The 288,358-nt window shown below is 40.1% G+C and overlaps 4 protein-coding genes across 10 annotated transcripts; 1 reads left to right on the top strand and 3 right to left on the bottom strand.

The window, feature by feature from the left end:
* Positions 1–39,280: 39,280 nt before the first annotated feature.
* Positions 39,281–41,357, top strand: ID2 (inhibitor of DNA binding 2). The gene is made up of 3 exons (XM_068678540.1): positions 39,281–39,774; positions 39,892–39,956; positions 40,721–41,357. Exons 1-2 carry the CDS (start codon positions 39,427–39,429, stop codon positions 39,946–39,948), a joined length of 405 nt encoding a protein of 134 aa, XP_068534641.1. The 5' UTR covers positions 39,281–39,426; the 3' UTR covers positions 39,949–39,956; positions 40,721–41,357.
* Positions 41,358–58,993: 17,636 nt separating this feature from the next.
* Positions 58,994–132,217, bottom strand: KIDINS220 (kinase D interacting substrate 220). 7 transcript variants are annotated; one of them, XM_068678542.1, is made up of 32 exons: positions 131,424–131,578; positions 128,017–128,080; positions 124,807–124,954; positions 120,854–120,952; positions 119,292–119,390; positions 116,791–116,889; positions 115,775–115,876; positions 115,172–115,270; positions 114,287–114,484; positions 112,957–113,055; positions 112,206–112,304; positions 111,325–111,423; positions 109,980–110,157; positions 109,229–109,393; positions 107,810–107,989; positions 107,309–107,474; positions 106,225–106,376; positions 103,529–103,818; positions 101,936–102,076; positions 101,077–101,320; positions 100,826–100,914; positions 100,381–100,525; positions 98,085–98,247; positions 80,558–80,736; positions 79,117–79,343; positions 74,131–74,241; positions 73,202–73,258; positions 69,340–69,372; positions 66,093–66,239; positions 64,236–64,334; positions 62,892–63,140; positions 58,994–61,379 (listed from the first exon to the last, which is right to left on the bottom strand). In XM_068678542.1, the coding sequence occupies exons 3-32, from the start codon at positions 124,912–124,914 to the stop codon at positions 60,108–60,110; spliced, it is 5,388 nt and encodes a 1,795-aa protein (XP_068534643.1). In that variant the 5' UTR covers positions 124,915–124,954; positions 128,017–128,080; positions 131,424–131,578; the 3' UTR covers positions 58,994–60,107. The 7 variants fall into 7 exon arrangements, with proteins under 7 accessions (XP_068534643.1, XP_068534645.1, XP_068534642.1 ...); XM_068678544.1 differs by lacking the exons at positions 128,017–128,080; positions 131,424–131,578 and adding an exon at positions 132,200–132,217; XM_068678541.1 differs by lacking the exon at positions 128,017–128,080 and having other exon boundaries at positions 131,424–131,581.
* Positions 132,218–137,409: 5,192 nt separating this feature from the next.
* Positions 137,410–228,418, bottom strand: MBOAT2 (membrane bound O-acyltransferase domain containing 2). Its single transcript, XM_068678549.1, has 13 exons — positions 228,203–228,418; positions 212,912–213,057; positions 210,287–210,364; positions 172,119–172,214; positions 168,525–168,580; positions 161,185–161,239; positions 160,177–160,360; positions 154,891–155,083; positions 152,091–152,194; positions 151,686–151,750; positions 146,718–146,850; positions 143,916–144,067; positions 137,410–143,330 (listed from the first exon to the last, which is right to left on the bottom strand). Exons 1-13 carry the CDS (start codon positions 228,272–228,274, stop codon positions 143,108–143,110), a joined length of 1,557 nt encoding a protein of 518 aa, XP_068534650.1. The 5' UTR covers positions 228,275–228,418; the 3' UTR covers positions 137,410–143,107.
* A 13,414-nt stretch (positions 228,419–241,832) lies between these two features.
* LOC137853088 (inositol 1,4,5-trisphosphate receptor-interacting protein-like 1) lies at positions 241,833–244,726 on the bottom strand. Its single transcript, XM_068675121.1, has 2 exons — positions 244,419–244,726; positions 241,833–243,978 (listed from the first exon to the last, which is right to left on the bottom strand). Exon 2 carries the CDS (start codon positions 243,352–243,354, stop codon positions 242,344–242,346), a length of 1,011 nt encoding a protein of 336 aa, XP_068531222.1. The 5' UTR covers positions 243,355–243,978; positions 244,419–244,726; the 3' UTR covers positions 241,833–242,343.
* Positions 244,727–288,358: the final 43,632 nt, after the last annotated feature.

Raw genomic sequence — 288,358 nt, forward strand, 5'->3', positions numbered from 1 at the left:
TAGAGGGTCCCCTCATCAGCTGGCGGGTACCATCCCTCTGAAGGAGGTAGCTGCCCCCACCACAGAGCTCCTCTTCGTTCCTGTTACAAAGACTAACAGGTTAATTTAACCCAATGAAAGCTCTTTACTTTAAGCTGCCTGACGTTGCCCTGAAGCAGATTCTCACTGTCTGTATCCAAATGGATCTGCCAGGGCACAGCATAAAAAATAAATAAATATTGGTAATGAGCAACAAGAAAGAAAGAAAGAACATCTGAAACCAGTGTGCTGTTTCTACAGAGGATGTCTACCACATCCGAAAACACAAAACATCATCCAAAGATGAAATCTTCAGGCAAAACCAATCTTTGCCTGCCAATGCTTTTTCCTTTTGAAGATATTAAACAAGAAAATAATTGCAATGAAAAACTACTCCTCCTTTACTTAAACAAAATCTGGGGAAGCTCTAGGAATACATACCTTGGAGAAAATTGATACTTTCTGGAAATAAGGTTATGGAAATTATTAACAACTAGTCTACTTCCTTCTGGTAATGTTAGAAATGTTAGAATGTGAAGCTAAGCAAAAAGGCAGTAAATTTCTGCAGTTAGATCTGAACTACAGTTCTCTAACACTCAGTCTTGAATAGTAACTCAACAGCATAGTTTGGCCACAGCAAGTTTTCTGCCTTGATTTGTAGTTCTTTCCTGTGAAACTCTGAAAGTTTGTTAAAATTTCAGGCACTTTTATGTTCTTCACATTTTATTTTTCTGTACAACTGCCCAAAATGCTGTATTCTGTTATTAAAAAAAAAAAAAAAAAAAAAAAATTAAAGTTCAGTTTCCAAGGCTTTTTCTGTAAAATGCCAATTTCCTCTAAAACACTCCCTTCCGATTGGAAAAAAATAAAATAAAATAAATCACTTTTGAGCTTTTTAGCTTTTCTCAGCATGGATCTCATTTCAGACTTGCAGTAATATGTCACCTTTCATCCCAAATCTTGGAATAGCTATTGAAAATGATTTTTGAATTAGCCAGATCCTGAAATAAAGAAGAGGAGGCACTTCTGTGGAGTTTGCATTGATCTGTAGGTTCGCCCTGTAACTTGACAAAAGTCACCTATTTATGAGTGTGGTGTTGGACTCCACAGGCAAGAAGATGAAGGAGTGGGAACAGCCAGCAAAGAACAAAAATCTTTTCAAATACTTTCAGACTTGCATTCAACTCTGCCAGGTCCTTACTGAACAAAAATTAAAAAAAATAAATAAATAAATAAAAATAAATAAAAACAAACATAAATTGTGCCATTCTGTACTAGTCTAATCAGCTGCTCCATCTTTATTTTAACTTTAGTCCTACAGGAAATGAAACCAGGTAACTTGTGTTCAACCTAGGCAAAGAAACCAATGCTGCAGCATGTGGACAAGCAAAGATCTCCTTCGTTTCACATGGGAGTCTGCAAAACCCAGCATGATCAGCCCAACAAGATCAGTCCCTGGAGGAGGCTCCCCAGGCTTCCCTCAGCCGAGACCTGCCTCTTCCCTGCTGCTGCAGCCGGGGGTCTTTTCACAACAGAAAGCAGCACTTATGCCAAATTGTGAAGTGGTTTTACGAGGTGGAAAGGCACCAGCTTGGGGCTGAAGAAAGGCCAATAAACTCCTCTAACTGGTAACAAAATAACAGATTTAAACCCGGGTCAACTGAGGTGAAGGGCAAGTGCATTAATCGCCTGTATTAACAAGGCTCTGTGTGCCTGCGGCAGTACTCGATTGGAAAAGACAGTATGTCTTGCTGTAAATAAGACAAATAAACAGCAGCTACAACAACAAATCTTCCCCCATTTTTTATTTTTATTTTTTTCTATTTTTCACTAAACAAGTAATCTGATTTTTATTAAGTCCTCTTCGAAGTCTGCATGGGCCTGCCTGCATAGCTGTCCCTGTATGCTCTCACACGTATATCGCAGCCCGATGAATGCTCGAAAAGGAACTTCAGCCAGTTTTGTTCTTAAGTGATAATCGAAGAAATCCTCCCTCACGTGTTGCGGCAGTGTGAGTTGGCCATACCAGGACGAAGAGTCATGCAGATGTTACCCAAATGCTTCCATTAACTTAATCTTCCTCAGAAGAGCCCTTCTGCTGCCAAGTACTTAAGAGTGTCACTTGGGATTTAGATGCCATTTTTGTTCACTACTGAAGACTGGTCATGTGTAGGAATCTGCAGCCCTGGTAATAGGGTTTAGAGAACACCATGAAAATAGATTACTGGCTGATAAAAACGTGTAAAAAATAAAATTTTACCTTTTACTAGTCTTTACATGCTTTCTGGCTTGGAAGTCTCAATGGTTGTTTGTTCCTGTATGTTTTCTAGAACACAAGCTTAGAACAAAATAGGGGTCATCATAATTATCTGAGCTGCTAACAATATGAAACAGGAGTCTAGATCATTAAATGTTTTCCTTCACATCATTTTAAAACATAAAACTGTATCTTGTTATCAGAAAATGCATCAGGCTCTTTCAATTGTCCTAGCATATGCTGTTATTTCAGTACTGAAACTGGTCTTGCTTTTTTCCTTTTTTAACTCAGTTGTTATGTGGGAAGATGTAGTAGTATGAAATAGCAGGAAATAGTATGTGTAAATTTAACTTTAAAAGTTTAGTATGTGTTTTAGAGAAAAGATTAACAAGTCCTATTTTTTTTCAACTGTCTTTTTATCTCCATTTTTTTTTCATCTTGCATTTGCTTCAGTCAAGCAACTCCAACAGTTCAGAAGGACAGATGTTCCATCTCATTCTATTCCCAGACAAGTCACTCTGTAAAATTACATTTCTTTCGAAACATTAGTACAACAGTTTAAAGCCTATCAGAAGTTTTAAAGGAGAATTGCAGAGGAAAAATGAGCAATGCGTTTGAATCCAGTTTCTGTACTGGATTTTTTTTGGTTGCGGGACCCCTCCTCAGCCAGATGCAGTTTACTATTTATTTTCCACCCTGTAGTTCCTCCTGGTTTGCATGGACAGAAGCACCACAAGCCTCACTGCAATCCATGCAGAGTAGGTGTATTTGCGATAGTAAAGGGTGATGTGCTCTGGGATACGTTCAGTCAACCAAGGCATAACAATACCTCTCGCAAGGACAAAAAAATGATTTAAAATACACCACTATGCTGACTGGCTAATCAAGGCCTACTCAGTAAGGACATTCAGATCATGCAGCTATATTCCATATCATCTCTGCTAATCTGCTCGTGCTGGTACACTTTTACAACTAGGCTAGAGAGGCAGAAACCTTTGGTCTATGCTGACAGGAGCCGTACATCTGCATTGTCTCCTCCTGAACAGGTTGGTTACAGCAGAAAAATTAAGGACAAAGTCTCAGAAAAGACAAATTAAGATCTAAAAGCGGTCACATAATAAAGTGAGAGACTCCCATTCACAAGACACTCCATGTGGGTTCATCTCTAGTACTGCTTTAGCTGGAATCACAAGGGCCCTTTTGAGCCAAACTCCAGATCCATCCCCATTTACTCTCTTTAGCTCCCATTGCAGAGTTTACCCCTTCAGGGGAAAACCAGAAGGATGTGTTCCCAGAGAGCCCTCAGCTATTCACTTGTCTTACTGGCAATCAGTCCACAGCACTAGATTAGCATCAGTCTGAAGGACACCCCTGAAATGTGCTCAGTGGGCACCAGGTCCAGAGCACCCACAGCTCCTTTCTGTTTCTGTCACTGTCACTTTATATTTGATTCTGGTATATAAAGATAAAATTAGCTTCCTAGAATCCTACACCATATAATACCTTCCTAGGCCATTTTTTTTCCAAAGAAAGCATGAACTTTTACTAACGATACCAGAGGGATTTTTCTTCTTAAATCCCCAAACCTGCAAATACTCACATAAATACACATAATGCTTTGCATGTGAGCATTTCATGTAACCCCCGTGTTCCCTGTACTTAGTAAACCTTTATGTATAAATCACCACTCTGAGATCAAGACTCACAAAGGAGATCAAGAACTTCACAGAGAAAGGCTCATGCATCCTCTTGCTCTGTTACCAAGCTTCACCACGTGAAACATTGAGCTCAGATTAAAAAATCAGCCCAAGCCAGTCCATGTAGCCTCAGACAGACTTTATCCACCCTTATCCACCCTCCCATATCGCCACAGCTTGTTCAAGGCACACTGAAGAATGTGACTCCTAGCTTTTGAACTTCAAAGGCACCACTAGAGATATCGACAAGGTACTTTAACATTTAACTCTGGAGGTTTTTATCCCTCTAACTTCAGCTATTTGGGAGTGAATCATTGAAGATTCCTCTACCGTCAAAGAGACAGGACCCTTCAGGGTATCGCCTTTAGGTGAGTGGAGTCCCGGTTGTAAAGGACAGTTGACTGGGAAAATAGCCAGGTGCAACAGTGAGAAAATTCCTGCCATCCTACTGTCAAGAGTTTTACTGCTGATTTCAACATGAACCAATGCAGTAAGGTTTCAAGGTAATTGTGGAGACCCTTTAGTTAGTTAGCACTATTTACAGCAGAACGTTGTATTCCCTACTCCCTCTAGCAGGAATTAAAAGAAAAAAGAAAGGGCGATCATGTTTGGGTGCAGGAATAGAAAACAGTTATTGTGTTAACCTCCCTGAAAAGCAAGATAGCACTCAGTGAAAAGTGTATTAGGTCAAATCCAATTATTTAGTAAGTCCAAAGAGGTCAATAGAATTGCAGCACAGATGAATTTGGGCCAATGTTGCAAATTAAGAAAAGTGAGCTAAATTCTGCCCCAAGGCACATCCACTGAAGTAAGAACTGTTCTAAACATTTAGCAGAGATGAAAAAACTGAGCTTACACCACATAGTATCAAGTCATGCTTGCTCTGGCAGCGTAAATCTCTTACCAAATGCAGTGGACCTACTCCTTAATTTGGAGAAGCAAGATCTGGAGGTTTCTTTTTACAGTTACACATAAGAATGTGATCACATTAGGAAGATTTTCTGTCATCACTTTTCCTTCAATTTCAAAACAGAATACACAGGGTAGGGGATATTATGAAATCACAGTATTGGACTGTATCCCAAAACAAGGATTACATTAAATAAAAAGGGAAATACAAGCTTGTTTCATGACTGTAGTGCTCCAGTTTTACTTGGATAACTCTAACAAAAGTAATCAATCATGCTTGATTTACAAATGTACAGGTACCTAATAGGGGATGGAAGATCTTAACAGCCTTCCAGGGAAAAGTATGGAAAATATGTGCTTCCTAATAAAAGCAAAAATTGTTTTTATTATTAAATGACTCCTCTTATTCATCCAATACCTGTATAATATTAGACAAAGATAACCTGTAGCTCCAAAACACAGAAACAGTCCCTTTCTTCCCTCATCTCAATGAGTTAGACTTTCGTGCCTAAAAAGCCTATCAAGCTCTCATCTAATACTATCTTGTGCTAGTTACAGCTAATTAAGACAGACTTACAAATTGCAAAACTACTTCCTTTATTACGGAATGTTACTGAGTTCATGAGCTTTCAAAATCCTGTCAGGTATTCTTGGGACTTTGCATAACTGGGAGTGAAAACTGAGGTCCCCATAGTTATCCAGGAGCCCAGGTCTCCTAGAATTCAATCAAACACAGTACTCTCCTACTTTAGAGGGTGTCTCCACCAAAATAATCCATCCATGTTAAAAACCAAAGTCTGTTTTCAGGCTGAGCCCTGGTTGAAAAATGTGGGAGAACCTTAAGGAAAAAACTTGCTGCCTGATGATAGTAATTTATCTTCAAATATCATCTGCTTTTTAAATTTTCAGACAGTAGGACTAAAATATCACACGCATTTTACATTTTTAAAAAGGAAAGTCCTGGAAGTACCAGAAATAAATGGCATTCTCAGGGCCAAATTCTGCACACTTTCAGTAGGAGTCAGCCGGAAGGAGTGGGAGTGAAGTCACCCTAATTGGTAACAAAGTCGTTCAGTTCACTTCTAGTCTGGTACTAATTTCCTTGTTACACTACGTAGAAAAAAATGAATTCATTTTACAAGTACTTCACAAATAATTTACAAATAATTTCACAAATAAATGGTCTGAATTTTCACGTGGAAAATCAGCCCAAAGTTAAATTCTGCCCTTGGAAAAAGCATTTTTTCACTAGCTTATGAAGGCCCACACTTTAAAAGGAGGAATTGATGCAAACGCTGCCTCTGTATGTTCTGTTGATCTTACGTGAGAATTGGTTTAACATTAGCAATATATGCAGCACAAAAACTCATATGTGCTGAACATTGCAGGGCTGCCAATTTAATTTGAAATGACTTGACAGAAAATCTCTAGGCCACCAAATGCTATTATAAAGCACTGTATTCTCATTAAAGGTCTGAGCCCTTTTTTTTCTCCCCGAGGGCAGACTCCTCGTGAGGCTGTCCCTCTGGCATAACATGTGATAGAGCTAATCTGTCTTCACTTGGACAGCACTGCGGATATGCAAACCCAGGTGGCACTAATAGGTTTACAGTAATAACTATGGAATTGGATACAGTATGTTACACTGTGAGAAATTCCCACAGATCAATTTTTGTGGTGAAGGTTAACCAACAGACATAGAGCCCTAATATTTTTTTTTTCCATGGGTCTGTTAACAATTTTACGGGTTTAAAAATAAAAGAAGAGAGAATCTCCCATATTTGGAGAGAATATAAATATTTAACTTTTAAAACATATCTGCAATACATGTGCATAAAAATGCTCTCTTGTAAAGACAACTTCTGTTGTCAGTTATTCCAGAGCAAATCTGGAGGAATTCCATTGGCTTCAAAGAAACATACCAACACAAATGAGAGCAGAATATGCCCCCAAAATGTATTTAACATAATATAGCATCATACCATTTTGTTCCTGCATTTTAGTGGCACTTTTGTAACTTTATTATTGGAAATTACAATGAGAATAAAATTAGCTGCATAATTATAATGAATGCACTATACAATTGGAAATACCCTTGTTGTAGTAAAGCATTATAGGCAGAGAAATAAAATTGTGATCTGACCATTTGTGGTCATTAGAGATCCCATGGTACTCTTTGTAAGATTAGGGGCTTTAATCTCAGTGTGCTGGCCAAATTCCAGCATGGGTAATTACATTCTCTCTACCTAAATTCTCTGCATTTTACCCAAGGTGGTTGCATTTCCATGGTGCATGAAGTGTTCCTTGCACGTGGATTTTAAAATTCTGTAATACCCGTTAGCATGAAAGGTGTTATACAAGATGTGATATCCCTGTTACAATTAACTTAAAGTATATTCATTCCAGAAAATAGAAAAAGCCATCTGTCAATCAACTACAACATTTAATGTGCTGATTAAAAACATCATTTCAGCTCGAGAGGCACTCCTGTATTGTGGTATGTTATAGTCTTTGCAGTCATAAATTCCATACCCACGTTAGCTACCACAGATGGAACATATTGTGAAGTTAAACACACAGCACTGGTGACTGAAGAGGATGTATACAACCACACTGCAAATTCACCCAGCTTGTCAGCCCCCAAACAGCATTATTACCAGCTCAAGCCAAAGCATCTGTCTTGCTTGAGACTAACAAAGATCTCCTCTAAGGAGTGTAATCATTTAGGAGAGGCGGTTCCAAAACTGAAAACAAAGCCCAACAAAAGAAGTACGTTTCTCAAAGTGCAGCCACCTGAGCACTTCAAATGTAAGGTACCTGTCTACCTGCAGACAGGACGATGGGTGGTTGCCTGCCCAAGCAATTTATTTCTCCCTGAGATGATTCAGGTAGTGCCTCCTACTTCAACACCTACTCATCTTCACCAGTAAGCAAAGACATATGGAAAGAGGGATGGTGTACTGTGCATAGCTGTAAGATGGTTTTCCAGCCCAGAATGCCACCTCACGTATGCCTTGTGCCTATGATTTTGTCAGCCATTTTGGTTCATCTTCCACAAAAAGCAATGGATGGGAAGCAAAATAATATAAAATCACAAGAAAAAGCAGTCAGAAAAATACTTCCAAGCCTTCCTTTCACCAGCATCTCTTTGCCACATTTTTGATGCAGCCAGCTTTCACAGTAAGAGGCTTGATATTAGTCAAGCACAGAAAGAAATCATTAAAGTTGATTTGAGTTTGATTCATTTAATTCATCTACAAAGGAGTAGAAAACAAAATAAAACAAAATGAAACAGAAAAAACAACTTTCAGGATTGTTCTAATCACTGATCCAGTAAGTCATGGGCCAGGTCCAGAGATGCTCGCTGTAGTAAAATGCTATCTTTACTGCATGACTGGTTGCACTGAGATTAGCCATGTAAATTCAACATAAATCACATCTCAGAGCCTGTCCTGGTGAAACCAGGCTTAAATATATATAAATAAAGTGGTTAATAGACAAATCACTTGTGTTGAACAGTGCCATGTGCAATGATTGACACTAAGTGCAGCTGGAAGCAGGAAATCACTGATTTTCAATTGAAATTTAAGCAGGAAATCATTTACTATTGATTGTTATTAAGCAGACACAGTTGTACTGAATTAGTGCAAAACGATCTGATGCATGAAAAAACCTACCATTAATCAAGGTAATATTAAGTGAATTTAACTGTATACTTTAAACAGATCTTCTCATTTGTTTAAGCCTTCCACATCAATCTACATAGCCTACTTACACAAGATAGAGTTTACAGCTAAGATTAATGTTGTTTTCCATATTTACAGAAAGTATCATTTCTCACATCAGAAAAAGACTTTATACAGCGGTTTCTGCTAAAAGGTTGTTTGACAACTGATACCTTGCCACTGCCACAGCAAACTCTTTTTTCTCTCTAGAGAAAGCTGAGGTATTTCAGACACAACATCTGATACAGATTTCACTAGTCTGCCCTTTTAATTTTGAATCTTTGGATTACTATATGACATCAATATCATTGTTGTTTCGATGTGGGATCATATTCAACTTGTACACAGCTAATTTAGATATCACAGCTAGGGTATTGTCCTAGTTCCAAGAATAGCTCTCCCTTCAGATAACCCATCCAGGGCTTTCAGACCTGACTCCACATGCAGTCAATGAATAGAAGTAATCATGACTCCTAAATTAGGGTCATGAAGCTTAAACACCCCAAGACTGTATTCAGTTGCTTTGCATTGCACAGACACAGTTCAGATCTGAGCTGATCCTATAAAATGCAGGCATCTCTGTGAGGTATCCGTTTGGAATACTATCTCCCTTTGCTCCACATCTTGCCAATAAAAATGGAAAGACACCTCAAGAGCATCGCTCCAGTCACTTCAGATCTCAGTCAAGTCTGCAGCTGCCAAACTCTTGATGAGGTAAGCTAAATCCAAGATAAAAATCTCCCAGGGCTCAAATCTTAAACACATTAACCAGATAAATGAAGTGAGAAACAAAATATTATGTCCACTGCATATGAAAAAAATGAGACTCATAAGTAGTGACTTGTCCTAAATCCCAGCTGGCACCTAAGGAAAACCATGAATGGTTCTCAGAGCTCTGGTCTGGTGTCTCACTTTTAAGGTGCCTTTTTAACATGTGCTTGCAAAGATGTGGGATCCTTAGTGTCTCATTGATCAGTTTTAGCAACATCTTTGAGCAACAGAGGGAAAAAAAAAATCCATCAAGAATTTTAAAAAAAAAAAAAATTGCAGATTTTTTCTACTTTACTTCTAAAGAAAAGGCCTGTCTGAATCTTTCAGCTTTAGAGAAAGGTCTGACTGAGTTTAAAGCCAACTAATAAAACTGCTAATTAATGAACTGGCAGCTCCTGAAATGGTTGCCACATTTTCAGTTACCCACATCCAAACCCAGCCTTTTATCTCAGTTCTTCTTCCTCTTTCAGTGAAATTTCACATCACCTGTTCCTACAAGATCACAACATCAACTTTTGAATTTCCTTTATTTCAAACATCTCTATTTTCTCTAAAAGGATATCACAATATTCTCTATTACGTAGGCTCTTGAAACTATACCTTATGCAGTTTTATTCTTTACCAACTCTCTCCATCTTTTCTCCATCTCCAGACACCAGTACTCATCATTTTCCTGAGTTTTGCAACCCGCTAATCTGCAGATCGCCAGTACCTTCATTGCCCAACACGAATCACAGTGCTAACTAAAATCACTGCTCTGCTTTGTTCTGTACCCACTTATCTTCCTTTACAACCCCCTTCCCTCCCTCTATCATAACTGTTGAACAGCACTAGTTTCCTAACATCTCCTCCCTCCTTCCCAGATATCTCTAAAATGCCCCATGTGAATCCTCCTCACGTTCTCACTTTCCACCCATCTTTTAGGTTTTGCTCTCGTTATTCACCAAGTTACTGTTCTCCTCATTTGTCATTCACTTAGAGTACATTTCTCCCACAAAGCATCTTAACCACAATGCTATTAATCTCCATTAATAAGAAATGAGAACATCCAACCTATACATTTCACACAGCTCAATACCTGCCGTCTCACTCAGCTAAGTCTACCGTGAGCTTCACCTGGCCATACTATTTTCTCCCTCTACTACTGTATGGTACCATGGTACCAAGAACTCTCCTGAAGCTCAGCAGATAATAAAGCAGCCGTGTATGTTCAAGTAAAGAGATAACAGTAATAATGACCATACACATATGCAGCAACTTTTCTCCAGATGGATCCCAAAGCACTCGATATCATTTGCCAATTAACTGTACAAAATGAAGTATTTACATAGGAATCATTTCACCCACTAACAGTGGCATAATGCCAGCCATGCTTTAATTGCACAAAGTTATACAACACAAATTTAAGACAGGAAGTGAAGACTCACGTCATATTTCCAGGGAGAATCAAGGCTGGCATATTATAATTACCCGAACTGGTTGCAAATAAATATTTGATAAAAATGACACTTTTTGCCAGAATTTTGGAAGGATTCAAACCATTTTTATCTGGTTAAAGAACAGAACGCTTAAACGCACCCCAAACTCTGAACACTTAAAAAGATTGCTGCAATTATAACAAAACAACAACAAAACAAAAACAAACAAACAAAAAATCACTCCTGAATATGTTTAATAATACTCACTACTTGAAACCAGACAAAACCTGAGCCCACTCTTCAACAATTGCCATAGGACCTTACTCATTGTAAACCGTGACTTAAGATGACAAGAAATATGTTATGGAAATTTTAAAAAGTATTTTAACTATGTGCTCACATATCTACATTTAAATGATAACTTAAATGTATTAGCCTAATAAAAGCTGAAGTAATTCTTGCTCACAGTTTTTTCTACACATTGGCAAATACACAGGCAGGCATTTACTGTTAATATTTAAACTGAAGTTCCATAAGTAAAAGCAACACTTAGTTCTCAAAAGGCTTTTAATTGGGTGAAGTCCTGGCACCGTTCAAGTCATTTGGAATTTTTTCTCTAACTTTAGCATAGTCAGAGTTTCCCCCACAGTCCACGGGATGGAAGACTGAATAATGAAAAAAAAATATTTTGAATAAATTATTCACTGATTGCTCAAAATTTATGAATAATTTATTTGGAGGAGAGTATTCAACCATACATAAAGCTGGTCAAAGAGGGGCAAATGCGTTTCTGAGTAATTTATTCAACAATTAATGGGGAAAAAAAAAAAACTATTCACAAATGTCATTCAAATAACCGTGGACTATAGTAACTTGGTTTCCAGTTTTAAATGACTCGGTATGTCTTTTCGGAAAGTGCCAGGTTTTCATGCACACTAAGCTTTCTTTCATTATATGAGATTCTCTTGTTTCTATTTTTCCCTTTACTCTAGGGAAAGAAATTCTTTTCCCAGTACCACTGACACTGTTGTAGGCCTGACTCACTTCGACTGAAATCCCAGTGTGCAACTGTGGTGCCAGACTTTAAGTGACCTCTCTCTTCTCCAAGAAGCATGAAACAAAGGGAAATGAGCATGTATAGGTCTGAGCTTGGTATATATTCTAAGAAGGGAGGAAATCCACCTCAGGACATCAGCATGAGTCAGAGGAAACGCAGAGGAAGGGAGACGGAGGAGGATGCCACGTTCCTCTTCCACCCGTGTCCACGCCTGGACCCGTCTTCTTGGAAGGATCTGGGCATGCAAGTGCATGGCTCAAGAGCATTTCCATTCTCAAGCCACGACCTGGTATGTCACAACCACCAGTCAACTAGGTTGCTGTTGAAAAGAAACCCTGGCATTTGTTGTAATTACTCTTAATTAACTGTATCGATATTAATTGCAGAAAAATTGTCATTGTTTTCCCACTATGCATTAAAATGCGTTGTAGCACTCTGAGTGTTGGCTGGTGTTACTGACTCAAAGGGATTTTCTCAGCGCCCTGAGCACAGCCTAATGGAGTGCACTCATCTTTCAACAGCTTGACACTTTTTTTTTTCAAATGCAACTTGAAACAATAAAGGTCAAATTTAAAGACACAGAAAGACAAACTACCCTCCTTTACTGTTTTGTTTTTTGTCGTTGTTGTTGTTGTTGTTATTATTTAATTGTTCACTTAAAGTTATTCACTAGCATTTAATGAGGACTTCCAGGTTACTTTAAAACATCAGGGTTAAAGAGAAATGAACTGCTAAGTGGAATTTACCTGAAAGGGAGGCAGAAGTGGAAACAGGGCACTGATGAATACAGCATCTGTCCTCTTCATACACAAGGTGTACAGAAATCGGTGACATTTCTTGTTCTGAGTAAGAACAAAAGCCATGTGAAGTGAAAGAAGCAGAAAAGATCAGAGCACAAGGTTGTATAATAGCTATTCTCTAGCAAAAAGAAAAAAGAAAGTGGATATTTTTCATCCAAACTTGCTCTACAATAATAAAAAAAAAAATCTGTATGATATTTTCTTAATTTAGAATTCTATAATACAATCTGATTTGGCATCTAGAACATATAATCATCAGCAGAATGTAAACGCTATAATCCTTGTGACAGCGTCTTTTCTACCTATTCTTTCTGCTGCTATTTTGGGTTGACTGCAAGAAATCATACGACACCGAGTACTATTTTTATTAATGAAGGTTAAGCATAGCTGAGTACTGCTGAGTAAAATCTTATTTAACCAAATAAATAGCTGTTAGAAATTATGAATACACACAGTAACGTGCCTGCTTTCATCTCCACACAACACACATCCATTAACGCATCCGCTGTGCAACAGAAATTATCAGAGGCGTGTATCAATTGAAAAAGACTTATTTAGTAGAGCGTGGTTTTAAAGGTAAATATTTTTGGGGATTCTAGGACTATTTGCTGGCCTGTAACAGAGATGCAAGGTCTGGAGCTGGAAAGAATCCAAGATTAAAAGTAGGTGGTGTGGTTTACGGTGCAAGTCACTCCTCCAGGGGCATTTATCCATCTGGGGCAGGCCTGAAGCCAAGGACAAGATGCTGCTGGAGGTGTTGTCCTTCAGATGAGATCTATAGTCCGGCGTTAACCTGTGTGAAACCAGCAGAAGGATGAGGTCGGGGCTGGGAAGGAAAGACAGCAATTTGGGAACCCACAGATCACCAAACAGCCCCCGGGCTCACGCAGGCTTCGCAGCATTTCCAATTGTCTGACCTCGCTGATTAGCACGAGGGGGAAAGAGAGGAGATGGATGGGGTTTGTAAGGAAGATGAAAGAGCAACTGAATCCTGACAAAAACAACCTTCCTAGGACCTGTTTCTAATGTCAGCAGTTAGCTGGTATTTTCACATTTAATTTGGACACTGCCAGACCAAAGTCTCCCAGGCACAACCTGTCACCACACTGATTTCAACGGTGTTAAAGTGGGATACGTTTGTTCTGTTGATTGCATTTTAAATTGCCATCATCTCCTCTTTATACTTGTAGCATTAGGCTGAGATTTCTTCTTCAGTATTCATTTCAAACAGTAGCCTTGCCACACATTAGAGCATTCAAGCTGCTAACCATTTAACCACCCGGCCCCCTGAAAGAAAAGAAGCCTTTTTCTTTTCCCCTTCCCTCCCTAGCAGATCAATGTTCGAGCCCCATCCCTTCCCTATTGAAATGACCCCTCTGCAAATATCCTGTTACCTAATATTTACCACACTGGTGCAGAGTCCGAAAGGTAAATTTGAAAAGAGCTGGTTTCAGCCCTCATAAACAACAAATTCAGAAATGTTTCAGGACCAGCAGGCACGTAGGATTCTCTAGCTGCAGCAGGACTACAAAAAGCCATTCACGACATCCTTGTTGACACTTCTTCAGGACCCCACTTGCTCATAAAACTGCAAAAGGATTAACCGAGGAGTTTCACAGAAATCACCACAATATATTTTATAACCCTGTTCTTGCTGCCCTGATGCAATCAAATTCCTTTTCAAATCACTGCATACTTGGAGCACACAAAGTTTCTTCCTAAAGCAGAGGAGAGGGGCAGAAGGCAGAACAAGAACACATGAACAAACAAATTGATAACAAGGAATTGAATTCAAACTCTGAAACTTCCAGAGCAAAATTACAAAGAAAAAAGGGAAATTTATATCCACATAAGCAAAACACATCACTCCACTGGCTCAGGAATTCCTGATGCGACCTTGCCTATGTAAGTGGGAAGCCGGATGGCATAGCTACCTACTGGTAAGGTACTGAAACATTTCTGGAATAACAGTTTGGTTATCACAACAGCTACTGCAACTTTCTACATTCAAGAAGCAGAGCAAAACCAGCTCTACTAAAGGATAGTTTGTATGCACTTTCCGTGGTGCATTTCTTCCAGAAGAAGACAGACTCAGGTGTATTCACTCTATCCAGCACAACTCACTAGAACTGAACAAAGAGGAATCCTCACAACAAACATCAGGGATTGATTTGTCTCTCAGCACCTGAGTTTGAGAGAGTTCTCCCTTTGGGCAGAGGGGTTGGTCAGCACATTGTTGGAGTAGCGCTGAAGCATCTTTTAAAAGTTGTCTACAAGTGAAGAGATGACCTGAGTGAGGAGGCCAGGACCAAGCTTTGTTCCTGCCTCAAGCAAGCATTTTAGTGCACGATCCTACTACATTACACACCTTATTAAAATAAAAATTAAAAAAAAAAAAAAAAAAAGTTTCATTTTGCTTTCATGAGCAATTTACATCACATTTGTGATTTTTAAGCGGAAAACCCTTGGCACCAATTTTACAGATGACATACTAAAAAGGTTGTGGATTTTTTTTGTTGTTGCTTTTATTATTTATTTTTTTCTCTGTTAGAGAAAATAGGATTAGAGGTAGAAGTTTTTATATTTTACCACTTCTGAGACATATGTTCTGCTCTCCCACCAGTTATGAAGTGATTACTGGAGTGGCACAAACAGATTTTTTTTAACAAAGTGAAGGTGTGATTTTCTCAGGTTCTGTGAGAACATGCACACTTATTTTTACCAACCCAATCTGTTTTCCAGTAGTTTAATGTCCGCAGGGTTTATAAGGCTATCTTAGGTGTCGGATTCAATGCAGTTTGCAGGGTGCCACCTGACTGCAGGAGTTTAAAGAAAAAAGACACGGAGAAAGCAGAAATAATGCAAGACTCAAAGTAATTTGGAGACTGATTTAAACTCGCAAAAAGATTGACCTTTTTTGCTGCTTGCCCATATACGGTTTTCTAAAGCTTAAAGGCCCTCATATCATAAATACTTGGTTCATTTCAGAAACCCCACTGACGATCTATCCCTAAATAACTTACATATACAGCCTGACTTGTAAAATTATTATTTTAACTCCACAAAAAGGAATTTGATCTTATAAACACTTACCGCTGGGAGCACTGCTTCCCATATGGGAAATGGGGCTTGATCTCTTGCACCTTGCCTATTTAAGCTGACCGTAAAATGTTACCAAAGGAATAAGAGGCAAGTTTTGACTTGATACCAGTTCCCACCCATATTTCAGGTATATAAACCCCTTGACAAGATTTCCCTATGAAGCAATGTAGGGAAGGAGTTCACACCTGAATTGGACTGCTCACCTCTTCCACAATCTTAGCCCCAAAATCTATGTGCCATGCTCCCCCAGAGACTCTTAAAGCTAAATTTTGGTCTGTTACCCTGGTACAAATTTAGAATAACCACTTCAAATGCAGTGTAGTTACTTAGGACCAGAGGAAGTGAGAACAAAGTTTGGCAAGGACTGTACAGTGAAGTAGTCAGTTAACACTTAATCCTTGATGAAAATCCTCAGGTTTAGTGTCCATACAAATAATTTATATTGATTTAAAAAACAGTTACCTGAAAATCCCTTTGCAGATGCATTTCAAGTTACCTATATATCAGTTTAGCTCTTAATAGAGCAATACAGCCTAAGCTACAGATTTCAGCCACACTGACCTGTGTACATTTGTGTTTCTGCAAAGTTTTGAAGCAATTTTAAGTAGAGTACTTTTTGAACAAAATGCCTTTTGTTAAGTCACTGCAACTTTACAAGCAGATAGAAGTTCTTCCATAGGACTATATGCCTTAAATATGTTTGTGCTCAGTGGCTTTACTGTGTCAGTGCTAAGACAAGGGGCTTGTAGGATATTTTGTTGATACAGAAAGGTTCAGCCCTCCTAATCAAGATTTTTCCCCAGAACAGTTTTCATCCTTACCTCTGTGCTGAGGGATCGGACAGTGAGGTCAAAGTCATTAGTCCCTGACAAAAGCCTTAGCAGGTCACACTAAGCACGCTCTGTAGGATTTTTTGTTGTTGTTACTTGTTATTTTGGATGAACAGTACCCCCTCCATGCCCACTGGGATTTTCAGCACAACCTCACACAAGTTAATCTGGCCACACTCGCAGGGGCAGCGAGGGTCCGTGCTCAGCAGCAGCAGTGGTGGAGCCCCCGTGGCACTGGGGCACGGGCACACCGCACCCTTGTGAAGTGCAGCTCTCGTGAAACCAAAACTTTAGCTCTGCAGCTGAAAGGAAAATGGGGACTGGGAAGAAATCTGCAGATTCAAATTTAACAGAATGGACAATCCTTTTGTAGGAAGTATCTGGAGATAGGCTTTGTTGATTCACCTAGAGACCTTTGACAATGCCTGTTACAGTATTTCCTACTCTTGAAACACCTCCTCAGTGATGGAATCTTTCCCTTTTTTTTTTTCCACATAAACTTCCCATCCCCTCTTATCCCACTCCCTTATTTCCTGCTGTCTTTACCAAATTTGTATCAGACAGAGCTATGAACAAACAAACACTCCCCTCTTAAAATGTGCTGTATACACTGTACTATCCTGTAACTATTCAATGGTCATCTCAAACATCTTGCACGAATTATAACAAGTTATTTTTGTTTTTTTTTCCTATCTGTTTAATACCATCATTAAAAAACACAATGGAAATTAAACCATAATAACCTATGGCAATGCAAAATGTTAAGTGTCTGCTCTAGACCCACAGAGGCAAGGAAATTAAAAGAGGCTTAAACTCTGAGCTAATGCTTCATCCCTAATTCATTCTCTTGTGCCTATATATTGAAGTCTCAGCACAATGAATCTGTGAAAGGACACATTAATGTGTCGTGGAACTGGTGCACAATAAATTGATGGGGAATTTAATGTAACTCTGATCAGACACTGGCCCAGAGATTTCAGTGATGAGTAATACCAGGCAAAGAATTTACATTTTAATTCAGGCTTTCCCTGAATTTTTGGCTTTAATTCAGTACTTTCAGGAAAGAAGGTTTCTGTTGAGGCATCCTAAACAAGGCAATGAATACTGACAGCAGTTAGTACTTTTGTGATTTAATTGCTTAGGTATTACTTAAAAATAGTAGGGCATATGTCACAAAGCAATGCCAGGGTCTGAACTGCTCCTTGTAAAGACTACTAAAAAAATATGAAGGTCTGTTTAGAACCAGAGGAGGATACTAGCCCTGATATTGCAGAAGATATTTGTACTGATAAAGGGCTCAAGAGATCTCATAATCCTATATTTTAATGAAGCAAATATATCTTACATGATATTAACATTAAATCAAACAGACAGTCATGCTCTGTAATATATTTTTTTTTTCCAAGAAAAAGCTCACTATTCAAACTTCTTTTTGCCCCAAGCTTGCTTTTTAGTTTTACTATGAAATGGAACAAGATTTTAAAGAGTAGAGATTCTGAAAATTAGAGAAACGGTATATTCTTCCCGCTGTAAGTATCCAGACTGACATGACAAAGGAAAATAGAAGGTGTATGCAAAAATCACTGAAAATAAATTGCTACATGTGCCGTATCTCGTAGAACTGTCGAACAGTTTTTATTACATTTTTGTTCATTGGAGATTGCTATAGAGATCTCTGCATTGCAAGTAGCCACACCATTTCAGTGCTTTGCTGTTTCAGAAGAGCAGATTTTCTTGATTAATAACAAAAGGTTTTGTTGGGATCAGAGCTGTTTCCCACCATCTCTATGCAAACCCGGCAACACAAACTGTGTACATTAGCATTTCAAGGAGCCTCCTATTAATGATGGCAAGAAAAGCTCCTCTCGGTGGGTAAAATCCATTTTGTCCTCTCTTGTGACATCTGTTCTAACTTTTAAAGCCAGAAAGGAAACTAGATAATGCCAGAGAGTCTTTTGATTTACTGTATTGGCACTTGTGATGATGCTTCAGACTATAAAAGCATGTAACCCTAGTGGACATACATGACTGTGTAAATGTGAACATCTGCATATTCCCACAACATAGGGTGAATTGAAGAAGTAATTCCAAAGTTCTTTGTTAAATTTTAACTAGCTTTTTTTTCACTATTTCATAATTATGCTCTCAATTACTTCTATACCATACAAAACTCAAACGTTTTACATTGTATTTTTATGTAAATGTTTAGTGCCACATATGCTTTTTGATTTCATTTCCCCAAAGCTGATTTTTTTTTTTTACATTTTTGTGAGTAAAGACATTTAAGTAAACAAAGTTGGAGAAGCTGAAATATGTTTAAAAATAAATAAAATAAAATAAAATAAAATAAAATAAAATAAAATAAAATAAAATAAAATAAAATAAAATAAAATAAAATAAAATAAAATAAAATAAAATAAAATAAAATGCCAAACAGCGTAGGATAAGAAAAAGTAAACTAAACCCTGCAGATTTCTTACCTCTTTACACCATCTGTGCAGTATTGCTCTTAGGCCTTTTACATTGGTCATCCTGGGAACAAAGCTGAAGGCAGATTCCAGCAGTTTTTCCATTCACTATTCATTCAGAGGTTCATCAGCTCCATATGGATCCAGCCAACTGCTGTGTTAAATCAGAGCCTTTTCCCAGAATTGACATGGTAATGAAGTCATGGTATTGCTCACAGAAAAGGCCTCCATAGGTATTTTCCTCTCTAACAAATCCAGCCTTTTCACCCCATTCACTCCCTAAAATTATCTCATAACGTTACAACATCTGTGAACTGGGTTTTTGCCTTTTAATGTCTAGCATGTTTTATTACATGACTATGCATTACATACTGGTTAACAAGACTCCTACACAACCAAGGAAATAAAATAAACTTGCACTCTTCTCTTTCCAGCTCAGATCATTTTGTCCCTTTGCCTTTTAATTTATATCTGCTATATTTATTTTTCTCCAGATAGAGCTGTCCAAAGTAGTATATACAAGATGAACTTCGTTTTCTTTCTGCTTTTTATCAGAAAGTGTATTTAGGAATATTGCAGGATGATAAAATGTTTAACAACAAAATGGTAGGCCCGTCAATATAAACAATTGCTAAAAGGAGAGTGTTACAATTTACAACTGTGTTGTAAGAGTTTCCTTCAGTTCATCCCAGGTATGGATCTGAACTTTAATGCCAATGGTTCAATACTTGTGAAGTTAGGGACTAAATGTTTGTTTTTGTAATATGCCATCTGCAATCAATATGTAGGTACTGCTTTGATATGACAATGGGAGGTGTCCCTATTGAAAACTAAGTCTTTCTTGTAGTAATAATATATTTGAACAAATATCCCTTGACCTACAAAAGCAGGTATCATTCATTACACATGGGCATTCCCAAGGTTAGCCACATAGCAGCTTAACAGATTGGCCAGATATTTGCAGTTAGTGTATGTTTTTGAGGTGGTTTGTCAGCACATATTCCACTTCTAGTCAGCACGTAGGTGATCAGTCAGTACATCCAGATTTCAGGTCTGCATTTACCACTTTTTCACCCAGCTCTGGGTCCCAGTAGACTTTGGCATCTTGGATTGGAAAGCAGAAAGATATGACAGATATGACTCCTCTCCAGCACCCCAAAATAGCATCCATCCAACACCATAACTTGGAGGGAAGCAGTACGGCTGATAAACAGACATCTCAGGATCGGAGTAAGATTGGATTTATGGAGAAAGTGAATAAAGGTTCTTAGCAAAACTGCCTGTGGTATCCAGCTCAACTCGAGTACCATTCACAGTTCTGGTCCCTGCAACCCAAGAGAGATATAACAGAGTTACAGCATGTACAGGGAAGGGCAACTGAAACAATCAAAGTGGTTGTTCTAGGCAGGAATGGAGACTGAAAAAGATGAGGCCCCAGGCTGGAGGAGAGGTGGCTGAGAGAGGGAATATGAGCAAGGTTTATATAGAATCAAGGTTCATAGAACCACAGAGGTCGTGGAAGAGCTGAAAGCAGAACTCTTCGACAATTATTGCAATGCCCAAACTAGGGGTCATTGGACAAAACTAGTAGGAGATGGATTGGTTTGAAAGTAGTTCATACAGAAGTTATTGAACTTCTGGAACTCGCTGCCACAGACAGCTGTGGATTGAAAATGCATCATTGAAACTGATCATAAAAAAAAAAAAAAAAAAGAAAAAAAAAAGAAAGAGAGAGAGAGAGAGAGTGAACAAAGAGTCCATAAGCAGATATTTAAAGGACTACACAGGGCTATACTCTAACATGCCTCATAAAACTGTTCTGCATGCTATGGAAGTCAAGGGAAATGGACTGCATAAAGAGGCCAGGCTAGTATGGTCTCCTGAAATACCATCTCCTGTTTCCACTTTTGGAGACAGAATGCCAGGGCAAATGGGTGTTGGTCTGACCCAGTTAGTGCCATTCTCAAGTTCTTTTTTACATCTTGTGAATATAGCCCCACTGTCACTCAGATCCTGTAGATCAGTGTTCAGTCCACTTAAATAATAACCATGGGACTGCTCTGCCAAAACCAGCATCAGATGTGGACCAGCTATTCAAAGTAAACATACAAACTGTCTAAACATACATAGAGCACAAGACCATCAGGAAGAGCTTTGGAGCAGAAATTGTGACCTCTCTCATACTCACCTGACACAAATATTTCAGTGTCTCCAGTAACAGAAGAGATGCTTTACTACTGAGCAACAATTTATGGTTTTCTCACTGGGGTGCTCCAAGTGAGTATCAGACAATCCCTGGGAGATGTGGGACCACATACAGTCACTGCTGCCTCAACTAGACGCCACAGTATATCTACCTGACAGCATCTGTACTGGATTAGCTCCTGGGGAAAAGTATTCTTATCCAGGCTTAGTGCAGTAAGGTACACTGTCATGATACTCCAGATGTAGCTCCTGTTCATCTGGAAAAGGAGCAACAGAAAATACTAGCAGGACACACATGCTTCTCACAGGTGAATAAACTCAAAAGTATCCATTATTAGCAGGAATAGCTGAACAGGCATGTCTGCAATCCTTACATCTTTAAGTCTGATATATTTAAGGATACAAAGGTCCGAGTCTGAGGATTTTCCTTCTATACTACAGCTGTGAGGCACAGTGACAGCTCCACCATCATGGTTATTCAGAAAAATGACCCTGGATGCATCCAAACCTGTCCTGGGATGCACAACAACAGCGCCTTGAAGAAAAAAGTAGCATTTAATGAGCATGTACAACATTCTTAAAATACTTAGAGCAATTTGGGAAAAATCTTTGTTTCTACGGAAATAGGAAGAAATGCAAGAAAAAAAAAATCCAAAAAAGAAAAAAAAAAAGCACACATTGCAAAGAAATAACATCTGGAACTTCTATAGTGGATTATGCTAAAGAATACCCTGCCCACAAAGACTTTGTTTTACCTATCCATGAAAAACAGCTGCTGAGTCAGTTAGAATCAGCCCACTCCATTTGTCCTCGCTTTAGCTTTCAAGCTAACTAAAGTTTCTACCACCTAATACAATGCTAACTGTTGGAGCACGACATATTGAGCAAAGACAAATACCGTGCTACCTAGGGGCCTCTCTGGTCCCTCTGAATTCAGACAAAACACTGCGACAGACCCCATCCTGTGAAGTGATACTGGGCCTTGACACAACTGCTGCAGCAAAAATGTGGAACCGAGAGTAAAGCCGAGGCAAGTTTCAAGTCCTTGTCGGTCAGCCCTGCCGGGGCAGCCTCACACACCAACGGGATGGTTTCTACCAAGGTTTTGGAACCAGGCGGTTACGAAGAGGAAATGTAATCGCTGTCCTCAAGAACTCACACAGGACACGATGCCTCCTCTTCTCCAGGCAGCAGATTTTCCAAGCTGGCTTTAAAACCAAGCTCTCCTGCAGGGCACAGGGCTGAGCTGCTGGCTTTCCCCCCGGGAGAGCAGCACAGGGGCAGCAGGGAGGGCAGACGTGTCAGTGCTGGTGAGGAAGAGGCACGGGCTCTCTGAGAGCTGATGCCACAGATTTGGGGCATTCTCTGTGTCTGGAACTGATCTCATCCTCTCTTGGCAAGAGCTTTTTAGCCATTCAAGGCACTTTAGACCCCTTTATTCCCAACTCAGACAGAATAGCTGTTTAAATACAGCCTGGGGCGTGGATGTATGGCATTGTGTTGCAATTGCTTCCCCAATATTTGCAAAGAGATTGCTTATCTATTATCTAGGTGTTATGCATCTCCCCTGCTTGCTTGTTCCTATAGGCTGCCATTAGGAACAATGCAACCATGCCAGCAAGTCTTTTAACCCAGTGTACAAACATTCAGGTCTGGGAACAGCTCATGCAAAGTATTTACAAAGTCACTGCACCTATTATTCTGAGATTGCTGGGGAGCATCTCCCTGTCTGCCACAGAGCTGTAAACCCCCTGAGATGCTGTACTCACATGGAAATGCTGCCGAAGGGAACTGGTTTGAAATGGGATGCTGGCACTGCTTGTACCTAGCACTGCTCTAACCCAGAGAGTGTGAGGAGGACCTAAGGAGGTGAATCTGTCTCCTCAGACAGCCAGGCCTACACTTGCAGGTGGAAACCTGTATTCCAGCCCCTTTGTAACCTTCACTGCAACTCCTGTACTTGGGGTATGGGCTGTTTGATTTAGTGACACTGCACGAGACAGGAAACACATTCCCTCTCTCCCTGCCCCAAGAAGTCAGAGGCACCTTGCTCGTCTGTCAGTCCTGGTTGCATGAATGTAATTCATGGCTGAATGAAAACAAATGAAAAGATAATTCCTGTTGGAGTCAGACCCGCAAAAGTTTGCAAAGGAATGCAGAATCCTTGCTTGAAAAAATCCAGGAACCTTGCTCAGGGTGATGACTGAAATGGAGTCTACTATTAGACAACTTCCCACATCTACTCAGGATTTTGGTGCAGCAAATTACACAGCTAATTCCTGCTTTACTAGTGAGCTGGAAGAGAAATCCCCAAGGTGAATAACAGCTTTATTCGTGGACACAAACTAACAGAACCCACAACATTGTCCCAGCTAAAGTGTCTGGTGTCTGAGGCACAGAAGCACAAAGTATGGAGGAGACTACGCTGCCATTCCCCATCACCAGTGAAGGAGCAAGGAAAGACAATGCACGGCCCTCAGAACTGAAAATTTTCATATGTGGAAACACTCGGTTTACAGAATGGAAAACAACACCTGAAACAGGTGTATAAATTTAGGACCACAAGATAAAAGCATCAATTTTTTCTTCAGCTTAGCTCACAGGGGGTCCGGTTCGGCACTGATGAAACTAGTAGAATTCTTGCCTTTGATTTGCAAAGGGCAGATCCATCATTTCCCTTCCCCAACAAAGAGGCTCTGACTTTTCACCTCCCTTGATTTTAGTCCAGCATTTAACAACAGTCACTTGGTGATTCAGGAAACTCATCCTTAAGTGTATAGCGCTACTAATTTTTATCTCACTTGTTCTAATCCTTGCCTACTGCTGGTTGTTGTTGTTTTTTCTCTTTTCTAGGCAAGTGTTTTCTGCTTCCCTTTATCTGTTCCATTCCAAATTTGCTGTCCTTGCCACTTCTTTACATTCTTGCTTTCCACTTGACATTCGTGTTTAGGCACACTTCAACCAAATCATTGTTTCCAATCAAGCTACAACCTGCAGCTTTTGTTTCCGTTGACCAACAGCTCCCTGGTATTTGCTGCCTCTACATTTAATCCATCATGAACCACTGCAGAGGTATTTTTTCCTCCGTTGTCTAGACCTAGAATTGAAATTGCAGATCATTTGTAGGATTACAATCAACTGATACACTGATACAGAAATCAAGAAAGAAATTTAGCACAATTAATGACCAACTACACTTCCCAAAGTAAAACAAACAAAAAAAAAGTAAAAAATTTTCACCAGTTACTTCAAGATGTCTTTTTTGGCCCTCCATAAGAGCACAAACAGTTCAGATAAGCATTATGCACAGAACAAGAACACATCCATAAAATAAGGTACTCATTAAGAGCAAGCTTCAGTGTCCAGATTCCCTACCAAGATGCCAAGAAAAGCAAGATGAAGGACTGGCAGGAATTTCAGGCCTGCTGTATACATTCTTTTGTAATTTCTTTAAAGATGAGGTAGGAGAAAATGTGCTTAGTTTTTCGTAAAACTCTTTAAAAAGAAGCAAAGTTTGCTTTGAAGTTCACAAACTTGCTCATATTTTAGCTACACTGAACTGCTTGTTAAGTGCAGCAGGAACAATCTGTTGCACTATTAATTTAAGATATCCATATAACTGCACTGCTAATGATGCTGTCACTAATAGGAGAGGGAGTGCTTCCTTTGTAAGACCTGCTCCTGCAGTGAGCTTCACATTGGCAGATTATGAGTCAGTCTGGGCCTCACAGCTGGATTGGGTGCCAAGTCCCTACTCTTTCTTCTTTACAGTTTGTTTACATACATCTTCTGCAACTTGCTTAATTTTATGTCAGCCTAGAAACTTCAGTTGCCCTCCAGCTGACCACCCAGCTCACAGTCAGGCATGAGGCAAGGAGAAGATACTTGAGCTCACCCCCCTTTAGCTGATTTAGCCACATTAACTGCAACCATAGCAGAGACCTGTGCCTGGACTCCTTAGAAATGACAGTAGAAAAAGAGAGAAAATGTCCCAAATCAGCAGAACAGCTGAGAACCATCAGGCTACCAGGCAGCACAGGAGTGGGTGCACACTTGGGTGTGCATCCTTCTGTCTGTAGGCCAAGGTAACAGGGCTTCAGTTCTGCACTTTCACCCCACACTGGGTGCACAGACCATTCCAGAAAGGCAACACATAACAAATGACAGCTAGGGTGGAATTTAGCTGCTAGAGTAAGAGAAATAGTTTTAGTGTGTATCTGCAGGTGTCAATTTAAGTGGTGAAAGGCAGGAGAGTCATTCAACTGACTCAAAAGTAGACGTGCACATTGGAGCAGCTGGCTGGGCATTCCCTGGAGAAACCTTTGAGTGCATTTATTAGACATCTGCTGACTAAAGTCAGTGTCATTTCAGGTGCAATTAGGTGTCCAAAAAAACTATGCAGGGCTGGTGAGGATGGCACACCACCAGTAGGACTTCTTTACCAATATATAGCAGCAGCTGAAGGCCAGATTGGAGACTTGAGCACTTCAGATGGTGCTGGACTCCCACATGTGAGCAACTCAAAGCAACCCTCTAAACACTGGTGTCTTAGTCTGTGAGGTGAGTCCTACCCTCATGTACATGAACATGTAAGAAGATTTCAGGGGGCATCTTTCTAAATAGGTTTCATGGGACACTGTATACCTCTAAGAGACACCAGAAGAGTCACCATAATCTTGGTGCGTTTGAGGCAGGAGAATGTCCAATGCACAATTAACCTTCACCATTGTTTTATACTTTCAGGGGTTGTCTTAGAAAGGGTCTAGAAATACCTTTTAGAGATGAATCTGAAAAGCCTTACACTTTGAGAAGCACACAAACACATGGAGTCTTCATATCTACGTGAAGCTGAACTTCTTGTTCCTAAGCAAATAATTTTGGAAGACACCATTAGCGTCATTTGGAATTTGTGAAATGTAAAAATGTATTTCCCACCACCGACAAAGAGACATGCTGTGTGCCTGTGTTGCAGGGGATGTTCCTGCAGAAGGTCTTATGGATGTTTACAGGGAACAGAAAGGCGCATTCTGCAAAACCAGACAAAAGCTGCAAACCAAATTTGCTGAGCTGTAAAGCCTACAAACCTGCCAGAGATATTTAGAAGCAAAAAGGCAGCCTTTGAACTGCATGTTTTATGCAGCAGGGTGCTGCTGAAAAGCCTCAGATGGGCTCACAGTGACAGATCAGGCAGCTTCTCTTCTAGTTAGGAAAGGTGCCTCAGCTGGGTTGGGGCAGAGGGATTCGTGGTGCTGTTTCTCATTGGAAACGATACCTCACAATTAAGGCTAATCCTTCATTTGATGTTTACTCAGTTTACTGCCATTCTGCACTGCCCACATCTGGCATTACACTTTGTATTTATTCTAGCCAATATATATTTATTCGTCGGCTGCGTCTTTCCTAGCCAGGGTTGAGATGGCAATTTCATTCTAAGTCTCTGCATGCATTGATGGATACATTACCTTTTAGCTGAACTTTCACATGCTTGTTCTCTGGCCAGAAAATATTTATTTATTTCTCAAAGTTAGAAGAAAATGTGTAGCCCTTTTGAAACCTCTCAAATTTAGATGTGAGAATGTGTCATTTCAATATTTTTTTAATAAAGTGGGTTTTTTTATTATTTCCGTTTTTGAGTCCTATCGTTTTAAAACAGCTTGGAAATTGCATGCATAATATTTCTTCAAATATTATCACAGACGTGAGAAAGCCACAAGATTTTGTTTAGGGAATGCAAAGGAGAAGGATCACCACCACTCCTAACTGTTTGGTATGCACTCCAATGGGAGGGTAAAATGTGTGACTATGAGAATGTTTAATGAGTCACATTTGCATACAAATAGTTACAGAGCACTCAAATGAGTCAGGAAAATTCACACAGTTTCTAAAAATGAGTGCATATGTTAATGCAATGGCACGGCTGAGATTGTAATCGAAGATAAGCAAAAATATTTACTGCTCTGATTTCAAAAGAGACCTTAACTTCTGCCCATCCCTTCCACCTACTACAACAGCCTCTGAATTATGTAATATTTGTTCAATTCAGATCTTGCCAGTGTTTATCTATACAGAGCTTTGATTTTTTTTTTTTTCCTTGGGCAGGAGGGTGAATATTTTTGGTACAATCCAACATTATTTTTCTTGCATGAATGGCAAAGTACATTATATCTATATCACTTTCTATTTTGTGGCCACCATATCTGCTGACTTTCTTATCCTCCCTTCTGGGGACAACGCTTAAAAACAGCACTGTGAGACATCTTGAAGGTTATCCGAAGTAGGGCATGGAGCAGTGCTCAGCCACTGATTACACAAGGCTCTGCAGAGACAAGGCCCTTCTCCTTAAGGTTTATCTCCTACCTGCTAGAAAAACCAGGGTGGCAAAGCTCTCCGTTACAGGCACGTAGTCAGCCCAAAAGGAGCATGCACTGCAGGTGATACTCTAAGCTGAAGGACTGAAACTGGACAGGATTTCTGGCAGTAAAGAAATCAGATGAATAAATAGAAAGTTAGTGTAGTCTGGGGCTACGACTCTAAGCAGGATATATAATTATGAAAGACATCCAGCAAAGAGGTTATAATGATACCTGTGTGTTATAAATAAATTCTGTGTCCTGGTGAAAAATGGGACTTGGGCTCTCATGGTCTGATGTGCTGGTCACGAAAGTCAGCAAGTGTCGGAGAGCTGGGTTTTGTGCAAGAGAAAGACAGAAAGGAGCTGCTGGTTTGGGGGAAGAAGGCTTGGGTGCATGCTTGCAGACCTGTGCCAGGCAGTATTAGAAGGTGATTTAAGATGACTTAGGATGAGTACAGCCTTCTGCTGCTATAACGACCAAGAAAAAGAGTGCAGTTCATGTCCAGGACCCACAAGTCTGTTTGAAGAGCTCACTCTCCACTAAAACGGTTTATAAAAGCTAAGGTAATGTAAAAGCAGAAAGAACAAAGAGGATTTTTCTTTCTCTGTGCCTCACTGCAACAGCCAAACAGCCCAAAGATGACTCGTATTTGCAATCATGCTGCCATAGCAGCTATCACAAGCACCTACCCATGCCCTGGGTGACACTTTCATTGCTGTAGGGGAAGACATCACGTGAGGACTCCAGGAACTAAGCACTGCCTGACTTTTGCATCTGTCATCCCTGCAAGCTGCCTGGTTTTAAAACATTAGCAAAAAAATGGCAAGGTAACAGCTTGTGTTTGTTCTGTCATCCCCCCACTTCGAGACCCCTGACGCTCCGAGAGACAGACTGCGGGTCAGGTTCTGCTCTGCCCCGTTCTTTCTGTAGTCATTTACACCTGTACAAACTGAGTGGAAAACATGCAAAATGGTACCATTTTGTTTTGATAGTGTTTTACCCTCACTTCGCAGGGGTGAGAATGAATAGACAGGGTGCAAGGCAGTGGAGAATCAGGGATCCTGTATATTAAAAAAACAGCGCAGACAGCCACGGGAAGTGTCAAACGTGATACAAAGGGACTGCTCGTGCATTCACGCTCAGCATCTGTGATCCGGACGGCATAAACAGAAGCCGGTATCCTTGTGCTACGTGGGGCTCATAGGGTTTTGTTTATAGGATTTAAAAAGCCAGCAGACCCGCGGGGCTGGATGTTGCAGGGTGCTTTGCGAACACCGATCTCGCCCGTTCACAGCATTTCGGGAGCCTCCTCAGCACACGCCGAGGGATTCCCTCATTGCTGGGCGATGGCGAAGGCTATTGTCGGATGACGGCTGCTGGCTCCCTGCCACGTGTTGTCGGAGCCTCCAGTTTTAATTAAAAACCCTAAAACAATCTGAAGAATCGCCCGTCTGAAGCTCCGATCAGCGAGGATGCCTGCCCCCTCCAAACACATTTAGGCGAGTAATAGCAACGGGAAGGGAGCTTTTTTTGTCACTCTGCAAAGGGTTAAGATCAGCGCCCGCATGTGGCTCCCCCCAAAACAGACCCTTGGTGCTCGGAGCCAAGACGTGTTAACATATTCTGAAAGGGTGGACGCTGAAGCGGTCCCTTGGTGAGGCTGGGGAGCTGCATTCACAGATGTGCGAGAGCCACGACGAGCAAAATGAGCGTGGTGGCTGAAAGCAAGCTGGTGGAGCCGTGACTCGAGGAGAGGGAAGGTAACAACTGGGGGTGCTGAGAGCTGCTCTTATCTGTGTCAGCTTCCAATGACAGCTGGTGATTACTAAAAAGGCATTATGGCCTTGTCCTCCCCAGCAGGAAAGAGGCTGATAGGAAAACCGCAGTAGAAATAAGGCGAGCGTGTTTTCGCATAGGCTGGCTAGAAAACAATTTAGCTTGCACTCTGCCTGGCCATTATCAGCAGTGCCCCACAGGCAGCGGGGTCGAAGTGCGTCCTGAGGAGTGATTTGAAGGAGAACAGCTGGAGAGGGTTCTCCAGACTTTGTTCCACGCGTGGAGGGTAAGGATGCAGGAAAGCGTGAAGATATCTGGGTGGGAAAAGGACCAGTGCATGGCAAGGCTGGCATCGCTCACAGAGCAAAGGTTACGCTCAGCAAGGCGCTAAGTTAACAGAGCTGGAAGGAACGGGTAACAAGAGGCTGAAACAACAGCAAGCTGCTTTTTCACCTGGAGAACAGGGGCAGAGCCAGTGGAGGGATGTGGTATGATGTTAGTGGCTGTAGGTGCAGGTTTTCCCCTTATTTCACTATATAGTTTGGGAATTGATTGCATTTTTTGTTGTTTGGAAGAAAATCCCATGCATCCTGGATTTTGTGTTGGTCTCCCTCATACTATAAGCACGCTTGAGAGCTATTAAGCAGAGCAGTCACCAGCTAAGCAGTTAAAGCTGGGCTCTGACAGGTTTCCCAAGCTGCTTCTGAATGTCTTTGGCAAATAAATTCCTCCTCGCCTGCTAATTTAAGACTTTTAAAATAATTTAGCTCTCAAGTACATAAAATAAACTGATTATCTTGTTCTTTACAGTCTGAGGACAGAATCTATTTAGATCCTGAGCAGGCTGGCTACGTGCAAGTGGCAAGTTTTAGATAAAGTTCACTTGCCAACCCAAAGCACTGAAACAAATTCCCTCTCCGCTCTCACAGGCAACAGCTTTACCAGCCAAACCCCTGCTGTGACCCTCATACACATTCACAAACTCACCTGAAGCTGCATCCAGAGCCATGGGGCTGACAGGGAAAGGCTTCCTGGGTTTTGCTGTCTCTGCATCAGGCCCCACAAGAGTAAAGCATCACGATCACCGGGTCTCCATCAAAGGAGTACCTATGGCCTGTGTCGTGTCTCGCCCATGGCCACCCCTGCAGCAGCTCATCTACGCGGGCAGCCTGCTTATCCTGTCGAGGAATGTACATTTGCAGCTTACACACACGTGCTTGACTCTCCTCAACAGTGGAGAAGAGAGCGACTGATATACTGCAGATTGCCAGTTCTGAAAGGTGTGCTGCTGCTCCAGTGCAGAGAGAGGATCATCTCCCAAAATGGCAATGCCTTTACCAGGTTTAAAATAGGAACGTCTACATTACAGCAAAAAATAACCACCCAGACAGCAAAAAATTACCTAAAACTTTCCCATGACATTTGTTTTTTCTTGATAGAATCTATACAAACACTATTGAAGACAGAGCAGGAGCTCACACAGAAAAGAAGAAACCATCGAAGCAGAACATAGTCACTCTCTACTAAACCATTTATGCAAACCTAGGCGAAGAGCAGCAAGTATTCAGCAGGGATTTTACATCAGATATGACTTCAGAGTGATGCTGGATATAATGAAAAGGTCCCGTACCCCAAAATTATACTGAACGGACACAGGAAGAAGGATTTTCCCGTCACTCTTCAGGACAGTTCTGGGGATGTGTTACCATCATGCTGTAGAAGAAACCCAAGAATATTGTCATGAATGTTTCCTCAGAAAATTCTCAGAGAACTGACCTGGTGTGTAAAAGACCAGTGCTTCATATCCTGGCCTTCCCCAGTTCAGACCGCAACTTGGGATTCCCAGCGTAGCAGATGAATGCCCCACACAACCACTTCTGGAGTCTCTTCCACGGCAATTTATGTGAAACTTTATATGTATCAGTCTTGAGCTTGTATCTCCCAGAAGCTAGAGGATTTACGTAGCTAGGGGTAAATGTACCATAACTTACTTCATAAGTGGTCCTGCCTATAGCAGGACACAGAAACGCAAGGAACATCTTCAGAAGCACTTTCTGAGTTGTGTTGTTTATTTTAGCTCCTGATTTCAAATGGGAAAAAAAAAAAGATTATATATAAACCTTGAATTCTCCTTCTCCCATTTCCCTTTAATCCTTAGACATCCTTGTTTGTGCCCCAAGTCCTACTCCAGCTCTGTCTGGCACCATCCCTGGTCCTCCAGCTCAAGCCAAACAACCCAGCACCCTTCCTTCTCCACTCCATCAGCTTTAACTGGCTCCTACAGTCACCTCGCTGGCTCTGCACCACCTTGTGAGTTCCCAGCTGCAGAGCAGACATCACAGAACAGTTTGGGTTGGAAGGGACCTTAAAGATCATCTAGTTCCACCCCCCCATTATGGGCAGAGACACCTGCCACCAGCCCAGGTTGCCCAAAGACCCATCCAGCCTAAAATCAGAGCTAAAATCAATCTGCAGGCTCTGAAAAGCTTACTGGAAACTGGAATGTCCCTTATTACAGCGAACGTCTGTCGCCCCCAGAATCACTTACTAGAATATCCTCTGTCCTGCCCTCAGAAGGGACATTCCCTTTTCAAGGAAAAAAAAAAAAAATGATATCTGTTAACTTTAAACCAGTGGTCGTTTGTGAAGCAGCTGACCAGAAAATGTCCTGGTTAATAATGGCAGTTCTGGCTGCCAAGCCTGTGATAGATGGGACCTGTTACTTCACAGTGCTTGGCATTTTCATTACACTTGAGATCTTTAAGAACAACTCCCATGGACTTCCCATGTGGTACGCAGTCTCCCGACCAAAGTCTGCTTTAAATGACTTGTCTGTCATCGTCATCTCACAAAAATAAATAAATAAATAAAACTTTGTAGCAGAGGCATGGATTGAATTAAGTCCTCCACAGCAGAATTCAGCTGTTTTATGGGAGCATCTTGCCTCTTTCACAGCCCTGTGCATGTACTGCTGCAATAACTGGGACAGGGCTCCCACAGAAGGCAACCTCCCTCGCTATGCAAGTCGCAGCTACACAGTAAATGAATAAGCAGTGCCATAATTGAAGTCACCACAGCCAAAACCAGGCTGAACTATGGCTCAGAAATGCATAAAGTTTACAGCTACGAGCATCTAGCCTAGAGGTTACACACTACAGCCTGCAAATCCCCAGTATTCCACAAGACCCTAAAAAGAACTTGTTCTGGGTGAAAGTCCATTAATCACTGTTCATTTTCTGTCTGTTGTCAGGTGTTTCAATTAAAATGTGCCAAGTCACACAGGAAACAAAAAAAAAAAAAAAAGGGAGATTTTTCAAGTGTCTATAAAGTCTGAGAAGCAGTCCTGGCACAGGCCATCCACATGAGGACCACGGTACCCAGTTAAACCTCACGTTGGCTGGGCTAAGCAGAGCTTGACTTGGAAGCCAAGGGGTATCAGGAGAGATTTAGAGGTTTTAAACTTGTGCATTAGGTTGAGAAAAGTCACTGCAAAAGCAATGATTTTATCAATTGTCTGTAACCGGAGTCCTGAAAGACAGGGTTAGTTGTAGGCATCTACCAGACCTATGCCCTACGTCAAGTGAGATGAATCCCACCTCCAGAGTCCAGAGGCCTGTAGGGCTGTGAAAGAGAATGAGGAGCACAAAAGCACAAAACCCACCCTACAAAAGTGGAAAGAAAGAAGAGTGACATGGCAGGAAATAAAGAAACTACAAAAAGTCCAAATTCTGACCCAAATTTAAAGAAGAGCAACTGAGATCATCAGCTAGGTATAAACCAGCTGTTCTGTTCTGGCCTAAAATATCCTAAAAAGTTTGTGTATCCTTTTAATCTTCTCAGACCTCTTGTCTCTGCTGGAAACAATAGCTCGAGGCCTTAAGTAATTTAATTTTGAGTCCATTCCCAATTACTTTTATGTTGCCAAATTTAAACATCTTGAGTGCACATATAATTTCAGTATTTTGATAAAAGAAGCAAAAGGGCTCCTCGAGCATGTGTCTTGTACTACTTGAAGGCACTCAGCCTTCTGGAGTGATTGACGCGAACAATGTGGTGGAATCATCCCCAGCTACACTTGCAGCTAAAAACCCATCAGAAGAACATACGACTTTAATTTTGCCAAACTGAACGCCATCGCCTCCACCATCTAGATTTTGAAAAGGGCTGGACATAACCTCCAGAGGACCTCTGACAAATATTAAATTATAAAAACACACAGCTTGTCTTTTCCTGCAATCACCTATTTGCAAAGATTGTGTGTGCACCAAACTTAGACACGCACAAAAAAAAAAAAAAACACCACTTGCACGGTTGAAATCTGATAAGAAAGCTCGGTGACCTTTTGCTGATCTCTGATGAAACAATGAGGTACATATTTGGGGTTTATCCTGTGCTACACCTCAGCATTACTCCACGCTATCAAAAATGAAAAACTAACTTTTAGAAACTGAAAATTACATGGTCACCTCCTCGGGGCTAGGATTAAAGGCAGCATTTTTAAAGGCACCTAGCCTTCAGTTTTAGGAGTTGAAGAGAGATTTTTCTGGGTGAAAATGCCTAAAATGCAACATAAGCTTAGTGACACTTTCCCAAAGTACCTGACTTCCATTCATTTAGATAAGCAGCATTTCAGCTTTTTGAAAGTCTCAGCTGAAGCCTCTTTCTATCTTCCTGTGTTTTAATGCACATTTGTGTGGAACTGGCACCTCTCAAATTAAAATTGTACAGAGTCACTTAGACCGTCCACAAAAGAAGCTTGTATGGTGTCCTTTAAGAGTACCACACTCAGATAATTCATGCCAGCAATCCATCTCCAGCCTTCCAGGGGAAGGAATTGCCATCATACAGAGAGAGAAGTAAAATGACTAACATACCCGATTTTTAAAGACTAGAATCAGGTATGATGACTGAGAAAAATTAGTCATCTACGGTGGAATTCACCTCCCTTGGCATCTGTAAGTCAGGCTTCTGATCAGAACTGGTTGTCTAGCTTCTGCTGAGAACTGCCGGGGAGAGGCGGCCCCCAGCGAGGAGATTCGTTCCATCCAGAGGTGTCAAACAGGCACAGAAATGAATCATGCTCTGCAGGTGTCTCTTGTTCTCTCTTCCCGCTGCAGAGAGACAAGGCACCAGCCCTCTAAATAGCTGAGATAAGGTGAGATGAACCTCACCCTCCTGGGTGAGTCTGCCAGGCCAGGCTCAGCATTCGAGGTCTGTGCCATCCAGGAGATACCTTTGCCCCAGAGCTACAGTGGCAGGCTGCCTCTTGTTTATAACCCCTCTGGCCCTTGGAAATTTGCATCCTTTTCTTTACCGTGGCAAGCTTCGACAGGAGGGGTGGGTATCCTCCACCTCAGTCTTATCTTTAGTTGTTGGGGGTGCACTGCAAGCAGGAGGGTTTATATCTCCTCTGACAAGGAGAGCACTGAATCCAAGGCTCTCACTTCCAGGGCAAGAGAAAAACAGATTATAAGAGAAGAAATGCTATGCCTTCTCTCCCCCTAAGCTTTCCAGTAGCATTTAGCCACCATCTGAGCACACCTCCTGGATCAGGCAGCTCAGGAGATTTAGACACGTACCTATTTTGTGATTTCCAGTTGGGTTTATGCAGCAGTGGCCAAGAAAGTCAGCTTAACCTAGATAATGCTGACCGTGAGTTCATGGCAAAGAAAAGTTTTAAAAGCCTGAGAAACCTCTCCAGACCTCATGTGGTTCAGCAGGACCTCAGGGGTGCACGTGCTTTTGGGACTGGGTGCACACATTTTAAGTTGCATTTCCAGGATCCGAGCCCTGGGTGGAATCAGCCTCCCCAGACCGTAAAATATCCTGCTCTGCACATTAGGTAAAAAGCAGCGAGAACGCTGTGGGTCCTGTCCTGACACAACCAACCACAATAGCTTTGGAAACCGCTGAATTAGTGCTGCCTGCTTAATCCTACAAGGCTTCCCATCACCTGAGCGAGGTGTTCGAACCGAAGCGAGCAGGAGGGCGAGATCACAGATTCACCAGCCATTAGATCACAGCTGCCGTACAGCCTTCATTCTTCCCCTAAATATATGAAATATTATTACAGAGCAACAACAACTGCACAGAGCACAGTATACAAACACATCTATTCTTAAAAATGTAAATTTACAGCTTGACAGGAGTGAGGTGGCAGGACCCTATCTGCAAGAGCTATTTAAAACCTTCTCCCACCAATGCAGTTTCCAGTCCTTCCTTTTCTCCCAGTGACATTAAGCCAAGCATCAACCCTTATCAGACCTTATTCACACAGGCCTAAAAATCAAAGTTAGGCCAAAGTGAGAGGCTGGGGGAGCTGGACGAGCCAGGCAGGTAACTAATGAAAGAAGAAGCCCCTTTTTTATTCCTTCATTTATTCCTCGGCATGTGCTAGCTACTGTCGGTATCCTCATGACTGGCTCTCCTCTCTTTGCCAGCCAAAATGGGTTTCTGGGAGAATTGTAGAGGGGTACAAAAGTTTTTTAAGTATTTAGTTTGGGGTAAATGGGCAAGAATTAACTGTCGGATTTAATACACCTCCCAGCAGTATCACTGTGGCAGCGAGATGCCGCTTGCAGAGATTTCGTGGCAGTATTCTTCAAGGAGCAGCAGCTGAGCAGCAGCCCTGTGCAGGTGGCAGTGTACATACAGAAATGCCCTCAGGGCACCTGCTTATAGAAAGGAGAAACCCTACACGACAGAAGAAGACGTTAGAACCAAAGTGTGTGGACCTGGACTTCATAAAAATGTCCCTGCAAAAACCATTCCTACAGAGACACCCATCTTCGCAGGGTGGTGCTAGAAAACATAGTCTGAGCAAAAAGGCATTCCTGCAAATTTGGGAGAGATTGTGCAGCAGTAAGCGTGTCAGAACTCAACCAGAACAGGGGCCTGTCTATCCTCTAGTCCAACACTTTGGGCCAAAAAAGCAGAAGTCTAAGAAGAAAGGAGAAAATACGTGTGTTTGTGCCACAGCTGGGGGTGGCAGTGAGAGGTCTGAGCGTCAGGGGTGCAGGACCTACGGGAGGAGGCTCTGGGGACAGGGGAACAGAAGGAACATTTCGGAAGCAAGGCTGAATGGGGACAGGCGTCCTTGGGACAGAACGGGGGGTTCAGAGTGGGATAGGTGGAAGTGAAACAAGGATGTGTGTCCTTGTGAGGTACCTGGGAGCGATGAGGGGCCCTGCTGCAGCCAGAGATGCTGCCAGAGGGGGACCCAAGGGGTCTTGGGGGGGGAAGACCTGGGTGCTGGGATGCCCCCCCAGCAGCAGGGTTGTTCCCGAACAGCCCTGGGAGCAGGGAGATGTCCCCCCGCTGCCTGCTGCTGCTCCTGGGGAGCCAACGGCAGCGCTGGCACACGGCCGCACACGACGGGCGCGTGGCTCCCAGCGAGGCACAGGGCAGGGGGAACAAGGAGGGCCTGCTGCTGGCATGGCACAGAGCAGGGCACCGAGGCAGAGGGAAAAAGCAGAATTTAATTAAAAAAAAAAAATCCCTTCCCCCAAGGCAGCTGCAGAGTGCGATGAAACCCCCTTTTAGGCACAATCAGCCCCGAGCATCTGGGCAAGGATGAGGTGGGTGCAAAGTGCACGGGGAGGAAATGTGTCAGCTGCAGCATCTGAGAGCAGCAGAGCAAACTCAGAGACGGGAAATGAGCTTGCAAAGTGCACCCAACAAGATGATCGCGGGGATAAGTTGCTTCTATGGAAACTGCAGCCCGATGAACCAAAAAACAGTTCGATGGCAAAGTTTTAGCAGGAGCCGGCGCACGCCTGGTTTTCAGCTACATTCCCCACCCCCTAAAAAAAAAAAAAAAAAAAAAAAAAAAGCTGCACAATGTGTTTCTTGTTATGGACAAAAAAAAAAAAAAAATGGGGACACAGGTTTTTTCCTGTATGGGCTACATCATATTAAGCTGTAAGTTTAGTTCTGGACAAACAATCTCTTGTTGCATCTCTGGGATGGAGGTTAATGAATTCCCACAGATGATGTTGGCCAAACAGTGGTCGGCTTGTGACTTGATTTCCAGCATCATGATGTGAGGGGATCAGTATAGAAAAGCACTTTGAAGGGAAGAGGCTGCCTACAGCAGGATTGTTTCTACAAGCTAATTGTACTGAGTGCAGCTGCACAAAGCTGGATCAACAGTAATAGAAGGCGGCGCAGACTTCCTGACGCCAGCCCCGCAGAGCTCCCACCAACAGCCTGGCAATTCCAGATTGTTTTCCAGACCTTATCTCTCCCCCAAGTTTTTTTTTTTTTTTTTTCTTTTTGGCCTCTTTTTTTTTTTTTTGTCTTTAATTTTGTGACCGGAACAAAAGTAACAGGAAAATCCTTTGTGAAAGTCGAAAACGCTGTTACAGCCCGGTGCGTTTCGCAGAAGTTGTAACTCAATATTTCGCGTGCAGAGAGTCTCCCCCCCCCCCCCCCTCCCGCTCGAAAGGAATAAAAGAGGGGGGTGGGAGAGAAAAAAACCACACACCAAACTTTTTAAAACTCCTTTCTTTGAATGCACCCGAGCCGTGAGGCGGACAAAAGGCGGGCGGGGGGCTGGCCGAGGTATTTCACCTGGCGCGCCGCGAAGCCCCGCACCAAAACCTACGCGGCGGTGCCGATGGCTTGGGAAGGGGCCAAGCTTCACAGATTTTTATTTTTTTATTTTATTTTATTTCATTTCAAGTCCCGTTTGAGGCAATTAAAACCATTCGCGCTTATTCCTCGATAAATAAACGTCGCTAACAGCGGCGAGGGCAGCGCCCCCCCCCCCTTTTTCTCCCCCCCGCCATTTCCCTCAGGCGCCCCAAAACTGAGCGAGGAGTGAGGGGAGGGGGGGGGGGGCGCATTTTTTACCTCACAAAAACCCCCAAAACCCCTCCGGAGCCTCATGAACACCCCCCAACCCCCTCAGCACCCCCTCCCTGAGGCGGGCCGTGAGGCGTCCGGCTCGGGCTGCCCCCGCTGCAGGTGCGCCCGGGAGGGGGAAGCGGGGCCGGGCCCGCCGCCTGCCTGCCGCCTGCCTGCCGCCGCCGCGGGCGCAGCCCCGGTCGCCATGGCAGCCGCCTCAGCGGCGCCGCCGGGCCCGGGCGGCGAGGGCGGGCGGGCCGAGGGGGGGGCGGCGGCGAGGGGCTGATGTCACGGGGCTGGCGCCGCGCAGTCCCGGCCGGCCCCGGGCTGAGGGAGGGGAGGAGCGGGGCCGGGCAGCGCCGGGGCCCCCCCCGGGGGGGGGATGCAAAGGGGGACGGGTGAGGGGTGAGGGATGGGGGGGGGGGGGGGGAGAAAGGCCGCAGGGCCCCCCACGGCGGGGCTGCTTGGGAAGGGGGGAGCCGCGCGGGTAATTAGTGGGGATGTTAATTGGCTTCGCGGGGTTGTTGGCGCCCGCGCGGCGTTTTTTGGGGCGAGTTCTGTCAGTTTTGGTCGTGCGCGGCCGCCCCGCCGGAGCCGGCTCTCCCTGAGGCGCTGCTCAGTGTTAAGTACGGGGATGGAAAACGCGAAGGAGCTCGGCTTAAAAACCTGAGACGAACCCCGCAATTAAACAAAAACAACTCGTTTATTGCTTTATTTCTTTTTTTTTTTTCCACTGATGTCCCCCTGGCTGCTACCGCCGGCGGCAGCTCCCTCACGGCCGCCCGGCGCTAACAGTCCCAACGGCCGCGCGCAGCCCCGTGCGCTCAGCCCGCCCGCCCGCCGCGCACTATTTACTCCCTCAGCTGAGCGCCCGGGCCCCGCCCCCCCGGCGCCGCCATTGGCTGGGCACGCGGAAGCCCGCGCGGCCCCCACCCCTTCGTGGCCGCGCCCCGAGTGGGCGGGCTCTCGGGATGATTGACGGGTGCTCGCTGGCCAATGGCAGCGCGCGCGGGCCGGGCGCGGCGGCGCGGCGCCTATAAAAGGGGGGGCCGCGCGGCCCCGCGCCTCAGAGCGAGGTGCGGCGGCGCGCTGAGGGAGGCAGGCAGGGCGCTCCGCTGGGCTCCCCACCGCGCGTGCAAACAGCTCGCTCCGCTCCGTGCCCTTCCTTCCTTTCCCCTCACCGCCTTTCAGCGATGAAAGCCTTCAGCCCCGTGAGGTCCGTGCGGAAAAACAGCCTCTCGGAGCACAACCTGGGCATCTCCCGCAGCAAAACCCCGGTGGACGACCCCATGAGCTTGCTGTACAACATGAACGACTGCTACTCCAAGCTGAAGGAGCTGGTGCCCAGCATCCCGCAGAACAAGAAGGTCAGCAAGATGGAAATCCTGCAGCACGTCATCGACTACATCCTGGACCTGCAGATCGCCTTGGACTCGCACCCCAGCATCGTCAGCCTGCACCACCAGCGGCCGGGACAGAGCCCGGCCTCCAGGACCCCGCTGACCACCCTCAACACAGACATCAGCATCCTCTCCCTACAGGTAAGGCTCTTCCCTCGGTGTTCCCGGGGGTGGTGCAGCCGGGATCCCCCCTCTGAAGGCTGCCCGTGCTGCCCAGCAGGCTAACGGCGGGGTCTGGTCTCTGCTCTCTCCCTGCAGGCAGCCGAGTTCCCCTCAGAACTCATGTCAAGTGACAGCAAAGCACTTTGTGGCTGAATCCGACGGTGAGTAGAACACACCTTCTATTTTGCTTAAAATAAAAAGTTCAGATGAAAGTGGTTGGGCTTTGAATGGGATTCCCCCCCATCCCCCCCCCCCCCCCCGATGACTGTCACATGCAAAACAAATCGCTCCTAAAAGTTTGCTTAGAGTTGACTTACTATTGCTAATAATCCTCTTGTTATTGCCAATAATCCTAATCCGGCTGTAAAAAAAAAAAAAAAACCACTAGCCTCCCAACTGAGTCTTGCAGTCCAAAGTGTGTCTTGCTGCTAGGGTTCATTAAGCAGCACAGGCTGTCTGCTCTGCTACTGCTTAAAGCGAATTCCCTGGTTATCTCTTCTTGAAGTCTTAACTTCCTGGGCCAAAGTGACTGATTAAGTTGGGAATCTTGGCACAATTCCGTGAATTCTGTGATGTGGGATCGTCTGCACTATCAGTTAAATAAGTGACTGCTTTTAATCAAATAATTGCTCTAAGAGGCAGACTGGCGCCTCTGAGCATTGCGTTTGCAGAGATCTAAATAGAGATTGGGCTGAGAATCCTCTTTCTACCCTTTCCCTTGAGTGTATGTTATTTTAATGTTCAATTTGCGCTCTTGAGAGCGAGTGTGTGAGCGTGTATGTGTTGCATCTGGACGCCAGGGTTTGCCCAATCTTTGAGTGTTTGGTTAAATGTTCAAACTGTGGCTTCCTCTCTGGCGCCAGTCTGTCCGGATCTCTGCCCTGTTAGCATTCTCCTAAATATGCCTCTTTTCAATCTCTTGCAGGTGTTCCACTGATGAGTTTTTTTTTTTTTTTTTGCACAAGAAAATGTCTACAAGATTTTTTTTGAGGTGCTGAATTTATTTTTCAGCTGTATCTGGAGGGGGGAAATCCACGTTAACTAAAAGGACCTTTAAAAATGATTAAAGAAGAAAAACCAAGATTGATCTTTATCCCCACCCCATTCTTCAACTTGGACTGAACCTAGTTATTTATGAAGAGACTCTTAAATACCCTTTCCCTAGTTGGAAGGCTTCCTTTATATACTATTCCCAACGTGGGGAGCGAAACAAAATCTCACAAGGAGTTGCCCATTTTAAAGCAGACTTTGCCTTTTTTTCCAAAGGTGGAGCGTGAGTACCAGAAGGATCCAGTGTTCAGTTTTTTAGGAGCGTCTGTAGTCAGAAATTACCTTTCTGACACAAACCTAGGACTGAATGCTGTGTATATATTTATATATAAATATATATATATGAGTGAAACCTTGTGAACTCTTTAATTAGAGTTTTCTTGTATAGTGGCAGAAATGTAAATTTCTGCAAAAAGTGTAATGATGTACTTAATCATGCTAAACTTTTTATAAAAGTTTAGTTGTAAACTTAACCCCTTTTTATACAAAATAAATCAAGTGTGTTTATTGAACTGATTGCTGGCTATTCTTTGGGGACCAACTGTTGGCTGGCTATGATTTGTGGTGTTTGTTTTTTTAAAAATACTTAAACATTCTGTTACAGTTTTACCGAGTAAAAGTTCAAATATGTAGAGAATACAAAGAATAAAATTACCTGAAGTGAATAATAATTCTTGTAACTCGGAAAGTCTTATTTGAATGTATATGACAAACTTCTAAGTGATCTGTCTGTAAACAGTGTGAAAGGAGCTGGTAAAGTAATTTATTAAGGAGGGGATGCTATTGACAAAGTGTTTGGAAACATGCACAAAAGCGGTTAATCCTGAGACATTCCCAGGGAATGTAACTTTTTTTTCCCACCCCTACAGATGATTTAGTGCTCAGTAGTGATGCCCCGGATCTGTTAATTTGTGTTCAGAATAATCGCTCCGAATGAGGGGTTGTGGGTGGTTATTAGTCCCCCAACTATTAAATTTCTCTAAAAAGGCTTTGAATGTGCGAGCTGGTGATGCGTTAACATGGGATCTAAAATGATGAAGTGACTGTTGCCTTTCCACACTGGAATTTTCATGCTTCCATGCAGTATTTCAATGAAATGGGGTTTCTAATCAGTTGCAGCAGCAGCTCTGTATGACTAAGATACTGAGAATTGAGCTTAAATCACTGTTGTGTTACTGATTAAACTTTGGCTGCTCCTAAAGGAACTCTTTCTCCATAAGAATTAAATTAAGTTTGAAATGGGACTCGAAATTCTTGAAAGCCAGTAACAGCTTTTCTTTTCTCTTTTGCCTTCAGACACGGTGCAATCCGCCCTACTTATTGCAGGGCATTAGCCTACCCTCCGAGCCCACTCTAACGAGCATTGTTCATTGCACCTCTTTAGCTGTCATAAGACGGGATGTGGGAACGGTGCCTTATCAGATGATGTTCTAATTTAAGCTCAGTTAGAAACCCACCTCAGACAGGAACTAAATTTCGAGTCCTACAAATGAATTAAAAGAGGATCACAATGCGAGGGAAACTTCACCGGTGCTTTGGGGTAAGTAGTGCTCCCTGGAGGCCTCACTCACGCTTCTGAGCGTGTTTAGGATTTCGGGGCTGTGGCAGGAGCCTCACCTGGGGCCAGCAGCACTTTCAGCAGCGGGCAGGTGGGCGGGTGGTGCGCGGGGGCAGCGGCAGCAGCTGCCTTCCCTTGCCCTTGACACCAAACCCATTGGCGCAGGCTGGGAGAAAGCCAGCGCTGAGCTCTTAATGCAGCCGCGCACCTCTGCCAGGATCAACGCCATCAGGAGACAGCAGGGTTCTGCCGGGAGGGGGGAAGGCCGGGGATGATCTTCTCACAAGGCGTCCAGCAGCGATTAAGGAAATCTCTCCCCGTGGCACACACTCGCTGTGCCTCCTGTGGCCGAGCCCCGCTACTGTCTGAGCGCTGGGTTTGTCCCAGCTCGGTGCGATGAACGTTTAACCCTGACAGCCCGCTAGTAACAGATTTCATCACTGCACATCGCAGTTCCTGAAATACTCCTTTTTGTGGGGATTTTACTGACGTGAACAGCAGCTGATTCGGGGGGTCAGGCAGCGCTCAGGGCTTAGTCCTTTCAAAACAGTAACAATCTCCACATAATCACCACCCCATTTCTCCCTCAGAGCTAATTTTTCACCCTGTTGTTCGTTTTAGGGTGAGACCACACTGGATGTCACATTAATTTCATCAGCTAAACCAGGGGTTTAAAGAGCTGCAACAGGCAGATCAACCCCTCCAGAAACTGAGGCGTTGCAACTTCAGTATTTTTAAGCTCGGGGATGATGAATATGCGCGTAGAATGAAACAAATTTCCTCGTCATGCATAGCCAAAAGAGAAATTCACAATTTATGAGGTGTGGGGAAATGAGCAGGAAGAAAAAAACACAAACATGTTTTTAAAACTGTAAATTAAGAAAAGAAAAAAATGTTTCCTCTTTCACAATTAACTAATTCATCATCTCCACACCGCATTCCTCTGCTCCGAAGTAGGAGCTTACCCTGCCTGCTCTAACTTCGGGGATTCGCTCTTTGGGTTTGTTCTTAAGACTTTGCAGTGCAAAAACAAACAGCAAGGTCAAAGCTTAGTGCGCAGGAATTTATGTTAAGGCTTCAAAGTTTCCTTACAGATTTGGGCTTTATGCTCTATCATTGCCAATGTACCCCCAGAAGACAGTAGGAAACTCTCTGAACTTGTCACCGCTTTCTCTGGCCCCGTTTCTGGAAGCCAGTTGTTGCCAGCAGCCCCGTTAACTCTCAGCCGAACACAGACGAGGAGACCCACACCCAGCTACGCGCTGGTGGGCAACGGTTGGCAGCGATCACATTTACACACTGTAAACGGCGAGTGGGCCACGCACGAAAGTTACCAACACACCTACAGATGTAAATGAAACATCCCCATTTGGGAAAAAAATAAATAAAAAGATTTAAGGAGGCTGAGGGTGGTTCTTCTCTTGCCAGTCTTTCACACCTGGCCCCTTCCCAACACCTGTAGTTGCCTCGCTGGGACGTCCAGGGAGTGCATTATCGGGCATTTAACGCACGGATGTAGCAGAAGGGTTCCGAAATCCCCCCTCAAGCATCACGACTCCCTCCGGTCCATCACCCACCAGGTGCAGGGGATGCATCCAGCAGCCCTCCACCGTGTCTCCTGCACCAAGCCGAGCCACTCGAGGGACCCGTGCGAGTATTTTGAGGGAAAAGCCGACTCCCGGCTACACCAGCAGGTACCGAGCTTGAGTCGCCCTCTTCCAGCGGTGGCCCGGCTGCGTGGAGGGCCACTGCCACCCTCTGGCCCGGCCGGGGACAGCAGGCTCCTCTCCGCCACCCATCTCCCGTCGGCTGGGTGCAGAGCAGACACGGATTTGCCGTTTTATTTTCTGTTAAAAGGCTGGATCTCCCGATTCTTTACGCCTTACAAGTCAATATCAGAGCCCCGATCTTCCACGGGTTGTTTAAACTCCTGTTGCAGCTGCAGCTGGGGAATGATGATTTAGCTAATTCTGCTCTGCTGGCTGGGAATTTCACTCCTAAATGAAACGGTCCCAAAATTTTGAAGGAAAAGTTGCATAAAAAAGCTGTATTGTTAAAGGCAAAGTACCGTTTGATAAGCATTAGGTCACGAAGCTTATATTTGACTCTGGAAAGCAAAACATGTCCTCTACACAACCTTATGTGTTAGAGATTCTCCCATACAAGTCTGCAATCTGGATCAATTTATGCAATGTGGAAAATATATTAAATGATTTGCTAATGAGAATACTGTATTTGTGAGTAAGCACCCCCTTCCTGTTTACCACTGTCTTTGCTTGCTTACATGCGACAAGAAATGATTTGCACAGCCTTTACTGGAAGCTGTAAGGGAGAAGGACAGTAGAATGCAGCTGTCACGTGGCAAAAGATTGAGTAAGCTGTACAAACATTGGCACCGAATATTAGTTGGAAAATAGTTTTTAAAATGTACTCTTTAAAAACACCATTCTACAAAAGGATCGGTATTTTCTGAATCTACAGAAAAATGGAAATGTTTGATGCTTGAAATCCAGTTTATCCACATTAACATCATCCTCTCTCTCAAATAGCCATTTAAGTTGTAATTCTAAAACATAAGGACCAAATGCAAACAGCACTTCAATGAAACAAAGCTTATATTGCACAGCAGCAGTCAATGTTTGTGTAAGCCACATGCTAAAGCAAATCGAAGGGGGAAACAAAAGAGGAAACAAATGCAGTTGCTTTTGGAATCAATCACAGCAACTGAGAGGAACTCATGTTTCAGTTTGTTGCTTTCCTTGGGGAAAAAAAAATATTAAAAATTAAGGGACACAGGAGAAAGAATGTAAATAAAGCCAAACTTACTGCTGCTAGCTGCCCCTGGAGCCAAACCTTTACCTCCTGTCTGTCCTCGCAACACTGTGATGAATAGAGAGAGAGCACAATATTATATGAAGTTTTTGGACCTATCCAGATTCAAAACAATTCGGCTACATTAGTTAGCCAAAAAGAATGTCATTATAATCTCTAATAAATAACTTCACAAATTACACCATGTCTGTGGCAATCAGCTTTACAAATAGTTCAGGTATTTCTATGTAAAACAAAGAGCTTGAGCCGGCTCTTGAGTTTTACTGCTGATGGCAAAACTTCAAATGATTGCCAAAAAGCTTTTTAATTTATAAATAAATAAATAAATAAATGAACAATCTGCTAAATTTCACTTGCAAAAAAGAGGGAATTACTTTGATACTTACTGTCTTGCAGCTGGTGCCTAGGAGAGCAGCAGTGATGCTTCCTCCACGTGCTTGCAGCATCTCATGTTCTCTGAGAAGAGTCTTCCAGATATTTTGTGTGCGTATACTCAGAACTGGAATATCCTATTCAATTTGTACCCATCGTTTTACTTTTTCTCATCCTGAGAAGAGGCATAGTGCTCAGAAGGTGGAGAGGGGGCAGGAAGAAAAGGGGAGGACAAGGCTAATGTCCAAAACTAAGCATCTCACACATTAGAATGGGAAGACCAAAGCAGAACACCTTGCCTTCAAGAAGCAATAAGCAATGCTTCCTGCCCACACCAACCACGGCACTCAAGCCCCAAGCTTCTTACATCCCCCAGAACTGTGCGGGCTTAGCTCCGATCTGATCCCAGCATCTGAGGGAAATGCAACCCCTGGAAGTGTCCTTCAGACACATTTTTGGTAAATCTCAGGCTCATCCGAAAGCTGTGTGATCTTTTAGAAACTCATTGACAGGCCCATGCCGGGAAAACTCATTCAGGCCCATGCCGTCAAACTCATTGACAGGCCCATGCCACTAATTTAGCAGTCTGCTGGAAACCAAAGTAGAGAGGAGATGACACAGGAGAGCCTGTGCTCATAGAAGTCACCGGGGCTGAGACTTCTGCCATTTTCAGACCCTTATTTTCATAATTTTCATAATATCAACACACTCCAGAATAAACTTGTACAGTGTCAGAAAGGCACAGGGACTCGGCTCATTGACAAAGGGATAAAATGTTACACAAACACCATTATGTAGAAGGTTAACTACGAGGGATGTGGAAAGATGACAGAAAACATCCATCTTCTAACTGTTAAGGGTAAGAGATCTGACCCCAGGACAAGAACATATAAAAAAAAAAAAGACCAAGACTATGAACAATTTTTTAAGGTTCAGATTAAGTTTCACCAGGAATTAATATACAAGACATAAGGCAAGGGGAAGGCTATTTCACAAAAACTGGTTACGCTCTTTCACAAATTCTTGGAAAAGTATCTCATTTGTGCTTTTGTATTTGTGCTTGTAAATACATAGGGAAAAAAAAAAAAAAACTGTGCTCGTGCTGGGGGTTTGCTTTTTTAATTAACAAATTTGTGTAAAACACGTTAAGTAAACCTCCCATTAGTACTTTTCAAAAGACATAACAGTGAGGAGGCAGAGGGAATTACATGTCACGTCTATAAACTCAGTCTGGTTCTTGTTAAAAAGCTGTTTTACTGCACATAAACATTTCCACCCAACAGATATGAAGCAAGGTGCTACACATGTGGACACATGCTGCTTACCAGTCCTTGCTGATTCTCATTTTGCTCAGATTATGCCATCATTACCCTTACCACTCTTACAAAGCTCCACTCTTGGTTGGAGCTCACCAATTACATAAGTATTAAAACTTACAGTAAATATAACATGAAATTCCTGAATTCCACTGTAAATCTACTTCTTCAGTCATTCAAAAACTCTGAGCTCCTTTGAAATTGGGCTTTTTGGACTGAATTCATTTGATTCAACAAATGTTTCTATATGCACCTATCTAAGGATCTTTCTATCTAACTCTTAAAAAAAAATGCTTAGAGGGGGAAAAAAAAAAGAAAAAAAAAAGGTTAACTGAAAGTTTGGAGCTTTGTAATCAACATAGACATAAAAGCTGTGTATGTTAAGCACATACCACATCCAACATGCAATTAGCAGTTTATTGACAGCATGAAGAAAGTTCTCATAAACTGAAAATCTGAAACAGATTGTCACTAATAGTGAATGGTATGTTATTTTTTGGCAGCTTTGAGTGCTTGCTAATATTGTTATCGCTATCTTAGGAGACTTTAAGGTCAGCAATATTGTCCAACAGATATAGGCAAGGTGGAAAATACATGTCTATACTGATATCTAAATCTTACGGCTCTTGATGCTTCAGGCAGTTGGTTCATACTCATCTGTGTGAGCTGCCCTAACACCATCAGGTTACCGTGCAGGCATACCAAAAAGCAAATGCTGGAGGGCTTTAGTGAAGGAGAAATTCTAACTATTACTTTGCTTAATCAATTACTGGATATCTATTGCTATGTTGGAGGCACTGTAAGTGTATGTGGTAATTGTAAGGTAATGGTGTGACAGTTTTATGTAAGACATAACAGACAAAGGTCTTGGAAATGATCACTTGCAAAGAGACCTTCAGCTGGAGCCCCTTAAATAACCGAGGGTTTCATCCAACAAGTATACATAGGCAGTTGCCAGGTTCCTGTAGGGGAAAAGAAAAAAACTCTTCATAAATGTAATCAATTTCAAGTACTAACAAACAAACAAAACCACCATACCACAAAAGAAATAACCTACTACTTTACTATATTTTAGTCTGAACTATAGATGAGATGTATTTTTTTTTTTTTTTTTTTGATCGATTCATGGCTTCCACACATTTCTTAAGCACTTAATTACAAGTCAAGAAAGAAAATCAATTTCATTTGATGCCTATAATACTGGTGAATGATTTAAGGTATCCGTGCAAACACTTAAAGGCTACAAACACTTCTTACCTTTCCCTTCAAAGTTCTGGGGTTTAAGCAGCTCAAACAAGTAATTTATCAGCTGTTGAAAGTGATGAAACAGGGCTTCACTGATGTGGGGGAAAATAATGATCTCCTGGTTAAGACTTTGAACTGGGAATTACGAGACATGGCTCTTATTCCCGATTTCCCACAGACTTTGTATGTGACCTCCGTGAGTCATTTTACTCCTTCACATTTCTATACGCATGTAGAAATGGGAAGTTCAGTTCTCTCTCTTGGGAATTCGCATGAATCAGCATGTCTGAAGTGGCTGGACACTGGGCTGCCTTTGTAACACTAAACTGAACAGTAGCAGCAGCATTCTTGGGCATTAAAATTGGCCATTTATCCTCTGAAATTGTACCTGCCACATGCTCGAACAATTGCCAGTCATGACTAGGGAGTTACGTGGCCTAGAAGCCCTCCCAGAGTTTTTAAATATCATGTTTTGTTTTCCAGAGAGATTATCAGTATTGATAGGAGAAATTCCACTGCAGTAGGCCAGGGAACGGTCATTAGCTTGTTGTGTTAATTCAAGCCCTCACTTTGCTTACGTTACTAAATAAATAGCTGTGCAAAAAGCACTGGGCACACTCACACCCCTAGGTAAGGAAAAAGCTGCTTCTTTGGGCCCGAATGTTGGTAAGATCATTTTATGTAACTGTATTTTGCTTAAACAAGTGAGTTAGATGCACATTCTCTCTCCTTTCTCATCCTCCTCTAGTAGGATAAGGATGATTTACATTTAGCAGACCCTTGAGGAATTGAACAGCATAATGTGAAGAGATGAAACAAGAGCCTGAATGATCCTGTGACAAAGGAAAGAAAAGACACTGGAAGTGCAAAAGGCCTCTTTTTAGCCTCTTTAAGAGGTTAAAAAGCAAACATTTTCACTTGGATTCTTCCAGACACACACATTTGAATATGAATGTTAATAACATTTTAACATGGAAACAAAAAAAACAAAGTGAAGAGCAGCTGGGCCTAAGGTCACTGAGCGATGTACAGGAATCAAACTTGTGACTGGAAGCCTGCCCATTAGGGTCACATACAAGAAGTTATTAGCTTGACAAGGAAAATACTTCTGTATTTGAGCTGGCAGCTACGATCATATGTATCCCATATGACTGGAACAGGCTTGGGTTTCTCTTTTGTTGTCACATTGCCACTGGGCCTCCAACCAGACGCGTGTCCTGTATCACTTTATTTCACGCTGCAAAGACAGCTTTAAAATGTCTTCTTCTGTATTTGAACTTCTATTTCTACCCCTCTGAGGGGCAATTTTGCAACTCTTGCTCTTTCACAGGTATTTACACCCAGGCCTACTCCTTTAGGAGTCTCATCAGTGACAGCCACTGCCTTAACCAGACCTGTTCATTAGGCTACCTAAACCCAAAAAGCGTAGGCCAGAGTGGCCAGGGGTCATCTTATGATTCCTCTTGTTCAGTTGTTTAACTCTCAAGAGCTCCCAGTGAATTGAATTCTGCAACTTCCCTAGATAACCCTAATGTTACTTTAATTATTAGGATATTTTTTGTTTCAAAATGTGGTTTATTCCACCACAAATTACAAGTTGATTACTTTATGCTCCACTGATGGAGCTTCTTAAAATCTTTCTGTAATGATGTTTTTCGTATCAAGAAATTATATCCATTCAGGCTCCCTTCTTTTTAACTCAACAGATCCAATTCTTTCATTGCTATATACTTGTAGGTCGCCTTTTTCCTCCCCACCCTGTTCTCCTCCAGTTGCTTATTAAAGGTGCTCAGGTCTGGACACAGAGCTTCTCCAGCAGCAGGGCATACCTCCATACCTCTCTTGTATCAAACAATACTTCCATTAATATATCCCTCAGAGATTTCCTTTTCTTCCCTCCACCTTCAACAGTATCACTTACGTTGTTGACTTAGTATTAGCTTACTAACCATGCTAAACCTCTATTGTCTTCTGTGCTAGTTTAGTGGGTTACACTGCACTTTATATTCACGCATTTGATTTCACTGTGATAAGTGCAATACTTTATACTTGCCTTTAATGACATCATGTTAATTTACAATCCCCTATATCAACTGATTCTGTTCTTCAGGGTAAGGCAGGTTCAGACAAGAATAAACTTAGAAATTCTACCAATAAGGTTGCTAAGAGAAATACTAAATAAAAATGGAACAAACAGCCCCCATGTGACCCTATTATTTGACATGAGATAATTGACAATCACTCCAAATCTACCTTTTTAAGAAGCCTGGTTTCACTTCACTGCATTTGCTTGGCCTTTGACAATAGAAGTCTTACTACAGTCAAATGTACCACATCTGCTACATCTGTCTTCTGCAAGCCACTTACCAAAACAAAGGCAAAAAATAAAGCCACTTGATAAGGGTAATTCCTGAAAACTCCGTATTGACTTCCATACTTGAAGCTTAAACATCTGATGAATAATAAAAATGTGATGAATGAAAAAAATATTCAAAGGTAACCCCAAGTACTGTCCTATAACAAGCCAAACATTTTTGTGGAATCCAATTACCTTGAACTATTTTTCTTCTTCTGCCTGTTTTGTTGTTGTTGTTGATTCTCCCAAGAGCTTTAAAGAGAAAACCTTACAATAACGAAACGTGAATGCATTTTGATGATGTTTTCTTAACAGTATTTTCACATCCCAGTAATTCTAAGGTATCTGAATTGATTAATTTTCAGTGCCACATTAGTTTACAAGGTTTTCATGACTACATTGTTGTGTGTTTTTTTTTTTTCAAAAATCCTTTTTCTTCAACTGTGATGTACATTCTTAGAAGTGTTGTTCATTTACATATTTATATTGTAATTGCACGTGTTCCAGGGTAGTTGAGAATCATCAATTTTTGCACTATCCATGGCATGTGTTCAATACCACATTCTCAATTTACCCTCAAACTCTAGATGCTTCTTCATCTCAGTCCTTGCTCCATTACAGAATTCCAAGTACCAGAAAGACTTTTAAGGGTAACCTATGAATAAGACTTTTTTCTCCACTTCAAAACGTGTATTTTAACATCTCCATGCATCCCTCTCAGTAACCTGGAAAAGCGAGTCCAAGTCCTCATACCAAGCCTGACAGATTGATTAATTTTTCAAGCACAGCGTGAACCCCTATATACCTGTGTAGTAGCATAACTCTTGCTGAATGTTGGCTCCAAGTCTGTTGGCTCTGCTTTAACCAGAGATGAGCTTGGCAACTATCGAGGGTGAAGACTCTTCTCAAGGGCTGCCACAGCTCTGTGAAGTGTGCCACTATGAGGAGGTTCTACCTTCACGATCTCATATAGTATTACACTGTTTAGAAGACTTTGCAGATAGCTTTGTTCAGCTGTTAACATAATCCCGACTTGATCACGAAAATGGTACCCCCCCTCAACATATTGGTCATGGAAGAATGGCTTGGGTATGGGATAATATGTGAAAATTACACTTGGAAGAAGGAGAAGCTGTAGGACCTTATGGGTGCTTTATCCAAAAAAGTGGCAGAGAAAGCCGTAAGTGTGGATTTCACCTGCTCTCCTGAACAATGCTACAGCCTGAAAAGAAACATGATAATGAATGGCAGAGTTCACATTGCACTTGCAAACACTGGAAACAATTCCATCAAACCCAGAGAACCTTTGTGAATACTGAATAAATGCTGGTGCACCAAGATGACTTTGCCAAGTCAATGCAAAACAAATTAGTGGATGGCCATGCATCTTTAGCTCCAACACAGCCCAGAAACTGGAGCTTTATGCGAGAGAACTGACAGAAGGCTTTGTATAGAGCCCTTTATGTTCTCGATAAGGACCTCTGCCATAGCACAGGAACATCAATATTCTAATGCAGACAAATGTCCAGTATTTGCATTTAAATAGGAAGGTTACTTGGACTAGGACAGGTAAGGAATTTCTCATTAAAGATCCAAAAGAGATAATTTTATGATTTTTGACGAAACAAAAAATTCTGATGTGAGAAATCCCAGAAATGCGTATGCTGAACTTCTGATCACAGACCAAAAAGGGATTGAACTGAAATTAAAGATATGGACACCACCTTAGGAACAGAAAGCTCTGCTTCTTACGTTCAAGACTAATCGTATGTAATGAAGCTAGTATATACGTACACAAAATCAGGACAGAGAAATTAGGATTCTTTCCCCAATTACGACTTAAGTCACTGTACATTTTAAGCACTCAGCAGAGGAATGGGCAGGTGAATATGGTACTTGATGTATCAAAACCAAGGACTTCTGGACTGTGAGGAGCAGACCTTGTGCCACACTATTTGTTGTCACAGTACATCCACTTTGATGTTGCCAATTGCCACTTGACATGCTGTTTCTGAATGTGGAAGTTTTGAGATACTGATGAACAGAATTTCCTCCTCTTCACACATTAGTTTTCAGTTGGAGCATTTCACCAAGAAATGACATGTTATGGTCTTGGAATAAAAATATGCAGAAAAAAAGACATTTTTGCATAAAGTGTTTGAGTGTCAGTATCACAGAAACTTCTCAACTTCTAGAAGTATGCCATGGGATTACACAACTCACAGCTAGACCTGAAAATAGGTGCTGATAGGTATAAAAAACAAACTTTTTTTTTTTTTTTTTTTTAAAAAAAAGGGGGTTGTTTTTCCAGGTATTGCAGAAAGACTACAAAGGAGCTCATCATAGTAGGAGGATGAGCGTTCAGCTACTTTATCCAACTTTTCACAGCCTGAAATGAATCTTGAGGAGAAAAAAAAAAAAAAAAAAAAAAAAAAACTCTCCTCCCCTGCCATTGAATTCCAGGGAATGTTTAGGTACAGGTGATTCAGGCAACTTTTTTTTTTGCCTACTGTCCCTTAAAAAAAATAAAAATAATTGAAGAATCATAAAAGTTTACAGAACCCGAGCAAGCTGGTCTTAGAATGTGTTTTTAGAAACCACTTAGGCAAAGAAATCCTGGTCCATCTTAGATGAGCTATCATTACTGTTGGGTCTTTGCTAAAAGGCAAGTAGTCAAAACAGAAGTTATCTGCATTCTTTCTGAAAGTCCAAGTACTCTCAATGACAAGAATAAAAAAAGTCCCCTTTCATATACTGAAAAGAAAATCCAGAAGTGGGGATTAACTTTTCAGAATTTGAATTTAAAGCGTAAATGCCTTCTCTTGCAAACTGAATCACCACTGTACGTTTTGCTTGGTAGTAGTGTTTTTAGTACTGTCATGCAGAAAGAGTTCTGCTGGTCCCAGTATTGCAAAGAACCCACCACATGCTTAAACAAAGCACTGTATAGTACTTTATTCTTCAGCTTGAAAGTTGAAATGAAGACTGTGAGAAAAAAAACAATTATTGAACACTACAGCCATGGACTACAAAATGAAGGACCTCAGTTCATATTAGCAAATAAAAAGATCTCATGAAGCTGAGCTAGTCTGATAGAAGAGAAGCAGAAGGTAGCACAGATGGTGAAGACAGAGGAAATTATTCAGGATTCCAAGCCACACCTTGAAAGAAGCTACTAAAAAGATTATGTTGAAAATTAAGACCAGAAGGCATCCAAGAATGACAAAGCCTCTAAACCCTTCTTTATATTCTGAAGTTGTAAATAAGTCCTGAAGTTAAATGGGTTATGGTTTGAGGGCTTGTCTTACAAAGAACAATGAAATATCAAGATTTCTTTTCATCTTTGAGAGCAAAAATATCTGAAAACCAAAGGTTGGTTCTTGAGTAGGGAAGAGGACAGAGAAGGAACAAAAATATTGTAGAATCTACATCCTACCCATCTCAGGTAAAACAAAAACTGAAACCCACACAGCACCTCCACCCCCTGCAGACTAGCATTTTCCGCCACTGCTGAAGTGGAAAAAGTTGCATTGTAAAACAGATCTAAGGTTATGATGAAGACGTTAGAGAGGTAAGTTTCTTCAGTCCAAAATGACTGCCACGCAAAAGAAGCTTGAACTTACAAACTTAAGCTTTGGCTAAAAAGGGACAGGACCACAAACAGGCTACAAGGTTTACAAAGAGAAAACATCAAGAGGATTGAAAACAAAAATGCTGAGTGATAACAGAAAGCTAACTTAATACAAATCTCTGATTTAGATGTCAAGACTTCTTACTGGTTTACATGAGCATAAAGTAAAGGGGACCTCTGATGTCAATAAAAGTCCAATCTGACTAGCAGACAGAATCTCAGTACTCAGTTCTTGACTGTACTAGAAAATTTGTGTAATTCTGTATTCTACCACTGCCGTATTTTTCTGGTGTCCAAAATAGTATAATGCTGCTGCATCTCAGAACTGCTACGACAAATTCAGAAGGATTTGAAGATGCTTGGAGATGTAAACTGATACAAGAGTCTGTTTTGCTTTTAGCCAAGGACTAGCCCCCACATTATTCTAGAAGAAATATTAAATAAAATAATAATAATAAAAAAAAAAGTTAATCCCCTGCTGATTGCTTCCCTATAGTTTAATTAGTGAGGAAGGGCAGTAAGGCATCACAGAATTTCCATTAGTTTTACTGTCCTCTACAGTCAATATTTTATGCCTATGATTTTATTTCTAGGTTCCAGGGACACATACAAAGCATTCATGCTTTCCCTTTGTTTTCTATCTTGAGAAATCTTGGACGCAAGATTTTTTAATGGACTGTTACTGTTCTCCTCTTATTTCATAAACAATACAAACATACTCAAGTGATGACAGAGAAACTCCCTTTGGGTTATTTACTGAGGTAACTCCGCAACCCAGGTTACTTCTGTAAGTAATGAGGATATGATGATAACAAAAATACTTGAAACATGAAAAAGCTCTGTACACTGCCCCATGTAACAGCATGAGAAAAAACAAAGAATGCACTGTTATAAAATCCCATCTTTCAGAGAAATATACACACTCCCAAATACAACCTTTCGTTACATGAAATCTCACACAACTTCCCACCTACCTTTTTCCTCCAAAAGACCACATTCTTCTGAAATATTACAAGTTGTGTTTTTTTTTTTTTCTTTTTTTTTTCCCTACTTCTGGAGAAGGTGACCCTATGATACATTAAACTAAGAGAAAGAAATCAACTAACATCTTCTTTTTAGAATCTTATCCAGTATCACTGTATCACTGCTGTAACACATACACTTGGGGACAGAGTGGAGAAGCATCTTTTAATGCTTCTTAAGGCCCCAAAACTTGGTGTTATCAATGTCTTATTAATGACCTATAATCTCTCACGACTGAGAAAGCGTTATTAAAAAAAAAACAACGCACTGTAGTTTGGAGTCTTCATGGAACACCACACATACCTTACTAAAAACAAAACTTAACAAAATACTAAATTACGTATCAGAGGAATCAGACCTGAAAAATCAAAATACAAACATTAGACTCAGAGTTCCATAAAGAAAACTTCCTCTATCATTAGTCTTATGCTTCAGCACAAAAGAACTGAATCAGTAGTGCCAGAAGTGTCACTAAGCTGTAATGACCAAACACCTCTATTACAGAATTCCAGGTGAAGACTTTAATGAAGTTAAGTGTAAGCTACCTAAGTGTAGTATCAGAAAAATACACCAAGAAATCACTACAGGGAAGAAAACAAAACAAAGAAACAAGCAAAAAAACACTTTCCATCAGCTTTAAGGTTTTTTTTGTTGTTGTTTTACTTCTGTAACTATTATTTATTTATCGAAGGACAAACTGTACTGGATACTCAGCTTGCACAACAGACATCTTTATTGAAAAAGTTATCTAGATATAAATTTTAAATCATCTTTTTAAAACCATTTAAGAGGTTTTCATGTGCCAGTTAGTCTTTAGAAAATTCTAGTTCTGCTGGAAATGGTTTGAAAATATAATTTATTTTCATATTGTTAAAATTTTCAATCTATTCATTTTTCTCCTTTTCATAGAAATTTAGAAATCTGTCAGAACATGTCAAGTTCCTGAAACTATTCCATATTCTCATGAAGAAATTATCCTTACCCCCCTTTTATACTGACAAAAGAGCCCTTAACAAAGGCAACAGAAAACTAAAAAGCAACACGCAAGGCTAACTAAAAAAAGTAGATAAGGTTAATGTGTTTTTTTCTGTTTAACTGAATTTGAATTTTCCTTCAAGTTTTCCCCACCGTCGCTATCATTTGGCACAGAAAAGTGTGCCAAAATTCTAACAGCTGTTTATCTAAGACAACTAATTAGCTAATGTATTCCTTATATAACACGACCATTTTATAGCACTAGCACGTCTAGTATAATTAACATGTTGCAATTTCTCTTACATGTCTGAAAATTCACAACTAGGTATTAACACTTACATTTTACCACAATTGCTACTTTCAATTAAGAGAAATATTCAGGTATTATCATATTTGGCAACTTTTTAGTAATGTATTTAGAAACCTAAACAAACCTGTCACAGGTGATAAAGCTATACAGCATCAAGGCCATGGGGTGTAACACACTGAACTAAGAATAATGGATGCTATTGGGACTTTCTGCCTGTGGCTCTCATGGCTGTACGGAGATTTTCCCATATTATTCCCATTAGGTTCAGAAAGCTTAAAAAAAAAAAAAAGGCTTAAGCTGGTGAGTAGCCATAAAAGTTACATAAACCCTGCAGTATTATTTGCATCCAAATTTTTCTTTTCAAAAACTATTTTCACTCTACCATACAAACATATCTAGGCATCAGAACAAGAGGACAAGCCAAACTGTGCTCTTCATATTCAGTTAGGCAAGAAGTTATGGTTTCAAGTTCCTGTAGTGTTCAGTCATCCAGAACTAGAACGGATGCATAAACCCTCATTACAAGAGTTCTGGAAAGTGGTGAGTAGCAGAAATGAGCTTGCAGTCGTGTTTTGATTTTATACTCTTCATTCATTTCCACTCTCCATGGAACTCTTGTGTTCCATGAATCCCACAAGTCACACAGCTAGCATTCCATATTTCAATGCTGGAAATTGTTTATGGTCCCTTAATTCCAAGAATTGTGCAACAAAACCAAGCAACTAGTAACCATAGGAACTATAGAACAGAAAAAAAAAAAAAAAAAAAAAAAAAGACAAGTTTCAGCAACGAAACTGCAGTTTAATTCTTGAAAATGCTATTTTTTCATAACCTACCTGTAACATTAAACCTATGCAGTAACACGTATCTACTACACACTAAAAGATACTTCTTACTACTATGCTGTGTTTTAAGTACTCCGTTTCTCTCTTCTAGCTCTTTTCCTCTCTCCCTTTATCAGAGCACTACATTTCCGTTTGCTTACACCTGTATAAAACAAATTAAGAAGACGCTTTAATGAAGAAGAAAAATGCACTGTCTAGTCATTTTCATGCAAAAAGATTCAAAGTCTCAGTCATATTTAATGTCCTGTTAACGAACAGCTCTTGTAGCATACTGCCCTTGAATTGTGTATGAAACATTTGCATTCTGCTGATTGCAGGAACCGTAAGGAAGCCATTAACCAGTGATCAATGCCATGAACACAGAGGACTGTATAAACTACAGCGTGCATCACTATGTCCTGCAGCTACAGCAGTTAAAAAGAGGCAGGACTGAATCACTGCTTGGAACACTTCAGCAATTTTAGGCACCCACATCCCATGCTGAGCAGAATTCAAATTGACTAGAAATCACTCTCATACAAAATTTGGTAATTTATAATATGGGAAACCGCGTAGTTCTCTTCTGGAATTTCCTATTACTCACATCTTTATTGTGACAGTGCCTAGAAAGCTAAAGAGAGAACATCAAGCCCTGTGCAATCATAGACAGACACTTCGCTCCTATTGGCTTTTAGTGGTGGTGAGCAATTACACTAATTAATATAATTAGGAAACACTGAAGAGTTTTCCACTCGGCTGCCTATTTCACCCCAATCCTGGTATTTTATAAAGACTTAAGAGAAAACTTTCAGGGATCAAAAGATCTCAAAACCACATGAAATGTTAAAATTAATCTATTTGGATTATTTGAGGACTTCAACAGACAAAATGACTTAACTGGTATCTTTGATCAATACCGTGAATATCTTTAAACGAAGAAAGCTAATCTTGTTTTTCTTTATTACAAAGCAATGCTTGTAAATATCTTCCTGAAACAAAACAAAACAAACAAACAAAACACCTTCATCCTGAAGATTCCAGAAAAGTGAGTGATACATGGTCACTTTCCTCCTCCTTTCCATAGGAAGGTCCTATACTGAAAAACTGTTCCCAAACTTTCAGCAAAATACCATGAAGCTACATTGCGTTTGGAGGGTTGTTATTTGGTTTTGGGAGACTTCCAAACTACTACCTTTTAAAACTACCTTAAAGTAATAGTCTAATAAATATATGTGCACACAGATTCCCGTTACTTCTGTAATGCGCCGATTATATTTTAATTCAGTTGAACACAGCAATTTAACAGAATCCAAAAGTGCAAAAGAGCAAGTTTCCAGATCTTTAAGTACTAGGCATCCATGGAATGAAAAAATAAAGCAGGTCTTCTTTTCTATGCCAGAGTCAACATTCTCTTGACTTGGATAACAAAGGCCATGACCACACGGTCCTGCTGGAGGCATCTGCTTGAGATGCACGAGATCCAAATAGGGAGGTGGCCCCCTCTCCATAGCTCAGCACTTCCTTTGGAAATGTCTGCTTTGCCACTTCCATGTATCAAATGTAGTTTTATACTTGATGCTTACTTAGTATTGTATTAATAACAGTATTGTTTTAGAAATCTGTGATGTACTTTAATCAAAACAACATGCACAAAACATTATTATCAAGTGAATAAACAAAATACCACTGCAAAAATGGACACAAAGTCAATAGGCCAATTTATTTTTTATTCTCTTTGTACTACCAGAGTCTAGTTTGAACAATTTTTCCCCTCAAAATCATGCAGATTTCACTGGACAGTACAAGTATTTACTACAGTAACATTCAGGTACATTACTCAGATGACAAAAACTTTCAAATACTGTACTTCAGAAATATAGGAGCTGGCATACAGCTCAGACTAGATCCCAAAAAGTACATATTACTTTCAAAACAGCAAAAACTACTCATCTTTTCTTTCTGGAACCAAATGGTAAACTCTGTACCAAGGAAAGATCATGCACAGCAATAGATATTCCTTAAGTTCAGACATCATATTCATATTTTATCCTTAAAATATTTTAAAGTTACTCAGTTGTTTCCATCTATTTAGACCAGTGACCGTACCTATAATAAATAATGAATTCACTAAAATGATAAGGCATTACCTTATAAATAACTGCCAAGTCCAATAACATATCAAGACAATGTTCCTTAAAATCCTTATCACCATTCTATCCAAAGTTCACAAAGTCAACAGCAATTACCGAACATACAGAGAATAAAAGTAGACACATAGCCAAACAGGTACCCTAACATTTAAATTTCAACATATGTAATATATGTTGCACACACTAATCCACTTGTTAATGCAACATTTGATAAGGCTGTCACAGGTTGTGATATTTTATCTTCTGATATCTCTGATGTCAAATGGCAAGGACGCAGTCTCCACTTTATTTGTAAGTATGTGTGTATGTAAGACTTACATGGAAAGTTTGGGAGGGATAAATATTACATATCCCAACGCAAACATAAAATCACATTTTAATAATTAAACCATACTTAATTCTGTAACATGTGCCCCTGACCTAACCTTTACACAGTGTTAAGGAACTGTTTTTCCATCCTAACAAATACTGGTTTTATTTCTGGGGAAGGTCTGAAGTAATTTTTTTTTTTTTCCTAAAGGCTCTTTCTTCTCTTCAAGAAAATCACTGAAAATAATCTAGACCTTCTATTACAGTACTGAAAACTACATAGCTTAATGTAACTACACACTGAAAGAATTCCAAACAAGCTACAAATCACGGATGTACTCTGTTTTAGCCTGGCTTCTTTTTACAGGATACTTTCTCTCTCTTCTCCAAAACCTGCCCCTTCTGAGGCAGTAACCGTGTTGAGCTCCGATGAATCTTTTGAAAGCCTAGTATAACTTGAACGTTGGCTCCGTTTGTGAGCAACACTCTTCAGGTTCTCGTTCTGAACTGCAGTTGAATTGGAACCTGAGCTAGGGTGCAAGATAATTTGAGATGAATCTCTGGTACCTTGTATTTCTTCAAAATTTTGATTAGCTCGATTGTTTGGAGCACTGTTATTATTTAGGGTTACTGTACTAGGGGTTCTATTTAAGTTATAGACTTTCTGGCAGGCTGGCCAGTTTTCTTCTGGGCTACTTGCTATCAGGCTGCTTTCTGATGGGCTCTTCTTATCTTCTGAGCAAATAGACATACGAACCACAGCTGGATCTTGAAGGCCACTAAGGCTGTGCGGAATTCCTCTCTTTGCACTATGACTGTCATCTTCAAGCTCAATGAGATTTGCCTTTTCAAGCTGTGAATCATCTGCTCCTTCATTATGGAGGGAATGATTGGGAGAACTTTCGTTGGATCTTACACCAGAGTCAGACGAATCTTTTTTATCCAAAAGGGCATCTGTCAAGTACTCCTTTGCTTTGATGAAGGTTCTAATAGGTTCGGATCCATGTTCTGGAGATTTGGGTTGTTTGTCGATTTTTACATCTGTTTTCTTATCTTTACCTTCCTTAAGAAGTGGGGTATTATCTGACTCCTCAGTTCCTGACTCATCTTCATCACTTGGAAGCTTCTGATACCGGAGAGTAACTCCCTTAAGCTTTAAATCTGCAGCCTGGAAAATACTTGTTCTTTCTGAAGACTTCTTTCCTAGCAGAAGCTTGGAACCAGACTGATCAGATTTTTCATCTTCTTCAGTAATAGGATCCAAAGGAGATGCATCATTAGTAGAAACACCTGAAGTACTGTAATCAATAACATCATTCCTCTTCATCAGGAAGGACTTTCTTCCATCATCTTGTTTCTGCTCACCATCTTTTCCTTTTTCTTGTTCTGCACTCGAATGCAAGGAACCCCCTGATGTACTCTGCCCCATATAGAAAGCACTCGAACTATGAGGGGAAGACCTACCACTTACTGTAGTGGAACTGGCACCTCCTTCTAACTGTGACATTTGAGCTATATATTCTCTATATGCATCTCTATATTCTGCCTGTACCTTGTCAGTGAGCTTTGATATTTCAATACTTGAATCTTGAGAGTTAAGACTTGAAAGACTTGGCGTTCTGCGAGTTTGTGACTGGGGAAAAAAAAAAAAAAAGAATAGTTATATGAAATATTTATTTTGACTTTTACTGATCATTCTAAGTTAAGTAACAAAGCATAAAGTTTGTGCTTATTTTTTTTTGTTATGATTAGTCATGCAACTGAAATTGTCAATGTCATATGCTCAAACCCCTCAGCAAGCAGCATATGCAAGATCTTCAATCTACTGTTCCACAATTTCCTTTCTATTTCTTTACTATAGGATTACTGCCAGCTTTTTGTAGGATCAACAATGTTATGTATATACTAGAATACTGAGGAACAGCTAAACATGAAAAACTAAAATGTTGGTTAAAGGACTTCTATATGCCCTGACTCCTGCCCACAGCAAAATATAAGTATCTCAGAAATATTAACACTTGATTTTTTATGCATTATTCGCTGCTTTTTATCCATACTCACGGCAGCTATAGTTCTTCACTAACAAGAGAATTATTTGATTATGTTGTACATTTCCACGAATACTCCTTCCCTGTTTTCTCTAGAAGAACAAACTACCTTCCTCACTCTTTCAATTTCATTTCAGATAACTCTATGGGCATCAACTATTTATTTAAACTTGCATCTTGAAGTGTTTTTAAAGATATTTTCTTACACTTCTTTCTGTGCTTTTGACACAAAAACAAGGTTAAAAATTTGAGTCATGCCACTTATGTTTTGAAAAACATACATTGATACTTGTAGCTGTAAATGGAGTAAGGGTAATCAGGATCTTACATATACGTGTGCATATACACACTCAAATACATATCTGGGATATATATCCCAAACATCTTTTCAGCTATATTTTCCTATTTTGATGGGACTTTCAAGATTTTCTAATTTAGGCCTCCAAAATCAGAGATTAAAAAGCTGCAACATGGATTTTTTGGGGAAATTCTGACCACTATTTAGATAATCTAATCATTCATTAACTGTATTGTCTTGTTTCTTAAAAACGAAAAAGAAAAGCACACACTTAAGATAATTTCATAAGATAAAAAACCCTGACCATAACCTATGTGGCAGAAACTATAGGTACAAAAGGATGTGAGCTGTGGAATGTATGATGAGAATACATATTGTCAAGACAATGCTCCAATATCCTGAAGCATTGCCTGTTTAAAAAAAATAATAAATATATATGTAATCTTTTAAATAATATAACTTCTGTCTAGCACATACTTAAAAAAATTCATACAGTGTGTATACTATAAAAAACATAAATCCTGCAAAACATTACTGTAAGCAATAGCTTTAATTTTTTTCTTCTCGAGGAATGATTACTGGAACAGTTTTGAGATGGGAAAGACTAAAGCCCTTGACTCTCAGAGAGTATGATTTAAGAGTTTTCATCTCTGCTGCACTTCAGTCTTTGTCAAGACTGAGAACTGGAAGTACCTGAACTGTCACAGCAGATTTACTTCTTGACCTGTCTGTACCTCAGAATGTAAAAAGCCTGCTACTGTACTGGTAAGCACGTAGAACACATTTTTTTATTAAATACCTGCCAACTTAAGTTACTATGGCGTGGAGGAGCTTCATCAAGACCAATTGTGTTGAGTTCTTCAAAGCTGAAGTTAAGCGTGTAGGGAGCTTGACCAGAAAGACCTGTAAGCTCAGTGTGAGGCAACTCAGTGCTATGCCCAGGACGACGGGTAAGTTCACTGTGAGAAATCGCAGAGGCAGCATGCTCAGTCGTTCCACGAGGATCTTCCTGAACAGCCTGATTTTCTGAATTTCTCATTTCAAGTATCTTTACACACACACAAAAAAAATAAAGAGACAGAGCAAATATAATCATATAAATAGGAAAAAAAAATCAAAACTGTTAAAGAAGGGCTGCTACACATACAATTAAGCAATTCACAAATATAAAAGTGTACTTGCATATGTGTTTGTGATCATGGCAAACCATGAAAAAGGATCTGTTTACAGACCTAGTACATTCATTGTCTTTAATACAAACCACATTTTCATATCACAGATTTTTCTTGTATTTACAGAATTACTTATTATTACTGAGACCACTAAACCAACTTACATGCCACAAAACACTTCCAATAAATTTTTGTAAAAGAGTGATAAATTACTGATCTTAAATTAAAAACAAACGCTCCATTTTATAGCTTTAATCAACCTGAATCTAACAATAAATATTGTCTTACACTTATCACTGTTTTGAAAACTGATTTCACAGTTCATAGACTCACTGCAATTTTCAGAAAGAAAACTGGCAATATACTAAAAATACTTAAAATAAACCACAATTCTCTGTGATGCATACCCCTCACTATAGAACTGACATTCACTCTCAAAGTGGGAGGAGGGAAATTAGATATCTATATATGCTTCAGTAGTAGTATACTGTGAAAATGCTGCACTGAATACAAGTACATGTCAATAAAATATTGCCCATTCATCTGGTTGGCTTGATCTTTAGCTTCAATTTAATTAAAAATAGTGCTTATGCAATTGGGTGATATGCATTTCTAACAGCCTGGCTGTCCACTTCCTCTCACAAATGTGCTTTGAATTCCCTGACTAACAGGATGGAGGCCTCATAGAACTAAGTTCTGACATTTCATGGAAGTAGTCAAATTTTATAAAAAGAGCAGGAAAAACTTCAGAATTCACAATCAAGTAAGGCACAAATCCATAAATAACTAGTTCTTGGTTGCAAGTACTCAAGACAAAAAGACAAAAATCACAAAATAGTAAAACACATGCTTTAAGATGTTACTTATTGTTTTAAACATAATAACAAGCAAGCAATACAAAAAAAATTATAAGGTTCATAACAGAAAAGACTAATTTATGGTGTCCTGAAGAACTGAAGAGGAGGTCTTACCATGCTCCTGAACAGGTGCCAGTCACCAAAATTCATATTCATTTCTTTTTTCAGTTCATCAATGTTGCACTGAGCCAAGACACGTCCATTTATATTTGCCTAAAAAATAAAAGTAAAACTAAATAACACAAGTTACTGATACAAAAACTGTCGTGTGACAGTAACAGACCAGAGAGGTGAACACACTGATGGAGACTACTACAGAAATTCTTCGATATATCTTTTAAATCCAATTCTACATAATAAAAACATATATACATATTTTAGAAAAATATTACTTGGTGATTGCTGCTGGAGTGGAAGAACCTGTTTCATGAAACTATGAAAACATTTTATTAAACCCATCAAAAACATGTATATGAAAGGCAATGATTTTGTTCCACAAACATACATAAGGAGAGGTAGAAAATGGCCATAGACAATAATCCACATTCAGCTGCCTAGATTTCTCACACTCACAGTGCAAACACTGCAGACATTCAGGTATTGAGATTATCAGGCTGTTAAGTCCCAAGCATCACCTGACCCCTGGCTTGAGGCATCTAAGATCTACATCCAGAAAGTTCCCTCCCTGCACAAATACAAGCTCACATTCTTGCTGTCATCAGAAACCCCTGGGATGGAAGACCAGATTTCTATTTTTTTTCCCCCCATTCTTCCTCATAACTCAGAGATCAACGGAAGTGCCTAAACACCTTTTATATCCCAAGGTGATTCTTTACGTTGGACTTAGGTACGCTGTACTTAATTCCTTTGAACAGCACCAAATTCAATATAGAACCATTTCCACTGTGAAGTGAAGGGTATTTTTCTTTGTACCATGTATTGGTGGATGGGCAGGACGTAAAAGAGGAATCATGTCTTACAAGGGTAGCTAGAAAATGGAAGACTTGAGTTGAGCACTCTGCTTAGTCTTAGGGAATTCAATACTCCAGTTGCCACATCTCAGTAAGATGTACTTAATCAAATTTAATCAAAGGAAAAAGACCAGACAGACATTTTCTTTCATTCAACCACTCATAGTAAGAAATACAATGAAATAAATAAGAGGAATCTCAGAAATAACTGAGGAGCACAGTCTTTTAGCACCACAGAGCCACTGAAGCAACTGCACTTTTTTGCAGGTAGACCTAATGAGCTACAATCTCACATTCAACTTCTTGCTTTAAGCAACGTTACTGATGCTTCTGGTGATGAACTTGTCTCCTATTTCTTGAATCAACAATCTCCCGATATTTTAAGATATGATAGATGCTCGCACAAATCAATCTCAGCAAAACCATTCACTAATTACAATCTTTTTTACAGTATTTTTCCCTTCTTTCTTCATAAAAAGAGCACACAGAATGGTGAAAAAAACTAATAAAGACAAAAATGAATGTTTTAATATCTCACAAAAAAGAGTAGCAACAGAAAAATGTAAGCTGGCCTTGTTCTGAAGCAAATAGGTGTGGAATGTGATAGAGAAATAGAACTGTTGTGACCACTCATTTACAACAAAAGATATTAGACAATTTTTCAAGGGAAAAAAATAAGCTTCTATCTAGATGTAGAACACATTTACAATACTATTCATCTAAATAAAACAATTTTAAAATAATTTTTCTTGTTTCTTTTATCAAAATAACTAGTCTCATTAACATGTATATTTCTGAGTTTTTCTTTCTAAGAGAGTTTTTTCTCTGAGAAATACATGCTTGCCTTAAAATGCCCTTTCAACTTGGCTCAAATTAAGATGTTCTGATATTCAATGTATTTCAACAAACATTTCCAAAGAACAGAGGCAGTTAAATATTTCCTTTCACATGTTATGTCTGTGTTTAGGTATTAGATGCACTGATGAAATTCAGCAGATACCTTTCTTATAGTTGCAGAGTACTGAGGGAGCATGCTCTGGTCCAGACCATCTATCTGCTTTAGCTTCTCACAAACAGCTTCCACGCTCATTGTGCTCAGAGACACATGTGATACTCCTGTGGTCGATCCTGTGCCTGCTCCTCCTCCCTGTAAGAAGTGAGAAAACATGCATAAAAGATATGTTCAAATACTCAGTACACCCAGAATTTCTCGATATACATGAGCACAAGCCAAACTGTGTTCAACTACATTTTAAAATAAGAGATGAGAACAAGAAAGCACAGGCATTTTAATTAATATCAGAATATCTATATACTGGGAAACACTCATAGACTTTATATGAGAAAAGCCAGAGCATCTTGAGTCCTGCCTACGTGAGAAAACAACTCCTAAATAATGTTATTTAAGAAAACCAACAGAAATCAGGAATATTAAGTAAGGGTTAATCAATTTCAAATGCATCTTTTTGCAAAGTTTCCCACTGATTTTAGCAGTTAGTTTGTTTTTGGATGTTGGTTATTATTGTTATTACTATTTTTAAATAACCCAGACAACTTTTTCCTGTCTTAAAAAAACTCCTGGCTTACCATTTGACAAAGACGACCTAAAACACAGCTCCTCAATTACTTGGATTCACTGGGTACTTTTAGCCATAACTGCTCATTTTTGTAAAATCAGTCAAGGGGCTGCGTATCACCATCAGAGCTGGGAAATACAGTGCAGCACTGCTGCTGCCCTCCAAGATACTGAAAGGATGTTTCATGTATCTGGGGCTCTGGCAAGACTTATGTAGATAGAAAGCATTCACATCTCAGATCTGTAATGGAGAAGTTGCCCTGATAACGTTGCCAGCATCTGGGCATTTCCAGGAAAGCGTGGAAAACCAAAACAAATACATCTGCACACAGTCAGCATATTAAGACAGTGTTTTCTCAAAAAAAAAAAAAAAAAAAAAAATAACACCCACATTATTCCTGGATGGGCAAAGTGCAAAGATCTGAACAGTTAAGTTAGTTAACTCCCAATTCCTAAAAGCAAAACCAGAACTAGTTCCACCAGGTGTGCTTTTTTTTTTTTATTTTATTTTTTTCCACCCTCCTCTGGGGAGGGAGGTTGTACCTTCCCTTTTTATGAACATGCAGTTTTGGTTTGGGCTCCACAGAACATCCACCAAAGTGAAGCTCCTTTTAGGAGAATGCAAAGTAGCTTCTGAAGCTTCAGAGCTCATCATCACATGCATAAATTTAAAAGTACATTTTAAATCTCCAAAGTTCAACTAATCAAGTTAGGCTATATTTCTTAATCACCAATTAAGGCTATTTTTATAATCCCAATATGTTGTTTTTGCTTTTGTTTTTAATTTTTAATTACTTCAAAGTTATTTAGTTAATCTTGCAGAATTAATCAATTAATAGATCCAAAATAATTACCTACTAAAAGCAAGAATTATTACACTTAATGCCATTAACCATATCTAAATTGTCTAAAAGCAGAGTATTTGAGAAGAAACTATTCACTTATAAAGGCAGCAAACCCCAAACTCATTCTCGACTACCTTAACCTCAGAGTTATCTCATTGTTTTCGGAGATATCCTGATCTGGGGAGGTTGGCAGATTTCCCACCTGAGGTCCAAAGTTCAGATTGCACACTGGAACAGGCTCCCCAGGGACTACTTTATGAGTAGTCACTGCACCAAGCCTGTCTGAATTTAAGAAGCCATTGCACTGTGCACTTAGTAGCACGGTCTAAACTTTTGGGTAGACCTGTGCGGTGCCAGGAGTTGGGACTTGATGATCCTTATGGGTCCCTTCCAACTCGGGATATTCTATGATTCTGTGACATGTAATTCCCCCCGAGTTCTCTGCCAGATACGCTTGAAATGGTCTCAAAACAGGTGAACAATCAACTTCACTCAAAACCACCACAGGAGGTGGTGGGGATCCTAAGCACCCTTGGCTGAAAACAGAGCTGGGGCTTCTTCTTCTGACCATTTACATAATCAATATTACATGTCAATTGGGCACTAAATAAAAGATAGTTCTATTTTCTGAGTAGGTAGTCTACCTAAATCATTGCACCTTAGCATTGTCCTTTTGGTACAATCCAGGCACCTGGTTTAGTGGCACAGCAATCCTTCCAAGGCCAAGCCACTTACTCTTCAGATTCTGCACTGTTTCCCTAATTACGTGCCTAAAACACCTAATTAGTTAACACATTAAGCACGTAGGGAATTCAGATCTCAGTTTAACCTGATTTTTAGTACAACTAAAATCCTCAACTAGGTAAGGATTTAAGCCAACCAAACTGATGATGTTGACAGGAAAAAGTTTAATCTACAAGCTAGTTATTACATATTTCTAGTATTTTTGTATATTGATGTAATATTCTGCATATTCATATTTCTGTAAATCTGTATTTCTTCTCTTAAAACCATTTTCAGTTTTTCTTCAGACTCCTAAACAGTTTTGTCTAATATTTTCCCATAAACACACTATTTACTATTGCTACGAGTTTAACACATCAATAAACAAAAGGTATCATGTCGATTCAAATCCTAACTACCTTTTTGAAAGAACCTTTTACAATTTAAAACAGAAGAAACAGTTATAGCCAGAATCACATCGTGGCACTGCTAAAGGAAATGATCCCTAAGCAATGTGTATAAGCAATGGCCTGTGTTCACTAAATTTATTAGGTGGAATATCTATCAGTATCTACACATAAATGAAGTTTTTAAGACACTTCTAATTTAACAGTTCTCCTTCAGATCAAAATATTTCTTTAAACAGTCAAGAACAAGTCATACTTTCTGCATGCATTAAGAGTTAGTTTAGAAAGTCCTCTTTTCTGTGTATAAAAAATATATGGAAAAGCAGTCTAATATTTAGACTGTTTTTGTTAAAGCGTGAACTGTTTGAAAGAGATGCACATTAATCCAAATCATTCTTTATAAAAAGCACTCTGAAGAGTAAGTAATGCAATAGCTTTAGGGATATTGTCATCATGTAAGTGAATTAAAACTGTACTTAAACTGACACATTTTTCAGCCTTAGTGGTTTTGTTAAAGATGCTTAAAGAACATTAGTCGGAGAAGTATTTGCCATGCAAAAGCTAAAAGCAGCTTGTCAAAACAAACCTCAAGGCTAGTAATGAGCATTAGTTTACAGACAGCCCAGCATGAAGTGCCAGTATGACAGCTTCTGAAATGACTCTAAAAAGTGCGTAATTCACAGAAAGTGGCTGTACCTGTCTTTGTCTGTTTAACCCAGACTTACACGGCTTTGAGGAGGAATAAAACAGAATGAGAAGAAACAACAGCTTAAAGTGACATCAACAAGACTGAATATACAGGTGACATGCTTTCAGGGAAACAGAGGAAATCAGCGTTAGGACAGAAAGGTACCATACAGGGATACTTTCATAACACGATGAAACTTTTAGGACAGACCTTCATAGTACCCATTTAGGATATGCTACAGAAGACCATTTTCCCACGAGCAGGCTACTCTGTTTTGGACTTGTAAAACAGCACAGCATTTGCTTGCATAAGAGTTTTACACTGTATTTCCAATGGAAAATCTTGCTGTTAAACACATTCTCCTGTCAAGATCACATTATACTACCTGCATTTAAAATATCTTTGAAACCTTCTACTTAAGCATGCAAAATAAAATAAAAATCCCACCACCCACAGCACTTAAAAATTACTACTAATAACAAATAGCAAGAGTAATGAGTAAATATTCAAAACACAACAATGCCACAAAAGCATAATGTTCATTCATGCTCAAACTTTAGAAAAGCAATTCCCGTTTCTTAAAGGGTCTTCTACATTTATCTACAGTGCATGCACTGGGCCACGTTAGCTTTCAACCAAAGAATGCACACTATATTTTAAGGTATTACTCATTCTATGCAGCATGAAAAATGTATTGAAACAACGTAATTATATTGCAACAAGCTGTATCCTAACCAGCCATAATTAACAATGCAAACTGAAACAGCCAACTAGGATTATTATGGATAACCACTTCTAAAGGCAGCTTGGTTTCTAATATAAGAGGGGACACTATGGGTAAGACTCCATCTCAGTGAGAAATTCTTTAGAAGAGCACTCTAGAAGTTTCTGCAGCTCCTGTCAGGAATCACCTTTTGTGTAGTATAGTAAATACATTAAAAAAAAACAAAAAAAAAAACACTTATAGTTTATATTGGTAAGGTCAAGTCAGCAGAAGTGCATGTTTGCCTCTGTCCTGGTTTTAGCTGGAATAGAATTAACTGTCTCCCTAGTAGCTGGTGCGGTCCTGTGCTTTGGGTTTAGGATGAGCATCATGCTGGTAGCACACGGATGGCCGAGCTGTGGCAGAGCAGTGCTCACACTGCCCAGGGCTGTTCTGCTCCTCACTGCCCTGCCAGAGAGGGTGCCTGGGGGGGCACATGGCCAGGACAGGTGGCCCAGGCTGGCCAAAGGGGTGTCCCACACCACTTGGTGTCATGCTCAGCAACAGAACTGGGGTAAAAAAGAAGGAAGAGAGAGATGTTCAGAGTGATGCCATTTGTCTTTCCACGAAACCGTTCCACGCACTGAGCCCCGCTGGCCAGGCAGTGGCTGACACCTGCCTGCCGAGGGGAAGAAGTGAACGGGTTCCCTGGTTTGTTGGCTTGCACAGGCAGCTTCTGCTTGCCCCAGTAAGCTGTCTGTGTGTCAACCCATGTGTTCTCCCACTTTTACCTCTCCAATTCTCTCCCCATGGCACCTGGGGAGAGCAAGCAGAAGACTGGGTGGCACTGAGCTGCCTGCTAGGGCCAACCCTCAGCAGCCTCCAGCACAGATGGGCAGAGGCTGCTATCTCCAATCAATAAAGAAATTAGGTGTGACTTAAGCTGATACCCTAAAATTTGCAATGCATCTACATTTTGATCCAACTACATAGATGGTATTGGTAAACTTACTGGTTTGACATCTATGTAAAGAATAGTAAACTATGGTCTAAGATAAACAAGTTTTAATCAACAAAATCCACATACAGATGGTAGCACAAGTCAGATTATTTATACACGATTGATTGCTCTCAAGGTATTTCTGATTTTCATTAAGCTAACCTAGATTTATGTTAATTTTACAAGATAATGATTAAGATTTGAAATTTTAGAACAACAGCAGGGGCCTTAGCATACATACAATCTTCAGCACAGCTCTGTCAGCTCATGCAAGGAATAGCACAATGGTCTGTACAAAAAAAGTGATACTCCTGAAGTTTCTGTTTCTTGCTCTGTAAGATTAAAAATAATGATTAATTCTGTTTTACACAGAAGTAAAATTGCAGTATTTCTGCCTTCTTTCCAGATTTCTCAGAGTCAATTATGATTCTACATGTCCCTCTTGTTTTCAGTCATCAAATCAGTTACACACCTTGGTGCTCATTAACTATTTTACACAGTTGCCCCTTAAAAAAAAAAGAAGTTTGTTTTGTTACTTTACATACACCAATCCATTTGTTAAGACACAAGTAAAAACTATCATTTATCTAGTGGCAGTGATCCATTAACTGAGAGCTACCTAACTAGCTGGGTAAAATTATTGTACCTACCACCTACAGATAATTACAGTACCTCCAAAAAAAAAGTATAATACTGTTTCCTTTTAACTGAAATTTCAATAAAGCACTGACAAGATGCAAAAGGACTGGGAGACATGGGACAAGAAGATACTGAGATAAGGAATCAAACACGGGGAAGACATCAGCTTTTCCAAAAAATATACTACAAGAAAACATTACCTCAAAGTCATCCCTTCACCCAAGGTACCTGATGACCTGGGAAAGAGAACTTTAGGGTAAATTCTCCATTGCATTTCCATAATTGCTAAATTAAGGTTATGTAGAATTAAAAACAGCAGTTCTGGGGTCTGTGTTTTTCTTTTTTTTCCCCCTCTTCATTATACAATGAGAATACTTTTTTGTAACAATTTACTAGAAGAAAAAAAAAAACAACAAAACACCACCACTGAGATCTAACTATAACTGTTGCCAAGGACTATTGGCAGCAATAATTAAGAAAAAGATTAAATTGTGTTAACCTCTTTGGTATTGGATTTTCCACTGATTCCCAGTTAGAATTAAGACAGAAATCCATAAAGAAGACACCTTTGTGCAAATACTTACAATAAAACAAAAACAAATCGTGGAAAAGGCAGATGTCAGCATTCTGACTCAAGAATAAACTTATTACCTGTAATTTTATTTTTAGTTTATTTCCATGAAGCGTTGCTTTATACTGTGTTAACTGCAATCATAGAATGACAGGATTGTAGGTGTTGGAAGGGACCTCCAGAGACCATCGGGTCCAACCGCCCTGCCACAACAGGTTCCCTAGAGCAGGCTGCCCAGGCAGGCGTCCAGACGGGCCTTGAATATCTCCAGAGAAGGAGACCCCACAGCCTCCCTGGGCAGCCTGTCCCAGTGCTCCGTCACCCTCACCGTGAAGAAGTTGTTCCGCATGTTGGTGTGGAACTGCCTGGGCTCCATTTTGTGGCCATTGCCCCTTGTCCTGTCCCCACAAACCACTGAGAAGAGGTTGGCCAAGTCCCTCTGTCTCCCACCCCTCAGGTATTTATACACACTGAGGAGATCCCCTCTCAGTCTTCTCTTCTCCAGGCTGAACAGACCCAGGTCTCTCAGCCTCTCCTCACAGGGAAGATGCTCCAGGCCCCGTATCATCTTTGTGGCCCCCCGCTGGACAACAGCTTTATGCCACCAGCTGAAGTAGGGCTCAGGTGACAGAGCTGACTGAAACAAGAAGCACACAGCTAGAATCTAAGTCACAACTGACCAAGTCCATTCTCCGGTCTGTTTAGCTACCACAACACTCATGAGAGCTACTGAGAAAGGTAAGGGAAAAACTACAGGGAAAAATGTACTACATCTTAGAAGTGAAATATTAGCTCTTAAATTCATTCACGAACTACATTAGTTTTCAACTACTCTATTTGCCCACCAAAGCCACTGATGCAGTGTTAGTGAACTGCAGTTATGATTAATGCAGACTCATTACTGCTGGAAAAGCAATGAGATGCTAAAATTTCCACACCACATGACTACTCATTTACCATTGAGGGGTCTGTGGGTGAAGCAAGCCCCTCATCAGCATCCTCCTTGATAACATCCTAACAACAACAAAATATTACGGTTTGGGTAAAATAATCAAGGGCTAAATGAAAAATATGAAGTAAACAATGAATGAGAATGATCTCATAACAGTACAGAAACGACACACACATTTGTTTTTCATTAGTGATTAAAGAAAAGATTTCAAAACCTTTTGATAGTTTTGCTCAACGTATCAATATCCTAAAATTAGAGCAATTGACAAGTGAGGTTTTTACTGACTTTTTTTAAAGCTTTCTTTAGTTCTTAATTCCATTTGAACAACCATCTGTCAGTAAAATAAATACCATTAATAGGAATTTATTCTGTAGGAAGCTAGAAAAGTCTGTTCATTCTTCCCTTTCAATGGATAAAGCTGAATTATACTTACTTATAAAATCATGCTGTATCTAATGCACACTTAAGATTAAATGTATTTTGTTCCACTTGAATGGAAAAACATTTCTTTTAACTTTGGCCTTCATATTTGTAGCATTCTTTACAACATCAAGGGATGTCTTTTTACCTTCTTCAGATATCACAGAATTCGTATTACTAAATTTGAATATAAATTTACCAGCAGTATTCTTTTTCTCACAACATGCTGTACCAATTTATTATAGCACAGTTGACATGTTTATTGACATATTTTCCTGCCAATACTACAGGTCTTGATACCTGGATGTCAGAATTAGTTTTCACCTTTCAGTAATTTGTAAAGTTAAAACAAAATACATTTTAAATTGCATGTTAATAACACCTTTGCTTATACTATTTATAAGATAGAGCTTGCAGTTGTCTAACACCCAATCATCATTAGTAACCTTCATTCGCATTACCCACTATATTTATTGTTTAGGTTAGTATTTGAATTATCCTTCAAAATACTTACTAGGCCATTGTTCTGATCTCTGGACAAACTCGTTTTTAGTGGTGGACGTGAGATGAGATGAGAACTGCCAGGGTAATACCTTGGCATGTAAAGATATGGGGCAAAGAATGGCTATGGAAAAAAAAATAAAAATGTAACAAAAAAGGGACAAACAATTACACAAATCAAAATGTAATAATAAAATAAAACTTATTTCAACAAAGCATATCCTGTAGTTGAGTTTAACAAAGTGAAAAGAACAATTATTAACAGCTTTCTTTACTTTTTGCATTTAATAGAAATCAGTCAAAAGCACTGGAGAGAGTTCTCCAAAACCCCTCAGCAACTGACCCCCCTCTATTCCCTTCAATGGCAGTGGGTGCTCTGGCATGGGCTGCTGGAGGAACAGAACTGGACACTAACATCTGATTTGAAAATGTGAAAAGGATTTACGCTTAGGATATTTTCACTAATCTTTAAGCTACTGAAATCAAAGTTAGATTCTCAGTAAAATTCAGAATGTTTCACAGGACAAAATAATTATACACAAAAAACTGGATACATAAAAGCATCACTAGAGCTTCCCCTGCTTATGGTAATCAATCTGGAGGTTTTTTTGTTTTTGTTTTTGTTTTTTTCTTCTACATATAATAGACTTTAACATTATAGCAGAAAATATTTAGGCTTTGTTTAGTTAGGAATATGCCTGTGTGTGTTGTTCAATACAAATACCATTTTAAAATAAATGTTAATTATCATAAAACAAATATCAGAAGCATTTTTTAAAAACAGAAACATTTTGTTTCCCACAAACACAACTTAACTCTAATCACACTTCTAGTAACCAGGTGCCTTTTTATCCCTTTTTACTAACAAACTTCATGAAAACATACACTATCCAAGTTTTAATAGTGTATCAGTGTAAGAGGTCCAAATGAGAACTCAGGCTATTAATAAAGTCACTTCTAAGAGATACAGGGATCTGAACACTACAAACACCCCTCCTTTTGAATAAAGCACTCCAATCCTTGAAGTGCTGAAATTAATTGTATGAACACGTTTCCTGAAATCCACACACTACCCACTGGCATGTGATAAAAATGCATGTGCATTTAAGAATTTGGTAATGCATTTACGAAGTGCTTCCCTAATATTGTTAAAATTTTGTTATCTGTGAATTTGACCTAGGTTTTGAAATAAAGACCTTAATTTCCTTATCAGTTTTCAGTGGAAAAAAAAGAATCTTCAAACTTGAGGATAAGCAGAATTACAGAACCTATAATTGCAAGGCCCGTCTGGATGCCTACCTGGGCAGCCTGCTCTAGGGAACCTATATTGCTATTAATTCATTGCCCAGTTCCTTAAGAAGTTTTCAAAATAAATTTTCATACATAACATTTTAAAATTGTATTATCCAGCTATTTAACAACAACAAAAAAAAAAACACATAGTATTTTGTTTGTGTTTCTGCACATGACAAGATTCTGAGTAGTCTGCTAGACCAAATTCACTGTAGACTAAATAATTTTATGACTTGATGGCCAATCTACGAGGGAGGAGTAAAATATGTTGAAGTATTCCACTTCGGATTTATCAATAAAGACAAAAAACAAACAAGCAAAGAATTCTGCGTTCAGAAGCAGCTGTAAATGAGTGGAATTCCTGTGTACAACAGTTAGATGGCATATGCTACAACTTTGAGTAATTATGACAAAATACAAACTGTTCCCTGTTCTTAGCTGCAAGAGGTAGGCTTTGGACACACCTGTATACAATTAGCACAAAAATTTCATATGCTCTTCCAACATACAAAGTTAAGATGAGCATTGTAATCATTAGTCTAACTGTGGGAATATGTTTTTGTGTGATTTTTAGTTTTACTTGGATAGGTAAGAGAAACAGTACCTAGGCTTTGCCATACATTTACTGGCTGGTACAGAATGATTCAGAAAATACAGATTTAAATTTATTTCACTGTCATAAGGCACATTCTGTGGTATGTCGTGGAAATAAAATCATTTTCAAAAAAAGTTTATGTTACTTCTTAAATAATTAAATGCCTCAGTTTTCCATTAACAGCTTAAACCACGTGGAAAACCCACAAGGCATGAGAGGCTTAATTATGATACTGCATCCAAGTGCCTAGCTCTCACAGCAAAGACTATCCTCTGAAACATCGTCAGCACCTGCTTGTTGGTTGCGAGTCATCAAGCTACAAAGCAATGAAAAAAATTTCCAATATGGCAATTACACCATAATTTTTTCACAATTTCTATTTATGCTTTGTGCCCACTTCAGCTGCTTCACTGCTTCCAAACTGTGGAATCAATTCTCCAATATAAGCCTAAACTCCGCAGTCTCAAAGTATGATAATACAGATATCATGAAAATGTGAGATAAGTATAAATCCATGTTGGGCATTACCCACTGCAGAGCTGTTCTCCAAGTCTGCAGACAGCCTATGAAGCATAAGCCTGGCCAAGATACCAAAGAACTTGCCTCTGTTCTGAAAAAAAAAAAATAATAAAATTCTCCCCTAAAGTCTAGATCCTGCTCAGGAAAATCCTGCTTAGACCTGCCTACTGCTCTGACCTCTCCCACAGGAATCACGATATCAACAATGGTTTATGAAAGCAGCAATTTTGGGAAGCTGAACTTGAGTCCAACTTGTTGCCAGGGAGCTAGAGAGTAATCTGTACACCTCGATCACAGTCCAGTACTGAGAGCCAGAGGGCCAAGTTGAAGAGCTGCTGAACTGGACTGTAATCCTTCCTTTAAAGCTATGCACACAGAGAAAGGGGCTTTACACCAAGAACAAGGAAATTATGTGACAGGACGTTCAAGAACCGTAACACAAGAACATCTGAAGAAAACAGCAGAAACATACATAATAATAGTAATAATAAAAAGTATTTCCTGAAAATAAGCAACCTGAGCTTCTCCCAAGAGTTCAATGTTTATTTTTTTCTCCCTAAGGACAAATGATTGCTTACAGACAACAAGACAGGAACCATTTGCTGTTCAGAAAAAAGGCAATGCATCTATACCAAGAACTTAAGAGCACATTGCCATAAAATTCAGACATTTCCAGAGCAGTATTTGACTCCATTGTGTTTTGGCATACAAGTACCCAAGACCTCTCTTAGATACTTCTACTATACTGCTGGGGAGAGCCAATTCTTTTATTACCGTTGTTTTATTAAATACTATTCTTACAAAAACCTGAGAAGTGAAATGCCATTTAAAAGCCTGAATTTAAATCCTGAAAATTAATTTAAATTTTTTAGATTTAATTTTTAATTTTTTTTAGATTTAAATTTTTAGATTTAAATCCTGAATTTAAATCCTGAAAATTTCTACTATTATAAAGTTCTCCTCATTTATCTCAGTACACAGCATTCATGACAGCGTAACTCCATAGGAGAAAGTAATAAATGTGTTTGTGTGAACCACTGAAAATGATTATGTCCTGGAAGAACAGTATAAAAAGCCAGAAAAAGGCCAAAACAGAAACATTTTAGTCTTAAGTATGCAGAAAGGTAAAATAAATAAATAAATAAACAAACAAACATACCTTTAAGTCCATATATGCACATAATAAAAATGAACACGTGAACTGCTTGTAAGAACAGCTATGACTCTCTAATAATTGGTTTTGTAGTGATTGTTAGAGGCATAAAAACATACAAGTTTCAGTTGTGTATTACCACACACTGTTAACCTTGTCATGTACAGTAACACAGACAAAACCAGGACTTCCAATTAAATGTTCACTTTAAGAAAGCTGAGTTACTATCAAGAGGAAGATTCATGTGATAAGCATTGATCAGTACAGGACTACTTCAAAGAACATGTCGCTGTAAGTTATTTTCAACAAAACAGCATATATGCTCAATATAGTATTAAAATAAGAATAATTTTAGAACAGATAAAAGGTTCTGTGCTACACATACCCTTTTCTGCCTTACTAACACTGATTTAGGTAACAGATAACATTTTTTTTCCAGATTATTAGCTTGAACATAACCTACTATCAAACAGTGTTTGTTAAAGCAAAGAGCATTTCTTATATATAGAAGCAAGCCACGAATTACATCAGCTTTCTGATTTTCTTTTTCCCTGATAGCATTACAAAAAATAAGAAAAAAAAACAAAAATACTGAATACATTCCACAAAAATAGAAAGCAACGAATTAATTGTGGAATGTGCTCAGAGTTTAAACAACTATAAACAAAATCACCCTAAATAGATCAGTACTACAAATTTTAATATAAAATGCAACTAAAAAAGCATTCTTATTAGCTGTTGTCTCATCTAATAAGCAGATATATACCTCAGCAACTTGGAACAATGTTTAAAATAGCTCATCTTACATTGTTTAGATTGAATCCCACTACAACTACATTGTTTATATTAAATCCCACAATACAGTGAAGTATTGCAACTTTCAAGTGAGCTGTGCACAGGACTATGTTTTCTAATGCCCACAAAGAACTAAAAAAAATGTATGGTTTATGCAATTTATTTTAATTCTTTTAAACTAGTGGAACTTTAGTTACAGGAAAAGATCCCAAAATAAGAGACAAAGGGAAGACAGATGTCTAGATATATTCTTGTGATGTAGTTCCTCACATGAGTTTCTGTATGTTTTAACTTGTCACCAAGAAAACACCAGAATCTCTTCTAACTACAAGTATAGGACTGCACAGTTTACTACTCACAAAGTAATAAATAAATAAATATCTACAGCATCCCACCGAGTCATGTCTAAAAACAATTTGACCTTTTTTCCCCTTGTTTATTTTGTTTTTCTAATGCAATTTACCACATTTCTCAATGATGCTACAATGACTGAACATTACTGTGAAGTTTACCAACTTTGGGGCTTTCGAACAAAACTCTATTTCCAAATATAATTTGCATGGTCTTTTAAATATTTGATAGACTACATCTGCAATATTACCAGACGAAATGAAAAGAAAGCGAGTTGGTTCTCAATTATTTACCCGATTGTAGAATGGATGCTGAGGTCCTGTCATACCACTATAGTAACTGCTATGAGGCTGGGGTGATAAAACTCCGCTGTTGAAGGGTCCGTTGAACGAGGTTGTAGAAGAGCAGGCTGATGAAGGCTGACTGAACAGAGATGTTGCTCTGGCAGGTGCCTCATGTAGAGGCAATGTGGGATAAGGAAGTCCTCCTATATTCATTTGATCCCTTGCAGCACGAACATCTGAAAAAGGAATGAGATTTAGCTTGAAATATTTGAAAAAGTTCTGATTTGTTTGCGAATTGTGTCCAGGTCTCAGCCCCCTGCTACAGTAGAGATGTAGACAATCCAGAAGGAGCCTGAGGCCAAGGGGCTACCAAGATGATGAAAGGACTGGAGTACTTCTCCTCTGAGGAGAGGCTGAGAGCTGGGACTGCTCTGCCCAGAGAAGAGGAAGCTCAGGGGGAATCTTATCTATATCTATCAATACCTGAAGGGAGCATGCAAAGAGGTCAGAGCCAGACTTTCACTGGAGCCCAGTGCCGGGACAAGAGGCAATAGTCACAAACTGGAACACAGGACGTTCTGTTTAAACACCAGGAAATGCTTCTTTACTATGCAGGCGATAGAGCATTGGCACGGAAACCATACCTGAATTCAGATCCCACTTAGGATACTGTCATACCAAGAATTCATAAGGATCCTATTTTAAAGATCTAGTTTTCTCCAAAACTTTGGCATCTCTAAACAGGTGGACACGTTAGGATGCCCTAGCCTTACTCCAGACCTAACAGCAATCCCTAAGCAGTGCCATACTGTAGGTCACAGCAGTTCACTCCAGCAGCAAGTAGTCGCTGAGCAGCGCATTTTTGCATACCAGCACTTACCTGAATCTGATTTCATTTCTGAGACTACAAGCTAGTTAACAGTAACTTGTGAAAAAGATAGTGTACAACTAATGATACTTGCTCTAGGAGCAGTTTAAATATCATTCTAACACAGACTGAAAAATGACTGGTAAGTACCCACTGCACAGGTGTCTAGTAGGGGAATACATCAAATGGACACATCCCATTTTGTTTCCCTGGCTTCAGTTCTAAAGGATCTGACACTACTCAAAATTGTTAATGATGACCTGCAAGTAAACTTGCATTTCTACTAATATTGTGTAATACAAAAACAGCATGTGCGGTTTTTCCATGACTGCTAAAGCTATCTTTGACTACCACTAGCACCTTGCCCCCTTTAAAGAGATGCTTTGGTCTTGTATGATTTGGCCTTTACAGAAAATCTATAGAGTGAAACTGAACAACTTAGTTCTGAAGTCAAGGTCAGATGACAGGAAGGTCTGATTTGACGAACAACTCAGTATTCTCTGTAATATGCAAAGCAGTTCCACCTAAAATAAAAAGAAATGATGAAACTGTCACTTTCCATTTATTTGAAAGCATACTCACCTGCAATGATTTCTCGTAGCTTGGGGTCTAAGTTGACAGTACATGGCAAAAATGTTCTTACATCACGTGCTACAAGAACAGGTGTTCGGGAAGATAAAAATACTTCAAAGTTCCTTATATCTCCATCAATTTCAAGCAGAGGTTCAACATCTTTAGTCGTTGGGATATTCTTTGAAATTCTGGTTGAAAAAATATAGATAAGTAATAAACAAACCACATTAGAGTCTGACTTTCATAGTGAAATGCTATAGAAAAAGACTGTTCAGTACAGTTGCATCTGTTCTCCTGTTTGCTGGAAAATGAAAACAATCCATAAAAACCTGCACTGTCTTCAGAAAGAACAGTTTAACATTTTCTATTATGAAAAAAAAAAAAAAATCAAATTTTTAAGTAGTCTGATCTAACTGCAAGGTTCAGAGAAATCTCAGAGAAGCCATACAGAAGACTAAAATCAAATCAGGAATTTATAGAGCAGTAAAATCAAATCCAAAATAAGGGCAAGTTAGCATGTGTCAGCATTAACCTCAAACATTTATTCAAACTAATAAATAAATTAGGAATTCCACAGTCAAAATTCTAACTTTTAAACTAGTATCTCTTTCAACAGGAAGGGTCAGGCGTCTTAGACATTAATCAGAACCCAACAGTGAATGATTTCATAGTAGAAGAGAGGAAAAGAGAGTACCTGCTTTTGAATTATTCACCTTCTTAAAAAGGCAAGAAGTCACATGTATACAATAACAGAGGAGAACAACAAAATAGTCAGACGTGATCAATATGATGGGCTGTTGACGCATTACAACTACTGTCAAGGAATGGGGGTGGGGTTGTGGTTTGTTTTTTTTTTTGTTTTTTTTGTTTTTTTTTGTAAGCACTAATATAAAGGACAGTTTTATGGAGAAGCAAGGATAGGTTTTTATTTTTTCTTTCTTTTTAGGCAAACATAACACAACAATTCTGAACGAAGTCTATCATCAGCTGAATTACCTTATTTTACATTTTGTTAGCTTTTTAAGAACAATGATCTTCTTTTATCTTTATTTTAGATCCCATATAAAGGGTACTACTTTATGTACCATGGGATTACTCCAGAAATAACAATGGCAGATTTACACAGAATATTTAGTATTAAGAGAAATAAAGGAACTGAGGATCAGTACTAGATGTTTGAAGTAAGTACAACTCTTCTACATTAAAAATGTATTTTAACCATGTGCTAATCCCTCACTCTAATCTTTTAGCATAGTGCAAGACTGTACTAAAAGTAAAATTAACACATTCCTGTCAATTTTACTAGGTATTAAAGAAAACACCTAGTCCGAATGGACCATGTACCATACATGGTCCTACAAATAACTTTATTCATGATGAGATTACATACTTCTACATTGGAGAAGTAACCAAGTATAAAAGCAGGTGTAGTCTATTCTAACAAAGGTCCTGATCCTGCAAATCATTATGAGCTGCACTTCAGATAGCACTGAAATTATTCACATTCAATGTATGTAAGGCTTCAAGGGCTCCAGCCCTAGGAGAACAGAAGGTGAAGTTTCTGTAGAAAGAGAAACTTGAGACTCAGAAGTAGGTTACAATTTCAAAGAATAGGAACAGTTCATCCTCCATTAGCATTTTAAAAAAGAGATAAATATCTAACAGGAGTTAAATGATCTTCACAGCAATGAATGAACGGTCAAAAGACAAAAATTTAAGAACATGGGCAGTATCAAGGTAAAACTTGTATACTCATATTCTGAGAACTGTCTATTTTACATTAATATTTAGCTGCTACCTTAGGATTTTGCCTTATATCAAAACTATAATTAAACTATAAATTTTAAATCAAACAACATACATCTTAAGAACTGGAACATTAACATGCATTCCAGTTATTCATATTTACTTTGAGTACTCTAGGCAAGAATTCTCATTTTGCCAGTTTTAAACTAAGTCAGTTTTTAAGGCAGGGACCGAAGAGTTAAAGAGTGGCCTAGTTCAACACTTAAATCCAGAAAATAGAATGCCGAAAAAGAATGTGACACAGATTTAAATAAAACACACAGCTGATGAATCACATGAAACAAATTAGCTGAATTTTAATGCCAGCTCTACTTAAGGCTGAATGTGAACAGTGTTCTGACTACGATGAACAAAGCCACTGTTCAGAAGCCAATAGCCCACTGCTGGTGTACAGATTGAAGTCTCTATTCTAACCCCCTGAGCTCAACGACTTAAGCTATGTCTTTGCAAGAAATATTTATGTAAATGATAATCTTTTGGCAAAAAGCCACCAAAATCATATGTGCCTGCACTTCTCAGATGAAGAAAAAAAAAGGCTAGCAGGTGAAGAACTTTAAGGGTTGCTTTTGCTAGAATATAAGCACACAGATCTAAAACTTAAGCACTATGAACACCTTATTCTCCTTTTGGGGATAGATTTTCCTGAAGCAGAACAATTACTCTTAAAATCAGAAACATCAAAAGAACTATCAGTGTTGCTGAGTGTCTGCTTCCGTGAGAAACTACTTGAAATTACAAGAAATGGGACTAAAACAGAACATCACATTGACAGAAGTAAAACTTAACACCTCATTCCATTATGCCTCACATGATCTTTCCATAGGTAGTTAAAATCAAAAACTTTTCAGTATGGATTAAGTTATACTCCAATAACAATGGGTTATTTCTTGATTTTTTTTTCCTCAAATAAAATGATTTATTATAAATATACATAGATAAATCATCTTCCATTCAAAAGACTGTGAATTTGCTCTGTTTACTAGTTCTGGTTCATCTTACATTTCCATGACTGACTTGGAAGATCACCACATGGTCCAACAGCACCGAATGTTACCAGCACAAGCTACAGGAAGATGCTAGGCTGCCAGGCTGTACATGACACAGCCTCCCTTTCACCATCTGCTGCTGGAGGTGGTTGCCACCCCAGGATGTGACCCTGCACCACCAAGCCAGCTGGTGGTCAAAAGGCAGAAGGATTGAGCAGCCTGAGTCATGGAATCATAGAATCATTAAGGTTGGAAAAGAACTCCAAGATCATCTGGTCCAACTGTTCCTATACTCCCAATGGGACCCACTAAACCATGTCCCTAAGCACCATGTCCAGCCTTTCCTTGAACACCCCCAGGGACAGTGACTCCACCACCTCCCTGGGCAACCCATCCCAATGCCTGACTGCTCCTTCTGAGCAGAAATGTCTCCCCATTTCCAACCTGAATCTCCTCTGGCACAGCTTGAGGCCATTCCCTCTAGTCCTATCACTGGTTACCTGTGAGCGGAGGCCGACCCCCAGCTCCCCACACCTTCCTTTCAGGTAGCTGCAGAGAGCAACAAGATCTGCCCTGAGCCTCCTCTTCTCCAGACCAAACACCCCCAGCTCCCTCAGCTGCTCCTCACCGGACTTGTGTTCCCAGCCCCTCACCACCTTTGTAGCCCTTCTCTGAACACATTCCAGGGTCTCAATGCCCTCCTTGTACTTGCTGATGCTGAAGGCCGTGCTGTGCCCACATTCCCTGTTCATCTGGCTGTGCCAAGCCCCCGGGTATGCCAACAGGCTCCATCCATCACCTCTTCTCCCCCTGCCAGGGGTTTCGCTGCCTGAGCTCCAGGCCAGCTCGGATACAGTGCAACTGGGTAAGCTGGGACCTGGCTGCTGCAATTAAAGCTGTGAGAAGCCTCACTGGGTGCTACCCCTGCCTGGCTCAAGAGCTGCCTTCAAGTTCAAGCCTCTGACTTTGGTCCTGACCGGAGCAACGTCTATTTATCTTAGTCATCTTGACCTTGACTCACTGAGTTCTTCCTGGCTTGATCTAATACATACCTTGTGGCTACAGACCTGCCTGGTGATCACTGGACTGTTGCTGTCCCTGGTCACAGTAAGGGAACACACACTTTTCCTCCTGTTTGGGTACCACAAGACTGCACCCCTTGCCTGTGAGGACAACATCCTGCCTGAAGGTGAATACAAAGGCATCCTACGGGTTCCTCTTCACACACCTGAACATTTTTTCCTCAGCTTTTTACGGCAGCAAGTAACCAGGCAAATAAGAGCCATTTAACTTTTGCACTCCATAAAAAGCAACGCACCTAATTAATTAAAAATATTAAGCGGCAGGGAAACAGAAGGCACAAACAAGAAGGCATGTCATGTTTTATTTATTATGTGCCTTTTAAGTTTTTCTCTCAATACAGTTTAAGACAAAGCTTAAAACAATGAAATCATTTCTTTTTCAAAACGACACAGACATTTTTTCCCCTATAGGTCTGATGCTAAGAATAAACCTTGAAGATCTGGACCACTTTGGAACGCAAGATAAAAATTTTATGGTTAACAACCTGATAATTAGATATCTGATCTCTTAACATCTAATAAACTGATACTACAAACATAATGCTTTGCTCTGAAGAAGTTATTTATCCTATTCCTCTCAGATCTGCTCAGAAAAGCGATGCTATCTGCAGTCACAGGGGTGTATTTCTTCTGGACTAAAAGCTCTCACACAAAACACTCCATAACATCTACAGTACTAACATTGTATTAAGAATAGAGCTGCAAGTATTTTTTTTCTAACTGCAACAGATAGTTTGGACGTTGAAAGAGAACATTTGTTCACACACACACTTGTGTAAGAACAGGAATAAAAAAAAGTCATCATGCACTCAACACTAAAAGGGAATCAATGCTTTATTTTAATAAAGGCAGAAAAGCTTTAAGTTCGACACAGCTATCGAGACAAAAATTATAAACCCCTCAGTGCATATTAAGTAGTACAGAGACTTCACTGAACAGATGCAATAGCTATTTAAAAACTCCTATTACCATAGGTATTCAGGAAAGCTTTCTTTGCAAAACTAAGTAACCCATCCAAGTAACAGCAGATGAAGCACCTCTTCTAAGCGCTCTGGTTTTGATCACTTGAGAAAGAAAAAGCATTTTGGTCCTTACAAGGCTGATATTTATTGATCTACTAATCTGCCATACTCAATATCATGCTCCACCACTGAGCCATATTACAAAGGTCTGATTTTAATTCAACTTTCCACAATACTTCCTACATCAGCACTCTTTAAAGTGTTAATACAGCTACAAAAGCCTGAATTCATTCACAACTTCACAGTGCTTATTTGAATTAAAGACAAAAGATTTTTTAAAAATAAATATATTTATTATGCATAAAAGCAGCAAAATGGAATAGCAAAGAAGAATTCAAGACTGCTCTAAACTGCTCTATAAAAAAAAAAAAAAAAGCAGCTATGTCTCACTGAGAAGTCCCACCAGATCATTCACACGAGTGAAATATGAGGATACTGTTTTCAGCATTTGCTCCTAAGAAAATCAGTTACACAGCTACTTTATGGCTTTATGTGGGTCTTCTTTCTTTCAAGACCTTCACCTGTAGGACTTCAGCATTTCAGCAAATATTTGTGGGTCCTATAGGATTAGAAATTGCCATGGGTCATCCTAGCCTCCAGCACAGGATTCTTCTCTGGGGCTACATCATAGCATACAGTTTAACTTCAGAATTGGGCAAAAGAACATTCAGTCCTCTTCCAGAAGCCCAGAGCAAACACCTCACTCACAGAAGCACAAGTTCCACTTCTCCGAGAAAGGAGGAGACCAACCCATCAATCTGTTCCAAATGCCATCCAAAATTGGAAGACAAAAAAGGTACAATCACTATGCTACACGAACTTCAATAGGTTAGTAATGTTCAAGTTAACTAGGACCAAAGACATTTTACTTCCTTCATGCAGCCTTTGGATTACCTGAGCTGTACCAGGTATTGTCCTTCTGAAGCAGCTTCCTATCACAGAACTGACCTACTGATAAGGGCCACTAGCTGTGTATAGCTAAAGGATGCATTTACAGCTTACCATCTTACCCCACAATGCTTTCCCATACTACTGAGTTTTTGAATAAATATTCTCACTTTGACAAGTATGTTCAGCAGGCACAAAGCAATATTATTTCCAATTTTATTTCCCAACTTTGACTCCCCCCAAAGTATACAAGCGTCATGAACTGACTTAAACCATTTATTGTGTTGCTAAAATTAAGGCTTCTGTGTCCTGCCCTAAACTAATATCACTCAGTAGAGTTTACAGGGATTGGAAATACACATAAGTCTTGTTTATTTTGTTGAGAGATATGTCATTACTGCACACTAAAACTATTCTGTAAGCATTTAAAGAATTATTTGGAAATTAATTCAGAATAATAAGCAAAAATACAGGCTGGGTGTAGAATGGACAGCAGCCCTGAGGAGAAGGACCTGGGCATGTTGGTTGATGAGAAGCTCAACATAAGCTGGCAATGTGCCCTTGCAGCCCAGAAAGCCATCTGTACCCTGGGCTGCATCAAAAAAAAAGCCTGGCCAGCAGGTTAAGGAAGATGTTTCTCCCCCTCTACTCTGCTGTCATGAGACCCCACCTGGAGTACTGCTTTCAGCTCTTGGTCCTCAGCACGAGAAGGATATGGGCATATCACAGTGAGTCCAGATGAGGATCACGAGGATGATCAGGGTGCTGGCTAGAGCACCTCTCCTACAAAGACAGGCTGAGGGAGTTGGGGTTGTTCAGCCTGGAGAAGAGAAGGCTCCAGGGAGACCTTACAGTGGTCTTCCACTACCTAAAGAGAGCTACAGGAAAGCTGGAGAGGGACTCTTTGCCAGGGAGTGGAGTGATAGGACAAGGAGTAATAGGGCTTTGGGCAACTTGGTCAAGTGGAAAGTGTTCCTCCCTATGGCAGAGGTGGAATTAGATGATCTTTAAGGTCCTTTACAACTCAAACCACTCTATGATTCTATTACAAAAGGTAACAATAAAGGGTAAAAGAGCTTTGGAGAACTCCCTGTCTTGTTCTGATCAGCTTTTCCTCCACTCCTTTTCTCTCCCTATCATCTTTTCATCTGAACTCCCTGCTTACTTGTCATGCCTTCTGGTACTCTTTACTTCTGTTATGTCATGCCTCACACAGGTCTGTTTAGGATACAGCCTGGGAAATGATGATCTAGTACTCAGCTGGTATGCTGTCTATTAATATTGAGACCACACTATTAGCATAATAAGAAACATAACTATGTGCCCTACATAATAAGTATGGGACAATACAAGGAAACTAAGAAAAAAATCAAAATGCAGGTTAAATATTTAGAAGTAACGCCACGCTGTGAGGTCTACAAGAATAAAGAATTGTCTCCTTAAAAGAAGCGATTTATTTAAATCTGGCCAGGGCAAAAGATTATTGCCCAGAACATTAAGGGCAGAGCAATGAACGTGGCACCTTTGGTTTCTATAATCACTGAAGACCTACACTTCTGAAATTAATACATCAATAGATTTTAAAGAAGTTGCAAATCCCTCAAAAGTTAATTTTGCCCTTTTTATTAAAGGTATTTAAACAGTGTCAAAACTGGAATTAACATAATAACCTTCTAGAAAAGTTACATTTCAAGTGATCTTGCTCATTTTTAATTGCTAGAAATTTGCAGAAAACATCTAGCATACTTTTTAGAAGAATAATTTAGTAGATACTTGTCTAAAGCACTGTAATGGAAAAGTAGACAGATAATGCTTATCTTCAGTTTTTATTTTACTCCGTTTCTTACTTATGTATATTAACAAAAAAACTCAAATGATTTAGACAAAAGCTTTTAGCTCAACACATAATTGCAACAAAATTACAATAATTGTACCAATTAAAATAATCCTGAATGAACAGTTTGTCATCTTAATGTTCCAATGGTTTACAGAAGGATCTACTTAATTAGCTGAAATTGCTTTCCAATGTTAGTATCAAATGTCATTTGTTAAAAGTTGAACGATTTCGAAAATAATTTAACAAAGCAATTTTACAAAACACCAAGAACCAACATTTTCTTTTCAGCTGAATAAAGCAAGCAGATGTGTCATCAAATTGCTATAAAAATAAATGAGCCTTTATATGTGGAAAAATAAATTTTACTACTAGTGCTACTGAATACTATTTTCTTTTTTTTTTTGGTTTTGTTTTTAATGATATGAAATTATTTTATTAAAGAAATTGATTTCATTTATGTCTTGGTGGTATTTTTAGTACACTGTAAATACATTTCCTTGAATTGAAATAGTAAACAAAGTACCAATATTCAAATACAGGTAAAAGAGCAATGCTTTAACCCAAGTCACTTCCTAATTTAGTTCACACGGGCTTATCATACAAAAGATTTGAACTTATCAGTAAAATATGGCACCCATGAAACCACCCAATAGAACTGCAAATCCACAATAATCAACCGTTGTTAAATTTGCTTCTAAATTAGCCTTTACCAATTTAATCTGGGGAGGGGAAAAAGAAGATGAGTTGTCCAGTAACTGTCTAGTACCAAGAGCCTAAGTTCTTCTCTGGTTGCCAGTAGTAGAGGTAACTGTTTCTATGGCTATTTCCAAAAAGGGGTAACTTCAATAAAAAGAGATGGGAAAAAAAAAAAGGCAAGCAAAATCTTACACCCATACTGAAACTGGAAAGACAGTATGCAGAACTGAAGAAGTCAAGAAATGCCAATACTTTCCATGATTTCTGTATCAGTCAGTGAAGATGTCTTCTACAAATTATTCCTTAGAATGGTACAACAGTTGTAAAACCATTAAGAAAAAGCAGTAAGTTAGATCCTTTAGTCCTGCAGACAAAAAGAATCCTGAATGAAGGAAAGCTATTATGTTACTCTTCTAAATTTGGTGTGTTCTGCTTTGGCACATTGATTTGCCATCCACCATAGGCAGGCATGCCTATGTATGTCCAAACACTGCAGAGGTTAAATTCAGCCAGACTGATTTATGAATTTTATGTTAAGTTTAAAATAATGGCAACTTACAGCACTGAGGAAAGCACAACCATTTTCTCATCCTGGAAGACATATCTCATTTTTCAAACTCAAAGATTCTTGCTTTCCATAGTTTTCTTTAGCTTCCAAGAAGCGTGTTTTCAAGGAAATTAAGTAAAGGGTGGAGCTCCTAATCTGAACAGATGGTTCGTGAGAGTTTCTTCTATCTTGAGCCAAGCTATCATGTTCTAATATTCTGAACGTAACGAGTGTAAGAATAGGCATGTCACAGAAATTCAGGGACCAGCAGCGACTTGCCAAAATCCTCACAAAGCTTAGTACCTCGGTTTCAGCAAAGCCTGGGAGAAGAGCGACAGTTAAGATGTCCTTCATGACAACCCCCATGACAAGCGGAGCAAGATCAAAACCAGTCGGTAGGAAAGGCTTGAGCAGGAGGTTGTGTGAATACCTCAATTCTGTGTCATTAAACAAAATGTAAGTTCAGTTCTGGGGACAAGGACGCTTCTTCAAGCACTAACACTGTGAGTCATGGTCTCCCTTAGGACATCCTCCCTAGACACCAGTTTTCAGTTTTATTTCTTACTGTTTCACCATGTAATGGCTAGAATTATATTCAGAAAGACAAGTCACCTAGAGCCCATCTGCATGAGAAAGAGGAAAATACTCACCACGGATCTATCAAATTTTTGAGTCAATGTTCCATCCCCAGTGGTATCCAGACATGACCAGGAGGAAATTCTTACAGACTAACATCAACTTCACACTGACTTTTCTTCTTCCTACCCCAAGGGGCCCTTCACAGCAAAGAGGTCATTAAATTGTCCTGGTAGGCCGCAGTCTATTCTCTGCCATTTTGCTTTCAAAGGACAATTGGCACTTCACTCCACTGTAGTGTCCAGACCTGCCTGGGCAGCTCTTCATGCTTACCAGGATCTGCAGGTTTCTGTGACTGGTGATAAAGCCTGCCCCAGCACCTGGTATAAGTGCTTTAAACATAGAATGTTATATAAAAGTCATTGCCACTCCTCCCCTTCCACATGCATTTTTGAATTAAATTAGCCTTAGCTGCTGTGTTGTATGCTGAATTTAATCTTTTCCTCCTGTTGTAAAGATCTTCAAGATACTTATTTGTGCTCAGTTTTTAATGGCATCAGCTACTGACTCTCAAGGACCCCAAATAGGCTTTAGATGGAAAGAAAACATCACACAACTCAACTTAGGCCTCTCATTAGCAGTTCTGGCCATTCACACTGGCATAACTGTAGATGCTGCAGGATCTTCTGGAGTAAAAATTTAGACATCTACAGTTTTTCAAGTGTTTACAAGCTTGTTTAATCATTTTCTGAATTGCACTCTTGAACTCAAAGAGCATATACATGCCTGTGTAAACCTTACCTTATTACAACTGTGTAAATCTTAGTACTTGGAACAGACTTTAATCAGCAAAGTCAGCCAAGCCGCAAGCAGCCTTAAAAAATGACAAGGCTGCTAAAGCCACCACATCTAGAAGAGAACCGGGTAGCTCACAAATGCTGCCTCCCTCATTAACAAGTGCAGTTCAGAAGGACAAGTGCCTACTGGCAAGATAGTTATACAATCGGTTTAGTGACTTCTAGGAACATCCTCCAATAGACAAAGCACAACAGATTTCAGTCCCTGCCGTGGTGAGGACATGAAAAGATGTTTACATATTACATAGACTATCTCCTTTGCTGAGTAAACTTAATGAGGAAAAGAAGATATTCCCTCTCATTCAGTTTTAGCACCAAGATTATTAAACTGACATGGTATCAATACCAAAACGCTGCTTTCTATAGCCTACAATAGTAGAAAATATCAAGAAACAACATAAGATGGCTCAGAGGCTCAAACTGAAATGATTAACTAAGCTCTTGATAGAAAAGAAATGACTCAGCTGGCTCAGACTTGAGGAAAACATGAGAATCCAAAACAAAAAAAAAGAAAACATTCTTTTCAAGAAAAAGCAAAACTAGGATTCCTCGTAGCATAGGAAGTAGGACAGTGATGACATTCACAGAAAAACATGAAGTGAAACTAGGGCTCTTTTTATCCTCTAATATCTCTTCTACTTTAGTACATCCTTTTTGAAATGCAGTGACTGGAGTCCCAGCATTCAGAATTTAGATACATAACAGATTTGTTTAATAAAATAACTTCCTTTTATTTCTTTGCTAATAATTCCTACAATTTCCTCTTCTGACTGCTGCCGAGCACTGAACATATTTTTTCAGAGTATCATCAGCAACGGATTTGTGAATTCCTTTCCTAGGTGCAGATTTACAGCCCATTACTACGTTAGCAGGATTACAGATGAGATCATTTTCCCTGCTATGTTATGATACATATAACCACAATGACTTGCATCTGCAATTTGCTCATAGCTACTTTCACAACCCTCCACAAAAACAGTTGTCCTGATTTTATCTCCACATTGTATTTTCTCCCTCTGTCCAAGAATTTACAGGTATATCAAAGAGCTCAAGTACTATCTTCCTAACCTTACCTGCAAGATTCTCATCAGTCATTCTTCTCCGTTTTGCTTCCCTCTTCTGCTTTCCTCAATTTTGCCTGCTATTACCCTACATTTTAATATATGAAAATGTACTAGAAACATGGTTTAGTGGGTGATATTGGTGGCAGGGGGATGGTTGGACCAGATGATCTTGGATGTCTTTTCCAACCTTAATGATTCTATGATTCTAAATACTTTTAGTTCAGGATCTTGGTTAAAACTTCAAAAATTTCCAAACATTACATCACATTTTTTATATACATTTTCTTGAAATCTGAATTCTCAAAAGAGTCGGTATCTTCTCTACAAAAGCCACTGTGGCTTTTCCCAGTATATCCTCTATTTAGACCTGGCACTCATATTCATTCTGGTGTCACGGATATTTTATGTGGTCTTCAAATGAGAGCACATTCCCATGGTTGGCCAGTTTACAAGTCTGAGATGTATCAGTTGCAAACATTCAATAGAAACTTGCTTTAATCTGACAACTTAATTCTCTGACAACTTCATTTACAGAATGCCCAAGTATTTTATTACACTTCAGGGTTTTAAAACATTTTTTTCTGCAACTTATATGTGCCATTTCGCCACAGAACTGACATTAGGGAGACTCTTCACAGCAACACTGAAGAGAACTCAGCACAACGTAAATGCAGAGAAATATTAACTGTGTATTGCAGTTATAAATAAAATGGTAAAAACAATGAAACCAGACCAGGAAAAATATGTGGCTAATGACCACAGAATAACCTAAACACTAAAGGGAAAGGAGAATACACTAGATGAGAAATCAAAATGGGACCTTAACTTGACAAGGAAAGAGACTGCATGAAAAACCTGTTGGTGGAAGATTAATTGAAAAGGCAACATTTAAACCCAAGAGAGCAAATACTGGTGCTATTTAGCATACCAACTGCAAAGCTGAACATAAAGATCCAGACCAACAATGACTGGAGAGTAAGAGGATAGAAATGAGACCACACAACAAGTCAGTTTAAGGCAGTAAGAAGATTAAAGATATTTTTCTGCAGAATCTGGACTGAAATTCAACACAGACTGAACATTTTTATTTTCAAGATTGGACACAATTACAAAACATGTGCTTGTTACTCTCTAACAAAGGAAAATAACAACACCGTACCTCTACCTCTTACTAAGGGAGAACTAAGCAACTCCAGTCCACAAAGATTGTCCACAGAGGTGTGCCTGTTGCAAATTGAAGCCTTATTTTCTTGGGTTTTGTTTTGCTTTGTTTTATACAACTTAGGGAAATCTTGCCCATGCAATATTCAATAGGATCTCCCATCTCTGAGTAGTATGACACAGGAAATATATGACTCCTTCTGAAGAACTGTTTTCATAATGCTAAATATGGATGCCTATTGATGAGTGTCCATAGAAAAAGCACTAGCAAATTTATTTTCTGCAGCAATCCTTCATGATAATATAGTAGTTAGCTTTTTTCTTTTTAACGGAAACAAAGACATATAGATATTTTTATTTAGCAATCAATTTGATACTCATTTTTTCTTCCAGAGCACTTCAGCTACTGAAAGCAGAGCTCCCACTAGCTTCAGACACAGCTCTGAATACTCATCACTCTCTAACATGAGCCTACAGAATCATAAGCTGTATGCCATCTCCCAGAGGTACAAATACCAGCCAAGTGAAAGGTACAATAGAAATGACTAGTCCGGCATCACACAAATTCTGACACATAGTTCTAGAACAGCTTTCAGTTATCTTACTTTAGCTTTCCTGTTCCACTGAACTACAAGAGAAAGCAGCAAGATGTGACAGAAAACGTCCCTTCCCTTTGCTACATACCTGTCTACAGTTTACCAAATTAAATTCTGGATGTTACAAGACACGATTCCTCTGTGGAAAAATAGCATATCATCATTTAAAATCATGTATTTTATTTGTAGTTAATTCCCCTCTGTGTATGCACTGATTTTATTCTTTCATTTCTTAATCCTTGATGACCATTTGGATCCTTTTCCTTTATTTTTTGTATGCTGTGAAAGCATCGCTTATTCTCTGAAATAGTACTGAAAAACAAAACCATCTAGCGAAGAAGATCGCTAATTTTAAATATAAACACTGACAACCCTCAGACCAACAAGAAGCTGTGAGCGCTGCATGGGGCAGACAGGTATTCTTCTAGTGCCACCTGCCGGCACAGCCCCACAGCATCACACTCCCTACAGCACTGACTGCATTGCACAGTGAAAAGCTGCCTGTAACCTGCCTCCAATACAGCAGTAAAACAAGATGTTATTACCATTTGTCATACCCTCAGCGCAGGCACAAGATATCTGTTGCAACTCTTCAGTTGTGGGTACCTACAGCAGATCTATCCGTCGGGTTAGCCTCCTGCCCCACACCATCTGCAGCTCAGAGGAAGAGCTCTGTAAGAGAATCCTTGTGGCTCAAACTCTGTAACACAAACTCTTAAAGTTGGAAAAGCGACTATAATATTAAAGCATTTTCCTCATATGGAGGAAAGCGATCAAATGCTGAAAACTCCTACAGGTTTAACAGAACCTCCAAAATTGCCATTCTCAAAAGGAGGTGTCCAAGCAGAGCCCTCTCCTCACAAACTCAGGATTAAGAAATGCATCAAAACCAAAGAATTTGCAGCATCGCAACAAGAAGTATTCTAACACAAGCTATTCACCACTAGGAAAGTTATACATGTATTCTTGATCCAGTTCTAAAGTACTGAAATCTTTTCTAAAATCCTTCCAAGATAAAAGCCAGAGAAGTAGTGATAAGAACACAGGTCAGGAGCAGAAATTGTAAGAGTATCAGAACTGGTATCTATTCACAAGACTCCAAATGGGAAAGCTGTTTTTATGAACTAGAAAACCTAGGGAAACAGAAACTGAAGTTCTAAAAGAGGAGCTAAAGTAAATACCCCATTTTGAACTGATACAGAAGCAGATATTCAAGCCAAACTATTTCAAACAGTTGTAGATAAAGAACAGCAGTGACATAGAAAGGATTGTTTTGGATAAAACAATTTTTAGAGCATCAGATAATCCTGGAGAAGAGTTCATAGACCTTTTCGTACTCAGCATATGGTAAATATAATCATCCAAGTCATCAGACAGATGAGACCTCAGCTTTATCACTACATCAGGAGAGTTGTATATTTAGTTCCTCACATAGGTTCAACAGAAGTGGGTGAGAGAGACATCAACTCTCTTCCTGAATATGTAGCAATGTTATTTTTTTTTTATTGGTTAAAAATAGCCAACTTCCTTGTAATTTTTATTATTTCCATATCAAACTGTCCTGTTGGTATTTTCTGCACTATGCAGTACAGTGTTCTTCACATTACAGATCCTTTGTACACTGTAAATGGATTTATAAACTTATTAATGCCTATATAACGAATTGGCAAGCTACTCCAGTGGCTATACTACTTCCAAACGCAACCTACGTAGCAAGAGGCAAAACAGCACAAGACTCACACATCTCCTCCACACCTGAACTAATGAATCCTGACACACTCCAGTTGGCACTGAGCACCAGCCATTCAAGCATCTCTACTAACAACAAACAATCCAGAGCCTGAGTAAGTCCTTCACATTCAGCCATGACTGCCATTTCCTTCTCCTCAGGGTGGTTTACCACAGATTTGACGTTTGTTTGTATTGGAATGACTTGTACTACCTGGTTTTGAGAATAATTCAGCTCTCTAATACTTCCTTTGGCTCATCAGAAACCATATACACATTGGTGTGTCTTGTAGACAGCACTGGACTTTGATCACTCTGAAATTATTTATTACTGCTGTTGCTAATAATCAGAAGGCAGTGATGAGTCCCGCAAACTAATTCCAGGTATACCTTTGTAGATAGTATATAAAGGCTCTCTGGTGAAAAAAGAGCATTATTGTACATAGCAGGAGATTGACAATGTCCCAACATATTAAGTACAAGAGATATCACGACAGGAGAATCCAATATGATGAAAGGATTAAGGTCTCAAGCAAGAGAGTTGAGCAACTGTATACAACTTGTCAGTAGGGTGAAGAAACATACAGAAATAACTGGGATTTGGCATTACTGAAAAGGGAGTGCTTACATATTTATTTCAGGGTAAACACGGGAGATTCTTACTCTGTACTAGTACAAATGGGATTGCACAGAGACTAAATTGCATGGGATTAGAAAAATCATTCCAAAACCTCCAGCACATAACTACTTGACAATGCTGATTACCCTCTACTGTTAAGCAATGAATGGCAATAGGGAACGTAGAAAATAATCTGTATCCATAAAAAAGTTTTTGTTTAGATACAGCATTAGGATCCTTCAGAAATAGTGGCACAGACCTTATTTCTTCTTCAGGAAGAAACCACCTGTTTGTTCAGCCCTAAAATGGCTTAATTTAAAATTGTTTAATAACCTTTTAAAAGAAAAGACAATTGAGGTTTTCCTGTTTTCCATAGTTTTGAAGACAAAACATCTGATACCAAGGTCTTATCTGTAGTCCTGTGGATTTCTCTCATACTGACTCGTCTGGAACTGAAGATTATCAGGGGCAGGGGGAGGGAACTGTGTTTGAAACTACATCGTTCACTCAGCCCCAGACATGATTCTGATAGCTAAAAAGCAACGACAGTGAACTTGACTGCTCTTATTGCTTTTAATCAGTCAACCAAGGATGCAGTCTGCAGTTCAGTAAGAAAGGGTAGTTGGATAAACAATGAAAACATAAAATTATAAAACATGCCATACAGCAAATCTAAATAAAGGTAAAGTTAGAAATATCTACAGCAGGGGTACTGTAAAGTATGACAGGAGAGGAATTCTGAATTATTGTACTCACCTGGATCACATGAATAGTTCTGACACCTCATATTTTAATCAGTACATTTTTACATGTACCTTACACTCACAGAGAAAATGCAAGATTTAGGAATTGTGGATTCATTCTTTAGAGGAAAGCGGGTTTGTTTGTTTTTAAAAATCATTACTTATTTACATCTTCAGTTTGATATTTCATCACCAAACACCTTCAACCTGAAGCCACTCCAGTCTACTACATGTCTTTATCAATCTTCAGTCCTCAGCCTCATCATGCCCAGTTCCCCCCCTTGTCTCTCTACCTTCTGTGTCCCTTGACTGCACTTCCCAACAGAAACCATCCCAGCCTTCTTTCCCAATCAATTCTAGTCCCATTCTCACAATGCTTCAACCGTTTCTATCCCAACCCAGACCCTCATTAAATTCATCTCCCATTCCTTGGCTCTAAGCCCAGGGCACCTTCCTAGAATTTGCAATGTCCAAGGAACAAATAGAAAGGAGAATAAACTTGGACAGAAAAGTCTCCAGATTTTCTGGCAACTTCTTTAGTCAGCACCAGTCTTCCCTCTTTACCTCGGCTGTTTCATCTCATCTCAAATATTTCTTAAAAAAGTCAAGTCAAATTCTACTTTCCTTTGCTGACTTCGATTCTGTTTGACTCTGATTCTGTTTCCAACACCCCTGGCCCCAAAGGGCCTAACTCCCAGCCATATTATCTCTTTTTATTCCTCCTCCTGTCACCAAGTCATTTGTCATAATTCACATTTCCTTTCTTAAAAGAAGCCAGGTTCTAGAGGCACATTCACTGGCAACACAGGGACCACTTCCTCTCAGCTGCAACACCTAGACAGCTCTCCTGGACAGCAAATCCTATCAGCAACCAAGAAAGAAAGCCATGTTTCACCCTCATATTTCTTAGCTGCAGCAAAAGGTACTGCTATATCCTCAAGAACGCTTAGCACTGAAACTCCAGAGATCTTTGCCATTGAAGGCAGGTTGTAGAGCTCAGTTCAGATTCTGATTTCTAACTAGAAAAAAGTTCTGTCCTGACCATGGTAAAGATGAAAATTGCATCATGAAATAGAAGCACAGCCAGCTATCTGTAAAAGAATTCCAATATATTTTTCTTTGCTTTTAATATAAAGCATACATCCTTACATGTTGCATTAAATAGCAATAAAAGTAATTTTTAAAGTTGCCAATGTTAACAGAAGAGTGTAAGTACAAATTCCAGATTACAACTTGGTAGCTGTTGGAGAGCCATGCTATTCCAATCATCATTAGTAATGATTCTTTTAATAATTGAAAGTGCATACTATTATCAGAATAACACCTACCTCTCATATATGGTTTTCAAAGTCAGCTGATCTGGAACACCTTCAGTCTCTTCAAGATGCAGTATGAGCCACGATGTTCTGTAAGGCCACTGCTCTGTGAGATTGATCCAACTGGCCAGCCTATCCCAATTGAACGTGATCTGATTAGCTCTCAATAAGCGACCTAATACAACAAGAAAGCAGGAAAAAAACAGAGAAAGGTTTGTGTTTTGTTTTTTTAAACCACTTTCCCTTTTGAAAGGTCTGCTTTCACATATAAATCATCACTAGATATAAAAATCAACAGGAAAAAAAAACGAGCCAATAACATTATTTTATCAATTATATTAGCATTAAATTAATGGAACAGAAAACAAGCCACAGGGTTTTTTTTTTGTGTTTTTTTTTTTTTTTGGTTTGTTTTGTTTACTTATTTTAGAACAGCAGTTACATTCAATTCTTTATAACCTGACTATAGGGATATTTCAGAGAAATTGTGCATGAATTGAGATATTAGGATTACATTATTATGACTGAGATATTAAGACAATATCTCAATCGTATTACTACCTTAATATCTCAATTATAATAATGTAATTGAGATATAATAATATAATTGAGATATTAAGGCAATTTTTGTGAACAATGCAAACACTGGGAATGCAACTTCAGAGACAGCCAGCAACTCTGTGGTACACAAGCTGGTTGGACAGAGCTGAAGCTCAGCTCACAGACATACAACCGTGTCTTTGTGTCATACTTCCCACTGAGATGATCACCTCAACTCTGCATCAGACCAATCAGGAAATTTTGTTCCCTTGAATGCAATGTTAAACTGGGCACTGGATGCAGCACTGTTATTGCTGTAGCAGGTTTCTGCAGCTAAATAAATCAGCGAGAATCAGTTCAAGTGTGGCTTGGATCATTACTCTGTGCACCCACTGGTAAAGCAAACACCCTGTATGAGTCCTGCAATAGCTGCAGAAGGTTTATTAGCTCCAGCTATTTGCCATCCAGTAGTGATGGAATGATTTCTGACCTGTAGCCAGCACAGGCAATACAGCTACAATCACCTGATGTTGAACTTAATGCTGAATCTGTTGAACCCATGCTTAATATCCATGCAGAGAACTGCAGTATTTTCACACCTGTTAAAGTTTTATTACTGAAATTCTCCCTCAAATGATTCAGCTCTCATTAGAAATTTAAGAGATTATTTAAGCATTAAGTGATATTATAAAAAGACAGGTCATTTAATATAATCTTGTATTGCTAATATGAGGTAGGTAGGGTAGAATTGGATCATAGTCTTCCTAGCAATCAAATTTCATTAGGCATACTGAAATAAGAACTTTTAGAAATTCTATTTTCATCAACATACACTAGAGCTTATGATAATTTGATTAACGTAGGAATAGAGCAGTGCTCTTTGCCTTCAAAACGCACTATTATTCACTTTGTTCTGCTGCAGTACAGTGCAATACTACTCATCATTTAGTGAGGTCCTTTACCATAAGACCAAGTATTCAGATTAAAAGAGTTGAAATGGCATAAAAACCAAGTAAACTATTTTATTCCAGGTAAGAGTTCTACAGCAGAGGAGCTGTAGACAGTAGGATTAATACAGTATTTCAAGACTCCCTCTGAAATGAAGGGTAGGAATCTGTAACTAGATTCAGTGTTACAGAAGAGCTCAAAGGTACAGCAGTTCACCCTAGAACACCACTGATATCTCAAGGGCCAGTGGGAATTGCATGTAAGATTAGATACAGAGAAAAGAACAAAACAAAGGCAAACATATGTGCAGTAAATGCAACGTTTTTTCTCTCAGCTATTTCAAATCCTCAGAGTGCTACCTGTGCTTTCACAGAACTCAGCTCTGAGTAGAAGAATAACTGTTTACTGTCTGCTCAATTACTATGCTACTTAATTTTATGAGCTATGAAATTTGCTTACCAGGGGCAAAATGTTCTCCTGAATTAACCTACCTGTTTGGATCCTATCCCATCTAATGAACATAACTTAATATACTAAATATGCAAGTTAAATAGTATTAAAATGTTTTGAAGTATTAAGCACAATACACCTGATAGATCTGTGTATCCCTTACATTTTCCAATTAATCTTAGAAATCATTAATATTCTTTGCTTCGCTAGTGTGAACAAAGCAAATTTTCTACAAGGGTCTACATCCTAATCAAACATTCAGAACACAAAGCCTGGAACACCGAGAAAGTCAGAATTTGATCCTCTTTAAAAAGCTGATACTGGCTTTCACAACAAAATAAAAAAAAAAAAAAAAAAGGGCCACACTTACCTGTCACTGAAACTATATTTAGCAATCTTCTCATGGTCTGAGGACTGATGTCACTGAACCAATCCTCTGTAACCAAAAGCTTGGTCAAATCAAAAGACATTTGGCGGGTAATGGTACGTTGCATCTGGCGTCTTCGATAAGTATCCTTACAGAAAAAAGGAATTCCAATCAATATCAAGAACTATGTACTTTAAATTAACTAAATTTTACTTGATAATAAAGTTAAAACCTTTCTAAATATTTATCTGTGATATCTATATAGATCCTCTTTGGGGCAGCATCAGTCTACTGATTTAAAAATACACTTTTCCTACATGGATCACACTTAGTAATTTCACAGGAATGGTTTGGTAAGTCTTCAAAGTTGACACCAGTAAGTACATTAAAGAGGGAAAAAAAAAAGGAGTATTGCTAGTATTAGACATTTTAGTATAAAATCTCTCACCCGTCTATTGAGAGCAGTTTTGCTACCAAGTTTGGTCATCTCTCCAAGGCTGTTCTGAGAAACTCTTCTATCAACCTCTTCATGCAACCCTGTTGGGGGTGAGAAGAAAGGGATTTTCTCCATTCACGTAAATTTGACTGAAGTGTGAAATAATGTTAATGATCTACCAATTTTGTAAATAGTTTATTCCAGAAAACAGATTTTATCACTGCTTTTTATAACTTTCATACCATCCTCCTGAGTAACTTTACCTGCACTATCTGTATAAGGAACATCTCCATTGGTTGTTGAAGCTACCATCAGCTTTTTCGCATTACTGAGCCCTCGGCTATTTAGAAAAACGGGCAAATGAACTATATTTCGCATGTAATCATGTCCATTTATGTTTGAATCCCGTAGAACACTGTTGAGATTCTGGTTAATAGCCTTTATTATGATGTGTGGGTCGCTTGCAAAAATAGCAATAAATGGGCCTTTTGAAAACAAGACTCGCACCTGTAAGAAAGGAGACAGTAAGCCTTGTTAGTAACTGTGGGTCATTTGAACATCTGACTCAACGTGTTATATTCACTCTGTCTGAGTTATAAACTTGAAAGGGCAAAGGATGCAGACAGATACCTCATATTGGAAAAACTGACATCTACTGTTAGGTACTTGTACAGAATTAGAAATAAACATCCTTAACACAATAGCAAAAGTAGAAGTCATTACCAAGAAAATATTAGGGGTGGATGTCATAGACCTCCTCCGTCCCCCCCAAATATTTAGCATTTAAGTATTTTTCACCTGAAGTACATTGAAAGTATGTCAAACCCCTCCAAACAATGTAAGTTTGTTTCAATGGGATATTAATTTTCATTAATTTACACCTGTAGATTTCAAAACATTTAACAAATTAACATGTCTAGTGCTACTACGATTTAATTTTCGACTTCTGAAAGCCATTGCTCTTTGCTCTTAGTGTTACAGCTGTGCCAACATACGTAAGTGTGGAAAAAAAAGACTAATACAGCACAAACTCTATATATGTGCTTTCCATCTGCAGAAAATACATCTGCACCTGAGTATATCTATGGAAGAGATAAAGACAGAGATAGTGGTCTAACTCACAGTATCGAGCATCTGTAAGACTTTGTCCTGTTCACAAGCATCCAATCCATCAATAATTACAACAAGCCTTGTCTGATTCTGAGTGAAGCCGTCAATGGTTTTTGCCATTTTGGCCATTAGCTCTACTTCACATTTCAAAACCTAAAAAAAAAAAAAGCAAAGATCATCTTTATAATACTTGAACCTCATCAAAAAAATGCATACGATTCCTTTTGCAGATTGCTAATTGCCACAAAAATACTTCAGTAAGATTACAAAAAGTAATGCTTAAAAATACTAAACTCCCCCTAGAAGTGCAGTTGTCCTAAAATATCACTTCAATTTTTTTTATTTGCACAGAAATGTACAGAACAGTATATTCTACTTTATCAAATTATCCATAAATTGTCATTTTTATTTAAACTAATATTTATGCAACATAAATCAATTTTCCAGAGTAAGCAACAGATTACTTGTAGTTTCAGCTACCCCCCCAAACTGCTTTGTATAGTAAGTACAATAAAATTTTCTATCTGCCTTCCATCCAAGCTAACTGTACTATTACTGTCAGGCTCAGTCACTCCTATTCAGTATATATATAATACTAAGGTGTTTTTTTTTTTTTTTTCTCTTTTTCCCTAATGTTTTGAACATCAAGTTAGACGTGTAACAACTAGCCCTAATACAGAAACAAAGATGGAATTCATCTGCTTTTATTTTAGCAGCTACCAGCTAGACACTTTTATCTATTCTCTCCTAGCTTTTTAATGTGTTCATTCAAGATAAAGAGATGTTATATGAGTAACTCTCCAGAAATGCCTATTTCTCTCCTTGAATTGCCAAGGGCAAGCCTAACTTTTAGATGTCTGAAGCAATGCAAGATGAATACAATTCAAAAAGAAAATCCCCAATTCTCAGGAAGCACAGTAGCAGTACACAGATGTGATCATCTGTGCTACACAAAGATTCACACAATACATTGTTTTACAATACCTCATCTGTAATCTACAGGTTTAACCATCAGGATACTGAAATTTATTTTCAAATAGGAGCATGCAGGATATTTTATGACAGTCTGATGGATACAGTTTAGATGCAACCCAGCAAAACAATATTATTTTCTAGCATTTGTCCCGAAATAGATGACCCATTTTGGAATGAATGTTCTTGCAGTGCTACCATTCCCTTCTTGGTACAGAGGCCTTGTAGCCAGACAGCCAATTAGGCTGGGTTTTTCAAGCCTATTCAGCTTTAGAATATTTAAGAAGTTATTCTTTCTAATCTTACTATCAGAAGTTAGCTTTTATTAAATACCCATTATTTAGAACAGTTGTTTTCATAATATTTTCATCCTGAAAACACAATCCAATTTTTCCCACTCAGCTGGGAACATTAGATCACCTAAGATCACTAACATTAGATCATTTGGTTTAATAACAATTGGAACAGAAGTGTTCCTTCCTAAAAAAAGGCTCATTCTAACATTGAGAAATTTGATGTGATGCAATTAACAGTACCCCATCTTAAGAAGGCTACAGGTTTGGGGGTTTGTTTCACTTCTTTTAATGGTTAATTCATATACATACATACATACATACATATATATATGCTTACCTTCATGAATCCCTCGCTTTTCAACTTGTGAAGCTTGGAGGCAGCATTATGAAGACGTTTTCTTTGAGAATTCAAAACTGAATCCATCACTTGCCACCACGTGCGACAATTCAAGATAAAAGCCAAACCAACAACACATGTAACTGTTATAAGAATAACGTTCACAGTCATGTTGGTTGGTTCTACATTAAAAATTGCCAGCAGGGCAATTGCAGAAACAACGCAAGACAATATGAACAGGAAAATCACAAAGGATGGGAGACAGCATGTTTTCTTCCATTTCTTTTTACCTAGGGGAAAAAAACAAAACAAAAAACATTGTTAAAATGAATGTAAAATGTCATTACAGCTGAATTTAACGTATATTAACTTGCATACCTTTCATAAAACAGTAATTTGCACAAAAGATTACTGCAGCATTACTATCCACTTAGAAACATGAAAAAAACACACCTAAATTTGCCAAAATTATGGGAAATCATAAAGCAGAGTTATTTCTTTAATCTTCAGTTTACTTCCATTGCTTCAAGAAATCTACACTGGATGTAAATTATCATTATTAAGTAGATTTCACATCGGTGAAATCACCCCTTTTATGACATCTCTCAGTAACATTTATTTATGTAAGCAAATTCTAGGCAAACAGCGTGGTAACTACCTGGTTTGAAACAGAAATATGATACTTCAGTAATCCAATAATAGTAGTGCCACTGGAGAACTAACTCAAACTATCAAGATACAATCTGAGATTGTAGCCCCAGGGCTACTTTTTCTTGCATGCTAACACACACACAAACAGAATATGGCAGTACGTTAAGGATTAGACAGATCAGAACAGCCTTGGAGTATAAACAACCTGACTTCCACAGGATTGGTAAGGAAGAGACAAAATATTGCAGTTAGAGGGTTAGCAGAGCTAATGCAATGATCCAAGCAAAAGGCTGGTTGTTTTAACCAAAGCAGCTGCTTCTGCCTATGGGATTTCTACAAGCAGAGAAATTCAACACTTATAAGAATAACAGAACAATCTAATGTAAAATGATTAAAGCTAAAAAAAAATAAAACAATATTTGAACTGGAATGAAAAAAAATGCTACAGTAAAAGAATACCAAACCATGCATGATATTCTAGACCAGGGTTTAAGCTGGAAAAATCTTCCACACTGCTGACATGACAGACTGGTTTGTAACACAGGGGAAAAGCAACAGAAATGCATCACGACAAGAGTGAGGGGCAAAAAAAGGAAGAATAACAGCTCAGTTTTGATTACATTCAGTTCTATACATTCGTTCAGTTCTAGACATCTTTAATGCAAGCCTTCTCTAACTAGAGACACAAAAATGGATTAGAGACTTATAAACATATTCAACTGCTGTTTCTTTGATTTATCTGTGAGTGAGAAAGAACACAAGTTAAAGATGCAGAAAATAACAAATAAACCCATGTGGAATACTGGAGGACTTGTTAGTGTTAGGTCAGAGGTTGGACTCAATGATCTTGAGGTCTCTTCCAACCTACACAATTCTGTATGATTCTGTGAATTTCTATGAACATCTACAGACAAGAAACCTATGAACACCTTAGAGATAAGGAGAGGATGTTGCAAGATCATCGAACAGAATTGTGAAGAGCACAGGAAAGCAACAGAGTCAAGGAATACAAGACAAAGGTAAGATTACAGATGAATGGGAAAGGGTATTTACTGCAGATAATCACAAGAAGCCAGCACCATCATGGTGCCATTCATTGAGTCAAATCCTGTTTTGGGAAAAATTACAGCATCATAGAAGCTATTTCATTTAAGTTACAGAGAAAAACTGCAGAACGGCTAACATGGAAATAATAGTGAGAAAAATCCAGATACTGCATTCATAAAGAACATACAGTGAATTTGAGAAAGAATAACAAAGAGTAAGTTGTGTTCAGTAAACAGAATGCTTTTTTTCTACCCTCCAGAAGGCATAGGAAGCTAAACGTTTCATTTTGTGAGAGAAGACAACATCTCACAGATTTCTCAATATGTGGTCAAGACCAAATCTAAATGAGGAATAACTGACTGAAGCCGAACTCAGAGCAGAAATACGCCTTCTATGAACTGAAAACTCAAGAACTCTCCTTTCTTCACAGTATCATATGCTGCTCTGTATATGTTTTGTTGTTTTTTTTTTTGTAATCTGCAGATGGAACAGTACAAAAAAGTTTCTTCCATTTGGATTAAGTAGAAATACTTCATCCCATCTTACTAACACATATAAACGTTTATGATTTTGGGCTAATACATTCAAAACATTTATGATTTCCAATAATAAATAGTGATCAAAAAAGCTCTGAATAAACAGAAATTAATGTTAGATAAAAGCATGCTTTTGTGTCCTGCTAACTCAGACACAACTACTTAATTGCTACAGAAAACACTGCCACATCTAAGAGGATGCAATATAAACGCACATTCCAATTGTCACATATGACAACTGTATTTCACAAGAGATCCCTTTTGGGATTAATAAAATCAGGGTAAGCAAAGAAAATAGGGCATTTTTCTCTGCGAAACAACGGAAGGAGAGTCTCCCCTTCTGTATGAATTTCTGCATGACTACAACAGTTTCTAAAACGACCTTATAACGTGAGAAACAGAACCCATAGTAACAGTGCATTCAAATGGTATAATCAGAAATGTCATTCAGGTAATAAAAACCTTGTGTATCTTCTGTCTTGAAAACTCGAAATAGCCTTGTTGCTAAGAAACCAAATTCCCTTTCACATGCATCAGAGAGGGTAGCAATCATCTCAGCCAATGAAGTTTCTCCACCTACACTGGACAGTCTATTGTAGTCCGTAAACAAAAATCTGAAAGAGAAAAATACACGTTGTATGCTTTGGAACGCTTTAAGCATTTTGGGGCAACCAAAGCAGAAATCCTTCTACATATCTGCAACTGAAAGTTGTTTTTTTGTTTTTTTTTTTTTTGTTTGTTTGTTTTTTTGTTTGTTTTGTTTTTTTTTTTTCCATTTTGGTTTGTTTTTTTCTTCTGAAGTGGGGAAAAAGCTAAAATACTTCCAAAATATTCTACATGAAATTGCATATTTATTTTTTTTTAACCTATTTCTTCTCCTGTTATCAACTTCTTCATCCCACTTCCTCTTCCAAAAATTGATTTACTCAATAAGTAGAATCAACTGCATCAATAATGGCACTCCAAACAGCAACAAAAATGTCTTTATGATCCCAAATCATATTGGAAAGTATTTTTAAAACTGCATTTTAAGGTATCTTCAAATATTCATGGAGGAACAAAAAACATACAGAAGAACAAGTCAAATAAAATACTGTATCTAAATGACAGGAGTAAACAGCCCCACAAAACACATGATCTAAATTTTTCTTGCTTCTCGGTAACGAGGAAGCTCTGAGCAGTCTGATGCTCTGCTTCTTACAGGGGTGAAAAACATCACAAAGGCCTTACCAGCAGTTATCAGCAGACAGTCAGTTACCATCTATTAACTCCTTATTTTGTCTGTTACAAACATGTCACAAAACAAAAATAAACAAACTAAAAAGCAGTAACTTTCACTGACTTTGGCACAAAGTTTTTCTTGAAATAATTGCCATCTATTTCACAGTGAAGAATTTAACTGCATAAGCTTCTACGGCTACTGTTCTCTGAACAGAAATCTTAGCAGTTTTTCATAGGAAGATAAATATGCACATTAAAATGTACAGTCTGAAAAGTATCAGAGCGAACCTGAATTACTCAAGAGTAAATAAGTGAAATAACCAACCTCACGGGTAAAGCTTTAGTGGTTTGCTCTGGTAACTCTGGTGGGTTCACAAACATGAGCTTGAGAAGCAACTCTAAGTATCCAATATGTCTTGCCAACCTTGCACTTAGCACCCAGGCCCAGTTCCAGCTCTCACCTTCCCTTCGGCCACCAAAATAAATTACAGCTGAAATAAAAAGTTTATATGTCAGTCAAAATCCACAACTGAATGAATCAGAAAGCTTACACAGATAAGGCATGGATTTGAATTAATTTGTAAGTTATTACTAAAAATTAGAAAGCTAAGAGCAACACAGTGAACTTAATATACAAAGCTTTTCTGTTCTCAAGAATGCCTTCTCATTTATATGCAGAACACAAGAAAAGAGCAAAGAGGTCTCATTTTCTATGAAAACGCTTCATATTTTTTCTGAAGCACAAAGCATGTCTACAAAACAATACTGGATTCTAGAAACAGGTATTAATCAGAAGCTATCACAACTTCATATAAAATACACTTACTAAAGAAAATGTAGAGTACTGCTAATAAGCTGAGTGACACTGCTATTCCCAGCTTTGCATCCACTGTGAAAGCAAGCAATAAACCCAAGCCTCCGCAAAGCAGAAGTGTGAGGAATACAATAAGCCAGGAGAACTGAAATAGAGGTTCAATCTGCTGTCCTGCAAAAGTCTTCATTTCATCTAAAAGACAAAGATGAATTAATGTTAAATCATTTTAGAACAGAAGTCCTCAACTTCTAAACTTTAAAGTTCTAAAGAAGTTTAGAACCATTTAAATACATAATTCTCGCACTGTTTGCTGCAATCTTCTACTTTTAAATGCTTGTTAAAGATTCCTTTTTCTCCTTCAGAAGTTTAAAACATTTTTATGACACAAAGAAAAAGCAATCTGCCGTACCACTAAAAAAATCATTCCTGAAATCATTGGATATAACAGTAAAATTTAATCCTATTGTAAAAACACCTGTTTGTCAATGCACGTTTGCTCAAACAGGAATTGTTTAAGAAACTTATTTAGGATCTATTGAATAAGAAATACTAAATGCACAATCCAGATGAATAAGAAGCAGGAACAAAATGCTGAAAAAGTGTTCTCAAAACACAGGAGTTAACAATAAACATCACGCTCAAAAATGAAAAGTGCATACAGCACTTTGCTTACAACATGGAACACGATGTGAACAAAAGGAACAGACTTCATTTTAACTAATATGGAAGCTTTTAAAACATAGAAATCACAGAAAATAGGAAACATCAAGATGATTGAAAGCATTTTGAATTAAATATCTCAGAAAAATATCCTTTGTTCAAGAATGCCTAAACTGTAAATAAGATGCCCATTTCAACCAGTAGGATTATTTAGAATGGCATGTATACATTCAGAAGACAACAATGATTTTTTTTATTGCATTTGATTCCTTACATCATTTCAGAAAGTTCAGAAAGCTCCAAGTAAATAAAGGAGGGGAAGAAAACTCAGTGCAGAGAAAACACTACAAAGAAAAATATTTATAGCTTAGAATTTGTTCCTAAACTTTGAGGAGGAAAAAAAAAAAAAAAAAGATGACATGTTTTGTTGCTGTTTTGTGCCTTCTACATGTTGGAACCTAATTTGATAACCTCACACCCCAAGCTGTATTTCAGCAGCCACACTTTCAACAGTCTTTAAAGAATAGATTCACTAATGCAGGTCAATAGACAGCAACTCCTCTGGAATGTCTTAACATGCTACAACTGAATAAGGCAAACTACAGAGAAACTGATGAATTTTACCGATACTAAAATTTATACGTTTTATTACAGAAACAAAGATACAGAACTACATGAATGAACAGCTGTTGCAAACGAAACTCAACTCCCATGTGACGTTTCCCATAGATGAACTTGAACCTACACAGATAAGGCTATATCAATTTTTACCTTCCAATTTCTTGAGCAAGAAAGATTTTCCACTTCCCCACTGAGCATATAAGCCTACACAGATCGGTGGCTGCATGGTCGGTTCACTGAGAATATCAGCCAAAGCACTGCTGTACAGATCATAACCCAGCATATCACCATCAGATTCCGTGGGAGACAAGTGTCCTGTAACAGGAATACTATGTTACAGAGCTTTGTTTTATGAAATCTTGTCACTACGACAGTTTTCATACACAAAATCGTGATAGGCTTACCTGTATTTGTATACATATTCCTCCCATATATTATTACAGTGTTATTAACATAATATTATTATTGGTACATTTTTGTTCCAAGGAATGTTAATCATCCCTATACATGTTACATAATGACAACTATTACATTTTACCACGAAAGACTCAAAAATCCAAGATAATAGAAAATGAAATAATTCTTACATAAGCAAGATCTAAATTTAAAAAAAAACTATCAACAGAATTTGCACAGCATCCAATCTCAAAAGGCAAATGTCAACAAGAAAATGTATTTGACCTTTTTTTATGGATTTCAGAATAATATTTTTCTGGCAATTTTTTTTTTAAGATCTCGTTAATCACAACATTAAAAAATGAGCTTACTACTTATCAATACAGAATTGAATTAACTGGATTCTCAATACACACTTGATGGAAAATAACAAGAAATTACTCAGATCACCAAAAAAAAGCTTATATTTTCTTCAGTATAAATTTAGATAAATACTTTTACTTACTGGCACCAAATATCTGTGTTAAAATACTCTTCTGGTGGCTACAGTCAATATTGTACGGAGTTTCTCCTGCTTTGTTGGGTCTATAAAGCAATCTACCATCTTTTGGATTTCGTAAGAGTAGTTCAGCAAGTTTACGGCTTCTTCCCCGAATGGCGATATGGAGCGGAGTATCTCCTTTCTGCAATTTAGTGAAAAAGTAGTAATATCTAACATGAACTCACTAGATGTAAAGACCATATCACAGAATCACAGTATCACTTACATTGGAAAAGACCTTCAAGATTATCAAGTCCAATCATCAACCTGACCTGAGTCCCATCACATTCCAAATATGTTCCACGTGCCTTCAAGATGCATTATTTATTTGAAATGCATCTTAAGGAACTTTCAACAGTATTAAAATCTTACAGCAAATATTTTTTTCCCCTCCAACAGGCATTATAAAAGTTGAAAAATTTTTAGACAAAAATTCAGAGACTTCTGCTCAGACATCTCCAAAAAGCTTTCCAGTAAAAATTTCCTTATTACAACAAATCAAAAATGTTACTCATTTGCCTTCGTTATAAGATAGTTTTAAGAGGTTACAACAGTATGAAATAAGCATTCATGCACTGAAAAGGTTTAGTAAAGTAAGCAATGCACAAGAGGACCAACCATTGCTTTTGTCCCTGGCATTGCTTAGTTTAATGACTATTATTCAAAAATAAATATGAGTGACAATTAACATAACCCATCTCTGTACTCTTTTTTGAGCATATTAAGAATTGTTATTTCATATCTGAAATTCTCATTCAAAACATATAATTTTTTCTTGCCATATGACTGAAAGCATCCTATTTCAAACAAAAAAGAATGAAAATACTAATGATGGGAATAAACTTAAGTATTCTAATCTTTTCAACTATTAAGCATAGGGAAGACTAAGCTTTCTATACCTTATTGCCATATAACAATTAACTCAAGAAGTAAGGCACAGACATTTTGGTATTGATGAAGCATGAGTTACCTTTAACCAAGTATGTAAATACTTGAACAATGAACAATGGAAGTTTAAATTTTGGCATCAAAACATGTGCTAGCAACAAAAAGGCATCTGATCCAAGCAAAAAAAAAAATATTAACCAGTTCAATGACTGAAGCCATATAAGCATATAAATGGAACAATAACCAGGGTTAGCTTCAGTCTTTGTTCTGTGTCATTCCTAAATAATACTTCAAAAAAGAATTCTCATCTATCTTTTTCAAAGTTGATCTTTCTGTTTTAACCTCGATAGCTCGCAATAAAATTTTGTTGCTAAACTAAAATGATTAAACATTCTAAAGTAAATGTACAAATATTCTTTACCTTGTCTAGAGCAGAGACTTTAGCTCCTTTGTCCAAAAGAAGCTCTACTATTTCAATATTTCTCATCTTGGTTGCCTTGATAAGTGGTGTTTCTCCATCCTAAAAGGAAAAAGCCAGCCTATTTAAAAACGGAATGCAAAAATACCCCCCCCCCCAAAAAAAAAATAAAAAAAAAGCCCTTTCCCATATACTCAAAAACAAGCAAAAACCAGTGATAGTATAACAAATTAAGTCCTAAGCTTTTAAGAGAACTTTTTAGCTATGTATGTTTGTATGTGGGTAACAACACTTCAGTGTACCTGTTCTTAAAAAGAACACTGCAGTCACTATTATGGATTGATATAAATCACAGCACATAATGCAAGTGCAAAATAAGTTTCTGTTAGTAAGTGTCAAAGATAGAAAGAGTGGATTCAGATATAATAAAAGATACTTGAAAAGAGACTCAGGCATGGAAGAGTTAATTCACTGCTATACATACTACACCCTCTGTTTTTTAAATTCCTGTACAGTGCAAGAAATAGCAATCTGAATCAAATGTAGTACTATCAGAAACCTGTTTCCTCACTTTCCAGTAGCAGCTGCTCTGCTATTGCTAGTGTCAGTGTTGTTGAGGTAAAGTATCCAAAAGATTTCCTCTTATGAAGTTTCAATAAGAAGTGACGTTTATCAACAGTGGACATTAACATAACTGAAACACCTCCGTTCCAAAACACAGAATTATTTTAAAAAACAAAACTAAAACAGCATGCAAGGTATTCACACTTGACAAAAAAAAAAAAAAAATGAATTTGGTAATGTGATGTTAAGATCACATAGGAGCTGGGAAAACAACAGATGTTAAACAAAGCAAATCACGTCCTCTAAATTCTAATACTTACTTTTGTACATATTTCAGTATCAGGGTTGCATTGCAAGATATCCCTCACCATCGTAGCATTTCCTTTCTCAACAGCCCAATATAAAGCAGTTTTATTATCCTGAAAAAGTATTACATGTTAGTAGCACTTAAATTTAATTGGACTGATTTCAAAGCCTGTATATAAAATGCAATCATATTGAAAAGAGCAGATAAATCAGCAAGTTTTAGCGCAATTCAGGGCAAAGGGAAACACTACCTCATTTGGGAAACTCTAACTGGTACACCAGTGGAAGCTGGTGTGGAAATCTGGCAATAAAGCGCAAACCTATTTTAAAAACCTGAGCTTTAACAGTAGGAGCAGAGACAACCTATCTTGGAACAGTTTCTGAAACATGTATCCCCCAAATTATACGTAGGTATATGCATAATGTAGAACATATATGTAAATCAAATATATACGTTTTCTAGTGAAATAAAAAAAGTTTCCGGAACATCATCTTTCTTCCCCTGTTATGTAATATTTGTTTCTTTTTTGTTTGTTTTGTGGGGGTGGTTTGTTTGAGAAGAATTCTCTCCTATTAGGGCATGGAGGTAATAACCACTTCCAGGTTGCAGTGCAATTTTTCATGTTTGATGGGAATCTGAGTTCCCCACAGAGTAGAATTTGAGGAATTTTTTAAAGCACTGTTTTTAGAAACATGATAGTTATTTGATAGCCAAATTCACATTGCATTCAAGAACTATGCTAGCATTTACATTGCTGTACTTACCTGACCTCTAATGTCTATATCAGCATACTTATGGAGCAGGGCCCTCACAATTTCAACATGACCACCTCTAACAGCTCCAATCAGCACCGTGTCTCCACTCTGGGAGGAAAAAAAAAAAAAAAGTGTTACAGAATATAGAAGACAAATTAAGACTCTGGCAAAAATTAAAAAAGTATATATAAGAAACAATTCTGGACTCTTGGACTCCCCTCCCCATCCTCCCAAAGAGAGGAGATATAAATCAATGGGCAAAACAAACACCAACAATAGATAGATCCACATCTTAAAGAGCACTGTGTGTGTAGATTATACAGCTATCATCCTGTTTACATACTCTATGTCATTAGAATGAAAAAAGTTTTTGTCACATGCAATACCGCAGCTTGGCATGAAACCATCTAAGAAATGCACATAGCCAGTGTGAAATGTGGGAAAATGCATCCACAAATCCTTTTAAAATTACACAGTAAACATTAGGAGGTCTTCCTCACGTCTCTGCAACTCCCAAGGAATTCAGTTTAGGACTGGACTTCGGATTGGAACACTTCTAAACCACCCTGTAACTGCCCTGAAATATACTGATCTTAACAGACGCACATAAGCTTAGCTGTCTAAGCTCCTTTTACAACCTAGGCTGAAGTGCTCAGCCTGCCCCTGCCACTTCAGATAAAAATGAACATCAAGGCAGGCAGTTCAAGGTACCTCTGCACAAGTAACTGAATAAAGCACTGCGTGGCTAGCTAATGATTCATGCTCTGGTCACTCAGAGGTACACAGTGCACCTTTAACAGCTCCTGTTATGTGTCTTAATCTGAATCAGAGCTGAATTCTCCCTTTCTACATGCAGGTTTCGTAATAAGTTTAATGGTAAAAGATGAAAGTAGACACTGAATGAAACATTATTTGTTATGACATCCACTGATTTACAATTTTAACAGCACTACCACATGTATTAATACACCAAAAAATGCCCCAAAGCTGCAAGTCAATTCAGTATGAGTCTTATGTTACAAACACAATATTGTAAATTAAAAAAAATATTGTAAACAACAATATTGTAAATTTCTATATGGCATTTCAATTCAAGACACTCAAAGAAAAAAAGTTTAAAAGAACTCTTAAAAGAGAAAAAAGTGATTTTCTCTTTCAGGTTCTTACGATAGTATTTGCCACTTGAAACAATTGCAGTTGTTTGCTGTTTTGGTTGTGTAATGTTGTTTTCTGCCCCTAGGTGGCAGAAAAGTTAGAAATGTATCTGCAAACCTGCATATACTAGTATTCATTATAAACATACGAAAGCCACAATAATAAAATAAGAAAATGTGCTCACCCTATCAGGAATGTTCACGTAAGTTCCAGCATCAAGAAGATCCTGCACAATTTCAGTATGCCCCTCCTTTGATGCAATCATCAAAGCTGTATTTCCATCTTTATCTGTTAAGTTTACATTTGGGTTCCTTTTCAGTATTTCTTTTACTGAGTCAGTATAGCCACCTTTCACTGCTACAATAAGTGCAGTCATAGAATTCTTTAAACAGAAAAAAAACAATTTTGTTGTACAGTTAGTACAAAAACCATCAGTATATCAGCAGTTTCAATAACAAAAGAACACCCAACGTTACATTTTTAACTATCTAAGTGTTATTTCAGATTTATCTTTTAAAGTACACTTGCTATGCTTTCTATTAAAATAAAAGACACTAATACCACAACAGAATATTCTAAATGCAAACAGGAATCTAATCAATTTATTTTAATTCCTGAATGTCATGTAAACTGTACAGTCACTTTCCTGCCATATAAGAACTTAATATTATCAGGGCACCTACGTGTCAATACTGTTCAAAAAAGTTTTCTTCAAAGAATTTCAGAAATAGTCAGATGAATATCAGAAGTTGTCCTACATAATTTTCCACTTGAATTTACTTACATTTTGTTTTGAATCAGTATTTTAAGCTATCTACATAAATAATAAAAAAAGCTTTTTTATTTAAAAATAAGAAAAATATGCAGCTGAAAGGTGCAACAGCCACCATTATTTTCAAAAGATGCCTTGTGTTTCTTTGTAGCTTGCAATTAGCTGGAAACATATTCCAACGTCAACATTTGTTTCATGTATTTATTTATTTTTTTGCTATTTATATTACAAAATTAAAACAAGACACAGAGATGTATGTACCCACATCTTATCACTGGAAAATGAGCAGTTACTTACAGCTCCTTCTTGATCAACATCAGCTCCCATTTGCAGCAAGTATTTCACACACTCCAGATGACCTTTCCTAGCTGCCCAAACCAGTGGGGTGGTTCCATACTGCAAAAACATTATTAACATTTTTCCATAACTGCCTCTTTATTTAGTGTCTTCTACAGTTTAGCATTTGTCCTATACCTTAATGCGTTACTACTACAAAGATAAAATTTGATCTTAAAAGTTACCATATACACCTGAAAACCTTTTTTTTTTTTTTCCTTCGTAGATTCTAGCTGTAAGAATTATTTGTCTACGCAACCTAATGTAGCAAGGCTTTCAACAGCTTAGAAAGCAGAACTATGGTCCACTGAAATAAGTGTTCACAGACATCTTAACCACACTAAGGAAAAACCTCTTGCAAGTATAATGACTCAATCTAATACACTAATTCTCATCTCATGAGTAAGATATAACAGCAGGTGTTTTTCAGTCAGGAACTACTTGATAAATTTTAATTTCAACTAAAAATCATTTTAGGATATGACATGCTTAATAACAGAATTCATTGTTACAGTAACTGTACTAAGCATTAAAGAAATTAAGTATTACATAAACATAACTTACTTTATCAGAGCAGTTCACTTTAGCTCCATATTGAAGTAAAAGATGTACTATATCCGAGTGGCCTCGTCCTGCCGCCCAAATAATTGGATAGACACTGTATTGCTTAGAAGAAAAAAAGAACCATATGAAATAAAAGCCATAATTATTTTTTCAAGACCAATATTGATAAAAATGTTCCAAGAGATGATAAACCCACAGAAGGAAATAATAAAATTAAAACTAGGCATGTATCAGTAACTGTTGCCTAGTACTTTGGCTAGATAATGGCTACAAAAAGGTCTGCTGCTTTGAAACAATTGTATGACTCCTTGAACAAGGAGTAAAAATTCATACCCTTAACTTAATATACATTTGTAATTTAAGTGAGAAACACAACAGGTACACATTATCCCTTAGTAATCAAGGCTGAAGACCAATTGTATCATGCATACAGAACTTCCACATGCAAAGCAAATTTAATCTGCAATAGGTAAGGTAAATCGCTACTGGTTTTTGTTGTTCACTGTTGCCTCTGACATCAAATTGCTAATACTGTCACTTCTGTTCAAGTGTCACAATGCGTGTATTTTTACAGAAAGTCTTGTAAAATTAAAAAAAAATCTCAAAATCTTAGCACAGCACAGTCATATGATCTAGCCCATTTGATGATTTATGAAACAATTAAAACAAATTATTGTTTCTAAACTACATACAGTAGCTACTCCATAAACTCACACGTGCAGAAAAATGACAATTGCTATAGACGTAGCACTACATACAGTACTTACACCCTCTCTTGCTGATTTGAATCTGACTAAGAGGTATGCGTTCAATTATTCTCATTAAAAAACACTGGCTATCAAAGAATTAAAGCAACCACTTGCACGAATAAAACACAAAGATTAGTGCTGTATTTCCAAAAATGCTAAAAGTTTAGTCAACATAGGATTAGCATAGGATTCATGATTTTAAACATTTTGTCAGGAGAGGGAAGAGAGATCATGGGTTTTGTTTGTTTTTCCAGAAAAAACACTTACCATTCCTGTGATGTTTGGATTTGCTCCTTTTTCAAGTAGGAGCTTCGCTACTTCAGTACGGCCTTTATAGGATGCCCACATCAGTGCAGTCCATCCTCCCTGGCAAGCACAATTCAAACAAACAACATAACTGGAAAATACTCTTTAGAAACCTAATTATTGACTTTTCCTTAATTTGGCGTTGTCTCAAGACTGTTTTACAAGTCCAAAATATAACAAAGACCGACTACACAGTCTTATAATCCTAATAAATCCACGTGTGGAAGTACTGATTTCCTGCTATATGCAAAGCCTGGAAGAATATCTTATCCTAAATGTTCCTGAGTGTAGTGGGTTTACGTGGCAAGGTTTGGTAGCAGGGGGCCATAGGGGTGGTTTCTGTGAGAAAGATCTAGAAGCCGCCCCATGTTTGGGAAGGGCCCCGTTGTTTTCCAGATCTGAGCCAATAAGCGATGTTGTTTTGCGCCTCTGTGAGAGCATATTTAAGACAGGGAAAAAAACGCTGCGCCACACAGCAGCCGGGAGAGTCAAGGGAGTGAGAAACAGCCTTGCAGGTGCCAAGGTCAGTGTAGAAGGAGGGGGAGAGGTGCTCCAGGCGCCGGAGCAGAAGTCCCCTGCGGCCTGTGGTGAGGACCATGGTGAAGCAGGATGTCCCCCTGCAGCCCATGGAGTACCACGGTGGAGCAGGGTTTCACGCTGCAGCCCGTGGAGGAGACCACGGTGGAGCAGGTGGCCCTGCACCGACGGAGGCTGCCGCCTGTGGAAGACCCCTGCCGGAGCAGATTCCGGGCCGGACCTGTAGCCCGTGGAGAGGAGACCACGCAGGAGCAGGTGACCTGGCAGGAGTTGCTGCCCGTAGGGGAGCCAGGTTGGAGCAGTTTGCTCCTGAGGGATGGACCCCGTGGTACGGACCCATATCTGGAGCAGTTCTGGAAGAGCTGCTGCCTGTGGGAAGCCCACGCTGGATCAGTTCGTCAAGGACTGCATCCCGTGGGTGGGACCCCACAGCACAGGGGACGAGAGTGACCGAGAAGGAGCGGCAGAGAAGAAGTGCTGTAGACTGACCATAACCCCCATTCCCCCGTTCCCCTGCGCCGCTCGGGGGGAGGAGGTGGAAGAGGGTGAATGGGGGGGAAGGTGCTTTTGGTTTCTTTCCTTTGTTTCTCACTTCTCTAGCTTGTTAGTAATGAGCAATAAATCTTACTATCTGTCTTCTTATGCTGAGTCTGGTTTGCCCGTTACACTAATTATTGCGTGATTTTCTCGTCCTTATCTCAATCCTTGAGCCCCTTTCACATATTTTCTCCCCATTCCTCTTTGAGGAGGGGGAGTGAGAGAGCGGCTGTGGTGGAGCTCGGCTGCCCACTCGAGCGGAACCACGACACTGAGTTTTCCCCATAAATGCACAATTTCAAGCGCATAAAAATCCAGTAACTAGACAAACCAAAAAGAAAGCATTATCTTAAAACAAAAAGCTAGAATCCAAGTCAATTAACTTTGATGGATTTCTTTTTGATTTGTCTAACAGACACCTACGTGTCCTTCATGAAGTAGCTATGTAATGACTTCCTTCTTTATGAAAGAGGTCTTATGTCCTCTCAAGGGAGTAGTGAGAGCAATTAACTTCAAATTTTAATGGTGCATTCATTTAAGTTTTTAAGCAAGGAAACAAAAGTTTTACATTCTATGGCACCTGACTGATCAGATTAGCAAAACTAATTTTAAAAAAACAGTATGCCTCTGAACTGTAAGCACAGTTTTATTTTTCCACAATAGATCTTTTCAATAGATCTTTGAGGGTTAAAGGTCCCTCTCAGACTGACAGAGGCCTAGAATCGTTCTGCTTGCCATGCAGACACGACCAATGCTACAATGCTATGAAAAAGTTTGACATCACAACGCACCACAGACTTCAAATGCTTCCTTTAATTGAAGTCCCACTCTGAAGTCTCCCAGTGGTTTACTATTCAGGCAGAATGAAATGAGTTCTTGGAGGTATCCAACTCACTCTTCAATCAAAAGAGAAATCTGTAGCTCTTCAGAGGCATCTAACCTTCATTAGACACATATGCAATCTCTGTAATTCTTTAAGTGGACTGGACTATAGCATCCACTCTTGAATACAACTCACAGTTGTACAGAGAAAAAGTAAATACAAAGAGCTATCTTTTGGGAAAGAGTAACATGTTTTATGAAAATACTGAAAAAGCAAAAACAAAAACACACACACACAAGAAAACAACCCCTATTCTTCAGTTCAGCTTCCTCCCAAAGCAAATTAAGAGGGAAAAAACAGACTTCAACACTGAAGCAACTATTTCACAACTGTGAAAACAGTATTTAACGATGTATTTTCCCATTTCAATGGTACTGAATAGTCAACTGGAGAATAGCATTAAAAAAAGTGATCTGTTTTTACAGAACTGAAAGTTCCTAACTCACTGAATTGTTCTTCTCACTAAAAATACGGAGACTTATTTTTACACTAAGACAACACATACCAGATCCCGATGCTCCAAATTGACATTATAATTGAGTAGTTCTGCTACAATAGCTGCATGTCCTTCTTTAGCTGCTGAAATAAGAGCTGTCCAGTTATCCTAAAAAATGAAGAGATTGAAGTGACATTCAATATTTCAGTACATCACATTGTTTTTCAAGTGTAAACTTGCACAATAGGAAATCCATGACTTTTCAAGTATAATCCTTTAAAAAAAAAATACAAAAATAAAGCTTGTAGGCAACCTGACAATTTACACCTGAAAATACAGACCAGCAGCCACTGCAAAATCTCTCTTCTCCTCCACAGTAACCATCACTCTCCGCTCCTCAGTTCAATTTTTTTTTTTTTTTTTTTTTTTTTTTTACAGAGGAAGCAACACCTACAATGATTAGATTATAACATCAAGACATTCAGAACAGCTGAGTGGGACTATACAGCAACTAAGACCACAGAAAATGGAGGTGGTCTGTCTTCACATCCAATAGGTGACAGCATTGAAGGGGCTAATACACAGAGGAGTTTGGGTCAGAGCCCTTCTTCTTGAACCTATGATCATTTCAGGAGGATCAGACTTATTTCCATTGCTACAGGTCCAGAAGCCTGGGATAAATTTATTCTTGCATTTTTGCACTCACCTTCCATACACTGCTCAAACCATGTGCAGGTGTGGACTGTTTTTTCATGAGCTGTGTATATATAAATGCAGCAACAGTCTATATGGTAATTGCTCTTTCTATTCTGGAACACTTACAGAAGATGAGAAAGTCTCCAAAAAATGCTTGGCACTCACTGTCACTTTTTTGTTTTTAAATGACAGGTTTATACCAGATCTTTCCTAGGTATCTATGCTGCTGCAATTAAACTACATGCAGGAGAAATAAATTACCTAGTTTCAAAACAAACAACATTCTTTGTCTGTTTATCGCTCTTCATGGAAATGTATACACCTTTCAAAACTGTTCAACACTTCTGTCCTCTTCACCCTTTCTGGACAACTTTCACCTACAGTCATCCTCTCTGAGGGCAGAAACATGATTCATAAATTTGACACCCTTCTCTAGTTGTCCCTGTTCTCATTTTCACCTGAAATAATCCTTTAACCCAAATTCTCCCTCAATATTTACTGAGGAACACCAAAACCAAACAAAAACAACCCCAACATACCACATCACCACTGCCAGGAGCAAAATCATTCGGGCCTCCCTGTTGATGCAGTTTTTCTCTATTCCACCTATCCTTTTATCTCAAGGATTGCTCATACCATCACAACTCCTTCCTAATAATAATTTCCCACAAAAAAAAATAGCAGCAGCATTCAGCAGTGACTCTCCGATATTGCAAGAATCTTAGACATTCCTTTTCTTTACAAGAAATCTAATCTGAGGAAGACAGAAACAGGCGGTTCTGGATTACTGGATTAAATTTCTCTTATATGTCATCATCTTCCAACATTTCCTCTTCCCTATGCCCTCAATGCCCATCTAAACACCCTTCCTTTCCTTGACTTGAAATTTATTCTTCCTCTGATGTTAGGTACTTCAACAAAGTGCTAATACGTACCGCATCTTCCAAGTTGCAGTTAGCCCCCTTCTTGAGAAGCTCCTGGACAATTTCTAAATTGCCTTGCTCAGCAGCCAACATGAGGGGAGTCTGGCCATTCTGAAATTGAAGCGTCAGGCAAAAGGAGTTCATTAGGAAATTATGCAAGTTGTGCACATACAAAATAAATTAACAAAAACTCTATAGGAACATTAAGTTCAGTTTCCAGGTTTTAATTGTCAATGAGAAGCGGTGAAAAGGATTGTTTTTTACAAACTAAATAGTAAACTTGCAATTAAAATCATCCTGTCCCATAACAGATCAAAAAACCACCCACACATTTCAGACTTTAAAACTGGCTATCAAAAAAATATCAGGGTTAAAAATATTTTCAGTGTCTCTAACACTACCCATTACATTTTGACATCTTGAAGTAATTCAAACCCATTATTTAAAAACAAACAAGCAAGTAAGACCAGCATAGGAATCAGAATGGCCATTAAAAACATCCACACTGATTCAGAGTAACAATGAGATTTCTTGCTGCAGTCTAGGCAAAAATAGTCAAGTTACATATCAAAAAGATATTTTTTGGTAGTATACCAAATACAAAAACCATTCAACGCCTGTGCAACACAGGTTCTTCACAAGCAGCCTCATCTCAGGGAAGATGAAAGATACAAAAGCCGGTTTACCGGCCTTGAAGTTTCTTTCAAAAGCCAGTTATAAGCCATCACCCTCCATCATCCTATTCTGCATCAGAGAACTTCTCTTCAGAGTTATCCACAAACAGAAAACCTTCAGATACAATTGTACTGCATGATAAAGGCTACGCTTTACTGAATTCTACAGTAAAACCGTTAATCTTAACAAGTTCAATAAATGGATAGTTTTTGCTGACCTACCCTTTGTCTTTTCTCTGTACCATAAAAAAAAAACTCAATGTTATCTAGTCTACTAAAAGCATTTGATAAATAATGCAAATGCTACGCTTTGGGAGTTATTTATCAGCAGCTTCCCTGAAAAGAATAAAAAACATCAAAGCAGAACCAGAACAAAGTTCACTAAACTTCATTGGAAGAATTAAAAAAGCATTCTGGCCCATCAGCTATTTTTAATTGGTTTTCACAGAATCTTCCCCATGACATGGCTAACCATCAGCATTATTCACAAGATAACCTAGTGGCCAGCAATGAAATTGTTTAAAGGGAAGAAGTAAACTTCTATAGAAGTTTATGTTGCTATATACATTCAGAAGGATAACTTAGGTTCCAAAACCTATTTAGTATCAACAGGCAGTGGTATTTAAGTCCAGTTATCAAAAAAAATGTGTAAACGCTCAAAAAAAAAATCAGATTAGCTTCCAGTCAGTGTTGAAGGCTCAGAAAGTACTTCAGTATCAAGACTAAAAGAGTAGAAGAAAAGGCACCTTAAAGAAAACTGCAGACTGCCAGGATTAAAGTGCGTCACACAGGACAAGCATCTACCATCAGCTGTTAAGTAACCAAGGTATCTGATTCAGGACACGAAAAGCACACAGGAAAAGGGAGACTGAGATTTGCTGTGCTTAACTGAAATGGCTGACATCAATCCAACAAAACCATGCACAAAGTGACTGGAACATCCCAGTTTTTCTGGAAAATACAGGCAAGACACTAAAGGCTGGTGACCACGTGGGTAATCCCACCATTAGCCCAGTCATTGCAGCCTGGGAGGTCCTGGCACTTAGCAAGCCTTGGCTCACCAGCTATCTCTTTAGACGTGTTCCCCTGAGGCTGGCATTCCTGCTTTGCTATTTTGTTTGTATCCAAGAAAAAGTGGTCTTGGCAAGTCTAAAACTAAAAAAAAAGAATTGCACTTAAACGCAATTGAATTCCAATTAAGAGCTACCCTTTACAGAAAAGCCCTATTATCGATACATACAAGGAGTGTCCCCTGAAAAAACACGTATCGTGGAAGTGATGTCTGTAAAAAAAAGAAAAAAAGGCATTTACTGAAACCCAGGAGTGTATTTAGTGCCATCACTAGGGGAAGAAATTAGAAGAGAAGATAAAGGCAGTGGCACTGTTGATAAAGCCAACACAGGCTAACTATCTGGTCTGATTTCGGTCATGCTGCTGGCAAGAATTACCATCAGAGGGAAGAGGTCATTCTCCTTCTTAGTTATACATAAATCTCACCACCTGGCACACTGTGTATACTCTGAAATTTTAGAGTTTTCCCATCTCAAATACTTCAGCAAATGCATACACACAGCATGAACAAACAAGCTGACAATGAATGAGAACTGTCTTGAATGAAATCAGAGCCAGTAACTATAGAAAGGCTGAATTCTGTATGGTGTTTTCACATTTATAGGGTAGTTTGGTTTTGACTAATACATCCCGTTTGAAAATTTCCACCCCAAAAATATTCTTTCCATCTTACGCATGTTTAAAAAAAAAAAAAAAAGGGAAAGCCAGCCTTCCATGCACTGCAAGGCAGGGAAAAAACTGCCTGGAATGCCAGACTATGGCTATCTGGCTGAGACTGTTTCACGTGGGGCTAATATCATAGCATCTTCATCAAGCCAGGAAACAGGGCATGCCCTCAGCAAGCTCACAGACAGCCCCATGAACTACCCTATGTAGTCCATACTCCAGCAGGCCAGGATGCCATTCCCAGGGTATTCAATAAGCTGGAAACACAGGCTGTCAGCCCTCCTGCAGCTCAGCAAAGGCAAATGCAGAGATTTGAGAAAGAAGAAAAAAGAAGCAACAGTCACAAGATGCAGCAAAGGATACCCTAATAACACACATGGAAAACATTATTAAATGAAGACTGGTTAACCAAGCACTGCAGCATTGTCCTGAGGGGCTGCAGGATCTCCACCCTTGAAGATTTCCGAATTCTGCTTTGCTAAATCCCTGAGCACCATGATCTAACCATGCAGTTAGCCCTACAATTAGGAGGCTGAATCCAATGACCTCCAGAGGTCCCTTCTACCCCAGGTTTTTCTACGAATCTTTGATTCTCTGAAGATGCTACCTAAGTCAGAAGGGTTCCAGTACCACAAAATCATTTAGGAAATCAGAACTGAAATAAACATTGATGATACAAGTTGTACATCTAAACAAAAGTGAAGTCCCGAGGCTAACAAAATAGAAAATCTACTAAATAAGATGAAAACATATTAGTTGTATCATCTAAGCTTATTTTTAAAACGCACACAGAAGACATTATATAGCACAACAAGATAACCTGAACTGTAAACATCACACAAAACAATGGAAACAGTCACTGGCAACAAACATTTATGTGAACCAAACCTCCTAAAAAACTCCTTGGAAGCCTTAATGGAGTATAATGAAAATAAGTTGTTAATGGTGATACACTCAAATAAGACTAAATGACATGGCAAAGCAACAACTAACAGTTATCACACCATCCCAGGATTCAAAATAATCCACATTTCAACTTCTTACTGTCTATCAGAGCTTCCTGGGTAAGCCAGGTAGTCATTTCATCCTCCTGGTTCCACCTAGACTTCCCTTCTAAACTGGTATCTTTTCATCCAAATGAGCATCTGCTCAGATTACATTCGAAAATACGCTCCTATTTGGATTGTATAACAAAGGTCTTCTTGCCTGGAAACCAGGATTTAGGGGTAGAATTGTTATTATCCCAGGTTTGATCCAAGATGGACAGGGGGAAAAAAAGCACACACAACTGGATCTGTGAACTAAGAAGCAATTCTCAAAGAAAGGGTGGATCCCTACCTTCCAGCTCAGAAGAACACTCAAAAAAACAATTAGAATGAAGGATATGAAAGTGCTTGCATTGAATATTGTGTGCTCAGTCTGTGCAAAGGTAAGCAAACAGCAGAAAATAAAACTGAAATGCGTATATTAAATGACTAGTGCAATCTCTCTGATTATTCTTTCCACAACTAAAAAGCAAAAATATGAAACTGACCTCCACAAAAGCCATCTTACCTCATTTCTCTCATCTACATCCCGGCACTTCTCGAGCAGGGCTTTCAGAGCAGGAACATTTCCTTCTTCTACGTAGGTCAACAGACTCTGACTCATCAGGCTTGCCATCTTTGCACAGTATTTGAGACACTTCTATAACAAAGCTTACCTGTATTCCAGAAAAGAAGAAGAAAAACATAAGTAAAGCATCAAGCCCCTATGAGAGTTAATTTTAATATTAGAAACAATAAATTTTACGTGCCAATATGCCAGCAGCTGGGTGCAAATCCCCACCATTCTCCCCAACAAAACACTGGACATTAAACCTAGACTACATTTCAAGTGAATTGTGTTATTAGTTAGGAAAAGTATTTTATTTTAAAGCTATTTTGAGTGGATTGCACTGTAGCCTTTCATTTGTGTATTTTGTTCTGCACGTACAATTTTAGGGGAATACCTGCATGCCCCAGAGATGTGTACAAGGTGTTTACACTAGTTGTTTACAACACAACCCTTATCCTTCAAGTAGATAAGCAGAGCATCGAGACCATTCAACATGCTGAAACGCTGTGCAAATATCTAAATTACAGCCACGGAGAACTTTGAGGAACACCATTTACTACACGAGTTATCATCTCCTTTATCCAGCCATGCCTGCATGTGATGGCACGTTGTTAGCTTACTGCTCAAACTCAGCGTGGCTTCTGTTGACTGCTTGAATGCTTCTTTTGACCTTTAATAGGTAAGACACGGGAGATTGCTCTTGGTTGAGACAGAACAAGACTTCTTATGAAGCTGTGAGCTAGGAAGTTGGAAGAACAAGCAGCATCACTGCACCACGTGGACACCCAGAGCTCCAGAAGCTGATTTTATTCATTTTGTATCTCAGTTAAGTTTCCCTGGGTACAGAACACATTTTTTGGCTAAACCCAGGACTCCACGGACCCCCCACCTTTCTCCCCACCCACAGATGACATGTTTGCACTCTGTGGCTTTTTCTTGCATAATAGCGCTGTAAGAATAGAATTAAAACTGAAGGGTGGTGTTAGCTGAAGCCTACTGGTTAAGCTATTCTCCACCAGGCAGAAGCCAAAACCCCGTGGCTTTCCCAGGCAAATTCTCTACCTTCTATTTTCACATAAAAAAAAATCAGACAAGAAGCAGCTAGCAGGAATTTCCCTAAGTTTAGAGCAGAGAAGTTGGTATAAACCTCTAACTCTGAATTCAGTAATTCACTCCAGCTTAAATTGCTTAGACTGTAACCCTACTACGCCATCCCTCCTCCTGCAGCAGTGGAGTTATAATAGACAAACACACACCGCTGTCGGGACATATTAGACACAACCTGAGCTCACCCGCAGCCGCCAGAGGACTTTGACACAGAAATGCCTGGCTCAGAAAAATGTCAGCAAAGCTGCCAACGGGCTCAGTTAAAATGACAGCAGCTCTGGGTGCGTGCAGAAGGGCTGGAGGGATACACAAAGGTTCAGTGCCAGAGGAAGCACTGAACTGCCTGAATTGTAGGGATGTAAACAGGGAGCAGAGGGAGGAGACAGGGAAAGGAGAGCCTGTGAATCACACCGTTAAACTTGGGTTTATAACCCAGGCTGCAATTAAAAAAAAAAAAAAAAAAGCACAACCAAATTGTATGGTTCAGACAGTATTTTAAACCCAAACCTAAAATCTGTTCCAAAGAAGTCCAGATCTGGCACACAAAGCCCAGCAACAATTTTAAGAGGCCCTGCACAAACAGCCTAAGAGGGGTAAAATAAAAACCCACAAGGTATGCCCTGTTATCAAACAGTTCAGTACCAGCACACAAAGGGGGATAAACAGTACAACGGTGGCATCATGTAATTGCTTTGGGTTTGTTTTTTTTGGGTGTTTGTTTTGGTAGGAGGAGCAAGTGCTAACAGAGGCTGCTAACTTAAAGAGAAACAAAACAAAAAACACAACAAACCACAACAGAAGTGCCTGGCTGAAAAGAACTGGAGCGATCGGAGTGATTCAGTGCCCACACACGGGCACTGACTGTCATTTTAGATACCAAAATAGCAGAAAAGTCAGCATCTTGCCTGGCACCCGGCTGCCATTCCAGAGAAGCGTGCCTCCTCGTGACCTGCTGCGCGCCTCCAGCCCTGCCCAGATGTCTCAGAGTTTCTTGCGCATCCAAAACAACACTTGATGTTCACATTGGGGCACCTGGATGTCTTCCATCTGTGTCTTTTCATTTTTTAAAACATATTCTGATGGAAAATCACAAAGTGCAACTTGCCACTAGCTGCAGGGCTGGCACAGACACTCGCCAATTTCCCTGTGCAGCATCCCAGCTTCCCTCCCGTAGCCATGCCTCGGCTCTCATGCTACCTTCCCCACCGAATAGTAAATGAAAAATACGCTTAAAAACACCAGCAAAACATGATTACAATCTCTCACCAAATATATTTTACCATACAGTTGCCATCAGATGTTTTCACACCAGCTTAAGATTTATTAGCAAAGGAAAAGGGCATTCAGCAGCCCTTCCTCCTCAAAGCCAAGTCCTCTCCTTTATTCCTTACTGCCACGTTTCAAAGAGCCAAAGGCACCGTAGATAAGCACATGGCTCCAGAAATCATTGCTTGATTTCTTGGTTATCAAAACTGCACAGCTTCTGCCCTAATTTAGGTCTGAATCCTTAGGTGCAACTTCAGCCTTTGACTGACAGCAAGGCACCTCAGCTCATCCAGAGCTGCATCTGCAAACACTCTGTTAATGTGATTTTTAAATAGTCAAAGTCTTTTTGGGGTGAACCAGCTCCAAGGACGATACTGGTATGTTTCACTGTCACAATAATCACTGTTGCTTCTTAGAACTAATAATGGTCAACTTTCTAAAGACAAGAACAGAAAAAAAAAAAAAAAAGAAAGAAATATTAAAATCCTGAGTTCCACATCCTCATGTTTTCACTTGACACTTTTCATGCAAGCTTTTCAGAGCGTCCAAAAGTTCAAGATCAGCATAAGGCCTTAGGAAAGGGCTCTTTAGCAAGTCAGCAACTTCGACTTCCATTTAAGAAACACAACCTGGCTTCATCAGCTGAATATATGGGTTAGTATTCTCATCCTTAAACTGAACCAAAAACATAAGAAAGCCACAAACACACACACATATAGAAGAGGTTAGCGTTAAGATATTTGGATGTTTCACATTTATTTGTTTTTCTTCAACAATAAACGTGCCTGAACTTACGCTGAAGTTTGTTTGTGGTATTTCACACCAACTCAGGATCAGCTGAGCACAATCACTGTCCACCCTATTATTAAATAAGTTTGTTGTTACTGTTATGAAAATTACGCGCAGTGCTCAAAGTCTGCAGGGGTGCTAGACATTATGATGTGATTTCCTCCCATGCTGAAGGTTTCTTTTAATTCATTGAAAATGCTCTGAATCAAGACTCTGATATGTCCCTAGATAGAAAAGTTAACTTTATTCTGACCCCTCAAATGGAAAAAGTATGCATGCCTTCCTACCCATTGCAAAATAAAAAACACACCACCACCACCACTCCACACCTCAAAGCACTTCCCTTTACCAAATGAGAACCTGCCAAACTTGGTAATTCTAGTGCAAAAACAATACTGCCTGAGAGCATCCAGTACATACAGTGATAAATTGCTCTATTAAAACTATTTACTTTGTTCTTTTGACACAGCGAAAGTATTTTCTACAACCTATACCCGTGCTTCCATCAGTTAAAACGAAGAAATCTATTTGGAAATTGACCGCCTTTCCTATCAGGATTATTTCTCTTTATTTCCCCCCCACCCACGCAGAACCAAACCAGTTCCCAGTTGATGAACCTCCTCTTCATTCACCATCCTAACTTCTAAGCTCAGAAATTTCAAAAAAAACATGCTTGGGCAGCAAAGCCTGGTACTTTATACAACTAAGAACATACCAGGAGCAAGGAAAAGACATGCTAAGCACCCAAATGCTCAGGTGAAGGTAACATTTGCACAAGGATTAACCTGTTTTTGTGCTTCATTGACTGGTTCTCCCATCCTGGGCTGAAGCAGATGTTATCACTGCTTTGGAAAGACTGCAAAAATTTACTGATTTACTAAACTTTAGTCTCTCTCAACTGCAACAGTACTGACGGCAGAGGTCCTGATCATGCCAACCTGTACATTTTTACGTACTCTCAGTACCTTGTATCAGCTTCTACCTACAAAGAAAAGATTATTACTACACACTAAACTTTTGAAATACCACAGTCTTTTCCATAGCTCTCTCCCATAATTTTTGGTTATTTTGTGAGCTGTCACCACCAAATTCAAACATTAACATTACCGAGGAGACTCTTTGTTTACAATAGGATCATAGTGACTTACATAAAATGCACGCTTTATGAAAAAAAGAATGTCACCTTCTTTTTAAGATGTCTCCTTTTGTTCCAGATATTAAAGCTACCTTCCCAACATGCAGTACTGTGACAGATCTTTCAGGTAAATGTAAAAGAAATAATTAGTGCTGCTGAAATCTTGATGTGCAGAAATCAGACTTGGAATTATGGGGAATCTCACCGTGGAGAGCTGGAAATGCCATTCTGCCAAATTAGAATTTAAAGAAGAATGGAATACAAAAGAATTGTATATATAGAATTCATTATGAATATGAAAGATTAATGAGAATTTGTATTTTGCAGTGACAAAGAACCACGTAAGATAAGAACTGGAACATGGTCTGTACTCACCCTGCAGGGAACCTTGCTGATATGAGCACTGCCTAGCTTTAACCTCACCTCCAATACCTAATGTATGTATTTCATAAACATTAGAAGAGGTAACAACTCGGGTATCACATGATATGGTAAGTATTTTTAATTGCTCCTTCTAACAGAACTAAGACAAGCGTGATTTTGCCGAAATACCAAATTTTCAAAAACAGATTAAACGAGTTTTGAAAACTCGCTTCTGGTACACAGAGGAAGAAAGAAACAACAAATCTTAAGTTTGCGTAAGTAATGTACACCTACCCCACTTCTCCTCTGCCTGAAGTTCCAGTCTGACTAATGACCTCGTGATGATTTTCAGCTTTTCCTTGTTATCCGGGAACATTTACCCTACCTCTCTCTCTCAGCTACACTCACGTTAGCCAAACAAGGAATGTTTTAATACATTAGCACACTTTTTGTTGCTTTATTGTCGAAGAACAAAACGTAAAGTTAGAAAACATTGAGAGCCAAAAAGAGAACTAAAGACGGGGATGTGATTATTCTGAAACCTGTAACAAACAGAACCAAGTGAAGTTTGCACAAAAGGAGGCCCCTATGGCTCTAATCATTATTATAGTAAAGAGTAAAAGATGGGGGAAACTGGAAATAAGCAACACATTAAATCCGATCTCTTCCATCTTATGCACTCAAGGCAACTGTCAATTCCAAATATTGCAGTGACAGGATTTATTATTATTATTTTTGAGAGAAACAAGACTAGGGATTACATCCAAAAGACCGGAAAGATGCCAGGGTGTAGGAGAATCAGAGAATCACTGGGTGTATTAGGACAAAAAGAGATCACTGTCACCAGACAGCAACTATGAGACACGTCTATGGTCTATCCTAATTAAAATGTCAGCTAAAAGAGGTTTCGTGCAGTATCTGACAGTGGTGATTTAAATCTCGTCAGAGAAATCACTCTACCTTTAAAACCTAATTTGAATACAGTTAATGAACAAGAAGGTATTGCTAATCCAATCTGAATTTTAGAAAATAACGCAATGGCTGTACAAAATACACAGTCCTGCTAGACGCTGCTTCAGGTTTTAAATCCTTCAAATAAAGAAAGTAAAGAGAAACACACATCAATACTGAGCTTGTCAAAAGGAATTATACCAACCGATATAAACCAAGCTGTCAAAATTCATCCAAAACACACCAAGTGCAGCAAGAAAGCCCAAAACATCACCTCAGTCTGCCTTACAAAACAGGGATATTTCTCCTCAGGAGATGAAGGCTTCCTCAGACCCAGCCTCCTACAACAAAAACCTAACTTCCACTTGAAGAAATGGAGGTCTGTCTGCTACCAACACTTCAAAAGGAACATGGCCGTGTTCCAGAAGCAGTAAACATGCATGATTTTGATTAGATTCACGTTTCTCCATAAGGGAGTCGTTTTAAATAACCGGTTGCAGAACAAAGAGCAACCATCAAGCAAATAGGTGTGTGTGTGTGGGGGGGGGGGGGGGGGGTTATTTATGCCTTCAAACCCGACTTAAAACAAAACAAACAAAAAAACAATAACAAAAGAAACCCCCACTCCTTGCATCTTTCCATTCCTTTATTACTTGGGGGGGGGGGGGTAAGGTGTCGGCTGTTAACCCCACAATTTGGGGATCTGCCCACCGCTGCCTCACCCCTCAGCAGCCCCCTGCCCCGCGTACCCCCTCAACCGAGCCCGGTCCCCCCCACAACCCCCCAAGGAGACAGACGGAGGTGAAGCCCGTCCCGATGCCCACCGAGGCCGCTCGGAGTCCCCTGGGGGCTCAGCACCGGGCCGGGGGGCGATGCCCGCACCCCGCGGCTCCCCTTTCCCCAGCGGCTTTCCCCCCGACCTCCTCCTCCTCCTCTTCCTCCTCCTTCCCCTGTCCCCGCTCACCCCACAGCCGGCGGGACTCGGCCCCTCGCGGGCGGCTCCCCGGAGCCTGACGGGGAGGCTGTGGCCGCCCGGCGCCGCTCACTTCCCCCGGGCAGCGGCCGCCGCCGCCATTTTACCTCCCTCTGCCTCCCTGCCCCGCTGCTGCCGGGCGGGCGCGTCATGGGGGCGGGCGCCGCCGCCCCGGGGAGGGCTCCACCGCCCCGCTATGGGCTCCACAGAGCCGGGCAGGGCTCCGCCTGCCCCTGTTTGATATCCCGGGGCTGGCTGGAGCCTCCTCGGGTTGAACAACCCCGCGGGGCCGCCGCCGCCGCTTTAATAAGCGGTTGTGAGCGGGTAATAACGGGGACCCGAAAAAGCCTGCCCGGGAGCCCTCACGGCCGTGAGTCACGGAGCTCCGCGGCGCCCCGGCACGGCCGCGGCGGGCAGGGGAGGTCCTGCCCGGGCCGGTGGCTTCGCCTCGGGGCCCTCCGGGACAAAGGAGCGGCTTGGGGCTCACGGCGAGCCCGGCCAGCACCGGGAGGAACCGCGCCCCGGCGCGCTGCCATCAAATAAATGTTAATAAAATAAAGTGTTTGTCTGCTGGGACTCCTCCTGTCAGCCTCCACAGACCTACGGGTTTTCAAATTTTCTTAAAATACTACTGTTTTTCAGAGTTTGTACCATATATACATATAAAAATCTCACTTTATGACAAAAGGTATTATCATAGCTTTTCCACCCGTCAGTAAGAGCTGTGTTCTACAAACCGGCTACAAGTCGGTCAGGCAGGGACCTACCTGCACATGCTGCCAGGGAAGGCGTTTTTCTGTGCTTCACCTTCTGCCCTTCTCACTGGTGAAGTCCCAAAGCTGTCCCTTGTGGACTGGCCCAACTCCTGACACCCTCGTGCCGTCTGATCTCATCTGAGGAACTACAAAACACTGCCTTGTGTCCTTCCTCTCATACCCTACCCTCGCATTAGGCACATTTTCCCATCAGTGATTAATTCACGCTGACAATGTAACCTGGTCCCATGGAAGGGTTGAAGCTGGAATCTGGTACAATTAGGATTTCACACAGAGCACTCCACTTCTCATAAAATATATATATATATATATATATATATATATATTTTTTTTTTTTTTTTTTTTGTGAGGCATACAAATAATCTTTTAATGGTTGTTCCAAAGACTTTGTCACATCACAAATGTAGCCTGAGTGACATTTAACAACTTGGAGCAGTATTTTTCCAGTCTGTAAAGAATAGAAATATTTGATGATGCTCTTTAAAAGGGTAATAAATGCTGAAGTTTCTAAGCTGCTGCGGTACAGTGCACAATCTAACCTGATCTTATGCCAAGGAAGTATCTTTTCTCCTTCCTACTATTTATCTTTAACAGGGTTTCACAGAAACACAGAATGGTAGAGGTGTGCAGGGACCTGAGGAGGCCCCGGCCCAGCCCCTGCTGCAGCAGGGCCACCCAGAGCAGGGTGCCCAGGGAGGAGACCTCACCGCCTCTCTGTGCAGCCTATCCCAGTGCTCTGTCACACACACAATAAAAAACAAACAACCAAAAACCCTTTCCCAGTGCTCAGATGGCACCTCCCATGTTTTGGTTTGTGTCCATTACCTCTTGTCCAAGCACTGGGCACCACTGAAATTAGCCAGGCTCCATCCTCTTTGCACGCTCCCTTCAGGTATTTTTACACGCAGATGAGCTTACAGAATCACAGACTGGCCGAGGTCAGGAGGGACCTCTGAAGATTATCTACATCCTTTCTGAGCTTTCTCTTCTCCAGGCTAAACAGCCCCAGCTCTCTCAGCCTTTACTCCCAGGACAGGTGCTCCAGTTCCTTCGTTATCTTTGTGGCCCTTCACTGAACTCAGTACTTCAGGTGTGGCCTCACCAGGACTGATAGAGTGGAAGGGTCACCTCCCTCAGTCCCCGGCAATGCTTTACCTGTTGCAGCTCGGGAAACCATCAGCCTTTGTGGCACAGGCACACAGCTGGCTCATGTTGGGGAACTGGTGTCCACCAGGACTCTCAGGTCTTTTTCTGTGAGGCTGATTTCCATCTGGGCAGCACCCAGCATGTGCTGGTGCCTGGGGTTGTTTCTCCCTAGGTGTAGGACCTTGCACTTCTCCTTGTTGAACTTCACGAGGTTCCTGCCAGCCTGCTCCTCCAGCCTGTTGAGGTCCCTCTGGGTGGCACAGTGTCATCTGCAAACTTGCTGAAGGTGCACCCTGTCCAGATCATTAATGCAGGTGTTGAACAGAACTGGGCCCGGTATGCACCCCTGAGGTACACCACTAGTTACAGGCCTTCAACTAGTCTGTAGGCTGCTGATTACCATACTCAGGGCCTGGCTGTTCAGTCAGTTCTCGATCCACCTCACTGCCCATGCAGCCCATACTTCATGAGCTTCTCTGTGAAGACCTCATGAGGGACGATGCTAAAAGCCTTACCAAAGTCCAGGTAGACAATACCCCACTGCTCTCCCCTCATCTACCAAGCCAGTTGTTTCATCGCATGATTATTGGGTTGGCCAAGCACAACTTCCCCTTGGTGAATCCATGCTGATTTCTTCCAGTCTCCTTCTTGACTTTGAAATGCCTCAAAATAGCTTCCGAGATTAGCAGGGGTCACCTTCCTGGGGATTGAGGTAAGGCTCACCAGTTAATTAACAGCCTAGAAGCACATGAGACTCAATGAAATAATTAGTACAACTAAACAAAAGTGTTGTATGAAAGCCCAGAGCTCCAAGAGCACCATGAAAACAATGAGACTTTATAAAAGCAGCAGGTCAATTCATCAAAGGCAGGTATTTAACTCCTTCCCCACTGGAACAAGTTTTTCTCACTGGAGATGCTCTTATCCACTTATTTTTTCAGTTTTTCCATTGCCATGGCCACAGTTCTCCAGTCTGATCTCTTTTGATGTACAGCACTCCAAAGTCATGGATGAAACTTAGCAAGACTCACCAAAAAATCATCAAGTGCATTTTAAAACTTGTTATTTGCCTCTCTCATCCATGTGTGATTTTTAATTTTTAAACAACTGCAAAGTTTAGCTGTTGCAGTAAACAAGCTTGTCTCAGGCACACAATTGCCCCACTATTTCAGATGTCAACATCTGCCCAATACAAATATAAATTAAAGATGATTACTACACTTTAATGATTAATGAGCTTATTATTCTACTGATTATAATTACTACAATACTTGAGCTGTTTTCTTTCCTTCATCCGATTTCCTCAACCTAAATTGATCAAAATCATGACCACTTAACATGCATATTTTTGTCTTTGGACCAAAGCATTAATGTGGGAAGAGGATATCATGGGATGGAGTACATTACTCATTTCATAATGAGCCAAAGGATAAAGTAGGAGACTGAGAGCAAACCAAGATTTGACATGAAGGCCAACGTGTTTCAAACAACAGGAAAGCTGGCAAGGAATTCTCCTTCAATGAAATAAGTTATTAATTACCAAGCTAGTAACTTAGGTATCCCATGGGGAACTCACTGGGAAAGCATCACTTTAATTACGTGAAATATGAGTATTTTGCTTGATTCATATACATATATATATATATTTTATAACACCAGAATAACTAGAATAAAATTGTGGAGATTCCCTTTACTGTTATTGTTTACTTAGTTTACTTAGTTTGGAAAGATAGTGAATAACCCAGATGGAGAAACATTTCTTTGCTATTAGATACGACCATCCTAGGAAGAACTGTAAGATGTACTGGCAAACCAGGGTACACGTCTCCACTTCTAATTCACTAAGTAGGTTGGAGATATCTTCCCCTAGAACTAATTCTGTATTCTGTACTAAAACATCCTGCATGTTATCAGGAAGTTACTCTGATGGAATTAAGTTCAATTACAGACACAGGAGAATATCTGCTTGCTCCAGGATGTTCTTAATCAGGACTTTTTCTTCAGTATCTTAAAAAAGCGGAGTTACAGTTTTCCATCATAGGAATAAATCACATGCACCAACAAGTTTCATTGTCCTGAAATGGTAACAGAAAACTGTATTTTATCTTAGTATGTTCATATATTTCTCACTAAATGCATTGATAAATCAATTAGTTAATTTAGTTTGTACTTTTCAGACCGGTGACCCCTACCCCTGTGAACCTGAGAAGGCAATTTTCATTGCAGTATCTAAGTTCTGGTTGAAATGACAAACCACCAGAGCTTCTAAAACTGTATCTGTAGTCCTTTGTGTTGGAATGGCAAGTCTTTTTTTGTCCTTGTTGCTTTGTTTTGTTTTAATCTCCCATGATACGACTTCCTAAAGGGGAATTCTAAACTCAGGGTTTAAAAATATCATTACCACAGTTGGGCCTTTCAAGAGACCAACACGTACATTCTAGTGTTGCTCCAAGCAGCGACATATTTGTAAAGATCTCTTCACAAAATTATATTGGCTTTGCAAATTATGCTCTGAAGCATTAATATTGGATCAGGAGAAGGGAGAAAATGATTCGTTATTGCATAGGAAGTGACAGAAACAGCACTTGAGTAGTACTGGCATACTATAGCCCATCTTTTCTATAACAATTTATACGTGCGTGGTAAAAGAGTCCCAGTCTGCTTTAATATACCATCACCAGCCAGCTCTCACAGTGGAGTCCTAATAGGGAAGTTTCAACCATCAAAAGAAATGCACATGTACATAGACATTTAGCCCTGTTTCTTTCGAGTCAGCAATTAAATAAGCAACTTATTTGAAACACTGATGTTGGTTTGTTTGTTTTGAATTTACCAGCTGAAAAAAACCTTGAGTTGTCATGTTCAGAAACAGTGCACAAGAAGTAGCAATAGGCTTTTAGGTGGAATTTTATAGTATTGCAAGTACAATTCCCAAGTAACAAGTAGCTGGCCTTGAAATTCTGTTTACCAGCTCTACTGGAAAAGGATTATATGTGCACATTGGTATGCAAGCTCTAGACAACATATGGGATATAAACAATTTTTCAACAAAATACTCCAAATAACACTGTAAATGCATGTGTCGTGATGCTTAGTAATCTATAAAGGAGAAACTGCATTAATATAATACCATTTTTAGCACTCATTAAAAAGAGACAGACACCAATGAATTTAGAAAAACAAGTTCACTTTTTTTTTAAACTACAGTTTAATCAGATTTAAAGACACAAATTAGAAAAAAACATTTATAGGCAAGTTAAAAACACCTTTAAAACATAACAGCACGCTGCTTCTGCAGCACTGCTGAGACAAATTAGAAATAAGTAATTATTAAAATATCACAATCACAGTGTAACTAACAGTGGTATTTTAATTTTACCATACACCAACACTTAGTTTATGGATCTGTTGAAAAATAACACTTTTTTAAAAATATATATTTTGGAATAATAAAAATGAAATTCACTGACAATGCATTATATTCTGAATCAGGAAAGGCAAATTTAGGAATACTGTAGCTATCCACACTTTCAGGGGTGTTTTCTCATCTGAACATATGGGTATTTGGAGGCATTACTACTTCTGCATTGAGGTAAAACTATTCCCTTGAACGTGTGACCAAGGCAGGAAATAATGGAGTTCTGTATTTTAAAGTCTTAAATTCAATAACTTATTACAACATCTTTGAATAATGCTATTTTCACCCATCTTACACTATGTCCCATTCAATGTATTTTGAATGTTCTCTTCTAACTGATCTAGAATACATCTGAGGTCTGGGATTTAAGAATGACTACCTAGTTACTATTTATCATTTTTGACACCTCTGTCACAGTAAGACACATCAGAAGGTTCTTCAGAGAAACAGTCAATACCACTGGACAAAAAAAGGTACAAAGAAAAGACATAAAAAGAACTGAAACACAAAGAAAGGCAAAATATGCGTAGGCAAATACTCTTTTAACTTATTGTGACAAAAGATTGTTGCACCTTTAGTATGTAGTGTTACACTATTCTGATTGCCAGTCTCCAGGCACCCTATTTTTTTATCTCAGATTTCACTATTTTTATATCTCAGATTATATCTTCACCATTTGGATGGACAAAAGGTACCCTCCCAGTCTGACTGAAGCATGGACCACAGCTATCTGTTCATACTTCGGATCATGGGGAAACATAACGTAAACCCAGCCTGGGGTATTCCTCCCTCCCAACCAAAGGAAGGAGATTCTGCAGAGGTCTCTTTTGCCCAGAGGTTCCTTTGGGATAAGGTGCTAGACTGAGCCACTATGAACAGAAAAAGCTTCCTCCGCAAGTGGCCCAGTTTCCAACTCTGATTTCAGTCATGTATCTGCAAGTCCAGCTTTGCCTACGTGGTCTGCAGCAGAAAACCCAAACTGAAAGAAGCCCTTTACCTTCCACTCAAGCCTGTTTGCACTTCCAGAAGCAGAAAGCTTAGTGCTCCAAGACCAGAGCTGAACAGACGTCAGCAGATGCAGCATACAACCAGCGGGCTCAATGCTACTGCCGTGTAAATATTGATATGACCTGTTTTAAAGGGATTTATGCACGCCATAGGCAGCTACAGCTTGTCAATTCATAAGTGTTTACAGGATATGCATATGGATCCAGGCCATCAAGAAGTGCCTAAAACCAAAACCAGGCCGATGTCACTGAACACTGAACTAACTCACAGAAGAGGGTGAAATGGCAAAATTTGCTTTTGCACATTTGTATAGCTGCGAAGTGAGCAAGTTATATTGTAGATATTATTCCATGGGGTGAAAATTGTTACAGCTGATGGATTTTGTTAAAAATATACTAAAAGCTCATCTCAAAATTCATTTTGAAGAAAGTAAAAAAAAATAAATCATTTAGTTTTAATCATAGTAAGTAACCGTTGCAACATTTGCAGTTAAAACATCTCAGGGAAACTTAGCAGATGCCTGGATTTCGTGGTGTTCGTGAAGTGTCTAGATTGGGATAGCAACACCCAGTACAGTTCCAGGCAGATCTAGCACAGAGCAGCAGCAGCTGGGGCCGCAAGAAGCTGCTCTGTCCAGCCCTGCGTGCAGCATTGGCAGCATGAGCCACCCCAGGAGCTCTGTGCCAAATCCTCCCGGCCACTGCTGGGACAGGCTCAGACTGCACAGACTTCTGTGCAGGGAGCTGTTCCACAAGGCTGTGAGGAGGGGAAAAGGCTGACGGTGCCAACTAGCTGAGATTCAGACCCTAGATGTGGTAATCTGAGCAGAGAGTAGGTGCAATTCAGTAGAGTATCTGCTTAGATACTTACTCAGCATAGCATTTAAGTACTTGTTTAACTTGAAGCACTTATAAGCCAGCCGATGTTTTGCCAGCACTTAAAAATATACCCAAGTGCTGTTCTGAGCACTACTGGACCTAAATAAATAAAGAAAAATTGTGTACTTCAATGCTGTGATGGATCAACACAGCACATGTTTTTATATATAGGGTTGGCATCATAATAAAAGCTGAGATTTACTTCCATCTGTTTTTCTAACACTGATCACTTTTCAAAATAAATGGCAGCATTTCCAAATTCATTGCAAAAATAAAAAAATCAAACCTGCTTTCAGAATTCAATGAAAATTAAAAAGTGAAAGAGTTAAGGGTAAAGGAAATGAAAGCCTAAAATTATTCTAGCTCATGCTTTTAAACTTCTCTCTCAAGGCCAACTTATAAAGTTGAACACGTGAAAGTTACATGTTAGCAACAGTGACACATTTGTATGCAAACCCAAGAATACATCTGCCCATGTACTTAAACAAATTGTCAACAATTTGTTTGCAAAGCTTCTGAGAGAAGAATCCAGACTCTGTTAAAATTACTTTTGATATGGATTTGACAGGAGGCCAGGCTCTCACCAGAGTGTTTGCAAAACAGATCTCATCTGCATCAGTTCTAGGACCAACTAGATCAACGCCAGTAAAAGGGGCACAACTACCTCGTGTCCATCCTGTCATACAAGCTTAGTGCTTGTGTTTCTATGACATTCCCACAGGGGAAAGGGAACAAGCTAAATAAGCGTAGGATTCTGTTACTATATGACATACCCTACTGGTAAAACTCATATCAGAAGTCAGTGTAGAGCATGGAATACACAAAGATCTCTTTGTAAAGTCTTCTCATTAAAGCATGATTTCTATTAAAAGCATATTAAAATGCATACCAATATTTTTACATGATAATGTTTTTTACATGATAACATGTTTTAAAGTGTCACCTATCACTGAAACCTTGTCTACATGTCAGCAGCTGAAGGAATGGCCACAGAAGAGTAAGTTTCCTCAAGAAGGGCATCATGTAACTGTAAAGCTAACAAAGCCTTCCCTATTACAACAGTAGTAGGCACCACTGAAACTAGTCTTTAAATATATATATAACACATATCTCTTTCATTAATACAGAAGCATAAAAGGTTAAAAAAAGGTTAAGCAAGCGAATAGTTACTAGCAGGGTGACTACATTTAGTAACTAATATTAACTCATTAAGTGCCTCTTGGAATTGTTCACAACAGGCAAGTATCTGCAAAGCACCATAAAATGATCAATAATATGTTACATTTACTTTTCAAAGAGTGCTCATCTGGTATACAGAAGACTTCTGCCTTTTGGATATATATTAGTTAAGTGAAAGGACATTGAAAACCATGTTTCCTTCATGTCCAAAATGGTTGGAGGCAATTTGCTTTCCACTTTTTTTCTCAGCAAGAGTAATAGTAAGTCAACATCATCCTTTCAAATTCATTATCAGGAAGTTACGTGTGTAAAACTTGAAAATTATCTAAAGCATCTGGGCTGGCTGCTCTTGTCTTTTTGACTGACTGAATAAAAAGGATCCAGTGCCACATTTTCATTTGTTACAGCAAGGCAGAAAACTAGCAAAGCTGAGGGAAAACAACTAAAACCCAATTTGACTAATATCAGAGTGCTGCCATTTAAAAGAAAAAAAAAAAAAAAAAAAACACAAAACACCTCCTTATGTAGTCCTCAAGAGAACTCATCTACATAAGGAGCAATTTTTGTTACAAGTACTTCAAGTACTTCTTTGTTCCACAATGATTTTAAAACTAAATTTTAGGACACTACAATTAAAAAGAAATTCTATGCAAAATAAAATTGTCATCATTTTCTTATGTTGCAATTATTTAAGGGGTTCAAATAGAGAAGAAAAAATTAATTGTATTGCACACAGACACCAGTCATGTCCAGTTTTGAAACCCGTATCTTGCTACTTGTGACCAGCTAAAGCAAGCACATTTTCTTATCACTTTTAACTTGCACATCCGTTCTGAACAAAACTGTATCTGTGAATTCACTCACACTGAAGTACGGGACTTCACTAGCCTAAGTCTGCTTATTTCCTGGGAGTGCTTACAACTGATTTTGTGTATCTTAATGAAGAATTCAGAAGCCTCCCTCGCACGTATTGGCACTCCTGCCAAAACAAGAAAAGAATACCAGAATATTAATGGAAAAATGGCACATGAGATGTACTGGCATCTAAAATTGCTTGTTTGAGTAGATACATAGCCTGCACCAACAAAAAGAGGAATTCAAGTTGAACAGCAACAAATACTGAAAGAATCAACCCAAAATCTACTCACGCACACAGAAACGTGCAGTTCTATTTGTTATTTGACATGGATGTCCTTCCAAGAACAGAAAGTGGAAAATGTCTTTCCTGATTCTCTCTAATAAGGATAAATAAGCAGAAAGAAATTAGTGTGCCCTTGCTTATAAACAATGGAAGAAAAAAAAATCATTTTGTAGAGACAAATGATTACAATGGCAACACCATGGGGAGGTCTACTTGGGTAATCAACAGAAGGATTTAGAAATCAGATTATTTTCTTTTAAAGATAATACAGAGGTCACTGAAACACTCAACGTCCCTGCCCACCTATGACTCATTCCGTATTTAGTTCCACCTTTCTGTGTCAGTTCAGCAGTGCTAACCTACATGTAATAATTTTAAAAAGCATGTTTTCCTCCTGTGAGTTTTAAGCAAGGAGACAAAGGACACTCACAGAACTACCACAGCAAGAAACAGCTCTGACCTGACTTAGGATTTGGTTCTTTAGAGAGTAAGTCAGACAAGTATCGTGACTAATTCTGCATGGCAGTGTCCCTAGAGGGCCGATGATGACCATTACTGTTCCCCTGGTATTAGGAATATTGACCCCACCAGGCCAAATTGATCAAAAATTTCAGCATCAAAACAGTATGACAAAAGTTTCATTTGTTTCATTCATTCACAGGTTACTAACCAACAAGCTGCGTTATTTTTCTCCAGTAGTATTTTTTTTTTTAGCTTTAAAACTGGTACAATGTGTGGATAAACAGTTCATTTACTAAAATAAAATCGTATGAAAACACAGAATATACGCAATATGTAGCCCTTTAACACAGTACTTTTGCAGGGACAATCATCACAACAAATGGTCTGGAATAGATATAACCAATGCATTATTCCCTTGACTTTCTTCCATAATTCAGTCAGTTAGATATTCTCAAGGATTTATGTCTTTCATTATGTTACCCACAAATACTATGTGAAATCTGCATTTTAAATCCTAATTTAAAAATGAATCTTTTCCTCTAATTCATATACTTCTTTGCATAAAGGGCCATCAATGATTAAGCATAAGGAACTTGGTTATCACGGGGATTTCACATTTCACCATATGAATTAGATCTCAAGTTATTTTTGACATTTTTACACCTCAAGCATCATCAACTAACTACTGTATGCCTTAAAATGACTTTGTTTTTAAGTATTAAAAATCATTTTTTGGTAAAATAGTTCTATTCTAGAACAAGTATTTCTGGTATTTAAGGGTAAAAACTCATTTTCATTGAAGTCCTGCTGCTTGCACAACGTCTTCAGTGTCCTACAGCTGCCTTTCCTTCTCTAGCTGCACAGCCTACTTGGTGATGTTTTGCAGTGGTTTTATACTTTAAATTAAAGAAACAGTATGGAGCTGTCAAGCTCTGGAAAAGGTGAACCTCCAGGTGTGTGTGGTGGTTTTTTTTAATCCATTCAGAAGGGTTATGTGAAATTAGACTCTTTATCACAGAAACCTAACTATAATTTGGCATCAGTAAAGTTTACAGTTCCATAATGTACTGTAATTGTTTGAGATACTTTAAGAAAACCCTCCAAATACTGAGATGCTTATTGCAATTCCCTTTTAAAGAGGAGGTTCAAAAACCTTCTAATGACTTTGCATTTCTTATTTGTATCTTCTTTATAGCATATAGGATCATATATTTGAAATACGCTTTCCACAAAATCAGTCTTGAAAATACCACTTAGAAACAATTTTTCAGTAAATCGAGGGTTTAAGGCAAGTCATTCATTTGGAAAACTTCATTTCCATTTGTTAATCCTAGATTGACACGATTTTATTTTCACCCCATCAGTGCCTTGGGATACACAACGTACATTCAGCAAAGGGCACACATATGACCCTATGGACATACGTTGCAAGTCCTGAGTGCCCATTGAAATAATGGTAATATCTTCATATAAGGCGTGACCCACAGGGACATGGCATGGGAGGGGTTAATCTGTTTTGTTTCCAGTCTTGCTATTGTATGTGATTTTCCTAGGTAATGCATTCTTTTCATACTAAACATCTTTGCAAACAAATACAAACCCCTTTAAAAGGTGCTAAAAATGGGTTCTGAAAACATACAAAATATATTCATCATAGTATTCCTCAATCACTGCTTTAGTGCTTGATATCTGCAGGTTATTTCTTCTTTCTGACTGAAACTATTATTTGTTGTGGAATAACTGTTCTTTTGCAAAAGGTTTTCTTCTTCTAGTTTTTTGGACCACACAGGCTGGGTGCTTTCATGCTTTTTACTTCCTTTTTGAGTTCTTTTCAATGGAAATACCAACAGCACCAGGATGCTGGCAATATGAAGACAGAAATAGCAGGAGCTAAAAAAAATTCAGAAAAAACACAACAAGTAAAAACACTGGTTCAACAAAACTCTTGACTAGTCTTATGAGATACTTAAGGAGACCTACTTGCATACAGTACTTTTCACATAAAATATCCAAGTAAAACATCAATATTTTATTTTTAAATTAAAAAGTAGTAAGGGGAGAAATAGAAATAAAGTCTTCTCCCACGGTATTTAGTGCTGTATCGGAGATGGAACCAGATTTCATAAGTACCGGATGCCAAGTGAAGAGAAATCTGCTTTGATCTATTTACTATTTCAAAAAAGTTGCTTCTAGGAAGTCATTATCTAGTCTTGATATAAAATAGGTTAAGGACATAAGCTCATCTCAAAGGTTTTGTTTTATTTTCCAGGTGCAGGAAAAAATAAGTCCATTATGATAGGAAAACAAGAGCACATCATGGTTTCTTAAACAAAAACCAAGCTCACGTTAGAATAAAAATAGCTTGCTCAACTGACAAATCTGATAATTATCACTAATATAAGTCAGAAATCTTCTGCCAGAGAAAATACATCTATTTCCTTTGAGTTAAAGAGAAAGGAATCAGAACGTGCTTACCTGTAAAAGGTGAGAGATGGTTTCACAGAAAGCAGTACAAATGGCACAACTGTGTAACTTATTGCTACTTGAGTTGTCATCCATGTTACAATATCATAACATAGTTTAAGAGTAGGAGATTCAACAAAATAGTGTCTGATATTGTTTCTTATCTGAAAAAGCAGATAATAGTAAGTTAGATTAGTAATAAACTAATTACTGCTATATTCCTGTATAGATTTTTTCCATGAAGTTCATAGGATGAATAGAAATGCTACTGTCTGGACAAGCATCTTGTCCGTTTAAAATACTTAAAAAAACATTAACTTCAAAGGGAGCCAATTCAAATTCCTTGCCTTTTAGGATAGCATGCTTCATCCAGTGCAAGAATTGTAACTACTTAGGAATTTAAACCAAATTAAAAGAATGCATACGCACCCATCTGCCCTAAATCCAGTGCATCTTCAGACTAAAATGTGGCAGGCATTCTATTCTATACCAAGACATTTTGTAAATATATAGTTTTGGAGTAAATGAAAACCAGAAGGCTTCTGCTGAAAACTCCTGTGTAATAAGCAGCTAACATACGTAAATGGCTACAATGTATTTTAAGATTAGTGGGATAAAAACAAAAACAAAACAAAAACAAAGAAACAAAAAAAAAAATAAGAAAGAAAAAGAAACCAGAATATTCCAAATGTCAGTTCTAATGACACGTCAGGAGTCTTAATAATAACTAATATCAGGAGGAACTATTATAAAAAGATTCATTATTTCCTATGCTAAGTCTTCTTTTGGTTGTAAAATCCTGTTTGAATAATGGAATATCGAAGGTATTTCAAAAAATCCCAAATTAGACTTGAGTTCAATTTTGTTTAAGACGAGACAGAACCTCTAATATGAGTCCATTGAACAAATGTCTTAAGTAGGGATGTCATCAACCCCTCTTGGTAATATAGATACAAAATGGATTCCTCTAAGGTTTACGTTTTCCTCCTACTTGTATTTTCCCCCCAAATAACTCCTAAATTATCTCAATCATCTGCTGACTTCCAGAGTCCAACAGGGTTCCTGCACCTGACAAATACAGATTTTAGGATTGACGTGGAGGAAAATTAACTAATGCCCTCTATGAAATGTTGTTCCACTAACCACTCCTCCGAAGGCTTCCTGCCAAAACGTAATTCTAGGCTGGCTTATGCTGATTTCCTTAAAACCCTTAAAAACATTAAAACCCTTTTTCAGTTTTCTTGCCCTTTTTACCCATATTCCCATGTATGTATCACATTCCCACTCAGACTTTGTTAGTTAAGCTAAGACAGATAAATCATTCTAGCCTCATATCCTTCTACCTTGCTGCCTGTCATCTCCCTTGCTTTCTCCTATCACCACGTACAGAGACTTGTTCCTGAGTCTGTAAAGCTTCATCCAAGTTTTACAGAATTTCTTGTAGAGAAATGGAGTACTGTAGGACCTGAAGGATGACATTTAAGATAAATCTATAATTGCCCATAGTAAACATCTGATTATGAAGCATGTAATGATTAAAGGGAATAAAACAAGTTGAATACACATTTAGGCATGACAGGAGAAGAAAATGTGAATGGAGTTGCCAATTTGTTCAGTCTTAATAAAGGCTAATAGAGTTAAATACAAATATGCTAAAGTGCCTCTAATGTATCTTATCGGTTAACATTAAGTACCTGTTTGTACAGCAACTGAAAATCTTTTTATTTAATATTTTATTGATTGATGGTATGAAATGGGAATACAACACAGCTTCCTAGCAAAGCCCAGGACTCAGTGCAGGAAGCGGTCTGATTTACTGGACCTGTGCTGCTGAGAAAACACAACTTCTACCTGTGACCCGTCCCTGAACCCTGGCTTTTGCCCCTCGTTGATAGATGCCAAAGTTCACTGTGACAGAGACTGGAATGGAGATGGGAAATACACTTATTCTAAAAAAAAAGGAGTCAATTCTGTCAAAGATTATACCCACATCTCCATGAAGTAAGAGAAGCAGATTTTTTTTTACTGTTAGCAACAATCTAAATCTGAAGTACCACCTTCCCCTAGCTATTACAGCAAAAAAGAGCAGTCTGCTTCCTTTCTCAGTCTCCTGGCTCTTTCAATGGAAAAGCGGTCTGCTACTCTGCTCTGGGCTGACATCTGAATATTTTGCTCCTCTTTCACCTTGAGCAGCTGAAAAACCTGCCTCTGTTCTTATTCAGCTTCTCCAGCAGGACTGTGAGAGATTTCTTGACAGATTTGCTGGGTCCATTTTGCTCTAAACAGCAGCAGCAAAAGCTTGTTATTATTACTGTGCTGCTGGTTGGACAACTTTAAGTAGTAACTGCACTAGAGATGTTTATCTGCTGTTGAGGGGGAGCGTTCTTTAGTTGCCATTGTTATAACAGTATTGGACAGAAATTAGGAAAGGGATGGAGTTTATAAATATCTAGCACTGACCCTCAAATTTAAAGCTAATGATCATCAATGATAAGAGTTTTTTTTCAGAATGATCCTAGATAACATCTTGTTCAGCATGGCATAATAACAAATGATCAGTTACAAGAGAGGAAGAGTTTACACAAAAGATACACTACAAAAGATGTTATAGGATGTGCACAGTCTTGCTTGATTCTGCTGATTACTCCCTCTTTATAATTAATCATTTCCACTGTTCTCATAACTAAAAAGTAAACATTATCAGACATACTGTTTTTGTCATCTGTAAAGCACATCTTTGGACTACAGAACACAGCCTCAATTTTCTTTCACAAAACTCCTTATTATTTAAGAAGAAACTTGGCTGGTACTTACAGCTCGTGCTGCTAGTGTCATTAGTACTCCTGTTAAAAACGTTAAATAATATCCCGGGTAAACCCCATGCCAAATGGCAGAAAGGATGAACGTCTGGATGGTTGGGCTGAAGGTGGCTCGCTCATAGCACACTCTAACAAAAGAAAGACAAACCAGGATAAATAACATGAGAGACAGATCATCAATCTTTCCTGTTACTATTTATACATTTATACTTTTTGCAGGTTCACCTCTAACATAATATTTGCAATGCAACTGCAGTTTATTATTATTTAACAACATTGCCACTACATTATGTCGTACAAAAAATATCTAAAGCTACTCAGAGCTGCAGATTTAACCTCTCAGTGCTAACCTAAGCTGAGTGCCATCATTTATGGTACTTATTCAGAGTGAAATGATACAGAAGCATCCAAAGATAGGTGTTGGTATTAATATGGGATCTTGAGCCATCTAAAAATATGTTGAAAAGCTAGACTGGAAGGCACAGCTTATCCCACAAGCTCTTGCAGTAAGTCTGATATATGTATTTCATAAAATGAAATCTGCTTATGGGTGAAGGGGAAAAGTAACAACTACCTTCAATTTTGAGTATCGGAGAGATTGTAGTTGTACATGTGTGTGTGTAGGGCAATCAGGTGAGCATGATGATGAAGTGATAATTAACGAATCTAGGGACGCAAGAATATTAAATAAGGAGAATGCTGAACTTTGCTGTTTAAAAATTGAGACTCTGAATTACTTGGCAAGGTCCTACAATAAGGAGTTCTAGAAGGACAAAGGGAAAAAGGAATCCAAGAGAGGCAGTAGCTTCTAAAAGACAACATTAAATGACACAGTGACAAACCATCATGATGTGGAAGAATGATAGGAAGCATGGTAAGGTCCTGATATGGCTTCATCAAGAGTTCTTTAATGATCTGAAAACCAAAAAGCAATAGGAAATATGGAAACAGATGCATACTAAAGTGAAGCAAAAATAAACAGCACAAGCATGCATGAACAGAAATCTAAGACTAACATATAAAAATGAGTTTTAACTAAAAAAGGGCATCGACATCAATACGTGAAAAGGTTTTTATAAATACGTAGCATGTAACAGGAAGACAGAAGAGAATGCAAGTGTATTATTGAAAGAGGAAGACAAGCTAATGATACATAAAACTGAAACATTCGCTATTTATTTAACTATTTTACTATTTCTATATATAAAAAAGATTGTTAAGGCTAAGTAATACAGTCAGTGTTAAAGAGCAGAAGGTAAAAAGACAAGATTTGAACAGGGAATGATCAAAAGTGTATTCTGCTAACTTATTTCAGACAAATAGATGTGATGAGTTTTATCTCACGAGTTCTTCAGTGTGGGGCACCAGTACAGCCCCCTCCCAAAGGGCTTTGCTAACAACAGCTGTTAAGATAAGAATGTGGGCCTGAAGTAGGGTGCAAGTGTATACCTGTAAGTAATACACGAAACTATCTGAGGTAATTTGCACAAAATAGATAAACTTAATGAAGAAAGTAACGTTGGTCGATTAAACAATAACCAGGAATTTCAAAGAGACTTTTGAAACAAAGAAGGTGTCAGCCTGAAAATAAGTACAAAAGCAGCATGAAAAATTGCAGCAATTCAGAGATGCCTTGGAATAAAAACACCCAGAGTCAAAACCTGGTTTCATGCTGCCAGAGGTCACCCCACAAGCCAAAACCAAGACAGAGCAGCCCTCCCAGTGGGCACCACGTAGCCTTCATCCAGCAAGAGGAATGTCAGTACAGTGTGCAATACACAGGGAGCAATATCTCACCCCTATCAGCTGCATGCTTGTGAACTCGTTGCCTTTTTCTAATTGGCATGTGAATCATCAGGTTCACATGAAACGGGGAACTCACTCTCCCACTGGCAATGTGCACAAGCAGGAGGCTCACACGTGGAAAAAGGAGGTGTGTTTCTGTAACCTGCATGCCCTTTGGCGTGTAGGCAGGCTGCATGTAACTGTGGGCATGTACGTGCATTTTTAAAACTCTTTGGGATTAGCTACAGAAAAGGGTTTAGAAATTTATTAAATCACAACATGCAGTTACAAAATTTTACCTCTTCTAGTACTGATATGAATCCTGAACGTGTATTTCACTGACTGCTGGTTAATTATGTATCATTAATATATCGATAAATGGATTAAAACTCCTTTTTCTTTAGTTTAAGCTACTTTAACTGAGCAGAATTTCCCCTGTAAGGAATTCAGGAGCTAAATATTTAACTTCATTAACTAGAAAAATATCAGTCATATCAACACAAGTCAGACAGGATACACAATAGAAACAATCATCAAGCTTCAATTGCAGAGTTAAAAGTAAGCTTAAAAATGCCTCTGTGGATTTTTCAATAAGAAATTCTGTTCAAATGCTTCACTTGACATTCCTAAAAGCAAACCAAGGAAACAGGGTCATCATAACAGGCTCAGAAAATCTGTTCAAATGTGGGTTGTTCAGGCTACTTGAGATTTGCTGTAGCAGTGGTAAGATGCATCAACTGCTCAGCAAGGTACCGTCCTTGGCCTGGTTCTATACGTTTATTACTAGCTTGGGTGGTAGGCTAAGAAGTGTGTTTTTCACCCTGTCTTCCCTTCCGTCTTTCTGGGAGGGAAGGTGAGGTGAGGTAGAGAAGATGTGCATTGTATTCTCACCGGATAAAGAACTAGAATCCAAAATGATCTTTGACAGATTTGAAATGGTTTGAAATCAACAAGATGAAGTACAAAGTCTAGAACCTCTAAGAAATGGTGGAAGATACAAACCAGTAACTGTGTATGTACGTAACACTAGTGGAAAAGTAATGATCATAAAGATGATGAAAAACCTGAGTATCAGCTGAGCATGAATAAAGTCGATTGCTGCTGCAAACAAAGACAGATGCAATACCGATGTACTAGCAGGAGTGTTATCTAAAGGAAAGGAAGGTAATTAAGCCATTTTAATAATTCATTCTGCCTGTACCAAGTCAGGGAAAGACCTTGGAGGTCTTAGAAGTACTACATCTACTGTAAGAAGACAAGAAGTCTGGGAAGAAGCCAGAAGAGAGAAACAAGGACCACTCAGGTTTTGCACACATAATTAGATGTTTCCTTTCAAAAGAAGAATGAACAGGCTGAGGAATTTCCCAATGAGGAAACATTATCATGATATATATATATTGCTGATGCATGCTAATGTGTAAATATCTATTTTGAAATGCATGCTTCTAACCATAATACTTTTGAACTGCTAGATTTTTCTGGTATGCTCATTAAACTTTATGATCTGTAGACCAGTTAACTGTGTAACAGTCTTTATAAAAGGGTTTGTTGTTTTTTTTTCACACCATCAGGATTTAAAACCTGTAATTCTGATGACTCCTCTCCTGAGAGCATCAGAAAAGAAACAGAAACAATATTTCTGTTTGGCATTTCTATATTTCTTGTGAGATACATATCTAAGATTTTAGGTACTTCTCCGAATGGTAAATAAGTGAGGTATTAAAGGTTTTTATATGTTTAAAGGATGCATGAGCTTGTCTTATTTAAACTGCTGTAGCATTGCAACTAGCAAAGTGATAGGCAATCGTATTATATATTCTGTGCCACTACTTGTAGTCCTTGTGTGTAATCATTAAAACAATCTTTTATTCAAAATTTACCTTTAAGAAAACTTTCCACCTATCTCTTTCACTGTGGCAAGAATCAATACATATTTAGACTATCCTCAGAGATTCTTCTCCAATTGTTCTAAAAATATTTATTAAAGAAGATGCATTAATTTATTTTGGCACCTTCTTTTAATGTCACCCTAAGAGCAACTGATTTGCCTTTTTTTTCTCCCTCCAGTTCAAAGGTAATGGTAATATTTTCTACAGTAAACCATTTTTCCTTTAAAATCATTCAATGTAAGAGTTTGAAAGGTTACTGAAATATAACCTTACTAAGTTTTAATACTGATAAACTTCTATTCTATATATAAATTTTAAACTTGCTTTATTAAATTATATACTTTTGTATCTGTGCCATACGATTCTTCCTTGCTGTCCTAACAACATATTCTAGTGCCTATGGAGCCAACTAGAATACTCACATGAAATTCGATTTCTGTTGTTTTTTTTCTGTTTGTTTAAATGTTATTACTAAGATAAATATTTAGGGAAGAAATTATGGAAAAAAGAGCACTGACTATAAAGAAATTTGATGGAGGCAACTTCCTGCTGCCAGCCATCTAAGGATGAGATAAAGTCCTCTGAGTGATCCCAAGATGGGGAGTCTAGGTTAAACTTGCACCTATTTTTAAAAGATTATCTATACAGAGACTGGAAAAAGAGAAACAAAACCCTTGTACCACTCTCAAGAACACTTTGTTTTACTTTCTAGTTACTACAAAGAAGTGGTAGAAGCAGAATGATTTACTTCACCAGGCAATATGCCTGTTTCCCAGACAAGGGAAGAAATGCATCTGGGAGATATTCATCTGCAAATTTTTTTTGATAGTACACTGTACAGTTTGATATTGCCCATGCACCCATTACAGAAGGAGTACAGAAAGTTCTCTCAGAGAATGTACAGAAGTTCCTGTATCACTGTGTGGCTAAAAAACTCAGAGCTTCCATAGGCTAGAAGCCAAAGATGTATGCTTTGCCTACTGCTCTCAGCTACACGCACAGCTTTGAATGGAAACAGGAAAAAAAGAAAAGAGATTCCTCCATAGATTAATACTTTCAGGTTCCCTATAGCCAGTGCTGAAGTTAAACAGTTTGCATCACTAGCTGACAGTTTACAATAAGTGATCAAAATTCAGAGGCTTTAATACAAGTATTATGAGAAGAATGTTCTATGCAGTTGCTAAACAACTGTACTGTTTTGTGGGCTCTAGCTTTAAATGCTAAATTATCTTCAAAAAAATATTTATTTTAGAAACTTCTGTGCAGAAAAGCTTGCCTTTAAGAAATACCTTTTAAGCCAAAGAGCTGTTTGGATATTCCAGTTATCAAGAAACATCTTGAAACTTGTGGAAGACTGTAAAACAAAATAAAACCAGTTATTTCAGTAATTGTGAAATGTTACAAAATATTCCAGAATTCTGGCATATAAACTGCTCAAAAATATTTTGAGATTAACTGAATAAGGAATGTACTCAACTATTTATAAGCACAAAATATTTTGCAAATCAACCGACAAGTTAAACATATTCAAAGCAGATTCTATTTTCCATTCTTCCCTAAGGGTGTGAACTTGTCATTTCTGATTTAAAACATACTCACTATCTTGATAAACAAAATGCTTAGATAAAGTTAATGAAGTTGCAATTAAATACATACATGGGCACGTATTTTATTTAAAAGAGCAGTGAACAAACCTCTATTTGCTGGATTCTCAGATTTGATATGAGATCCCAACGTGTAACTCCATTTTTGTCATAGCCTCTAAAGCCAAACCCTGCTGCATTATTAATTGCATCTGCTGCAGTGGGACAAAAAGAAACAAAGGAATTATAAACTGCCAGTATTACAAACATTGTGCAGTACACAGCATGTAGTTGTTCAAAATATTTGTGACATTTCAAAGGCTACGCACAGATTTTTAAATACTGAGGATTACCGCATTAGATGCTTGAACAAACAGCAAACAATCCAAGCAACATACTTGCTTTCAATTAAAAAAACTTGTACTGAAGCAAAAGAATGGGTGGCATTACTACTTGCCTCACAGTACAGATGCCTCCCTCTCTCATACAGCATACTTAGATCTGCTTGAGCAATTTGATGGAAAAACAAACTCAATGAGATGCATAAAGACTACAAAACCGTGGCTGGTTGTGATTACTTGATACAGCAGCTCAACTCTCAGGTACACGGCTTCAGTGTTTGTTATGCAGCAGTAGTGATGTCTGAAGCCCAGCAATAAACCTGCACGGTTCAGTTAGGTGCACATTCACAGCACCACACGTAACCAGTGAAGGCCTAATAAAGTACACAGCAATTTACTAAGCAGTGCACAATTTGTCAGACTTCCACTGATGACACGAGGCTGCTGTTAACATCCCACTTCGGAGTGTTTACAACGCATGTCAAAGCTCAAATACTTACAAACAAAGCATATTTTTTCTGCAGGAAAGCAGCTACCATCATGTGGATTGTGCAGGAAAAAACAAGGGTTCTCACCCTGAACATCACCTCTCGCTTTCAGTACTCACGTCTGGCTCAGCTTTGTCAGCTCAGGCACTAAAGCTTCCTCAGCTGAACTTCTCAAATTTGGATGGCCACTTAAACATAAACTGAGTCCTTCCCAAATATTGCCTCTGCTGAGCCAGGCATTGGGTGCATGCACCCAAACACCATAACCCTTTTTAAATTACATCTACCAAGGCAAGAAAAAATCCTCAACTTTTATTACTATATTAAAAAGAATTTACTTTATACAATAGTGATACATAAGTGAAATTCATCAATTCATTTTCCTTTCTTCTCAACAGCTTTTTCAAGGTACTAATCCAACATACTCAGAAAATCAAAGATGTGATTGATCCAAACACTCAAACAGTTCTTTTCCTGAGGCTGAGTTTCTCCAACTATTCACAGGTCTTGAACAGGGCTTTGTGATGGTTGATTTAATACAGGGTAATTTATAATATTTTTTCCCCTCATCAACAATTTAAAAAGATATCTATCTGGTTGTCACCTGCAAATATTAGGCAACAATTTTACGCTGTTAGAAACAGCTGAATACATGAACTCCACAATCCCTTGCTGGCAAGAGCACAAAGACTACAGCTAGAATACTTGCTTTTATTAGCTAGCATTTAGTAAGTATCATTTTATTAACAGATATTTTTTCTTTAGTGCAAAAAATAGTGATGTGCAACTCAAAAGTGTAACATCCAGTAAAAACGTTAAGGGCTCTGCACATTCAAGTCACACCATTAGAAGTTTAGATGAAGGAGAAAGTTGAAAAAAGTTACTTTGCAAACCAGAAGTACAGAATTAATAGTGTATTTTTGTCAGTATTTTACCAAAAGAATGCTAACACTACTCTGCTAGCATAGAGAAGTAGAAATCTATCTGAAGAATGACAGGGGGGAAAAGAAGAAAATTATTCAATTTTCAGCTGACTCTTGCTTTTGACAGACGACAGTATTGGTGCATAAGAGCATAATATTCAAAAATATTTCATTCCACAACAAGCCCCAGAATTACTATATCCAGACACGCTGAAAGCGCTTCATTCATTGACCGGGAATGAAACCAGCAGCTGTAAATGAGTCACGCTGCTCTGCTACACTGAGGCTTTCTTTATTGCATTGTTTCCCACAGATTTTCTCTCCTAAGACTTATGAAACAAATATGTAAAACTGAAGAGGAGGAGGAAACCAACGAAATCTGTTTTGTGAGACACATCCAATATGCCAACTTATATAAATACAGCATTCTGTTTTCCTGTTTTGTTGTTGTTGCTGTTATTTGTTTTGTTTTTCTTTTATTTTAAATAACATATGAAAAGCAAAAGATAGTTTAAACTGTATAATCTATTCAGTGTCTTAGATGGGTGACAATGGGTGTCCTGTCATTTGTCAACTGGAATTTTTTGCAAGCAAAGACTAAAAATGAAGTGCCATCCATCAAATTCTGGAAACACCACTGCCAACACTATCTGCTATTAACACTATTACACATCTGAATTTCAATATACTCGATTTCCCTTCATGCTTGAAAAAAAAAAAACATCAAGCAAATTACTGCTAACGAACCAGAGAAAGAGGCTTAGAATAAGGCAAAGAATCAAAACAAAACACAAAACAAAACACAAAACCACCCCCAAGGACTGTACATCAAACCAGTTCCATAATTTTTAAAAGGCAAAAAAGACATTGCTCATTAAAACACTGCCGCTCTCCAAAAACCCTCACATTTCACTCAGATTTGTTCAATAGACCACGATCTCATTTGCAATACTGTCACAACATTGTGCTTAGTTTTATGATGGGTTTTGTTTCATGAAGAAAAGACATTGTTCAATATATTTGACAATCCCTTCTAATACTTAAATACAATGTTTGCCTAAGGCCTCAAGAGGGCACTGTCACTTCTTAATACATAGCATGCAGCATCTCAAATGAAACTCAATGCATATAGCTGTGGGTGTTTTTTTTCTGTACTTACCTAAAGTCCATGCAAAATAATATTTGGGTCTGGCAGCCATAAGAGACACGTATAGGTAGAAAAACCTTACAGGCCACGATGCTGTAGCTCGGAAGTTCTCATCAATGTTGTATTCCACAGGCAAAGTTTTGGTAATAGTCATGTGAAAGAGTAAGGAGAGTCCACAGACTAAGAGTTTCTGTGCCACAGCTATCTGAAAAGTTTAAGATAAGAAACTTTGTAAGCTTCTGTTTTTGGTAGTATTATGGAAACAAGGGCAAGTTATAATTCTCCTTCCCTAACCAAATGTATATATACAACAGTTTTTCAGTAACACTTACTACCAAATTTAAAACTGTTGGTAACATTTCATAGAGATTCGTGAAATATCCTTATCTTGGTGACACTGTGAGCACCACATCATCTGGCAAACTCAGAAAATCAAATTCAACTACACCGAGCCACTAGAAGACCCTTTCAATAATGGGAAGATCTTTTGCAACTCCAGTTTCTCTTCCATCGTGAAATTACCTAACCAAGTAAGATGCTAAGACATCGCAACACAAAGAACACAACCTAGCACAGAATGAGATGAGTACAATTCTTGCAGAGATTCCAGAAATAATGGCAAAATTTTAGTGCATTTTTGGTAATCTTTGGTGTAATACAGGTGTTCAACTGCTGCCCACCTCCATATATCAATCATCTCTGTTGGGTTACTACAATATCTAAATTCTAAACCAGTAAAATAAAGAAATAATTTATGAATTTACAACCAAAATACCTCAGTACTATAAAGATCTGTTTTCCCAACTAAAATGATCAAGCTATGAGGAGTCAAACTGTATGCTCACAGACATGTTAAAAGGAAGTTCTTCAGCTAGAATCTGGACTCAAATTGCCCCAAAATTCAGTTTTGCTATAACCACCACAGTAAACTATGCTATTTTTAGGAAACCAGCATTTCTAAGTTTCTGTTATAAGATGCACAGAGCACTAACGTATGACATTCACTGCTTTGAGTAGTTGGTATCATCCATATTCCAAGGGTGGATATGGATAGCACGGGCTGTGCAAATTCCTACAGGAACACACTGACCAAGCACCTTCAGATGAGATGGTAACTGCTGACTTCAGAGACTGCATGTATTTCATGCAGATCATCAGAGAGGATTAGAAAACCCAGCCAGTTAGACAAACCAGCTGGATAATTCAGGAGGCAACCACCTATCAACAGCTAAAGCTGGGGTTTTGTTATTTTTTTCTACTTGTTTTCTAATAATCTTCTTTTCAATACTTTATTACAAGAGTTCAAAGTAGAGGGCATTAGCTTTCTAAACATGTTCCTTTGTTTTTCTAGCAGCTATTAATCCATCTCCTTCTTTGCAAGAGCAAAGAGAAAGTTCAGCTGGCCAAACTTCTTGTCTTCAGTTTATATAGAAACAAATGCTACTCAGTTATTACTAACACTAATCAATCTTTGATTTTGGTAGGCAATATCTAATACATAAAAAGCTGGCTATTTGTAAATACAAAAAGTATTGATCCTAAACAACGAAGACAAGTTGCAAAGACTTAATTCAATAAAATTTTCAATGAAATTGATCTTAAGAAAAAACAACGAGCTCACACAGCTGTACTTTTACAAAATAAACTCTGCAGTTTTCAGTCTGTAGTTGCAGAACTCTATGTACTATAGGAGGGTGTTTTTATTTAAATGATGTATTTCTACTTTTTTTTTTAGCAGCAACATTTAACTACAGGGACGAGTATAATAATATCCAGACACAACATGACATATTATTTGATTTTGTTGTTGTTGTTTTGGGGTTTTAAATACTACTTCACTCTATAATTTTTTAAGTCCCAGAACCCCAATCAAGCATGCTGACACCACTCAGATCAGTATAGGTGTATTAAAGTCCTTAGCAAACAAGGATGGAGACAAGCTCCTGACCCTACAAAGCCTGGGAGCTGTAGTTTCAGGACTGGTTTAAGCAGAGTTTCTGAAGAGCAATCCAAGCACAGGCTGCAATGCAAAGAAGCAGTCCTTTCTTTTTTCCTCACCTTGGCTGCAAGTTTTTCCTTCAAATGGGGTGAAATACCAATACCAGGTTTTGACTTTTTTTTTTTTTTTTGATAAGCTAGCTTTAGCTGGGATCAAGTGATGTGAATCAGATCACCAAGCACATTAGCATTTATATGATAAGCAAATGACTTGGAAGCCCCAAGTTAATACTTGGGTTGGCCTCGATGGATTATAAAATCACAGCCTGAGACTTGTTTAGTATACTCAAGTTGTGAATAAATTTACACAGAAACAGAAGGCCTCACCTGACACCAGAGTAGTCTATTGTTCAATTGCCCATATAAATGCATTTGGTAAAGCATCGATTCACGTCATTTTACTTAATCAACTAGGCTATTGCTATAAACTTCTTTGCCAAGGCATAAATGGGTAATAACTGGCTTTCATGTTCCTGGGAGGATTGGTCAGTTTTTACAGGGATGAAGCAACTAATTTAAAAAAGTTTGAAGTTCATTTCACTCACTCTTCAAAGTTTTCAGTGCATCAAGTTGAAAAGTAAAATGTGTTTATTGTGGAATAACTCAAAAACTGCACTCCAAAACAATTGTTCCATTAATGACTTAAGAGAGAACATCAGCAGCAGGGTATCTTTCACCTCATGTGAAGTAGAATATACAATTATTTTAAACAAAAAGGTAGAAGGGCCTGACTCATTCAGTTTTGATTAATTAAATTTGAGCATACCTGTATAAAAATATCAAATATGGTTAACACTGGGAAGGGAAAAAGATATTTAAGGTAGAAAACAGTGCCAGGAAAAAAAGAAATGTGCATAAATCAGATGGCAACGCAAGCAGGTTGAAAGCCGGATTCCTAATCAGTGAAAGGAGTTCGGGAACAGCTTTCTAATTGAGGCCATAAACACTCACTGAGCTCCAGATTATATAAATATATTGCTGTATGAACAATGTAATGTATATAAAATACATATAAAAAGTAGAAAAGGATCTTCTAAGTTTATGTGAATATTTTTTGTTGTTGTTCTTGGCTGATAAACAATAAGGAGCTCAATATCATATTGAAGTATGTTAAAGCGTATCGTTTTGTGGAGGATAGCACCTCAATTAAAAATTACAGGTAATTAAGCAAGAACTTTGTAACTTGTAGGAAGAGTCTGCATAATATGCAAGAAAGCAGATATCTGCTGACAGGCATCTTGAAGTTTAAGGGTAGCCATAATAAAAAGAAACTTACAAAGACAGATATTAATTTCTGAGAGTTGACACCACTTTGAGCACCAACAATTGATAGCTTGCAAAAAGGCACAATAGGAGGGATATAAGAAATGAGTTTTAATATGTTGACTTGATTCATTTAACATGCAATGAGCACAGCAAATATACTAAACCAAGTTAATATCATGCAGTCAGCACACAGTATAGAGGAGGAGGCTGGCATGAACTACTTTTGTTATCTAAATGATAATTAACAAGAAATGAAACTTATATTATTACACTCAACTCAGCTGAAGGATTTTTTTTTCCATTTACTACATTAACATTTGCTGATCCCCTTTATATTTCATTTTCTGAGTTACCTAACAATTTATTCTTCTTGAAATAATTAAGTAACAAGGAACACATTTAAAATATTAACACGAAGTTAATGGGCTGTAAGCATTCGTCTAGAACAAAACAATGAGTACTTTAATTGATGCAGCAAATGCAGTAAACAAATTATATCATCCATATTTCTCCAAAAGCACACAATACTCGCTGGTGTTATAAAATGCAGCCGGATTTCTCTAACACCAGTCGGGAGATGAAGTATCAACAGCATAGACAGCTTCTCTTTATGTTTATGTCAAAGGCTAATGCAGCATGAATCGCAAAAAATGTCAAGCACTTTAAGAGCAATACATTTTAAAGAAAACTGCTTACCTGAAAGAAGAACATGTTACAGGTTTATGCTTTTATTTTTATTGACTTTGTTCAAATCACTAGCAAGATTATGTGGTAAAAAGCTATGAAGACCTACCAAGCACTCGGTAGACGAATGTCCAGAAGTAGTGATATTGACAGGTTTGGTTAGTTCCATTGTTTTGCAATAAATTTACTACACAATATTTTTCTCCAGAAATATGATTTTAGTACATAAGATGGGATGCATCTGTCTATTGAGCCAAGAGGATGTTTAAAAACAAGTGTGCAACTTTGCCGACACAACATATCAATGCAGTCTACGGACAGACTGTGAGGTGGCCATCTAGGCAGAGAAGTCTCGTTTGTCCTCCTCCCTTCTTGACTACTTGCTCAACAGCACGTTTTTATGACCTTAGGTACTCTGTCAACATGTGGAACAGCTTCAAATATTATCATCCTCCAACCACTAGTTTACATTCCTGTGGTGCGAGTTACTACAACCACACGAGGCTCATAGAAGAGAATGTGGAAAAATCATCACCCACATTCACAGGATGGAAGTGGATAGAGATCCACTTAGTTCTTTGGATTAAAATGGAAAAGTAACAACCTTTGGGAGCTTTTGATTTTAACTCTGATCAACTGGACTTTCTTCTGTACAGATGTGTTCTCTTTTCCAACAAAAGAACAAAGAGAAAATAAAGAGACTGTATGGATGAATAGCCATCCTGTTACTTTTTTTTTTTTTTTTTAATCTGAAAGTGTAGTAATAGATGGACTATCCATTACAGTATACAGTTTCAGACAAGTTTGTAAACTCTCCATAGCATTATTGCTAGTCCATCTTTTACTACACCTTCAGATAAAAGAAAAAAAATATATCCATCCTTAGTACCTCTCTAGACATGTAAAACCAAAAAAGAACTATTTTCATGAGTATTTTTCAACTTAATGCATATGAATGTTTTCTACTTGCTGCATGCAGACATGAAAAACAGCAGAATTCAAGAATTTTCATGAAACTTTCCTGGAACTGTTAAGATGTGCAGTTTGTAAACAATATATGCTTTGAAGAAAAGTTACATTAACTCCCTCATCAAAAGATGGCTTTTTACCATATAAGCTTGGTAGGAAGCACCAATTTCATTTGCTTTTGTCCACAAGATCCAGACGGGAAACCATGGAGAAAACCTGCCTTAAAGAATAAGTATTTAACTTCTGGAACAGAGAACTGTACTGTTGCTGAATGAACTCCAGATACAGCTCGGAAGTTATGCCTGTAAATGAACAGTGCAAATCAAGCTTTTCATGCAATGATTACATCAGCATCGGCACTGCAAGAGTCATACATCTTACATTTGGAGAAGGATCCGTTTGTTCATATTTTGTATCTTCCTTCCCATTTGCTTCAGACTGTTGCAGTTGGTATGATCTGCCTTCAATGAAATTAATATAGTCTTTGTAAGAGCATAACGGGCCTGCCAGGATACCCATGAAATTACAGTTGTAACTTAAATACTCCAGTAGACTTGGCATGCGTCTGCAATTCAAAGACAAGCAGCTCGTGAGATGGCATGTGTGTTTCCACAGAATTTCCACAGTAGGAGAAGTCATACTGCACGTCATTGCTCACTTTAATTGCAACAAGAACCAAACGCAGAAAAGCACTTCATGTGTATTTTGCAATCACAACTTAAAATCATTCTAAACACGGCACTGCTTTCCAATCTCTACTGAGCATTTTCAGACTGATGTCTTTAACTCTGGTGACTTTCTCCTTGTCCTGAGGAGGCATTTGACTAAAGTTGAGACTGGGGAAGGAGAAGGAAGGTGTTTCCCCAAGTATTCAATTGTTTCTGTTTTCTTTCTTCCCCTCAATAACTGAATCAGTAAACAAAGGTGTGTGTTAACTGGCGATAAATTAAGTTAAGCAAAATTCCTCAAGTCAAGACTTTTGCCCAGGACAACATATTATTTTCAAGTCTCCTGAATAAAGAAAGGAAAAAATGTAAGTTAAATGCTGAAAAACAGAAATTAGACAAATATGTTCCTTCACCAACTACTTTATGTGTGTACTAAGTGTTAACTAGTCTCCTATCTGATCCAGCATTAATTTGCATATAATGCATAGAACTTTGGTTTTATACTTAAGAAAAACATTCCATTTCAAGTGGTATTTTCCAGGAGAATAAATGCATGTAATTAAGTTATAAATATACAAAGCATGGATCTGTTTTAGATGAGTTTGTAAACTCTCCATCTTGAACATGAACTGCAGCAATTCCACGAAGTATCAATAAAGCACACAAGCCACTGGCTTCTCCCCGCCCCTAAAACTAAACTCTCAGATCACTGAAAGCCTACCTTACAGCCAAGCATCTTTGTGATGGTGTCAAATCTTCATTTTTTCGAAACATTCCTAGGGAAGAGCAAAGGCAAAGGGGAAAATAAAGAAAAGGTAGAATACCACAAATTAATTAGCAGTGTCTTTAATCAGTAGAGCAAACCTTATGCTATAACATATTTTTTTTATGTCCTCAATTTGTTTCAGACATATTATAACATGTAATAACTGCTGAAATTGGATAAGACATTTCTCACTGCTGACAAAATTACAAAATTTCATATTCTCAGCTACATCCAACAGCGCCTAAGCCTGAAACCACACAGATTTCAGGAAAGTGTTAAAAAGTCTTGTAATAAGCTTTGAAAAATACAGTTCCCTTACATTCTTAAGATTTCAAAATGTACAGGTTTCAAAACCTTTTACTACCAGTCAGGGAAGTCGAACTCCAAAGCCCATTAACCCAGCAGTAACCCAGGGACACCACGCTAGTCACACACCTTTGAAGTGTACATGAACACAGTCCAAGACAGATTTATGTTACCCAACGCACGATGCAGACCTAAAAACCACCATCATGCTGCAAGTAAAGTTTATAAACAAGGTCCAGTGAAGCAGACACGACAGTAAAGGGTGCCTGAGTCTTCTCCATGAGCCTTAACCCCTGCCAGCAGAAGGGGGCAGGCCAAGCCCAAGCAGAGCAGCAAGGCCCAAGTCACATTCCTGTCATACCCGGCCCTTTGTGAAATGCTGGTGGCCTACTCCTGAAAAACTAGTTTCTGAATTCATGTTGCTGTAAAAGAGAAAGGTCAACAATATAACCTTCAACACTAAATAATTAAAAAATACATTAATCTGAGGGCAGGGTGCAGAACAAGCTGAGCTCCCTCCTTCCAACAGGCTTCAGCTCCTCCTGCAGGCTCGCCACCAGCCCAGCCCTTTGTGGGGGCATCCATTCTGTGCTGTTCGCATCTGCAAGCTTCCTTTGTAGCTGCAGACACTCCAAAATTTATTTTCTAAAGCGTCACTTCCTAAGGGAAATTAAGCTTGTGGAATCCCACTTCAATTATCTTCCTCTCTAGCAGGTTCCTAAACCCAAAAGCGAATTTCCAATCAAGTGTAATGAAAGAGTAGAGGTAATATAGATATGAAATTCTAATGTGTTTTATAAAAATAGGTGATTATATAGATAATATAGAAGGAAAAGATCCTCCTCCGCTCACAGAAAGATTACCTTCAAGGCCTGCCCCTTGATGCCAGTAAATCCACAGACAGGAGTCTTTGTATTTGATGTAAGCTTATATAAGGAAAGTCTCAACTGGAGTCTTTCTCTCTCTATATATATTAAAAAACCATATATATATATATGTAGGATATCAAAATCAGTAAAGTTTGAGACAAGAAAAAGAGGGGGGAATCAGAACTTGCTTATACTGTGGCTCATAGCAATACTTTTTACCTAAAGAGAAGGTACCTGTTGTCTTCATAGGACTTAAAAACTTCACTGTTAGTCTTCAAAGCTGAGACAATAGAGGGGACTTAGCAAACTGGCATCTCTTACAACCTGAAAAAGTGCCTTCTTCACTCCTGATGCTCCCCATTCATTCATACTCAAGGGGAAAAAATATAAATTTTAGCACAATCCTTAATTCCACACAGGCACTTTCTCTTCCCCACAATTACAGTGTCACATCTGCTCCTTAATACTACAGCAAAGATTTCTATGCTGATAAAGTGCACTGAACAAAAACACGTAGGAGAAGCTTCTTGGAAGGTCCTTTAACCTTTAAGGCATTACAGGGCTCAGGTACTAAATCCTGGAATTTAGCACAATCTAAAAGAGAAACTCAACGCAGAGACTCACATAAGATGTGGATCACACAACACAAACCGTATAGGGAAGAACTTTGCAACCCCTAGCAAAACAGCCCAGAGCAGGATCCTCCCTAGTGGTTGTATCCCCACGTGGATACCTTCTTCTCTGAGTCAGAAGGAGGAAGCAGTGACCACGTGTGTCCAAATTAACTTGCCCAAAGCCAGACTAATCACTAAAGCAAGGTAATTAGCCAAACCTGTCTCAAACCTGTACAGTGTACAAGTAAGCCTCCTTGTAGTTTTCACCTCCCTGTCTCACTAACATTTCCCTCCATCCATCAGCTTCGTGGAGGTCAGTGGCTTTCCCCATAAGCTTTTTTTGATGTCTTTTCAGTGCCCGTGTCACACTCTCAAAAGCTTTCAGGAAGCTGCTGTTAACACTTATTAATAGACAGAAAAGGGCAGAAGGTGCTTTTAAAATCATACAACAGCCCAGGCTGGAAGGGACCTTGAAAGCCCATCAATCCCAACCTTATCTAACACGAGATAAATGCATACAAGTCCATTCAGTATTTCCAAGGCAGGGTATCTGCCCATGGGGTCAGAGGCCTCAAATCATAGCTGTTCCCACACACAAGAGATAAAGAAACCCTGTTTCATCAGCACGCCACTGCCAGGGAATTCATGAAGTTTTCTAACTTTTCCCTGGGGTTTGTGAGAAATATTTTCTCTTGTCCTAAAGCAGCAAACTACTGCGATGGCTGCAGCTTTCAGTTGCTACCAAAGCACACAGTGGGGATGAGAGAATACAGGTTTTATCGAACATCTGTTAGAGAGGTGAAATGATTTGGCCACTCAGCAACTATAACTCAGTTTTCTCATCTGTAAAGTAAGAAACAAGCCCACATTCCTTTCTTGCTGAAAGAATTTTGTAAATCACCCCTAGCAAAATTTAGCCCCATTGGTCTAAATCATGAGGAAGCTGCACCTGTTCATTCCTCCTCAGGAGATCACATCCTAAAAGTAGCAAAATCAACATCTTTAGGTACATGCCAACATCCTGCCCTCCCTATAGGCTTTATTAAAGCCTGTTTTGACTACCACCATGCATCCTCACAATTACAATACGTTATCATCACATCCTGGTATTACCCCAGCTTTGTAGTTAAGCTGCTTGGATATATCTACCTTTACATTTACATGGAAATCTGGCTATTCAGTAATTCATTAATAATGCTTAAACTTGAGATTATTTTACAGTAATAATACTTAAACGTGGAAATCCTATCACAAGCCTTGTCGTAACTCCAGCAAATTTTAATTTGAGGTTCTGAAATGGATCACCAGCTGAGCTCAGATGCTTGCTGCTATCGAAACATTTTAAGACCTGAAGAAGACCCAGACATTCAGTACCAGTTTTAGTTGTTACTAGCACATTGGAAGCAAACAGACAAAGATGCCAGCTGAGTAAAATTGCACAGAAACTACAAAAAAAAAGAAAGAAAAATCAGAAACTTTGAAATCCAGAAAGCCACACAGTGAACATAGGCTGAAAACAACACTTAAAGACTTAGGGATGGAGAAATACAATATAATCCTTTAAAAATTAACGATGTGTACAGTAGTGAATGTGATTTGGTAAAATGGCCAATGTTGTCACAAACACAAGAGAGAACACTTTAAAAAAAAAAAAAGCCATACAAAAATATAGATACTGCAGTTTGGATAGGACTACTCATTACCTGCCAACCAAGAAGAAATTTGACCTTTTTTCTTTTCAATTATATTGCTTAAAAACATCCCAAGTGTATGGTGTGCTGCTACGACTGGGTGAAGCTGGTAACAACAGACAATCAAGACCACTGCGACTAACATGGGGTTTGCACATCTCCAACTTTAGGCTTCTTTCTTTTTCCTTATCTGTTTTTTTCCATTTTTCCATGTGTTTTCTCTATCCATTAAAATATCTTCCTCCCAGGGGCCATATGGGGCAGAGACTCTGCTTTCATAATTTTCTGGGGAAAGTAGCTCTAATGGCCAATTTGGAAATCTTACAGCACTATAATAGTGCAATAGTAATACGAGCACAAAACAATCCAGCCATTGTCCTCATATGCTGCTGTTGAAGTGAAGTAAACGTGGGGAGATCAAAAAAAATATTGGTGCATGACTAGCATGTAAATCTTGCCAAATCATGATTCAAAGGAAAAGGCAGAAGCTAAAAACAAAGCAAACACACAAAACCCAGCCCTTTAGAGTACACTGAATATGCAACTCATCTCCTAGCTCTCACAGCGAATGCAGTGCCTTACCAGATCAGCATCAATGTCTATTCTCTTGCTTTTAAAAATAGAGGGCGCCAGATACATCATCATAATTAGAAAAAAAGCAAGCAGTCTTCCAGGAACAGCACATTTAAGCACTACGGAGCTGAAAACTAATACATGAGGGATGGCAGAAGGGTGCATACAGGACAGGAAAGTTTGTTTTTTTGTGGTCAGAAAGGATATGAGAGATAAGCCCTCAGGAACACAGAAAAAGCTGCCAGAAGAGTGTTATGGTTCTGGTCTCCTACCTGTGTCTGAATACATTTTTCTGACAAATGCAACATGGAAATATGAAGAAATAGTTTGGAAGAATTACACTTCTTTCTTAGTAGATGAGTATTACGTTTAAGAAGTTACTACTTTTCCTGTTTAAGTCTTATGTATTATTTAATTTAAGTTAGAGAAAAGAAATAAGAATGAGGTTGGAAGAAGCTGTAACCATTTTACCCCTTTTAAATAGCAAATATCAAGTCTAATGTTCCCTGTTTTTGCTGACTGAATCTCTTGGTGATTTAAAAATAAGTATGTCGTGAGCTCCAGAACTTCCTTGGGTTATGAATATAACTGATGAAGAGACTCTTTGTTAAAGATTCATTAAGCACGAGAGTTAAAAACAAGCTGTCAAAGTCCATACAGATTAGTGAGATTAGATTTTGATACGGGTCCTTCCTGTAAAGATCTCCCAGCTCATACAGAATTGCAGAAAATGAGCGAGGCTCATGTGCGGGTGAGTGCATTATAAGCAAACGAGGGAGAACTCAGTATGTAACTCATCACAAATTGCAGGCATTAAGCAGTCACAGTAACTTTCTTCTCCCCTGCTCAACTTTTCTTACTTTGTAATTGCAAAAGCTTCTCTGCTTGACACCATCTTCCAGCTAGGAATTTCGTATGCACATTTTTAGCCTTTCTAAACCAGCTGCAGATTATCGTCATGCTTCTGGAACATCTGCAATGCACCTTTCCTTCTCAAAAATATGCCAGTTTTAAATTTGGTGAAAAAAGGTACTTCAGACAGAATATGAAGTACAAAAAGTTCCCTTTTCCCCCTAACTCTGTCATTAGCCTAACAAATCTGTATCTTATATCTATATTAATACACAAATCTAGATCTTGCCATACAGAATGAATATGGACACAAGCAGTCTCCAAATCATGTAAATATTTCTGCCTTTAAAGTGTGCATGTGTGATGCCAAAAATAATCTGCAAGAACTTAACATACTGACTGTTCATTTTTGGCAGTGTTCGTTTAAGTAGCAAGAACCTGTATGAAGGCAAGGGCTTAAGTTCAAGACATAAATCAAAGTACACCAAAGGCATAGTCTAAGTTTATGCAGGTGTAAATTTGTGATCCAAATAACCTTCTGAAAAGAATCATAAAATCATTAAGGTTGGAAAAGACCTCCAAGATCACCTGGTCCAACCATTCCCCTACCACCAATGTCACCCACTAAACCATGTCCCTAAGCACCACGTCCAACCTCTCCTTGAACACCCCCAGGGACGGTGACTCCACTACAAAGCAAACTTGAATTATTCCTATGTAATTTGCATAGAATTCTCCTGCTGTAATAAAAAATAAGCCCACAGAAAGTACCCAGGGTTGTAACAGTTACAGGAATTGTCAGTGTTTCTGTACAGAAGTACTAGAGTTGGACTTGGAATCAAGGACACCCACCAAGACTAGAGAGACTCATTAGCATGCAACGTGAGTGAGTGGCCTTCGTGATTATATCCAGTTCTTTCCAGGACCTTCATATGTAATACCAAAACCTGAACACAATGAGTAGGCTGCCAGGAAAAGACCAGGTCCAGGAGACTTGCCTTTACCACAAAACCAACTGTTTTCATTGATTTCTCTCAATGGATCACTTCTAAATTCTGTAAGTTGTCTGGGGTTAAAAATCATTGTTTTAATACAATCTCATTTTCCCTTGTATATCTTTTCTCGGCATCTCCTGACATCAGACTCATAGTTGCTCCTGAATTTATACTGGTCTCACCAACCTTTTAAAGTTATGCTCACACTGTACTTCTAGCAGCTGTCCTTCTCCAGCTCAACTCAAGAGCTCTGCTAAACAGCAAATGCAACCAGAGAGAAAGCTTTCCAGTATTTTATCAGCTACTCCCCAGAGGCTTACAAAAAATGTAGAGGATCTCTGATGTGGGGGCAGCAAGGAAAAAAATTTCAAGATTGATGCTCAGAATTCAATGACATCCCTGAGAAATTCAGACAGAAAATAACCTAGACTTACTAGGAAACTACAAATTTTCTGTATTAAGTAGGAAAAAAAACTAGCATAGTCTGTAATGAAAGTTAAGAATAGAGCTGACTAAACGAAACATTTTTTTCAAGACTACCAGAAACACCCACATGCTTGTCCCATACCCCAACTCCACTACTTGTGCATGATGTCAGTAAGTCTAGAATAGCTCCTTCCCCTAGCAAAATAATAGTAGGAGGAAGCATTTATCTTTGATACTAGAATTATTACTTCCTTAGAATAAGTTGTTTCCTCTAATCTGCATACTCTGTACTCTAATTGGTTGTAGCTTGCAAAACTAATACTGTGTATGTTTCCTCTGGAAGTTAGACATCAGATTTTTGACCAATTAGACACGTCTAGCATTATTCATTCATTTTTGTTCATTCAAGAATTCGTACAGGAAGTGTTTTCCAGGCTTTTCATCTTTATGAATGTTGTTGCCTACAGGCTTCTCTAGGCAGTGTTGTATGAGAAAGGAAAAAAATGCAACAACATCACTAAAGATTGTTCACACACAAGGCAAAAAATATATTAAACTCCAAATATGACATTACTAAAGACTTCTCAGAAAAACAGGTGGCTTGATCCAGGTGTCTGGGGCCACATACCCAAATCTTCAGGTGACAGCTGCAGTTCAAGAAATTCACGCTGATTAGATAAGTTCCCTAGATACTTCCAACTAAGAGAAAGACAATTACTCCTTTACATTTAAAAGTAACTAAATACCTAGACATCCTACCCTTGAAACATACATTAGGATCCATTTTTGTCACAACTAGGGCTCATTTATCTGCTGGAAAAAATTGGTGGGAGAAAAGACAAAAACATGATTATATATACTCTCCCTGTTTGCACTTCGACACATTAGCAGTGAGTGACTAACATTCCTTAAATTCATTTTGTTTAGAACATTAAATGGAAAATTAAAGACGATTTAAAGAAATCTTACCATCATGAATCTCAAAAGCCAAACTAGTGATCTTCTGCGTAATTATCATCATGGGACTGTTACAAGAAAAGAAAGAAACAGAGAAAAAAAGTTCAGAGTTTTCTTTCACATGTAAACATATCAGAGAAAATTTATATTAGTAGACCAGGTTAACTGCTCTCTACTGGAAGATTTCTAATACAAGGACAAAGTGGTTAGTTTTTAGAGGTCAAAACATTACAGAGTTTTCAAACTATGAAAATAATTTACTCCTGAGACACAGTATTTGAAAAATCATGCCTTTTGTTGGTGCATTAGGTTCCACAAACATAGCCAAAGTGTTTTACATTTTACTTTCTAATAGCATAGTCTTTTGTTGTTGTTCTTGTTGTTTTAAACAGCAGGAATAGTAAAGAAAAAAGAGGGCTGTAAGAACCATCTTATGCATTATAAATTAGAGCAGGAAAGGACAATATATATACCAAAGCTGAACAGCAGAATTATTTATTTAGCTATGCAGACCATTTTCACTGTTTCTCCTAAGAGCTGGTCCTGTGCTTAATTTTTCAACTACAATTATATGCTTCAAGTAAACATATCAGGCAAAACTAAAACCTAGCATAATTATGCTGACTCTAATGGAATTCAGTTTGTGCTGAATTTGGTACACTTGATTGGATCTTAAGCTTCCCAAGAGAGATTATTCGCTGGCTAAGTAACTCAGCTTCAACTGTATTGGAAACCAAAAATTTTATTGTGAAATGGTAACCATCTCCATAATAGCTAAGAATTATCAACTGATAGAAATCCCAGCATTGCTAACCCCTGACAGGGGTAGTGGAGAAAAAAAAACATAAAGAAGGCTACCAGAATAGAATTTGGAAACTTAACTTTGAAATCAGATCTTAAAAATATATTGGAGACTATTTGCCTCGTAGTATCTGAGCTGCAGATATAAATAATATATATATATTTAAAATATAAAATATGATATATAATTTATATAAAATATGAATAAATAAATAAATCATACTGTAGGATGAGCCCATAACTTTGTTCAAGTCTTGACTGCACTCAGCCTTTTTCACATATTTAAATTACAATAGAAAAGTAAATCCAAAAGCTATCGAGTCCTCCTTTACTGACAGTATTTTGCCAGATGGATCAGTCTGTCAACTGGTATTTTTTAGATTTTATGTTATTTTGAAGTGCAATATATTTTCAGTCCTCAAAATGTAATCAGGGGAAAAAAAAAGTTTTGCATTGTATTATCAGTGCCCTAAAAATCCTGTTATCGAGGCCAGAGTGACAGGCAAGTGTCAGCAAGGAAAGAACCCAAATGAGAATAGGCAGACTGGGAAATCCCTCACATCCCTTTCCAGCATTTAAGCTGAAGACCTGCTTGGTAGTGTCACAGATCCTTAACTGATTCCGAACAGAATGGGTTTTCCTTCTGTAATGGACATTTTCAGTAGATGGACAAGCAGAGATCCTGCTCGGCTGAAGGACGGAGCCCAGGAGGAGCTCAGCCAGACCTTGCATAAATTCTAGCTCACACATCTGTTATTGTTATCACAGCAGTCCCTGGCATTTTTTCCTTCTGAGGTGGCTATTCCAGCATCTTCAGAGGCTTGGCTGAGGAGCAACAATATGAAAGAGGAAGAGCCCTTCCTGGAACAGTGAGGCTGTGTAGCAGAATTTTAATTTTAATTTTAATTTCCCTTTCAGGTGCTGGCAGAAGGGCAAAGGAACCTGTGGAAGGCTTGCTGGCAGCTGGGATCTGTCACTACCAAAGCCAGGATTGCAATGCTCTGCACAAGCGATGGCACCTCCAGCACGGGGTCAAATTTCCTTGGCAGATTCTCTGGGCTTGGACACCTCCGATTTGCACGATGGGCTAGGAGAAATATCTAGGTATTCATTCAAAGCTCTGTCAGGGCTAACCACTATACAAAGCCATGCCAATTTCGTCAGTACCAAGAAAGAACTTGAGGGTACTGGGATTCTACAACTGTTTAGGGCATTTTTGTTATTTTTGAGATTATTCTCTTCCCCTGGAACTAGAGAAAATTGGTGGAACATAGCCTTCTTCAGTTCAAGTTGCAGCATGTCGTTCTCCTCCTGTTTTGGAAGTAACATCTGTCTCAGGCCTCAAGGGAGCAGATGCAGTTTATGCCAGAGACTTAATACAATATGCATGCACCAAGCTCCCAAACCAAGGCATGAAAGGGTATTTTAAATCAGGCAGCTCCAGCACACAAGCAGGGAGACGGATCTAGGCTTTACAACAGTTCCATCCAGAGCAGAGACCTCACGGACCTCTGAACATGCTTGGACCTAGCAGAAATCTCTGAACCAAGCCAACACAGCCACAAAGACAGCTGGTATCTCAAAGTAATACAGTCCCATTTGAGCGAGTGTGTTCGAGCTGCTATTAATAGTTTGAGAGCAGCAACAAGCAAATGCAATTACACTGCTTCCCGGTACAGCTCAGAGCTTTGGTCACTGCAAGGCAGTACCCACTTTGGCCCTACAGTGACCTGGGAGGGACAGCATTTGGATTCTTGTTCCACTCCTAACGGTGGCATTCAGTTCAACATTAGTAAATCTAGCTTTGTGTGTCTTTATGCTTATGTCTGTGTTGCAATCTCTCATTAAAGTCAGCAGATGTAGACAATACAGTCAGGGGCATATGTCAAGTCATCCAGTTCCCATCAAGGTGGATATGTGGTGGTGGGTCAGCTGAAATGCCCTCCAGGCTCTGCTGTCTGCATTGATTAGATCTCCTCTGCCTGGAACAACAACTTGGGTATCTGGCTCGAAGGCAGACACTTGTTTGTAGACACAAATACAGAAAGATGTTTCAGAAGGTTAAGAGCCAGCTTATAACAACAGAAAATATTAACTTAACCAGAAAAGCTAGAGGCTTCAGCCTAACAGTTAGTTTCTGGGCTCTTACCAATGAGGGTTGAGAAGTGACAAGGCTAACACACACAGCTGCTACACAATACAGGTACCACTGAACTACAAAGACCAATGCCATTCACAGTATTCTTGAAAAGTATTTAATATGTTTTATTATTTTTTTTCAAACAGGCTTGCAAACAATTTTCTTGCCTTTTTTTTTTTTTTTTCCAAAATGCTCCTTTAAATCAAAGCACCATCAGGAGAAAACATTTATAGAAAATGTTGTGCTTTGTTTCTGTCTGCAGTACAAAGAAGAATCACCAATTTTTTCTTCTTTTTACTTTGCATTTTGATTATATTTTGCTCATATAGAGCTCCAACCAAATATAGGTTAAGCTCATTATATACAATGAGGACACATACAGGCATAGCTTCCTATTTCCAAGGGCTGTGTGATTACCCAACCACACCTCTGCTTGGCTTTCACTTTCTGAAACACTTCACGTAAAACCCAGAACAGAACAAAGCTAAAAGCTAATTTCCTTAAAACATTCAGAATTTCCTCATGTTGTGGGATCAGACTGCGTAAGACATACATGCAGACACAATTCAGGTTTCATCATGTGGTAGTAAAGGGAAAAAAAAAATAAAACAACAGATACAGCATCACATAGAAAGGCAAGATGAGAAGATTTTTTTTCTCCTTACCCAGAAAAATCAGCAGAATACTGTCCATAATCAAAGATATAGACTCTAGTAATTTGGCACACAGTGAGGTATCCCAAAGCAAAAACGAAGCAATACCTGGAAGGAAAAAAATGCTTTTCAATTAAAAAACATTAACATTTCTCCATTAAGTCAGCAATCTTTAATTAGCTTTTAATCTCCAATTATCTCCAACAAGTATTACATAATTTGCATGTGCAAATACACTTTCATCCCAACTACTTTTGGTAATATTTATCCTACAGAACCATGTAGGTTTTTTTAAGTGCACAGTATTAAATTACAAATACTGTTGTCATTATCATATTTGTATTCACATCAAGCATAGGATTTATAATTTAAATCCTGCTGTAAAAACCAGAAGCTCTAAAGAGAAAATGAATTTATTATTTTTAGATCAAAGTCAATCTTTGTCCATATGAGTACACAAATTAGGCAAATTATACATTGAACATCATCTCCATTGAACGTACTTCTATACATTTAAAATTCAGCACCACAAATCCCACTGCTTCTGTTTTCAGAGATTAGAAAAGATGATTGATTTTCAAATACACACATTAAAACACATCTGAGTGAAAAGGGAACAATACACCTTTATGCCTCCTGTTAAAGCTGATCCTTGCAAATATAAAAAAGATAAAAATAACCTTTTAAAAGTATTATAAATTTAATTTCACATATCAATTTTCAGTTCAGTTTTTTTCTTCCCTTTTTAAGACGTAAAATGGTAAACCGATGAGGCTTGATTTGCCAACATACCTCCCAAAATTGTCAGAATCTTTACAGTCAAAAAGAATGGTGAATGCCAGCAGAAGCTTCACTAACTCTGTAAAACTTTATATATGAACTTTACAGTCTTGAATATTCCCATGCAGCTAATGAAGCATTCATGGTAATGAAATCATGCTCTTGCTTAATGTTCACAAGACTAATGTTCAGCCCTGCAGCAGACCGTGCTGTACAATCAAAATCCAGTTAAAATGAAAATACTCGTACACCAAATGGAAAATCATGGCTAGGACTGTATTTAGATGAAATAGTGAGGGACGCTACAGGAGGAGTTTGGAACAGGCTTTTCCTTTCTTTTCCAAATCATTATTTTAGCTAAAAAGTGTTTACATAATTAATTCTAAAGTCTTAGAAATTATTCTTCAACCTGAAAGTGATCCCCACTTTTGGCACACAGAACACTTGCAATTTAACTTCCAATTAAGAATTATGCTAGGTATGAATTATTTAACTTCTACAAATGTCCAACCTTCAAATTAGAGAACTATTTCCTACCATATATAACACATCAGTAGCTACATTAACCCTTGCTTCTTTGTGGTTTTAAAGCTTTGGGTTGCCTGCTTTAGCAATAAATAGTAGTTCCTGTTTTCACCAATATAAACAACTATTAAATAGGATGGCTAATTGGTACAAAAACGCGTATAATAGAAATCCTACAAAATTACACAGTACTTGGCTCCTAACATTACCGAATTATTTCAGCAAGGAAAACAATTTCACACAATTAAGTACAATGTAGTGGACAGCCAATGTCAGGAGCATGATACATTGTAGAATTAAACTTTTCATGAGGTATTTTAAGATTAAATTCCCAAAAATCCCACAGGTTTCACATGAACGATGACTTTGCGAGTTTGATTTGCCCGCTCTGAAATCGGTCCCAGTTCTGTTTGCTAAAATTTCAACGTGATTTTCAGCTTTCCCAGCCTCTTGATTTACACACTAAATAATCACAGACAAAAAAAAAGAACTTCTTACGTGTAGGGATACCTACATACCCACCCATAGATACCACGAAAAAATAAAAATTAAATATTGTAGTTAGCCTATTGTATTATTGCTTATTGTAATATTAGCCTATTGTAATATTGTAGCCTATTGTAGTAGGCACCAATTTCGACCACATAGTTTATCTCGTAAATGCATTTACAACAAGTTTTTAACAAAACATTATGAAGACTTCTTTTACAAAGTAGAAAAGCTACAGCTGGAGAAATACAAATATCCTAAAAGAAGAAAAACACTGAAAATTATGGAAACCTTAGGTTTGTTTCTATATAGTCATTATGATACAGGCCTGCAGCACTATGTGAACATCCAGCTGAAAATTCAACTGAAATGGCCAGTCATTATTTATATCTAAAGCAAATACTTTAAAGCAAGTTGCGTTATACATTTCCCTTCAGGAACAGACTGAGGCAATGATCCTACCTGGTGGTTATGGGCCAGTAAAATGTGCAAGAGTTTTAGAGGCACTGGCAGGTGGCTATGGAATCGCTTAAACGCCTTAGGACTTCTACAGCAAGTTAACTTTCTACAGTGAAATGACCGCCTTGGCAAACAAGTGGAGAGCCACGGATATTATATACTTGGATTTCAGTAGGGTTTTTGACACTGTCTCCATAAGATCTTCACAGAGAAGCTGTTGATGGATGGGCAGTGAGGTGGATCAGAAACTGCCTCAACGGCCAGGCCCAGAGTGTGGTGACAGCGGCCTGTAGTCTTGTGGGAGGCCAGCAGCTGGTGGTGTACCTCAGGGGTCAACACGGGTCCAGCCCTGCTCGACACCCCCATTAGTGATCTGGATGATGGGACAGCACCCACGACAAGAGCACTTTTTTACATTTAATGTTCTTAACCACCAACCAACCTCCAGATTACTCCACTTGGACATTCTTATCTAATCCAGCCATAAATTTGCATTGATGTTCATAGCCTAGACTCCAGGGCAAACAATCCCACTTCTGACGCTCCCTGATGCTGGAGTACCTGTCCGCACACATCAGCAGCTCTTTGAGAGTAGAAGTTGTTAAAGATGAAGAATTAAAAAAGCATCACATTTCATAAAGGATTTCAATTATTTCCACTTTTTTTTTTTTTAAATTGTAAAGGTTCATGCTCACCACTACACTTAACACATTTTTGCCAAAGTGGCCAAAATCCTAAAAACTTAAGCAATGAACTTTGAGACATGGGTCAGTTCCAAAAAAGATTCAAAACCTGAATTCAGTTGCAAGCTAAATTTAAAGCTCTGATTAGTCAAAAGTCAAACAGACTCTGACATCAGAACTCTGTGTGTCTGCATTTTGCCTAAGAATTTATTAGTTAATATCCCCATCCAAACCACAGCTTCAGTGATAGCAAGGATACTAAATGTGTCAGTGGTTCGTATAATAGCTCCCAGCAGAAGATAACACAGACCCTTCTGTCCTGCTGTGACACACTGCAGAAACTGCTGAAGAAGAAGGTGAGTTGAACCAATCTGCAGAAGTGAAGTCCATCCAGTTGGCTTTAGATATTAAATAGATAGACGTTAGATTATTTATTATTAATATCTATTATTTAGATATTAGATAGTTCATGCAGTAGCCCTCAGGCCAGTCTGGTCAGGGCAAGGTGTAACAAAATGTGCTGCACACCTCAGCTGGGGAGAATGGCCCCACCTGGGGCCTCTGGCAGAAGGAGCCCAGGGAGACACAAACCCATCCGTGGGACTGCTTTTGCTCAAGGATCTGCGCAGAAGGATGGGGGGAAGTCTGATGTGTACCTCAAGTGGGCCTGATGCTGGGTGAGAATAGCGTATGATTTGAATTGTATGGTTCTAATTGGTGCTGCGTAATACTGTATGTCATCACTGCTATGGTTGCTATATACCAAATCAATGCTATTACAGTAAGAACCACCCAGATCAATGAAAAATGAATTTTGACAGCACCAGACAAGCACAGCAGCGAGGGAACCAGAACTGGCTTCAGCCACAATCTGATTGCTACAACAGATGGAGCCCAAAGTCATGGATTAAATGAACTCAACAGACATGTTAGAGGGATGGCTCATAGATTAAGGGAAAGTTATCTGGGTGTATATGTATCAAGGGACAGGAATGATAGGGGTGATTAATTGGGATGTAGTGGAAAGTAGAGGACCTGACGATGACGTAGTATAGAATAAGGGGTGGTTATTGTACTAGTTTCAGATGGGATAGAGTTAGTTTTCTTCCTACTAGCTGGTATGGTGCTGTGCTTTGGGTTTAGGGTAAGAATGATGCTGCACACGGGTGGCTGAGCTGTGGCAGAGAAGTGCTCACACTGCCCGGGGCTGTTCTGCTCCTCACTGCCCTGCCAGCGAGTACCTGTGGGGGCACACGGCTAGGACAGGTGGCCCAGGCTGGCCAAAGGGGTGTCCCACACCACAGGGCACGATGCTCAGCAACAGGACTGGGGTAAAGGAGGAAAGGGGAGGATGCTTGGGGTGATGCCATTTGTCTTCCCCCAAAACCATTCCACACGCTGAGCCCTGCTCTCCTGGCAGTGGCTGACACTTGCCTGCCAAGGGGAAGAAGTGAACGGGTTCCCTGCTTTGTTGGCTTGCACAGGCAGTTTCTGCTTGCCCTAGTAAGCTGTCTGTGTCTCAACCCATGAGTTCTCACATTTTTACTTCTCCAATTCTCACCCTCATCACATGTGGGGAGAGGGAGTGAGCTGCTGGGTGGTGCTGAGCTGCCTGCCGGGGCTAACCCAAAACAACTTCTTACGTTAGGATACAATCATGCATCACAGCCAGGTTTGAAGAAACAGGCTTCTGAGATTTATTCATTTTTATTGCTTTAGCACTGCAAGTTTGAACACAGTACATAATTCTATGCAAAGACCTTCAGTAATAACTGAAAGGTCAATACACACACAAGTAAAAGATACAAAACTTGGTGCTTCATCATGTGAAACCTGCTGTTTCAAAATCACCTTTGCTTCATATGCAAGTGAGAAATACACCTCTCTAACCTGACATTATCAACACTTGGCATTTAAGTCTCAGTAGGATTATTGTAGTTTGTCATGTGGCAGACCAACAGGTCCATGTAAAATAAGAAAACAGTACCACACACTTTGCAAAGGCATAGCAACAACTAACTTCTACCTAAACTGACCTGAAAGAAACCTGAGATTGTTTCTGGATGGAAATACAGACTTTTTACTGTTAGCAATGTCAGTAAAATAAATCACAAGAACCATATGGCAAGACACAGACAACAAGTGGCCAAAGTAAATATAAGTAATCCTCTAAGGATTTCTTACATAGATAAATAAAATCAGAGAACGACAGCAGTAATGCATCCAATTCTGTAATATTGAGTTTACTATTATTTTTCATTGGGATTTTGCCTGTGAATTAACTTGTAGTTATTTCTAAAATATTTTATGTTTACCTTATTAATGAAGAACTTGAACTTCCCAGGCAGTAAAACTAGAAGATTGTTGTTTTCTAAACACAACAAAAAAAAAGTTGTTCATCACTGTAAAACACGGTAACTGGACAGAATTCGGCATATTTTTAAATCACAAAATATAAGAAAAAATAAGAAATCCATAATTTTAAGCCAATTACCTTGTTCCCCTACATTTGGGAAAGGGGGGTGTCAATGACATTTCCCTCTCTGCTACCTCCCAGAAAGAAAGATAGATAAGTTATATTGTACTTAAAATGCAAATCCAGGTTTGTGTTCAAGATTCAAATGAAGTCTTTAGGGTGCATAAAGTTGCTATAACCATCCATGGTGAATCCCACTGTCCATATAGCAAAAACAAAGATCAGAAGCCAAGATGAAAGCCAAGATCATAAGTTCTCTCGGCGTCATGAAGGGCTAGAAATACTAGGACACCTGCCTGTAATGAACCTGACTGTCAAATGTGCGTATGAATCCTTCAGTAATCCATGAATACAGCTCCAAAGCTTACTGGCTACAAGCTCCTGGTTTGTTCTCCCCTTTTTTCTCTTTCTTCATCAGATTTACTTTCAAGTTTTTCTAAATAAGACAGACAATGGAAACAAGGTGATACAACTCCAAAGAGAACTAAATGAGAAACCAGTGATATTTTAGCCCCACTGAATGAAGATACCAAACCCAGCCATAACCACCGGGAGTTGACAGGCAGTTCAGTCAGTTAATGACAGAAAAAAACACAAAGCAGAGCCATGTGCAGAGGAAATGTGCGTACGTGATCAGCCTGTAACAAAAAGTAAATATATGCTGATTTTATGATACACTTGGCAGGGAAAAAAAGGTGCCCAACTGGCACCTTGCCTCAAGGAGAACCAGAAACATCTATTAGATCCTGCATCTGCTATGCCTACCAATATCCTCTTCCAAATCAAAGCTTAACTTTATTTATCGACTGACCAAAGCATCAGCCACCCGGGTACTTCCAGATAACCTTTGAAATAGATATTGGCCATCATGACCTACGTGGTAGGGGTTTTTTTGCCACATTCAGATTATGTCCACGCTGAAGCTACCATGCAGAAATGGAAAGAAAAACCCTCAGATTTCTTGATGGGATTTCAGATTCCCTTTTATGATTCCTCTAAAACAAAGCTGTCTTCCCAGAGTAGTAAAACTTACTGCTGTATTAATGAGTTAAACCAAATTGTAACTATCTTTCTGCTATGTCAACCACCAGCCCCAAATTACACAGAGCTCTCAAGAGTTCAGATTTTTGACCGATGAAGCAGATGGAAGAACTTGCAGTAGTCCATACAATGGCTTTCATTTTCCAAGTGAATCACTGCACTTCTGCCACGCAACACCGTATGCCTTGTTAATGAGAACTGTAACTCGACCAGGGAAAGTAGAGCAATGTGTTCTCCCCAGAGGAGAGCTAAAAGGTTTAGAACAGCTTGCGTCAGTCCTGTTTCTCCTGCAGGTTTATGGTGCAACTTGCTGAGCATCTCAACTCCTGTGCGTGTTCAGGTATACTTGAAAGGATTCAAACCAGATGTGAAAATGCTTCAAAAACATCCAGGAGTACCCTTCCTGTATGCTGTCCTGATGTTAAGGAACCAGAAAACAAGCTAATGGACCGTTTCACCAAAAACACCCCACAGAAAAGATCAGAAAAATGAGTAAAGTTTTGCAGAGCTCAAATACATGAAGTTCTTTTACCCAACTACCCATTAATCATATGCTGTACAATGAATGCAACATTACTCAATATTAAATTTTCTCCTCCAGTACAAAAGCTGTTGGTCTTAAAAAAAAAAATCAGTGTTATTCTTCTACCTATACCTGCTACTAGGTAAATAACATTCTCATGAGCAGAATTACAGAAGTAATTCACATTGGACAAGAATTACTAAAAACAAGTTGCAATATGGTTATACTAATAACTAAGACACAGTGACCTGTAATGCACATTGTACTATATATAAATATTAGACACAAAGACATGAATTTAGAATTTGTCTAGGACTAATTCACAGGATCTCTGTCAAAATGACCTTGCTTATCTATCAACAGATGCAACGAAATCAGGCATGTCTGAGACACTGCAGTAATGAAATAGCAGAAAGCAGAACAGATTGTCTGATATGTCTAACTTCAGCTTTAAAGTTTAAAAACAAAAACAACCAAAAGAAAAGAAAACCACCACCAACGCCCTCATACACCAGAAAATAGATTATAAGCAAACAAAACTAGATATCCCATTAGAAAGGTTTTTTGCTGTACAAGTCTGCCATATTATATTTTAATTGCTATTTTGAACTTCACAGACAACTAAAAATAGTCATATTTATTTTCCCCATTGAATTCAATCCTTTTAAAAGCAAAAATATTAAGTAATGAAGTTTATGTTTTAATGTATTATACATTAAATGTAACATTCCATATATATATACACATTTTATAATATATTAAAAAAATACTAATCTGCCTCTACCAATGGTACTCTGCAGAACATGCAGATAAAGAGAATTTCCGTTTAAGTTTGCTTAAAAAAAAATGCAAAGGTCTCTCTTATTAGCAAAGAAAATGCATTGCCCTATAGCATTACTTCTTGTCCAATCTTTTTTGGTGTTGAGTAACGTCAAAAAAAGCTTTTTTTTTAACCTGTAAATATATACACACACACACACACACACACGAGTCTACATATGTATACCAAAAGGTGCTTTATTTATTTATATATATACACACACAAACTTATAAACACACACATACAGACATGCACAGGCTTTAGTTCTTCTACACCACATGGATTTTCTTTTGGTTTCTGAACTTCTCTGTGGAATTCAATATATATTTTCTATTACACTCCGTATTGCTAACCAGAATGACTACATTTAATAGATTCCTGGGCATCATTTCTGCCAGTGGAGAATATTTCCTAAAGCTCGTCCCTGTATAATCTTCTTGATTGTCTCCACAAACAACAGAACCACTAGCACAGTTTACACCAGCACAGACCACCTTCCACTGAAATAAATAAGCAGGTTTTGGTTGAATGGCTAGTTTTGCTTTTACAGGCAACCCCTTTTTAATTTAGTGTGGCCTTATTAATTCATTCCATTTGATAATCCTGCTATTTTGCCCAGCACCTCATCTATAACTAAGAAGGACATAAAGGCCCCATACAAGCAGCAGTACTAGGTCAGGCTAACTCTCCAGCTAGCTCAGCATCCAGGTTTGTGTTCCTCCCCAGAAGTGGCTAAATGCAGATGCCCATGCAAGCACACAAGCAGATCAAGGAGAGAAACCACTTCTCAGTGCTCTCCGAGGCTCAAGCCATCAGCATCTTAGAAGCCTGGAGTCAAGCACGGCACCCACACATTTAATAACTTTCTATAAACTCCCCTCACTCCTCAAAAATATGCACACCCTTATCTTTACCATCTTCTGCTGCTCCGAACACAGGGCAGAAATAGCTGGTCAGCATTTCTAAGTTTCCAGCAAAACTCCATAAAAATTAGGTACTGAAGAATGATCAAGCAGAAGCACCTGCAGATGCAAAGCTTCAGTCCCCATGTCCCTCAGAGCCTTTGGTGTGCCAGCTAAGAAAGAGCAACCACATCCATCGGCTAAGCCCAGAGCTTTGCATACACCGACCAGTCACGGTCCCAGGCTAACCACAACATACATTAGCTGGCTGTATTTGTATAACCAGGGGCAGGAGTTGCATTTTTGTTTGATTTTACACTTCTGGGGGGACTCGTCATCTTATAAATAAAATATTTGGCCAAGTACCTAGCATACCTATCTCTATTTGCACAAAATCCAATGAAAATAGGAACCATGACCTTGACAAAGCCACCCTTCGGGAGCTGTCGTAACAGCTTTTGTTATTTTAGGTTCTTCCCTTGCCGTGGAAGGACAACAGCATAGTACGCTATCTTGCTGGAAGAAAGTTAAATAAACCAACCAACCCAGGGCACTTTTTCACCAGCAAGTCGGCACATCCTACAGATTTAGCCTTGAAACAAAGCTTTCATGTCCAGTCAAAATGCATTCCTTCCATTACATTAGGAAACAATATAGGCTTATTTTTTTAAACGTCTAGTTACACGGCTTTAAAAGGCAGACCTGACCACCACGTAGCATCACACAATTTTTTCTGAAATTGATTTTCAGAAAAGGTGACAGAATAGCCTCAGAGTTTCCCCATGGCCGTGTTCCAGCCCTGTGCTGAAAGCTGCCGCCTGGGTTAGGTGCTTTGCTTTTTTCCCATTGCTTGTGCCAAGGTAAAAATTGCTAAGAAATAAAGTCTTGTCCCTAGGGTCAGAGCTGACTTGTTATTAAACGCAGCTATATTAGCTGCTTCACTCCTAATGAGCTTAATTAGCTCTCATTGCTCACACTGCAAAACTCCACTCGATGCAGTTACAACATACAGTATGTTTGCGAAACTTCTGAGGGAAAAACATCAAGCAAAAAGGTCCAAAGTGCCAAAGCTCAACATCTAATTCTGTCAGCATCAAGTCCAGGCCAATAAAAATACTGATTAGAATTACTTCTGGCTGTGTAACATTTCACAGGGTAAGCTAGCCTGCCCCAACCTGTTGTTGTTAGAGGCAGAAGAGATTCCTTATTTACACAATTCCTGTTCAAAGTATAGATACACCACTGACGTACATCCTCTGGATTGCTTAGCACATGGAGCAGCTTTTAGGGTGCAGATAACCAGTCACAGAGTCAGATTATGTGGCCTTAAGCAAGTCACAATTCTCTTGTTTCAAGAGACCACCCTCTAAAACGTGAGCAATATTAAACCTTGTAATTCATCTGGAAGTCTTCTGACCCATATGCTAGTCTGTCCTCTCATTACTTCAAGTGGAGCTCCAAAATGCATTGAAAAAACGCCAAAATAGACAAAACCAGAGTGCCTATTAGGCTGTGGCCAGAAGGAAGTGCTTAAACCATCGTGCTTTGGTGATGAGCTACCTGGTCATCCCACCCTCCTCAACCTCCATGAGAAGGCTTTTGGGTCTGACAGCCGTCCTAAAGCACATTTACCAAGCAGACATGGAGAAATAACAGCAGTCCTACACCACTTTCGGCACCTGCAAAGCCATTTGTTTGGCCTACCTGCCACAGGTTGGCTTGCTCAGCCAGTCAGGCAGGGCGCGGTAAGATGGCGCTGACAGGCCTAGCAGCTGGCCTAGCCTCAGGGCCTCGTCTCCGGGCTAATTAGTGTCTGTACGAGATTCACTCAGCCAGCACAGAGAGATAGCCAGGCCCGTTGGTTTCCCTGCATACAGCCAGGCACATGAAGCCAGGGGAAAGGAGGCTTTGTTAGCTCTCCTACACCCAGAAGCGCTGAGGATCTCTGGAAGAGCTGGCTTTGTTTACTACAGATCAGCCGGAGACGTTACCCCTCGCCTAATGGATTTTGATGTTTTGCTACAGAATGGTAATGTAGTGGCCTGGTAAAGTAAATCTCAAACCAAGCTGAATTAAACAACCAGTCCATTTCTATCTGCAGGCTGGGCTCCAAATGCACCATTAACATATGACAGCTACAGCCACAGACATTGTTGTCAAAAATGAATACTCAAATTTTGCTATTATCCACATGCTCTCACACAGTGCTTTCTCTCACTTTGACCTCTTCCCCCCTGCTTCCTCCAAATCTGGAACGTCTCAAGGACGAGGAGATCAGCTCTGGGCTCTCATACAAAGGAGGAACATCAACTGCAACTGAAGCGTGGGGGGCGTGCTTTCATTGCTTCCCTGGGATGGAAGAAATGTGTTGTTCACTTCATTCTTCCTCTGTGTCTCCAAAGGAACGTGGAACCAGGAAGGATAGGAATAGAAAACATTGCTTTATCCTTTACTGGACTTGAAGCTGAGAGCTGAAGTTGATCCTGTCCAAAGTCTAATATTAAACTGAGATGATACCTCAGAGGTCACCCAAGTTCTGTCTCACCAGTGCGTACCGCAGTATGTCATACCAACCCGTATTTCTGCAATCGCTTGGAAGTGTAACAGTAAACAGCGTAGATAAGAGCACCAGATCTGACCTTTATATTTTAAAAGCTGCTAACACTATGTAACAGTTAAAAAAACGTGCACAAAGAAGAAAACCTAACAGCTTCACGACACGAAACACAAAGGCAAAGTTCTCTGACCTTGGAATCTGCCTTATAAACCCCAGGCAAAGGAAGGAGATCCCTTACACATCTTCTGATCAAGATGAATAGACATAGCTCAGAAATAAAATAGCTGCTAAATTCCACAAACGCTACTATTCTAGTGCTGTGAATTTTCAGCTGTTCACCTATATTGCTATACAATATTTGCCTGCCTATATGATATTCCAGCATCACAGCACGCTGTTGATTTTATCCTTCCTCTTTCTTCCACGTGATAAACACCAGAAACATGCCCAGTGCCTTTACTTCTACAAACCAGCAGAAATCCATGGGTGGAAAACAGTCTCCCTTAAGGAGGCAGGCAACAAGACAATTTCTGTAGAATATTTTTAAGGAAATAAACACATTGGTACAGAACACTGACAGTAGGAGGCCTATTGATGAGAAAGCACTATTTTAAAATACAGCCCTACTAGCCATAATAGTTTAGCAACTGTAGACAAAAACTACTAAAATATAAAATATTTTATAAGACTAAAACATTTTGTTTCAGCAGACCATCAAGTTTCATACAAGAACTTCGGGCAAGCACACCGGAACAAGTTCTCAACTGGCAGGCCCACAATGAGGTCAATCATTAAACCCATTACCGTCGTAATCTCAGTACTTGGCAAGTATCATCTTGGATAAAGATAAGAGCGAGCTGTTATTTTCATTCACCCACTCATCGCCCAGCTCCAGCTCCACACCCCTCCCCGGCCCCGCTCACACCCCCGTGTGTCGCAGCTGTTGTCCGTCCTGGCCCCGGCCCAGGGCACAGTCCCAGCTGTCTCAGCCTCCCCAGCTCTGCTGCTACCCCCACATCTTCTGCAAACACCTGAGACGGAGAAACAGGGCAACTGTAACCCCACCAGGAGAGAGGGGGAAGTCTTGCCCAGTCCCGAGGTGATGCCAGCTGGAGTTTGCATTCAGCCAGCCAGGAGCCGTTCTCTGCAGGCGTTAAGGATGGCAACAGCTGTGGGGATGCGATTTGCAGAGAAGGTGGTTGTGCAGCCAGAGTCAGGGCACGCAGCTTGCAGATTCATAAACAACCCAATTCCCGAAAGGTGGAATATGCAAAAGGAAAGGCCACGGGAATCAAATTTAGTTACAGGAAGGGAGGATTTGAATGATTTGAGTATCACAGGGAAGCCAGGCGTTTGTGTTAACAGCCTAACATATCCAGAACACTGCTGGATTTTCTTTTACATTGTTTATCACAGCAAAATGCCTTTTTTTTTTTTTTTTTAATAGAGGTACTCACCAGAGGGAACAATGGCATTATTTCCCAAACCTGTTTCTTGCTTCTCCAGAAAGGACAGACCCAGTCTTTTGCTTTCAGCAGTAACTCTCTGCCCTCTTGCCTGCAAGCTGGTCCAACCTACACCAGATCTGCAGCTCCGCTCCCCCTGAGGGAGTGATCTAGTAGTCAGGCACATACCTCAAATACTGCAGCATTTCGAATAGACACTTCTCCCAAAAAAATCTGATTCATTTAAAATATAGCTTGAATGAAATGCCTGCTTTGTTCCGATGCTTAATATGCCTTTAACCTGGAAACACCTGTTCCTTCAGGTGACTTGTCTCATTTCAGGCTGGTCTTATCACATCTCAGCCCCCCCCAAGCTAAATTAAATCATTACAATCACACAAGTTTCATATCTTGGCCATCCTTTAATTAATGCATGGCAACAGATATAACGCATTCACATGATGCATCAGCTTTGCCACTGTCACAGTCCTTGTCATATGCTCCTGCAGAATCACATTTAGAGATCAGAATCAGCTGTCTCCTACTCCCAGCCTGGAGAAAACCTGTCGGTACCTCCATTTTCTTTGCTAAATGGTGAAGCCTGAGACAAGTTACTCCTGAAAACAGGAGTGGTAACTTACATTTTCATGCAGATTTCTTTTGTCCCACATGAAAGGAACACACTGAATCATTTCCAAGAGCGAATCTGAGCTGCTCCACAAAAAGGATATGCAATAAAAATAGCATGGCAGGAAACCAATTGTCAGCACATGTGAGCTGTACACATAATGATTATTTGTGATATATAGGAATCCTATTGCCTATTAATATGGAGATACTTCAAAACGCTGATTACTGGGAAGAATTGGTACCTGTAGACTGTTGCATGCAAGTGTACAAGGAACCCTTTATGAAAAAAACTCTGCACTTAATTTTGGAACATTTTCCCTTATTCCAGACAACAATGGGACACTGAAAAATGAATATTAATTACTAAGTGACAATCTAAGTCATGGCACAATCACTCATGGAAGTGTCACACATTAACCCCAAACAATAATTATTCAAAGCTACATTTATGGTCTCTAAGTTAGAAGGTATTTTCATAACATATTTTCTATACATATCAATTTATAATTATATATTTAATTTTACATGGATACTGTCTCGATCCTGTCTCCATATGCATTTGAACTTAGTCATACGTTCAGCCCACAGCTGCTCCTGAACTGCTTACACCCAGCTTTGTAATCTTGCCATTCTTCAGTAAAGATGATCTTCTTACACACTTTGGGCAACCAAATTATCTCACAATTCACTAAAAACATGAATAAATATTAGAATTGCTCTGTTTACTCCAGCCAAAAGGATCATACGACCTGTCCCTAGAAACATGCTGTATACGAGCAGACGCTTTAATAACACAAAATTTAATAACAATATATGCTAGTGGAAGAGGTTGTATAAATGCAGTTTTAGAGTCAATGCAGGAAAGATAAGGAATGTATAAGGAATGTCAGGTAGTTCACCAATTGTTCTTTGAGATGTGAAATCAAAAATCACAAGTGTTTCTCCTATGTGTGCACCTACATTAGTGCCATTTCCCTACAGCTCCTAATGAAGGTGTTCCATTACATTCCCAAAATTATCGTCTCATATTTCCTACAATCTCACTACAGACCTCAATTTACAATTCATTGCATTTTATAATTTAGTAGGAAATTCACTTAAAAATCTTTCTTGGAGTAAAAAATAAAAGCAAGCGTATGAGTCTTACTTTAACATTTTTTTTTTCTCCCAGCATTCAATCACTTTTTATACTCACAGAGCAGCTGGGAAAGTTCTTCCTGCCATGGCTTTATTCTGTTTTGTACAGGCAGTGGTATGTCCAGACACAATGAGCCATTCTTCAGTTGAGCTAAGACCAGTTCTTTTTCTCGTCACAAACAGCGTGTCCAAGGAAATGAACTTCTCACTCCTGAACCTTCTGCGACACTGTCTTATCAGTGACAAAATCTTTTACTGCTAGCAGGACTGCCTGCAGGCTAAAAGTTATGTACAAGAAAGGTATCTGGCAATCATTTTGCCAGCTTAAGACTTCCTTTGTGAAAGTTTTCATTAAGAAATACATTCCTTTATCTATAGGTAACAACAGTCACAACAAAAGCCTAAAAAATGAACTTACAGATTTTAAATATGAACCACAAAGAGACTGAGAAGGAAGTTTGTCTAGCATCAGTCTTGAAAAATAAAAATCAATATTGAATTAAGAACAGAAATATGCTGAAATATCTTTTTGTCACAATTCTAGACAGTATGGAGTGAAATGTGTTTAGGCTATTAAAATACAAATATCATCACTTTAAAGCAAGTTTGTGAAATCAACAGCCAAGAAGTAATTTACATGGAATAGATTATATGCCTGTTTGCTCATAGCAGGAAATAGGGCTGCATATGTATATAAACAATTGAGATAGTTCACCATAACACCACTCAACAGCCAAAGCAGACAAGCAGAACTATCAAGGGACAGAACACAACTTGTATAGCCTGGAAAACCCATCACATTCTTATCATAAGGCTATGAGCAGGTGACTTAAACCAAGATCCACAAATGCAAGTGTTCCTATTTATGTAGTGCTTGTTTAGGCATTCAATTTCCCAGTGTATAAATCCACAGAAGCTTGGGATTTAGGAGCTAAATTTACAGAACTATTTCTGTCCCTCCGACTGCCTTCTCTATGGAACACGAATAGAAACACCTAGCTCACAAGAGCATTCTAGGAGCAAGCATGTTGAAGATTATAATTTGCTGAGCTGCTTTAGTAATGGTCACTCTTACATCAATACCTGAACACTAAACTTGTCTGCTCTCCAAAACAAGCTTTGCTAGGAAACATGAAACACGCAGCAATGTATTAATTCTGTTCAAGTCAATTAAAAATACTAATTTTCAGATGGAATGAAATTCAGATCTCTTCCAAGCATGTTAGGCTTCACAATGTAACCCTTAAGCCTAAAAATAGCCTGATTGTCAGTCAGCCAGAAATTCTGCATGCATCCAGAATCTCCTACGCTGCACTTGCCAGGAATGTCAAGACTTCGAAAAATCACATATATTGTAACAGCGAAGACAAACTAATCTGTAACACAAGCACACAGTGTGCAATCGCTGATTATTCATTGTTGTGATGCCTAGCAGTGTCGCTGCTGCTAAGCTGCCTTCTGTGTGGCCATTATAAACCCAATTTGAGCAAAATTTCAGCTAAATGTGCATGCCATGTTCTACCCGCCTTAAAAATGGTTTAACATGTTCGGGTTTTATTCAAACACTCCCCCAGGATGTGTTTGAATCAGCTGTACTCTGGTCAGGTGAAATGAAAATCAGGGTTCATACCCCTATTTTATTTTTGCCTCATTTATTTATCAGTTAAATGCTATTTTCAAAAGGCAAATAACTTCTATACAGCATCTTATATACACTCACTGCTTGAGGATCACGTAGCCATGTTCATATCCCTCCATTCTGAGCTCAATTTTAATTAGTAGTCAATATTGAGTCCTCCTGCAATGGTTTATAATGCTCTTGCTGATCTAGTTACTCTCTCTCCTCCCATCTTGTTAGAGCAGTTGAGAAAGCACTCTGTAAAGACAGTGCTAGTCTGAAAATATACCATCTTTAGGCCTTTTTGTTCCTTAGAAAATGTAAACGGTTTTAGTTTGGAAAAATGTCAAGACTGAATGCTTTTCAAACTTGTCCTAGCTGTTAAGGGACAAATACAGCTTGCTGTAACACTCCTTCACATACCGAACCTTACCCAAGCGCACACAAACTAGAAAGCAGCAAGAGGAAGGGAAGTGTTGGTGGCAGCGTTGTGAGAAGAGCCCAGAATTAACAACAAGCAACCAGCTTGTAGCATTCGTATTTTGCTCTGGTGAGTTCAGTCGAACACCAGAATTTCAAGTCATACTGTCTCTGGAGATGCAAAGCCAAGTGTGGAATGAAATAGGAGAGGAAAAACAAACAAGAAAAAAAACCCACACAAGTAACAGACATCATGCAAAAAAGCATCCTATTTCGAGCTTAAGATACAGCATCAACTGTAAGCTACACTTACAGGAGAGCTTTAGTCTTGTCACAATTCATAATGAATTGATTAATGGCCAAAGCCCTAGGGGTTGTAAACTTCTGTGTTGGTTTTACTGAAGTATTCCCAGGCTGTATGAAGGCTCTGCCATACTACTCAGAACAGACATTTCTACTAGAGCTAAACACACGCAAGGTAGTCTTCAGCTGCTAGTAAATTAACATCAGTGACAGCAAGAAAAAAAACTACAGGTTTCCTTAAGTTATTTGTATCTTTGCCAGAGAACACCCTATGAGGGTATCATAAAAACACAGGCACACCTTTAGGGTAAACTCTCTACTGCCACTAGGTACAGAGGTAATACACCTCCGTAATAACTTCTGTCTCAATTTATTTAAACAATGAAGCAATAAAGCTTGGTGCTCAAGGCCCACTTGGATTTTTTAATACATCAAACTTTCTGATTATCAGCTTTAGGGATAACAGCTTAAGTTGCTGATAGCCATCCAAACCCAACAGGAATCTGAGCAACCTGCTTTGAGCAGGAGGCTGGCTCAGAGACCTCTTAAGGTTCCTTCTACATTTATTAAGTAAACATTCAAATGCTCAAGTTCGCTGTTAATTTTCCAAGACAAAGCGTAGTAAAGAAAATCAGTATGTTTCTTAAGAAAATTTGCCAAGTAGCTGCATTCTGAGCATACAGTACTTGGGTTTAGTAGCTTTTTTGTTTCAAAACAAGCTAATTTCCCTCAAATAATTCAAATCATTCCTAACACTTGCAAGAGAAGTTTGTGAGGTTACTGCGGGATGCAGGGTGAGGCAAATCAGTACTGGAGCACAACTGACATTGTCACGTGGGATAAAAGTACTAACAATACTTCTGCACGTCTATTATCTACACATAACCAACTAGTAAGTTATAAAACATTACTGTATTTACAGAATTGTGCAAAAAGCACTGAGTTTATTATTATATATACACACAAGTATAAACATGTACCTCCAATATAAATATGTAAATTACCTAAAGCAGGATTCAAATAAGAAATTCTGTTGTGCTGTAAGGACCATAGTTAAGTTCTCTTACTGCTCTAAAGGCAAAATTATTTAGTCCCAAAGACACATCTGTAAGGTATGGATGCCCATAACAATGAAAGCAAATGCATCATCACAGTTTTCACTATCAGACTAATTAAAAAATGTGGAATTTTCTGCAGATTTGTAAAGATGCTTCAAAAGAAATTATTGGAGAAATGACAGGGGGGTATCCGAGAGGTAAGGATTCAAAAAAAGTCATTTACCTTCCTTAACAATATGCTCCAACAGTCACTAGGATTTTCATTTGCTGTGGGAAAATATCCTTTAAGAAAAAAAGTCTCCACATGTACATGCCCCAAACCACTTCGTCTAAGAAGGACAGGAGTTAAACAAAGAACCAGTTAGCCAGTTTTAAAACGATGTGTCTGGATCCCTTCCTTATGGGAAGCTTTCCAGAGCTTAAGCTAAACAAAAAACAACCCTTCCCCTCTCCCCAAGCATGGCCAGAACAAGAACCAGAACCCTAAGTTTTAAATAGAAAAAATCCCTGAGCAACTAGGGCAGGCAGAACAAAAAGCACATCTCTCCCTATGTTCATTGTGTCCTTGGCAGCCCAGCCCGCGCTTCCAGCCAACTCTGCTGCTTTCTGAATGGTGGCAGACTCTGCTCCATTACCCCGAGTTCCTGGGAAGCTCTTCGTGTCCCCTCCAAAGCCTGGCTGCCCATTCCTGGCTCCTCTCTGAAGCCTCCAGACGAGTCCTGGGCATCGTCTCCATCTGCTGCCCCCTTACCCCACTGCAGCAATCCCTCATTACCTCCATGCCTAAGTAAGCATCTCAAAAGGCTGAAGCCATTTCCTCCTCCTCACTAAAGATCCACCACATCACAATGTTGTTTACCACGATTTATTTTGTGAGTTTATATATATATATATTAGATAAAGGATCAAACCACCGGTTCCAGATGAAGCAGAAGCAGTTAGGAGAACCCTATGGCACAGCAATTTGGAATAGAAAATATCCGATTACAACACAAATGTTACTGTCAGAGTGGTAGAATATGAGGGCCATTAGGAAACCTTTTAAAAGGCAAGAAGTGGGCATAACAAGAATTAATGCCAGGAATAGAGCAACAAAAGACTCAGTTTAGAATCAGTAAGAGTCATTACGGGAATCAGCTTTTAAATGGAGACATTTTCTGACTCTCAGAATGCTCCACAAAACCATCTGATCCTGAAATATATTTAATTAGTAGCATTTAGCTATAGTAACTGTCAAAAGCAACACGTCTATGCTATAAATCAGAAACCAGGTAAGAAGAACATACACTCCCTTTTACAAGTTGAGTCTATCCTCACGAAGACCTTATCTTGTTCTTCCAGCTGGAAGCCATTTCAGATTTTGAGGCCTAGTGTTAATAAACCTTCCAGCATCCTTTCAATTCCATTCATCAAGGATATTCAAGCTCTTCTTGGCTTTTCCCTCTGGTCTTCACCCCAGGAACATCCTACAAAGTTAAAAGCTAGATTTCCACTATGTACTAAGATAGAAGTAATCCCTTGCATCTCTTAGAAGTGGAATTTTAACAATTTATTTTTACATTCTTTGTAAGAAAAAAGTTCTCATGCTGTCTCATACGTTCATTTACATCACTATTCATAGCCCAAACTAGATATAGCATTAAAAGTAGGTGCTTCTACAAGCAACAGATTACCATGTACAAAATACTTATTTTTAGAAATGGATTCCCTTATTGGACAGGGCAGTCCTGACTCCTACTACTTCTATTTTCCCAGAAGCCACATGAACATCAAATCCAGCTTTCCATCCCAGACCCCTTACCAGTCTCTTTCCAACTGCCCTATAACAGAATTGCAACTTTGCCTGTGCAGATAAACTTTAGGTAGGTGGTAACCTTATGCATCTTCTGCTTAACTTCTTTTCCAAGATAAACTCAAATGTACTCAAATTCTCACCCAAGTCTCTCAACCAAACCCCTCACTTTTTAATAACCTCTGAATCCTCAGTAATTCTGCAGTACTCCACGTGATATAAAGTTCTGGCCTTAATGTGGAGCTGTGTGACAGCAGATCCCCAATCCATATAGGAACAGCACCATGCCCCATGCACCTTGTTATTCTCCACTTCAAATCTCAGGCTTTGTGTAGTTTGTTTTATGACACTTCTCTTAGCTGTGTTCCATGACATGCAGGTCTCATTCCTAATTCCAAGCCAACTGCTTTAAGACCAGATGAAGAATCAACTCCAATGACTGCTTTCCTGGTGTTGAACTAAAGCCGTCGTTTTTCTCCACTTATTGACTTCTATCAGTTTCAAAGTTCCTTAAACTCTTCCTTTGCCCCAACAAAACACTAATATCTGCAACTCTTTGCTGCATTATGTGGAGCATTGCCAGCAGGTCAAGGGAAGTGACCTTCCCCCTCTGCTCAGCCATAGCTGGATGGAGTATCCAGTCCAGCAAAAGGCCACTGAGATGAAGGAACTGGAGCATCAACTGGAGCATCTCTCCTCTGAGTAAGGGCTGAAGGAGTTGGGACTCTTCAGCCTAGAGAAGAGGTGGCTCGGGGATCTTACCTGTGTCCATCAATACCCAAAGGGAGGTGCCAAGAGGATGGAGCCAGGCTCTGCTCAGTGGTGCCCAGTGCCAGGACAAGAGGCAACTTGCACAAGGTGGAATATGAACAGTTCTGTCTGAGCATCAGGAAGCACTTTCTTAATATGAGGATGAGAGAGACCTGGCACAGGTTGCCCAGGGAAGTTGTGAAGTCTTCTTCCTTAGAGATCTTCAAAAGCCACGTGGACATGGTCTTGGACAACCTGCTGTGGGTGGCTTTGCTAAGAGAAGGGGGTTGGATCAGACGACTTGCAGAGGTCCCTGCCAACTTCAGCCATTGGGATTCTGATCTTCAGTGTCTAATCTCCTTCAGATCATTAGTATGTTTAGTTCTGAGTTGTGGGCTTACTAAACTTTTATCCACATTTAATTTCGAATAGTAGCTTCCTTTTAGTAGGAATATTTAATGCACAGCAACACACTGCCTCTAACAGCAAACACGGCTTTTCACAAGGAATGGCTTTTGATCAATCTTTATTTCTAACCAAAGTTGCAAAACATTCAAAAGCTCATAAATCACCAGTAAGCCACAAAGACACTACTGCCAATTTCAGAAAACAGCTTCAAAGATAAAATTCAAAATCTTCTCTGATATGTCAGTGACAGGACCCAAGGAAACATCATAGAGCTATGACAGGGGAGGGTCAGGCTGGGTGTTAGGAAAAGGTTCTTCACCAAAAAGGCGGTCGGGCACTGGGACAGGCTCCCCAAGGCAGTGGTCACAGCCCTAAGCCTGCTGGAATTGAATAGGTGTTTGGACAATACTCCAGACATAGGGTCTGATTTTGGGGTGGTCCTGTGTGGAGTCAGGAGTTGGACTGGACGATCCTTGTGTATCCCATCCAACTCAGGATATTCTATGACTCTATGAAACTGGAAAATAGGGCAAAGGATCTTGAGTATAACCTTGAAAGTAGAAAGGGGACCTCAGAAAACCACAGACATTGTACAAAAAGGTATTGGTGACACAGCATCAAATCATAAAGACGTATCAGACACAGTTCTGCCTCAAACGTGTACCAGAAGAAGAAATACCAAGTATTTTGTTAACAGTAAGTACAGCGATTAAATCAGCAGGTGGACATTAAGTTACACAAACTGCAAATAGTTTCTTACTTGGATCAGAAAACAAAGTTACCTTGAAAGAAAATGAAGGCAGGCTTAAAAGCATCAGGTGGAGTGGAATTAAGTTGTGTGCAAAGCACCATTCCGGCTGTAAATAATCAACCACAGAAATCTGTAATGGAAACCAACTATTAAGGAGCATTACAGCAGGAAAGGATCCGTGGAAAGGCACAGCACTGCAGAACTGACAGACGAAGCTTTTATTCTGCTTCGCATTACAAATGCCTCAACCTGTTTTGAAAAGCACATCTCCACATGACATAGAACAGCCGAAAGAAGTCCAAAAGCAGCTACGCAGAAATGGAGAGAGGTCTGGAAAACACAGCCTAATGAAAGACTGAAATAGCCTTGGTCAGGCCTTATCGGAGTGAAAGAAGACAACATAAACAGAGGGCTGCTGTGAAAAAAGCAATTGAACAAGCCTCCCTACAGAAATGAAAGTTTAAACTACAGAAAAATTAGATTTAAACTGAGTTCTGGAAGAATCTAGCCTAACTGAGCACCTACACAGACTAACAAGACTGTGGAAATTCTTCCTGGATTTTTTTGTTCTTTAAACTGCCTTCGAGCAGAGGACCAGACGAACTCTCAAATCCCTTCTAGCCTTCTCTTCCACAATTCCATTATCGGTTTTTGTTTCCTGAAGAAAATAAACATTTGTAGATATGAGAGAAAAGGGATCTGCCTAAAACAGATCCAAGATGTAGATGAAAAGATGCCTGCATTTGAAGTATTCATAATTTATTGTTAGGGGGGTTGAGATGCAATAAAGAGAAAAAACAGCTGTGAGCCGGTGAAGATGCTGATGATCTGGCAAGACAAACACAAGAGCAGAATGAAGGAGACACACCCATGGGAGTTGTTTTTGCAACACAGCATTTTATTACTACCTAGACTTCCTTTATATACCTCTAAACCAAGGGTAGGTGTGCTGCTGATTCATATTTTGCATGATCATTTGTTTGTTTTTCAACACATTCTGTACGTTCAGTGTTGTTTGATTAAGGAGTCCAGCTCTGCTTTGAGGGCAGGCAGTCCACACCTCTTATCTTCCGGTCAATGCAAATGAATATTCTTGACGGAGAACTTCAGCACCAGTAACTTCAGAAACATTTGTTTGGTAAGAGGGAGGTAACCCAGAACCTTTTCTTCTTTTGTTTTAAAGACTGTTCCAATATTTGTTGTATTGTATTTCTCTGCAATAAGCCACACTTCACAAAATGCAAGAATAAAATGAAAATAACATAGGAAACTGAACTGAGTCAGACATGCTTTTTAATTTTTCCCCCTCTATGTGCATCTCGCATGCACCCCACATGCATTTTTTTCCTGGAAAAGCCACACGGAAAGCTTCTTAGCATGACCTTTGGAAAAGCAGGGACTGCAACAAAGAGGACAGGATCTCTGAAGAAATTCAGAAATTCAAGCAACATGCTTAGAATATTGGATTTCTTATTTTCTATAGGAAAGGGAGAAAATATGAAGCAAGATGCAAATCTAGTGAGAGAACTATGGACAAGAATAAAAAGTTTGTGGGCAAAGCAACACTGACAGCAGTCCTATATAAGGCTCTATTCCTAAAACGTGTTTTTTTTTTTAAAAAAAAAAAAAACACAAAAAACAAAAACAAAGAAGCAAATGCAAATATATTTACCCCAGGAACAGATGTAAAGGATTTGCAGATTAGAAAAAAAGTTACATCAAAAGCCCTGCTCCTCCTCCTTGAACAAAGATCCTGGACTCCGTAGCAGAACTGCACCCACACATGGATTCTGGGAAGACATACCCTCATCAGCATAAGAAAAAAAATGCAGCTAGCAGAGAAGCATAAAGGAAGATGAAGGCTGGAAGCACTCAAAGGCACTTCCAGCAGTGCTAATCTGATGACACAGAAGCCTTGTTTTCTTCTTTCTAGTAACTAGAGGACAGTGTAGGAAGAATGGAATATTGTTTCTAGTCTACTCCTGCCTATTCCTGGTGGTCTTCTACGTCATCTGCCATGGGGAATAAAAATCAAAACCAAAGCAATGCACTTAAATCACAGAGGCTTTCTTTGCTTTAAGAAAACTAAGTTGGAAGTATCATAATATTTTTCACCTCCACAAGAAAACTTCGATTTGCAATGCAAGTTTCCCTAGTGACAAATCATTACGAATCAGACTCTTTGTAGAAGTTGAAATAAAGAAAACCTAAACCTTTCTTTTCAAAGCCCTAAGTGATGATCTGCACACTAGTAGCTGGTTGCTAGACTTTCTCCACCTTCTATTTTTGGCAGCTTTGTGTAAATATCCAGGAACGGGACCTCTAGGACATTACGGAAGTCCAGAAATGCTCCTGCTATCTAGAAGTGTTTCCTCTGAAGGTGGATCTGTATTTACGTACCCTATGGAAACGGCATTTCATTGTATTTACCCCGTTCAAGTAGCAGGGAGATCTGGAGTTTCACAAATGATATATCTTTCATTGCTGCAGCCAAAATCTCCAAATAGCCTATGACATTTAAAGGGTAAAGCTGCTCGTCTCCTTTTAGAAATTAAGTCACCCCCTCCCCATAGTTTAGATGAAGAGCATGATGCAAAGATCAGGAAAAAAACAAAACCCACAAACTGCATTTCTAGAAAAAGTACCAACTACCAAGCTGCAGATACAAGCTAATCAAGTCAGAAGACTTTCTCCCTGCTCTCTCACCTTTCACATTTTACTTCACCCTCTTCTCTGCTTTTGCTATGCTGATCTGTCAGACTGCTATAAAGGGACAGCAAACGTGCAGGCTTTCTTACTTATTTAGGAACTAAAATACCCCAAGCAAGGAAGATCATCTCAAAATGCTATTTTACAAGGATCCTAAAGGAAATGAGAGGAAAATCTCAATTCTCAAGGAAATTCTGGCACTTGCACTGATACCATCATGTATTTGGGAGAGTTAGTTAAGCCTTTGGAAATGAATAGAAGCATTAAAAATTTTTGGGAGTAGTAGGCTCTCCTATTAACACAGTTCCACATTTATCATCACAAAAGAAGAAGGAAGAGATGCAACAACTTCTTTCCTGCCTGAAGCCAGGTCTTCCTCTGCCCAAGCTTAGGTTAGAGGTTGACCTGCTGGAAATATTTATAGCAGACGTGAATGCCAGAAAGCACTGGAACACCAAGTACGTGACAGATAAATATCACCAGTTCCAATTCAAGAAAAACGAACAAGCCACCCACAAACTGGAGAGCATGGAAATGCACGGCAGCTCACTGATGAGAGGTCAAGGCATCACAGTGTGCTACAGCAAGACAGGAGAGGCAGGTAGGAGGCTGAAGGAAAGCAGCCAGGAGTTGCACAAATTGAGAACACAGCCACTACCAGGTTCTCAGAGTGAAAACCGAAAGATCCAGCTCGTGTGGGTACAGGAGGAGAGCCGAGTTCAGTTTGCAGGACAAAACGAGTTCACAAAAGATGGGTGAGGGTTGTGAAAATGTCACAGACTTAGCACTGTAGGAGCCCTCTCCTTCACTCAGCATCCAATTTTCACTACGTGTATAAGAAATTACCTTGAAGAAATGCAAATTTATGCCCAGGCTGACTGAAGAAGTTGACTAAATTTCAAATGCATAAGCATAGCACGAGCTTCTTCTCACTAAGAAACAAGAGAAAAATACAAAGTCCATTGTGTACGTTTCTGAGAAGGAAAGGGGATCAGAAATGTGTTGAATGGTAGAGGAACAATTAGCCCCATTAATACTCAAATGAAGACCCCATCTTTGGAAATGTTTGAGTGTCTTAAAGCATCATTCAGGTATTAAAAACTTAAAAGGGAAAACCAAACACAGAGCAACATCTGTGGCCTCAGGCACAAACAGGCTAACAGGTACTGCAGCTAGAAAGATTCATACAAAATTAAATTTGGATCATTTCAAGGCTGGTGGTCATAGGTATCTTAAAGTGTTTTCTTAAGGGAAAACATCCAGGTGTTTGTTATCCAAAACCCAGTTCCTTCTACTACTCAGAAAATACCTCACTTCAGACACAAGCCAGCAGCGGGCCCTCGCTGCTATGCCTTGAGTGAGCTGCCCAGATCTGGGCTCCCCAGCACAAGAAAGACCTTGGCATACTGGAAAGAGCCCAGCAAAGAGCCATGGAGATGAAGGGACTGGAGCACCTCTCCTGTGAGGAAAGGCTGCAAGAGCTACAACTGTTCAACCTGAAGAAGAAAAAGTTCAAGGATCCCCCTTTGTCTGTAAATACCTAAGAGAAGGGTAGGAAGATGACAGTCAGGCTCTTTTTAGTGATGTTCAGTGACAGGACAAGGTGCAATGGGCACACACTAGAAAACAGGAGATGCCAACTGAACACTAAGAAGTCAACTTTTATTGTGCAGGTGATGGAGCACTGGCACAGGCTGCCCACAGAGGCAGTGGAGTCTCCCTCCTTGGAGATCTTCAAAAGCCACACGGACGTGGTCCTGGGCACCCTGCTCTGGGTGTCTCTGCCTGAGCAGGGGCTGGATCAGATGCCTCCAGAGGTCTCTTCCAATCTAAACCATTCTGAGATGCTGTGAAGACTTAGCCTGTTACAATTAACAAAACAGATTCCTTCAGGTGCGCATCAGTAAACTAGGACTTTCCTAGTGAGTCATTCCTTGAACTCCAAGCCCAAACTTTTGCCATCAGAAAATAAGATGCTGGCAGAGCAGACAAAGCCACCATTTGCTGCAGGAGAAGGATCAGTGTTGAGCTTTTAATGAGAGCTTTTTGCCTTCTATTGAGACTATCATTCATTTTTTGCCTCTGCCTCCTGAGATGCTTGGCATCTAAAGCATCCAGCAACCACTGTCCATCTGGCAGGCGTCCCATGCTGGAATCCTTCAGGCTCCCTCTAAGAGATGGCATGCTCTGAATTTCTCTGGCAAATCTGATCAATGTTTTCCCTTGCAAAAGATTTCCCATGACAGCAAATCCTTAACTGACCACACAGCCAGTTCAAGGATTGTCTGCTGAAGTTACCCAATGACAAAGGCCAAGTACCCAAAGATAAGAGACGACAAGTACCCAAAGATAAGAGACGAACGGGTCAGGAAAACAATAAACACACAAAGTCCAGAATTCAAATACTAATTATTGTGTTTGGGTTGTTTGGTCTCCTCCTGTTGCACTCCATCTTCAATCAGCTGCCAAATCAACCACAAGTTGCAGCAGTTACCTATTAATCACTACATACTACTACGCTTAATCACGTTTGCACACCAGGACACAAACATTGCAAGAATTTTCCCTCCCAAGGAGAGCAAAGGAAAGTGACCTACACAGGTTGGTCAGGCACCTGCTCAGGCACTTGATCAAATGCCATTTCAAACAGATGTCATCACTGTTAACATCCTGCGACATGGCAGCAGAAGCAGGGCCATTGAGAACAAACCAGACGTTCTGCCACAAAGTCCCTGGGTGTTTGTAGATGGCAAAAGAGAAAGAGTAATTAAGACACGGGAACAATTCATTGATTGTTGACATTTTCACTCTCAGCATGAGAAAAAGACATCAAAACAAATCGTGATTGTAAAATAATGGAGAAATACACCATGGATCATCAGATAATGGCTTCATTTCACAATGTACACAAGTACACAGCACCCAGTGACCATTCTGATAAAAGATACATTAAACAACTAGTACCCAGTGCTGACCCAAAGAACAAATTTCCAAGAATCCCTCAGCATGATGACCCTAGTCATACCTAGTTAATGCCTATTGTGGAAGATAGAAAAGTTTGCATCTTGCAGAAGATGCAGAAAGAATGATTTTGCTTCACTGATTTTGCTTATAAACACAAGCAGGCGATGCTAGTCAGGAATGGATGTATTAGACAACACTACATTATTTTTATATTGCCCATTTTACCAAGTTTGGAAAACATCACATGCCTTATTAACTGTTAAAATACCTTGTTCCTACTAACAGCAAAAGGTTGATAATCTACCAAAAGAACTGTACAGTGACAGCATCCAATTTCTGCACACATTTTGTCCTTTATACCTTATTTCTCATTTACATGATAATAGCATTTAGGTGCAGAAATCATTTCATAGTCCTGAGGTACCTGCACTTCTACACTGCAAAGGGAAGGCCCTTGCAGGATCTTTGAAAAATGCATTGAGTAATTACATATTGTGTCAGCAGTGTGTTGCTATTCAAACTAAACTCAATCTGTTTCTAGGTGCCTTAGACTCCTTTCAGATCTCTCTACTGTTTAGATGAATTGTCTCACAGACACTAATTGCCCAAACATGAAGCATGGAAAAGTGCCAGAGAAACAAACTGGCTCCTAAAATGCACACATTTTATAGCAAAGCAAGATCAGAATAAAGCTTTTTGTCAACCTGCTTTTCAGAAGCCACCTATGAATTCAGGTTTTGCTTTCACACCCTTTTGAAAGGATTAGAAAGCCTTTGATATTTCAGTTTGCAGATATCCTGCCTGGGTGTAGATGTTGTCATATCAGACACTCACATAAAACAGTAACATCCATCCTTCTGCTCTCCAGCAGCCAGGAACAATGAAGAAACCCCTGGCTTCTGATGAAGGTCCGACAGCAGCTCAGCAGCAAGGCCCTTCCATTCTTCTACAAAGCTCCTTCGGTCCCTCTCATACTGCATTACATTCACATAGACCAGTTCTAATTTTGTTCCATATAATCTAGTAATAATTTGCTGTATAGACAATTCCTCGTAAATCAGTCATATTGCTTACATGAATTTCCAAAGTGAATCTTCCCATCAAACTCATGTAGTCACCAACCAAAAAAACAACTGCCTTAAGACATGACATTCGTGTAATAAGCATCCTGTGCCTAAAGAATGTACCTCCAACATGTACTGAACAGATTTCTAGAGCAGCACGACTTAAAACATCACAGACACTCCCAAAAAGGTCAGAATACCAAGAAAAACACAGCCATTTACATGGTTTTTGCTTATTTGAAGTTATGCATTACTTGTATGCATTGTGTATTTCCATGAGATGATCTCTTAATAAAATACATTACTCACTCTAATCATGCACCGAAATATCCAGAGCCTCCTTTCGCAAGCCTACTGACTTCACAGTTCCTGTTGTGCCTGTGATTAGTAATGACTGCAAACTGCTCAGCACTTGTCTATATTAAGTGTTTCACATTTCATTTCCAGCTTTGAAGATGAACACCATGCTACATTGTTCACAGTACTTGCATGTTCTTAAAAGACAGAGGAAAAACTGCTTCAGTACCATAAGTCAAAATCTGCTCGGAAGTAGGACATGGAAAACTCCATCACACTCAGGTCAGATTAAAGATGGGTGTCACAGACAGCCATTCATGATTTATTTTCTTATTATCCACTTCTCTTAAAACATAATTAAGTGCAACTTTCAAACAGCAGAGTTGGAAATTTACCATCAAAACTGTAGGTTTGCCAGCTATAAATTATGCCAGCCTATCTACAAGGAAATATGACTTTTTTTTTTTGCACAATTACCCTGCTAAAATCTCCAGGCAATCCAACCATACTGCGAAGTAAATCCCTTACACATCATTTCATGGCATAGAAGAAAAGGAATTTCTTGTTTGTAAGCTGAAAACAGATTTGTCTTCAAATGGAATTGAAAAGCAAATTGAAAGTAAAAACAACTTGAAATATCAAATACTGCCTCTGATATCTTTATTACCCAGCCTGGATTCCACCTGTTTCTACTAACTTAAAGATGCAAGACATATTTTCTCTTGTAGTCTGTCTTGTTTCTCCCCCACCCCTTTTTATCATTGGTATTATTTTTGCTCAGAAAGAAGGACAGGAAGATAGTTATTATTTGTTGCTTAACATGGTCTTCTCATACCAAAATAATGATCCCAGTTGTTTCATTTCATGTTAATTGAAAGGATCCCAGTACACTTAATTTAACACTCAATCTGTTCAATTTCAAGGAAACTTGACAATACTGGGCTATCATGGAACAGGGGAAAATTAAAGAATAAAAGTAAAGCTTTTGTAGTTAGCCCAGATCAGAAAACTGCACTGCATGAAATCACCTCAAAGAAATGTTAAGCTGTAACAGCCATTGAAGCGAGACACCAAAAGGAAATGGCTAGCATGCTTATGACAACTGGAACCATCCAGGATCGTGTTCAGATTAAGGACGGCTTCAGTTTCACAGAACAACCTGCTGTTGTTGATCCTGCTCGAAACAGGAAGGGCTGGACTAGGAAACACTTGCAAACTTAGCTATGTGATGATTTTATGGTCTCACATATTCCCAGTAAAGGCATTTTACCTACAAAACTGATCAGCTTTAGAAGTTTGTTAGCATTTTTAATAAAGATACTACATGAAACCTATCATGTTAATGGATTTTAAAATGCAGTTCATATTTTTTAACATCAGTCCTTTTTATTTACATCCCGTTTCCCTTAAAATAGTATACAAGCAGGTTTTTCAGTTTGCTTGTTGGTTTGCTTTAAAACAATGTGCACCTGTATAAGGCCATCCTCTTTCATCTCTTCACCATCTTTCAGCTCCAGCCCAGGCCCTTCGTACACCACCACTTGCAGTTCTGCAGGCGAAATGGACTTGCATAATTTACAGCCAATAGTTCCATTATGGACAATGAAATGATTGTTTGCTGAACTTGCCATTATTACTCAAGTCAAGCCTGTCTTAAATACAAGACACTTCAAAGAATAAAGTATGCAAAAGCACGCACTTAGAGGAAAAAAGTTGGCTGCAAGATGCAGAATCCTTGCATATAAGCCCTCTATCACAGGCGCAACTGGTTCAGTTCAGTCAATGCCATACCACCAGAATTTTTAATCAACTCTTATTAGCAGCTGTCTTTGCCAGAAGCTGAAGACGAACACAGCTTTCACTGAACTCTTCTAGGTACAATTTATTCTGCCATTTCATTTTGTAGGGAGCCTGATTTATTTGACAACGATAGTTTGTTGAGGTAATAAACCATGCAGCAATGATACCATGACTCAGAGCTCATTTGCTAGCAGTCAAGTTGCTTGGCAGCCTGACAGGCAGAGTAATGTGCCTTGAAGAAGTATCTATATAAATGCTACAGCTTTCAAGGATTATCAGACAAATGCGCTGCCCAGAAAACATGACTTTACACACACCACCAATTCTCTTTTGCTTGATTACTTGTGCCCAGCTTCACTTCAAGCACAAAGATGACCAAAAAAATTGAGATCTATGAAAGCCAAAAAGCAACTGCTACTCAGTACCAACAGCTTCCTCACGCACCCAGCCATTTTACGTTACTGCTTCCAGGGAAAGACTCTTCTCTCTCTGCCTATAGAAATGACAGAGTGAAAAAACCTACCTATCAATTTAGTTTGGGGAAGAGAACTCTTTCAACTAAACAGCAATACTTGATCTATAGCTACTTCATGAAACAGAAATCCAGAAATTTTTCGCCCAACTTTCCTCAAATGTGATGGAGGTTTTACATTCCAGCAACACTGTTAACATGCTTGCTCTTCTGAGAACTCCTTTCCTTGAAGGACATTAGCAATGAAGTCACAAAAAAAAGAAGTAGGGAATTTAAAACACTAACTTATACTCTTCTCCCTGGAAATAAAAAATATACTGTAAGAATTTGTTGTAGTTGTGCTGAGACTGCCTGTCTCTTTTGTACCAATGCAACTGAAGACCTGAATGTAACACAAGACTTGAAAAATTATTCATATTGCTTTGCAGTTGGTCATCTTTACCAGCCTATTTTAAGTGCCAAGCATCACAAAACTGCAGATTTCTGTCCTTCCTTCTACCTCCTCCTACGTAAACATCAGGGGAAAAAGAAAACTAAATGTATTTAGTAATCTAAAATTAAATGTAAGATTCACACACATTAAAGATAACAATTCCAGTTCTAATATTAATTTCTGTAATCACAAACATAGGATCAGCAAAGGCCTTTCCATTCTAACACTTCAGTTTTAAGAAGGATATTATATCAGGATGCTTTCAACTTACACCTTTGTTGTTGTAAGTAACTCATTAAGTTTTATCAAAACACAGTCAGGAGAGTTACAGGAAGTTATTGAAGTGGATGAGCTTGTAGCAGCTATTTAAAACAAATGCTTTCAAAAAAGATTCACAAGGATTACTAGGAAATTCCTTCACTGCTATTTACTTCAGCAAGTGCTCACTTCAAGTCATTGAAGGCAGCCATCTATTTACACGGCTATTTTTGTAACAGCAAAATCTTCAGCACATAGAGAATCGCTGCCTGTTGCTAGCCACTGGTTTCATGCACACTCCCATGCAACAAACCCCCTGGTACCAATAATCATAATTTTCAAGCTCCACAAAAGTAAAGAGGGATATCGGGTTTGCTTTGTTAGCAGTTCTGTTGTTGCTGTTGTTTTTTTAAAACTTGGTCAGTTTTAAACTGTTAGTTGTTTTGGTGAGTAATTTGTTGTAGAAGAGATGCAGAGAGCATGTGGAAAGCAGCTATTAAACTTTAAAGAACTACAGGACGTGCCCCATCCAAGTTCTAACCCCAGACAGTCTCAAGACAGTCTCAAGCTGGTCATCTGATTTAACCACATAATGAAGTAACTTGGCAGTTCAGAAGAGAACTTCTTTAGGATAAGGTTAACCAAAACAGACCCTATTTCAAGTCATAAGCTTCAGTTATCTCTGTTAGTTCTATTTTAACTCTGTTTTTACCTTTTCAATATACACATACAGAGTTAAGCTCCATTCTTGCAGAAAATGAAGTAGTATTCACTTCTCCAAACAAACAAGTCTTTGAGTTTTCATATAAAAGACTTCATATAACTAGGAAGACCATCTAGGAACCAGACCATACACTTTCCAATTAAAAAAAAACACACTAACCAATTCAACAAGTGATGTGAAGCACCCTCCTGCACAGAAGCCTATTAGCATTTCTGATAGCAAAGATCAGTCTCCAGCTACTTTCCTAAGATGGGAATTTTGTTTCCAGTACCTTTAACTCACTTTCCATAATGCTTTGTTAAAACAAAATTTCTCTCCATTTTATCTCCTTTATGAAAGTTCTATTCCTCTTGTAGTCCTCCAAAGAACTTGAATAAACAGGACCTGATAGGGTTCTTAACGATACTTGGGTTCAATCCCCAAAATCACTGCTATGGCTCTTTCCATGCGATTCAGTTTTTCCAAATCATTTCTTAATCATGTCTACTAGAACAGGACAAAGTTCTCCAAGTAATCTCACTGCTACTTATGGAAAAGAAAACAAAAAAGGATGAGCTTTTTATGTATTTGAGATTTGCATTAGGTGCTTTAGCTACAACACTGCCTATGCTGAAGCAGTTACATGTAACAGCCATTAATCCTTATATAGAGATCAACAAGTACAATCCTTTTTCATCGAGAAAAAACATACACACCTTCTAAATGGAAAACTTAGTCTTGTTAGTTGATAACCGTTGAAATATTCTCCTAAATACAGTCATTGATCAGCCTTGGAAGTTATTTCTAATAGGGGAGGATGAAGCTGCTATGCATACTGTTATACTATTTCAGATGTATATGATTATGTGGTAAGTTACACTGTTTCAGATATATATGATTCTCATCTATGCCGAAATTAGTCTTGAATTGCTTTTTAATCAAATACACATTTCCTAAGAACAGAATTTTGGGGGTTCTTTTTGTTTGTTTTGCGTACAGCATCCATCTGATAAGGCAACAAAATTTGCTCACTGAGACCAAACAGGACTTGCTTTTTCTTTTATTTAAGGTTGCAAAACCTTTAAACTGTAGATCTGATATTCCCACCACCACACCCATCTTGAATTTATCTTTGGCTGAATGATACAAGAACTGTAGAAACAGAAACAAAAATTTTGTTTGTATATACAGAACAGCTTGCAGCTGCTAATACTTCAATGAGTTCTGAATCCAGGTATTTTTACTGCTATGGCCACTGTCCTTTGGCAGCTACCTATGTAGCAGACATTTCACTCAAGTTACATAAATAAATTACAAAGTTTAACTGAGAAGTTATGCCGGATAGCTTACAGTTCTCTGGATGCCCTCCTGCCTTCAAAGAAATGTAATTATACTGGCAGGCTTCCAATCCTAGTTTTGCTGAAAATTATTACTAGAAATTGATAGCATTTCTTATTCAAATCCTTCATTATTAGGTCGTTATTTCAGTCTGTTGATTTGGTGATGACTGATTTTAGATGCTTCATCAGATCCTCTTCTGAATACAAAAAAAATAATTCTTTATCTATATCGCACATTGTCTTCATAGACCTTCAAATCACCACACTTGTTTTTCTCCACCATAGTCTCCATATTAAGGAGACAGATTTCTGCAAGACATCTTTATTATGATTAGGTTTACTTATTTGCATTTCTCTGGTGGACACTGACTGTATTTGTGATCCCTTCACCGCAACATTTACAGATAATATCTCTGGCAAAGCATTAGGAGCTCACAATGCCAGTCCTCAACCAGCACCCAGTACTTCTTCAACTTCTACAAAGTATTTGAATGACTTTAACCTACTGAAGTTAGTCGAAAACAATGTGACTGTGGTCACTTCCCTTTTTTAACTGCTAAAAAGAGAACTAAGAAACAAATAAAATAGGTTAAATCCCCTTTTAAAAATAGCTTTCCAATAAGTAATCACTAGTATTCTACAGAAGTGACATATAAAAAGTATTATACATAATTCTGATAGGAAAGTATTTCATAAGAAGATGTATAGAAGTGCTCTATGGAACAACCAGTCAAATGTCCAAAGCTTTTACAAAAAACTCTGGAAAACCAGAAGTATCTATAAAAAACAGCAGTTCTATGCACACACATACTAAACTCATTAAATATTAGCCACCAGTAATCATCTTCATTCACTTCCTTTTTACACCTTACATGACAGACAATAGCTACGTGAATTTTGTTTTCTAAAGCCAGAATTTACCTACCGAAGTTTTAGTAGTTCAACGCTAGACCTGGATCAAGAAAATTATCATCCTGCAACTGCAAGCATAACGCAGAACATGTCAGCCACCAATAGCACACCCATTGCTTTGTTTTACATGGGCAGATTTACAAGGTTTGACAGGACTAATGTTAAATGAACAGATTTACTTTCTACACAGACACAGCTGGGACTTCAGTCTTATCAGTGAAGTGACTGAGAAAACTCCTGACTTCAGTGAGGCAACTGTGAGCCCTATAATTGACTTTCCTTTCTGCACAGGCCAAGGGACATTATTTACCAACCATAAAATGAACAATTAGGTCAGAAGAGAAACAGTTGCCTAGAAGCCTTAAAAAGCTTGTCATTAAGTCACCTGTGCAAGATCTGCTTGCATAACTGAGCCAGTAGCCAAATGCTTTAAGGAAAAGCCCTCTGACATTTGGGCTTTTGTCTTCTATGAAGTCGCAGTTTCACAATCACAGAATTAAACAAAAATTTATAAGGAAAAAACATCAGCACCATATCAGTTACCAAATGCAAACTTACTGCAATTGAGACCTTGTTAAACAAATCTTGCATTTTCACAACTGAGCCATGAAAGCACCAGAAGTAAATATTAACACAGCTCACTCACAAATACAAAAAATAAGAGCTTTTGAGCTGTTCAGGAAAGTTAATGTCACTCTTCCACCTTTTGCAGGAATATGCTGTTTTAACTAAGACTGATGTATAAAGACGACAAATCCAAGTCTCAGATCTCCTTCGACTCATTAGCCTTATCCCCAAAGTTGCTAACACAAAGGCAAGGTTTCCTTTCTTCTTTGTGTTCATTTTTTATTTATTTTTAACTCCCCCACCCCTTCCCCCATGGACAGGGATAATGGTTTTCCCAATCCATATACTCATCTGCAGGGAAAAAAGGAAACTTATTTCAGTTATTTAATTTGGATAATCAAAGGAAAATATTTAGTACAATATGAAAGTGCTTTTTCAATATAAAACCATCTGAATCCATATTTACGTTATGTACAGGTATTTGATATTTTATGGTCTACGTTTAAGAAGGATATGAACAAAGGTAACCTTTGACGAGGACCGCCAGCAGTGGCTGGGCCCTTCTACCACCTATGAAATAAATCCCCAAACTTCAAATAAGTAGGCATATATGAACAGGTAATGTGAATAGCTGGATAAATACACGCATACCAGCAGGACATGGGCCATACCTCATGTGCCTCAGGACTGGAGAACCAGAGCGAGTCCTGGAAAGCTGTCAGAGTAACATTTTCATAGCAGAAAGGTACAGGCACATCGGGATACCGCAAAACATCACTCCTCCTGGAATACTTTGGCAATTGAGGGAGAAAACCTTGTACCATTTTTTGTTACCTTCTAGAAGCAGCTCTTGGAGTTTCTTAGACAGCATCCAAGCATTGCCCTAGTGCTAGCTGATGGAGGCCACAGCTGTACCAAATGGATACTGCCCACAGCCCAGCACTCAAGTTCACTTCCTGGTCCTACTTCTATGTCTTATTCATTTAGCAGCATGACCATCAATATGTTTTTTGAATCCAGGAAGCTGAAGTCGAATTTTTCTACTGCTGCCAGAAAATAGCCAGCAGAACTATTGTGTTTCCACACTCCCAGATGTTTAAAATTTCTCTTCACTCTGCTGTATCAGCAGAAATCAGCTGAAAGGCCTAACTAGAAATGGGCTTATAAAAAAATACTAGACCCCAAGCTAACTATATTTCAAGTTTAGTTTCAACACCTGTTTTTAATGACTTTAATACTCTCAATCTTGCACTCCAAGTGTTATTTCTAGACTTACTGATCACTCTTCATATTTTATTTTGCATAACTATGCAGTGTAAGTGTTATCCTTTTTACTTTTAATTAGATAGCATCATTAAAATAAGGTTGGTGAAAGATGTTCATTGGATATTTACTTGAAACAGAAATATTGCAGTTCAAATGAAGCCTATTTCTCTAGTCAGCATAAAGCACAAGAAATTATTTGCTTCAGAAGTTACTTGTTTTCCTTACCATTCTTAGGAGTAGAGCTCATTTTAACCTACTTGTAACATGTGATGCAATTGATTTGAATTAACTGCTTTGTAACTAAAATTGCTCCATTTGTTACATTTTTTCCCTCCACTGAAAGAGAAGATTCCTGGTTTTATCCAATTAACTCACACTGCGATACAGCAACAGAAGCCTGGTAAGCAAATCTAGAATTTACCCTCAAATGAGCAGCAGCTAGGAATAACAGAGGACATACCTACAGAGCTGTGCAGAGCACAATCATTTCAGCAGATCAGGCCATGGAGTTGAACCATTTGGGTTGAATCAAGTTGGTCCCATGTTCCAACACATGAACATTAAACACACGCATGCCCACCTGCCTCTTCTTACTAGCAAGTACATGACCATAAGATTGCTTTCGACAAGAGGCATACGTAATTTGTCACAACAAAGCCCCAAACAGACCTGCCTGGGACCTCCTTTGCAACACTTAACTGTATTCATAGTTTCTTTCACAATATTAAGCCATATAGCTTCTAATTGACTTTCTTCTATTTAATTGGTATAATCAATACCAATAGTTGCTTCTGAGCAACTTCTTACCAAAGCAACTAGCAGGAAATAAACTGGCCATCCAATCAACTTGTGTTTTCTCACATCTGTAGTTGTTTGGATGTCAACTTTTGAAGACAACCCTGAAAACATGAACCTAACAGTGTATATTTCAAAAATCATGATAAACTTATGTTCAGTAACAGGACAAAGAAGCAGAGTGTTCTGACAGACAGGACCACAAACGAAGGCCACCCTGGCTTTGCAATTTCTGTGCAAGGCAATTTTCCTTCTTGGTTCTTTTACCAGCATCTTTCCTGACAGCTTCCTAACATGTCAGGAACCTGTTCAAGCACGGATTTGCTGATTTGCTAAACATTTATGCAGGAATTAACTCAGTGGGAACCTAATTTGGTTCTGATCTCCAGACTAGCGGAATATTAAAACATATGCATACAGTAATAACAGACATGCATTTCTTGGGTTTAAGAATGATTTTTAAAAAGTTCTGTTCCAGGTAGATTCAGATACTGCTAATCTAACCAATGTATTCATGCAAACCTCCAATAATGTCCTATAAATGTAACTTTATGACAATATTTTTAACTTAAGACAGCATTCACACTGCATTTTTCTTACAAAACAAAGGAAAGAGAGGAGGGCAAACACATAGTACCTTAAAATCTCATGCAAATTTTATTGCCTTTAGACATCTTCCTTCTACTAGCACTGGATGTTATCAAGTCTCATTTGGACAGTTAACTCATATTTGTGAGACATTTAAAATTATTAAGTAATGGCAAAAAAAATCAGGTGCTAAGAACACAAGGGAAGTCTCAGTGGGGATACTGCCAATTGTAGCAAGCTTTAGATGTTATAAAAGGAGGCAAAAATACCCAGACAAACCATTTTCCTCCTAGAAATAAAACCACAGTTAGCAGAATTCAAACACTGTAAGACCTGAATGTTCCAGTACAACCAGAAGCACAGCACATATACAGGGTTAGAAGAATGTTACTGTTAAGTTTTCTTTAAAAGTTTTTTTTCTTTTTTGAAAAGAATGGGTACTTACTTGTGCATATTTTCCACTCCTATTATGATCATGATATAGTAGGAAATTCCACTTTGTATAACAAAATGTAAGGCATACCTAGGAAGAAAAAAATAAATGACTCAATGCATTTCTATTAATGATGATAAACCACATGTATTTATTTATTTAATGTAAAATTAAAAAGACTTGTCAAAATCTAAATCATCACTTCTTCCAAAAAAAGTTCCGTTTAGGTTTTCTGCAAGCCTCCCTTCTGTTGACAGCTTCCCCCTTTAGCACAGCATGGATGAACGAAGACTACAGACTTAGCTAGTGTTTTCCAGCTGACAAACAAGAATACATTAAACGTTAATAATCCTTAAAAATACAAAGACTAGGTCTCGTAATACTTTCATCTGGCATTGTTTCATGTATAAATAACACGAATGCTTTGTATCTTTTTACCTATTTACCACAACAGATCTCAAATAAGGCCAACACTATCACCCGTTTTGTACCTCTTCACTACATTTTTATATTTATGCTTATATTTAATTATATTTAAATATGAAAAAAAAATAATTTTCATATATTGATTTTAAAGGAGCTAGCAGAGCACTTGTGGCAAGCCATTGCCAGTGATGAAGGAACACAGTCCTCAGTAAGCTGATTCTCACTTCAGGTGCCTCTCACTCAGTGCCTCTGTAACATATTTACATGTGCTCAAGTGACACGCTAATCTGGTTTGGGAATTTTTCCCCATGAAAAGCAGCCTAAAAAGCAGCTAATATTCTGTTATACTGACACTGTGGGATTTTTTTTTCCAGCTTATCAGCCATTTCCTAACTTCACTCCTCATGCATTCACATGGAAATGTCTTCAAAGCAATTCAACCAGTTCTATCCAACTATAATCCTACAAAATCTAAACATGAACTGAGGGACGACAACCCACTTCAGTATTAACTGACCTTGAAAATTATGACTTTTTATGGAAAATAAGATCCAGTCTGCACTTGCAGTCATGATTCACTACTAGCGAGTCTCATCTATGTTATAACTACCTAAATTCTTCCTGTCCGACATCACCATCACAAGCATTACAAAAAAAAACAAAACATAAAAACCTCAAAAAACATTGCTCAATATACAATGGGAAATAAAGAATTGGTACAGGTGAAACAAATACCAACCTTTTAGAGTAGGTACTTTTAATATCTCACTTAAACTATGTTATATTCTGCCTTTTTAAAAAGCCTTTCATTCCAAGATTATAAGAAAAATATTTAGTAAAATACAAGTTCATAGCCAAAATAATTGCTCTAAGTATGATACAGAGCAAACTAGAATAACCTGGATCTCTACCACAGTGTAAGACTTTTCTGGTTTCTTTTCTAGGGAATACTGCCAATGAGAGTCTTCCATAATCTTTATTTATGTCTGTTGGGATTGAAGGTTATTTCTTTCTTTCTCGAGCCTCCCATCCACAACTTGAGTTACAAATATTTGGTAGCAGTTAATTCCAAGCTTCAGTTAATGATTTCTGTTTCCAAAGCAATGGATACAGAACGAGCTTCTAAAGCTTACATGGCTCTCATGAAAGCCACACACATTAGCACATCTCCTGTATCCTTCTTCTCATTTCCTGCTAAGGGCTGTAAGTCTTTGACATCAGATCACTGTCTCAAAGCAGAATAAAAGAACCAAAAGTTTAATACGTGCATGGGAGTTATGCAATTATACAAACAAGTAAATTGCATATATAAATCCAAATAATAAAAGTTACTGATTTTTGTTTTCCAAAATTTAAAAGTAATATCTACCAACTAATGTGGGGAAGCCTCTGCAACGTGCCAATGTAGAGGCCAAACCTGTGGTTTGGAATTCCAGATTTATTTATGCGCACATGGTGCGTGCACAGCCACACGTGCACATGCTGCATGCATCTTCCCACCTGCACTCCAGCTTGAGGGAAAGAATTAATTCCCATAGTTCAGCAACATTTTACAGAAGCTGGTATAAATATAAGCCCTCTATACACTTAAAATTAAGAGAGCAATTTGTTTACCATGCAATAGAACTAAACTGGTTCTTAATTTATCTTAAAACTACTCGGGAAGATACGAGCCATTTCCTAATTTTGAAGAGAAAATATTACTAAACCAGAAGTATTCTCTTTATAAACCCTACCATCCTTCTGTCTTGCTACGCTGCACAAAGATCAAAATATGGAAGCAGCAATCACAGAAGATTTTCTGCATTTCTGGTTACTTTTCCTACAAAAAGTCAGATTATATTCAATATTCAGAAAAGGACACAGTGAGTTAGCTCATGCAGAGCATATTTAAGAGAAGTTTTTAGCCCTCACATTGTGCAATGCCTCAAGAAAATACTTTTCAAGCAAGTTTACAGAAAAACCGGTAAAAAATTAAACAAACTGCACCTGTCCCATCCACCCAAAACCCCAGGAAGAGATTATGTTAGTTATCAGCTCACAAATGGAAGGTCTTTCAAAATTCATGCACTGCATCACAAAATTTAAGCCCCTTTCTGGACATTTGCAGCAGCTAAAAAACCACAGGTAATATAATTCTTCATATGAAAGATGCACCCAAAAAATGATAAAATTACAAATCCCTGAGAAGTGAAATGAAGTGCAACTTACCATCCAAAACAAAAAAGTGCAAGATAAAGGCCCAAAAGGGTTGCAACAACGTGTCTTATAAACGGGCTAGTTTTGCTTGAATGAAGGTATGTTCGAAACCAAATAGCCGCGAGCAAGGCAAACAGTTGGCACACTACAAAGTTGACCTGTATAAAAGAGAAAAACAAATTCTCACACGCTTGTGTATTAAAATTTTACAAAAATATCTATGAACTACTAGCAATCTGCAGAACTTTCAGCTCTCCAGTGGCTCTTGTCACACCACATCACCTTCAGAGCTTCTCCTAAGAGCCAACCCTCCATAAAATACAAACAAATCCTCCCATGAGCTATGAAGAAGAAAAGGTTCATCAAACCTTTACAGGCAACCTGTGCATGTATCAAAAAAAAAAAAAAAAGAGTTGTAACTTCTAAATATTTTCCTGCATGTTTTCTGTATACCAAGCCAGCCTTCTCTCAACCATGGAATCACTTATACTCTCCCAGTAATGCAACGATACGGACTTGTATTGCGGGTTTTTTGTTCCCTTTTTTTTGTGTGCTTTTTTAAATTAGCTGAACTTGGAAATGCATATCACATACACACATCACTGGCAGACCACTTCCATGGCCTAGGCAGAAGCAAGGCCCAAGGCAGCGTACTCCAGCAGTATACAAGCAGATGTGGTGCATGCTGCGTTGCCTTCCTCTACAGTCGAGTGGATGCTGAAATTCCTCCTCCCTTCAGGGCATTTATTCCAGAATACACAAAGTCTCCTGCATATTACTTATTTAAAGGCACTAGGGCACTGAAAGCAAAAGCAGAATTAAAAACACCAAACCGATGAGTAGAGAGAATTATTCTGAGTGTGGCCTTGAACAACATTTAACAGTAAGAACACACAACAAAGAACTAATTTCCTGAAATATAGCAGCTGCTACCAAAACTGGCCCAAGCTACAAAAAGCTGGATGAATTCCTTTATTTAGAAAGGAGTATTTCCCACACCACTGATTTTCTCCTTGCTAGAAAACTGCTTAACAACTTGGTGTCTAAGAGCAGCATCCCAAGCAAGACCTTGGGGAGCAGTGCTTTGGCCTGTAAGCTCATTTCCACATGCAGCATGCTTGGCTAGCCCTCAGCACACCAGTTTTAGGCTGTTTGATGTCATTTAAGTGAAATGTACACTTAATCTGAATTCCACAGGGCCCAACAGTGACACTATTTTTATGTTTGTGACAGCAGGGCTAACACTGGTGCCTCAGCCACACAGGGAACACCACTGGCACCCTAACACAGCCGGCCCAGCCCTTCAGTTCTCTGCCAGGCTTCAAGCAGGAACAGGTACAGGTGTGACAGTGCACAACCATGTACGTGTTTCAAGTAGGAATTAATTAACACCAGCTACCTGCAGAACTCATTAACAGTTTCATAGATGCCCTGTTTGTAAATTCAAGGAGAACTCCCCTTTTTCCATACTACTCTAAAACCATTAAGAGTTAGCAGGGAAAGAAGCTGGGAACACAAGGCTGTTAAAAACAAGAGCATGTTCCCTAAACCAAACCATTACACACACTTAGCCATCCATTCTTGTACTCCCACATTTACATTATGCTTTTAATGGTATCTGAAAAATCCTAAATAAAAGAGGAAATATCCTGTCAGGGCATAACTTGACCTGTTTTCTCTCCATTATATGTAATGATGCAAATGAAACAGATTTACGGCTTGGGATGAGCCTGTGGATTTAGTTGAAAAGGTTCATACAAAACAGTCAGGTTTAATGAGCCCCTGAGAAAAAGGAACAAACTGATGTTTTAAGGAGATAGCAAGAAAGAAAAAAATAGAGCCAAAGTAATTGACTATGAACGCAGCACTGACATTTGTTTTGAATATTTATACAGAAATGATGCTACGTGTGCTGCAGCGCAACCATGTTTCTGACCTCAAGAACTGGCACTCCTGATGGACTTGGACAGGGAAGAAGACAGAAAAAAATTGGGACAAATACAGAACACAAGCAAGGAGAAGAGGCAGATATACACCACCCAGAAATCAGTGTGTTGGCTGCATCTGGATCAATTTGGTGCCTCACGATGCCCCTCTTTCTGAGATTACCCCTAAAAGCAGGGCAGCAAGACCTGGGGAAGAAGAATCATCACCTGGCTCCTGTGATGACCACAGCAAGGGGGAGAAGCTGAAAGCTACACACCCCCAGGTCAGCCTTTACACGTACCTGCTTCTGGCAATACTCTGCTGCTCTGTTCTGTTCTCCACCAGCAGGGTTTCTGCTTCGTTCAGCAAATGGACAACTGCCAAGTCTTTGCCCTCACCCTACAGCCCATTAAATACTTACATCTGCATCCTACGCTGAATACAAAGCCTTACATCTCCCCAGACATGTTTATGCAGATCTGACCACAGCATGGAAGACTACACAACAAAATCCCAAAGCATGCAATAGATGCCCACTACTTTTGGCTGTGGGATTTCAGACACAGGCTCTAGTTTTTTAGTCAATACTTTTAACACAACTTCAGCTGAAGCTGTGCTTCGAAAATATAACTTCAGCTGCTCTTATGAATATTCAACACTCCTATAAATAAGGCCCAAAATACCACAAAATGCAAGGAAAACTGAAGATCATCCTTATGACATTTTCCTATCATGATTTCTTCTTATCACCAAAACTCTGTGGTGGACACAGAGGTGGAAAACAGCCAGGCACTTACACTCTCAGCAGGGAAAGGAGCTCACGTGGAAGAGTTCGTGACCTCTGCGGGGCTGCATGACAGCTGTATTGATCATCTTCATCTGATGCTTGCCGTGACTTTTAAGCATATGATATCACAGGCTAAATATTCACTTAGTATGCATTTTGAGTATCTGATTTCTTACATTTTCCAAACGAATCAAAACCCAGCACCTCTACCACAAAGTCCATGCTTCTATCTAATTGCAATTACCAGTTGTTGCTTCCATCCAAAAGGCAGATTTCTACCACTTTCCCTATCCAAAGTAGCTACTCATTGCCATGTGGAAATGAGGACAATCCCTTGCTGATAACATAGGAGGTCAAAGGAGAAACAGAGGCTCCCAAATCCCATCCTATTCACTTCACATTTCAGCACCTAGAGTGTTTTAGTGAAGATCAGGATGGCATCTGAAGCAACTCGCCCAATCACCCTCACTTAAAGATGCTTCAGCATGCGTTGTACACCAGTCCAATTAACACAACTCATATAAACATATCTTTTTTTTTTTTTAAAGCTGAATCAGAAGACCTATTCCAAAGGGAAATGGACATTTAGTCTATGGACTAGAGCTAGGCAGGTTTAGGTTTCCCAAAATCATTACAGCACCAGTGCTGGGTCCTCAGTGCCAACAAGCTCGTTCAACAGGTACTGCCCTGCAGTTCTTACCAAAGTGAAAGCCAAAATTCAGCATTCAGCCTTTTCTTAATTACAACTCCCATCTTAACCCAGCATCAAGCTTCAGCAAGAACTCCATGCTGAGCTACATGAAGATCTGCAGATATACAACTTGGCTTGAAGCAGAGCCCAAAAATTATCCAGCTGGCTCGAGGACAAAGGGAACAGCCACTCAGACAGCAAATGAGGAGGGAGGTACGAGGACAGAGCTGGACATCATCATCCTGAAAGTCTCCACAGAAAACACGTGGAGCCAAGCAGCTAGTTTGTTTGCAGATACTACATCCAGTAACCTCCACATCTGGAAACAATATACTTGTGTACCTTCTGCTAACTTATGTCAAACTCCTATAACATCTTGAGCACGGGCAGAATAAAACTTAAACACCTCGTGATTTGGTCAGGCTTGAGCAGAACACCCACCAAGAACAAAGATGATGTTCGTAAAAGCAGGACGATTGATTCCTCAAACCAAGCTCTAACTTGTCTCCCCCTAGTCATAAAAGCTGTCCCTATAAGCAGCTCTCGTTTTACTGAGGAAATAGAAGTCCCAACCCAATGAAGTTCAGACTTTTGGGGGTGAAACTTGTTTCTCCATGCATTGTCTCAGTTTTTTTCACCCCTGCAGAGTTGTAATTTAGCAAATTTATCAGAAAAAATAGAATTTTTGGCCTCCTCACATTACAGGTTGTACCAACAGCTCAGCTTATAGTGACAGTGACACCAAAAAGTCCCAGATAACTTTCGATTACATCTTGCTGCATAGGCATGGAGAAGAATAAAAAAAAAATCTTACAACAGTGACGCAAATTATCATTTGGCAGTGATTCATGTAGGTACCTGTTAAATACCACTTTGACACACTAAGCTGTTACAAAGCCTGCTGTATGTATTCGAGCAATTGAGAATTAAATCTGTGCAAGCCCAGCTGTATGGCCAGTGCAACTGATAAGCAGGTTTTGTGCCAAACGTAAGCCATCAGGACAAATTCACAGTTTCAAGGTTTGGGCTATTCTTCCTTAGCTACTCCAGCAAATCCATTATACTATTAACTATGTTAAACTATCTACATCATAAATTTCATAAATTGCATATACTCTGCAAAAAAAAAGTCAATAGAAAGTTTATAATAAAACTTAAAAAAACATTAATTTTAGCCTTTTAAAAGTTTAAATGTAATTATGACATGCATTTGTAATAAAAATTGTTTCTTGGGAAAAAAGTGTTTGAGAGAACAATTCTTTATGTAAAGAGGAGGAGAGAGGTCAGTGACGGCTCAGAGGGATTTTCATCGTTGAGAGGGAGTTTTGGCAAAACATTTGATTTCAACAGTAGAAATCGCCAACCTTCTGACAGCAGCATCTTTAATAAACCATTAGAAGTGTTTTAAAAGTCCATGTTAAAATGAAATATAGGAGATTATTTTTCTTATGAAGCTCGTTTTTAACATACTGCTGTGCGATTTTTATGTAGTAATTAAGACTCGAGGCCCAGCTTCCTCTTCACATCAGCGATATTTCAACACCAAAAGCCAAGCGTCGCAGCCAAGCCCTCCAGCTCCTCCTTCACAGCACAGAAGGCATTCGCCTCATTCCGAAGAGCAGCCAAAGCAGCAGCAAGGGATGCTACCGATATAGCTGATTCCTAAACTGGATGGCACAAATTAATCGCAGCAGCTCGTACAGCCTACATTCCTCAGAGAAGCAGTAATATTGTATCAAGTTCTGCTCACCAGCTCCTGCAAGGCACCGCCAGGTGGTCGGACATACAACACACACGGTAAGGTACCTTAGAAAAGGTACAGGGAGCACCAAATTAAGATTGAGGAGATTTAGATTTTACTTTCTCCTCTGCCAATGATCCGCCCAAACTCCCCAAGAAGTCACCTCCTTCTTTGTGCTTCTTCATTTTCTTATTTTTTAAGAAGTCTGCTCTGATCAGAAGATAAAAAACACTGTTCAAACCTGTAAGCTGCAGTGAGTGCCTATGGCCTCAGGAACACACTTTTGATGTATTGAAGTCTTTTTTTTCCTCTCAATTCTTCATTTGAGAAAAAAAAGAGAAATTCAGTTCTTATTTCCCCCCATGTTGCCATACAGTGGTATGTATCTTCCATGGAACTGAGTTTTTTGAGCTGCAAGATGCCAGCATCACTCCTTATCTATAGCCATTTTTTGGTTCCCCATTCTGTCACAGAAACGAAGTGATCTTCCTTGTTTCCCACATCACCCTATAGGGCTAGTGAGCAAAACACATTGAGCATTATTCCTTTTTCTTCTGTCTTTTCAACAACTCTGGTTATTGGAGAGAAAAGCCAATCAAAACATTTTAGAGTATCAATTATAAAAGCACTTTGAAGAGAGCTCTTGCAAGAGCTAGCAAATTAAGACAGAGTAACATACATTTTCTTTAAAAAGAAGCACTGATCTTCAAGCTGAGGCTTGGATTTTTTTTTTATAAATGTTATTAGCAGCAGCATTGTAAACACAAACCCTTCCAAGCATCGCATGGGGTGACACACACTTGTCATAAATTGCCAAACCTTGCTGTAACTGGTGAAGCATCAGTTATGCCTGGTTTCTCAGATGTCAGCATTAGCTCGTTCTTGCTGCCAGTTAAGTCAAAGCCATTTCCCTTCCCACCAAAGCACTGAGCGGAAGACTTGAAAACATCTACAGATGTTCCCCAAAATCTACTTTTCACGCAGGAGAGCTGATGCTTCTCCACAGCAACCACAGAGCGGTACAGATGGATCATCTGCTGTCCAATTTCTAACCTCCATCCAGTGTGACAGAAAAGGAACAAACAGCTTGTACAATTAGCCAGTAACTGCCTACTGCCAAACCACGAAGAAACAAAGAGCGAGAACAATTATTGGGAAGCAGCAATTTTCCAACCATTCCCCTCAAAAAAAATCAAAAAAAAAGCAATCCCATGACAAGAATCTAAATCAAAGTACTTAGTGATTTTCTTCAACTTCTTGAGAAAAGTTGGAAAGAATTCCAGAGAAACAGATTAAGTTGAAGGATATTTGATAGCTCAGTTCAGAGCACATTTCTCTAACTGGCAGGAGGAGGCAGGCATTCCTCTTACAACTCAAAGCTCATAAATCTTGTGGCAATGCTTTCAAGAAGTACGTTTTTGGTTCAAATACCACCAAGCATCTTCCATGATGAAGATTTAACTAAGTAGCACTCTGCCTTGAAGTCTCAACTTCAGCTCACACATGAAATACAAGGAAACAGATAAGCAGCAGTGGTTATTTTGGGTAATATCAGTACGGGAAACGCTGAGACACCTGGTTCTTTGTAGCAAAGGTTGTGTTACTCTATGTTCATACAGCACCCAAGGAGGAGGGGACAGACACTTTCAAGCTGGCCTTCGAGCACAGCTCCTCTCCAAGCAGCCCGTGCTTTAGGTCTGTGCTCCAGCCATTGTCCTTCAGCACTGCTGGCAAGTGCTTTTCAACACCACACTAATATACTTCATACGAATTTACTGGCAGCTGGAAGGACTTGCTCAGATTCTGGATGCTGTCTTCCCAAGCTGATCTTAGTCCAAAACAAAAGACAGACATGGCATACGTTAATAATACTATTTCTATTTCCAGTATCAACTTCCAGTTTCTAGCATGCAATTCTTCAGCATGCTGGAGAACATCCTGAAGAACATGATGGAGACCCCAGCAATCTGGTTCATGCAGTCAACGAGCACCAAATCCAGCCAGCTTTCCAAAATAGTGCTTACTAAATCATCGTTCAAGGTATTAAAAAAACATAACACTAAGGGCTTACAGTAAAATCATGGATGCGTTTTACAGTAAAAACAACCAATACTCGCTCATTCATCAAGGATGGGAAGAGGGTTGTTGAAGGATATCCTTTTTGATCAGCTCACAAGGACTTAGCATTATAGATACTGAGCTTTGAACAGCTACATAGTCACACCAATAGCCAAAATCCAGGAAGCAAGTTTGCTTCAAAAGGTGAAAATTGGAGTAAAAATGATGTTTTGTTGTTGTTGTTTGTTTTTTTTTCCCCTTCCTCCCCCTCAAAACTGTAGCAGCCTAACACTTCTCGTGAGCAGAAACTGGTCTGGGCAGGTAAAGATCGCAGATTACCAAGGAAAAAGGGCTTGCACCATCGAAACATAACACTCTGGGACTGTTTGGAAGCACTCTTTGTCAACACAAAGACCAACCCTACAACTGAGTTTTGGGAAGTGTGCCTCTTTATCACATGCACATCACAACTAACACCAAAATCTCTACTGAGACAGCAATATGCAAGATTGAATGAGAAGCTTTTAATAGAGTATTAAATACTCAGAGCCTGATTTAAAAAAAAAAAAAAGTGACCAGTTTATCAGAACTCACTTTTCTAGCTATTTAAAAAGACAGCAAAAAATTACCATCCATGGGAGTATCCTTTTCAGATATAAGCAGAAGCAGACACATTCCCAGACAGTACTGTTGTGTTCTGCTATGTGAGAAACTGAAACTGAAATGCAGCTCAAAATAAGCAACACAAACTTACAAAGGAAGACCCTTGTTTATAAAGCCTGCAGAAATCCAGCAACAGCACTAGGCCCTTTACTTAGGGAGACAAACAAAAGTTCCACATCCCCAAAACATAATTGAGCCTCAGCGTTCTCTATTTAAAAAGGGTTCAGTGCTCTCTCCCTTAAATAACCACCATCTACCTCAAGAAGTCTACTTCTCCACTTCCATTTCCCTTCTGCTCTTCCCAATTTGGGATCACTTAGAACCACAGAATGGTTTGTGTTGGAAGGGGCCTTAAAGATCACCTGTTTCCAACCCCGTGCCATGGGCAGGGACACCTCCCACTGGCCCAGGTTGCCCAAAGGCCCATCCAGCCTGGCCTTGAGCACCTCCAGGGATGATGGGGCATCCACAGCTTCTCTGGGCAGCCTGTGCCAGGGCCTCACCACCCTCTGAGTGAAGAATTTCTTCCTTAAATATAATCTAAATCTTCATTTGTGGCAAGTCAGCCACCCCCAAGGCCTCCAAGTGCCAAACAGCCCCATACACTCCTGCAATACACCCTACAAGCTGCAGAAGCAATGGGCACTACCCAGAGCTGTAATTGCTTTTTAACTTAAGCATTTTAAAAGGAAATGGAATTAAGTAACACCTGATAACTCTTAAGCAAGAGTTATGCCTCCACATTGAAATATGTTCTCCAACTTCTTATATTTAACCCCACAGCAAAAGGATTAGGAATTCTCTACAGGGGAAGCATCACCAGTGCAGAATGTAGCCCCGCAGTTATTCAACCCAACAGGCTGCCCACAAGCACCAAAACACCAGCACCTCCGTCTTCAGCTTAAGCCACTTTCAAAGTAAATAGAAACTCTCAAATCCCGGCTAGGGCAGTAAAATTGCACTATTACAGCCAACCCAAAATAGCTCCTTCCCCTTTGGATGCATTATTGCAGAACAGGAGGCAGAGGTACGGATCCCTTGCAAGGAGGGCTGAGCTGCTGGAAACCATTTACAATACACAAAGTGAAAGAGCCAGATAGCTCTGCTCACTTCAACGAAAGCTAAAATACAAAAAAAAATAATAATAATAAATTATATCTACCAGCTTAAACTACATTCCAAGGTAAAGAAAGTGAAATATCTGTAACTTAAGAACTGCATCAATGTGCTTTTTAAAATGCTGTACCAATGCACAGATGAAATGAACAGGCTTTCACCTGGCTACCTGCAATTTCCCCACCTTCTGAGAGAAAACAAAGCTCCACAGCCTAACCTCCCTTGGCAAAAGCTTGGGAAATGAGCAAAAACCTGGGCAGCTGTTTCTCACGGAAAGCCCAGATCACTCAAAACAAGAAAGGTAGCAAAAACGTGCCGTAACTAAGGCTGCAAAGCAGAGCTTCATCAGGTCAGAACAGGAGCAGGCAGGCAGGAGTTAAAAATCAACAAACGCTGAGGATAATGAGCGACCAAGATGACTTGTTTCATCTTTAGCCCTGTTCAGAGCGTCCTTTAAATCAGCACTGTGCCCACCCCAGCCCGCAGAGCGGAACCAGCCCTACAGCTGCAGTGGGATTTACAACAGCACCTCTTCAAAAACAAACACCAAGCCACACAGTAGCAACTGCACTTGCAGTAAAATAAGATCCTCTTGTCATCTTCAGAGTGCCTTAATGCTTTTTCTCTGTTAGCCTGGTCTCTGGCCACCCCAGCATTTCTTTTCAGCATCCCAGGACTGCAGCGTTCCCGTGGCAATTTCAGAGCAGCACTGTGAAGGCAGAAATGACTTCTACTCAACTCAGGAAGCTTTTTTTTTTTTTTTTTAAATACCAGCTAAATGAATTGCCTAAGGAAGGGAAAAACAGTTTGACAAAACAAAGCAGGTGACTCCAGGCTGTTCAGGTAAAGCCTGTTTATTTTAGATGCTTACTGCAGAAACCCCGGGCTGGAATTACGCTCGAGTTTTTCCACTACTTCATACAAACCGTGAGAAATCCCCACTCTCAACATGAGCAAGGCAGTACCAACATGAAAACTCACTGCTGCCTCTGTAAAAATTAAAGAATTGAAGTAAACATATGGTTTATGTCTTTGCAACAGCGTTCATCAGCGTCAAAACCAGAGGTACTCCTTCCTTGCACCAAGACTTTCCTCCACCCAACTGCTGATCCATCTTCTCCAGCAGCGTATCCAGTGTCTATCGTCTTTTCTTTTCCAGTTCTGTTGCAGCTCCCGCTCCTTTTTTCAAGGCAGTCGCTTCTCCCATTGATTTTCTTCTCTTTTATTCCAAATCCATCCTTCTCCACACCTCTCGCACGACAGAGCAATTCCAACCAGCAACACCCAGAGAGTTAAGTCAACACCTGAGCACTAAATTCCATTAAAAGGTGTCACTGCAGAGAGACTGGCCCCACAAAATGATGCATTCCCTCCCTTCCACTAGTTCAAGGGAAGTTAAGAAACAGGTAAAAATATCCCTGCACTTCAGTGGCAAGTCTAAAATATCTGAACCACCCATTCCTTGGGCATGGCACGCACAGAAATGACATGGGCACTTCCTTTGGCTTCTTTTCACACCCTGCAGCCTGTGTGGATTGTCACAGGAGATCTCGCTTTGCTTCACACCCTTCATTCTTCCAACTGCTGCCAGCAGCAGATAAGGAAAGACCAGCACAAAGCAGGGGCAGAGGTTTGTCGTCCTACCGCTCCCTTATCTGCGGTGTTTGGATTTTACACACCCATCAATACCACTCTTACTCACTTCTATTACTCATAAGTTTCCTGGGTTACATTGGGAGGGGAGAAAAATCAATATGTTGCTTCATATTTCACAGCTACACACAGAATCAATGGTAAGGAAGAATAAAACCTGGAGTACTCTTCACTTGGTCTTTTTATTTATTACTAGTGTTGTAATTCTTAATACAAATGAGGTCTAACACAAATTCTGGATGGCTAGACAAACTCTTTAATTTCTCCCCTATATTTGAACAAAAAGGCTTTCATTAGACTAAAGCATTTCAGCCCTCAGGAGGCTACGTTAGGTTGCCTGGGTAGAAAACAAGGGAGACTAAGGCATCACAAATGCCTAAAACTTTGGAAAATAACAAGAGATGTGTGTCCAGATGCTTCCTGCAGGCAAACTGGGCGCATGCTGCTGCTAAGCAAAATGATGCCCCATACCAGCTCCAAGCCTGGTCTTCTACAGAAGCTCCAGCTGTGGCTCATCTCTGAAGCATCCAAATAAAATCAAAAAAAAAACAACCAAACAGATACATCTCACCAAACATATGCATATATGAAGGGAAAAAAAATAAGATTTTGCCTACTCTTGAGGACAAGAAGGAGAAAGGCGAAGGCTCGGTGTGCATCAATACTCACTGCTTGCATGCCAAGCGGTCAGGGCACGTTGAAAGGAACTCAGGCAAACCCTCTGCACGGGGAAATGCACGCTGCAAGTGATGCGAAGATGCAGCAGGCTTGCCTACAATCTCCAAATTAAGGAAGTTTATATGGTTCATGTAGCTTTTTATGCCTATTCTTTAAAAAGGTCAGTCTAGATTCTGCGAATCTTGGTAGCGCTCATGTAGAAAATTCTATCTATTCTACACAAATAAGCAAATTATTCAAATAAAAGCTAAAATCAGTGTGGGAGGGGAAAACAAGTAGAGAAACAGCAAGGAAATTTGGTGACTTGTGTCGAAAAACGCTGCTTATCTTTATTTCTTAAGTGAGGTGTATAACCACACACAATATTTTATTCGATCCACATATCTCCATGTAGCTACACCACGGCTACACTTTTCTTTTTCTTATCTAGCAGATGATCACTACAGTTAGCTGATCCAGCTCCCCAGCCCAGAACTCCAAATCTCAAGATCAATCTCTCAGACAACCACACCGACAGCTGAGGCTCACGTATTGTGGTTACCGACCTCCCATCTCCCTGCCAGCTCCTCCTTTATAAGGGTTGGCTGTTTCTATGGCAAATGAACCGCAGGAATATTTCAACTAATTTTTGCCAATTTTCAGACAAAAAAAAAATTTTGCTCCCTCTGGTGGAAACAGTGAGAGCAGAGATTAAGTTCTGAACTTGACTTACCCCGAGGAGACCCAAAGCCAAGAAGAGAGCTCTGCTCTCCTAGGACCATTCTCATCTCAGCACAAATTTAAATGCCTCCAATTTAATGGCAGAAGAGCTGATACATCAGCAATAGAAGCGATTTGCCAAGATATACTCAGCAAGACAGTGCCAGAAGTAGAAATGAACCACAACCCAGCACGCTATCCTGTCAAGGCTTCACCTCGGAGAAGGAAGAAAGCAGCAGACACACAGACATGACAGGAAAGCTAGACAGCCAAGAAAACTAGAAGCACAGGTGAGAAACAAGACAGTAATAAAACACATGAAATTGCAACCCTGATGCATTATGCAACATAGAATCCCCAAGCAGCCATCCTTTCATGGTAATTCTCGCCGCACTTCTCTTTATCTGTAAGGGGGAGGAAGGACGTTACTTTTATTCCCTCTCTCCTCCAACAAGACAGAAGGAGAACAGCGGTGCAATTATGTGCGTTCACTCTTCATTAACTTTAAGGACCCAAGAAGACAGTTGTCATCAACAGGACGCTTCCTTTGCTGAGCAGCAAACTTTGGTGCTCCAAGAAGTGAAAAGACAGATCTTACATTAGGCTTTTCACCCCCATGGAGTGCAAGAAAACTTTTTGCTATGAGAAAATACACAAAAAGTAGTCAAGTTTGCCTTCCCAAACCTACAGACACTCTTCTAGGTTGTCGTTCATACCAACCACCTTCCCTAGCTACACAGGACTGCAAGTAATAAGAACAAAATCCTCTTTAATGAAGGAAGCAGCCCATGAAGAATGCATCAGCTTTTCCAAGCAGACAGTTCAGTTACCTCAGTGCAAGAGAAGAGCTAAAGGAAGGGTTAACACCGGGGCAAGTTATCAGTAACACCCTGTTGGGGGATACACACAGAAGAGGAAAACAAGTTCTTCTCCATTCCAGTAGCTAACTGGTACTCTGGTACCAAGAGGAAAAGTCGAGGAAGAGCAATCTTAAAGACACAAAGCTTTTATCTGCCAACACAGCTGGGCACAGAGGAGATTCTTCTTCTTACAACTATGCCAAAGGGCTCGGGTGGAGCTGTCACTCTGCATCTTCCACACTGGTCCCAAATCAGCATGTAACCAGGTTTAGGTCCGTGCCCCCAGCTCCACCAAAGGTGAAGTCCAAAAGGAACTGATTCCTCTCGCTCAACCACATGAATTCTGATCTGATTGATTAGATTGAAACTAGAGAGAGAAGCTTCACCTTTCACTGAAGTTTCCACTTACATTCCCTGTCAAAGAGGCGAGCTTTTCGGGCCGTTTGTTTGAATACCCAGGCAGCAGAGAAGCACTGACACACGCTATCTGGATTTGGCTCCCAGACTTCCACACCTCCGCCCTCGGTAAAACTTTAGGGCAGGATAATTACAGAACCTAACGGCTTAATTGTAGATCATGGCATTTCACATATAATTAGCATCTACTTGTGGTCAAAACCAAAACATACAAGTGGAGAAACAAATCTCACCCATCTCTACCCATCGGTTCCAAGTGCTACTATGGCACAGTGCTCTAGAGCCCCCATTTCAAGTACCTGCTCAGATTAGGTAGTAGAACAACCCACTTACTAATCAGAACCCCCTTTCTCTTCTTTTATTTCTTTTCTCCTCACACACACAGCTACATTTTCATCCTGGTATGTGTATAGTATCACTGAATGCCACACATAACCCTTGAGCACACACACAGACTATCAGCACTTTCTCTTCTCTGCCCTCATTCTCCCCCACGTTTGATTTGATTACACTGAACACATTTCACATTCTTCCTGTATTACAAGCTTACGATCAAGACAGACTCTTAAGCTGAGAGGTTACAGAAATCTGACTTTGAGTGTTGGGTTTTTCGCTTGTTTGTGATCACTTAAAGGTGCATTCTCCTTAGTGCTGCATAATCCTATAACCCTTCAATTCATGCTTCAGTCACAAGGTTCTTCACACACCTGGGCCTGCATTTTCTATGGTCCACTGATGTGGAAAAAACAAAACATGTATATTTTTAGCCGCTTATCAGAAAGTCTTTTAAACCCTGTGGTTAGCCACCCTCCATTGTGATTATCCCCCAAAGCTTCAGAGCTTCAAGCACAGCGCTTTACAAAACCATCTTGCCTTTCCAGGGGCATCTGTTGCAACACATTCAATACAGGGAAGTTTTCCAGGCTTTGATAAAAAGTAACTTCATTACCATCAAAATGCCATATCAGCAGGACTTAAAATAAATTGGGTAGAAGCAGCACCACGTCACGAAGCCATTAAATTTATGGCTGCTGTTATGAATAGATAATTACACGACACCAGCATCATGCCACGAAGAGAGGGTCACCTCTTATTCTTTCTTTTACGGTACCCTGAGGAAGTGCCCATTTAATGGCAATCTGTGTGTGGCACCTGCCTGGAAGGACTCCACAGGTCGGAGGCACGGAGCCATGTGGCACCACCAGCCCAGGATGCGGGCAGCACCGCAACTTCTGCACCACATCCACCCCACCAGCCCGGCTCAAATCCACCGGCTTTTGGCAGGTTTCTAGAAGAGATATTTCCGTAGGTGTATTTAACCTCAGGTTGCCTCACCTCCGTTTGAACAAAAGGAAGGAAAACGAGAAAAAGCATGTAGTTTGGGCACTTCCAAAAGTCACTAAACGTGCTCCTCGCTCTGTGTTTGGCATCCCATTGCTTTTTTCCACTCGTTTTACAGAGAGGAACCACCACCTGCCTCTACGTGAGGGCGCCTCCTGACCTGCTCCATTCATTCACACGTTACCCCCGATTATTTTTTTCCCCAAGAATTCCCCATGTGAAGTTCCTCGGTGCTGTAAGCAAGGAGCCACTTCCAAACCCCTCACACCTTTATAAGCCCCTATATATATACATCCCCTATAAGCCCCTATATAAGCCCCTATAGGGCACCGTTCCCCCCACAACCACCCCACACCACCCCAACCCCCCCCAAAAGCCAAAAAAAAATCCAAAACCTCCACACAAAAATAAAATAAAATAGAATTCATTCCCCAGCCCCACCAAGCACCCCCAGGACCCCTCCTACCACACAATACCCAGCCACCACAGGCTGTGGCTCCCGGGGGGGCTCACCCCACACCCCAAAAACCGACTCTAGGATCCTGGTCGCCCCCTTTCACCTCACAGGAGGCTGATGGGGGGGCTGTGAGGCGATGAGGGGGCTCCGGGCTCGGTGCGTGCCCCCCCCCCCCAAATGCATCAGCGGATGGCTGGGCGCTCCCCTCAGCCTCACCTGGTCGACGGGCAGGCGCACGGCGTTGCTGAGGGGCTGCAGCAGCGTGGAGCCCGTGGTGCTGGTGGCCATGGTGCGGCGGCGGCACCCCGCTCCCCCGCGGGCTGAGGCCGGAGGCGGCGCTGCCCTCACCCGCCGCTAACGGCAACAACGGCGGCCGCGGCCCCGCACGGAGCCCTGACAACAAGGGGCCGAGCGCGGCCCCCGCCGCAGACTGACGGCGCCGCCGGCCAATCGCAGCGCGCGGCCGGCGCGGAGTGACGGGAGGGTTGGACCAATCGCGAGGCGTATCCGAAGGGTGTGGGAGGGGCCAAGCGGCTGGGCGGGAGGGGGCTGTGGGGAGGGGGGAGATGGAGGCGGGAGGGGCGGTGGTGGGGGTGAGGGGAGGGGGGTGTGCGGGTGGTGGCTCCGGGGAGGGGGCGGTGGGGATGGGGTTTGGGGATAATGGGGGTGGTTTTGGGATGGGGGTGGTTTGGGGATGGGGTGGGTGAGGTGAAGCGAAGCGCAGGGCGGCCCCGCCTTGGCTGCGGGACGGTGAGGTGGGGCTGCGCGCAGGTAGAGCGCAGGGCCGGGGAGGCTGCCTCAGGGCGGCAGGTCTGGGGTGACAGCCCCCGGGGACAGCCCCCGTCCGGCTTCCCGCGTCCAGAGAGGGCTTCAGGTGGGCAGGGACCTCCCGTGGCCCCCGGCCCAGCCCCTGCTCCAGCAGGGCCACCCAGAGCAGGGTGCCCAGCACCACGGCCAGGCGGTGCTGAAGGTCCCTAAGGAGGAGACCCCACCGCCTCGCTGGGCAGCCCACACAGCACAGGAGGGCTCCTGGTGTTCAAATGAAACCTCCTCTGCTCCAGTTCCTGCCCACTGCCTCTTGTCCTGGCACTGGGCACCACTGGGCAGAGCCTGGCTCCATCTTTGCAGCCCCCCTTCAAGTATTGACAGACCCTGATGCCAGACCCCTGAGCCTCCTCTTCTCCAGGCGGGGAGCAGTCCCAGCTCTCTTAGCCTCTCCTCACAGAAGACCTGCTCCAGTTCACAATATCCTAAAGAGTTCTCAAAAAAATCCAAAAATGGACCTACAACCACCCGTTGACTTAAGGAGGGCTGTCTACCATGGCTATAAGCCACAGTTTGTGGTTTATTAAGGGCCTGCTTCTTACATACAGAAACCTGAAACACTACAGTCCCAAGTGCCTTTCAAGTAGGTTCAGGCTAGCAGTAGTCTCCCTACAGAATCACACCAGCAGTAACAAACGTGTGTGTAGCACAGCCCTTCCTCCTGCCCAGTGAATGCTCTATAATGTGAAACAAAGAGAAGTCTTCAGTGACTTGATGTGAGGACACGCAGCAACCTCTGCCAGATGATCTCGTGCAGCAGGGTATTTATTAAATGTTTCTGGTTTAGTACTCTGCCCTGCTTTTATATTAGAGTTTTCTGTGGTGTTAGTGTTCACGTTTATTCTTGTAAAATCAGCTTTTACCTTTGTTGTTCTAAATGATGTAGAGAAGGAGCTTCCAAAGAAACATACTGCCCTTATCTATAAACGCTTAAGAATCCTGACTCTCTTGAGAGAAACCTGGTTATTCCTTACATTTTACTAAACATTCTTTTTTACAATTATTGTGTATTTTATCTGTAAGCTATGCTATAACCTGTAGTGAGAATTTCATTTTAAGTATGTGAAAGACAAAATGCCTTGTCCCATATCATGCCGACAGCCTGAACCAGTCTGGAATAGCGTTGAGGTGGAGTGATTTGCATACCCATTTAAGTTCACAGTTAATGCTAATTGGTAGTAACTGGAAAATGGAGGTAAGTGTAATTATCTGAAAACATCCGGTGTTTCTCTTACTGAATTGAAGACCACACTCTGCACTTATGTTTTAGCTTCTGGTACGGTCTTTTGTCTGCGTTTAAAGAGACTGGTTAATAGGTACAAATAAGTGGTTTTAATTAGATTTCTTCACTGCGTGACAGGCAATTACAATTGTGGTAGCATCTGCAGCTTCAGAAGAAATTGCATGATGTTTTTGTAGTAAAGGAAAGAGAGCTGCTTTCAGAAAGAGAAAAAAAAAATAACCTCCACCTTTTCCCAATTAATTCTGAATCAGTTCATTAAATCTGAGCCTGCAAATGTATATACATGTGAGTAACTTTAGGGGAGTGCAGTACCACTAGACTCAGTCTGCATTAGCCTATACATATGAATATATGCATATAAAGACTAAGCTCATTGTACCTGCTTTAATAAGTAGACATATACCTACGCACAAATCTTTGGAAATCTTAACCTAAACATTCTCACATGAAACTGCAGAAGGGCTGCTTTAGAGAAGGCTGATAGCTAATTCTGAATCATAGTCTAGTCACAAGGAACGATTCTGGTGCATCTATATAAATCCATGGAGGTGGTGTTACTGAGAGTTTCATGAAATATTCCCAGCAAGTAATTGACCTACTGAATGAAAATCTTGGTTTCAATTAACAAATTGTCTGAAAACAAGCTCATGATATCACAGCATAAAATATCAGTTGGTTTTAAAACATAGCCCTTATTTTTCTGTTAATTTTCACTCTTTTTTCAATGTACGTGTTCTTGCAGTGCTGAGAAAATACAAAAATACGCTCCCTCATATGACGCCAAGGATCTTAGGAGTTCATACTTGAAAGATATGATATCTATACTGTAAACCACATTATCATTACAGTTTACAGCTAAGGCTTTAAGTTACATGATTTCATCTGTCACAAGTTTCCATTGGAGAATGCAATGTTTTGGGAAGATGCTCTTGTGCTGTTATTTAGGAAGTTGTGCATTGGGGAAGACAATGTTGGAAAAATTCATCTTGAAAACAGTCAGAAAATAACAGTCCCTTTGTACTGACATGGCAGATACGTTAGGTGCAAGAACAAAAAGGATCCTGCCCCAGAGAGCTCAAAATCTTAGTTTGCAATCAAAAATGAAGTATGCAAATGTCACTTGAAAAGAAAGAAATGGGAAAATAAGCAACTTTTGCAGCAGAAAATGTAGCCTGTCTTTGATATTGGCTGTAAATCGTATGATGAGGACTTTCACAGGCATTGCAGTAAAACTAGGTCTCTTGCTGCTTTATTTTTTCTTTAAAAAAATAAAAAAAAATCATTACGTATGTTTTCATAAGTTTTCAGAGAACTTCCTCCCTCTGCGAAAACATTGTGTTGCCTGTGGGAAGATGAAGCATTGGCTGGAGAAAGGTGGCATCCCACATCGTACTGACATGATGACAGTGCGATTAGTCCCAAAAGTTAAATACAAGAATTTTTTGTATGATTCCATGAAAAAGAAGGTTAGAGAGTGAGATGAAGAAGCTAATGTACCCAGAGTAGTGAACCTATAAAACTTGGTCATCGTATAAGTGGAACGGTTTTACTTAATTTCATACCGTTAGAAATATTTGCATGTAATGAGCAAGAACTTCCATAAGGAAATTCCAGCAAAAGCTGTCAGTCAAAGTGCAGGAGGGGATGTGTTGATTTAAATAATCCCTGGAGAGTGGCTTGGCATAGCATGAGCTACTTTTGATGTTCTGCGATTAAGCTTTTATGGTTCCATAAGCGCTCACAGTTCTTGTTTAACAATGAGCACAAAGGCATCTCTCAGCCCTAGAGAGGTTACTTGATCTGTCAGAACAGTGTAACGCTGAGGTAGCAAACACTTCCTATAACCTTTGTTTAGTTGAATGACCATTGAAGAGAGCCAGTTGTTTACAGTACTAATCCTACCAGATGACACTAACCCACGAAGAACAAACAGAGAAGGTCTGTGGCAGAGGATAGGAAATGGCAGTGGGGCGATGTTATTAGATGCTCCTCGTAGTATACAGTATTTATTTTTTTTACATTTTTTTAGCATTAGTTATATCAAGTTGATCACTTTTCCACAGTAAAGTCTTATTTTAGCTTTACCTACCTGGCTTTGCTTAGCCTCAAATATTTGAGACTTATTTCCAAAGAGAAAAATATTCCTGCAAAAGCTGTAGCCTATCAAACTGAATTACTCTTCATAAAAAATTTTCCTATTGAAATTTTGCCATTTGTATTTTTGTCTCACCTTCCCTCCAAATCAGTCTTTTGCCATCTCCTCAAATATTCCAAATGTACTATAAGCTTCACCTGCATTGGCTGTTTGCTAATCTAATATAACCTTTAATTAGTCGGTTCTGCTATGAAGTCAGTTTCTCCTATGAAGACAGCCTGCGGGAGTTGGGGTTGTTCAGCCTAGAGAAGAGAAGGACCCCGGGGAGACCTTACAGGGGCCTTCCAGTACCTAAAGGGTGCCTACAGGAAAGCTGGGGAGGGACTAATTGTGAGGGAGTGTCAGGATAGGACACAGGGGGTAATGGCTTTAAACTAAAAGAAGAATAGATTTAGATTAGATTAGATTAGGAAGAAATCTTTCACTATGAGAGCAGTGATGCACTGGCACAGGCTGCCCAGAGAAGCTGTGGATGCCCCATCCCTGGAGGTGTTCAAGGCCAGGTTGGATGGGGCTTTGGGCTACCTGAGGTAGTGGGAGGTGACCCTGTAAGTACCTTTCTACAGTCAGTAGCTGAAATCTGCCTTTCACTTTTTTAGCAGAACACTTTGGCTTCAGATTTTTGACTTGTACTTGTATTTCACTCCTACAGCTGTTCTGAAAGCAAACAAGCTTCTCAGCTTTTAAGGTAGCAATCAGTTTCTATCATAAAACAGATTTGGGCCAACTTTCTTTCATCTAAGTACTTAAATTCTGTGGTGGGAAAATGCATTGGTGTCACTTGTGAACATAAACTCCTGTGCCACTCAGACGATTTTACGTTTCAATTATACACTGTCTGTTAACAAAATCAAGCAGAGCTTGTAAAGGCAGACAAGGAAAAGCTCACTTTCCTTTTCAACTGCTGCAAATATCAGCTCTCAGGTGCAGATCTTAGAAATGATAATTTTCTCACTAAAGGAACTTCATGCTTGCATGACAAGGACAAAACAACTGAGTTCAGCAACAAGGAATTGCTCTTAGGAATGGGTCGCCTTTTCAAAGCAAACTCTACTCGTAAAATAGCTTATGGGAAAGCGATACAGACTGCACAGTATTTCAAAATGTAATAACTGAAGTGCCATGTGTAAATGGGGTATTGTTGTCACTTTGGTGATTGAAAAGTTTGGGGAGTAAAGGTCCTTTTTCAGAACAGAACTAAAAGCAATGAGCTTCAAAGCTGAATTACAAGTTCAAGAGCAGTCATGCTGGGCTTTGTTAGGTATGTATCAGACTATGAGACATAAGGTAGATGGGAGAGGCTGGTGGTAACCTGGAGAGGAATCTACTTGTCAGTCTATAAAACTATAGTAAAGAACTGACAAGTCTACATATTTAATGGCCTTAACTACAAAAACAAAACAAAAAAAAACACAAAGCAGACATTCATATTAAATGCATACAAATGAATGTGCCGTTGATAAATTGCTTAGTTTACTTTCCTGTTATATTGCAACAGCAAGCCATGGAAATAACTGCTTTTAACAGGTTTCTCAGGTTTCTGGGCTGTCTTTGTATTGTGTCTCTTTTGCTGAAAGGCGAGACCTGACTTTTCTTCATATCTGATGTTACAGCTTCTCAAAGTGATCCTTGCCATTTCGCGAGTTCAGTTCCCAGGGTTACTCCCACTAGCCCTAGGTGAGTGCAACAAGATAGGACTAAGCCTCTTCTTTATATGGATTAATTGTTTCTGAAAGAATAATGCACTTTCTTCTTGCCAGGGTTGCTTAAGAGTTGATTTTAATGCCAAGATAAGCTTAGAGAGTAAAGTAAGTTTTTTCTAAGAGCAAAGGTTGAACTGTAGGAGAGGATGCAAAATATATAATAAAAATGCAATTTAAAATTCTGCTTACCAAATAATTTTTCCTTTCAGTTGCTTCATGCCAACAGTTAAGAGAGAGAAAGGGAGAGCTGTGGGACTTCAGTAAGGCTTTTGACACCATTTTCCACAGCATTCTCCTCGAGAAACTGGCTGCTCTTGGCTTCGACTGGCATACCCTTTGTTGGGTTAGAAACTGGCTGGATATCCGGGCCCAAAGAGTTGTGGTGAATGGAGTCAAATCCAGCTGGAGGCCGGTCACTAGTGGTGTCCCCCAGGGCTCGGTGCTGGGGCCTGTCCTCTTTAATATCTTCATTGATGGTCTGGACGAGGGCATTGAGTGCACCCTCAGTAAGTTTGCAGATGACACCAAGCTATGCACGTGTGTCGATCTGCTCGAGAGTAGGAAGGCTCTGCAGGAGGATCTGGATAGGCTGCACCGATGGGCTGAGGTCAACTGCATGAAGTTCAACAAGGCCAAGTGCCGGGTCCTGCATCTGGGGCGCAATAACCCCAAGCAGAGCTACAGGCTGGGAGATGAGTGGTTGGAGAGCTGCCAGGCAGAGAAGGACCTGGGAGTGATGGTGGACAGTCGGCTGAATATGAGCCAGCAGTGTGCTCAGGTGGCCAAGAAGGCCAACGGCATCCTGGCTTGTATCAGAAACAGTGTGACCAGCAGGGCTAGGGAGGTGATCGTCCCCCTGTACTCGGCTCTGGTGAGGCCGCACCTCGAGTACTGTGTTCAGTTTTGGGCCCCTCGCTACAAGAAGGACATGGAGGTGCTTGAGCGGGTCCAGAGACGGGCGACGAAGCTGGTGAGGGGCCTGGAGAACAAGTCCTACGAGGAGCAGCTGAGGGAGCTGGAGAAAAGGAGGCTCAGGGGCGACCTTATTGCTCTCTAGGTCCAGTCAGCATGGGTTTATGGAAGGCAGGCCCTGCTTGACGAACCTGATCTCCTTCTATGACAAAGTGACGTGCTGGGTGGATAAGGGAAAGGCTGTGGATGTGGTTTCCCTTGACTTCAGCAAGGCTTTTGACACCATTTCCCACAGTATTCTCCTCAAGAAACTGGCTGCTCTTGGCTTGGACTGGCACATGCTTCGTTGGGTTAGAAACTGGCTGGGTAGCCGGGCCCAAAGAGTTGTAAATGGAGTCAAGTCCAGTTGGAGGCCAGTCACTAGTGGCGTCCCCCAGGGCTCGGTGCTGGGGCCGGTCCTCTTTAACATCTTCATCAATGATCTGGATGAGGGCATTGAGTGCACCCTCAGTAAGTTCGCAGATGACACCAAGTTAGGTGCATGTGTCGATCTGCTCGAGGGTAGGAAGGCTCTGCAGGAGGATCTGGATAGGCTTGACCAATGGGCTGAGGTCAACTGCATGAAGTTCAACAAGGCCAAGTGCTGGGTCTTGCACCTGGGGCGCAATAACCCCAAGCAGAGCTACAGGCTGGGAGATGAGTGGTTGGAGAGCTGCCTAGTGGAGAAGGACCTGGGAGTGATGGTTGATAGTCGGCTGAATATGAGCCAGCAGTGTGCCAACAACAATAAGGCCAACAAAATAAGGCCAACAGCATCCTGGCTTGCATAAGAAACAGTGTGGCCAGCAGGGCTAGGGAGGTGATCGTCCCCCTGTACTCGGCTCTGGTGAGGCCGCACCTCGAGTACTGTGTTCAGTTTTGGGCCCCTCGCTACAAGAAGGACATGGAGGTGCTCAAGCGAGTCCAGAGACGGGCGACGAAGCTGGTGAGGGGCCTGGAGAACAAGTCCTGTGAGGAGCAGCTGAGGGAGCTGGGCTTGTTCAGCCTGAAGAAAAGGAGGCTCAGGGGTGACCTTATTGCTCTCTACAGATACCTTAAAGGAGGCTGTAGTGAGGTGGGGGTTGGTCTGTTCTCCCGCGTGCCTGGTGACAGGACGAGGGGGAATGGGGGAAAATGGCGCCAGGGGAGGTTTAGGTTGGATATTAGGAAAAACGTCTTTACTGAAAGGGTTGTGAGGCACTGGAATGGGCTGCCCAGGGAAATGATTGAGTTGCCATCCCTGAAGGTCTTTAAAAGTCATTTAGATGTAGAGCTTAGGGATATGGTTTAGTGTAGGACTTGTTAGTGTTAGGTCAGAGGTTGGACTTGGTGATCTTGGAGGTCTCTTCCAACCTAGATGATTCTGTGATTCTATGTTATGTTATTTACTTTTTCTGTCCCCCAGGACTGGCTTGCCCTGGATAGCTTTCTGAGTCCTTACGGCCATTGCTACTTAGCTCAGGATGGTTCTCTCTGTTCTTAAGTGTTCATGTGTAATCCTTATTCTACAGCTGTTCTCCTAGAGGGCTTTCTTAAGTTAGTCCTTGTGTTTTCTTTTGAGCTTAAGTTACTCTGTTATTTTTGGAAGATTTTGTAACTTTTTGTCGTAAGACTTCTTAAGAGTCCACACATTTTACTAGTTTTATTGTCTGCCATTCATTTTAAAATCTGTATAAAACTGCAACTACCGACATTAGAAAGGGTGGGTTCAGTCCTATGACACTTCATTTCCACTCCTGTCATCATTCCCACTGTCTCCTCCACACAGTTTTGAAGCTCCTGCTCTTAAAATTCCTCCCTTGCTACTTCTGGCTCTGGCAGTCAGCACAGCTTGAGGTACCTCCTCTTTGCCAGCCAGTGAGTCATGTCAGGCTGCACAGTGGACAAAACTGATGGAGTGAGCAGAAATAGGGTGTCAGCTGGTGAATGGAAAGGAGGTACTAGGGATGGGATGCCGCAGCCTGGAACAACCCAATGCAATTAAATTTGTCACTGAGTCAGAGCCTGAATGTTTCCGCGTTTGTTCCAGGACCCACCTGCTTCCCCAGTTCTTTTCTCCAGCTTTATGTGACAAGCAAGAAGCTGTTGCCATATGTCCTAGCGGGGAAGCCTTCCCTTTGCAGAGCAGCAGGGTAAGGGAATCTTGCTCAGCTTGGAGACCTGAGAAGAAATGGTCCTGGAGCCTTGCACCAGCCAGCCACTGAGCATAAAAATACTCCACTGCAATTTGATTTTGTTCGTTGTGTCTCAATGTCCCATCTGTTAAATGGCCCTCTGCAAGCATATGGGCCTTGTCCAAACACAAATTTGTGAGATGTAGTTATAATAATGTAGTCCTCCCCACAAAACACACAAAGCTTTAATGAATAACATTCTGGGCACTGCAGCCAAAGATGCACGCTAGTATTCAGGTTTCTGAGTGCTACTTCAAGTCATGTACGAGCTTGGATGGATGTTCCATTTATACATGCAGTGCTATTTCATCAGTAAATTCATGAGGTTGTTGGACCACCCTGTCAGTCAAACAGCAGCCTCACCAAAACTGCAGTGCACAAACCTGAAATGCTCTAGGATATAATATCTACCTATTGATTTATTTATTTATTTACCTTGCAGAAAACCTATCCAGTAGACTGAAGAAAGATTTTAGTGAATTGAGCATACTAATCATACTAATACATACATAAAAAATCAAATTTTCTTCCTAGACAGGTAAATTATTATCACATTAAATATATTTTATATATTTAATACGTATCATGCACAATGCTTCATTCTTTTGGTGCCCTAGACTGTATGTAAGAGCAGAGCTTGGTTACTATGTCCTTCATAATTTCCAAAATTGATATTTATGGTGACAGTAAAATTAACCTGTTCCTAAAATACACTGTGCTTGTGGAGAATATTTGAAATAGGGCTGTGAAAGTTTAAACAGCCTGAACTGGCTTAATTTGTAACCACTTCATCATTTCTGTGAAAAGTAAGATATCTGTGTGTAACAAAAACAGTGCATAACACCAGCTTGCTCTGCTCTCTTATGGAGATGAAAATAGTCCAACTTCATGTCTCAACATTTTGTCTACACAGCATTCATGTAGGGAGCAAATCTGTCTGATACCTTGCTGCTTGTTTTACTTCCTCCTGCTCTTAGTTTTGATATTTTTATTGAACTTTCTGACAGCATTTCCTTTTAATAAGGGGTTGTGAGTACTAAAGATTTCACAGGAACACTGGCTGTATCTCCTTTTCTTGTTTAAATATGAAATACAATTACTACAAAATTGAGAGAACAATGAAGAGCTTGACTGTTCTTAGTTCCCACTTCAAAGTACCATGCTATAATGAAATCCTGTGAGAAAATGTAGAACAGGCAATAAATTCCAAAATACAGAGTTATTCTGTGAAAGTCACTGCCAGAAAATAACAGCCATTTTAAGGGCATTTTAAGTATCATCAACAGTCGATATCATTTACAATTACAAGGGATATAAATCTTTAAGCTCTGGGTTTCTAGTTATCAAGCTAAGCAACTGATATCTATTCTGTGGAAGAAATGTGTGTGCATGTTATTGTACAGTTCACTTTTCCGAGCTTTTTGCACTTCTTTTGAAATATTTAGCTACCATCAGAGAGGATGCTAGAGCACTGATCTGATTCCCTAGCACTGTGAAGGTGTTCCACTTCTTCCTAACTGTACCCATTTCTATTAGAGAGTTATTGTGTCACGGTGGAGAAATACTAACTTAGGGATCCTGCAGTATATGGCATTACAGGGGACTGCTGAAGCAGACTAGAGCACTGTTCCTGTAATGCTGCAGTCGGGCTAATGCTGTGAATCGTATGATTGATGTCCTAGGGGCTGCACTCCCTGCTGGTTTAAACAGGAAGCTCTTCTCGTATCATTTCAGTTCAGCAAACAAGGCCACTTCCTTAACAATACAATAACAGGAATTTGATCAGAAACTTCAAAATTCAGTTCTTGGAGGCATGAAGCTGATTGCTTTCATTCTTGCATTATCTGCAGTTATTAGGCATAAAAGTTGTGCTTCTTGTTTAAAAAAAAAAAAATAGGTTTTCCTCGTATTCTTTTCACAAGGAGGAATCTGGCTTTTTTATGATTGCTAAAATATCATCCCCTTTTTGCTAGAGATTTCTCATTCTTCTTTATTCCCTTCAACTAGATTTACATTGCCAATATCACATTGTGATTCGGCAGGAAAATGCACTCAGCTGCTTCTAAGTACTTTTCTTCTTTTAATGTCCCTATGTGGTTCACCACTGGGAGCAGCAGTTTTAGGCACACATTGTTCAGGTGCTGGTTGCTCTAGAGGTAAACCTCTTCCACTGCCTGTATTCATTTGCTGCTTCTATTCAGATACGAGAAATATTACAGCTAAATAAAACAGAATTATTTATATTGCAGAACTAAATTATTTGCCTTGTTGTTTTTTGCTGGTAAGATTTGCTTTCAGGGCCATGGAGGTCAGTCAAAAAGACCAGAGCTCTGAAGACTTAACCTCAGCAGAGGCAAATCGAGTTAGAAAATGTAGAAACAAATAAAACATACACAAGTCCATAGGATCTGGTGGGACTCATCCATGAGTGCAGGGCTGCTCTCGATGATATATGAAAGGTCATAGCAGTCGGAAGAGGTTCCTGGGGACTGTAAGAAAGCAAATGTCATGCCTGTTTTCAAGAAGGGCAGGAAGAAGAATCCAGGGGACTATAATCCTGTCAGCCTCACCTCAGTCTCTGGGATGGTGATAGAGCACCATCCCTCCTGGAAGATATTTTCAAGCATACCGACAAGATGGTTGGGAGTTATCGACATGGATTTAAGCAGAGGAAATTGTGCCTGAACAATCTGGCTTTGCAGGCAAGGGGAGAGTGATGGATGTCGCTTATCCCTATTTTAGCAAGGCTTTTGACATCATCTCCCACAACATCTGCATAGACAAGTGAAGTAAAGACTGGATAAATGAAGGTGGACTGAAAACTGGCTGAACTTTTGGGCTCAAAGGGTTGTGATCAGTGGTACAAAGTCCAGCTGGAGACCAGGCCCTTGTGCAGTACCACAGGGGTTGATGCAGGGCCCAGTACTTGTTCACCTTCTTCATTAAGAACCAGGTGATGGGACAGAGTGCACCCTCAGCACGTTGACAGATGATACAAAGCTGGGAGGAGTGGTTGATAAACCAAGTGGGTGTGCTGCCTTTCAGAGGGACATTGACAGACAGGAACCTCACAAAGTTCAACAAAGGGAAATCTGAGTCCTGCACCTGGGGAGGAACAACCCCATGCATAGTACACGTTGAAGGCTGACTGGCTGCAGAGCAGCTTTTCAGAGAAGGATCTAGGGTTCCTGGTGGACAAAAAATTTACGATGAACCAGCAATGTGAACTAACAGCAAGGAAGGCCAACGGCATCCTAAACATTGCCAGCAGGTCAAGTGTTGGGAATGGTCTTTTCTAGTGAGTGCTGTGTCAAGTTTTGGGCTCCCCAGCACAAGAGAGGCGTGCACATAGTAGAACAAGTTCAGTGAAAGATCACAAAGGTGTTTAAGAGAATGTGTCATACAAGGAGAGGCTGGGAGAGCAGGAAATGTTTAGCTCGAAGGAGGGAAGGCTTGTGCAAATCTTATCCATGTGTGGAAATACCAGAAGTAAAGGACAACAGATTCACAGAATCATCCAGGTTGGAAGAGACCTCCAAGATCACCGAGTCCAACCTCTGACCCCATCTGGATCCCAGCTGGCCCCATCAACTTTTCAGACAGGATCTTCTGTGAAGCTGTTTTATTCACGATTGCAATGTTGAGTGTCCTGCATGCAGGAGCACCCAGCAACAGTCTGTCATAACCCTGTGTTCCCTATGCATGGGACCTCCCGCAATTATTTTTCAACAGTCTTGGGAATCTGGAGAGGTCCCAGTTGACTGGAAGCTGGCAAATGTTGTGCCAGTTTTCTAGGAGGGCAAGAACGAAGACCCTGGCAACTACAGGCCTGTCAGTCTCACCTCAGTGCCTGGTCAAATTATGGAGAACATTATCCTGGGAGTTATATGGTGCACAGCTGGGGGACAGTGCAGTCATAGGTCCCAACCAACATGGGTTCAGGGTGGGTCCTGTTTAACAAACTTGGTTTTGTTTTTTTGATAAGATCACCCATCCCATCCATCAAGAGAAGTCAAAGGATTGTCCCGCCCTGCTCTGTGCTGTGCGGCCTCACCTCAAGCACTGTGCGCGGTTCTGGGCACCACAGCACAAAAAGGACATGAAGGACATGAAACTGTTGGAGAGTGTCCAGAGGAGGGCTACAGGATGGTGAAGGGCCCAGAGGGGAAGACGTACGAGGGCACTGGGCCTGTTCAGCCTGGAGGAGGCTGATGTGGGGCCTCATTGTGACCTACAGCTTCCTCATGACGGGGAGCGGAGGGGCAGATCTCTTCTCTTTAGTGAGATCTCTTCTCTTTAGCGACCAGTGACAGGACCCAAGGGAATGGGGTCAAGCTGAGGCAGGGGAGGTTCGGGCTGGACATCAGGAAGAGGTTCTTCACCGAGAGGGTGGTCACACACTGGGACAGGACTTTAAGAAGCGTTTGGACTGTGATGGGAGCCGTCGGGCTCCCAGGGCATGGTTCGCCTCACGTTGCACAAATCCCCCATTCAGACTCCATACAGCACACTGGCAACACGTGGCGCTGAGGAGGGTACTGAGCTGTTCTCTTAGCCCTGCTAGAGGTACCAGGACAGGCAGCAGAACTGTAGCTCCAGAAGGAGTGCAATTGGAGCCCATGGAATCAGCTCCTCAGCTAAATGCTCCCCGTGGCTATGGCATTTCCTGACCCGGTGTGGTACAGACACTCACTGACAAAGCGTTTGTTCAAATAAACAATATATATTACAATAAATAATAAACAATATATAAACAATATAATAAAAATTGCAATATATATTGCAATTTTTGCAGAGCTCGGAGCTCCTGGAGTGAGTGGACACTCCCCAGGAGCCCAGATGGTCACTGTCTAGGTGGAAAGAGGAGTCTCTGCTTTAAGCTTCCCTGCAGCGGTGTCTTCAGCTGCACGGGGTCTGCCTCCCCCAGGGGTGGTTTTGCTGCAGAGACGCCATGGAGGAGCAATTCCCAGCTGAGCAGCATCGTTTCCATGGGCAGCGTGCTCAGCGCTGGGGCATGTGGCAAGCAGGGTGTCACTCCTTCAGCTTCGCAGCCACCGAAAGCATCGCTGGTGAAATCCCTCCTGTGCGTGCTTGCCACGAGGATGGTGCTCAGGTCAGGAGGTGGGTGACAGCGGTCATCGAGGCACAGGTGGCAAAGTTAGTGCCTACCAGGGCACAGACACAGAGCTGCAGATGTCTGAGGTGGAAGGTGTGCCGAGCATGCTGAGGTGTTTCCTGAAGAGCAGCATCTCTGGCACAGCGCAGCTCTGGGGCCACCTCGTGCTGCTGCGAATGCTGGCCTCTGACTACTTGAAGGTCAGGTAGGTGTCCGAGTCGTCCTCCTTCACCCCAAGCATGAGCTCGACAGAGAGGCTTTCATTGGAGGCGTTGGTCAGCATGAACTTGCAGAAGCGGGTGGCGGGCAGCATTGTTAGCTGCAGCTGGGCTGACTGAGGCATGGCCCCCCAGGCTTCTGCCACCAGCCCCTGGAACCACTTTGCCGTCTTCCGCACATCCAAATAGGAGCCACAGCAGAGGGTGTCCAGGAGGTTTGGGTCCTGGTTCTTCAGCTCGTGCTCAGGATGGTGCAGGAAGCACAGCACGTCACCCAGCATCTGCTCCCGTGTGCACATGCACTGCAGCTCAACGCGAAGGCATGAATTCCTCGCCAGCCTCTCCCCTTCGGTGCCCAGCTCCAGGTGGAAGGTGTGCCCGGGCGGTGGGTTCAGGGGCACGAGCAGGCGGTAGATGGTGTCACGCCCAGTGGGACCGGAGGCGCTGCCCACCGCAATGGCTGGCTGCAGCCGTGGCATGAACTCGCTCCTGGGGAGGCCCTGGCAGGCAGCGAGCAGGTTGTTCACCAGTTCCTCCACAACCTTGCACGTTCCTCCCAGGTTCCTCACCGGCTGCTGCAGGTACTCGCTGACGAATCTCCGGGCATCCAGAATGTCACTGGGGTCTTCCTCGGAGTCGTCGTTGTCCTTCCTTCCGGAGACGCCTCTCTTGGTTCTGCTGCGCCGCTTACGGCAGAATTTCATGAGGATGCAGCAGAGCACAAAGAACAGGACAATCGCTCCAGTCAGGACCCAGAAGTGCCAGTGCTGCAGCAGCGACAGGAGCAGGGTTCCCACACGCGCCCAGCCGTGCTCCTGGTCCTTCTGCTCAATTTCCATCAGCAGCTGCATCATCCGAGCCTGCAGCTCCTCCGCACGCTGCTGCATGCGCGCGGTTGTAGCCACGTCCAGATCATCGCCGACTTTCTGTGGGCCCTGAATTAAGCTCAGGAAAGTCAACGCGAAGAAAATTTCCGAAACCATGGTCTGCAAGAATTGAGAGAGAAGGGGGTCAGCTGGGTGGGAGCTGGCTGGTGGCTGAGGGAGCCGGGGCAGGAGCTACAGACTCCTGGGGTCAGGTAGGAGAGGGGGTGAGGGAGCTGGGAGGCAGCAGCGACTGCGACCAGAGCTAGCAGTGACAGCCACGAGCCCTGCCCTGAATGGCTGGGCCCTTGCTTCAGGCTTAGCAGCCCTCGGGGGGCTGGTGTTTGTGCCCTGGCCCTGGCCCAGCCCAGCCTTCCCCCTGCTGCTTCACTCACCTCGCCAATGGCTCAGGACAAAGTGAAGCAGCGCTGCCCATGGCTGCCTTAAATACAGTCCCCCCATTGTGACATGTCCTCTGTGCTGTCACCCGTGCCCCCGCCCCGCCACAGCCCCCCACAACCCTGGTATTGCCCGAGTGCCAGAGCTCCTCGGGCTCCCTTTGCACGGCCTGTGGGAGCCCCCAGGGCCGTCTGCAGAGAGAAATTTGGGTGATGGAGCCCATGGACGCTGTGCTCCTTGTGTGCCACAATGGCGCAGTGCTTCGGAGGAGACATTTCTGGATGGGGACGAGGCTGTGCGGGAGGGGAGGTGCCCGGCGCTGCCGGAAGCTCGTTCCTGCCGTGCCTGTGAGGAAAAATGTCAATAATGTTTACAGAATCACAGAATCATCTAGGTTGGAAGAGACCTTCAATATCACTGAGTCCAACCTGTGACCTAACACTAACCAGTCCTTCACTAAACCATATCAGTAAGCTCTACATCTAAACGTCTTCTAAAGACCTCCAGAGATGGTGACTCCACCACTTCCCTGGGCAGCCCCTTCCAATGCCTAACAACCCTCTCAGTAAAGAAGTTCTTCCTAATATCCAACCTAAACCTCCCCTGGCGCAACTTAACCCATTCCCCCTCATCCTGTCACCAGGCACTTGGGAGAATAGACCAACCCCCAGATTGGGGATTGGGGACAACAGAACCAGCATCTTTTCAGTGCTGCCCAGTCAAAGGACAAGAGGCAAGGAGCACAAGTTGAAAGACAGAAAATTCCACGTACATATAAGAAATACCCATTTGACAGTGACAGTAGTCAAACACTGATGTAGGTTTCCCAGAGGGTTTGTGGAGTCTTCAGCCTTGGAGATCCTCAAAACCCAGCTGGGTAAGGCCTTGAGCAACCTCCTGTAGTTGATCCAGCTTTGAGCACAGTGGGGCTTGAACTGTACCATCTGATGGGGTCCCTTCCAGCCTCAACTATTACTATTTTGTGATTCTACCTAAATACAGTAGACAAAAAGTTTTGGGGCAAATTTCACTCTTTGCAAGCAGAGCATAACAGCACAAGGAGCCAGGCACAGCCTCAAGTTTCACTGTTGGCCAGGAGCTTCTAGTCAAGAATCCAGGATTTGTGCATACCAGAAGTGAAATGCATATAAACAGACAAATGCTTGAAGAGCAGACTTCAACAGTTCCCCTTGGCACTCTTTGCTAAACCACTAGTAGATGACCTCCAGATTGGAATTTCCAGTGGTAAGGAGATTTTTGACTGAAAAGGTCGTATAAAATCCTTCTTAATTTCTGTTTAAATCTGTTAATGCAAGGAACCTGCTGAAACAATGATTCAACCGTGCATAGACTTGTAATTTTAATGTAGTTGAAAAACCTGATTAAACTCCTAACTTCAGAAATTGCTAAGTGTGGCTCTTATGTATATGTGCAACAATATCAGTAAATAAAGGGGGAATAGCATAAAGATGCTTTTCTCCATCTTTTTAATGAATCCTTGTTTAGTATCTCACTTATACTTTCAGGCCTTTGGAACTGTCTGGGTTGGTGCCACATCCTAGACAGTGCTATGGGTTTTGCTCAGATAAACCACTCCTTTCCTTGCCATGAAAAAAGAGCAGTTTATTCCTATCTGTGCTTATACCTACTCAAGATTAAGTTCTATTTTCTCTTTCTCTCTCTCTTTTTTTTCTTCCTTCATTTGCCCTTCCATCTCCTTGTGCGCCATGGTTCAGCATGTACCTAGAGGCACAGCACACTTAAACTTTAGGTTCTCCTTTGAATAAGAGATCCTACAGCCTTTCTTCCTCTGCATATTCTTCAGCAATTCAGACATTTCTATTGGATCCTCAGTGTTATCTGTGCAGGCTTTAACAGAGATTCAACAACTTACTTTTTTTATCTTGATAGGCTCCAATAGTATCTTTTATGTCGATGTGAACTAGCCTGTCCAGAACAACTGCAAAGGCTTTTCTCTTTAGTAACAGATGGGTGCTTGCATGGTTGGGAAAGAAGATAAAGGCTGGGCCTATATTTTTCAGCCATCTGCTCCCTTGACGATCTTCTTCTTCAAACTGTGTTATGGAAGAGGACTAGCAGAGTCTCCAGCATGATGGTTCTATATAAAAACATGAAAAGATTTGGTTCTTGCTCTAAACTTTTACACTAAAAGGAGACAAATGTCATGAAAATCAGTTAAATTACTGAGTCTTGGCACAGGTAAGCAAGTTGAAGAGGTAAAGCTGGGTCACATAAGATAGAGAATATTCATCAATCTTTGCAATGCATAACTATTTACCTTGTGTATCGTTCCTCCCATAGACTCTAAAAAACCTGTCAAAATCCCATATATTAAATTTTGCGGCACTGTCAAGTAGAGGCATAGGTATGTGTTTTATACCTGACATGAAAAAGCCTGTTGACAGACGTGCTTGTGTTGAAGGGATTAGATGGTGTATGCTCCCTAACTGCACCATTCTCCTACTTGCTTATGTACACACTTTGGTTTGTCCTGCAAGTTGGGAAGTGCAAAGTCTTTTTTTTTTTTTTTTTTTTTTTAAATCCCATGCTGCTTTTTGGAATTTATCCCAGGTCATAATACCCATGTGCATGCTGTGCTGCTTGGAACTTGTGGGCTATGTTATCCTGGGAGGAGCATTGTAGGTTTCCTACAGGATCCAGTAAAACAGCCTATTTCCCTCTGGGAAAGAGTGGTTTGCCTTTCTTCACTAGCCCAAAGCTAGAGACTATTTTAATCCCCCCGAAGTCTGCACTTTGCTGATCTAGCAAAATACTCAGTTTTTTGTGCTTACTGATGTGTGGAAAAAAAAAAAAAAAAGAAAAAAAAAAAAGAAGAAGTATAAAAAAGCATAGATCTTTGTCTGCAAGTCATGTATCCTTATTGGGGAGCAGTGCACAGACACATTGCACAAAGACACTACAGTGCTAAGCAGGAGATAAAGCAGGAAGGGCAGATGCAGTACAGATGTGGAAGATTGAATACGTGGCTACCTAGTGGGCTTTTCAGAGCAGGATAACTGCCATTGCCTGAATTGCTCATATTTTCCCTGTGGACAGAACAATACCAATGATCCCAGAACCTCTGCCTGAGGAACCTGCCTCAAATCTCCAATGTCTGAATCAGAAAATGATAGAGATTGGCTACCGCAGCCTGGTGTTTGGTGCTGGCAAGTCCACTATTAGACACAATGGGTAAACCATGCTACCAGGAACACATCTGAAACATTACCTATTTTTTTTAGAATGGTCTAGAATGGACTGGAATACAAATATCCACTTGATTGCATCATTTGAAAGAGCCACATTAGCCTCAGAAAGTAGTATTACTTTGTCCTGTAGGATTAAGAGACTGTTGGGGAGTGTTCATAATCACCTCATGAGGCTCCGCTTCCTCATGTCCTGAAACAAACGATCACTGTCCTCCTCGGACAGCTGAAACCTCCTGCCAGGCATATTGCTCCCTGTCACAGCTCATGGGGATGTGAGCCTCTCATCTCCTGACGTGGCCTGAAAGCATCCTCAGATAATATGGGACATGCCAAACATTTTGTTCTTACTTGCTCAAAGGTAACAGAGTTCCACAGTCATAAAGCAATCATGTAAGAAATGTTGACCTAGGCCAAGAGAGGCTAGTGAAATTAATGTCAAACATGTTTACTTCCCTGCTTTTTACAGGCACTTTAATAAGTAATTGCCTACAACCATGTACAGTGTTAAGTTGCAAAATACCTTGCAACACCTTGCCCTCATTTCTTCCAGACCTTGTGGTCTATATTTGCTTAAGCTTCTAGTGTCTAGGGCTGTTCTCCTGCCTACGGTGTTTTGTCACAGATTAATTTTTGGACTTCATTAGGCAAGCGCTTAATTACTATGGGGAGCAGTATGACATGTTTAAACAGAGAGGCGTACTAAATTCACAGAGTGCACAGAGTGTACAAGAAAATATTCAAGGAGCCCTGTAAGATTGCTAAAGGAAAAGCAAATGTACTTTCTAACTGTGCGAGTGTGTGCAAACAGGTCAAAATTCAAGCACCTGAAAAGCCAACACTGGGGTATGAGGTGTGATTTCTTCTGCATTTCAGGGTCTTTTCCCTGACACGTCTTCATTTGGCAAGGACTAAAGAGGTTGTCTGACCATGAAGTGAGACCACACAAGCATCTCCTACAATGCTTGTCTTTGCCTTTTTCATTCTCTGGGAAACAACAGACCAAAGATTCAGAGGAGTTTTGGATGCCTGCCCCTGGACTTGGAGGGAAAGTCATGGGACAGGGATCGTGTGTCTTGGTGTCCATAGTGGCTGCTTCTCAGAGCTCTGGCAAAAGTGCCAGAAGAGCATTTTCTTCTGGCCCGACACTATGGTGACCACATGCTTGTGCTGCTCAATTAGATAGTTAGGTGGTTGGTCCCTCTGTTTTTGTAATGTCTACAATGGGAAAAAACAGTCCATTCTGTAGTCTTTTTCAGATAGCAAGACATGGATTCTCAATACGAGAATTACTTACTTCCACATTAGAGAATCACAGTTTTCAGATTTTATTTATTTTATTTTAATTTATGTTGTTTCATCTTTGGTCTCAGCAGTCTGTAGCAGTTTCTGGAAAAAGGTGTCAAGGCAGCAACAGACCATATTAAGAGAAGGTGGGTTTTATTTAGCACTTTGTTTAAGTTACTTCTATAGGCTTACTGACTTCCAGTGGAAAGTAATTTGCCTCTCAGCATTGCTGTGGTTAAACAGATGATGAGAGCCACAGGCATGGCACTGTGTGACTTTCTCACAACCTGGGCAAGCTGCTGGGTTAGATGACGTCCTAGAGATCCCTGAATGGGGAAAAGAGGAAACCTTTCTGGCCAGCATGGCCAGTCTCCCAGCCTGCACAAAGCTTTTTAAGAGCCCTCTGAACACACAATGAGCAAGTGAAAGGACATACATTCTCAATTACACAGAAGCTTGAACACAAAGCACGTTATTAATTGGCCAAATCCATTCCTAACATGCCTTCTCCCTTACATATTGGCAGCTGCTACTTCACAGCCATCAGGATGGATCTGGAGGAGCACTGATCGGCTGCCGACGTACCTGCCTGTTGGGTGATACCTGCCGAGCAGCACGCCCACAAGCACAGCTTCTCTGGCACAGAGGGAGAAGAAGTGAATGGGTTGCTATTTATCACCAGGAGCTTCCATGATTTAGCTCTGAAAACTGAATGCTCAAAGGAGCCGTTGCCAAAAAGCATTGGCTGCTGCGCTGCCTGGGACAGCTTCCATGTAAGACAAACCAGTACAGACTTCTGGTGACTTTTAACTTCAGCAAATACCATCCACTAAAGCAGCCCCACAGCTGAAAAGTTAAATCACAGCTTAACTTTGGTAAAACTGTTCCTCGGTCTAGTTCACCAACACTGTGCTTATGCAGATTGGTTTATCAGCAAAGCGCAAGCTGCAGTATTTCCCCACACTACAAACCCTCTTCACCTCGGGGACAAACCCTCTGTGAAAAAAAGATATCGTTAGCATAAACGAAGCCACCAAGAGGATGAGGTTTAAGTATGTGGTTGACTTAAAAGCTCTGCAGCACTGGTGCTGTTACAGGATTTTGGTTAAGGTCCTTGAGACAGGGTTGGAGAAGCATTCTCATGGGGTCTGAAAGAGCAGATCCATACAAGAAGTCTCACTGCAAAAAAAAAAAATTGCTCAAGTATACAAGACAGTTTATTTAAGGGGAAAAAAAAAAATCACATCAGGCTAGTTATAGTTTCATTTGCAAATCACCACACCACACCTGGCTGGAGGCAGCGGTGAAACCAAGCAATGCAGCACAAGCCATCGGCTGCTTCCGACAGTGACTTTCCGCATGAGTTCACCACACTTGCCTACAAACGTACAAACCCAGCCTGGTTTCCCTAGGTCGAGATTTATGCACGTAACTGCATATATAAAAATATTTTAACTTCTGTGTGACGATTGCTGAGACTTGTTTTATTACATAATTAAAAAATAATAATAATAATAATCCCCATGGCAATTCTGTGTGGTACAATTGCTCAGCTGATGTATATAGAAACACCCCTGGCTGGCAGTCCTCCAGGCAAGCAGCAGGCATGCACCATAGCTCGGTTTCTTCCACGGATCAAAGCCTGCCTGTCTGTCAGGAGAACAGGATCCTTCCTGACAGCGTGGCTCCCTGCAGTCATCTATCCAGAAATCTCTTCCCTTTTGCACAGAAATTTTCCTCAAAGGTGTAAATCAGCACTCGTGGCTTTGGGGCTCTCATTCTGGACACAGAGGGATCCCTCCTGGTCCATCGGGGCCTTGGATTATTCTCCCAGCTCCTGGAGGAATGGTTTGTTGTGGAGTTTGTTGTAGCTTCAGACACTGATGGAAACTTGGGCACGTCCAGGCATGGTTGGGGCCTTTCGGGAAGCCGGGCTGCCTCTGCTGTGCTCCCTGGATGCCGCGAGCAGCCTGCCTCCACACGAATTGCTGCCGTGTGCTGGATTTACCAGCTGAAGGCATGGGGCCTTGTGTGTCCCCAGCAGGCTCTTCCTGCTCGTGCGATTCGGGCCAGCAGCCTGATTCAGTGATGACAGGCTGAAGGCCAGGCAGAGCTGTAAAATGCTGCCCTTGTAGTGTGATGGGACGGGACAGCTCGTCAGAAAGACACAAGGACAGGAGATCTGGGGATGGTGAGTGAAGGACGGAGGCGCTTACATCCCAGCATCTTGTGGTTTTGCTGCAGCCGTGGTGCAAATTAGCAGGATCAAGTGTAGACAGCAGGTGTACAAGTGCAATCTGATCCTGGCTTACAGAGTCAGGCCGCCCTTACGCCACAGATCAAATATAGGATGCGGAGGGCTGGTGCTCAGCGAGCGGGGCAGAAACGTGGGCATGAGCACACGCCCAGGCCCAGCCGAGCAGGCAGCAATCCCCATGTGGTCATGAGGGCAAACCACATGAGAGATGGGTCTGGAAAGCTGTCAGGCAAATTTGTAACCACATAGCCCTGAAAGGCAGCCTCGCCATTGCCAGGCCTGCTCTGCCCGAGCTTTTCTCGTCCTGGCTGCAGCGCTGTTTTGCTTGGTTTAGCTGGGCCAGCAATTCCTTTCATTGGCCAGGTGTCTGCATCTCATTTGTGTGCTACCACAATCGCTTTATGTAGATAGCAGTAACAAGGGGTTGTTCTAGACAGGGAGAGAGATTTGCAACAGCCAGAATTCACACACAGCAACGTGGGAGCTGCTACGATGGCGCTGAGCAGCGGAGATGTGGGATGCGAGGCAGAAATGTGCAGGTGCAGGAAGATAAGAGGTGAGGCACAGGCAGGCACTGGAGATCCTGCAGCTATAAACGGCTCCATAATGGCCAGCTAAGAGAGACTGCAGGCCTGCAGCTGGACAAGATTGGTTTCAGGAGTAATAAAGAAAACAAGGAAATAGTAAAGAGCACCATATATCATAAATTCAGATGTTACCTGGAACTGCAGACTGATAATAAAGACAAAGATGTAAATGTGTGTCAGCAAATATCTGTGTTCCTAAGTTGAAGGAAGAAGAGGGAGGAGAAAAGAAGAAAGGAGGAGGAAATCATCAGCATAAGCGTCATATTCCTCCCAGCAAAGTACTCCAGCTTGCTGTAACATCCCCCTACACCAACGCCTGCATGAAATCACTGCCTGTAGGACCCAGAAGAACAGTTTAAAGGAGAGCACGATGCCAGGAAAAGGGGTAGAAACTAAGAGTGCATTACAATTTCAGTTGTAGTATTACTATTACTGCAACATTTTCTATATTTAAGTATGCTATCTGCATTATTTTTTTTTCTGTAATAATTAGAGATAGACGAATGATTCCCGAATTAGACTGTGAAGATTTGTGATATACTAATAATAAATTATTGTATTTGCTCTTTTATATATATATATATAGGGTATAGTTCTTCTTTGTCCATAAGCAAGGTTTTGAACATAACAAAATTCAACACAGATTTTCTTTATTTGTATAGTTATTGGAAGAGAGGCATTATACTGAGTGGAGGCTTTGTAGAGCAGACTGGGTGCCTTCTCAACGTGCAACTCAGCAAAGACATGGCAGAAGTACCTACATCATCCTGATTCATCCAGCATGTATTTTCACTATGTGACTAGACTCTTATTTCCCACAGACTTCAAGCCTGAGATTTCTTAATTTAACCTATGATCTAATTAAGTACTTGTGACTCTACCGTAAAACTATTGTCTGTAGTATTCTGTTTTCTCTTCTTGTCACTGTTCTAAAGTAACCCTCTAGATTGAATGCAAGATTACTCAGGAGCTCAGATTTAAATGCTAATTAGTGTTTAAAGATAAACAATAGCAATTACTACTAATTACATGTGCAGAGTTTTTCTTACCCAGTAAGTGCATAGCACTTTACAAATATTGATGGAGTCAGTCTTGCAGTGCCAAGGAAATTTAAGCACAGATTTTGGCACTCGATGTGAAACAAGTCTGGTGATACATGTGTACGATGTAAGCGTGTAATGGTTTACGCTGATTTCCTAAGGCCGTTGACTCACTGTGTAACCAAAACCTGGTTAAAGGAGCTGGGGAGTGGCTGTGTGGGACAAGAGGCAAAGACCATACAGCCTGGAAGGCTGCTAGGGCGGGACACTGTAAATGCAAGGCAGAAAGTTTGAACTGAGATTTATTTCTTTCTATGGTTGTCAGGTTCCAGAAAGGGATGAATTACATCAAATATGACATCGAGCAGGTTGGGCTCGACATCTGTTCGCATCAGAATTGCGTCTGCTTTGAGATGGGAAATTGGAAGAACCGAGCATAAGAGCAACACTGGAGCAGGGAGTATCAAATAAGCACAGCCACTCTCAGCCCTTACATATTTCTTGCAGCAAATTAATCAAGTTGATTTATAAGCTCTGTTACAGTTTGCCCTTATCGTTCCCATTGGAAATTTTTTTTCAGAGTCTCACTAGTTTGTTCTAATGTCACTAGAAATCACTTTGGGTACTTTAATACCCGCCATGCACTTGTGTTTGAAAGGTATATTTCCTTTCATGTGTTCCTTTACGTCAAAATTGAATTTAAAATCACATTCCCACTGACAGCTCTGCACTCAGAGCTGTGCTTAGAGAGCACCTGGTGTTGTTGCTGTTTTTGGTGTGTTAAATCATCCCTGTGTTGATTTCTTCCCTCGATGCCAGTGCCCTGAAGTAATTCCAGACAGAAAGACAGAAGAAAATAAGAAAAAAATAAAATAAAAAAGACTGTGCCAGCTTGGCATGAATGGGGAGAAGAAAGAAGCTTTAGCCACCTGCTCTCCCTCCCCAGTTATTAACTGTACTTTAAAGGTGACCATGGGAAACAGGGCAAGAAAAAACTGCAAAATTACCCAGCTTACTCAATGGCCTGGTTCTATTAGGTCTTTTATTAAAAAATCCACTGGTGTTGGTAGTTGATATTTGGACCTACAGATACAAACTTGTTCTTAACGTGAAATAAAAAAAAAAAAAAATCTTTTGTAAATGCTTAAACAAAAGAAGTAAACATGACAATAAAGTAGCACATGACTTTGTCTGCAGAATGATGTTATATCGGTGTAAGTAATTTGCTCTAAGAGCAGCAATTTTACTACAGTGAAGTGTGTTTGCTATCCCTTTGATGTTTTTGTTGTAGGTGTTTTCTTTAATTGTTCTGTTTACACATTCCTGCCTTTTTTTGAATTAGCTACTTAGTATGCTGGATTGACAGCCCAGAATCCCATGTTCACTTGTCCCTGCATTATGGGATTATTTTTTTTTCTTTTCCTTTGGCAATGTTCATGGATTCTTAGAAGAAAGAATGGAGATCAGATTAACAAAGCTGTATGCTTGCCTTGCTGGCATTAAATAAACGTTGTATATCTCGAGCAGTTTGAGCCATTCAATCCATTTTAAGCCATTTTCAAAACACAGTCAGACAGCCTGGCAAAGCCCCTGCTGAGCTCTGCTATTCTTAAGAAGAAAACGATGCACTTGCCTTTGGAGTGACTTATCAATTTTGGCTTACAAGTACACCTAAAAATCAAATGTAAAAATGTAAAGTTGAAATGTCTCGGGCAAAAGAGTTGTTTATAGGTTTGTTACAGCAGTAGAAAATTCTCTGTCATATACAACATTTCTCCCCAGAACAGCAAGATGGTATCTCACTAATTTGGATGCTTTATTTCCAGTCCACCATTGCAGGGCACTTTAATAATCTGTTGTGTGAAGCATAGGCCAAAATCTGTAAAACTCTTTTCTATAGAATAAAAGCTAATGCCTCCAAGTTCTTGTGTTTTTATTCCTTTGCTGACTGCTGCTTTCCAGCACATGTTCTCCTAACTGACCAGCTGCTGAATCTCATCTTTGAACGCATTGAGGATAAAGCTGTACAACTCTTTTCCCTGAGCTAAGTAGAAAACAAGGTTATGTTTGTGGACTAGGTCCAACATAATAGCTTTAATGAACATAAAAAGTTAGAAGCGTGGAACATTCATGTTGAGCCAAAAGTAATTCTGTAGATAAATTTATTTTAACCTTACATGCTGCTGGGATATCACAGAATCACAGACTGGTTGAGCTTGGCAGGGACCTCTGGAGTTCATCTGATCCAACCCCCCTGCTCAAGCAGGGTCACCCAGAGCAGGGTGCCCAGGACCACCTCCAGGTGGGTTGTGAATATCTCCAGAGAAGGAGGCTCCACCACCTCTCTGGGCAGCCTGTTCCACTGCTCCGTCACCCTCACAGTAAAGAAGTTTTACCTCATGTCACCATCTTTTGTGATCAAATATCTGCTGAGAAGCCCTGCTGAGATAGACATTGAATGACACCGTTGTAGCTTCAGCTGACATATACCCACTAATAACCTGGAACATTTTTAGCACAGACAGCAGCCCTTCCAGAAGCTGCCAGTGTGCTCCTTTCACATCTGGTTCAGAGCCTTCTGCATTTCCAACGACACACACATTGTGCAGAAAAAGCAGTGAGCTCTCTCACTTCCAATCATCCGTTCAATGTCTTATAAAGCATTACTTGTCCTTGTTTTGCAGAGCTGCCTCAGTTGGTGTCTCTCTGGTCTCCCATTCTCCAGGCACTGCCCACCTCTTGCTTGCTCGCCTCTTCATCCATTGCCATGTAACTGTGAGAAAAGCCAGTCATGATGCACAGGGCAGCACCAGTGCTCCTCCTCACAGGACGAATTTCATCACCTGTCCAGCTGTCTCCACCAGATGAACCTTTTTTTTGGGAGCACCACCAGAGAGGAGAAAGTCTCAGCTGCAAAAACCTTGTATTGGCAGTTTGGTTTCTCCCATGATCGGTCAGAGGCCTGGTAAGGTTCTCCTGATCCATCCATCCTGTAATTAGGCAATGAGAAATGGTAGTCCCACTGTGATGGGTTCCTTATTCAACCAGTTGTGTCTGTGGGTTTGGCGGCCAGCTTCCTCCCCAGGTAAGGCTGTTTGGGGACCTCAGCACCACCACTCTGCTCCAGGTTTGGCAGCTGAGGTGGACTGGGCCTTCACAGAACCTCCTCATCTGTTAGAGATCCGTCTGGTTCTCTGAAAGATGAAAAGTTCTTTCCCTCCTGATTGTAAGTGCGATGGAAAAATCAGAAACTGAGGTTTCAGAAGGTAAATAGCCCGGATTGCATGGAATGTATGAATTCTGCAGTATCTCAGTGGTCCAATTAAACCATTTTCTTTATGAAGACTCAGCTTCATGAAAAACTGAGTATACCAATAAAACTGTGAGTCATCGTGCCTTTCTTATTGATTCTTGTTATCTTTCTGTGTCCGAGGCAACAATAAACATGATTTATATGCAGTGTGTTTAATTTCCCGTGGTGTTCTAATCCTGCGTTGGTGTGGGGGGAAAGTCAATGAAGACGGATGGTGAGCAGCATGCAAAGTGAGAGGCAGGCAGAAAACGTGGCCAGAAATGCAGGAAGCTCATATTGCAGAGATAAGTAACGCTTTTACATCTCTAAAGCTGATGCCATTTAAAGTATATTAAAAGAAAGGGAATAATATGACTGGTAAGGCAGAAAGACGGACCCGTCTGTACCCACAAAACACACCAATTTAAATCCCCTTGTGCGGATGAATCATGATGCAGTGCGTAATACTGACTAATATTCCTTCCCTCCGCAGCACTGCTGAGCAGGACCAAGTTTCTCTGAGTATGCTCAGATAGCAGTCTTCTGTAAAGTCCAGAACACCTAAACTATACTGGTCCTAAAGAGGTCCTACCTGCTGCAGGAATTCTCCTCATCGAGGCACATGGACCATAAGCCACACGGGTTATCACAGAAACTTAACACAGTGTCTTCATGTGCATCTTCTGGTAGCTACCTGTGCATAGGTCTTAAGTTCCATGGTGGCATCATTTCCAAAAAAAAATAAAAAATAAAACATTTTCTAAAGTATGGGCAGACGAGTGGAAATTTACTACAGGCTATTTCCAGGTTCCTTAATTTCAGAGACACTGTTGGGGCTTTTCTTACTTTGGGACAACATTGGAATTGGCTCTGAAAGCCCCTGCTTTCATTTATTGGCTGTGATACCATCCTCTATACAGTTGTGTTCCAGTTCCTGTTGAAATGGTGCTATTTAGCTGCACTCTATTTATCTTTCCACGAAGACATTGAAGTCTCCAGCCCCTGACAGCGTCGTGACCCTCCTGCCTCCACATGGACCTCCGCAGACAGCCACGCAATGCAGAAGGGGTTCTGCTGGCTGCCCGTGAGAACTGGAGTGAGGATGAGATGCCAGAGGAGTTGCTTGAAGTGGGAGTTGGCACCGAGGGCTGCTACCAGGAAAGTGCTTCAGAGTGAAGGTGAAAACCCATATTGACTTTGTTCCTCTTAAAATGACTTCTCGTGGCTCAAGAAGCCAAGAGCATTGATTTAAAAACACGTCGGTCACAGACACAGAGAACTTCAAGGCGAAGAAACTACACATCTGGAAATGCTGTACACCTCTGCAGAAAAGAAAGAAGAGGGGGAAAGCAAAACAAAATCCCTTTCCATGGAGCAGCTATTTGCAGGGCAGTTGCAGCCAGTGGAGAATCCCAGCTTTGTCTCCCTTTGTTGCTTTTGGAGTAAGAGAAAGGTCACATTCTAAGGCAACAATAGTCTTTGTGAGCAACTGCTTCTTCACAGCTCGTTTTGCGGTCTTGCTAGTGAATTATTTTACTTTTTCTTCCAGGGAAATGCAGCCCTACAGTTAGAGGCAGGCGTTTTGGGTTCTGTTCCTCTCCCTTCTCCAGTGAATATAGAGATCCTTAACCTACTTTTACGTTATTATGAGGCTCGGAACCTGTGCCTGCTCCCTTTGAGGACAACTGGAAGGCTGCCATTGACTTCAAAAAGAGCATGGGCAGGCTTCTTGTTAGTTAGCATTCGTAAAGTGCTCAGAGATACTTAGGCAACAGATGTTACATAAATGCGATTAATATTATAACTTTGCTATCGTGCCGGCAATGCTATATTGCAACTTTGTCAGCAGGCATCTTAATTCAGGCTGAAGGGCTGCGTGCTGGCAGGATTAGGGTTTAGTGAAATGCAGGTAAATGATCTTTCCAAATGCCATGAAACTCAACTATTCATCTGCATAAAAGAAACTTCTGCCTTAGTCTCTTAGAATAAGGAAAACTCTTGGGTGTGTGTTTCTGTTTGTGTGAAAACTCTCTTAAAGTATATATTAACACAAGCTCTTTATTTCTGGTACAATTATAAGACAGAGTTGTTTAGATGATGTCCAGGGGATAGCAATATGATGATAGATGCAGAAGGGAAATATGATTTAATCCTGATCGTTCGACCATTCACGTTAGCTTTTTCCAATTAATTGTTAAAATTTAATTTTACCTTCCAGTGAAACAGAGAAGTCCACTAAAACTGGTGTGTAGAGATTGGAGGAGTTTTTAACTTTCAAATTCCATGAGAACAAAGTTACAAATTTTGCAGCACTTATGTTTCAAAATCCATTGGCACTGTAAGTGATTTCAGACAGGAGTCTTCTAATTAACTTGAGTGGAATTGCTGAAACCTGCCAGCTTGAGACCATTACAGGCAGAGACTTGAAAAAGATCGCAGGTTCCTGGAAAGGCAATCAGGTGAACACAAGTTGCTGAAATCGCTTATTAATAGGTAAAGGCAATCGGTGTTGATACCAAAAGGTAAAGGTAATACTCACCATAAATGATGGGCAACAGATCCCTGTTTGCTTGTTTCAGACTGCAATCAATGGAATTTGTGGATCACCGTTGGGTAATATACTTGAAGAAGAAAGCAATCTTGTAAACATGAACAGTTCAACGAGAAAATAAAAATATAGAGGGCACCAAAGGAAGCCTTCTACATATTTGCTGGGGGAAAACATAATGAACATTATCAAATCAAATCAAATATTCAGCACTTCTACTTCCTTGTTTCTTTCATGGCTCGAAGCACATAAGAAAGTTTTTTAGGCAATATAGACAAGTGTTTTACCAGTCTTTAATGGTGGAGAACCTGGGGTGCATGGATGGATAGGTCAAATGTATTCACTATGTGCAACTGGTCTTTGTTTTTCATTTCTTAGACACCTAACATGAGACACTTGGAGTCTGATGTGAAGAAGAAGTACTTAGCCTGTTATTCCAGTCATGGCCTGACAAACATCGTGCCAGTTCATGCAGCTATTGATACCTTTGGTGTCTGAACACCACGAGAGAATGTTCAACTGTTATTCTCTATGACTTCTGCTTTGCAGGCACTTTCAAGGTTAGCATTTCCAAGACTACTGCTCCCTACTGTACGAGCATGACCTTTCGTTCTCTTAAATTATTTGCCAATATTAAAATCCAGGATGCTTCTCTGTCTATCAAGTGATACAGATCTTTTCCTACAAATTTGGGGTTTGCATCTGTAATTTCCATGCTGTCAGCCTCTGTGCTACACGGGGATATTGCAGGTGGCTCCAAATGAGCTCGGTACAGGCTCGTGCTGCTGAGCAAACCCATGTTCCCTGCTGTCTCTGTACCTGGCCGGTTCCTTTCAGCCACGCACCGGCTCTGGAGTGCACACAGTTTCTCAGCCAGTTCAATCAACGGCAAGGAGCAGACCTAGATAGGGAAGTGGAATTTGGTTTATTTATTTGTATTTATCGAATTTATGACCTCCTGGTCATAACCCCAAAGGGGCATGCAAGTGCAACTGGCAGGGCTGGCTGAGGAAGCTGAGTCAGAGAGGTGTGGGGAAGCTTCTTACAACACTTTGTTGCACTATGTGACCGCAACCTTTCCCCTCTCTGTAAGGCCTAGGAGCAGATAATAGACTCGGTGATCCCTGTGGTCCAACTTGGGACATATGCTATAACTATTTTATATAGTCTGCAAGGTGACTGATTACAAATGTATGTTAATGTATAGCTATGTAAATTCCGTAGTGGAGTTAAATTATCAATCTGAGTAATAGGGGTGGGCATCTCTACCTCGCCTCTATTCAAATACAGCCAACTCAGTGTTTTATGCCTGTAAAAGCTTTATGCTGAAGTCTGGGCGGAAAAGTCTTCTGTAGGTGCTTCGTTTAAGGTGTGTTCTCCAAGTGACACAGTCAATGGGTGGCTGTGCCTGATGTGTGACGCATTGAACCCTTTAACAAGTGTTTCTTGTTTTTGCTTGGAATTTATCTAGTACCAGTATAATTTGAACATATTTTAGAGGGACGTATCTCCCCTGTATTTAGCACAGCCATTCACTGAGGCAGTGCCAGTCCTGACTAGCAGCTACCAGTCGCTGTCATCCCTGATGCAGCTCCACTGAAACAAATGGAATTTGCCTCAGAGACTCAGCTTAATGTAATCCACCCTGCAAAATACATCCACAATCATATTTTGATGATAAACTTGACGTACTTTTTTTTTTTTTTTTAATAAAACTTCCCCCCAATTATGTAGCTTCCTTTTCTTTATAGTGCTTCACAAGAGTGGGCAACTGTCGACCAGGATGGAGCCTGTGCTGTAGGACAAGGTCACCAATTTCATACAAGGGCTTGCCATTTAACAAATTGATTTTTTTTTTCTTCAAATTAGTATACTCCTGAGCTGAAGCAAGAAAAGTAGAATGCAGACTGACCAGCACAGAGAGTACACATCATGGAAAACTGTAAATCTGTTTTATGCCTGCCCAGAGCATTCAGGAAATTATTCCTTATATTTGGTTTCATGTCCTCTTAATTCAGAGAGACTCTGACCTTATTGAATAAACACCGTAGCAGGGTCCTTATATCATGCAGAAGAAGTTTTGTGATAAGGCAAGAAACAAAAAAGCTGTCCAGAGCATTATTTCACCGAGCTAACTTGATAGAGCTGATGTATTAAAGAGGATGTCTACCTGTACAGACAGTTATTTGTGTCAGTTTTAATAAGGATCTTATATCAAGCCCACCCAGGTGCTGAGTACGCTCTTTCTGGCCCCAAAGCCCCTCTCACCACCAAACCACAGCCCAGCTCTTTAAGTGAATCCTCTGTGCCGTGACCACTGCCAGCAGAGTTTGATGTGATGACCACAGAAGACAGCAAGTCTCATTATTTTTCTGGGTTTGGACACCTCTCCCATAGGTGAGCTAAATTCTGAGTACCACTGCTCAGTTCTTGTCCCCTTCAGCTCTCAAAAGCACTTGAGCTGCATCATTCCTGCTCCAGTACTAATGATCCGATCGATGATTTCTCTACTGAGATTTTTACATGAACCTTTTTGTTCTCTTTTTGTTCACTCTGAACTGAGCTACAGCCACAACCAGACCTGGAACAATATTTGGCAAACGTGGTGATCTGTGTAGCTATCCATAGCCACCGGTGCACTCTGTCCTTCACCACTGACATTCTGCTGTTGTGCTCCATGATATGCAGTCTGTTGCTGAACTGTTTACTATTTCTTAGTTTATTTTTAATCAGTTACTGTTAAACAGTTAAGCAAGGACAGACAACGAGGAGGCTGACCCTAGGCTGTAGAAAGGAGCCAATATTTTCAATTACATGGTCAGTTTATTATTTTTGCCCTCTAGCAGAAAGGTAGAATCCAGACTCCAGAATAAGACACTAACTTTTTATTGCTAATGTTTGGCTGGCTATGGATAATAGATTTAAACTGTTATAGTCCTAATGAGTTCACCACAGTAACTTAATTAAGCAATTGAACATGACAGGCAATGCATTCTAGGGGGATTATTGCATGCCTTTAGGAAAACATAAAATAAAAAGCAAGGGATTTCAGCTACCAAGAAACCTCTGAAAACAAATCTCCTGTCTACCTTGTTGAAACTAAAGAAAGCAGAAAAGAAAATATGTTAGTGTTAGATTTAGCAGTCTGAGGGTGTTTATCACTGCTTGGAAAAATCTGGCCAGAACAGAGTATTTCTTTCTCATAATGCATTGCACTGTGATTTTAACCCTGGAACCACAAAACAAGGCAAGCAGTGGTTTAGTGCTAGGACCCTTTTCTGTATACTCTGACATAGACCTCAAGGAGTCCTTCTGAGGAATGGGCAGAAATGGAAACATCTCCTTTCCTGAAGGTTTGCCTCCTTTTTTGAAGGCAACTGCAGAGGCAGTTGAACAAATAATTTATTTCACTGGAATCACAAGAAAAACTGAAATTTTGCCATCTTACTAGTAAGAAATTTTATCTGCATAATCCAGATACATATCACAAGTACTTTATGGACAGGAACAAACAGTAATGTCTTCCCTGTTAAGACCTTCCCTGTAGGTTTTCATTAGGTAACATTACATTACTTCCAAATTAATTACATGAATTACAATGAACAAACAATCAAACAATCAAAAAAAAAAAAAAAAACCCCTACACACATTAATTACAAAACCTTACATTTAGGTTTTCTTACCTAAATTTGAAAACTCAAAACCAAACCAAGAGGTTCTCATTCTTTTCAGAGTTTTTGAGATCAGTATGCTGCACACTGCATGGAGAAATAATGGACTTTGATTAAATCTTTTTCAATCTGCAGCAATGAAATAAAGAAGAACATGGAGGGTATTGTGTTTAAGCCTTCAATTGCAGGTTTTGGCCTTCTTTTGATCTCTGCTTTTCTATTTGAGCTCTGCTACAAGATCTCATTGGGGTATATTCAGCTTTCAGTACCCGAAGTGTCCCTGCTGGATACATGATCAATGTCAAGTGCAGGTAGGAGCTAGGTACCAACATTTTCATTTAACATGCACTCTTTACTGTATTGATATTGTGTAATGTTTTGAAGGCTATTTGAAAAACAAACCATGAACTTCATCTTTAGCTTTCTCACCACACACTCCTTACCCTTACTAATGTTATCAAATATATCAAATATTCCTCTCATGCCTTGTATTTGAAATCAGTGATAAATTGTGTCTTCACAGCAAAATATGAAGAACAGCAGATCAAAAGATTGAAATGTTTGGTTTATTCTGGTCTTAGCAATTGGCCAGAATGAAGAAGATGCCATTTCTATTTAGATAGTTACACCTGAGCAACCACTGGTGTATGGATCTGTGCTGATGAAGGAGAAAGAGAGCTGCCAAGGTGCCTGCAGCACTCCTCATCGCATGCCTCACCTAGATGCTGTGGAGACATTTCAGCCACCCTGACATCAGAGCACAGGCTGACATTCCCTTTTGTTACCTTTCCCTGCTATCTGTCTTAATCACAAAGGGAACATACTGTGCTTTCTATGTTTAGATCTCTAATTAGTTTACTCAATAGGTATAGTCATCCTCATTTTGCACCACCATAAGATGAAATCATTTCCTCAACACCTCACCCCAAATCATTTATATGTATGCTTTTATATCTCTGACAATCCTAATAATGGATTCTCTTTAACAATATCGGGTAGCAATTAGCTTTGCATGTTAGCTAGGCCCCACATCTCACCTTGAGGTGTTTATTTCCCAGTAAACTCCACGTGAGACTTGTGCCTGCCTTGTGCCAGACCACTGCAGAGGGTGGGACGCACACAGCAACAGAAATGAAGATTTCAGCCTCATTCCATGCAAGCTAAGTAATGCAAACTTTGAGGTTTTCCCTGCTTACTCTGATATTCCAGAAATAAAAACCCAGGTGTATGCTGACATTTAATTTTTCCCAGCTATTTGTAAGCATAACTCTTCTGGAGTAGATATATAGTTCACTTCATCTTCTTTCTGGGCTGATAAGGTGATGCATATAGAGCTTAAGTAATTTAAAAAAAAAAAAAAAAAAAAAAGACAGCTGTGCTTTTGAAAATTACTTAAAAAATTCATGACTCCCAGCCCCTTTTTCTGTCCATTTACCATTCCTCATTGTAATTAAGGATGGCAAAGTCGCAATCACAAGGCACAGTTTTTTGAAAAGTTCATGCTTCTTTTTTATTATTTTTTTCACATCTGTTTTACTGAATTGTTTTCAAAGAAGAGAAAGTTTAAAGGAACCTCAAAAAAAGTTTTTGGCGATCACCTTGGCAGCAGCACATGTATTCCTTTTGGCACGGTCGCCACACTGCCGCATACAAAACCCCCACTTCCATTAGGCTGGGCTGACTTTTAAGAAGCTTTTTCACCAGAGCGTACAATTTGGTCTGTGTGTCCTCTTTTGTATCCATTATTAACTCACAGTGTGGGCTATAAAACCAAGCTTCCTTATGTGGTGCCAACTGGCATCTGTCACCACTCTCTCCTTATCTGCTGCCTCTGCCAGTTCCCAGCATTAAACGAGGCCATGCCACGCTGTCGTTGGGATTAGACCTAATGCACCGAGGTCTGCCTGCCCTGGTTATTTTTATCAACTTAGTCAGATTTCCAGTCTGGGCAGCCGAGCCCCAGAAATGCTGGGTGGTTTTTCTGCTTCCCAGGTTTCATGAGCAGCAACTCCACGTCGATGCAGACCCTGGTTGCTGGCTCTCTCTCACATTAGTTTGTGTGCTGCAGAGCGCACGGAGGAGATGCAAAACCCAGCAGCACAAGAGCAGATCTGTGAGGGTTATTTCCATACCACTGCCATGCCTGTCCAGGGCCTGGAAGGACCAGGGGACACAAGAAAAGGGAACTGCCTGCCCCTGGTGGGATTCAGCTAATGCTCTGCAGCTATCGACTGGAAAAATTTGCTCCTCCCATTTCCTAACCTAGCAGTATCTTTATTAGAGGCTGGGAGATAAAATGGAGAAGCAGATACCTGGGTTTATAACTTCCTCCACCAACGTTCAGTGATGACTAGACAGAGGCATCGTACGGTCCAAGTAGCGACATCCAAAGTAGGCCAGATGCCAGAGCACAAAGAGCAGTGGCACGAACGTGAAATCAACTGTTCGGTTCCCATGGGTGAAAGAAAGCAAATGACCTCACCGCAGAGACAGAAAGCTTCTGGTGGCTATCAAAGGCCTGTGCAGGGTTATCCTCACCCACTCTCATAAGGGTTCTGGCCCAGGCCCCTTTTAGATACACACCATCTCTTACAAGGTGTTTCAGATAGGAATACATTCCCAGTGCTGGAAAATGTTTTCCTTCACAGCCACATCAGGTTTCTCCTCAGATTTCTCCCTTTATGTCCTTTCTTAGTACTGCACAAAATTCTTCAGTTTCCTTGCTGTTTACACCTTGCCCAATGCTTATTTGCTTGTTAAACCCCTCAGTACCCCCTCTGCATTCTTTAAATTCCACACCATAAATTTTTGGTGTATTAACTCACTGCTCTGAAAGTAATACAAAACAGCAGGCTTACAATGAAGAAAATAGGGATAATAACTCTGAGGAAAAACTGGAAACTAAGCAAGCTTCCAAGGTAAAAAGTTGCAGAACTCTTCCACGGGATGTTATAAGCAGTAAAAATCTCCACATGTCCAGAAAACAACTAGATTTGTGGAAGGAAAGCACCTCAAATGCTATGAAAGAGCAAGTTATCACCTCTCAGCAGTTCCACTGCAAATCAATGAGAAGGATGGGAGGTGAGGTGGGGAAGAATCACTGCGAGCTTCCTGGCCGCTGCCAGGGAGAGGTTAACGAACTAGATGAACCTCTGGCCTGATTCAATGCATCAGCTCGTATGTGTTGTTTGTTTTTTTTTTTTTTTGAATTATCCATTTGGATTACTTGCCTGTTTGCTTCAATTTATCTACCGTATCAATCGGAAACTGCACCGAGAAGACAAATGGCTATATTCATCATCGTGTTTCCAGGACAGAGGTCGGTGCTGCAGTATCTGGCCTGATAAAGGCACAGGCTTAAGACTTTCTCAAAGGAGTTTCAGAAAGAGCTCCTCAAGGTGTGTCCTTGTGTGGATGTGAGTGTGTAGCTGGGTGCAGGAGGCACCAGGCAGTCCAGCATTATGGGGCCAAGTGCAGCCCTTCCTGCAGCACTGCCTGGGCACTGGAAGCACCATGCATAATTCAGCTCCACCAGCCTCCACGCTAGCAGGATGCATCGCTTACTGAAGCCCAGGGTAGTGCTCCTTATGAGCAGAACATCAGCACCCTGCAGTGCAACACTACTTACAGCCACCGAGGAGCCCCATTCTCCCTGCATGAAGTTTGTCAGGATGAGCTCCAGGTCACTGCCTGAGGTTTCACTAACTCAAGCTTACACATTCAGGCCACTACATCTCATTTTCCTATCCACAGATTCCCCTTTCCTCCCTTTCCTCTTTTTCTGTTTCACTCAAGTGTGATGCTTGGTTTGCATCATTCATAAGAGGAAGTAATGGTGGGTAAGTGCCCCGAGCTTAGTGACTCTATTTGGGTCAGCAAGAGGTGAAACAGTTGGTGGAGGCTCATAGAAACAAACCAGAATGGGTTTCACATCTCTGTTTTCTTATATCATAGAAAACTCCATTTATCTAGTCTGAAGTGGAATTAAATATTGGATTTAACATCTTTAATTTACCTCAGTAGAGTAATTAAAAAAATCAGACTAATGAAGTTAAACAAACAAACAAACAAACAAACAGCATTTGATTGTTCCTTTAAGCTTAAATGCAGTGATTTATTGTTTAGAAATATGAAGCCCAAACACTCAATATATACCACTCTCTACTGGGAGATAAATTGTCCAAAGCAGTCAACCTTCAGCTTGATTCATTGCCACCCCTGGCACAAGCGAGGCATTGCAAATTGCAGACCTTACAGCCAGGTGTAGCCTCTGACTACATTTCTCCATAAGCAGATACAGAAATTACAGCCCCGATAGTTTTAAAATTCTTGTAGTTTTGTAGTTTTATTCCTTTAGATAGCTTTTGCTTATTTGTCTACCAATGTAACAAACGTAGGATTCAAAGATCAATTATGTACTATTTTCATGAACATTTAATGTATTCTGCGATCATCTTACTTGGGCTAAGATAGTGACAAGCATCTGTGTTTATCCATGCAGTTCAGGCTATTTTTTTACTCTGGGAAGTCGAGAAAAATATTCCCTCCCTGTACCTAACAGCTTCAGTAAAGTGCCCCTTGCATTTGCTATACTTGAGTCCCATCTCTTCCTGAACATCAAGATTTCTGAACCAGAGAGAAAAAGTAAGACCGGGGGTATAATCACAGGGAGCAGACCCAGGCCTTTTGAGGATGCTGTTGGGTTTCTAAAAAGAATCTAAAATCTTTCTAGCAGATTAAAACATCTACCTTTCCCTGGTGGGTGAAGTCAAAGCTCAATCTACCTGGAAGTGAAGAAATCATCATTTCTTAAAGAGCCACTATAAATGGCTCAGTTATAAATAAAAGCTGCAAAATAAATACTTTGTGCAAGAGACTATTTTTTAAGGCAGGAATATTGTGTGGTGTTTTAATTAAAAAATCCAGTGCTTTCTCCATCCTTTGACAAAGAAAACCAGATTCTTTCTTGCACTTTGAGGGCCACTGTTTCTCCTGGATTTAATTCTTGGATATTGTGGTGTTCACTGAGCCTCCATCCTCCAGCAAATAAAGAGAAGGATTGGAGTTCATCTTCCACCAAGCAATGAAATGTGTCAGCGAATGCTCCCGAGGACAAATGCTGCCAGCTGCAGATGTTCCCTGATGCACTTCACTCCTCTTTACTGTACTTCACTTCCCTTTCCATCCTATAAAATATTTGGGGCAGACACTCCACTCTGAACTGATTCATACCTGCTGGGAACAGTGTTCAAGAGGTCAGGAATAAAAGAACCTTCTTCATTTATTTTTTGTTACCTTATTAAACCAAAGCCAGATTGTGTCAAATTATGTATTTGGTTGTATCACAATCATCTTAGCACATGTATCTGCAGTATTCAGCAACTTACAAACACATGTTCATACAAATAGCTTTATGCATGAGATATTTACAGTGGTTTGGGGGTTACTCAAGTACTGATGTCCTCGTGTGTTTGCATATGCAGGATCAGGGCACAGCTTTCTGGGTAGTCATTTGTAGACAGGGACATGATACGCTGTGTTTCACACTGTGACAGATCTTGTAGTAATACCAAAATCTTCAAGAAAGAATCTCACAAGAGTGTGACTCAGACCAGTCTTGACTGTCAGCATGAGTAAGGAATCAAATGCTCAGGGAAAAAAAAAAAAGGATGCATCAAAGCAAGGAGCCACAGCTTTGTAACTGTTCTGTAGCATCTAAAGCCAAACCCAGCTGCCACCTGGCTGACATGAAGATGGTGAATGCCAATTAAAAAGGAAAAATACAGATAATGAAGAATGTGAGATGGAGGACTACCCAAGGAATTCACATGAACCTGACTTTACCTGAAACCAGATGATCAGAGATAAGACTAGTAAAACAAAATAACTCATGCAGAACATACCTGACATGTTCAACCTTTGCAGAGATTTGAAAAGCCTTAAGCCTTGTTTTGAAGTTTGGTGTTCACACTACAAGACCATAGCTGTAATTTGCTGGAGAATATTCGCATCAAATATTTTTCATCGTAAAAATATTGAAAAAGAAACATTTTTTCACAAAGTGGGAATTTCTTAAAACATTTCCTATTTTCAGCCACAACTTTAGAATTACTTAATCAAACTTTGCGTTCTACTTTTTTTTTTTTTTTTTTTTTCTGTGAATTTAGCAGGTTTTCTATGTTGTTTTGGCTTGATAATTGAAAATTCTATTTCTGCATGAAGTGTCATGTGCTGCCTTACAACATATGCATATGCAACATATGCATATGCTGCATTACAACAACACATAAGAGCCTCACAATCATTTATCTGCCAGATAAATGATTTTATTTTTAACCTGTTTTTAATTTAAATATTTTTAATTGATTCAGTGTAGCCATATGAAGTTCCTCGTGGCTAAGGAATACTTTATTAATGTACTTGCAAAGTTACATATATATTAGACATTTTTCTACAGAAATCTCAAGAGGAATTTGGTCTGAAACTCACTAAAATCTGGTCTGTTGGTATGCAGCAACCTGTGGGGAGTGCTGGTCTTCCTCCTGTTCAGGCTTACAGCTTCTGGACATCAGATGTGCTGTGTGCCTGTAGACCATTGAGGATTTATTCCACATCCACTTTATTGCCAAGTACCTTACTCTGTTGCTTTGTTTGGGATTTCTAGGCATATGACAGCTTGGCAGAAGATAAAATTTGGAGTCCAAATACAAGTACACCAGTATCCCAGTAGAGGCATCTGGTGACTAAAGATCCTAGACAAATAAACTCGTATCGAGCACCCAGTCCTACAGTCCCTGCTCCTATAGCCCTCTAGCACAGCAACGGTGTCTGGTGAAATAAAGAAAGCAACCTCAGGGAGATTTTATTTTTGGCATCAGCGGATGAAAGTTTTACTATTAATTCTCTTTCGTCACCACTGATCTTACCCTTTTTTCCATTTTTCAGCAGGGCGCTCCCTAATTTCCTCTCAGCAGGTTAAAGAAGTCTTTCTAAAGAATTCTCCCTTGCCTGTAGGTGACATGTTCTGGGCCCCCAACAGTCCCAGCACCCTCCCCTCCATTTTATCAGCATCCATCCTAACTGGACAAAAACAAAAGCAAGGAAAAAAAAAAAAAATCCAGCCTGAAAACGGTATTTCAGATGGAGCCTCAGCAATACTAAATAGAGAGAGACAAGGCAGTTACCCAGCACATGAAGCCATGGCTATAAGCTTGCTAAATAACTGGATATTTTCATTTAGGAGTAAAGTGTCCTCAGAATACTTGACCAAAAATGCAGCAATTGAGGTCAGTCTGGCCCCACGCAGGAGCAGAGCCCTTTGGGGTGCATCGTCAATGCCTTCAGCTGCCAGAATTTAACAAGATCTCCCTTAGTGATGGGGTATGAGCGCAGAGCACCTGCCACCCAGCAGTCAGGACAAATGATTCAAGTGCTATTTTTCGGTTCCCTCACCAGCTGAGCCTGGTGGCAAGGGAGGGAACGGGAACCGCCTCAACTGGGACCAGTAGCTGCTGCAGCTCACCAGCTCCAAGGGACACGGTGACACACACGCCTTCCTGGTGACAGCTGTGAGCAACCACCAGACATTAACCCCAACTACCACAAAAACGAACAAACAAACAAATCCCCAAAACCTGTAGCTGCTCTTCAGTGAGATTTGACCAGCTCTTGCAGGTCTCGAAGGGAGCTTGACTTTTGGTGTTGGCTCTTCATTTCTGGCACTGCTCTGACAGAAAGCAGGTGTGGATCACGTTTATGCTGGCCCTTGATGGTGCTTGGCAGGACCATCTTTGCTGTTTTCTGCTCTCCACAGGATCTGAGGTTTTGTTCTGCTCAGCCAGGGCTTTGTCACATCTGCCACAGCTTTCCCCATGCCTGTCGCAGACGCAGCTGGACCCATGCTGCAGGTGATCCTGTCTCGGCCTCTTTCCTGCCTCAGGAAACTTTCCAGGCTGTGGGGTGGAATTGAAGAGCTGAAGGAACTGAAGTTTGGAGGGTTTCGAGGGGCAGCATCTCCCTCTGGAGGCCTTCAGCAGCAACTGCCTGGCTCAGCTCCCACCGAGGCCTGGGGGAGAGGAGCTTTGGCAGAGCCCAAAGGTGCCACAAGGCAGATACCCCACACCTTGCCCTGCTTTCTGCTTCCCCCTACAGCCCCAAGGCTTCTGCCTGATGTGGCTGCAGCCTGACAGCAGCTCCAAAAGTTCCCGGACCCCCCCTCAACCCCAGATGCAGCGGGTATATGTATACATAGAGCCTTTGGAAGAGCAGGGGGAAGGGGTGAGGCTGTTTCTGAAGAGGGTTCCCCCTGCCCTGTGCCCTGAACATGGGGCTGGGAGCTACCTACAAAGCAGCAGGGACCCCTCTTTGGGGCTGCTCAAACGTAACACCCCATCTGACCTGCTGCATGACATTTTTGTCAAGTATATTTGGCTTACAGTGAAGAAATTCTATAAGTAGAACCAAAGATATCTAGACAAGCAGTCCTCAAAAAATAAATACATAAAAATGTTACATTTGTAAGTTTAAAATATCCCCCCCTCCTTTTTTTTTCCTGCTAACTGATGTAACCTGTATTGAGAATTTAGCATCAACCTTTACAATAGCAAACTACATGTATCTTGTTAGGTTAAATGTGTTTCACTTAGTACTTTTTGCTCTTCTTGTACTCCTTTTTTAATTTCACATCAAAATAATTAATTTTTGTCTGGGTCTTTTGAGCTTATGTCGATCACTTATCCCAATTTCCTTCAATACCATTGCCTTCTGTCGCACTTTTAAGAGATCTAGTCAGTCTGAAATGTAGTAAGTTGTAAAAGTTGTTTGAAAATACCATCCTGTAACATCAGTACCAGGGAATAAATCAAAAGCTTCCATGGAATTTCAGACAGTTTAGCTGGAATAAAATTCTGGACTAAAGAAGTCCTTTAAAACTGTACTGCTCAGTGCATTGAATACAAAGTAATCAAAAAACATCTTTAGTACATTTAAGATCAGTGTGTTTTTTGTTGTTGTTGTTGTTTGTTTGTTTGTTTAATAACAGATAATATTTTTTCTTGGATATTGAAAACATGTAAGCTTAAAAAATATAATTAAATTAAAAAAAGATAACTACCGATTCATAATCTGAAGGGGAGATTGGAGTGGAAGCCCATGCATAGCCATAAATAAAACAGGAACTATCACTTCAGTAATAATAAGTCTCAGATACTTCAGATATAAGGTAATGAGCTGGTTCTGCCGCTTGCCTCGGTGAAGGCAGGCACGGCGAGGCGCTGCTGCATCAGCTCACTGCGAGGGGCAGCCAAGAAGCAGCACCTGCAGTGCACAGATGAGGGGATTATGTTGAAGGATGTACATGCTAACTGTACAGACATGTCTGTTCTTTCAGCAGCAACAACGAAATCATTCTGCTTAAAAAATGCACTTTACTGCGAGGCTGCTGTACCTTCCTTTGGAAGTGTCCCAGGTTTTCCTTCAGGTTTTGCACTGGACTTGTGATCTCGGCAAATCACTGAAGGTAATGATGTGTGGCCAGCCACTTCCTCGTGTCTGAGACAGTGCTAAAGCCGGTAACTTACATTAAAAGCAAATCCAGACATATACAATCAGCTCAATTTCCATGACAGGATCCGAGGACAGGATCCCAGCGCTGTCTCTGATACGCAGAGTGTGTTGAGCTATTTCACTCCTGCACTTGTAAAGTTTCAGAAGGGGGCATAGCTAAGCCAGAAAAGCACATAAGCATTAGAGTCATGTATACACCTAGGAAACTGTTACCAGCATGCACAACTCCTTCTAATTTGGCAACAGACCTCACAGTGAGCTGGATGTAGACTTACCAAAAACAAAGTTAAAAACTTTCGGAGCAGGGCAGGAATCCTGGGGAGGGTTTTTAAGTGAGGAGGGTGAATGCACCTGAAAACTCGCATTTTCACTGCAAGACTAGAATGGCTACAGGCTTATTGCCTTTTCACTAAATTTCAAGCCCTCACCCTTCAGTGTGTTTTTGTCAGATGAGACATTGCTTTTGAGAGGAAATAATTAAATCAGGAACAGGTAGAAAAAGAAGAGGGACATTTAGCAGTTTGTTACTTTAGGAGAAAAGAAAGAATCCGGTCCATCACTGACTTCACATAGTGCATATTCTGTAGCCCTGAATAGAGGATGCTCAGCTTAAATCAGCAGTTTCAAACCATTGGCACTGGACAAAGCTACAGACCCTACTATAACAAACGTTGTGCCCATGTTCTTCTCTGGGATTTCTGCATTTGTAATGGTTTTACTCTTGATCAAAGCCCTGACACTACTGGGTATGCACATGGCTGGGTAGCATATATACAGGGGAATGTGTCTATACAAATTGAGCTTAGTATATTTGATGTAGTTTTGTTCTTTCCATCCTTGCTAAGGACACTCTGGAAAACCCAAAGATGAATTTATTAGGTTGTAAGTGGTCCTTCAGGCTCTTCCAAGAGGGTTTTGAGAAGAGGAAATGAATACAAATACAAATAAAACTTCGCCCCCTGAAGAACTGGGGAGAAAAAAAAATATGTCTGTAAGCAAGAAATTTAAGCAAGAAACTATTCACCTCTTCCAAGAAGTGTCTGATGTGTAAAAATATGGCAACCTGAATTAATTTCATATGCAGTTTATCCCAATTGCTCTGTATGCCATTTTCCTGTCAAAAGCTGGCTTCAAAGTTGTGTCTTTCAAAAAAAAAAAAAAAAATGTAAGGAAAAAGGTGGATAATATACATTTGTAATTGCTCTCTCAGCTGCAGGTCCTTTGCACCATCTCCTTCAGGAAGAAATAAATCAAAGTTACACAGGAGAAAGCAGTAGTTACGACCATGATGATTACTACTTCCCATTATTTTGCAGATTATTTAACAATTAAATCAGAGGAAGGATGTTCTTGTGCGATCAGTGATGTTGGAACTATAAAGCAAAACACCACCCAAAGAAATGAGTTTAAGGGCATGGTTTTAAACACAGCAAAGCTGTTCCCATGGCAGGCTGCTGCTAAAATGCAGTCCTGTTTCCCTTCCCCACCCATGACCATGTGCAATGGCCTTGGGTTGATGCTTACCTGATCCTACCATGAGCTGGTTCAAAAATCAAAGCTAACAAAAAAAGAAAAGAGCTAGAGTGAGGGAAGGCTTGGGGACATGTATCTGCAGTATGGGGACAGGAACAAGCTGGGGTGTCCCCACCCAGCAGCAGTCATTGCCACAGCTTCTCTGGATCGCCAAACGGAAACCTACCCCTTTCTGCCTTCTATTTCCCTGGCTGATTTTTGAGACCTTCATTGGATGGAGAATCTTTTAAGGTTTGTGTCTTTTATTACAGTCCTCTTCGTTCACCTTAAGCCACCTCCTCCCTCCGCCCCTCCAAAAAAATTAAGTATTGCTTTGCATCTTGTAGATGCAAAGTTTTCTCTGATGCCTTTGGCTTTCTTCAACACCACACATTTTCCTTTTCTTTTTCTTTTTCTTTTTCTTTTTCTTTTTCTTTTTCTTTTTCTTTTTCTTTTTCTTTTTCTTTTTCTTTTTCTTTTTCTTTTTCTTTTTCTTTTTCTTTTTCTTTTTCTTTTTTTTTCTTTTCCTTTTCCTTTTCCTTTTCCTTTACCTTTTCCTTTTCCTCTTTTTTTTTTTTTTTCCAATTTATTATCAGTGATTTTTCTATTTCTAATTTTTTTCTTCCCTGAATGAGGATAACAAGACAAGGCTGTTGTTTCTCTCAAGCAAGGAGTTATAACTTTCTGGCCATTTAATATATTCACCAAAAAGCTCTTCCAGCCGTCTTGTAAACATTTCTTAGTTCTTTCTCTTAACCAAATTTTGCTTGTAATTTCTTCTTTGGGAAAGCTAATGTCTTTCAAATACCAAAAAAAAAAAAAAATAGACAGACAGTAAGTATTACAACATCTGGCTAGTCTTAGCTATCTTCAGTTGAGAGTGTTGTTTCTGATTCAATCTTTTTCCTAGCTAACTTGAAGAACTAACTTAAGAAGAAGGAGAAGAAGAAGAAGAAGAAGAAGAAGAAGAAGAAGAAGAAGAAGAAGAAGAAGAAGAAGAAGAAGAAGAAGAAGAAGAAGAAGAAGAAGAAGATTAGCTGCCATCAAAGAACTTCAAGAAATGTTATATATATTTCATTTCAACATCCCACAAATTACTGAGGATTGCTTACTTTCGTGTTACTCTATCCACCTGCTCTTGAGACCTGTAAGGCACGTTGCTAAGAAGTGCCACTAAGATGCCAGCCCCATCTCATAGAGCCACTGCTGGAGAGGGTCCTGCATGGAGAGGGGCCTGAGAGGAAGAAGAAGTTGTGAAAGAGGCAAATGCCATCACCATGGGTTGAGAAGGCATGAGACGTGACTTTAACATGGTAATCACATGGTTATTTAATGCTGTGCAAAAAATATCTTTTATCAGTATACGAGTGATAGCTCAGTTGTGACAGTTTGGAAGTAGGAGAGAGCGGCAGAATCTAGCTGCAAAATTCCCTGCATTTAGAGAACAGTTGAACAGGAAAATGTCTCGGCTCCCTGAGGTAGGGAAGGATTTATGATTGGCAACATAAAGAGTAGGGGCATAACGAAAATATTCAGTGGAAGTTTACCTTTTTGCATTTCAACAGTATTTTATTTGCAATATTAGTGAAGACGTTTGTTGGAAATTCTAGCTAATTTCCAACACATCCTGGTATAAAGGTTTGCCACTGTAGCAACTTATCAAGACATCATCAAAGTAGACCAAATGTAAGATTTTCTGTAAGATTTTCAGCAGTTGCAATAAAGCTGCATATCCCTCCAGACGGGTAAGGGCGTACCAGGAGGGATGGCTCCAGAATTTAATTTCATGTTTATCAGCATTAAGAGTTTGGTGGAAAACACTCTGAATAATAATTAATTGATGATATGATGATTGTATTTGTGCAAGTACTTTGTTCTCCCATGAGCTCTGTCTTTAACCGCATCCTAGCATGGCATTAGCTGTGTCTGCATTTTGCTTTATTGTTCAAGTTCATTCTTTCCATTTCTAGAGCCACCACAGAATTCATAATTAAACAATTCCATGTAAAAGAAAAATGCATTCTGCTATAATTAAACTCCCTCTGTGTGCTGCAAATATCATAACAAGTCAATCAGCCTTCTGAAATTTGTTCAAATGACTACAATTCTTGTAGCCTAAATTCAGATAATGGTCCTTTAAATTCAGAGCACAGGAACAATGGCTAAATAAGAATTTTTCCAAAGGAATAGTAAAAGGAGGAAAAAAAAGAAAACTTCTCTGGAAACAATAATGACCATATTATATTCCACCCCAAACTTCTAGCAACAGCAAGGCAGTGTCTGTACGTTAACAACTGAGCAAACCACATCGTCTTTCCCCTTTGTCTTCTCCTGCTATATGATTCGGAATCATAATCTTGCTGCATGTTGCAAGGATGAAGGTCCTCAAGTCCTCCTAAACTTCTACTGGTGCCTATAATCGTGTAAGGACCTAAAGCACATGATCACTTCTGCCAGCCTACAGCTTTAAACAAAAAAATCAAGTGATGGGCAGCAGATAAACACTGTAGGAACTCTAGCTGGATCTTCATCATGTTCATCATTTTTTTTTCCTGTAGGCAGCCTGATCAGATACTAACCTTTACTTAATTTGTTATCCAAGATTCCTCTCCTTTCAATTCTAGAACTAAGCCTTGAGAAGGTAAACAACTGTCAAGAGACTTGTGATAAAATCATCAGAATCAGCACCGTGTGGAAATGCAGCACGTTAGGAATATTATGCGACAAAGATGGAAAGTAGACTACAAGAGGTAAAAGTCATTGCACACACAATATGGCAATCACTTCAAGATTAAACATTTTTCGGGTCACAGACATTCTTGTCTCTGCTGATTCATCCACAGATCACATCATGTCTGATTCTTTTTTTCCCAATTAAATAAAATGAAATCTTATTATCTGATTGCTTTTCTGGCAAGGACACAGTGTTTTCCTCTTGCACTTCTTAAAAAGAGACGCAGATTCTTTAACAGCTGGACGTCCAACAGCAATGATCTCATTCTTTAAATCTGTAGCATCAAAACAAGACAGAAATAACCTTTGAGTGCAGTGAATACTTTTGATGAGATTAAGGTCCTACGCAGGAAATGGGACACAGAATTGTTTTGAAAATCCTTAATATGTGTCTTCAGAAAAAAGCTGAACTGACTTTTGGAAAGGAAGGATGAAGTGGGTTTAGTATTTTCTTATGGCTGCACCATAATTAAAGCTATTGTTGCCAGGCTAATTTATACTCACTAAAAGCTTCTGCTTTCCCCTTTGATTGCATGAGGAATTTGACAGCAGGATGGAAGAAGTTTTTCCAGTATCCTGGGTAATCCCCGCTCTTCCTACCCATTGCTAAAACCATTCTTTGCATTAGTGTGGTTTTCAGCTGCATTTTATATCTGAAAGCAGAGCTCTTAGTTGGTGAAATGAACTCCAAAACATTGTGAATAATGCTACAGACAGATCTATAAATCATCGTGCCAATAATGGGTAAAGTTGAAAATATATATATATTCCTAGGAAACTCAAATTGTAATGTTTTTGTATATTTTAGGCACTCTGGCAAGCACTGCGCTTCAACTTGATTGACTCTGTGCACCATCCCTCAGGTTGCCCTGAAGATTCAGGTTTTTCACAAGGTCTTTACGAATCTCTTTGTGTCTCCATGAGATCTAGAGTCCTGAGGAGGCAAAAGAAGCAGTGAGCAGGTATGTACGTGACTTCCTGAAAAGCCCTCAGCTCCTGCTTCCTGAAAGGCACTGCTCAGCACCAAAACACCAGGTGATTTTCAGAAGCAAGATAACTAACCTAGCTCACTTCCCTTGGGAGTTTAGGGGGTTTCTCTTGTTTTGGATATTTTTTCCTTTTTTTTTTTTCTTTTTTTTTTTTTTTTTCTAGCTAAGGAGTTTAAATAAATTTGGGGTATGCTGGAACAACTAGAGAAGGAGAGCAACACTTGTGATTGCAAGGGATGTTCCCGCTTGGACCAATCTTTCTCACATTTACTTGAAAAGTAGTTATACTTCTCTACGTATGCCCACATACATGAAAACATAATTTACTGTAATAACAAACAGGATACTTCAGTCTCTGGAAAGAACTGCAGGGGGCTTTAGAAAGAGATACATCCTTCCTGTAGCAACCAACGACAGCAGCCACCACTGTGAGGCCAAACTGCAATTAATGGTCCTGGTTAATGTCACTTGGAGCCCTCCTGAAGCCCTGGCAACACATAGCACTTTGACAAGTTCCTAGGGTGGGTCAGCCCAAAGGCTGCTTGCTGCCCAAATTTCTGCCTCAAGCTCTCTCTTTTCCCATCATCCCAACAGGTTCCCAGGCTAATAAATGGGGATTTGGGGCCTTTGCTCTCCTTTGGGGGAGAGAGGAGGCAGTAATTTCAAGGACTGCGGCTGCGTGACAAGGACCATTGTGACTTAAGTCATGCAGAAGCACATCCAGCAAGCTGCCATTTCAATATTCCATTATTCCAAACATCACAGGACAGTGCTCCAGATGGACAACAAACCAGCTGTCCCACACACTCATCTGAGGGCCAGGCTGTCTTCTGTGCTGCTGTCACAGGCTTAGGATGATTAGGGATTGAGCTCTATAAAAACATATCTCTTATGGCTTCCTCATGCACTTGGCAGTTTCCTTGAAGAGCTGACAAAACTGCTTGAAAATAAAGCAGCTGTGCCTGTGTGTAGATGCTGATAATGACACAAACAATTAGAGCTGGTCAAAAACACAAACACTGAGTTTTTTAATATTCTGCCCTAAATAAGGATGAAATGAATAGTTTTTTATCTAAGATGAAAAATTTTAAAATATTTTAATTATAATCAGAAATATAAAAGTTATAATAATGCATTGTAACATAGAAATAAAGCATTTCCTTCCTTAACGTGTTAACCTTTTAAAGAGGCAGAAAAAACAATATTCTCTTCAATTTTTTTGTTTTGTAATTTTCCACTGAAAATATTAACACATGGAAACGAGACCAACAAAACATTTTGATTTTACAGAGTCACACTTTTACAAGGGAAATCATTCTGTAACAGAATTTTTAATTGCCTCAGCAGGTTACATTTTAAATTATCCTCAAGTGGATGAAAGGAGAATGACTGTAAAAACAATTACACAGTGATATATGCCATCAGCACACTTCTTAAACTAACATTTGCTTAACGGATGTATGAGATTTTTTTTCTTTAACCTGATGTTACTTTATTTGAGAGAGGGTACTGAAACAGAGCAATCTGTTTCAAACACTGTCACCACCTAGACATGACACTTGACTCTTACCAGTCACCTTGTACCACTGTGGCCTCCAGATATGCCCCAGCTTGGGCTACCAAGATGGAAACACACCCTTTTTGTTGATCAAAAATGGGTCATACAGATATCAAATGGGAAGATCTATGACCAAAAGGTGAAAGGGCTTTGCCAGACCAGGTTAAGCAGCCTCACACCTTCACTCAAAACGTGGGGGATGGAGGTATGACAAACTTTTCATCATGTGGAAACTAGTGACTGGTTTCATGAGCAGCTTCTCATGGACCCAGAGCTCCCACAGAGATGTCCTTGGTGGACAGCAAATCCCACCTGCATACAAAAGTACCCTGAGCTCTACAACCAGGAGAAGCTTGCTGTATCACAGGGAAGTGTTATTGCAAGCCAGTTCATGAACATATCCTTAGATTTTAGAGACAGAAAGGCCTTATGTCTGCTTTTCTGACTACCCACCTATCACAAGACTTCCAGTCTTGTGACAAAGTGTACCAAACAGAGTGTATGTATTTTGTTGGAGGCACTTTTACTCCAAAGTTCACACTCCTCCTGCAAGAGCCCTCAGTCTGCTCACCAGGCCTCCCAGGCTGCTCCAGCCTCCCTTTCTCATCTCAAGCTGCACCCAAATTCATCCGAGCAGATCCCCTTACTGCTGGCCTGGGCTCAGGAGAAGAAGGAAGAAGTTCCTCCCCCAGGCAATCACTAAAAAGGATGTTTTGGCTGTGCTGCTCTATTGTGTTTCCAAAGGAAAGCCTCCCATCTCTTGATTGTCTGTTCATATGCACCCTGGCAGGCCTACCTGACTCACACCATCTGCTGTTCCTCTGCTTGGGGAAAGAAATCAGTCTCTTCAGTCTCTGCAGGGAACCGTATAAAAACAAATGATGAAAAACTAGTTGTCTCTAACGTATCACAAAGGCTTAAACCAGTGGTATTTATATCCCGAACTACATTAAATTTAGGCTGTGGGCAAATGCCCAGATCTTTTTGCGAGTCGTTTCAAACATTTGTTAACAGTAAACATGTGACATTAGTATCCAGGATGTCTGTGAAGGAAGGGATGTTAAAACAACACTTCTGCAGACAACTTGTTCAGAATATATTTTTGGAAACTTGCAACTGAAGTATGCTCCCTACCTTGACATCAGTTGTAGATTTACTATCTCAAGGCCTGAATGTTAGGGGAAAAAAGTCCTTTTAAAAAAACAAGAATGTCTTCAATGTTTAAACAAATAGAATAAGAATTGGTTAAAAAAAATGTGACTGTGGAAATTATGCCCTTTATTCACCTTTATGGAAGTCCTTTTCTATACCTCACCTCTTCATCCAGGATGTATCATTACTTTATTGTAATGCTTTGGGTCAATGAGATTTTTATCTGAACTGATAAGAAGGGCAAATCTTTAAGGAAAAAAAAAATGAATATTAATTAATTGTGCCAGAATTTCTGGGTTTCATGAGAAAACTTTCTGAGAAGATTGAAGGGGCATTTAAAAATTGAAGCTTTTTTTTTTTTTTTTTGAAAAAAAAAAAAGAGTACTTAAAGATGGAAATGTTAAATCTTATTCATAAAAAGTCTGGAGGGTGGTAACCTACAACAGCAGTTAGTAATAATCCTATTTCTTGTGCTTTAAGGAGCAAAATAGCTGTGAAATCTGTATCTTAGAAAAATTCTTAGATTATGTAGCTTTATTGGCTGCTTTATTTAAGCAGGAGTTGTCTGACACTGCCATAATAGTGTCAGAAGGTGTTCGCTTCACAAACCATCTCTCTGATTAGACTGTGGGCAGATATCTTAGCATTAAGGCTATTAGACTGGTTGATTTCATTAAGTTTAGGAATACATTTTCCATAAGTGTTTTATTTTTTTTGTTTCAAACAATAAGATTAGAATTAAATGCACACACATCTTTCTTTAATCAATGCATATTGTGAAGGACCTCCCACACAGCTGGTATTGTTCCTGTGATCTTTTTCCTGCTTGCAGAGGATAATAACCTGCTGCTTCCCAAGTACACAACCCCTTGAAAAGGACCTTGCACCTTTTTGTGAAAGGTCTGCTCCTCCTCAGTGCTGTCAGATTAAGTTTCTCTGTTTCAGTGCAGCAGTGTTCTGTAGCCAGCTGGAACTTTCTTGCCTTTCCTGTCCTTTTTTTCATACTGCTTTCAAGTAGTGGGACAGGATCAACATCTTTCTGGAAGTTCTCTCACAGTTTCCAAAAGAGACATGAAGTACCTTGCATCCCAGATTTTCAGCCAGCCATAGGGGAAGTTTTAGACTTAATGTCTTTCTGTCTGAAATTGTTTTCATCATTGCCCTGGTACTAAATCATAACCAGAAAGTGAATACAAAATAATAAATAACAGAGTGGTACCATATTTACCTTGAATTTGTAGCAAGAGGTTTTACATAGCAAGGTGCAGGACAACCAGAATTCACATCCTCTGTACCACACAGACATGGGGTCGTTGTGCTAAGGGATTTCCAGGTGTAACATCTAAAGGTAACACTACTTGGATGGTCATTATCATGGTCTGCTACAGTGGTGATAGATGCCACATGGTCTTAAAGAACTGCACCAAGCTACTAACAGACACTGCGCTATCATTAGTAAGCAGTTTGGGTAAAAGATTTTTGTGAAGACTAGAAGTGGTAAGTACTCTTTAGTCACGATTAATGCCAGCACTGTGGACAGAAAAGGTCAACACTGAAATATCTGGCAGACTCAGAGACCGACTGCATGTTGCCATGACCTAATTCTATCCAACTTACTACAGAGACTTCTTTATCACAACCAGCAAAAATATTCCATTAAAATGGAAAAGTCTGGTGATTTCTACACTTTCCCACTTGAATAACAAAAGAGGGAATAACATCTCAGAGCTGACTACCATCAGCACAGTGAACTTGTATCACCGTACAAATGCTACCCGGTGGTAGAAAGCGTTTCCTCACTCACCTTAAAGTGATTGCGATAAGCTAATTAAGGATTTTATACTCTGCTAGATGATTGTCTGCTTATGTGTAAAGGAGATTTTGTGTAGCCAAGGTTGGCAGCATACTTCTCACCTAGCAAACCCTAAGCTGCCTCTAGACACAAGTAATTGCAGGCAGATTGCAAGCATTGGCCTCTGGGCAAGAAGGGAGGTGGCAACTACTTTATGTACAGAATTGGATTGTATTGGTCCTAAGCCTTCAGTTAGGCTTTGCTCTGAAAACTGGGAAAGAAAAAAATGATTGTGTTTTTCTTAGTCTGTTATTAATTGACATTATTTCTAGTTATACCGCCTTGCACCCTTTTTCTTGGGTTTCAGTTTACCACTGAGAGAAATGGCTAAGCAGACAGTACCCACGAGGTCATGATCGCCTTCCATCTCCTTCATTTCAGTGCCAATTACATACAGGGAACTGTAGAGCAAGGAGCAAGAAACTGTAAAAGAGATGGAAAAAGGAACAAACATAACATTTTAAAGAACAACATGGATGATGTTACATCCTCTCCTCTCCTCTCCTCTCCTCTCCTCTCCTCTCCTCTCCTCTCCTCTCCTCTCCTCTCCTCTCCTCTCCTCTCCTCTCCTCTCCTCTCCTCTCCTCTCCTCTCCTCTCCTCTCCTCTCCTCTCCTCTCCTCTCCTCTCCTCTCCTCTCCTCTCCTCTCCTCTCCTCTCCTCTCCTCTCCTCTCCTCTCCTCTCCTCTCCTCTCCTCTCCTCTCCTCTCCTCTCCTCTCCTCTCCTCTCCTCTCCTCTCCTCTCCTCCTCTTCCCCCCTCCTCTCCCATCCTTCTCCTTCTCCTTCTCCTTCTCCTTCTCCTTCTCCTTCTCCTTCTCCTTCTCCTTCTCCTTCTCCTTCTCCTTCTCCTTCTCCTTCTCCTTCTCCTTCTCCTTCTCCTTCTCCTTCTCCTTCTCCTTCTCCTTCTCCTTCTCCTTCTCCTTCTCCTTCTCCTTCTCCTTCTCCTTCTCCTTCTCCTTCTTTCTCCTTCTCCTTCTCCTTCTCCTTCTCCTTCTCCTTCTCCTTCTCCTTCTCCTTCTCCTTCTCCTTCTCCTTCTCCTTCTCCTTCTCCTTCTCCTTCTCCTTCTCCTTCTCCTTCTCCTTCTCCTTCTCCTTCTCCTTCTCCTTCTTTCTCCTTCTCCTTCTCCTTCTCCTTCTCCTTCTCCTTCTCCTTCTCCTTCTCCTTCTCCTTCTCCTTCTCCTTTTTTCCTACATGCGCATTCCAATTCCATGAAGTAAAGCACAAACAGCCTTGCTGGTTGCAAAACTACAGAGCAGTCACCACTAACAAAGCTTTGCTTTTCCACTTTTCTGTGACAAAGACTGCAAATCTTATCCATTAACAGGCTCAAAAGAAAAGGCAGGGGAAGATGCTGACCTCCAGGCACTGCAAATGCTAACAGAAAACATAGTCCAATGGTAGGTAATTTATTTATTGTCATTCCTTCGTGGAATCACCATATTAAATTCCCATCATGGGTATGTGCAAAGATTAGATACTATGTGTTCAATTGGCCTTAAGCATAGAAATAAGCTGCTTTCTGAGGTCAATTAACCTGTCACTGAGAGTGCCCATCACCTTGGTATATGAGATCAAGAACCCATTAACACAGGGAAGGTGGGGAGCCGTTGGGAGGCAAGCATTTTAGAAGGCATTTAGTTGAAACTAATGGAAGGTAGGTACAAAACCTAATTGGATAACAATAGGCTAAGAGTAATTATTAATGGATCAGTGTTAAAATTGAAGGATTGATCGTGCAACATTTTTCTGCTAGGCTTGGGGCTGCAGGAATCTGGCCCAGGTCCAGTTTCGTTCAAAGTTTCCTTTGCAACCTGGGTGATGAACTAGAGAACATTTCTATTAAATTTGCTGACAACACGAAACTGCGAGGCACTGAGAGGATATTGGCTGACAGGGTTAGAATTCAAAATGATTTTGACAATTGGAAAAATATTCAGAAAAAAAAGATATGAGAGAGAATTCAGAGGAAATGATGCAAAGTTGTACAGTTCAGTCGTATTTCCACAATTTTAAGTATGAGGTCTGTGCTTTGATCAGTGCCCTACCATAGTCCCGCTACACTCCTGCCACCTCTCACTTTCCTTTTTGCTAGGAGTGGTTATAATGCAACTCCATGCTGAGACAGTCCAGGAGGCCAAAGGCTAGCTTCATCAGTAAAGTCATTATTTCCCAGGCGGAGGAGCTCCTGGTGCCGGCTCACTACCCAACTGTATGAGTTCGCACAACGAAAGGGACAGCAGCATGCAAATGGTGTTGAAGGAAGAGCAGGACCACAGCAGCCCAGATGCAAATCACCTTCAGGTAGCAGGGCACTCTGGAAAGAGAGGACTCAGCTGGCTGCACTGCTAAGACTTTTCTGTGAAGAATTCATCCAGCAAAGAAGAAAAAGGGAGTCCCCCTCCAGCACCATCCTGTCCCATGAGAAAAGAGATGTCTTGTAACTGTGAGCTGAGCTCCACATGTGGGGGAATTGAATGTAAAAAATATGTTTGACCGTCTGAAGGCCAGAGAAATAGCCCTAAAAGAAGAGAGATACCAGACTAATCTTATTGGGATTCTGCTTCTCTGCTGTCCCCTACATGGTACCTGCAGGAGCAAAGAGGAGCAGATGGCACAAGGCAGAGAGTGAGAAACTCAAATGCAGCCATGGTCACGTCACCACCTGTGCCTGCCACAGCTTGTTCACTCACCTGGGATAAATGGGAGGGCCAAACTGTGTAAAATGCCCCGATCGACTCTTTATGCAACATCCCTGACTGCTGCTTGCTGTGCTGTGAAATTATGTGCATGCTGGAGTGAAAGCAATAAAAAACTGCTTTCTGCAAATCTTGCTCATGGTCTTTTTTTTAATGACGCTTGGGCTGCTTTGCACGCTGTACCCCCAGCCTCTGGCAGCCCAAGGGGTAGGACTGGCATAGCCTACATCCAAAAGGTTATTATTTCATCAATCACTCTCAACACTGCATTAATAGACCCCAAAATTATTATTGTCACTATTCGTTTTGGCAAAAAGAGAGTGCAGATACAATCCAAGTCTATTAAAGTGTAACAAAATTAGTTAAAATACAACAAAGTGCTGAGCTATATAAAAACTGCAGCTCTGAAAGACAGAGTATAGTGACAAGAGCAGTGCTTAAAATCCCACGTTTAACCACGTGGCACCTTGCGTCCTGCTGCATCCATCCCATCCATGTTGGTGCAGCCTCGGGAGGACCTGGAGGGCTGTGCCACCCCTGCCTGTTTTTGATGATTCTCTCATGCCTGTGTCACTGCATTTGCACCCTACAGCCGACATACCAATAAGGAGATTCGCTAGGTAAGGAAGAGGATTATGGGGATTTAGTTAAGATGTAATCAGAGTCCTCTCTTATTGCATTGAAAGGATGCTTGCTCAGAAATCAGAGGCCCAGACAACCCTGCAAGCCATGCTACGAATGCCATTCCCCTTTTGCATTCATGTTATTACTCAATTACTCTTTTAATTGCTTTGACTATAATTTGCTTTAATTAATTTCACTCAAATAAAAAAGATTTACTTACCTAGAACAGAAGCATTTTGTAACTTGTGCTTGTACAAATAGAAAACGTTGGCACTTAAGTGGGCCGTATTCTGTGGATTTAATAACATTTCTACAACAGATTAAGTTCATCATCCAGTTCTAATGCTGTTATTCTGCCCTTCAGTATGCTGCATGAACAAGTAATCTCAGGAGAACTTCTTCTGGAGGCACTCTCTGCCTTTTCAGATAGCATCAGATGGTGCCAGTAATTATTCTGTCAATCAAACCCATTTTACTGAATTACTTGCAAGATCTGATTTCCCTATACAAGGCAACGATAGCAATGACATAGAAGATGAGCACAGAAACTGCTTCAACAGCCTCTGACTCCTCACTTTAACTTCTGTATAGAAATGTTCATTTTGCTAAGCTTCTCCTCTTTTTGCTAGTCCTTTAGAAGACATCTGGTGCTTTTGCTGGTGTGATTGTGTGCCTCAACCTCATTGTGTGTTTTGTTGGAGCTGTCTGGGTGTGTTCAGATAACTCTACAAGGAGGAGGAAGCCTGGAAGCAGTCAGGGCTGCCTCCAAAAGGACAGGCCAAAATGCTGTTTAGTGCTTTGCTATTGCCTATACTCCAGTGCAGAATGAAAACATAGAATACAAGTTAAAACCACTTGACTTCAAACCTTGTTTCTTTCTCCAAACCTTTCTTCTTTCTTCAAATCTTTTTCTCTGCTTTTTCTCAGGTCCCAGTACCCTCCTCCATATTTATTTCTGTGATATTTCTGTCTCCTGTATACATGTAGACAAGTAAAAAAGAACAAAGCAAAACCCAACAAATTCTTCTGCTGAATTCTTCTGCTTTCTTTTGGGTGGAGCCTGCTGTTGTTTCATCAGCTTTTTTTTTTTTTTTTTTTTTTTTTTTTTCCATTAAAGTCTTAAAGTCTTTAGTAACTTCTTTGAGTTAGTCTTGAACAAGAAATTCTGTAATGCTCTATCCACAACAACATACTCACCCTTGCTGAACAAATCCCCATTTTTTACTGTACGCAGGGCTTAGGGCCAAGTGGAGAAGAATATTATAAAGCAATCCTTTCACTTCTCATGTGAATTTTATAGGTTTCAAATATGTTTAATCTAGCTTTGTAGACTTTACTTCCCTTTGTCATTGTCTTCCCTTCTGTTTATTTATACAGTTTTAGCCCCTCCAGCAACACTAAATAATCATTTCCTTTCTGTTAAAATCTACCATTGTATACTGTTTATTCCAGTGTGTGTTTACTATTGTTTTAGCTGCAAATCACCATCACAACCAGCCTGAGGAAGTATAATACAAGAAGTTCTTACTGCAGACTATTGATTAAAAATTTAACCCACAGGTATTAGGAAAATAAAAGCAAACATGGCTGCAGTTCAGCTGTACAAACCTGCATGAAATCAGAGTTATAACATCTATTTTTTATAATATGCATTGCATGCAAATCAAAATATGATTCATGCTGTGGCATTTTTGACATGCATTTAACAGAAGGAGCCAACAGAAGTGTATTTCCCATTGATACTGAGTCAGTAGGTCTGATTCAGCTCTAGAGTGATTTCCAGTTTGCAGACCTCTGTAGGCTTCTGGTCCCAGAGGAAGAAAGGCTAACTGCATGTTTCTCCAACAGAAAGCTCAGAAAGAACAGACGAGATCTCAGGACTGTTGAGATCTTTAAAACACTAACGTGTCCTGCCCACGCAAAAGATAAGAAAAAAAAAAAGTTAGTATTTATTGGGAGAATTTTTTTTTTGTCAGGTTGAAAATAAAAGGGTATTGAGGGATTTTATTCAGTCTTGCTCTAGTCAGCCTTTAATATGCTCATTCATCCATCAGTACAGTCTCACTACTGCTTAGTCCCCACAGTCACAGCAGTAGGTACTGTTCTTCCTTTGCAACAACACTTTGCTATATGTACACTTCCCACCTGAGAAGCTTTAAATCATCCTGGGACTTCCTTAACAAGACAGATCCCAATGCGTAATCTTTAATCTTTTATTGGCAAGGTATCCAGTAACGTCACCCAAATGAGCAAAACAGGTCATTACACTGAACCACTGAATCACTGCATACTTCCCATTCCTCTGCTTCACATGCAAGTACTGTGTTTTGCTCTTCCGTTTCATTTTAGCTATTTTTCTTCTACAAAGTGAGCCCAAAGCGTTACCAAATCAAAGTTCGCCATTTGTTTTGATGATAGGTTTTATAACACCTTGGCAGAAATTGAGGTTTTGTTATAAAATGAGGTCATTAAAGGACTGCCATATGAGGTCATAGGAGAGCTCACAGAGCCTGTTACATACGATGTGAACTAGCAGAAGTGAGCTGCCAGTATCAATCCATGACAAGAATAATAATGATAATGATAATGATACCCAGCTACCCAACAGCTATTTGGAGTTTTACACAGAAATAGCACTTTCCAGGCAAAAAGGAAGTCAGGTTGTGCTAATAATAATTTATGAAGATGACTTACTGTTTTGTAACTTCAAGCATCACAGCAACACAAGGTCTAAACACTCTTCTGGAATAGATTATTATCCCCACTGTACTTCTGGAAAACCAGAACTGTACAGAGGAGATCTGCACCAGCTAAGACACATGGCCGAAATGTGGCACAGCTGGGACCACAGTGCCTGTGATTTTATTATTGCTGTAATGTAACGATGATTCACAGTAGCATAGGACAGAACCTTCCTTCTGCAGAGTGCTATAATGTTGCTTTAATTCTCATGCCCCGAGTTTTCAAGCCAATGATTGCAGTCTATAGCAGAGCCGAGCCAGCATCACACAGAACAGGGAAAAAACAAGATTATACCAAATAATTCACATAGGCTGTCACAGGGAACTTAGGATGAGAATAGAGGAAGGTTAAGCACTGGCAAGAGGTCCTTTAATGAAAACAGAAGAGGAAAGCAGTGAGTTTAGTCAGCTGATTATTTAACTCGTATTAAATTTTGCTTGAACATTTGGCTGTGGGATACAAAAATGCTAATGTGGCTCTTTGGATATTCTTGAAAGCATAATAGATTTGAAGAGTAGATAGATAATCTCGTAGAAATAAATACTTTGGACCATGCTAAAATGGCACTCATGACAATACCACTTAGACATTAGAGATATTACAATAATTGCTTTCATGTAAAACAGATAGCTAAAGACATTGGATTAGTTCCCAGGGGTGTGCTAGAATACATCATTGAAGATGAGTTCTTTAATTGAATGCATATAGGAATAGCTAATAACAGCTTGAGCCATATACAGTATGTCACAAACCTTACAAATTATGGCTATGTTTCGTTTTGCACATCATCCTATCCCCATAAAAGAGCTCGTTTCAGATTTAAAGGTACAGAATCCCATCTATTTGTTTAAGTGGACTTTTATATTCTGTGAGGAAGGAAACACATCATCTTGCTTTTTACCACAGAGAATCTAGTGCAGTCCTGGAGCGATATAAATAATAAATCTCTCTCTTATGCATTTATAAAAACCCATCAGTATGATACATATTTAACATATGTGCACTTTAAATTTCATTATAAATGTATACAAACATTAACCGTCCTTTCTGGGTTTCCATCAATTGTTGTGTATAACTGGATTATAAGTATGGGCCAAGTATTTTTATTTTCATTTTCCATTTTTGGAGTACATTTATAGAAAATGAAAAAGCATTTGCAGCTATGTTTGTTCTTTTCCTACTCTGGGAAGTGGTGTCTCTTCATTTTTTAAAAAGGAGCTGACACTATCTAACCCGTTTTTTGATTAAGTGCAGGAAATGAAGGTTTTTCATCAGTAGAGTGCACCTACCCTGTTCTGATTTTGTAATTGTACATGTGGAAAAGTAAATACAGAGCTACTCAAGCCTGAAGGACCATTGTGATAAAATAATCTGCCAGCCTGCATTAAAGAAC

Source organism: Anas acuta, chromosome 3 (assembly GCF_963932015.1).
Source record: "Anas acuta chromosome 3, bAnaAcu1.1, whole genome shotgun sequence".
Lineage (NCBI taxonomy): Eukaryota > Metazoa > Chordata > Aves > Anseriformes > Anatidae > Anas > Anas acuta.

Coding starts and splice junctions, on each gene's coding strand:
- ID2 (XM_068678540.1), top strand. CDS start 39,427: ATGAAAGCCTTCAGCCCCGTGAGGTCCGTGCGGAAAAACAGCCTCTCG. Junction 39,775..39,891: donor TCAGCATCCTCTCCCTACAG/GTAAGGCTCTTC, acceptor CTCTCCCTGCAG/GCAGCCGAGTTCCCCTCAGA.
- KIDINS220 (XM_068678544.1), bottom strand. CDS start 124,914: ATGGCAAGCCTGATGAGTCAGAGTCTGTTGACCTACGTAGAAGAAGGA. Junction 74,242..79,116: donor AGCATCCATTCTACAATCGG/GTAAATAATTGA, acceptor TTTTTTCCATAG/CCATTCTTTGCCCCATATCT. Junction 64,335..66,092: donor ACTCTGCAACTATAAGAAAG/GTATCTGCTGAA, acceptor TTTATTTTTTAG/GCAAATATAAATGGACGTGT.
- MBOAT2 (XM_068678549.1), bottom strand. CDS start 228,274: ATGGCCACCAGCACCACGGGCTCCACGCTGCTGCAGCCCCTCAGCAAC. Junction 210,365..212,911: donor GCACTTTTTTGTTTTGGATG/GTAAGTTGCACT, acceptor TTTTCTTCCTAG/GTATGCCTTACATTTTGTTA. Junction 146,851..151,685: donor ACAGCTCTTTGGCTTAAAAG/GTATTTCTTAAA, acceptor TTCTTTTGTTAG/AGTGTGCTATGAGCGAGCCA.
- LOC137853088 (XM_068675121.1), bottom strand. CDS start 243,354: ATGGTTTCGGAAATTTTCTTCGCGTTGACTTTCCTGAGCTTAATTCAG.